The sequence below is a fragment of the Furipterus horrens genome, unplaced genomic scaffold, assembly GCF_987537825.1.
Source record: "Furipterus horrens unplaced genomic scaffold, mFurHor1.1.pri manual_scaffold_3, whole genome shotgun sequence".
Taxonomy (NCBI): domain Eukaryota; kingdom Metazoa; phylum Chordata; class Mammalia; order Chiroptera; family Furipteridae; genus Furipterus; species Furipterus horrens.
Genome location: NW_028327173.1, coordinates 70,759,410 through 71,003,574, shown reverse-complemented (window position 1 = coordinate 71,003,574; position 244,165 = coordinate 70,759,410). Strand labels below are relative to the sequence as shown.

General features: G+C 36.8%; 1 protein-coding gene and 3 pseudogenes across 2 annotated transcripts; 2 read left to right on the top strand and 2 right to left on the bottom strand.

Moving 5' to 3' along the window:
• The first annotated feature begins 18,384 nt into the window (after window positions 1-18,384).
• EVI5 (ecotropic viral integration site 5) lies at window positions 18,385-221,449 on the top strand. Of its 2 annotated transcripts, XM_090269735.1 has the most exons (20): window positions 18,385-18,524; window positions 64,484-64,713; window positions 79,272-79,461; window positions 80,116-80,340; window positions 81,148-81,222; window positions 87,164-87,289; window positions 91,398-91,541; window positions 92,517-92,606; window positions 92,711-92,808; window positions 96,804-96,864; window positions 107,497-107,550; window positions 109,383-109,415; window positions 109,961-110,107; window positions 125,837-125,971; window positions 128,304-128,444; window positions 129,768-129,926; window positions 141,253-141,399; window positions 147,688-147,783; window positions 177,827-177,922; window positions 217,004-221,449. In XM_090269735.1, the coding sequence occupies exons 2-20, from the start codon at window positions 64,565-64,567 to the stop codon at window positions 217,316-217,318; spliced, it is 2,481 nt and encodes an 826-aa protein (XP_090125861.1). In that variant the 5' UTR covers window positions 18,385-18,524; window positions 64,484-64,564; the 3' UTR covers window positions 217,319-221,449. The 2 variants fall into 2 exon arrangements, with proteins under 2 accessions (XP_090125861.1, XP_090125862.1); XM_090269736.1 differs by lacking the exons at window positions 109,383-109,415; window positions 109,961-110,107.
• LOC150015275 (elongation factor 1-alpha 1 pseudogene) lies at window positions 22,567-23,947 on the bottom strand (annotated as a pseudogene).
• Window positions 33,670-47,869, bottom strand: LOC150015274 (small ribosomal subunit protein uS17 pseudogene; annotated as a pseudogene).
• Window positions 48,018-48,562, top strand: LOC150015273 (transmembrane protein 61 pseudogene; annotated as a pseudogene).
• Window positions 221,450-244,165: the final 22,716 nt, after the last annotated feature.

Genomic DNA, 244,165 nt, shown 5'->3' with positions numbered 1-244,165 from the left:
GCCTCTTAATGGGAGAGTGACGTGGTTTTAGAAGCACTGTGGAATGGGAGAGATTGTTGTAGCCATCATTTAACAATGCAATCTGCTATAGTGGTCAAACTAATCTTTGAGAAACTGTAAAATAATTATAACAAATACATTGGTATGTGTGAAAGTGTGCTATATAATAACTGCACTTTCTTGGACTCATGTTAAAAAGGTGTGCTTAGAAGACCTCAGAAAAAAATTCCATTTCTCTCTGGACTTTACCTCTGGTACTGCCTCCTCACCTCTTCACCAGCTTCAATAAACACTTTTCAGAAGGGACTTCAAACAGGACTGATTCTTGCTCTTTTTTCCTCCTCCACTATAAAACAGTTATATTTTAAAAATAACAATAAAAAGGCCAATAAATGCATTCTGACCACACACCCCAAGTGTTCTAATTCTTAACTTACTTCTTTTTAAAATTTTCCTCCTTTTGTGGAGTTAGATAGACATGAGCTAAAATCCTGGCCTTTGCTGATACCGCTTAAGCTAACTTTGGGAACTGTTTGTAATCCATCAATTTTTATTTTTTAAAAATTATTTATTTTATTTTATTTTTTACTGATTGATGAGAGAGAGAGAGAGAGAGAGAAACAGAAACATTGATTTGTTGTTCCACTTATTTATTCATTCATTGATTGATTCTTGTGTGTGCCCTGACCAGGAATCAAACCCACGCAACCAGACTGATCTTTTAAAAATACGTCAGGTCATGTTCTTCTGTCCTCAGAACCCCCAAATGGCCAAAGTCCTCATCACATTCTTTGAAGCCTTACATGCTCTGACCACTCCCCACCAACTGAACTCTCTAGCCAGGGCCTATCAGTTTTTCTATTGGCTTGTTAGTCTTTTTGCCTATTGACTTGTAGGTGTTTTTAATGTACTAATAACATTAACTATTTCCCCCTAGGTTATTGTTTACCTTTTCATTTATGTGTGGTGCATACGTTCACAGTTGATTATACGTAGTTTGGTGGTGTTCGCAGTGCCTGTGTGCACCAGGAGGAAGAGTGCACTCAGAAAGCTGCCAGAAGATAAAGCTGTATTTCAAGAAGCAGAAGGCAAATGGGAGGATGAACAAATGACCTCCTCCTCTCCATCCAGATGTACCAGAAGAAGGGTACAGCTACTGGTTATGGTCCCCAAAGTTGGAAAGTAGGGAAGGAGGATACACGTGAAAGGCTGGAAGAAGTCTGTAAAGAGTCCTTTATTTCCAATAACAGAGGGGCAGGAGCAGGTCAGTTTGAGCTGTGTCTGTGATTGTGTGTGTGTTTCAGGGAATGGAGACAATGCCTCAGGAACAGAAGGTGGTTAATGACAGAGTCAGTAGGTTTCAGTTGGAGACTTCACAATTCAGCAATTCAGTGTTTTTATCCTAAAGCCAAGAAGTAAGCAAAGGTGGTCATGGATGTTATATAGGTGAGTTCATGTGTGGTTATGAATTTGACCCTAAAATATGGGACAACCTATAGTGTGGCACAATTGTCCTTTGTATTTCACTCTTCTATAATACACAGATGGACACCTTCCCTTTGGTATGGGGTTGATTGTATCTCCTAGTGCTATAGTCTCCTAATTTTTGTCTCTCTCTCTTCAATCCATTAATACCTACTGCCATTAATAACTCCTACTGAGGTTCAGTAGTAGTAAATTTATATATTCTGAAGACCTTATGGGACTGGATCAATCCTGGAATGGCTTTATGTTTGTAGCCAACAAACAGGAAAGACTCCAGATCATTTCAGACTTTGGGGCCAGGGTAGCATCAAAAAGGGAGAATGGGATTTAGTAACCTCACAATCTTCATTGGCACTGCAGTCACTGATACAATTAGTATTTACTCAATTTCTGTAAAGTGCTATGTAAATGCAGCTTCAAGACTATTCTCTTACCCTACTTTCCTTCCCAGAAAGCTGTCTGGTCTATGCCTTGCTATTAGGAATGCTACAGCCATCACTTGTTGGTTATCTGCTATGACCCACAACATTTGGCTTGATGTTCGCAATCCTGTCTTCAGTTTTTGATATGTGCAATTGAGAGCCATTGAACCTTGCCCAACTTCAAACCTCACCTGTGTAGTTGGAATGTTTACATTGAAATTACAGGTTCTGGTCAGCATTAGTATGAGCATAAATAGGTGTAGTTCTAACTTCTCTACTAAACTGAAATGTTTGCCTTTAGTTCACTGTGTGTACTTTCTTTGATTGTTTAATCATTAAGTAATCATTAAAACATGGTGTCATCGCAATCATAGGTAAAGGCCCAGGCCAAACAAACAAACAAACAACAACAACAAAAAAAACACACCACCAAAATTCTAAGATGGCTCTTTGTTTTAAAACCACTCAAATCAGAGTAATTTTTCATCCAACGAAAGTATAAAATTAACATAACTTTCTATATAAGAGACTTTTAAAATTTTGCTATCACCATTACTTGACAGGCACATGTGTTTAAAAAATCATGCAATAACTCATTTTCCCCAGAACCAAGTAAGACTTTTCTCAACAATAGTGTAGATACATTTTTTTTTTTCCTACCAGAATTACTCTCAGGGAGAGCACAGTATTTGCTGGAGGAAATACTTGGATAAAGTGCTGGAGTGAAGAGTTCAAGCATAAAGCTTGCTGAATTGCTTTGCAAAAAGCCAGGTGAAGAATTTGCTTTGCTTCTGGAAAGGAGTAGGGTGGAGAGAACAGGAAAGGAAAATGAGGAGAGTGAAGTTATTGAAGTGGCACATATCTTTAGTAAAGTCTTACTAAAATCCACAAAATGTTGGTGGACCTGAATTTCTCGTGAAAACTCATGAGAGACTGAGTTCTGGGAAGGCATTAATGAAAGAGGAACAAAAATAGCAAGCCCACATCTCAGAAATGGGGGAGTGAGTTCTCTGTAGGAAAAGGGGGTTCCCCAGCTGACATCTGAAATAATCCTCAAAGAGAGTTCTTTTGGAAAGTAAAGTACTGCCTAAAACAAATCTTCAAACCTCAAAAGGGAGGTAGCTACTGCCTAACTTTATAATTTGAAAGTTTAAAACCCATATTATATGAATAGATTTTTTTGTATTACCTTAAAGAATCTACTGGTTGGGTTTTTTAAAACTCCTCCCAAGCCCAAATTTTGCAGAAACATACCTCATTTTTTAAAGTAGGTAACTCTTAGAAATCAGAGCCTAAGACTGGGATTTTGATGTTACCTGAGAGTCAACTTTGATAACTCTCCCCAGAACTGATTTTGTTGCTTTCACAGGGTTCTTTGTACCCTATGTCTCTGGGATGGATGTTTAGCTGCACTTGTTAAGGCCTGGGTTGTTACAGTGACTAGGTTCTAGATTTCAACATGGCTCCACCACTCACTAACTCCTTAATCTTTATCTGTAAAATGGCAAGAATAATTATACCTATCTCCCAGAGTTACTATAAGGATTAAAGAAATACCTAATGTTCATTCTTACTAGCAGTATTGATGGAAATACATATAAGCCTAATTCTTACATTGTTCCATAATCTTCTTGGTTTTCAGGTTTATCTCTAGAAATTGATATGGGGTAAGTGTTAGGACTGGAACACAAAGGGAGTTTCTCCTGAATAGGGGTAGACACAAACAAAACAAGCAAGTGACAACAAGGGGTTATTCAGGAAAAACACGACTGGAAGGCTCCATAGCTACTAACTGCCTTCTCAGCTGTTGGCTAACATTCCATGGTTAGAAATCTAGTCGTTTACCTAAAGGTCTCACTCAAGTATAAATATCAATACTACTGGGAAAGATAACATTGGAGCAAATAATTTTAAACATTCTCTTCCTAAGAATAGGAGTTTTCAATGAGATTATAAAGGAGAAAATATGGGAGCAATGGACTTCTGATAATCCGAAAAAGAGAAATAATTAGAGAATTGACAAACTTGAAGGATTCAGTGATTAAAATGTTTAGTAGTTAAGAGAGTCCATCTGCAAAATCCTGATATTGTAGCAGATCATGAATCTGGGCAATATTAGATGTTTGTGTAAGATGGAGAGTGAAAACTTCGGTCTGAGGGTGTTGTTTTCTAAATCAGAGTGAGTGTATAGGCTTGCCTACCCACCTCTCTCTCTTATGTTGCTTAACCACACTGTTGGAATTCTTTGGAAATTCTTGTGGTCTTAGAAACAGGGAGCAGGAACTGATTATCACAGGGAATGTGCTGGCCACTCTCAGACCTATGACTTTTAGCTTTGAGGTAGTTTCCATGATTGACCCTGGCTGGTTTGGCTCAGTGGATTGAGCGTCGGCCTGCGAGCTAAGTGTCGCTGGTTCGATCTTCCAGTCAGGGCACATCAGAGAAGGAAAACTCTGACTCCAAAAAACCTCCGCTGCCTTGCGGCATACCTCTTCAGGGGAAAGGCTAAGGGAGTAAACCCCGACAGAAAATCCGGAGCCGCAGTCCCTAAGGCGGTCTGACGCTGTAGTCAACACCGGCCACTCCTGCGGCGCACCTGAAGCCAAGCTGTATTGACTCCGTCTTTCCCTTGGACCCTTCAGCTGCGAAGAGAGGGGGGGTCTGCTGCATGGGCAACAGCAGACCGTCCATATCACCCTGCCCAGGCTCTGTAGCTTCATCGCAAGATGTCGATTCAACACGGGAGGAGACAGATACCGTGTCACTCCCGAGTCGGACTGCACAGCCATTCTCGGCGGTGCAGATAGACTCGTAAGAAGCTACACCATCGTCTCTCGAGACGGACGGCTGCCGACGACGACGAGTTTCCATGATCACTAGAGACTTGTTTAGTTCTTTTTCTGGAGTTTTGGTCTGTTCTTTCATTTGGGCCATGATTCTTTGTCTCTTCCTTTTGGCAGCCTCCCTGTGTTTATTTCTATGTGTTAGGTGGAACTGCTACGACTCCCTGTCTTGGTAGTGTGGCCTAATATAGTAGGTGTCCTGTAGGGTCAAATGGCACAGCCACCCCTACCACCCAAGCTGGGTATTCAAGGTGTGCCCTTTGAGTGGGCCGGGTACACCCTCCTCTTGTAGTTGAGTCTTGGTTGCTGTTTGCAGGTCAATGGGAGGGATTTAACCATGGGTAACTTTCTAACCTATCATCATTTTCCTCCTCCATCTATTCTCCATGTATATGCTAAGCTTCACCTTCCTGAAATTCCAGTTTTATCGGATCATGATTAATAATGAGCTTCCCCTAATTTAAATTCAAGTATATAAAACAGTAATATCTATTTATATATTCTAATTAAAACTCAACGAAACTTTATTTCCATATAAAAAGTGTTTTTAAAGATGAAGCAAGAAGATCATTATGTCAGTGAATATTTATTGGAAGTTATGTCATCATTTGGACAAATTATCTCTGAAAAAATTTGATCTGAGTAAGAAAGTAAATACATCCTATCGGTGGTTCATATGTTTTCCAGATCCTATTCAAGAGTAGCGGAAAAGGGTAATCCTTACGGTACCACAATTTACCAACACAAAAAAGCCAAAAAGGTGGTTATAAGAAGGAGGAGTGCAGCAATCAGTGAAACTTTTGATAAAATCTTGGAAAACTGATGTGGGAATCAAAGAGAGTGGTCAGAATAAATTGGGTATACAGTGAAACTGATGACCATGAAACTGAAAGACTAGAACGAGGAGGCATACATTGAGCAGATAGTGGTAAAATTTTGTATTGGTAGAGATATGTTTCTCCCTATTTTCCAGTAAAGAAATAATGTAAAGAAGAATACAGCTGAAAATTGGAGAAAAAGGGTTGTTCATTTGACGAAAATCTGAGTTTTCATCTCATCTGTAGCTCTGCCTACTCTGTGTCTATATTCAGGCGGTGCGTTGGTCTGGAATGAAATGCACAGCCATGCTGAGTGCTTGCATTTTAAATTCATGACCATGAATGTCAAGTGGGTCATTCCTGGCAATAATACTCTGTTTCTCTAGTGAATTTATTTTTTTCACTCTCCTGGGCAACTATTTCATATCTTCTCTTGGCTCCTTAAACTGCCAATATCTTCTCCACCCACACTCTCAGAGGATGTCATTTTTTTTCTTGTTTCACTGAAAAATTATAAGCATATTCTGAAAAGAATGTCCACAAATTCCTAGCATATCTACACAGCTACATGCTTTTGTGTACATATACCTGTCTTCTCTTTTGTCAGAACACAAGAATTGTTCATGTTTCCGTCTGAAGCTAACTCTTCAACTCCGGCACCAGATCTCTTCCAGCCTACTCTGTGCTGTTGCTCCAGTAATTCTTCCCCTTCTCTACTGCATCTTTAATTTTCCCTCTCTGATAGATCTTTCCCATCAGCATCCAAACATAATGTTATTTAAATCATTTTAAAAACAAAAAGCACTTTCTTCAACTAGTCCTCCATTTTTCACCTTTCCGTTAGAGCAAAATCTTTTCAAAGATTTGTCTGTTTCTCTAATTCCACTTTCTTTCCTCTTATTTTTTCTTGGACCCTCTCCAGTCAGGCTTTAGCCTACATGGTTTTATAGAAATAGCTCATAGTTACCAATGATTTTCATGTTGCCAAATCCAGTGGTCACTTCTCTTGACCCATCAATAGCAACTGTCAGTATTCTTGAAATACTTTTTTTCTCTTGACTTCTCAGATTTTACATTCTCCTGCTTTCCCTTCCAGTTCATTGGCTGCTCTTTCTCGATCTCTTTCATTAGTTCCTCTTCTCCCCAATCTCTAATTGTGCCCTAGCTAAGACTCAGTCTTTGAGCCTATTTTTTCCATCTATACTCACTCCCTTTATTCAATTTAATGGTTTTTAAATGTATCAGTAAATCTGATCCCATTTTTATAAATAAACAAATCTGTAGGTATGTAGTCATATACTGAGAAATCAGACAGAAAGGAAATCAACCAAAACCCCCCCCAAACAAACAAAAAAAGGGATGGTGATTATCATTTGGTAATGAAATTATAAGTGATTGTAACCTCTGTTCTTTTTTGTAATCACATTGTAAAAAATTAATGTGCAATGTTTCTGTAATCAGATTTTAAAAAGGATGTATGGCTGGAGGGATGAAGAGAAACTTATTCAATAAACTTTAAAATATTATTTCCCCACCCTAAGCATCAGAACACTTTGGAAATAATGAGAGGCATGCAAATTTGAAGCAGTTCCTTAGGGGTAGGGAAGAAGAAGCCTTGGTTAACAAAAGCCATGACAACTTGTTTGCATTATCCAAGATGGGACCTATTTATATTCCCCAGGCTTTGAGTCACTGAGACTCAATGTCAGTCTTCTTGGGAAGTACAGTGAAAAAGTACGAAGGTTCAAATATCCCAGTCCTTGAATCCTTGGCTCCTGGATTTTCTTTGAAGTAGAGTGAAAATTCATTGAATATTTTTGTTTCCTAAAATTGGAACTTTAATAGTATTACAGTTTTTCTTTTTACAATTTTTAGTAATATTTGCTCAAAAAGAACATTTGTATGTGATTAAACTCAACAATTAAAAGAAAGCTTTAAACTCAGACATTTACCTGGTTACTAAACATTACCACCGATACTTTTGCACATATCTGGGCCACTCCTATTTCCTTGTCTCCTTCCCCAGAAGAAAGAAAATACTAAACTGAATATTGTTATTATTGTCATATTTATTTTAATAGTTTTCTTGGGCATGCATATTTTCTTTTTCACGCAATAAAAGCTCATGATAGCCTTCATCATTTTTAAAAACTTAATTGAATATATTGGGGTAATATTCCCACCGACAGTACACCAGGGTGCCCTCTTCTCCACATCCTCACCAACACTTGTTTGTTGATTTATTGACATAAAAATCCTATAAGAAAATACAGGCAATAAAATCTTGGACATTTCTTGTAGCAACACTTTTTCTGATATATCTCCTCAGGTAGGGAAAATAAATAAATACATAAATAAATAAATACATAAATAAATAAATAAACAAATCAGACAACATCAAACTAAAAATATTTTGCACAGCAAAGGAAAACATCAACAAAATGAAGACAACCCACAGAATGGGAGAACATTTTTGCCAATGATACATCTGATAAGGGGTTAATATCCAAAATGTATAAAGAACTTGTAAGACTCAATACCAAAAAAACAAATGATCCAATTTAAAAAATGGGCAAAGGACCTGAACAGACAATTCTCCAAAGAGGACATACAGATGGCCAATAGACATATGAGAAGATGCTCAACATCACTAGCCATCAGAGAGATGCAAATAAAAACCACAATGAGATATCAGCTCACACCTGTCAGAATGGCTATCATCAGAAAATCAACAAACAAGTGCTTGCGAGGATGTGGAGAAAAGGGCACCCTTGAGCATTGTTGGGAATGCAGACTGTTGTAGCCACTGTGGAAAACAGTATGGAGTTTTCTCCAAAAATTAAAAATGCAACTGCCTTATCACCCAGCTATCCCACTTCTGGGAATATATCCAAAGATATTCAAAACATGAATCCGAAAAGATATATGCACCCCTGCGTTCACTGCAGTGTTATTTATAATAGCCAACATTTGGAAGCAGCCCAAATGCCCATCACCAGATGGGTGGATAAAAAAGCTGTGGTACATTTATACAATGGACTACTACTCAGCGGTAAAAAAGAAGGAAGTCTTACTAGTTACGACAGCATGGATGGACCTGGAAAGTATTATGCTTAGTGAAATAAGCCAGTGAGAGAAAGATAAATACCATATGATTTCACTTACATGTGGAATCTAATGAACAAAATAAACAAACAAAATAGAAAGAGACTCATAGATAAGATACAGAGAACAGACTGACAGCTGTCAGAGGGGAGTAGGGTTGGGGGGCTGGGTGGAAAAGATGAAGGGTAAGCAGGAAAAGAACAACTCATAGACACAGACACCAGTATGGTAATTACCAGAGGGAAAGGCAGATGGAGAAGAAGAAGAGGGTAAAGGAGGGATAAATGATCACAGAAAGTGACTTGACTTTGGGTGGTGAACACACAATACAATATACAGATGATGTATTATATTATAAAATTGTACACTGCAAACCTATGTAATTTTATTAACCAATGTCACACCAATAAATTCAACAAAAATTTTAAAAGAAAGACTTTAAAAAAAAATCAGTCAGGGCACATGCCTAGGTTGCAAGTTTGGTTTCCCTGTCGAAGCATGTACAGAAGACAACCTGTTCATGCTTCTCTCTCACAATAATGTTTTTCTTCTTCTCTCCTTCCCTTCCCCTCTCTCTAAAAAATAAATAAATAAATAAATAAATAAATAAATAAATTTTAAGAAAACTATCATTAGAGAGATAATCTTTTAAAACTAATATAGCAGCTCTCTTTCAAGGGATTGAAAGAATAATGGAGAATGGAATAATGCTACTCAGCTATTGCTCACAAGGTATATCACTTGCTTCTGTATTTCATAGTAAACTCTCAATTAATAGCCCTGAGTAACACAAATGCAACATCCATTTCTAGAACACAGAGCCGGCAGTGTTCTATAACCTCAGCTAAAGAGTAAAAAAACAAAAACAAAAAAACAGAAAAAGTTAAGCCCTGCCTAATTAATAATTTTGTCTAGCATCAAATTCCAAGAGCTGGAAACACCCTAATATATAGAAACTTCTAGCCAATGCCTCAGAGTCAGCACCCCAAACACATGAACAGTTAATATAGAGTTGTCATTCTGAGACACATCAGGTCACTGAAGGAAGAAAAAAGGAAGAAAGGGAAGGAGGAAGTGGGGAAGGAGGATGGGAGGAAGGAGGAATGAAAGGTGGAAGAAAAACGAACTCAGCACTCAAAAGACCAAACAGCTTTGGTTACTGCATAGTCCTCCACATTCCCATCTTCTCCTAAAGGCACTGCCTAACCAATGTATAGGGTGGAAATGAAAGGGTGTAAAGGGGTGGATCCCAATGGCACAGTCATTGTAAGCACTCCCTATGAGTCAGCTATAAATTCAATTCAAATCCCCAGTTTCCCCGTCTTCTCTGCTAATAATGGTTACCACCAAAATGACTGCTGCCTTTAGAAACTCTAATGGGAAGCAGGTAAATGTCTAAAACAACGTTTAATATTCTACTAACATATAAAAATGTAATTACTGAAACAGAAAATATTTTGTTACTGATTTAGGGTTTATATACTTCGCTTAATCTTCAAAACACAGGAAACAGCTTGTTAACATTTCTTCAGTTTTATTTTAAGATTATTATCTCATGGTATTGTGGCCATTCGAGTGATAAATAAGAATTTATGAAGTGCCGGGTTTAATTCTACACCTGTAAGGAAGGTATATTAATAACTGACTTTTTGTAATTCCATACCATTTCTCTCTTTGCTGAAATTGGCTGCTGGCTATCTTTTGTGAATGTACGTTCTCAGAGGAGACCTGATGTATCTGTACTGGCTTCAAATTTCTCATGTGGAGAAAAAGATTAGCTGAGGAAGATGACTGGTTTCCGTAGTACTAGCTCACAATTCTATTTGGTGGCAGTGTTGATGGCCGTGTGGCCTTTCAGTGATGACTTCAGCAGTGGTTGTTTCCCGGTTCCTTATAAAAGCTAAGTTAATTTTACTGTAAAGCAACACCTTTCTAGCATAGTTTTCTCATCTTTTATGATGGAATTGGGACAGAGTGCTAATTAACATTAGCTAAAGTTCGCACTTAACTTTGCTGTTATTAAACCATGAAATAACACATTTCACCAACACATTTATTGTTAACAACTCTTTTCCTTATTTGCCCGATTAAGAAACTGAAGCTTACAGGGGTTAAAAGCCAGACAATTAGCAAGTAGTAGAGTCAGGACTTTTTAGGATAAAGGGATTTTTTTCCCCCTTTTTCCCAGCTTTTCTTTATTGATTATATTGTTACAATAGTTCCAATTTTCTCCCCTTTACTCCCCTCCACCCAGCATCTCCCTCCCCCAGCAATCCCCCCCCCCCAAGTCCATACCCATGGTTGGATAAAGGGATTTTTTGTTTTTTTGTTTTTAAATGTCTTTATTTTTGCATGTTGGTGTTTTTTTTTCACTTTGGATAGTAGCAATTATAATAGCTGCCATTTGTTGAATGCATAATTATGTACCTTGCATATATTATTTCATTTGTCACTTCAGTGCTCAAGTAGATATTATTATTGTTATTTCCAGTTTAAGAATGAGAAGATTAGAGTTTGAACAGGTTAAGCACACTTTTGGCAAGCACACTTGAAATTTTAGGTCACGATCTAGTCATTTGCATTAATATAGAAGGTACTAGTTCCCAGATAATTCGATAGTTTAGGTAGAATTACTACTCCAGTTGCACTAAATTTTACCTTGCTTTAAAACAGATATTTCAGAAAGTCAAGAAAGGAATGGACTTCTTTTGGCGGGTGGTGTGGAAACTGGCGATTCATTGATATTCCATTTTGATGGTACAATTTTTTTCTTTTTTTAAAGTATATTTTATTGATTATGTTGTTACAGTTGTCTCTATTTCTTTTCTCTTTGTTCCCCTCTGCCCAGGAACCCCCTTCGTTCATGTCCATGGGTTGTGCATATCAGCTCTTTGGCTTCACCCTTTCCTATATTATTCTTAACTTCCCCCTGTCTATTTTGTACCAACCAATTATGCTTCTTAATCCCTGCACCATTTCCCCATTTCTCCCCCTTCCCCCTCCCAGCTGATAACCCTGCAAATGATCCCCATACCTATGATTCTGTTCCTATTCTGGTTTGCTTAGTTGGATTTTGTTTGTATTTTTTAGATTCAGTTGTTGATAGTTGTGAGTTTGTTGTCATTTTAATGCTCATAGTTTTGATCTTCTTTTTCTTAAATGTGTCCCTGTAACATTTCATATAATAAGGGCTTGATGATGATGAGTTCCTCTAGCTTTTTCTTGTCTGAGAAGTACTTTATCTGCCCTTCCATTCCAAATGATAGCTTTTCTGGATAGAGTAATCTTGGTTGTAGGTTCTTGCTTTTCATCACTTTAAACACTTCTTGCCAGTCTCTTCTTGCCTGCAAAGTTTCTTTTGAAAAATCAGCTGGTAGTCTTATAGGAACCCCTTTGTAGGTAACTCTTCTCTTGCTGCTTTTAAGATTCTGTTTTATCTTTAACCTTTGGCATTTTAATTATGATGTGTCTTGGTGTGGCCTTCTTTGGGCCTATTTTGTTTGGGACTCTCTGTTTCCTGGACTTGTATGTCTATTTCCTTTCCCAGATTAGGGAAGTTTTCCTTCATTATTTTTTCACATAAGTTTTAAGTTCTTGCTCTTTCTCTTTTCCTTCTGGCACCCCTATGATTTGGATGTTGGCATGTTTAAAGTTGTCCCAGAGGCTCCTAAGCCTCTCCCTATTTTTTTCAATTCTTGTTTCCTCATTCTGTATTGGTTGACTATTTATTTCTTCCTTATGATCCGAATCATTGATTTGAACCTTGGTTTTCTTCCCTTCACCATTGATTTTACGCGGCTTATCCTTTGTTTCACTTAACATATCCTTCTTTTTTCCTTATGCATTTGCCATACTCAGACATGTTTGTCAAGTCTGTGAGCGTCGTTATCACCAGTGTTTTGAATTCTGCATCTGTTAGGTTGGCTATCTCCTCATTGCTTAGTTCTCCCACTGGAACCTTGATCCGTTCCCTCTTTTGGGTCATACTTCTCTGTCTCCTCAACTTGACAGCTTCCTGTGTTTGCCTCTGTGTCTTAGGTAGAGCTGTCGCAGCTGTTACCTTGTAAGGGGTGGAGCCTTAGGTATTTGTCAGTGCGGGGTGACCCATCTCACCACATTGTGGCGATGTATGTGGGAAGGGGTTCTGAGAGGAAACCATGCTGCTTGCTCAGCACTTGCCCCTTTTTCAGGCACTTCTCCCATCTCCCGTATGGGGCTGGAGCCTCTCTAGCTGTTGCTCTGGTTGTGGTCCCCAGAATGGGTGTGTTTCCAGGCATTCTAGGACTGTGGAGGCCCTATAAAAAAGCATATTTTTCTGAGAGACCAGCAGTTTCTTCCTCCACCCCAGCTCCCACTGGTTTTCACAGTCAGAAGCAATAAGGCTTTATTTTCCCTGGCGCTGGAACCATGAGCTGCACAGCCCAGTCTGGGGCTGGGATTGCCCCTCAGGTGTCCCTCCCTACTTTTATAATGTGTGACTGTGCTTTCTGCTTGCTGCAGCCACTGCCTTGCCACCACAGCCATCACACTATCCCCTCTCTGCCCTGGCTCTGCACCTCCTACCTGGCTGGATGAGTGTTAGTTCTTTATATCGTCGGCGGCGGCAGCCATCCGTCTCGAGAGACGATGGTCTAGCTTCTTAAGAGTCTATCTGCACCGCCGAGAATGGTTGTGCAGTCCGACTCGGGAGTGACACGGTATCTGTCTCCTCCCGTGTTGAATCGACATCTTGTGATGACGCTGGAGTGTCCTCTCCAGTGAAGCTGAAGCTACAGAGCCTGGGCAGGGTGATATGGACGGTCTGCTGTTGCCCATGCAGCAGACCCCCCCTCTCTTCGCAGCTGAAGGGTCCAAGGGAAAGACGGAGTCAATACAGCTTGGTTTCAGGTGCGCCGCAGGAGTTGCCGGTGTTGACTACAACATCAAACCGCCTTTAGGGACTCCGGCTCCGGATTTTCTGTCGGGGTTTACTCCCTTAGCCTTTCCCCTGAAGAGGTATGCCGCAAGGCAGCGGAGGTTTTTTGGAGTCAGAGTTTTCCTTCTCTGATGTGCCCTGACTGGAAGATCGAACCAGTGACACTTAGCTCGCAGGCCGACGCTCAATCCACTGAGCCAAACCAGCCAGGAGCCAGGGACAGTTCTTTATATATATATATATATATATATATGTGTGTGTGTGTGTGTGTGTGTGTGTGTGTATACACACATATATATATATATATATATATTTTAATCTTTGTTTGTTGGACTTTCATGCAGTTTGATATTCTGGTAGTTCTGATTTTTTTTTTTTAGTTTTAAGTTAGTTGTATTTCTTCTTTGTTGTGGAGGGAGAGGCAGTGTGTCTATCCATGCCTCTAACTTGGCTGGAAGCTGGTGGTGCAATTTCAAAAGCTGTTGTTGGATTGATAGTGTGAATGTTTTAACATCACATATATAAACCATGTCTAAACTCTAGAGCTGGAGAGCTGGTTCTTTACCACAACTGTGGTGAGGGATTGCAATAGAATTGTGTGCTTCTTTAACAATGTTCTTTCCTAAGATAATGTGCCTTGCAAACAATGGAATGTGATGGACGTAAACTGGTGATGTTACAGCCATTCTTAGAATCTCAGTACATGGAAAAGCCACAGCATTTTGAGCTTGAGTGCCTTTTGAATTCGTGAAAATCAATGAGCTAAGTGTAGTATGTTTTCACTATTTCATTGTGAGCCCTCATTTTTCCAAAGCAAAAAATATCTGAACATTAGCTGGGAGTTTCAATGGAGTGTTGTTTCTCCTTTTCTCGAAATTGCTGCGAAGAGAACTTTTTGATGGATGGCAATGTTCTATATTGGTGAGCACTTGACTTGAAATATGTAAGTGCAATGGAGAAACTGAAATTTTAATTTAATTTCAGTTTTAACATAAATAGTCACATGTGAGACTAGTGGCTGCTGTATGGACAGCACAATCCCAGAACATAACTGAGGTGTCCTGGTTCTCTAATGAAGCCCCAAATGCCAACGTCCCAGGGTGAGGGTCGGGTGTTATTCATCAGTGGGTTTCACTTCACTGGTGAGTTCCTCTTCTGTACCCTGGGCAGTTTTTATCTCTCAGGGGAATGCCTCCTTTGCCCTTCCTTTCTGTGAGCAATGAGGCTCACATGGCTGACTTATAAAACACCTTTGGCAGTTGAAAGCATGGTGTTCTGAGATTTAACCCTTGCCAAATTTACAGAGGATAGAGATTAGACCTTCCTTTCTGTGACAGTGACACAAATTAATGTTAAGTGTGTGCAGCATTTGAACATTGATAACTTTGAATTGCTTAAACTTTTCTGAGGAGGGTGGCACTGCTCACAGCATCTGTGCTTCCTTTCTCTTCTATTCTAGTTTGAAGTTCCAGAGCGTGAACAGCTGAGTGGCAGAGAGCCGGAGCAGAAGTGGTGTTGGTGTGAAATTCACACAGTGGAATTTCACTTATGCAAGTGCTCGAGCACTCATGAGAGGTTAGAATTAGCTATATCTCTGGTTAGATTTAGCTATTTCAGCAAAAGTTTAAAGTGTAAGCTGTATCATCAAATAAATTGAGCCCAGGATGAGTGAAGGAAAGGAATAAACGAGGGATAGGGCTGGAAGCTCAGAGCCAGTGGTACAAGCTTGTCTCCTCAGGCCAATGACCTCATCTGAGATAATACATCTCAGGAACTTAGCACAGCTGTCTGATTCTTTAGATTATTTAGACTACATACACACACATCTGATTATTTAGATTATTTAGACTACATACACACACAGTACTGATTTATTTATTTGTACCAATAAAATCAACACAAAGCTTGTTCTTTATCATGTATTCAAAATATACTGAACAGGTACTATGCAAAGTGCTGTGGTTACTGAGAAGCCTAAGAGAAAATATGATTTCAATAACTACAAAGCCCTTGTATCTAGTGGGTAAGAAATACACATAAATCACTTCTGGCATTAGACTGATGGGTTCAAAGCCCTGCCCCACCATTTTCCAGTTATATAAATAGGGACAAGTTACTTGGTATTTACTGTTTTAATTTTCTCATATGCAAGGGGCCTATAATAATATCTGCCTCACAAAGATAGTATGAAGACTAAAAGAAATAATATATGTGTAGCCCTTAGCCAATACTCATGCACAGAGAGCCCTCAACTATGTGTTAGCTTATTTAAAAATAATAAATTTTATTTATTTTTATACAGTTTTTAGGTAAAGTTAACACTAAATGAAATGTGAACTGTACATTTTTGACAGAGTAAATACACCTGTTTAATTCACACTCCTATCAAGATATAGACCATTTTATCTCCCAGAATGTTCTCTTGTGCCTTTCCAGTTAGCTCCCTGCCAGAGGCAACCAGTTATGATTTTTTTCACCACAGATTAGTTTAGTCTTTCCTAGAATTTCAAACAAGTAGAATCATACAGTGTGCACTCTTTGTGTCATTTTGAAATAGGTAACAGAGTCACATGGTTTGAAATTGAAAAGGTACAAAAGAGCAGGCAGTCAAGTCTCCTTCCCAGATCTGTCCCTTATTTACCCAATCTTCCTCCCTTGAAGCAACCAGTGTTATTAGTTTCATGTGGGCCCATCCCATACCTATCACCTTCAGGGGTTTGTACAAGGTGCTCTGAGAACTGAGTTTTGAAGGTTACCCAAAGAATCTTGTGATAGACCAGCTAAAACACTATAAAGTCAGTTTTTAAAAAGCTGGAGTTCTTTTCAGACTCTCATTCCAAATGTCAAACTGTGACGTTTTACCCTTCTATGACCTAGGTAACCCTTAAGCCACATCTTGTTCAAGTTGTAGCATTCTCTGAGTCTCATTCATTGATTAAACAAATATGTATCGAACAACTATGGAAATACAACCATGAAGCAAAGAAAACCAAGCTCCTGGTCTTATGGAGGTAGTAGTACAGTGGGGGAAACAAAAATTCATCAAAATAATCATACAATTACAGTTTCAGTGCAGTGTGATAGGAAGGAACCAACGTAGGGAGTTCTGAAGATGCTTCTCAGAGATAGAGATTAGAGTTGAGATTAAGAAGAACGAGTTTTCCAGGCCCAAAGCAAAGCCCGTGCAAAAACTCTGTGGAAGGAGGAAACTCTGAGGGATTAGAAGAGACCAGTGTGGCTGGAACAGACAACAGGATGGAATGTGGTCTGAGCAGTGAGAAATTGAGAGGTGGACAAGACACCTGACTAGGCAAGGGCTTGGTTAGTTACCGGGTTTTGTCTCAGAGAATGGGAAGCTACTGAAGTGGTTTATGCTGGCAAGCGATAGGGTCACATAGCCTTTCATAGCCTATGTCAAGAAGAGAATAAAGAAGGGCTAAAGCTTGTGTAGATAAACCAAGCTCATGCGGGGTGAGGGGGGAATAAAACTTTAGTATTCCCCCCTCACCCCACAAAGGTAGCTTAGACTAGGATGGTGATGGAAAAGATAGAAGAGGACAGATTCAAGGAAAATTTGGGAGGTATAAAATCAATAGCACTTGCTGATAGATGAAATATAGGAGGGAAAGGTAGATTATCAAGCTGTCTCTTAGCTTTCTTATACAAGATGGATTCACTTACAATAAAATTGTTGATTGACATTAACTTCAAACGATGGCATGGCTTCAAGCTATGTAAAATTTTGCCTCACAAAATTTCAGGGTTTCGAAGTTTTTAGCTGGGTGGAGGACATGGCTCAACTTCCTACTTTTTTTTTTTTTTTTGGTATTTTCTCATCTTTTTCTTAAATGTTTATTACAGTGGACCCCCTTTGGAGATTACAAATTTAAATTAGAAAATAACCAGGGCTATCTAATTTCTAGGCAAATAATTTTGGAGGTATTTTTTTTTTTGTATTTATGGTTACTATCATTTTATCACTTCTAAATGTATAATGAAAGTAATTTATATTGCCGCTATTGTTTTTCTCGCCTGTTTTTCCTGGGATTAGGCCGGAATCTACTAACTTTCTTTCCCAAACTTAAGTACTTTCCTTCTAAGGATTTATTTGTTGATATTGGATGACTCCCCGACTGCACCTCACATATTTGTGCCCAGGTTCTGCCCCCTGCCGGACTCTGCATAAACTCAACGTATTGAGAGGATTGATGGTAGAGCGATTTGCAATCATATGTGCCATTTACAAATTGATTATTTTTTTGAGAGCAACCTAGGTCATCTTTCGGAGAGCTCAGCTGCCTTTGGAAGCCTGCGCGTCTGCATCTGGTGGCCGCAGCCGGGAGACAGGCGCGTGGGCGGTGCGGCAGTGTAAGGCCCGCAGCCCCGAGCGAGCGCGGGGTCTCTTTGAGCCCCCGGCGGTGTGTGTCCTGTGCAGCTCTCACATGCCAGGGGCGTTGTGAGAGACCGAGGAAATCACCAATGTGCAGGGCCCAGGGCTGGTGCTTTGAAAGAGGCGGAGGAGAGAGAGGGATTTCTCCGCCCCCCGTTCCCCACAGTCCAATCGCTTCGGCTTCTCCTTTTCTTGGCCAGTCCGGCCCCTAACCTGCTCAGACACATTATGCAGTAGACGCAGCCCGGTCTCTTTAAGGCCTTGCCGCGCCTGCGCTTTGGGCTTTCCTGACGCGGCCCGGCGGACCCCGGAGGAACCCAGGGGCGGGCAGGCTCGGGGTTGCGTAGTGGCTGTGACAGCAGTGGCGCCCGAAGGGGTGGGCGAGGATCGGAGACTACACGCTCCTGAGTGAGCGTGGCGCTCCAGAGAGGGTGGGGAGCACAGCCGGTGGAGCCAGGAGCGGCCGAGGCGCTGAGACGCGGCGGCGCGGCTGCGGGCTGGATGGGAAGTTAATGTTTACGGCGGAGTCCACCCAACGTTTCCAAGGTGAGATGCGCCCCACCAGGCTGGCGAGGCCGTGTCGCTGCGAGTGGGGGCCGCCACCAAACTTGCGGCGGCGCGAGCAGGGCGGGTGCGTCTGGCACCGCTGGGGCCTAAGTTCCCTGTGGCCCCTGCGGCCCAGGACCCTCCTCCTCTGGGCTCTGGGAAGAAACTGGCCAGCGGATCTTCCAGTAGAGTCCCAGGAAGGTGGGGAAATGGGGTAGCTCTGGGGCGCTTCCTTTTGAATCTTGTGGGGGATACTGACCCTTCACCCCCGCCCTCAACGCCAGAAGTCCTTTCCCTCTGAGTGGCCTGGCGGGGCGAGACCTCCCGCGCGCTTAGCAAAGTTAGCGTCTTTTTTTGGCCTCTCGAATGCTTCACAAGGCCGTGTCTCCAGGCAGGTGATGGGCAAGCCAGGTGTGCTAGATGACTCCCAAGGATGCACTTGGGGAGCGGTTGTAGCCATCACTGAATCACCTTAGGACTAGCGGGGCAAGCCTCAAATGAACCGCAGAATTTCCGGTAGGTTGGATTGTGGTATTGATGTTCGCTCATAGATGCTGTGATTTCTTTGTGTTTTTTTGTCGTTCGGTTGTCTTAGATCAACTCAGTTGACATCCTTTCACCAAAGAGTTAACCAAAACTTTTGGAATGATTCCTTGGCTTTGCTCTCATGCATTGCTTTTAGAGGTGATTTTGAAAAGCAGCATTTTCTTGCGCAGATACCGTTTTTTTTTTTTTTTTTTTTTTTTGGTTACAGTGTAGAATAATAAACTCTTTTCTTTGCTGAAAGAAAAAAGTGCTTCATGAAGATCAAGAAAAATTATCTGTTGATAGTTTTTGATTTTATTCTGGGCTGATAGTAGCTATTTTTGTTTTTTAATTTTATTAGTAAACTTTCTGTAATAGAAGCTCCTTTTCTAACATACTAGTCTTAGGTCTCTGAGGACTTTGTGTCAAAAAAATCTTAGAAAACTTATTAAAGTGTGATATGCAGAGAAGTGCACAATCCTGAGCGTGCAGGTAAAGAATTTTTCCTACGGGTACCATCGGAGATCAAGAAACAGAACATTACTTGGTTGGGATTTATACCCAGTGGTGGAATAGTTGGGTGTGAGGTATGTGAATGATAAAACTGTAGTATTAGATACTGTTGAACGTTTCCCCAAAGTCGTATCAGTTAGCAGGGAATGATATTTCAGTTACCACACATTCTAACCCATGCTTATCACTTTTTAAAACTTTTGGTGTTCTGGTAGAGGTACAGTAATATATCAGTGTGGTTTTATTTTGCATTTTCTTGATGACTGGGTTGAGTGTGTGTGTGTGTGTGTGTGTGTGTGTATTTCCCATGAGTCAATTCTAGGATATATATATATAAAGTTTTTCTTTTCCACTCTATGTCTTGCCTCCTCACTCTATAATGGCCTTTTTTGATTAATGGAAATTCTCAATTTTAATAAAATATACTTAATCTTTTCCTTTATGATTACTACTTTTTCTGCCCTGTTTAAGAAAAATATGCCTAGCCTAAGAATATGAAGATATTTCCCTGTGTTACCTTATAGGAGTTTCATTTTGTTTTACTTTTCACATGTAAGGTGTATAATTTACAGTAGATTACAGATGGGTTGTAGGGGTCAAGATTTACTTTTTACCATATGGGCGTCTATTTGCCCCAGCACCATTTATTGAAAATACTGTCCTTGCCCCTCTGCAATGTGTGGTGCTTTTTCATTGTCTGCTTGTTCATTTCTACAGATTTTGGAAATTAGAGTTGACTCTATGTATCAGTGTGGAAAGAATTGACATCCTAACAACATTGAGTTTTCCAATTTATGAAAACAATATGTTCTTCCATTTATTTATGTCTTTAAAATGTTTTCTCAGTAATGTTTTGTAGTTTTCTGTGTAAAAGTAATGTATGCCTTTTGATGTTTATATTTATATATTTGATATTATTCTATAGCATTCTAAATCATTTTAAAACATTTGTGGCTGGTATACAGAAATAAAACTGATTTTTGTTGGGGGTTCTGAAATTATTGAAAAACAATTCCCAGACAGCATTTCATCAATAAATGTTAAATCTTTAACCTTCATGTAGGACCTAGTCCAAATAACACCTTGTACATTCTAGTTTTCTAAGTTTTTTTTGTTTTTTTGTTTTTTTGCATGGTAGCCACAGTGTCTAGGACCAATTAAAGATAAATAGTGCTTAGTATATTGACAATTACTGTGTTGGGCTCTGGGGATACAATGCTGATTAATATGCTGTTCCTACCCTTCAAGAACTTAGAGTTTAGGAGTGTTGTAGATGTTCAAGAAAAGACCTTTGTCGTTCACTAGGAAAAACGCTATGATAAAAATTGATTTGGCTGCATGCAAAGAGGCATTTAAATCAAACTGGGGGGAGATAATATTCCTGGCTTTCAGTGTTCTGAGAGTTAGGCAAAGGAACTGGCCTGTGGGTGGGGCTACTATTCACTATACGTACTGGAGTCTCTCCTTATCCCCAGGGGATACTTTCCGAGACCTCCCAATGGATGCCCGAAACCCTGGATAGATACTACTGAATCCTATACAGTATATGCTATCTTTTTTCCTACACATACATACCTTTTCACTGAAAGGAAGCACTTTATGGCTTCTCTTTCTTATATCCGAATTGCCAGCATCATTATTCTTGAACTTTGGAGCAACTATTAAACAAAATAAGGGTTACTTGAACACAAGCACTGCAGTACCTTCATAATCCATCTGGTAACTGAGATGGTTACTAAGTGGCTAATGGTTGGGCAGTGTATGCAGTGTGAATATGCTGGACCAAGGGATGATTCATGTCCTGGGAGGGATGGAGTGGACAGAGTGGGATGGTGCAAGATTTCATCCCACATGCAATTTAATTGTTTATTTCTGGAATTTTCCATATAATATTTTTAGACCATTGTTGACTGCAGGTAACTGAAACTATGGAAGGTAGCTAAGAGGGGTGGGGTGGGGGGCTATTGTAACTCTACTTAACTTCTTGGCTTTCAGCCTTGAGCATCACTTTACTCTTCTCTCCTTGAATCTGGAGTCTCTGTGTTTCCAGAAATTAAGTTTACGAGAGGATGTGAATGGTGGAGAAGGGTAACTGGAGTGTCTGTGTACAGACTTTATACAAACTTTAAACTACTAACCCACTCTTCAGCTCCATACCTCTCCCCCACTGACTGTATACCTGGAGACTGCCAAGTGCTGAGCTTCACTGGGGTTCTGTTAGCGAGGCAAGTCTCTTATTGGCCATATTTCCCTCTGCAGACCTGTAGTTTTAACTTCCTCTCCTCTACTTAGTTACATATTCCTCCATCTCTTTTCTTGTTTCATGGATGCTATACTTCTCTTACCTATCTGAGAAAATATAGACTATATAGAGTCTAAAACAGTGGCACTGAACTTTACCTGCACATTAGACTCTCATGGGGAGCTTTAAAACACACACATGTTCATATGCGTGTACACACATGCACACACGTATGCTGCTGCTCAACCAAATACATTAGAATCTCTGAGGGTAGGACCCAAATAGCAATAATTTTTAAAAATTTAGGTGTAATTGCATACAGTAAAATATACAGATTTTAAGTGTATAGTATGATGATAAAAAGCATTATAAAAACCCTAGAAAATTCCCTCATATTCCTTTCTTCGGTATTTCTCACTCACTGTCCAGATTTCTGATTTCTACTGCCATAGATTAGCATCAGTATTTTTTATTATTTTTATTTATTATTATTTTTCTTATTAAACTTTGTTTTAATGCAACTCAATTCTGTGACAGATTTTTGGTCATTTTCATTAAAAAGTGCTAATTTTAAAAACTAATAACTTAAAAACTGCCACACACACAAAAAAGCACAAATGATCCACAAAACATTCTCTTTTTGAAGGTTTTATGATGCATTATAATCATTAACCAGCGTTTTACTATTAAACTTAAATGGCCAATTGTTCTGAGACCATTCTTCTGCCACTGATTAAGACTGGGGTGGCAGGTATTGGGGATAATATTCATTTAGCCTTCTGAGCTTTCTGGGCACACTTGGTGACTTTGCCTGCTCCAGCTGCCTTCTTGTCTATTGCTTTGATGACTCCAACAACTGTCTCATGTCACGAACAGCAAAGCGGCCCAGAGGAGGGTAGTCAGAGAAGCTATCAACACAACATGGGCTTGCCAGGAACCATATAAACAATGGCAGCATCACCAGATTTCAAAAACTTTGGGCCATCTGCCAGCTTTTTCCCAGAACGACAATCAATCTTCTTCGTCTCAGCAAATTTGCAAGCAGTATGAGCTGTGTGGCAGTCCAGAACAGGTGCATATCCACTACTGATTTAGCCTGGATGGTTTGGGATAATCACCTGAGCTGTGAAGCCAGCTGCTTCCATTGGTGGGTCATTTTTGCTGTCACCAGCAACGTTGCCATGATGAACAACTTTGACAGACACATTCTTGACATTGAAGCCCGCATTGTTCCCAGGACAAGCTTCACTCAAAGTTTCCTGGTGCATGTCAACAGACATTACTTCACTTCTAATGTTGACTGGAGCAAAGGTGACCACTATGCCAGTTCTGAGAACACCAGTCTCCGCTCAACCCACAAGGATGGTAAAATACCACCAATTTTGTAGACGTCTTGGAGGGGCAGACTCAGGGACGTGTCAGGTGGATGAGCTGGAGGCATGATGCAATCCAGAGCTTCAAGCAGCATGGTTCCACTGGCATTGCCATCTTTACGAGTGACTTTCCATCCCTTGAACCAAGGCATGTTGGCACTTGGCTCCAGCATGTTTTCGCCATTCCAACCAGAAATTAGACAAATGCTACTGTGTAAGGGTTGTAGCCAATTTTCATACTGTAGGTGCTGACTTCTTCAACAATTTCTTCTATCTCTTCTGGCTGTAGGGCTGCACAGTGGAATCCATTTTGTTAACACCAACAATCAACTGCTTCATACCCAGTGTGTAAGCCAGAAAGGCATGCTCATGGGTCTGCCCATTCTTGGAGATGCCTGCTGCAAATTCACCAACACCAGCAGCAACAATCAGGACAGCACTGTCAGCCTGAGATGTGTCTGTCATCATGTTTTTGATAGTCTCTGTGTCCTGGGGTGTCAATGATGGTCACACAATACTTGCTGGTCTTGAATTTCCACAGGAAGGTATCTGGTGATACCGTGCTTGTGTTCAGCTTTCCATTTATCCAAGACCCAGGCATACTTGAAGGAGCCCTTCCCCATCTTAGCAGCCTCCTTTTCAATTTTTCAATGGTTCTTTTGTCGATCGCACCACATTTGCAGATCAGACGGCCAGTAGTGGTAGACTTACTTGCCAGAACCTACATGTCCAATGACCACAATGTTGATAGGAGTCTTTTCCTCCCCCATTTTGGTGGTGGTTTTCATGACACTGGTGTTCTGGTGACAAACCCGCTGCAAAAAAGCATCTGTATTTTTTAAAGCTGCTGTGGTGATTCCAGTATGGCCAAGATGAAACCATTGGTTGGGTGGACTGTTTGAGGCTGTTTGAGGCTACCTCCAGTGTCTCAGTGCTTCCTTTTGCTTTGGTCTGATTTCCCAGAGCCTATCTTCTGGTTTTCTGCTTGAAGGGCAGAGTTCTGGTTGCCATTGATTTGGGAACTCAGGAAGAAAGAGCTGGGTAATGAATCATAGAGCATTTAATATATAGGATCACATAACTTTTGCTTCTTTTTGTTAGAATACCTACGTGTGTTCCAGCATGTGTGGCTTACCCTCTGGAGAGAATAAATCTTCCATCAGCTGACACACACAGGGTGGGTCAAGCAGCAACTTGGAGGAAGAATATGGTGTAGGTTTTTAAAATGTTTAAAAAGTTTTCACTTGGTCCTTTCTTACTTCAGCCTCTCCTACCCCTCTTTGTCCTGGTAGTTCCTGAGCCTTTTGAGGATTCTGTAGTATAAACTTGGTTTGTTTTTAGTTGTCAGCACTGCTGACTGACTTGGCTCTTTCACTGGTCAGTTAGCAGTATCCACCCTCCTTCCAGCTTCTAAAATTGTGTTGCTGTTGTCTCTTTTTGCATTCTCTCTGCCCTTATGGTTTGTGTTCTAAAAACAGAACAAAAGAACAACAAAATTTTTTTATTTATCCTTGTTTTACTAGAGTTTTGGGAGGGAGCAAAATTATATGTGTGTGTCCATCTGCTATCTTAACATGGAAGTTCATCGTCTGCTTTCCATTATTAAAAAATGTGTTGCCATTTGTCCTCCACTGTTGTCTCCACTTTGTGGGGTTATAGCTTTTAAATTTGTTTACTGTTATCTAAATAGGATGTCAGGAGGGAGAGCACCTAAATATTGGATCAAACGGTCATTTTCTCTAGAAGTCCCAAAATTCTTTTGAGAAGTACTCATTGTCCCAGAATCTTAAAATCTCAGAAATGATTTTAAAGATAAGCCAGCCTATTGGGCTATTTGATACTTTCTGTTGTGGGAAACTCAAAGTAAAGAGATGAGTGACTGGAGAAGCTGATTGGGCTATGGATGTCTGCAAGGGTCTGAAAATCCATATGTGCATTAAACATTTAATATTGAACGAATAAATAATAAATTTTGCTTATTTGTAACAAAAATTATTTTAAAAATCATGTGGTTTTGTCATTTCAATCAATAATACTTAAATTTAACTATGGTCATGGGAGAAGGTAATATTCAGAATTTTTAAATTTGAAAATAGATTCTCTGCCTGCAAAAATTGAAAACTTGCTAAATATAAAGTTGTAGAGATCTTAGTTTATAGTTAACAAAAATTGATAAATTAATTAGAACCAACCATTAAAGCCTCTTTGTTTTTCTTTTTACTTTTTTTCTTTAAAATACTTACTAAGGCATTAGGTTTCCAAATGCTTTTTGAGATAGTTTTTACCATAAAGTTCATGATGAAATGAAAATATTATTCTCAATATTTATTTTCTTTTAGGCTAACTTTATAAAATTTAATGTACTTACCTTTAAATTACATCCTTCTAGTCTGTGTTAAAATGCTCTTCTTTATATGAAATTTGTGATGCTAGATATTGGGTGGGGTTTTCTTTTTGTTTCCTGTAATGTCCTTATTTGGTAGAAATGAAAGCTGTACAGTCCCATGTTACTCTTCAAATTAATTTTTGATAGGGTTCATAAAATACAAACTTAATCACTGCACACTATTCCCAGTAGCCTTTTTTTGCTCCTCCATAAGTTAATTATTTTGCTTTTATGTTTGCATATAAAATCAAGATATCAATCAAAGATAATATTGGCAGTTTCTACTATCTTGATGGTATGATAGTCTTTCCTCATTGGAAACATGTGGGTTAATGAATTTGTTTTGTGGATTGAACCTGTTGATTGTGGCCCCATGTATTTGTGCAGAAAGGGTCATCCCTTTTCTCATTATTACAAGTTGCCTGGTGTGTTTATTTGTTGCAATTTCCAGCTGTTTATTACTGTTTATTTACTTCAAAAGAGCTCTCCCTGCCAGTGCTGTCTTCATTTTATCCTTGAAGTGTTCAAAGACAATGAGGGTTTAGCGCTTGTTAATTGTTCTTTGTACTGATCCAACCCTCACAGTTGCACTCTGCAAAGTGTTTACTAAAGCTGGTTAAACTGGCTATTATCAGAGTCTTCATTGTTGGTTTTTCTATTCAGTGTCTTCTGAGTCCATGATTTTGCTAACTCCTTTGTTCTGGGCCAGGACCTTGATGAACAATAAGAACAGAACTGGCTTTATTATGGATCATTGCTACCCCCACCCCGCCCCTTTATAGGAGAGTGTAAGCACTGATATGGAAGTGAAGGTAGGGATATTGTTTGACCTTTGAGTTGGTGCTCAGATGATTGATTAGGTGCTTTCTTTTTTGGCCTGGTACAACTCTTTTGCTGTGCCAAAAAATGAATTTGTTAGAGCAGTGTTAACAGATACTGGATGAAAGTGTAGCTTTAATGAACAATGTATATTATGATACGAACAATTGTATTGGGTTGGCCAAAACGTTCGTTTTCTTCCATAATATGGCTGTAGTCATGCTTAGTTGTTTTTAACTTCATTCGAAACAAATTTTGTTAGATTGTATTATGACAGCTGTCATATCAGTGTGCATTTAAAAAATCAAAATTGGTGAATTTTTGTATAGCTATTTAATATTGAAGATGGAAGAAAATAAGCAACATTTTCAGCATATTCTTTATTATTTCTACAAAGGTAAAAATGCAACTGAGACATAAACAAAAAGATTTGTGTAGTGTATGGAGAAGGTACTGTGACTGATAGAACGTGTCAAAAGTGGTTTGTGAAGTTTTGTGCTGGAGAGTTCTCACTGGACGATGCTCCATGATCAGGTAGAGCAGCTGAAGTTCATAGTAACGTTATACCACACAGGAGGTAGTTGGCATACTTGAAATATCCAAATCAATAAAGTTATTGGTGAAAATGAAAAATGTATCTTATTTTATGGAAAAAACTAAATGGACTTTTTGGGCAACCCAATATAATATATTTTAATGAACTACCTGAGAGAAAGATAGAAGAAAAATTTAGTGTCTTCAGCCATACTAGAAACCAGGAGAGTTTCGAAGACTGAGATAGAATTTGATGGTGAGAGAAGATAAATTGCAAAGTAAACTGAATGAATTTTAGGCAATAAACCCATGAAAAATGTAATGCCTTTGAACATTTATTCGAAATACTTGTAGGAGATGAGCACAAAGTTAAAGACAACTTGGTTGCCATTTTGAAAATGTGGAGAAGCTTCTAATCTACTGCCAGATGAACAAGGTTATAAAGGTTGTCAAAATTGATGGTACATTTACTTGTAACATACAAGATTAGAAAAATGAGTCAGTAAATGATCTAGAAATGTAATGGTTGTAAACATTCTCCTTAGTCATTAGGAACCACCAAAAAACATATTTAGCATCCTGTATATGTCTTGCATAATGACAGGTATTGGGAAGATAATGGGATCTATTCTACATAGACAAAATCCTTGCTTTCATAAAATGTACAAGCCAGGGGAAGACACAGTTGATAGTCTTGTTTCTGAGCAAGATAATAGTTTTTGTAAGAAAGGGTTATTTAATAATTAATTTGTCTTAAATACTAAGGAAAAATGCTGAGTGTAGTAAAAGCTTTAAATCTTAATTTTTTTTAAGGTAAAATTTACATACAGAAAAATGCACAGAACTTAAATACACAGTTGATTGAGTTTTGATGCATGTATATGCCTGTGTGACTCTTTCCCTCATGGTTCCCTTAGTTAATCCCTATTGTCCTGATATCTTTTACCACAGATTAGATTTTTTTGTTCTTGAACTTCATAAATGGATAATACAGTGTGTATTCTTTACTGTCTGGCTTCTTTTGTTCAACATATGTTTTTGAAATTCATCCATGTTGTTGCTGATATCAGTAGTTTTTTCTTTTAAGTGGGTGTATAGTAATGCCTCATGACTATAACACGATTTGTTTATACATTCTCCTATTTGGCTACTATGAATAAAGCTGTTGTGAAGACTTGGCTACCAATTTTTTTATGGGCATACATTTTCATTTCTCTTGGTTAAATAACTAGGGGCAGAATTATTGGGTCATAGGGCAGATGTATGTTTAATTTTAGAAAATATTAGAAAACAATTTTCCCAAGTGGTTATATCATATTACATTCCAGCCAGCAATCTATGATAGTTCTAATCAGAACTAAATTTCAGAAAGACTATTCTGGTACCATGGATACAAAACTTGAAATGGGGAAAACACAATAAAATAATAGTTGAAAGTTGATATATTTCTGTTCTTGGGAATTGATAGGGAGGAAGAATCTTATAGATTCTAGACCTATGATGTGTGGAGTGAACATAAGGGAGGGGTCAGCTGACCCCCATGTATCTGCCATGGGTTGCTGGATATTGGTGTGTCAATCATTAATACAAGGAACACAGTGGAGTAGTAGATTTTGGAGGGAAAGGAGGCAAGAATTCTGTTTCGTTTGTAAATATTAATAGGGTGTAGAAGGAAGTAGATAACTCTGGAGGTGTGTGTAATAAAGAGTCAGTGTACTTAAAAGTAATTAAAATGACTAGCATTAAAATGGAATTTGTAGGCCTTTGTTGTGATTTGTGTGAAATGTACCCTTTTGGAACATTATGTTGAAGATTCTTATTGTCATTTTAGAGTCTTACAAAACAGTGGTGATTCATTTTTATTTCATATTTTGTATGGAATGAAAGTCCTTAACACTTCTTCACACAGTATTTGATATATTGTGTATACTAAATAAAAAATTCATGTAACATGTGATACATTTTCAGAGGTACTTGTTTTGAATTTGTGCTTTTTTTAGACTCAATTGAAACGTAAGGAAACAGGTATTTTAGTACTCTTGTTGCTGCCAGGAAAAAATTATGTATATGGATATGTCTTTAAAAACAAACAAATAATTTTGTGTTTGTAACAATGGAAGTTCGAGGTCAGGGAACAGGTTTTATTAGCTCCTTACCCATGAACTTTGAACACCTTAGCTATGGCAATTTTAGGTACAGCTCAAATGATCAAATTGTAGTACCTAATGCTCTTCTGTAGTGTATTTTAGATAGCATTCTCTCTTCCCAGTTTTTTTTTTTTTTTTTTCTCTTCCCAGTTTTAATACAAAAGTATTTGTGGGGAAATTTACATCAGTAATTTGGTAATACAATAAAATATTGCACATATTTATAATTACCTCTTCTATGAAGGAAAACAAACTTAGTTTTTGTTGAGAATCTAGTACAATTCTGTGTTGCGAATAATTTAATTATAATAATTAATGGTCAGAAAAAAAATGGCATGATATAGTAGAAGGAATAAACATTTAGCTTTGTCATTTAACCTCTCTGGGACTGTTCCTTTATCAGAAAAATGTATATTTTCCTGTTTATTCTGAAAAGTTGGTCATGAAGAATGGAAATAGTGCCTGGCGTATGTTTTGGTGCCCAATATATATAGCAGCTATTATGATTTTGTGATTATATTAAAAGAAGACTTAAAAAATGCAGAAAAGTGCAAATGGAATTGAAGATAATAAATAAGGAAAATCTGTTTGATAGCAGCAGTATTGGTTTTAGTTTTTTTATTCAGTTTTTAAAAATTACATTTTATTTATTATGCTACTGCAGTTGTCTTGATTTTTCCTCCCCTTTTGCCCCCCTCCACCGAGCACCCCCTGCTCCCTCAGGCAACAAAAACTTATACCCATTGGTCATGGGTATAAATTCTTTGGTTGATCCATTTCCTAATCTGTACTTTACATCCCCATGGCTATTCTGTAACTACCTATTTGTACTTCTTCATCCCCTCACCTCTGCACCCATTCCCCCTCTCCCCACTCCCATCTGGCAACCATCAAAACACTCTCTGAAGCCATGATTATGTCTCTGTCCTTATTTGCTTAGTTTGTTTTTTAGATTAAATTATTGATAGATATGTACTTATTGCCATTTTATTGTTCATAGTTTTGATCTTTTTCTTAAATAAGCCCCTTTAACATTTCATTTAATAATGGTTTGGTGATGATGAGCTCCTTTAGTTTTTTCTTGTCTGGGAAACTTTTTATCTGTCCTTTGATTCTAAATGATATCTTTGCTGGGTAGAGCAATCTTGGCTGTAGGTCCCTGCTTTTCATGACTCTGAATATTTCCTGCCAATCCCCTCTTGCCTGCAAAGTTTCTTTTGAGAAATCAGTTGACAGTGTTACAGGATCTCCCCTGTAGTAACTAACTGCTTCTCTCTGCTGCTTTTAAGATTCTATCTTCATCTTTAACCTTTGGCATTTTAGTTATGATGGATCTTGGAGTGGGCCTCTTTGCATTCATCCTGTTTGGGGTTCTGTGTGCTTCCTGGACTTGCATGTCTATTTCCTTCACCAAATTAGGGAAGTTTTCTTTCATTATTTTTTCAAAGAGATTTCCAATTTCTTGCTCTTTCTCTTCTCCTTCTGGCATCTCTATGATGTAGATGCTTGAAGTTGTCCTAGAGGCTGCTTATACTGTCCTTGAAGGTTTGGATTCTTTTCTCTTCTTGTTGTTTTGATTGGTTGTTGTTTTTTTGTTCTTTGTGTTCCAAATCATTTATTTGATTCTCAGCTTCATCCACTTTACTCTTGTTTCCCTGTAAATTGTTCTTTATTTCAATTAGTGTATCCTTTGTTTCTGACTGGATCTTTTTTATACTGTAGAGGTCCTCACTAAGTTCCTTAAGCATCCTTACAACCAGTGTTTTGAGCACTGCATCTGATAGATTGCTTATCTCCATCTTGTTCAGTTCTTTTTCTGGAGTTTTGAACTGTTCTTTTATTTGGGCCATGTTTGTCTCCTTGTTTTGGCAGCCTCCCTGTGTTTGTTTCTATGTATTAGGTAGAGGTGTTTTGACTCCATGTCTTGGTAGTGTGGCCTAATGTAGTATGTGTCCTGTAAGGTTTAGTGTCACAGCCGCCCCTAATCACCCAAGCTGGATACTCGAGGTGTACCTTTCATGTGGGCTGAGTGCACCCTCCTCTTGTAGCTGAGCCTTGGTTGCTGTTGGCAGATCAGTGGGAGGGATTTACCCAGGCCAGTCAGCTGTAAGGATTGGCTGTGACCACTGACTACCAACCTCCACTCTCCATGGAGGATCAGCTGTGCAGGGGCAGGGTGCTTGTGCTCTGACGTGGTCTGTAACTGTCCACTGGATGTGCTGGCCCTGGGATTTCCTGGGTGGTGCAGGCCACAGTCATCCCTCACCTGTGTTCTGCCTAGGGCCATCCTGCCTGAGCTATAAAGCAATCAGATGGCTGCTACTTGGGCTGGGCTTGGAGGTTTCCAGGTGAAGCCAAGCTGTGAAACTAGGTTGGTTTCTGCTAGTGCTGAGTCTGGGGCTCACTGAAGCAAGGGGTTGCTTGTTTGATAGGATTTAGGATGTTTTGAAGCAGGAGCCAAGACCAGGCATTCATATGGAAACGCAGCTTGGGTGGGTCCATAAGTTGGGATAGGCAGAGTCTCTGGGGATCTCTAATGTGGGTCAAACAATGTTAGCCAGGTTGATGGAGTCTCATATATGGCATCAGCTTGCTGGCTCTGTTGGGAGAGGGTTTAGAAAAGGGACAATGGCCTCTGCTCACCTTGATGTCAGACACTTCAGTTCCCTCCCTGTGTACCACTGGTGCCTTTTAAGCTGCTAGCCTGGTGCTGGAGCTCAGAGAGAGTTTTAGGAGGTGAGTCCTTGTGTAGATTCTTTAGGAGGAACTGCTTGGGGCTCCAGGTGTTTCTTCCACCGACTCAATCCGCACTGGTTTTTGCAGCCAGAAGTTAGAGGGACTTACCTTCCTGGCACTGGAACCCTGGGCTGGGGGGCCTGCTGTGGGTCTGGGACTCCTGCCTCCTGAGATATCCCTCCCAAATGTTTATCTACCACCTGTGGGTGTGGGACCAGCCTGTTCTGCATCTGAGCCCAGTCTGTATGGATGTGGTTGCTTTAATTTCATAATTCTCAGACTTCCTTTCAACTCAATTTCTGATGGTTCTGAGTGATTTTTGTTCTATATTTTAGTTGTAATTTTAATGTGGTTGTGTGAAGAGGCGAACCATGTTTGCCTACACTGCTATCATGACCAGAAGTTTTTTATTCACTTGAATGACTAGAATGACTAAGTGGATTACCCAAACTACCTGTAAGACAGTTTTCTCATATAAGGAATATATTGTTTACCTCATAAAGCTGTTATTTGATGCTCTGTATGTGTTTATAAACACTGATTATTTTATTCTTTGGATGTTTTAGGTTGGCATAGTAGCAGGAGAGATTGTACACTTGTATTTTTTAAATTGAATGTGTTTACTGAAGTGTGTTAGCATTAAATTAGACATCACTTAAAAAGAAAACTTCTATTTTCAGAGAGAGGGGAAGAAAGGGGGATAGAGAGGGAGAGGGAGAGAGAGAGAGAGAGAGACAGAGAGAAACAGACATCAATTGGAATGCCCTCTACTGGGGACCTGGCCCACAACCCAGGCATGTGACCTAACTGGAATCAAGATGGTGACCTTTTGGTTCATAGGTGGGCACTCAATCCATTGAGCCACACCAGCCATGTCATTTTTTTTTTAAGCATGATTTAAAAAATTTAGATCCATAGCTCATGGTAATTTTTGTTATTTGATCAAGGTGGTTTAGAGGGTCATTGTTTATTTCTTTTTAAGAAATAAGTATAACATAGCAATGAATATACTGAATGTGATAATATGAAAAACCTTTCAATACTAGGTAGTAGATGAAATGGCCAGTTAAAATATTTTATTAAATTTTTGAATGAAATTGAACTTATATAGGTCTTAAAGTGGTTCAAAGGCTAAATGAATGCTAATTTCTTAAGGTAGTTAGTTGCATGCTATAATCTAGTATAATTTTGGATATCTCAAACATTTATAATGCTAAAACTGGTTGGTACCTTATTCACATGAAATGTTTTGGTCAGAGAGTATATAAAGTCATCAATACTTAGATGTTTTGAATGGGTTGGAAAAATGTGTGTGTTTGTGTGTTAACTTTGTATGTGACTCAAGATATTTTTGTTCTGTGGCATTTAGTAGAACTAGGGAATTTAGTTAGCTACAGAGCAGTGAATGTGATGCCCTTCAGTAAAGTTCTTTAATAGTGAACATACATACAAATTTGCAAGTATTATACCATAAACTCATACTGTTGTATCATTAAATATAAAAATTCACAAGAAAATTGGTATCTTATATTTGGAAGATTAAAAAAACCCTTAAGTCTAGTAAACAAGTTAAATTAATTGGAATTAGCCTTCGTAAAATTCCATTTACTGGCAATAATAAACATGTAATTGTGATGTGGTAGCCATTGGTTGTCTTTTTCTGTTTTCTTTTATCTCCTTCCCTCTTTTTTTTAAAGTATATTTTATTGATTATGTTGTTACAGTAGTTCCAATTTTTTCCCCTTTGCTTCCCTCTGCCCAGTAACCCCCTTCCCTCCAGCAATCCCACACCCCTTAGTACATGTCCATGGGTCATGCATATAAGTTCTTTGGCTTCACCCTTTCCTATATTCTTTTTTTTTTTTTTGACTGAGAAAATAACTTTATTTCCTTTGGGGGAGTGAACAGGTATCCAGTCTCAGAACTTCTGGAACTGCTTCTTGGTGCCAGCAGCCTTGGTGACCTTGAGTACATTGAAGCGCATGGTCTTGCTCAGGGGCCGGCACTCACCCACGGTGACAATGTCGCCAATCTGGACATCTCTGAAGCAGGGGGACAGGTGCACTGACATGTTCTTGTGGCGCTTCTCAAAGCGGTTGTACTTTCGGATGTAGTGGAGGTAGTCTTGGCAGATAACTATGGTCCTCTGCATCTTCATCTTGGTCACCACGCCAGACAAGATGCGCCCTCGGATGGAGACATTACCGGTAAAGGGGCATTTCTTGTCAATGTAGGTGCCCTCAATAGCCTCCTTGGGCGTCTTGAAACCCAGACCGATGTTCTTGTAGTATCGCCGCAGCTTCTCTTTACCAGTTTCTCCCAGCGGAACACTCTTCTTGTTTTGAAAGATGGTGGGCTGCTTTTGGTAGGCCCGCTCCGTCTGCAGGGAGAGGAACCTGGTGAGTCTGAATGTCCGCCATCTTCGCGGCCGCCTGGGAAAAAAAAAAGCCCTATATTATTCTTAGCATCCCCCTGTCTATTTTGTCCAACTGATTATTCTTCTTAATCCCTGCACCACTTCCCCATTTCTCCCCTTCCCCCCTTCCAGCTAATAACCCTTCAAATGATCCCCATACCTGTGATTCTGTTCCTATTCTGGTTTGCTTAGTTGGGTTTTGTTTTTACTTTTTAGATTCAGTTGTTGATAGTTGTGAGTTTGATGTCATTTTAATGTTCATAGTTTTGATCTTCTTTTTCTTAAGTAAGTCCCTTTGACATTTTATATAATAATGGCTTGGTGATGATGAGCTCCTTTAGCTTCACCTTGTCTGGGAAGCAGTTCGTCTGCCCTTCCATTCTAAATGATAGCTTTGCTGAATAGAATAATCCTGGTTGCAGGTTGCCTTTCATCACATTGAATACTGCCTGCTAGTCCCTTCCTGCCTGCAAAGTGTCCTCTGAGAAATCAGCTGATAGTCCTATAGGCACCCCCTGTAGGCAACTCTCTGCCTCTCTCTTGCTGCCCTCAGGACTCTGTCTTTATCTTTCACCTTTGGCATCTCAATCATGATATGTACTGGTGTGGTTCCCTCTGGGTCCAGCTCACCCGGGACCCTCCATGCTTCCTGGACCTGTATGTCCATCTCCTTTGCAAAATTTGGGAAGTTCTCATTTTTTAAAATTCTTGTTTCCTCATTTTGCACTGGTTGACTGTCTTTTTCTTCTTTATGTTTCAAATCATTGATTTGAACACCAGTTTTCTTCCCTTCACCATTGGTTTTGTGTGGATTTTCCTTCGTTTCATTTAGCATAGCCTTCGCTTCTTCTCTTATGCGTTTGCCGTACTCAAGCATATCTATCAAGCCTGTGAGCATCTTTATCACTGGTGTTTTGAATTCTGTGTCTGTTAGGTTGTCTATATCCTCATCTGTGAGGTTGGCTATCTCCTCATTGCTTAGTTCTCCCACTGGAACCTTGATCCATTACCCCTTTGGGCCATACTTCTCTGTCTCCTCGTCCTGACAGGTTCCTGTGTTTGTTTGCCTCTGCATCCCACATAGAGCTGTCACTCCTGTTACGTGGTAAGAGGCAGAGCCTTAGGGATTGGTCAGTACAGGGCGACCTGCTTCACCACGTTGTTGCGTTGTATGTGGGGGAGAGGTCCGAGGGGGAACAAAGCCGCCTGCCCATCACTTGCCCCTTTTCCAGGCACCTCTCCCACTTCTGCACCGGACTGGCGCCCCTCTAGCTGCTGCTCTGGCCGTTGTTCTCAGAGTGGGTGGGTCTGTGGACATTCTAGGACCGTGAGGCCCTTTAAACAAGCGGACTCTGCTGAGAGACCGGCAGTTTCTGCCTCCATCCCAACCCCCACTGGTTTTCACAGTCAGAAGCAATGAGGCTTGATTTTCCCTGGTGCTGGGACCATGAGCTGCTAGGTCCGGTGAGGAGCTGGGAACGCTTCCCAGGTGTCCCTCCTGACTTTTTAAAACATGACTGCACTTTCTGCCAACCTGCCACTGCCTCCGCTGCTGTCATCACACCGCGTCGGCTCCGCCCCTCCTACCTGTCTGGATGAGTATTTCTTCTTTATATCTTTGTGTGCTGGACTTCCATGCAGTTTAATTTTCTGGAACTTCTGGTTGTCTCTAGTTTTGAGGTAGTTGTATTCCTTCTTAGTTGTGGAGGGAGACGCAGCAAGTCTGTCTATGCCTCCATCTTGGCTGTTCTTGTTGGTATTCTTAAGACCTTTTTCCTCTTTATTGAATTTATTGGGGTGACCCTGGTTAACCAAAATTATGCAGGTTTCGGGTACATAATTCTACTTCACATCATCTGCACACTATATTGTGTGTTTACATCCCAAATCAAGTCTTCATCCGTTACCATTTATACCCCTTTTCCACACTGTTGTCCACTACCATGAGTTATTTCTCTTTTTTTTCTGAATTCCTCCACCTCTCTGTCTTGAAATCTGTCAGCCTGCTCTCTGTGAGTTTGTTTCTATTTTGCTTTTTCATTTTGTTCATTAGATTTCACATATGTGATATTTGTCTTTCTCTGACTGGCTTATTTCACTTAGCATAATGCCCTCCAGGTCCACCCATGCTGTTGCAAAGTGTAAAATTTTCTTTTGTACTTTTACACCCGAGTAGTATTCTGTTGTGTAAATGTACCACAGCCTTTTTATCCACTCATCTATTGATGGACACTTGGGCTGCTTCCAAATGCTTGACTATTATAAATAACACTGCAATGAACATTGGGGTGCATATACAGTATTCCCTCACTTATTGCGGGTATTATGTTCCAGACCCCCCTGCGAAGTAAGAACGTTACATTTATTCTACACTCTTAAACCTACATGACTTTAACAACATACGTATACAGTACCGCAAAATCCCACAATATAGCAAAAAATCCGCGATAAATAATTAAATATAATATTTAAAAAAACCCGTGATACAGTGAGGCCGCAATAAGTGAACCGCTATATAAAGGGACTACTGTATTCTTTCAAATTAGTGTTTCGGGTTTCTTTGGGTATATTCCCAGGAGTGGAATTGCTGGTTCATAAGGCAGTGCCAATTTTAATATTTTGAGGAAACTCCATATTGTTTTCTGCCGTGGCTGCACCAAACTGCATTCCCACCAACAGTGCATGAAGGTTCCCCTTTCTGAATATCGTCGCCAGCACTTGTTGTTTGTTGATTTATTGATGACAGCCTTTCTGACAGGTGTGAGGTGGTAGCTCATTGTGGTTTTAATTTGTATTTCTTTGATGAGATGTTGTACATTTTTTCAAATGTCTATTGGCCATCTGTATTGTCCTCTTTGGAGAAGTGTCTGTTCAGGCCCTTTGCCCATTTTTAAGTTGGATTATTCGTTTATTTGCGTGTTGAGTTTTGTAAGTTCTTTATACATTTTGAATACTAACCCCTTATCAGATATACCATTGGCAAGTATGTTCTCCCATTTCATTGGATTGTTTTTTCATTCTTTGGATGTTTTCCTTTGCTCTGCACAAACTTTTTAGTTTGATATAGTCCCATTTGTTTATTTTTTCTTTTGTTTCCCTTGCCCAAGGAGATAATCAGAAAAAAATATCGCTCTGAGAAATGTCTGAAATTTTACTGCCTGTTTTCTTCCAGGATTGTTATGGTTTTGAGTGTAACATTTAAGTCTTAAATCCATTTTGAGTTTATTCTTGGTTATGGTGTAGAAGGTGATCTAATTTTTTTTTGCACTTATCTGTCCAGTTTTCCCACTACTATTTATTGAATAGACTATCTTTATGCCATTGTATGCTTTTGTCTCCTTTGTCAAATATTAATTGACTGTAGAGGCATGGGATTATTTGTGGACTCTCTTTCAGTTCTTTTTACACTAGTATTTACATGGATTAAAAAAGATTAAAGTCTATAATAGGCTATTTTCAGAGGAGGTAGGAATTTTTATGTGATATGTTGAGAGTTTTATTTTTAAATATAATTTCCATCTCAATATTTTAGTTAATTGAATTTCTGAAATACAGAATCAGATTGGTTTTGGGCAGGCCCTGTCAATCTGTCAAATAAAATGCTCAGGGTCATGACATATTCTGATGTGTTTGCTGTGTCTTTACTTTTATACATAACTGTTAATTTTAGCACCCCTTGCTATCAGTGATTTATACTTGTTAGGGCATTTTGTTTTAGGACCGAATGTTTAATATCCTGGCTCCATCATTTATTAACTAATGAATCTTGGACAAATTGTTTAACTTCCATAAACTTCAGTAAAAGCTCAGGGGTACTGTGAGGATTAAATAAGATAATGAATGTGTCTGTGTAGTAAAACATACAGTAGATAATGGTTGTAGCAATAACAATAGTATATCATTGCATACAAGTTTTGCTGTTTTGAAATTTAGCTTTAGAAGCATGGAGGATCAGAGAGAAATGGGAATGTGCTGTAGGCCTACAGAAAATACATCAACTCAGAGAAGTCTGTCGTACAGACATCTAGAGGAAGGAGATGTGTCAGCAGTGTTGCCCTTATTTCCTGTTTTTTCCCTTTCACTGTAATTCCTGTTCTTTTTTTTTTTTTTTTTTTATCCCTGTTGAAGCCAGTGCTTTAGCTTCCCTTCCATTTTTGACAGCTGTTAACTTTAGTGAAAGACAGTCTGTACTTTTTCTTTGTGGATATCTACAGGCTATGTGTTAAAACCCACACTCTATATATTTATTGATAATATTCAAAGCATACAGGATATTGCTATTTATATAATGTTTATACCAATGTTTACAGAGTTTGAACAATAATTTCTTATAACAATTAAAATATTGAAGATAGATATTACATTTGCACCACCCTTAAATTCTATTGGCACAAGGTTGAGTATAATTTTTTTTGCTTTTCACATGTTTATTCAGCTGTATATTAAGTTTTTCTATGGGCTCAGAATTTCCAACAATTTGAAGGATGAGGACAAATAATGGTATGTACAGGTACAAGTTAATGATTTTTAAAATATTTACATTGAAATTGACCATTTTGAAATAAACAATAAGAAAATAAAAAGGAGAAAGCAACACAATGCTGATGCAAGGTACTAAGAGATGATTATTGAGGTCAGGATTGCAGGTTAGAACATATATATCCTGTCATGACAAAGGACTCTATAAAAATGATTCTCCCTCGTTTATGCAAATAATACACATTTGTTCAAGAATATTTGGAAAAATTAAAGAATAATATTAAAAGCATATAGTTAATGTCTTATATTCTATTCAGTTCCATTGTGGTAATTGCTTTTGGCCACTTCTGTTGGTGTTTTCCTTCACGGTCCTTCTGCCGATTTTCCAGCAATAGCAAATTATTAAAAGCTTGCTTGGCACTTCTGTGCCAGTGTTCACAGTAGCATTACTCACATTAGCCAAAAGTTTGGAAACAACCCAAATGTCCATCAAAAGAAAAATGGATAAATTACAGATGAATGAAGATTCACACATATATAATCCTCCAACATTAAATATATCAAGTTTTGCATGAGCTCAGAGTTTTTAATACCTTAAAAAATGAGAGCAATATATTTAATGGATTATTTTTCAGCCATAAAGAGGACTAAAGTTCTGGTATATGCTACATCATGGAGGAACCTTGGAAACATCTGAATGAAATAAGTCAGATACAGAAGGACAGATATTGTATGTATGTTTCTACTTATATATATCCAGAATATATAAATTTATAGAGTCAGAAAGTAGATTAGAGATTACCTGAAGCTGGGGAGAAGGAAGAATAGATACAGAGTTTCCGCTTTGCGTGATAAAAAATTTTGGAAATAGACAGTTGTGATGGTTGTACAAAATTATGAATATAGTTAATTACAATGATTGCACACTTAAAAAGGGTTACAGTGACTAAATTTACATTTAATATATATATATTTTACCACAATTAGGAAACAAAGTTTGTTTGGAACCCTTAAAGGCTTGTGTCTAGTTCAGTTTTACTTCATTTTTTATTTAAAATTTTTTTTTATCTTTACGAGAGGACATTTTTTCATTGCTTTCAGAAAGAGAGGAAGGCAGAGAGGGAGAGAGAGACAGACAGAGACATCGATGTAAGAGAGAAACATCAATTGACTGCTTTTTTGTATATGCTCCAACTGGGGATCAAACCCACAACCTGGGTATGTGCCCTGACCAGGAATCAAACTGGTGTTTTTGTTCTATGGGACAATGCTCCAAGCAACTGAGCTGCACGGGCCAGGGTCAGTTTTATTTCTAAGTGAGGCTGAGGTCCCTCTTGTTCATACTTTATCTATGTTTCCATCATTTATGCTCCATCATCTTTGAAAAAAAGGCTTGCACTGATTGAGTGGTGAGTTTATGTATAATTAGTGTTTGTTCATTTTCTTTTTTCTTTTATTTTTTTGCTATAAATATGGATCACTTATAATGAAAAAATACATAAATAAGAATTCTTTTAAAAACAAAATCAAATCAGAATATATTTTTCTTCTTGAGCCTACTCTATAGTATTCTTTTTCTTAACCTTTTCCCCTTCTTGATCATCTTTCATTTTTTTTGGATATATTTATCTCATTCCTTAATTATGCACGTTTTATATAACCAAATTGGAGATAATTAGAAACACAAATGACTCTCCATCCCCAAATTCATAGTTATAACATAACCTTGGGTTTAATTAATTAATTATTTTAGGGGGACCCCTGCTGTGTAACAGTTCCCCCCCTCTCAGACTTAAGACCCTTTATAATCTTATAAAGGATGATGGGCGAAGGTCTCATGCTCCTCTAACTGCTTCAAGCTGGACATGGTCGTCATCCTACCTACCCTTGAGTCCAGAAATCCCTAATAAGTGTGGGGGTGTGGAGGGGAGGGTGGCCTTCCCACATGGGGAAGGACTTGCAGGCTCCAGCTCAGTTGGCTGTCCCCGGACAACGGCGTGCTTGGTTTAACAGGCTGGCATCCTTGTTGTATTTCCTCTGCCATCTTGGATCCTCTCACTTTGGGTTTAATTTTGATATATTTTCTTTTATTCTGTTCTTTGCTTATATCTTTGTTCTAATGAGAATGTATATATGTATAATTTTGAATTTTTGCTTTTTTTGCTTTGTAGTGAAAATTAGCATTCTGAATATGGTCTGTGTTAATGTCTTTCTAACCATCTTTTTAAAACAAAATTACAACTTCTAGTTTCTGGTTTGAAATGGAAGTTGCCACCCTGTCCTATTAACAAGTAGAAAGCTGAAAAAAACAGAAAAAATAAACAATTCTTCTTAACTTCATCAGAAAAGTGAGGTCTTAAGACAGTCCACTGGCCCCTAAATTGAAGAGATAAAGAGAATCATAACTTAATAGAGAGAAACCCGCAAGTTGAAACCTTTGTAGGAACCAGTGGTAGGGAAGGGAAACCTGAACTATAACTGAAGAATTGCTGGAGGCGCAGTGTGGTTAAGTCTGAGAGAGAAAACTCCAGGGGGACTCAATCATTGAGGAGCCTCTTACACTTCTGTGAATTTTACCTCCAGGAACTCAACCATGTTCTCCTAGTGAATACTGTCGAAAAATTCTCTCATACTTCGTTCTGGTGGAGGGAAAAAGGAACTATTTTGAAGTATTCCAGGACATCCTGTTCTTAACAAGGTCTGCATTTAGGAGAAACTAACCCTGCAGATGTCACACTGATCTGATACAAACAATTTTCTTAAATATTGTTACATATATAAGGTGCATAGGTTCAAGGTCATGACTAGCTGTGTATTTGTGCATGACTGATGTTAAGCCATAACGTTTAAGCCATCAGTTTGATTATAACATGTGTTTTGTAAGGGTGTGTGATATTCAATAGTAAATTGTGTTGGAACGATACTGCAAATTCTGGTCAGTGTTGTATTTCTTTTTCATTTACCATTGAAAATGGCTGGAAAAATATATCAATTTGATAATCCAAGAGATCTTGAAGAATTTCAGCAAATGCTACTTGAGTCACTAATGAAAATATTTTTGCAAGTATTGTGAAAAGTATTTATGCCTTGAGCATAGCAAAATTGTTTGCAGTGACTTACAATTTTATTTTATTTTATTTTTTTGTTAAAGCCAACTATTGAAGATTCTGATTAATGTTAAAGACATTTTTTGGTTGTATTTTTTAGCAATATCCATGTTTCCGTTATTTGAAAAGAAAAAATTTATTCTTTATGTTTTTATATGTCTAATAATTTCTAGATTGTAACAAAATAAGGAATCATGTATTTTATTATATAAATATAATAAATGCAAATTTGCAGTGTTTAAAAAAAATTTTTTTTCTTTTTAGCACATACTAGTAGTGAATATATCTCTCAGATACACGTGACCTACGCTGTAATTTTTTTGACTACAATCTCTGCAGGCTTAAGCAGGGCTTTGCCTGCTGGGATTTTATCAGAGCCTAACTGATCTAGGAGAAGGAAAACAACCAATTCCAGTCCACTCTAGCCATCCTGTCCCACAGAAGGGTGTGCGGTGAGGGGTGGCGGGAGGCAGGGGAACTGAGTGCATGTGGTATTCACAGTCCAGAGATGCAGGCTCACTAAAAGACTAAGATCAAATTGTAGGACTGTAAAATGCTTCCCTTACCCCCACACCTTCCCACCACATTTTTAAAGGCCTATTTACAGCAGTTCCTTTTACTAGTACATCATATCCACCTATTAAGAAAAATTACAAGACATATTGAAAGTCAAAAAAAACCCAAAACAGTTTGCAGTGTTGAACAAGGAAGAACTGAAGCTGCAAAGTTAAACAAAAGTTTATTTGGGGTGTTACAGGGTTAGTATGGGAGATCCAGATTCAAGGTAGGACATGGAATGTGCTCCAGAAAAGACAAAGAAAGCCAGAGATTATACAGGGAAAAACCACAAGTTGTAACAAAAGAGGCATTTCCTATTTGCTGTCTAACATGGTGTGATGACTAGTTCAAAAATGATTGGTCAGGTCTGGGTGGTGAGACTGAGATAAGCATCGGCATGGAAACAGACTCTAGTTTCACGAGAAGTGCTTCTACGGCAAGCATGAAATCCGGAAGTTCAAACCTTATGTGGGTGTGGATGTTCATAAGCCAGACTTCCCTAATGGACTCTTGACTCCAATTTGGGGACCCATGACATTGTTGATTTCAGTTTGAGATGATTCTATTCACATTTCTCCATTTTGATCGAAATTTTATTGGGAACATATTGATCATGCATTTTGGTGTAGAGCTGTCAGGATACTTGGTCATGTACCACGTAAGGGGGTTGAAGTATTACTGGAGTAGAATCAGAGTCTATGGGCAGGGGCCACATTTGAGCACCAAGGAGGCCCCAAGCAAGTGAGTCTTAGGCATGGTCTTCACATCTAGTTGTCTGCAACCAGGATCTCAAAGTGAATTACTCTTCAAGGAGGAACACTTGATCAATCATCTCAAGTCTTTGAGCAATTATTATCTGAGTTTTGATAGTGGAGTTAGGATATTTGGTTATATGGCACATCAACAATTTGACAGTGAGGAACATTGAACAAATCAGAACAGTAATTATAACAATTTTTTAATCAGACCTTAAAATGGCCCTGGTTGGGAGCCAGTGGAAAAAATGTTGGAAAATTTAATTTCCAACCAGTTAGGGATGCCAGTGATGACTTTTCAGTGCCCTTTAAAGGACTTTGTAAGTTTAAGATGCTTGGTTGTTTCTAATTATACTTGGGAAGAGGTATTTATCCAGGTACAGCAGGAGGTGTTGACTATGGCACAGGTACCACTCTGTGCTGCAAGTGAATAGACAAGAGCAATGCAGTTGACAAGTACTACACAGGCTAAGGAATCCTCAGCCAGTGTGGTGGGTTGGGCAATTCTATTAACTGTTCTAGTCAAATTGCACAGCATAACTTCATAGTCAGCTGTCAATATTCCAAACCAAGTGCTCCAAATCCTAAGAAGGCAATTAAATTGATTGCCAGAATAATCAGCTCTGAGGTCACAACTTGTGAATGTCAAAGCTATTATTTTCATATTCAGAGGAATCTTCATCTGGCTAATCTTCTATAATAGAAAGTGCCCCCCCCCTTTGTCTGTGTAAGGGTGTCAGACCTGGCATTAATTTTAGGGTGGTAAAGGGAATGGTTATTTGTTCTAGGACGCATTGTCCATGTATCCTCCAAGAATCCAAGCATTCATAGGCCCAGGGGGCATTATTATAGCCACAAACAAAACTATATCCATAGGGTGCACATAAAAGTCTGAACAAATTCCAGAAAAATTAAGAGTTATTACCAGGCAGCCTTATGATATCATTGAGCCGATTATCAGTGTGTGGTATGGTCCAGGGTTCCTGGGAAAAGTTGGTTTGGCAATTAAGAGTAGGAATGCTGAAAAGATAGAGTACATGATTTCTGTGAATCTGGCATGAGAGTGTATGCTATAAAGGTTTTGCCTTGTTATTACAGATGGTAAGAAAACCTAGGATTTATGGTCAAAAGTGGATTTAAAAAAAAAAGACTAATTAATTAATTTGTTTGTTTATTTGTTTATTTATTTTTAGAGAGAGAGGAAAGGAGAAAGAGAGGGAGAGAAACATCACTGTGTGGTTGCCTCTCACTTGCGCCCCCAACGGGGGAACTGACGTGCAACCTAGTCATGTGCCCTGACTGGGAATCGAACCAGCGAAAAGTGGATTTTATTCAAAAGATAGGTTATGTTTGTCTACCACTTAAGTTTTGATTATTTTGGTTACAGGCTTTAGAGGTATACCATTTTTCTCCATGTAGCCTGAAAACATCATAGATTGGGGGCATAAGGAAAAAATAAAGTTGAACTGGTTCTAGGGAATAGTTTAGCTCAATAGGTCACATTTATGGAAGGTCTTCTATTTTCAACAGTAAATTAGGTACAAATGAAAAGTTTAGTATAGGGAATACTATGGGATCATTGCTGTTGGGAAAAGTAATAGTAGGTATGATGGTAAATCTATAACAGGCAGATACTTGGTATTGCCTTTCCCAACAATGTTGGAGGGCATCCTTGTAAAGGCAGTATTTCCAATAGACAAAACCTCCAATTTGGAAATAATGATGTTGCAAATCTGCATTTCCTGGGAGCACCCTGTGAAAAGATTGCTCTACGAGTTTTGAATTATTTTCAGAGGCTGTTGGTTGAAAAGACTACTTAAAATAAGGCAGGTTTGTTTGGTAATGATTTCAAAAGGAGACAATCAATGTTTGCCAAAGGGAGTAGATCTTAGGTTAAGCAATACAAAGGGAAGGATTTCAGACCAAGACAGATAAAAGTTTTGCCAATTGAATTTTAATCATACATACATAGACATACATTAATATATAAATAGCCACAGACTATATATGGTTCAGGAGACTGTTAAAAAGATTCATTGTTTAAAATGTAGCTATGTCTAAGGTATAGTGATACAAAACTAAAAAAGAAAAATTGATTCAAATTGTGTTTCTGGCAGACTTGTAACCAGGAAAAGTGGGGTCCATGCACATGGTGCATTGGTGCATGACCCAACAATTAGTGTTGAGAAAAACAGGTTTTTATTTACATAGAAGAAACATCGGTAGGGGCGCGGGGGGGGGGGGGCTGCTGGGAGCACACCAGCTTGGAGCCCTGTTCTCCCATGAGACCCAACTCTTCCCCTGCTCCCCACCAGGCTATAAGCCAAAAAGAAGCTGAATAGTTCCCCATATTCTTATCTTAAGCCAGCAGTGCAAACAGTTCTCCAGTCCCTCTGGAAGGTACACTTGTGGGTTTCAGAGTCGGCATCCTCTTGCAGCAGCTCTCTCCTTCAGGATCTGGGGTACATTGACCTCAGCCTCCATGTAATAGTCCTAGAAAACATGTGCCATGTTACACTGATTCATAGTGGAATCCTGGGGACATGTACCAAGAGAGTGACTTCTCTGTACATCCTGAGTCCCAAGAGCCCAGATAGATTCCAGGTCTTAGGGCAGAAGGGCAGCATCTTGCAAGACAGAGTCCTTGGTGGCTTAGAAGTCAGCTAGAACAGGCATGATCAGAATAGCAGCATGCTTGCTTCCTTACTACACCAGGACCCATGGTGGAATCTTGACTACAAACTACATAGCTGTTTGCTTGCTTCTGTCTTCTCATGGTAGACCAGCTTCACTACAAACTGTATGGCTTGCTACTTCACTACAGGCAGCATGCCTGAATCACCTCCTGGCTCCTGGCTCCCGGCTCCTTCCTCATGGCTACTCCTCCTCTTCTCTTCTACACTCACTCCACCCATGTGGCCCTCTCCCATGGCGGACCAGCTCGCATACAAACTGCCTAGCTACTGCATCATGGCTCTCTCTCTTCATGGCTGCCTGCTCTTCTTTTAAATCCTGACCTGGAGATTACTGTATGACCTCCTACCTGGCTGTTCCCACAATGAGCTACATTTGCTAGTTTTCCGTATCTTCTACCTTCTCTTGGCTGCCATCTTTAGTCAGGGCAAGAGTTCTTGTGACACGGGTCTCTGTCTCCCTTGCACCACTTGAGCAGGCTCTATAGAAGCCACACACAGCCCCTCCCCTGCCTCCACCATGTCATGAGTCACTGAATGTTTTCAGAGTCATGGAGGCCTTTTTGCCTGGGGCGGTAGTACAGCTATTACTAGCTACCAACTTGCCATAGTTATGCAAAGTATGTTAAGCCGTATCATCTGCTTTTCCCCTTCCCCAACCACGGGCTTTGGGGAAACATACCTGTTCTGGGGACATCTCGCTCTGCATCCCATTACAGACTGAGTTAAGGTTATTTGCTGCCCATCTGGTCAAAGTTTTTTACTAAAGATTTTAAAAATTTTGTGTGCTGTAAGGATTTTTTTTTTTTTTTTAAGATTTATTTACGTTTAGAGAAGGGGTAAGGGAGTGATAAAGAGAGGGAAACATTAATGCAAGAGAAACTTCACTCTGTAGCCTCTCCCACGCCCCCAACTGGGGACCTGGCCCACAATCCAGGCATGTGCCCTAATTGGTAATTCAACCAGTGACCTTTTGGTTTGCAGGCTGGCACTCAGTCCCCTGAGCCACACCAGCCAAGGCTGTAATGATCCTTTGGAAGTTGTTTTAAAAATCATTTTTTCTTTTAGAAGTTTCTGTCAAAAAATGCGTTACATTGATTCTGAGAGGTCTGAGATCCTCTCCTTTAAGAGTGCCTGTAAGGTGGACTTATCAAAAACAAAGATTCTTTAGAAAGGCCATTACAAATACAAATTACCCAAAAGTTCACCCATTTCTAGACAGACACAAGATCCTTATCTATGGACCAGGTGAAGTGTATCTTGCCTTTGGAGTCCCTAAAACGTCTTACCTATGAGGGATTCTGTTTTCCAAAAGCTGTTCCGAAACACTGGGAATCACATTTTCTTTCCTTTTGAACAGAATGGAAAACCTAACCAAGAAGCTTCAGCAAACTGAAAGAAAGAAACAGAAAACAAGTATTCTCTTGGAGTTTTTGGAGTATATTAGTCTGTTAGCTTAAGCCTAGCCTAATTGCTATTTAAATTTTTCCTTCTAATTGTTTATTTGCTTCAGTTGATTTAGCAATAGAAATTAGGGTTTAGCATTTCAATCCTCACAGGATCTGAATTTAAAGGATAAGAAGGTGGTCATGGGAGAAAGGGATATGGTGCTGGAGGCCGGGCCTGACCATAAGACAAGACAGAGGATGGCAGAGGGGAAGAAGAGGCCTCAGAAGCCGTTCTTAATTCTTTCAATTTTTTGTTCTCCTCAGTTAATTTAGAGTCCTGAATATTTTTGGAAACCTCAAGGTACCAATTAAAATAGTCGTTCCATTCAGTTTTATTTTAGAGCCATGGTTTTATAATAGACTACTCAGGTAAACAAGTTTTGGAATCTCTAAGGAGCCTCAGGTTGGCCAGTTTAGCTGTAATTCATCCTGGGTAATCAGCCCAGTGAGAAAGAAATTCGCAAGACAAGTGCCCATAACTTTTTTTTAATAAAAACCCAGCAGGAGTTTTAGAAGGTGGCTGCTCAGCAACCATTACCTTAAAACATGAACCCCTCTTTTTATGAAAAGAGTAGTCTGACGGACAAAATGGTAGTTACTCACCAAAGGGTCATGTTTAATCACATAGACCAAAGTTGGCAGCAGAGCACAACCAAATCTTGACCTTGATGAAGGCAGGAAGTATGGGGCCAAGAGCACTTAACAAGATGACCTAGGACCAACAAGAAGACAATAGCACTATGGATTCTTGTGGAATTCTTGATGGTCAGCAGCACAGTGACTCTGGTGACTGCGACATCATTTCACTTGGTGGAGAGAAGGGGGTACAGGTGGTCAAGCTAGCCAACCGGTCCCACCCACTGGGCACCCCACACCTGAGTCCCCAAGGCCCCTGCTCAGGTCCACCAGCTTCTGCTGTGGGGCAGGCGGCTTGCCCCTTGGCCTGCTGTGGTCCTTCAAGGCCAGCACCTGGGGGCCACCCTGATGGGACCCGTATCACCTCTCCAGAGACCCGTACTACCTCACTGTGGAGCCCTTGGAGAGAGCTGCAGGACGCCAAAGCTGGTTGCCATCCCTACTTACGAGGAGGCAGTGCACTGCCCACTGGTTGAGGGCCCCTGGAACCTCCTACATACCCCACGGAGGAAGACCTGACACACAGTGCCTCCTGGGCAGCCCTGCTTGGGACCCAGCCCACCTTGCCTCTATCCAGCCACGAGAACTTCATCCTTGCTGCCAATGCCATCTGTGGAGAGACTGTACTTGCCACTGCCCAGCCAGTTCAGACCACTGTAGGAGGAAGTTAAAGGTGCCTACCAGGCTTTCAATCCAGAAACAAATCCTGAGCTCCTTCTGATGTCTCACACAGTGCCTGGTTCACAGCAGGCACTCAACAGATGTTTGTTTCTCAATGCTGTTTTACTTTTCTATTGCTGCATAACAAATGGCTTAAAATACATCCATTTTCTCTTTCCTGGAAAAAAAAAATTGCAGCGGTCCTGGAGGAAGAGGCAAGTTACTTTGGACTCCATTTCTGACACCATGTAATGCTGAACAAGGAGGAACTGAGGCTACAAACTAGACAAGTTTATTTGGGATCTTAAAGGATTAGAATCTGGGAGACCCAGATTCAGGGGAAAACCTGAAGCATGCTCAGGAAAGCTAGAACTTAATAAAGGCAAAACCCAAAAGTTGTAACAAATTAAACTTTTCCTATTGGCTGTCTAACATGGTGTTCAAAAAGGATTGGTAAGGTCTAGGTGGTGAGACCCTGAGGTAAGCATCGGCGTGGAGGTAGTTGGAGGCAAGTTCAGCACATGCTACAGAAAGCATGAGAGTCCAAAAGCCCAAATCCAGTCCAGGTGTAGATGTATATAAGCTCGACTTTCCTAATGGCCTCCTGACTGCATTTTAAGGACCCTTGACATTGCTGAGTACATTTACAGATGATTTTGTTCAGAAAATAGAGCAAGCATCAGAACCAGACTCCAGTATGATAGGGATGTTGAAATTACCAAAGAAAGAATTTAAAACAACTATGATTAAGATGCCAAGGGCTCTCATGGATAAAGTAGAAAGCATGCAAAATCAGATGGGCAATGTTAGCATAGAGATAGAATCTCTAAGAAACAACCAAAAAAAAAAAAAAAATGCCAGAGATAAAAAAATTGTTAACAGAAATGGAGGATGGTTTTGGTGAGCTTATTGGTAGATAAGACCTGACTGAGGAAAGAATCTATGAGTTTGAGGATATGTCCATAGAAACTTCCAAAACTGAAGAGCAGAGAGAAAAAACATGGAAAAAAAATCAGTGAAGAATGTCCAAAATTGTAGAACAACCACAGAAAGATTTAATTTACACATAATGGGAATTGTATAAAGAGAAGAAGAAAGAAGGGAACAGAAGAAATGTTTGAAACAATAAATGATACCAAATCACAGATCCAGGAAGCTTAGAGAACAGTAGTCAGGGTACGTGCCAAAAACTACACCTAGGCATATCATTTTCTAACTACAGAAAATCAAAAAAGAATTTAAAAATCCTGAAAACCAGAGGAAAAATACACTTTAGCTATAGAGAAACAATGAGTTACATGTGAGCAAGAAGAGAGTGGACTAAGATATTTAAAGTGCTGAGAGAAAAAAGAAACCTAGAATTATGTATTCTTCAAAAGTGAAGGAGAAATAAGACTTTCTCACACAAAAATTGGGGGAATTTGTTGCCTTGCAAGAAATGTTTAAAATGTTCTTTTATGAGAAGGGAAAATAATATAGGTCATAAATTTGGATCTATATGATGTAAGGAAGGTTCATGAAATATATACAAGTGAAGGTAAAATAAACACTTATTTTTCTTATTTTTAATTGATGTAACAGATAACGATTTGCTCAAAATAATATCAACAGTGTATTTGATTATGTTTATGTATATATGTATACTGATGCATAAATGAAATGAATGACAGTAATTGTACAAGGGATGGTTGGGGGAGGATTTATGATTATTTTATTATATGGCACTCACACTACCCATGAAGTGGTGCTATTTGAAAGTAGAATTGGATTAGCGGTAATTATATATTGCAAACTCTAGGGCAATCATTAAGAAAGTACAAAAGAGAAGTACAGTAGTTTCCCCTTATCCACAGGGGAGATGTTCTAAGACCCCCAGTAGATGCTTCAAACTCTCTCTCTCTATATATATATATACCTGTGATAAAGTTTAATTTGTAAATTAGACATAGTAAGAGATTAACAGCAGTAGTTGATAATAAATAGAACAATTACAGCAATATTTGTAATAAAAGTATGTGAATGTGGTCTCTCTCAAAATATCTTACTGTACTGTATTCACCCTTCTTATCATGATGTAAGATGATACAGTGCCCATTTGATGCAATGAAATGAGGGGAATGATGTAGGCATTGTAACACACTTGTTAGGTTACTATAAGGATTACATTAACCATAAGCACTGTAATACTGCAACAGTTGATCTGATAACCCAGACAACTACTAAGTGACTAACAGGCAGATAGTATATACAAAAGTGTATTTCATATCACAGGTGGGGTGAAGTGGGATGGTGCAAAATTTCATCATGCTACTCATAATGGCATACAATTTAAAACTTATGAATTGTTAACTTTGGGAATATCCTATTTCATATTTTCAGACTGCACTTGACCCTGTGTAACTGAAACCATGAAGAGTGACATGGTGGATAAGGGAGGGTACTGTATAACTGATATACTAAGAAAGGGGAGAAAATGGAATAATATAAAATGCTCAACTTGAAACCAAAAAAAGGCAAAAATAAGGGTGGAACACAAAAATAGGAACAAAGAACATGAGCAACAAATAGAAAATAGGAACAACTATGGTAGATATTAGTCCAGCTATATCAATAATCACTTTGAACCTCAGTGGTCTTAGATATTAGTCCAGCTATATCAATAATCACTTTGAACCTCAGTGGTCTAAATGTATAAATTAAAATATTGTTAGAGTGGATCAGAAAACAAGGTTCAACTGTGTTGTTTATAGGAAATTTATAAGAATACATATAGATTAAAAATAAGTTGATGGGGAAAGATTAAAAGACATAACCATTGCTAACAGTAATTAAAGAAAGCAGGAGTAGTTATATTAATATTAGAGAAGATTTCAGACCAAAGAAAGTTATGAGGGATAAAGAGGGGAATTACATAACGATAAAGGGTCAATTTTCCAGGAAGACATAATAGTCCTTAATATGTATGAGTTAAAACAGAACATCAAACTACATGAGGCAAAAACTGATAGAACTGACCTGGCCAGTGTGGCTCTGTCTGTTGGAGAATAGTCCTGTAACCAAACAGTTGCAGGTTCAATTCCTTGTTAGGGCACATACCTAGATCGTGGGTTCAAACCCCAGTCCAGATGCATATGGGAGGCAACCAATTGATGCTTCTCTCTCACATTGATGTTTCTCTCTCTCCCTTCCTCCCTCTCTAAAAGCAATGAAAAAATTGTCCTCGGGTGAGGAAAAAATAAAACTGATAGAACTGCAAGGAGAAATAGATTAATCTGCTATTATAATTGGAGATAAATGCCCTCTATCAAAAGTGGACAGATTCAGCAGACAGTGAGGACATAGTTGAATTTAATACCACCATTATTTAACTGATTATTATGGACATTTATAGACTGCTTCATCCAACAACAGTAGAATACACATTCTTCTCAAGTTCATGTGGAACATTTACCAAGATAGCCACATTTTGGACCATAAAATCAATTCCTTGAAAGAAACAGTCTACCAAAACTCACACAAGAATAGACAACTTGAATAGGTCTATATCTACTGAAGAAATTGAATTAAAAATTAATAACCTTTCAGGACAGAAAGCAGTAGACCCAGATGGATTCAGCAATGAATTCTGCCAAACACTTAGGAAGAAATTATATCATTCTTTACAATCTCTTTCATAAGATAGAAGCAGATTAACTTATTCTGTGAGGCTGACATTACCCTGATACCAAAACCAGACAAAGACATTATAAGGGAAAAAATGTACAGACCTAAATCTCTCAGGAACAGATACAAAATTCTCAATAAAATATTAGCAAATTGAATCCAACAATGTATAAAAAGAATTACATTTCATGACCAAGTGGGATTTATATCAGATATGAAAGGCTGGTTTAAGTTTTTGAAAATCAAATTAATGTAATCCATTACATCAGTGGGTGAAAGAAGGAAAATGACATCAATAGATGCAGAAAAGGATTTGATAAAAATCCAATACCCATTCATGATAAAAACTCATCAAACTAGAATAGAGGGGAACTCTTCTAACTTTATAAAGAATATACAAGGGGGACCCCCAAAACCTGGAATTTATTTATAAAAAATTGTGTATTATTCTTACATGTTTGAACTTCAGTGATCTTCAAGGTACTCTTCATCTGATGCAATACATTTATCAAGATCTTTCTTCCAATTCTCAAAACAGTTTTGGAACTCATTGATTTTGATGCTTTCTAGTGCTTCTGCTGTTTTTTGTTTCACTTCTTCCACATTGGCAAAATGTTTCCCTTTGAGAACTTTTTTAAATCTGGGGAAGCAAACAAAAAAAATAGTGACTTGTGGCAAGATCAGGTGACTAGGGAGTATGGATGGAGTATGGGGGTTCATACTGTTTTTGGTCAAAAACTGCCGAACACTCAGCACGGTGTGGGCAGGTGCACTTGTAAGTTACCCATCATGAAATGGGCAAACACTGTGAAAGAGTCTTCAAAAAATAAAAAATCATTGAAACTGAACACAGCCTCTCACAACACCAGCTGGTACACTGACACAGATAGGCTCCTAGAACACCCACCTAGCAGGGGAAGCTTGTACTACAAGGGGCCCACCCTCCAGAAGATAATTCCATTTTGGGGGGTGTCCATCCTCCTATACAAATATGTATAGTTAACATCATACTCAACAGTGAGAAACTTGAAGCTTTTTCACTAAGATCAGAAGCAAGGCAAGGATATTTCCCATCACCACTGTGTTTTAATGTCATACTGGAAGTCCTAGTTAATTCAGTGAGTTAAGTAAAGGAAGTAAAAGGTATACAGATTTGGAAGGGAAAAAATAAAACTGCCCTTGTTCACATGACATAATTGGCTATGTAGAAATATGGAGTTTAAATGGAAAAAACTCTTCTGTAATTAATAAGCAATTAAAGCAGGGTTACAGGAAAAAAAGGTTATAATACCCAAAGTCAATTGATTTCCTACATACCAGCAATGGACAAGTGGAATTTGAAATTAAAAACAGAATACTATTTATAGTAACAGCTCAAAAAATTAAATACTTAGATATAAATCTAACAAAGTATGTGTAGGTCTATATGAGGAAAACTATAGCGCTCTGAATAGACACTTATCCAAAGAGGACATACAGATGGCTAATAGGCATAAAAAATGATGCTCAACCTCACCAGTCCTCAGAGAAGTGCAGATTAAAACCACAATGAGATACCACCTCACACCTGTCAGAATGGCTATCATTAATAAATCAACAAGACAAGAAAAAGAAATAAAAGGCATCCAAATAGGGAAAGAGTAAGTAAAACTATCATTATTTGCAGATGACATGATAGTATACATAGAAAACCCTATAGATTCCACTAAAAATATACTTCATATAATAAGCGAATTTGGCAAAATAGCACGGTACAAAATAAATATACAGAAATCTAAGGCATTTCTGTACACCAACAATAAAATATCAGTGATAGAAACAAGAAAATCACATTTACTATAGCAACAAGAAAAATAAAGTACCTAGGAATAAACTTAACCAAAGAGATAAAAGACCTGTACTCTGAAAACTACATAACACTGAAGAAAGAAATTACGGAAGATACAAATTAATGGAAGCAAATACCATGTACATGGATGGGAAGAATCAGCATCATTAGAATGTCCATACTACCCAAAGTAATTTACAGATTCAATGCAATCCCTATTCAAATACCAATGACATATTTCACAGACCTTGAGCAAATACTTCAAAAATTTATATGGAACCAAAAAAGACCCTGAATAGCCAAAGCAATCTTGAGACAGAAGAACACAGCAGGAGGAATCACAACACCAGACATCAAACTATACTACAAAGCCACTATGATCAAAATAGTCTGGTACTGGCATAAGAACAGACATATAGATCAATGGAATAGAATAGAGAGCCCAGAAATAAACCCAGCTCTCTATGGTCAACTAATATTTTACAAAGGGGGAAGGAACATAAAATGGAGTGAGAAGAGCCTCTTCAACAAATGGTGCTGGGAGAACTGGAGAGGGATGTGCAAAAAAAATGAAACTAGACCACCAACTTACACCACACACCAGAATAAACTCAAGATGGATAAAAGACCTAAATGTAAGCCGTGACACCATGAAAGTCCTAGAGGCAAACATAGGCAGGAAAATCTCAGATATCCCACGTAGCAATATTTTCACTGATACATCTCCTAAGGCAAGAGAAATAAAGGGAAAAATAAACAAATGGGACTACATCAAACTAAGGAGTTTCTGCTCAGCAAAAGAAAACATTAGTAAGGTGAAAAGGAAACCAACCATATGGGAAAACATTTGCCAGTGATACCTCAGACAAGGGATTGATCTCCAAAATATATAAAGAACTTGCACATCTCAACACCAAGAAGACAGACAGCCCAATTAAAAAATGGGCAAAAGACCTGAACAAACACTTCTCCAAGGAGGGTACGCAGAGGGTCAATAGACACATGAAAGGATGCTCAACATCACTAGCCATCAGAGAGATGCAAAGAAAAACCACAATGAGGTACCACATCACACCAGTCAGAATGGCCATCATCAACAAATGAAAAAACAACAAGTGCTGGCGAGGATGTGGAGAAAAGGGAACCCTAGTGCACTGTTGGTGGGAATGCAGACTGGTGCAGCCACTATGGAAAACAGTATGGAATTACCTCAAAAAACTAAAAATGGAACTGCCTTTTGAACCAGTGATTCCACTGCTAGGATTATACTCAAAAAATCCTAAAACCCTAATTCAAAAGAACCTATGCACCCCTATGTTCATAGCAGCACTGTTTACAATAGCTAAGTGCTGGAATCAGCCTAAGTGCCCATCTGTAGATGAGTGGATTAAAAAAAACTATGGTACATTTACACAATGGAGTACTATGTAGCAGAAAGAAAGAAGGAACTCCTGCCATTTGCGACAACATGGATGGAACTAGAGAGAATTATGCTTAGTGAAATAAGCCAGGCAAAGAAAGAAAAATACCATATGATTTCACCTAATACAGGAGACTAAGGAACAATACAAACAGATGAACTAAATAGAACAAGGAACAGAATAACAGTTATTAGAGGGGAGAGGGGAGGGAGAGAAGGGTGATAAGTAAGGGAAGGGTTTAATTAAAGAACATGTATAAGTGACTCATGGACATGGACAACGGGGGGATATGATTGAGGGAGAAGGGGTGGGCTGGGTGGGGGGGAACAATGGGGGGAAAATGGGACAACTAATTGAAAAAAAATTAATTTGTCAAAAAATAAAAATTAAAAAAAAAAGAAATTATACCTAGGAATGAAATTGTGGGTTTATAGGTTATAAATATTTTAATCTAACTCTATATTGCCAATCACTTTTCAGAGTGTTAATAGGAATTTTTATTATCACAAGCAGTATATGAGAGCTTCTATCCTTCATTGACTATTACTGGAATTTAAAAATTTTGCCAAATTAATAGGTTGATAAAATCTCATGTTTTTTATTTGAAAAAAATAAAAAATAAAAAATAAATCAACAAGTGTTAGCAAGAATGTGGAGAAAAGGGCACCCTTACGCTCTGTTGGTGTGAATGTAGATTGGTGTGGCCACTGTGGACAAGTTTTTAGTTTTGTTTTGTGTGATAATATGATAGTGTTCCAGTTATAGCTGTGTAACAAACCACCATAAAACTTAGTGGCTTAAAACAATTGTTTAAACATGTCCATGGATTCTGTGGTTCAGAAATTGGACAGAGTGTAGTGAGGAGGGCTTGAGTCTGCCTCATACTACTTGTGAGTCTGAGAAGCTGGGAAGACTCAGAGGCTGGCATTGGCTCTTTATCTAGGACCTGGAATCATTTGATGGTGTATTCACATTTATATCTGGTGGTTGATGCTGGGACCTTAGCTGAGCTGTTAGCCAAAGTATGTACACTTGGCCTCTACATGTGGTTTCTGTGTGGACTTGTTTAGGCTTCTTAACAGCGTGGAGGCCGGGTTCCAAGAATGGGCCTTGGTAATCACTCTTGACATATACTAAAAGTTAAGGCCATCAAAAAGCTCTACTTGGGTTCAAAAGGAGGGGACATAGACTTCACCAGTCAATGGGAAGATGTGGAGGTAGGCAGTGTGGCCATGTTATGGGTTGAATTGTGTCCCCTCAAAAGGTATGTTGAGGCCCTAACCCACAGTATCTCGAAATGTAACCTTATTTGGAAATAGGATTGTTGCAAATAAAATTAGGGAAGAAGACACAGACACCTGGCTTGCAAATGTCATGTGACAATGGAGGCAGAAAGAAGTGCTTGAAGTGCTGCAGCTACAAGCCAGGAAATATCAACAATTGCTGGCAAACCACCAGAAGCCCTAGGAAACTAATATAGGCCATCTTTGGAAAATACAGTCTGCTACAGATATGTCGTAAAAATTATTCTATAGCTCCCTTTCCCCGGCCTCATTTGTATCTGTTAATGATATCTACTTACGTTGCTCATCTATACTTTTTCAATAACCATTAGCCTAGTTAATATGTTAACATTTTTTTGGTGAATGAATACAAAACATCAAAAATTATTAGTGTATATAGCTGCAAAATAAAGTTGGAATAGGAGTTACATTCATTGAAATGTGCTATTTAAAAATCAAAATTAATCATAAGTTATTAAGGGAGTATTGAATGCCTACTATTCACATAGCTTTGTTCTTAAAGAGTAGTATCTTTGACCTATTATACTCTTTTTGGGTGGCAATATGAATATATGCGAAATAATCTTGTCATTTCTTAAGGAACTAAGAGGCAGTATATCTAAATGGCTAATGATAAAACAGTATAAGGATAATATGACAAATATACCATAGGGTTGTTGAGGTTAAATTAGGTGGATACCAAAATTCATGGATGCTCAAGTCCCTTATATAAAATGACATAGAACAACACGTACAGTCTGCTCTTTGCATTAGAGGATTGAAAATACTGTGCCGATCCTTGTTGAATTTGTGGATGCAAAGACCTGGGGATATAGAGGACTGACTATATATTTATTGGAAAAGATCCACATTTAAGCAGACCCTTGCAGTTCAAATGTGTTGTTCAAGGGTCCATTGTATAAGGAATGGAAGAGGTTTTTTAAAAATTTTAATTGTGGTAATATGTATAAGATTTACAATTTAAAAAGATTTTATTTTTATTTATTTTTAGAAAGAGGAGAAGGGAAGGAGAAAGAGAGGGAGAGAAACATTGATGTGCAAAAGAAACATCAACTGGTTGCTTCTCTTACACCCCCAACTGGGGACCTGGCTTGGAACCCAGGCATGTGCCCTGACTGGGAATCAGACCAGTGACCTTTTGATGCACAGGATGGTGCTCAATCCACTGAGCCACACCAGCCAGGACAGATTTACCATTTTTAAGTGTACAGTTCAGTGACATTAAGTGCATTCACATTGTGGCACAACTATTATCACCATCCATCTGCAGAGTACCCATTAAACTTTCCATTTACCACTCCCCTGGCAATCACTGTTCTACTTCACATATCTTTGAGTTTGGCAACTCTGGGTACCTCGTATAAAAGGAATCACACAATATTTGTCATTCTGTGATTGGTTTATTTCACTCAATCTGATGTCTTCAGGGTTCATTCATATTGTAGCATATGTCAGAAGTTCCTTCCATAATGCTGTTGTGAACTTAGGTGTACAAATATCTTTTCAAGGCCCTGCTTTTCATTCTTTTGGGTATATACCCAGAAATGGAATCACTGGATCCTGTGGTAATTATGTTTAATTTTTTGAGGGAGCATCATACTGTTTTCCACAGCCGCTGTACCATTTTACATTCCTGTTAGCAATGGCAACACTTGTTATTTTCTGTTTCTGTTTTGTTTTAATAATAGCAACCCTAATGTGTGGGAAGCGATATTTCGTTGTGGCTTTGATTTGTTATTCCCTAATAAGTGATGTTGAACATCATTTTGTATGCTTACCTTATATATTGGTCATTTGTATATCTTTGGAGAAATGTCTGTTCAAGTTCTTTGCCCATTTTTTAAATTGGGTGTTTGTGTTATTATTGTTGATTTCAGTTATTTATGTATTTTGGATATAATCCTTTATCAAATATATGATTTTCAAGTACTATCTTCCATTCTGTGGGTTGCCTTTCACTCCGTTATAGCTTTCTTACCTGAAATGTGCCAGATTTTTCATTTATCTCTGTCTATCTATCTATCTATCTATCTATCTATCTATCTATCCATCCATCTATCCTCACCTAAGGACATGCAATTGATTTTAGAGAGAGGGAAAGGAAAGGAGACAGAGAGACATTGATGTGAGAAACATCCATCAGTTGCTTCTCTTAGGCACCCTGACCAGGGACTGAACCCACAACCCAGGCATGTGCCCTGAATGAGAATTGAAACAGTGACCTTTCAGTTTATGTGATGATGCTCCAATCAACTGGGCCACACTGGCCAGGGCATTTATTTTTCCTTTTAAAAATAATATCAAATTAGTATGTGTTTGAAGGCATTTTTAGAAAGTAAGGTTTGATGTACAGTAAGGTCTTGACCAACTTTCTGGAATCTTCAGCCTTCAGGAATCAGTTTGAATCAAGAAGTCTCAAAAATAAGGTCATAGTGGTGAATGGGAATAATGTGCAGCTCCTAATTCTTTGTCTCTCTGATGCTCCTCAATTTACTGTAATATGGTTTCTGCTTTATTTTTTTGGTGGAGACGGTGCAGGGAATGGACTCACTGAAGTCATTAGCAACCACATCCATTGTCAGGTTTTGGTCTTGCTCATTCTTGATAGTGGTTAAGGAGAAAGAATCTCAAAACAGACCATTTATGTTTGCGTCTTATTAGCTTTCTGACCTTATATAAAGTTGTATAACTTTCGGTGTCATCATTCCTTCACTTTTGAAATGGAGAAAACACTGACACCTCCTTTAGACTATTTTAGATTTTTGATTGAAAATTGGAATCTTTAAAAGCAGGCCTTCTGGGAGTTAAGAGTATCATTGTAAATTCTAATAAAATATAAAGTAATAAAGGAACCATGATTATTTCTCATGGGAGAGCTTATTCAAATATTGCAGAATATCTAAGGCTTTTACTAAACTTTGTATTTATTTTATTATTAAGATTTTACTTTAGAGACATTTTATGTTCACTGCAAAATTGAGTGGAAAGTACAGAGATTTCCCTGCCCCCACACATACACTTCCCCTTTATCAGCAGTCCCCACCAGTGTGGTACATGTGTTACAATTGAACCTACATTGACCCATCATAATCACCCAAAGTCTGTAGTTTATATTACAGCTTACCCTTGGGTTTGGACAAATGTAAAGTGACAAGTATTCCTCATTATGGTGTCAGAGAGAGTACTTTCCTGAGCTCTGCCTGTTTGTTCCTCCTCTCTCCCCAGCTCTTGGCAATCACTGGTCTTTTTTGCTCTCTCCATAGTTTTGCCTTTTCCAAAATGTTATATAGTTGGGATCATACATTATGTAGCCTTTTCAGATTGACAGAGCCCTTTCAAAATTGAGATAGAATTTATGTACCATAGAATTCACTCCTTTTTTTTTTTTTTGGTATGTTTTATTGACTATGCTGTTACAGTTGTCCCAATTTCCTTTCCCTCTGCTCCCCTCCACCTGTGGCCCCCTTCCCTCCAGTTGTCCCCCACTTTTAGTACATGTCCATTGGTTGTGCATATAGTTCTTCTCAACCTCTTCCTGCCTACTCCACTCCCTCCTACTGTGCTTCTTAATTCCTATGCCATCTTCCTCCCTCTCCCCCTACCGCCTCCCTGCTGACCTCCCCCCAGTATGTTCCCCATACCTATAGTTCTTTTCCCACTCTCGTTGCCTATTTAGTTTGCCTTTGTTTCGAGTCCCTAGCTTCTGTTGTTGGTTCTTGTGATGCAGTTTTCATTTTAATGTTCATAGTTTTGATCCTCCTTCTTCTAAACAAGTCCCTTTAACATCTCATATAATAGTCGTCGGCAGCCGTCCGTCTCGAGAGACGATGGTGTAGCTTCTTAAGAGTCTATCTGCACCGCCGAGAATGGCTGTGCAGTCCGACTCGGGAGTGACACAGTATCTGTCTCCTCCCGTGTTGAATCGACATCTTGTGATGACGCTGGAGTGTCCTCTCCAGTGAAGCTGAAGCTACAGAGCCTGGGCAGGGTGATATGGAGGGTCTGCTGTTGCCCATGCAGCAGACCCCCCCTCTCTTCGCAGCTGAAGGGTCCAAGGGAAAGACGGAGTCAATACAGCTTGGCTTCAGGTGCGCCGCAGGAGTTGCCGGTGTTGACTACAACGTCAAACTGCCTTAGGGACTCCGGCTCCGGATTTTCTGTCGGGGTTTACTCCCTTAGCCTTTCCCCTGAAGAGGTATGCCGCAAGGCAGCGGAGGTTTTTTGGAATCAGAGTTTTCCTTCTCTGTCATATAATAGTGGTTTGGATCTAATGAACTCCTTCAGTTTTACTTTGTCCTGGAAGCACTTTCTCTGCCCTTCTATTCTGAATGACAGCTTCGCTGGATAGAGTATTCATGGCTGTAGGTTTTTGATTTTCATTACTTTGAATATTTCTTGCCAGTCCCTTCTTGCCTGCAGGGTCTCCCTTGAGAAGTCAGCTGATAGTCTAATTGGGACCCCTTTGTACATGATTCTTTTCTTCTCTCTTGCTGCTTTTAAGATTCTCTCTTTATCTTTAATTTTTGACAATTTGATTATAATGTGTTTTGGTGTGGTTCTCCCTGGGTCCGGTTTTTCTGGAACTCTCTGTGCTTCCTGAACCTGTAATTCTATTTCCTTCCCCAAGTTAGGGAAGTTCTGCTTCATTGTTTCTTCACATAATTTTTCAATTTCTAGTTCTTCTTCACCCTCTGGCAATCCTATAATCCAAATGTTCGATCTCTTACAGCTGTCCCATAGGTTTCTGATCCTCTCCTCACTTTCCTTACTTTTTGTTTCCTCTTTCTGCACTGGTTGATTGTTTGTTCCTTCTCTATGTTCCGGTTTGTTGATTTGATCTCTGGATTTTATTTCCTCACCACTTGTCTCGTATGTGTTTTCGTTTATTTCAGTATGAGTGGCTTTCTTTCCTTCCCTGTCCTGTTCCAAATCTTTTGTTAATTCTGTAAGCCACCTATTAACTATAGCTCTGAACTGAGCCTTTGAAAGGTTTCTTATTTGTTCGTCTGTCAGGTTCTTCATCTGCTGCCTGGTGAGCTGTGTCACTGGGATTTTTATTGTTGTCTCCTTCATTTTGACAGATTTGTGTTTTGCTTTGCTTCCTGGGCAGGATGTGGGGGGCAGAGCCCCGTGTATTTGTCACTACCTGGTGACCAGCGGCGACCTGCAACCTTTTTTGCGGAGCTGTGGCGCTTTGTGTGGGGGCGGGGGTCCAAGATGGATTCCTGCCGTGATTCTCTGCTGGGAGACCGGGATTGGTCCTCCCACCCTCTGGGCCTCACCGTCCGATGCAATGGGGGGGCTGCCTTTCCCCGCATTGGGGTCACGAGCTGTCGGGGCTCGACTGCAGCTGGGATTGCTCCCCCTGACATTTCTCGCAGTCCTGCTGCTATCCCTGCTGCTGCTGCAGACAGCACCGCGTTTCCTCGCCCCTCCTACCCATCCAGGCAAGCACTGCTGGTTTATAACTTCATACGTTGGGCTTCCGTGTAGTTTTATTTTCTGGAATTTCTGGTTATCTTTTGTTTTGAGGTAGTTGTATTCCTTTCTAGTTGTGAGGGAGACCAAGCGTGTTCGTCTAAGCCTCCATCTTGGCTGGAAGTGAGAATTCACTCCTTTAAAGTGTGCAGTTCAGTGGCATTTGGTGTACTCACAGGGTTGTATAACCACGACCAGTCCCAGAACACTTCCATCACTCCAGAAAGAAACCCATACCCATCAGCAGTCATTCCCCAGTTCTTCGTCCCATGGCCCTTTAAAACCACTCCATCTAATTTCTGTCTTCGGCTTTGGCTGTTCTGGACATGGAATTAGACAATATGTGGCTGTTATGTCTGGTTACTAAGCCTTTTTAATAATGTTTTTAACCTTTTCAATGTATGTTAATGTTTAAAAATAAATTCCTAACACATCTGTGAGGTAGACAGGAACTCTGCGACGTAATAGCATTATGAGATTTATTATGTCTTCATGACCTCAGTTTACCATAGGATGAAGGAAGGAAGTTTAGAGGCAGCAGAGTGGAGATTTGGAAAAGTAGAGTAAAGGAAAAATGGGACACAGTGATATATAAGAAATAATTAAGCCCTGTGGGATTTCTAGAACCATGGATATCAAACTTTATTAAAGTGCAATTGCAATTAAATACTCCAGTTATATTTAAGAGTTTAAAATTTAAAGATGGGTCGTTGAATCTTCTTCAGTAGTTATACTGAATCTTATTTTAGCAAGGTTGAAAGGATGTCAGGATTGCGCTCTTGGTTATTCCAACTCTAAATGGAAGCCTGTTGCTACATTATGCAGAAGGGGTATGATAAATTTATTTGTTTTAATAAATAAATTAAAATTTAAATATAAAGAATTTTGCCTTTGCTGCAATTATCTTGAGCAGAGAACTTTTATATAATAGAAATTTAAAGCACTAAATTTTGAAAGTTATAGGTATTTTTGAAATTAATGGTATTAGTAAAAAGTAACTTTTTTCTATAAATTTTACATAGGTCTTCTGATTTAAAATAGAATGTACTTTTGAGATAAAAATTAGTGCCATCTTCACAACTGAATTTGTAGTTGTGACTATGTAGAAAAAATCAATAGGGTAACAAATCACAATAGACTGTCTTGTTGTCTACCATGGCTCTGACCATTTCCTGGCATAAAGGTAGTTCTGGTCAAATTTCTCCTTGGTTCCAATCTGGTGTTTTGCCCTGATGAACTGTGCTACTGGACTATGCGCCCCCTGATCCCCTGTATAATACCATTCCCAAGAAAGGTAACTTCTAAAAGGGGAAAGTTATTGAAAATGAAAAGAAAATAAATTATCCTTAGGTTCATTAAACTCGTGCTCCTAATCAGCACTTATAATCTAATCTTTGTCTTAGCAATTACCGCTTCATATTGAATTGCTTAACTATGATCTTAGAATCTCTTTTCCATGTTATCCTTTCCCTACATTGAATTCTCCTGCTGAGTTGAGATGGTGGAAGTGCGTGCAGAGGGAGAGAAAGGGTTTTGTGTGTACTGAGGTGAGGAGGAAAGCCTTAGGCAACCCACACGGGTAATAGTATCTGCTAAGATAGTGTGGGTGGGATTTTTGTGTGTTTGTGTTGGTGTTTTTATTTTAAGATTTTATTCATTTTTTAGAGGGGGGGAAGGGAGGGAGAAAGAGGGAGCAAAACATCCATGTACAAGAGAAACATTGATTGTTGCCTCTAGTATGCCCTTCTGGGGACCCAGTCCACAACCCAGGCATGTGCCCTGACCTGCGACCTTTTGGTACTTGTTGACTTGTTGGTTTCAGCACTTGTCACGACTTCCAGAATGAATTAATGATGAGTACCGAGGCACCACTGTATTTTTAATACATGTATGTAATTGAAACAAAAATTTCATAAGACAGTATATCTTTATATTAACATTTTATGTTCTTTTTAATTTTTTAAAAATGCTAATGTTGGCTATGAAATTGATTTTATCACCCCCTAATGGATTTTAACCTATATTTTGGAAAATACTTCTCATTTGTTCATGCTGTGAAACTGAAACATTCCAGAGGCTGGATGTTAGGATAATCATTGCTAAAACAGTTTTTACTTTCATTACCTCAAAGAGAATAACCTGATGGTGATTATTAGGTAAAAGTTAACAGGATCATCAAGTTCTTGGTAATGGATACCATAAAACTATAATATGTGTAACTTTTATTTTTATTCTTAGGTGGCGACAGACAAGGTTGCAGAAAAGCTGAGTTCCACTCTCTCATGGGTGAAGAACACAGTATCATATACAGTCAGTCAGATGGCCAGCCAGGTGGCAAGTCCATCTGCTTCATTACACACTACATCCTCATCTACCACACTGTCAACGCCAGCCCTTTCACCATCTTCCCCGTCACAATTGAGTCCAGATGACTTAGAACTGCTCGCTAAATTGGAGGAACAAAATAGGTGAGTGAAGTAGCTTGGCTTTTCTCTCTCCAGTTACCATACAACCACATTGATTCATATATGTATATATGCCATAATCAAAATTTTAAATATTTACACATACTTTGAATTTTATTTTCTGTTTTTTGACTCATTCTTTATCAAAATTAGTTAAAATTATTCATCTTAAAAAGATTTTATTTATTTACTTTTAGAGAGAGGGGAATAGAAGGAGAAAGAGAGGGAGAGAAGCATCAATGTGTGATAGAAACTCAATCAGTTGCCTCTTGCTTGCCCCCAACTGGGGACCTGGCCTGCAACCTAGGCATGTGCCCTGACTGAAAATCGAACCAGCCACCTTTCAGTTCACAGGCTGGTGCTCATTCCACTGAGCCACACCAGCCAGGGCTTCAAGTCTTTTTTTGAGGAGTTGGTCTTAAAACTAAAGTTGGACTAAAATTTTCTTCTGACTTAGATAGCTTTAGATATTTATTTTTCTTAATATAGAATATCCCCTAAATTCTTCCTGCATTTTAGAGAAAAAAAATAAAGACAAATGAAACCATGATTTTTTGTTTTAAACTCTGTAAGTAATCCCCTTTGGTTAAATGGTAAAATAATTTAATCAGGATGGATATCCAATTTGTGTTTTAGAATGGGAAATTTCTTCATAGATTTATTCATAGAAGGCAAAGTATCCTTTTCTGTTGATGGGTATGAAATAGTTGTTTACTCTTCTGGGAACATGTGCTCTGGACTCTGTGTGCCCTTTGACTGTGTTTATTATCAAAAGCTCTTTAGAGCATCAGCTAAAAGAATTATTGGAAGAGTGTCTTTTGTGTTCAGTCAAGATATATACCACCACTCGCTTTAAGGATAATAAGAGAGATAATTTCTAACAATTTTTTCTTTTTAAAAAAATTTATTTTTTTGGGGAACCCTCTCTCTATAACAATTCCCCCTCTCAGACTTAAGATCCTTTATAATCTTATAAAGGACAATGGGCGAAGGTCTCGTGCTCCTCTAACTGCTTCAAGCTGGACATGGTCATCGTCCTACCTACCCTTGGGTCCAGAAATCCCTAATAAGAGTGGGGGTGTGGAGGGGAGGGTGGCCTTCACACATGGGGAAGGATCTTGCAGACTCCAGATCAGTTGGCTGACCCCAGGCAATGGTGTGCTTGGTTTAACAGGCTGGCATCCTTGTTGTATTCTGGGGGCAAAATATTTGGGTTAAAAGGTATCATTAAAACCATTACCACTAGATGACAAAAGGCAGGGATTAATTTTTCAATGTCCCACATTAGGAAAAAAAAAAAAAAGGCTTCTTTGGAGGAAGGTGTGTAAGGCACGTCACACCTGTCCAAAGCCCTTTTTCCCACTATACTTAGTTTGGACTGAGGGGAATATTTTAAGATCCCCCCCCCCCCCCCACGCACACACACCTCTGGGCCCTTTCTGTCCAAGCCATTAGGATAGAAAAGAGAAACCTGTTTTAAAGTGAAGCCCACAGACCACCCCATGCTTCACCAACCCAACCACTGAGTTCAGCCAAACTGTTGAGTCTCAGGAGGAAGCGATGCAGACAGGACTAAGTGAAGTCTATACATACAGATAATTGCTCAGGTAATGAGGTCATAGGCTTATGCCCAGTCACGTGATGAAGAGGCCCTTTCTGTCTGTCCATAGTTGTAAAGCTTCTTTCCAGCTAGTGTTCAGTTGGTTATTCCAGATGATATCTCCACAATTAAGTTGTAATTCCAGATTGGTCCTGGGAGGAGGTTAGTGTAGCTTCCACTTACTCCTCCGCCATATTGGATCTCCTTTCTAACAGTTTATATATATATATATAAAATTGACATAATAAAAAACTACACATAGTTAATAAGGTATATAGTTTGATAGTTTTGCATACATATATTCCCTGGAATGATCACCAGAATCAAGAAAATTAACATATCCATTATCCCCCCTTCCCATTCCCAGGAAGCCATTGACCTGCTTTCAGTCACTAGTTTGTATTTTCTATAGAAATGGAATCATACAGTATGTACTGTCTTCTAGTGGATTTTTTTTCACTCAACAAAATTATTTTGAGAATCCATGTTGTAGCACATATGAATAGGTCATTCCTTTTTATTGTTTAGTAGTATTCCATTATATGGGTATATCACAGTTTATCTACCTATCTCTTCTTATGAAATGCTATAAACATTTGTGTACAGATTGCTGTGGATAGTATGGATGTTTTAATGATGTTAATTCTTCCTATCCATGAACATTGTATATCCTTCCACTTATTTGTATCTTCTTCAGTTTCTTTCTTCAGTGTCTTACAGTTCTCCCATATAGGCCTTTTACATCCTTGGTTAAATTTAATATGTATATGTTTCATTTATATATATATATATGTGTGTGTGTGTGTGTGTGTGTGTGTGTGTTTTATTCTCACTTGAGGTTATGGTAATTGATTTGAGAGAGAGAGAGAGAAATCGATGTGAGAGAGAAACATCCAATGGTTGTCTCTCATACATGTCTCAACTGGTGATCGAACCTGCAGCCTAGGTATGTGCCCTGACCAGGAATCAAACCAGCAATCTTTTGATGTGTGGTATGAAGCAACAACCAGCTAAGCCACCTGGCCAAGACTATTATATTTTTTTGATGCAATTATAAATGAGATTGTTTTCTTAGTTTCTCCTTCTGATAGTTTATTCTTGGTATATAGAAATACAACCATTTTCTGAGTACTTATTTTGTATCCTGCTACTCTACTGAATTCATTTATCAATTCTAGTAGTTTTTTGGCGGAATCTTTAGGGTTCTCTATATACAGTATCATGTCATCTACAAATAGTGAGTTTTACTTCTTCCTTTTCAATTTGGATGCCTTTTATTTTTTTCTTCTTGTCTGATTGCTATGGCTAGGACTTCTAGTACTATGCTGAATAGAAGTTGTGAAAGTGGAAATCCCTGTCTTGTTCCCAATTTTAATGCAAATACTTTTAGTTTTTGCTTATTGGGTATGATGTTGGCTCTGGGTCTTTATTACATTGAGGTATGTTCCCTCTATTCCCACTTTGCTGAGAGTTTTTATCATAAATGAGCACTGGATTTTATCAAATGCTTTTGTGCATCTGTTGATATGATCATGTGATTTTTATCCTTCATTTTGTTTATGTGGTGAATCACATTTGTGCCAATCTTGCATTCCCAGAATAAATCCCATTTGGTCATGGTGTATGATCTGTTGGATGCATTGTGGTATTTGGTTTGCTAATATTCTATTGAGGATTTTAACATCTATGTTCATCATGGATTTGATTTATAATTTTTTTTTGTAATGTATCTGGTTTTGGAATTAGGATAATGCTGGCCTTGTAAAATGAACTTGAGAGCCTTTCCTCCTCTTGAACTTTTTGGAGTAGTTTGAGAGGGAGAGGTGTTAGTTCTTCTTGGAATGTTTGGTAAGAAAGAAATTGAAGAAGGTACAAATCAGTGGAAGCACATACCGTGTTCATGGGTAAGAAGAATTAACATCATTAAAATGTCCATACTACTCAAAGCCATCTATAGATTCAATGCAATTTCTATCAAGATTCCAATGTGTATTTCACAGAACTAGAACAAATATTTCAAAACTTTTTATGGAGCTACAAACTCAGAAAGAAGAACAAAGTTGGAGGAATCACACTACCTAATATCAAACTATACTATAAGTCCATAGTAATCAAAACAGCATGGTACTGGCATAAAAACAGACACATTATCTCTGGAACTGAATAGAGCGCTCAGAAATAAACTCACACCCTTATAGTCAATTAATATATGACAGAGAAAGCAAGCACATACAATGGGCTAAAGATAGTTTATTCAATAAATGGTGTTAGGAAAATTGGACAGATATGCACAGAAAAATGAAACTAGACCACCTTCTTATGCCACACACAAGAATAAATGCAAAATGGAATAAAGACTTAAATGTTAGACCCGAAACCATACATAGCAAAATATTGGACATTGCTCATAGCAATATTTTATTGGACGTATCTCCTCATGCAAGGGAAACAAAAGAAAAAATAAACAAATGGGACTACATCAAACTAAAAAGTTTGTGGACAGCAAAGGAAAACATCAACAAAATAAAAAGATAACCCACATGGAACTATTGTAACAACATAATCAATAAAATATACTAAAAAAAAAAAGATAACCCACAGAATGGAGAATATATCCACCGATATATCCAATAAGGGATTAATGTCCAAAATTTGTAAAGAATTTTTTTACAAAACTCAACACCCAATAAACAAACAACCCAATTAAAAAATGGGCAGAGGATTGGAATAGACACTTCTCCATCAATGTTTCTCTCCACCTCTTTTTCCCTACCTTCTTCTCTCTCTGAAAATAAATAAATAAAATCTTTTAAAAAAGAAAAAGAGATGAAGAGAGAGAAAGTGGAACTCGGGTACAAAGGGAAAAAATGACAATGAGTAAGTACCTATCAATAATAACCTTAAATGTAAATGGATTAAATTCTCCAATCAAAAGACAGAGGGGAGCTGAATGGATAAGAAAACACGACCTGCATACATGCTGTCTATGAGACCCACCTCAGAACAAAATATCTACACAGGCTGAAAGTGAAGCAATGGAAAAAAATACTCCAAGCAAATGGACATTAAAAAAAAAAAAAAAAAGCTGTGGTAGCATTACTTATATCAGACAAAACAGACTTCAAAACAAAGGCCATAACAAGAGACAAAGATGGATACTACATAATACTTAAGGGAGTAGTCCAACAAGAGGATATAACCCCTGTAAACATATATGCACCCAACATAGGAGCACCTAAATATATAAGGAGATTCGTGGAGGACTTCAAGAAAGGTATTGACAGCAAAATACTTATCATAGGGGATTTTAGCACTCTACTGTCAACAATGGATAACCCATGTAGCAATATTTTTGCTAATATATCTCTTAAGGAAGGCAAGGGAAATAAAGAAAAAAATAAATGGACTGCATCAAATTTAAAAGCTACTGCACAGCTAAAGAAACCATCATCAGATTGAAAAGGGAACCAGCTGTATGGGAGAACATATTTGCCAATGATACCTTGGATAAGGGTTTGATCTCTAAAATGTATAAAGAACTCATAGGACTCAACACCAGGATGACAAACAATCCAATTAAAAAATGGGCAAAGGACCTGAACAGACACTTCTCCAAGGAGGACATAGAGAGGGCCCATAGACATATGAAAGGATGCTCAACATCACTAGCCATCAGAGATGCAAATAAAAACACAATGAGATACCACCTCACACCTATCAGAATGGCCATCATCAACAAATCAACAAACAACAAGTGCTGGTGAGAATGTGGAGAAAGGGGACCCTAGTGCATTGTTGGTGGGAATGCAGACCGGTGCAGCCACTGTGGAAAACAGTATGGAATTCCCTCAAAAAAACGAAAAGTGGAACTGCCTTTTGACCCAGTGATTACACTGCTGGGAATATACCCTAAGAATCCCAAATCACCTATTCAAAAGAACTTATGCTCATAGCAGCACTATTTACAATAGCCAAGTGCTGGAAACAGCCTAAGTGCCCATAAGTAAATGAGTGGATGAAAAAACGGTGGTACATCTACACAACATAATACTATGCAGCAGAAAGAAAGAAGGAACTTGGACTTTTTGTAACAGCATGGTTGGAACTGGAGAATATTATGCTAAGTGAAATAAGCTAGTTGGTGAAAGACAAATACCATATGATCTCACCTATGAAAGGAATCTAATGAACAACAACAAAAAAAAACAAGCAAAATAGAACTAGAGGCATGGAGACATGGGACAGACTGACAGCGGCCAGAAGGAAGCGGGGAGGGCCAAAATAGTGGAAAGAAGGGGAAGGGAGTAGTCAAAGAAGATGTTTGAATGACCCATGGACATGGACAACGCTGTGCGGATTGACTGGGAGCACGGCGTGGGCTGGGCAGAGGAGGGCAAAGGGAGAAAAATTGGGACAACTGTAATAGAATAACAATAAAAAGAAAATTTTTTAAGTCTCTCTTTCCCCCAACCCCCTACTGCCGCTTCCCTCCTCCTCTTCTCCTCTTCCCCTTTTCCCCTACTCTCAATTATTGAAACTCAGAACCTATGGGAAGGATTTTTGTGTAGAGAATAGGTGACTGTAGTGGCTTTTTTATTTTTATTTTTATTTTTTTTTTGGCCTTAGGAGAACAATCCTAGTGGAAAAACATATCTCTCTGACTCCAGTAAAAAATAAAATGACAGCGAGCATTTGAGATCTTGCTCCCTGGCATATGTCATCAGTTTGACTCAAATAAATTTTTTGAGACACAACTACTTGTAGCAGTGGAGTTTTTTTTTTTTTTTAATTGTTTTTCTTTCTCCTTCCCAAATATAGATGAGTCTCTTGTTATATTACTTAACTCTCTTTGATTCAGAATGTATAAAAATGTCAATATTTTAGAAAATTAAAATTTGAGAGAAATGAAAACATCAAATTCTATAAAAATACCTTTTTCTTACCATAATTTTACTGCAGTTACCACTTTTGAAAAATAAGTGCATGTGCCAGTCCAGAAAGATGTGAAGATACGGTTCAGTACAAAATCAAAGATCTGTTTGATGAAGGTTAATGATTCATAGCCTTAAAGTTGAAATGGGACAGTTATTTTTTTGTGTGTTTCTTTTTAAAAATACAAAACAAATTGTATTTTCAGCTTTGGCAGAGATGAATTTAAGAAGGTATGGTTCAAGTGGAATAGCTGTGCATTTTAATTACAGAGGTGAATGTTGCTGATTTAAGTTTTGAGTGAGCCATTATTTGTGTGGTTTAAAAGTTTGGTATTGCAACCATGTTTGTTTCCTTTCATATTCTATTATTTTAATCAGATTTTGCCTTTTAGCAGATTTAGGGGCTGAGATATGAGAATGAGGAAATGGAAAGGGTCTTTTAGACTAAAGTAAATGTATTTTATTTTTTGATATGGTGAACAGGAATACTTGAAACTTTATATATCTTTGTACCTTTTATTTTTTGTTATGGTAAACAGGAATGTTTGCAACTTTAATTTCTATATCTTTGTACTATTTATTATGGTAGCCACTAGCCATATGTGGCAAATGAGCACCTGAAATTTGACTGGTCTAAATTGCAATGTGCTCTAAGAGTAAAATATATACCACATTTTGAAGAGTTGATTTAAAATAAAGACTATCTCATTAATTAAAATTTTTTTACTTCATGTTAAAATGATATTTTGACTATATTTGGTTAAAATATTAAAATTAATTGCACCTGTTTTTTAAAAAATTTAAATGCAGCTACTAGAACATTTCAAATTATATAAGAGGTTTGCATTATATTTCTGTTGGACAATACTGATCTAGGTAATCTTTAATCTTATTGTTTATAATTTTACAACCATAGTATTGGTACCTCAGTTTTCCTGAGGATACGCTCGATGACATAGCTATGAACATTAAGGAAGTAAAAACCAGATATTTTCAAGTCTCTGTTAAAAATCCATGTATTTTTAATCATAGGAGAGGCCTTTAGATCTTCACTCGAACACTTTATTTTTCTTTTCCTTGAAGGTTGTTTAAAATTTTAATCAATTGTCTGATTTCCTGAGGAATTTGATGATATAAGTAACTAAAAGAATTTATTTTACTACTCTTTCTGTTGCAACTAGCTTAGCTTCAGATCATCTTTTTTTTTTTTTTTTTTTTTTTTTTTAATAAGTACAAGAAGTTGCCTGGAATTGTCTGTCTGGAATTCCCGTATAAAGTTTTCTCCAGATCATCAGTTTCTGATCAGAATATTTCGGAGAGGAGCCTGTAAGATCCATTTTTTCACCTTCTCTAAGATTTCATGTTAAAACCAAAAGAAGAACCTAGTGCTTTCGGAACTGAGAGGTCACTGTCCTTTAGGTACCTCTCTTTTCAGTTGTCTCTGAATTGTTTTCAGTACTAGTTCCTTGTGCTTTTTCTTAATTCTCCTTTCTTTATTTCTGTTGCTCTGAGACACGAATTTGTGCTTGATGATGTTGATGTGAAAGACTGTGACTCCTTTCTGAGTCAGGCATGTATTTTGTTGCTACTGATTTGTCTTTCTTTGAGCTAACAAGTTACTGTCTTTTCCCCAGCACATTCATATCCTGTGTCTTTGGTGTAATATTGCAAGGGATGTTTGAACCCCATGTTTGAAAAGTTGCTCCCTCTGCCGTAAATGCCAGTCCAGTGTATTTAGCTTTGCAAGTGATTTTCTCATATAGCAGTTTTCTTCCTTAGCTTTCTTAGATCCTTCCTTAGCTCTTTGTAACTTATCTTAGCAGTTCACAAATTACCAAACGGGGTGTTGACCTGTTACTGTTTATCCTTCTTTCTTAGTCCTGGTATCCATAGGGAAGCATTATGCTGAGTACAGTAGGGTATTTAGAAAGTTTACTATCAATCCTTCATAAATAATTGCCAAACTTTTATTTGTAGGCTTCACCTCTCTACTGAGCTTCAGATTCATCTTTTCATCTCTGTGCTCTTATCTACATGGTTGTCTCCCAAGCTCTTTAAACTCCAAATACCTGAAAGAGAACTCATTCTTTTTCCTCTTCCTCTTTATTTTCAGTCATAGTATTGTAGAAAGAGAGGCATTTTCTTAGATGTTTATCAAATATGTGTTGCCACAAGCTACTCTTTTTTCCTTGTATGCCCATCATGAAGTGCACACTCCGCCATTTTCCTTATGTTGGGCACCCCTTTGGTGAGGAGAAGGTTCAATTTCCAGTAGCAAAGATATGGCAAAGGTAATCTGTCTAAGGAAAGGCCCAAAGTACTATGTGTGTTGGCCTATACTCTTGTTATCAATTTAGTCTTTAGACTTACCCATCAGGGAACCGGAAGTGTGTTCTCTCTGCCAAGTCTTCTAAGATTCTGGAAGCAACCAATCCTAGATTTTATTCTTGATACTATTTGAAATCCATCCAAAAATTGGCTTTAGCATTCCCATCTCAGATGATGTGGAGCTGTATCCATTTTGAATGTTACCCATAAGCTGGAGCTACACTAACAGAAACTTGTAGTTAGTTGGGAGACTGAGGAGTATGTCGAGTCGGCAGCCGTCCGTCTCGAGAGACGATGGTGTAGCTTCTTAAGAGTCTATCTGCACTGCCGAGAATGGCTGCGCAGTCCAACTCGGGAGTGACACGGTATCTGTCTCCTCCCGTGTTGAATCGACATCTTGCGATGACGCTGGAGTGTCCTCTCCAGTGAAGCTGAAGCTACAGAGCCTGGGCAGGGTGATATGGAGGGTCTGCTGTAGCCCATGCAGCAGACCCCCCCTCTCTTCGCAGCTGAAGGGTCCAAGGGAAAGACGGAGTCAATACAGCTTGGCTTCACGTGCGCCGCAGGAGTTGCCGGTGTTGACTACAACGTCGAACTGCCTTAGGGACTCCGGCTCCGGATTTTCTGTCGGGGTTTACTCCCTTAGCCTTTCCCCTGAAGAGGTATGCCGCAAGGCAGCGGAGGTTTTTTGGAATCAGAGTTTTCCTTCTCTGATGTGCCTTGACTGGAATATCGAACCAGCAACACTTAGCTCGCAGGCCGACGCTCAATCCACTGAGCCAAACCAGCCAGGGTCTGAGGAGTATGTATTCCCTAGTTAATAGACTAGCCTCTGATGTCTCTGTCTGGTAGTATTCTGAAAGGGTGAATAAAATTAGGTTTTTAAATTATAATAGTGGCAGATAAGAAATGGGAATAAATTTTTGGGAATACCTTTGATTATATCATACAATATTCCTGCTGGGTGAGTATTTTTTCCTTTAATCTGACAAATTTCTTTTTGTATTAGTCATAAGGAACTTATGATGGGGCAGGAAGGTAAATTTATTGTGATAAGTCCATGCAAGTCAGTGAATGCCTTTGCTCTGGGAAGAGGAAAATAAGTGAGTAAGTCTTGAGTAGACTTCTCCATTGCCTGCAGACCTATCAGTAATGCTGTATTACCATTTTCCCAGTTGCCAGGCTCACTTTGGAAACTGTTGATTTTTTTTTTTCCGTCAGTGTGCACCCTCTACTACCATGTCAGAATATTTTAATTATCTGGAAACTAGGTGACAGTCTGTTTAGGAGTCTTCCTGAGCTGTTTCTTTACAGTTTTTAGCAATAAGGAATATAAATATATGATTCATAACTACACATTCTATAAACTACATAATTTATAATTATAGTTATAATTATAAATACAAATATGTTTATTTATATTCTTAATGAATATGTGAGTTCTTTTCTGGCATACCATGGCTAAGTGGCTCAGTGGGGAGATATTTGTTGTATCAATTCAAGAATTAACATCTACTAGAAAATGTTCTCTTTCAGACAGAACTTCATTATATCTATATAGCATTGAAACAAATTCCCAAGTTTTTCTTCAGAAAGTTCTAAAATTTGCTGGAATGACCAACAGATTTTAAAAGGAAGGAATGAAGTAATGTTTATACAGTTCTTCTTTACAAAATGTGTATACTTAGTATATTAAAAAACAACTCTTTAAAAAATTTCTTAAAGATCTCCAGTAATAAAAAGCAGGAGTTTCTCACCTAATTCTCACTACCCTTAGTGTCATTAGCCAGAGAAATATTTATTAAAAATTTTTATAAACTTGATATGTACTTTGTAATAAGAGAAGTGCACAGTTAAGTGTACAGTTTTAGTTTTGACAAATATACATACACCTATTTATAACCCATATGGCCATTAACATGTAGACAGTTTTTATCATCTTGGAAAATTTCCATCATCTGAGAAAGTTAACTTGTGTCCTTTCTAGCAACTCTACCCCTCAAATCTCTTTTCTGATTTTTATTGCTATAGACCAGTGATTTTCAACCTTTTTCATCTCATGGCACACATAAACTAATTACTAAAATACCCTTTTTGCCAATCTGACAAAAAATAGGTATAATTTTGGTTTATTACATGGATGTCTATTGTTGTGTTGGCTGTTGTCATTTCTTTATTTGACAGTCAAAGGGAAAAGAGGTCAGTGCCCCTGACTAAACAGTCAGGTATTGCATGTTTTAAAAATTCTTGCAGCACACTGGTTGAAAATTGCTGCCATGGACACAATTTGTCAGATTTTTTTTTAATGTAACAGCTTTATTGAGCTATAATTCATATACCATACAATTCTCCCATTTTAAGTATACAATTCAGTGGTTTCTCACATATTCAGAATTGTTCAACCATCACCACAGGAATTTTAGAACATTTTCATCACCCCTAAAAGAAGCTGCATATCTGTTAGCAGTCCCTGCCGTTCTCTCCTTGGTCCTTCACTCACACTCAGTTCTCAGAAACAACTCATCTATTTTCTGTATTCTAGATATTTCATATAAATGAACTTACGTAACACGTTTCTTTTTGTGACTGCCTTCTTCCACTTAGCATAATGTTTTCAAGGTTCATCCATGTTGTAGCATGTATAAGTATTTAATTTCTTTTTATGACCAAATAATATTTCATTCTATGGGTATATCAATGTTTTTTATCCATTTGGTGGTTGATGGACATTTGGTTAGTTTCCACTTTTTAGCTATTATGAATAATGCTGCCATGGACATTTGTATAAATTTTATGTGGATATAGATTTTAATTTTTCTTGGATACATACTTAGGAATGGAATTGCTGGTTCATATGGTAATTCTGTGTTTAACCACTTGAGGAATTGCCAGTTGTCTTCTGAAGTGGTTTTACCATTTTACTTTCAGTGTCTTTGGGTTCCTCTGTCTCCATATCTTCACCAGCACTAGTTATTATTTGTTTTTGATTATAGCCATCCTAGTGGTTGTGAAGTGGTGACTCATTACAGTTTTGATCTGCATTTTCCTAATGACCAGTGATGTTGAGCATCTTTTGTGTGCTTATTGCCACTTGTATAGCTTCTTTGGAGAAGTGTCTATTCTGATTATTTGCCCATTTTTAAATTGGGTTGTTTTTATTATTGAGTTTTAAGAGTTCTTTATACATTCTATGTGCAAGTCTTACTTGTTGCAAGTATTTTTTCCTGTTCTGGGGTTTTCTTTTTCCTTTCTTGATGGCATCCAGTGAGGTACAAAGCTTTTTAAAATTCTGATGAAGTCCAGTTTATATGATTTTATTTTGTCACTGTGCTTTTGTTGTCATATTTAAGAAGACTTTACCTAACCCAAAGTCATGAGGATTTACTCCTATATTTTCTTACGTAATATACTTACTTGTTCTTGAACTTCATATAAGTAGAATCATATAGTATGTACTCTTTTGCATCTGGCTTCTTTCACTCAACCTAATGTTTATAAAATTCATCCAAGCTTATGTATGTATCAGCAGTTTGTTTCTTTTTATTGCTGAGTAGTATTGAAATTAATTATCACAACTTGATCATTTATTTTCTGAATATTTGGGTTGTTGCTGTTCGAATAAAACTTCTGTGGATGTTCTCAATTGCCCTCTTATATACAGCCCTCTTACCCATTTTGAGTCATATTTATATGTCGTGTGAGTTAAGGAAGGGACATTATCTTTAAATAATGTGATCTCTTGGAGTATGTCTTTTATTTCTCTCACAGTTGTGTGTATTTGTATATATTATTTCAATTTCCTCTAACCCACCTGTGAATTTTACTTGGCATTTCTTGGTTATTTTGAAAGTTGCAATTTGACAATCTGAGACCTTGCTGATTCCCTAAAAGCCTTTTGTTTAGGTGCCTTTTCATTTATATGCCCATAGTATCTCAAACTTATGTTTAGCTTAGGAAATATCATTATATTCTTTTAAACTGATTGTCTCTATTGATAGGAGTGATACAGTTTAATTATTTGACATATAGCAAGCATTCATTGAATAATTAACTGAAACAAAGATCTTAGGTTTAGGTTATTTTAGTAAAGTTTATTTCTCTATTCCATTTGGAATTCTTAGGGTTTTGAATGATATATAAAATTACTTACATATGTACAGTAGTTTTTTTATAAGATATATTATGGACTTACTGAAATGTCCATGGGGAAAAAGTACTTACAGTACATGATCATTAATTATGCTTTTCTAATAAAGTATGTATGGCAATAGTTGACACTTAATTTGACTGCTTTATACATTTTCTGTTTCTAGCAATTTTAGGGATATTTTATTTAAATTATTGTTGCCATGAAAATGTATTCAAGTATCCCAGAAATAAGAATAGTAGTTTAATTTATATTATTGTTATTGAATATGACATATTTTGAATTTGAATGTGTTTTTTTTTATTATGAAGGGTTTTCATTTTATTTCAATTTGGCCAATATTTTATGTACTTTACACTGAGCTAAATGCTTTTAGGATATAAAGATAGTAAGATACAAATCTGTCTTGCAAAGAATATTCCTTTCTGTAATCTGCTAAATAGTGTTTGACCCAAATGTTTTCTTTTCTATTTTAGTTTTTAATATATCATAAATTAGTATTGGGAGCATTATTTGTACCCTAAGCACATCACTTTCTGAAGGAGTTACTGGAAGTGAGTAGCAGCCATGATTAATACACAAATAGATGTTTTAGGACCCTTATTTGAATGACATATAATTTACATCTTTATAATGATAGAGCTACATTTTCCAGTCTTTTTTTTAATAGTCTGTATATATGTGAAAGAAATAATGGATTTGATGTTGTGATGAGTCATGGAATGGATCTCTCAAATTATCTTACTCATCTTTCTACAGATAAGGAAGAAACCTAAGACAGGGTTGTAAATTCAAAAGCCAGCAGGAGAGGTCTCAGTTTAACAGTGCAAGCCCATTGATAAATAGCAGCTGTTAGCTGGAGTGAGTTTTTGGGAGATTGAGTGGACCCTGTTGTTTCTGTGCAGTGATATGGACCTGGTTATGTCCTATCTTATTTTTCAAAAGAATCCAGAATTATAAATAAATACAAATGTATGTGTATATACAGAAAGAAATGAAATCTTCCAATTTTAGTATTAGCATTAATCAGTTCTTTATACAGACACTGCATGTGCCAAACAAAATACTTCTTGTTTTAGGCAGATTAGTTATGCATGGGTGAAGCAAAATGAGAAAAGAGAAGGGATTTGGTTAATTTGTATGGCTTTTCCTTACTCTTTAAGCCCTGGACACATTGTAAACATAACAGGATTAGTTCTTAAATAGAATTTGTTACACCTCTTCCAGCTACAGTTTCTTTTTTTCCTGAAGCGCTCCCAGCCACTTTCCTCACCAGATTTCTCCCAATTTGAATTTTCAGTGGAGATGAAGAGAAACTATGATGGGACTAATAGGACTAAAATATTTAACATAATTTGTTATTTCAGATTTTGAAATTACTATGTTTAGATGAAAAATACAGCAGTAATTTTATAGATGCCAACCAAATATTATTGAAATTATGCATATTTTATAACTATGACTAAATTGCTGTAGTGAAGCTCTAAGTATTGTCATTACTTCATTTAATATCACTGTGAGATTAGATCTTGAACAATTTTTAATTATGTTTTAGATTGTTAGAGACGGATAGTAAGTCTTTAAAATCTGTAAATGGGTCAAGAAGAAACAGTGGCTCCTCCCTTGTATCAAGTTCATCAGCCTCTAGCAACCTCAGCCACCTTGAAGAAGATTCTTGGATACTTTGGGGAAGAATTGTTAATGAATGGGAAGATGTACGCAAAAAGAAGGAGAAGCAAGTTAAGGTATTCATATTCTTTGTTGAAGTTCTTCCTCTTATCCTAAAGGACATCAGACATGGACTGATAGAGGATTAAAAATCAGATTCAAGTACTTTCCAACTACTATAATAAAGAAATGTCAAGCTTTACATGTTTTTATTTATTTGTGTCCATAGAACTTTTTATTTGTAGATATCAGTTGTTATAGAGGTCTCCTAATTGTAGAAATATATAGGTAAAAATTATTTTAGAAATTAAGTTCTATCAGAAGTCATTTTATAGATTCAGAAATGAAGTTGTGACATCTTGCATCCTTGAATTATCAGTATTTTACTTTTTTTTTTTGCTTGATAGCAGCCTTTTGTGAGATGATGGTTACTGTACTACCATTCACAGCTCTGCAGATTATCAGGTCCTTAGTTCCTTTAGAGGTCATACTCTTGAGTGAGATTTCAAGAATTTATCTATAACATTGTATGCCCTCCTCCCCCGACCAGAGCAGGATACATCAAGGGCCAAATCTTAGCCTTGTTTAAAAGGTTCCCTAGTCCTGTATAAGTAGCATCGTGAATTATAAACTTCATAAAGTCTTCCACTCCCCTCCAACCCCAATAAATCTTCTTTGGCTTTCAAGGTAGGAAACTTAACTCATTTTTAAAATTTTACTTTTATTTTTAGGAACTTGTTCATAAAGGGATACCCCACCATTTTAGAGCAATAGTTTGGCAACTTTTATGCAATGCACAAAGCATGCCAATTAAAGATCAGTATTCAGAACTCCTGAAAATGACTTCGCCTTGTGAAAAATTGATCCGAAGGGACATTGCTAGAACTTATCCCGAACACAATTTTTTTAAGGAAAAAGATAGCCTTGGACAGGAGGTTTTATTTAATGTAATGAAGGTAAGTTTTATTTATTTACTTTTTGAAATGAAGTGAATTCTCAGAAGGTTGAAAGGATACATTTTCCAAAATGAAGCATGAACTCTCACCTCAATAATCAGTTGCTTTGACAATCAGTTTGGCTTTAGTATAATTTTTGCTTTAATTTTGACGCTACGTTACTGTCTAGTTTAGAGAACTTATGAGAAGATTTATTACATTGTTTGGTGCTGGCTAAAATCAGATAACCTAGTAATTACTGTACATTTAGAGATCCTCTATGAAAATGAATACTTAACTTTCTACGAGTTTCACAATCTGGGAGCAGATTTTTCTACTTGCTGTGGTGAGTGTTGTTAAGAGATCTTGGCCCTTGAAAGTGTACCACTGTAATTTTTCCTTCAACATTGCCTTTTCCCTTTCCATAGTTTCTTTCTCTTCTAGCTACATCTGTGAAATAATTGATTTATTATTAAACCATTTCAGTTTTGCCAGTGCTTTTTTTACATTTACCTATTCTGGTTTTATCTTTCTCAAGTATACATTTTAAATGATTTTAAAGCTCTGTTACTTTCCTGAGTACAAATTTACTTATTTATTTATTTATCCTTAGAAGCTGTTAGTTTTTAATTGAGAAATTGTCAAAAGAAAATTTTATGTAATCTTTTGCTTTTAAAATATTTATAGGATAACATCTACAACAAGCAAATAAGAACTTTTCTAAAAAAATAAATGGTCTTTAATTTACTTGTTTCACTATCTTTAGGTTTTTAGAGAAGGAAGATATATCATGTTGAAGGATTTTGAAAAATATTTTTTACTTTTTAGGCATATTCTCTAGTGGATCGTGAGGTTGGTTACTGTCAAGGAAGTGCTTTTATAGTTGGATTGTTGCTTATGCAGGTAAGTTAGTACAAGTGTTAAATGTTCAATTAAGTTCTATATTAAAGTTGGACTGAAAATTTTAAAAAGTATCCTTGTTTTTATTGAGTATAAGTTGATATTGGGTATTTTTCCCTAGGCATAACTTAATTAGGAATATTTAGTTTGTGCTTTAAAAGATTACTAAAAGTGTTGAAAATAACATACAATAATATCCTGCCACTAAATGAAATTTCAACTTTTTGGTATTTACATTTGGACCACAATATTTACTAAAGCCTGTATCCACTTTTAAATCTTAACTTACATGTCAATATTTAAGGAGGGGGAATCTTTTTCAATCAAGGAGAACATGATTAAAGTGTTGGTATGAAATCTTATGTTGTACAATGTCTTTGTAAATTATACCGCAATTTTGTTTGTCACGTAGCTGAGGGCTTGTTGTAGTCTCTAAATTGTGGTACTCAGTCACCCCAGGGATATACTTTATATATTTCCATTGGCAGTGACTTATTTTGGAGTGGGTTTGGGTGAGATGTGTTCAGAAGTTAGAGACAGGATAATCATAGTTTTGAGGGGAAATGTCATAGAGTCTTATCTCTTCACCCTTGTTAAAAAAATTATTTTAAGTCCATCATACTCTATAGTCTCAGATTAGAATATGGTCTGAATAAAAATCTTGGAAATAATTTGATTCCAATTCTGTAGGCTGGTTTTTTTCATCTTAGTTCCGCACTGAGTTCTATGAACTTGGGCTAGATTATTTAACCTCTTTCTGGCCTTAATTAGGTAAAATTGTCTACTTTCAGTTTGTGAGGGCTATATGAGATAATATATGTAAAAGCCTAGCCTGTGCTTGGCGCATAGTAGATAGGCAATAAAAGTTTAGTGACTTCCCAAGATCACATATCATGGTAGATAAAAGCAGAGTGGGAATCAGCAACTGTGTTTTCTGATGCTTTGCTTCAAGTAGCCAACACTGAGTATTAAAGCTCTGTAAGTTAGGAATGTACACATTTCTTTTCTGAGTGTCAAAAACCCGATGTCAGAGACACTGGTTTATAATAAAAATGACTGATTTTTACTTTGTTTTGTAACAGAAGAACTGCTCCCAGAAGTTGTTATTGCAGAATATTTGTCTATTTTTAACATTAGGTTATAAATAATGATTTTTAAAAACTAGAAATGTTAATGTTAATAGTATAGCTGTTTATAAAATTGTGATTTTCCTAATTTGTAGTTGGTTAGTATTGGTGGGCCTTTCACTGTTGAGCTCAAACATCGCTGTTATCAATCCAGTGATTTTTGTCACAATTCTTTACCTTTTACTTTCATATTAGCTCCAGAATAACCTTTCAGTAGCCTTCTGTTCCTTTTACTTTCATATTAGCTCCAAAATAACATTTCTATTGAGTATCTAAAAAGTTTTTCTCTCCTTGAGCTATCAATCTTACAACTGCTGACCTAGCTCTCTAGGAAGCCTAAGAGGGCCATCGCACTTTTTTCTTCAAGACACTGCAGGCAGTGCTGGTAGTGATACTCACTTTTATTCAATAATTGATTTACTGTTGTTATCAGTGGCAACTAATATACACTACCTACTATAACAATAATTTAATAACCTAGGGCCACAAGCTTGAAAGTGTGATTCAACCATTTCTTCTCTTTTTTCTAAAGCTTATTCTCTTATACCCTATGCTATATTGCCTCCCACAACTAGCTTAGAAACGTTTTTGCAACATTAACTTATTTAGTACATGTTGTATTAAAATAGTTAAAGGTTCTGGGTATATGAGGTCTGTATGGAAAAAGTCCAGCCACTGTTAATATAAGGAGGATGGTTTACACCGTATCAATATAACCTGGCAGCCAAGGAGAGTGGACTGGAATGCACATGTGTGAACAGTGACGACTTCACCATACTAATCAGTGGGGGAGGTAGACACTGCTGAGTGACCATGTGTACTCTGTGGCCATTGCATTCAAAATGACTGAGCAAGTAGAGCAACAAATCTGCATCAAGTCTTGCGTTAAGCTTGACCGGTCATCCAAGCAAACTATTCAGATGATTCAGAGGCTGCAGCTATGGCCAACTGATGATTGGCAGCCTGATCACAACAATGTGGCCGCTCATGCATCACATCTCATGCAGTTTTTTTGTGAAACATTAACTCGCCCAGGTGACTCAACCCCCTTAAATCCCAGATTTGGTGCCCTGTGACGTCTGGCTTTTCCCAAACTAAAATCACCGTTGAAAGGGAAGAGATTTCAGATCGTCAATGAAATTCAGGAAAATACAACATTGCAGCTGATGGTGATTGGGAGAACTGTGTGAGGTCCCATGGTGCCTACTTTGAAAGGGACTGAGGCATCATTAGCCTATGGATAATGTTTGTTGTGTCTTGTGTCTTCTTCAATAAATGTCTATATTTTTCATACTGCATGGCTGGATACATTTTGGACAGACCTCATATATGTTTTGTGTATATCTTAGTAGTCCTATAAAATTAGATAGCTACTGTCTCCAATAGACTTTTGTGAAAGACATGGATTCTTATTCACTGTCACAGAGGAAGTATGCAGCAGCATAGTACTCTGTCTCAAGTGTTCAGATTTCTTTCTGATGGAAAGGTATGACTATAACACAACTGGGGGATTGTTCTTCATATTTTATTTGGTGTCACACTTTTTCATTTTGTCACCACTGTTTTAATCTTATTGAGTAGGACCCAGTGATATTTTTTTTCCTATCTCCTTTTGGTCTTTTATACAACCACTCCAATTTTTTTTTAAATCCCCATTTTCTAAACCTCCCCCAATTTCTATATCAATGCTAATACGAAGAGCAGATGGATGAAACTTTCGATATGTTCACAAGAGAAGAAATTCTTATAAAACAAAAAAAGGGAGATTAATTGATTTGTTCCCACTGTAGCTGGCATAAGGGATCAGGGAGGGAGTGGAAAGGGGAAGGCGGTGGTAGGGGATGGAGTTGGAAAAGTAGTGAGGGGTCAGGTCATATAGGACCTTGTAAGGATTTTGGCTTTTATTGAGGAGATGGGAAGCCACCTAGAGAGGCTTTTTGTTTTGAGCAGGGGAGTGAAATGATCCAAATGACGATTTGAAAGCATCACTCTGGCAGCTCCTTGATGCATGGAGAATAGACTATTGGAAAGAAAGTACAAGAGAGGCAGCAGAGTGACCAGTGAGTAAGGAAGCTCTTGCAGTTGCCCAGACAAGGGGTTACTCTTGATGGTGGTTTGGACCAAGTGTTATGGTAAGACGTGGTTGATTCTTGAAATATTTTGAATATAGAGCCAGCAGGATTTACTGATAGATTGGATATGGAATGAAAGCAAAAGGAGGAATGGTGATTCATAAGGCTTTTGAGCAGATTGTGGGGTAAGAAATGGCAGGGTAGGAGTTTAGGAGTGTGGCTTGAGCTGTCTGTTGGACATCCGAGTGGGATGTAAATGGGCAGGTGGAACTATGAGGTGGGAATTGGGGGTAAAACCAGGCAGATGGGCAGGAGAGAGAGGGACTAAAGGCTATAAAAATGGGTACAGATGCAGGTAGAATGGTAGATGTGGTGTGAGAATGGGCTAATTGTCTTTTAATTGCTTCTATTAAAAATAAGTAGAAATAGCAAACAAGGTTATTAGCTTAGAGATGAGCTGGAGCGGGGTGTTGGAAGCTTGAGGACAGAGAAGGAAGTTTGAAATGGTCTAGAATGAGAGTGATTGAATTAGGGAAATAAAATATACCAGACAGCATTAAAGATCCACTGAGATTAGGGGTCCTGAATTCAGAGTGAGACCAGCCAACATTGTTGAGTGTTTTTATTTTACCCAGCCACTTTCTGATGCCTAGATGTAGTATAGAGTTGAATTTATCCAAAGGCAGAGTTTCACAGTTGGATTATAACAGAGAAAAAGGCAAAATAATTGTGGATTTAAGTGAATGAATATGTACACATAATAGCAAAGTGAGCACAGGAGAGAATTGGGAACACGGTTAAGATAGTGCTGTAGAAATGAAAGAGAGGACCGCGGGGCCAGGTCATTGTAAATACTTTATATATATTAATCTTCATTGCATCCCTGTGAAATAAGTGCTATTATTTTACCCATTTGATAGTTGGTAAAACTGAGCAACAGAGAGGTTAACTAATCTGCTGAAGGTCATATAGCTATTAGCGGGATTTGAACCTTAGGTGGTGTGGCTCTAGAGCCTGAGCTAGCAACTGCCTGCCAGGATCATTGGAGCAATGGAAGTCAAAGATGTGCTAGGTCACACATGAAAATGAGTGGATTTGTGGGGATGACCCAGAGGTTTGTAGATGCTGCAAAAAAGAAGAGTAATGGGTAATGTCTGCTGGTATGTGTTTCAGAGAATGGGGAGTTAATGCTGTGGAATTGGCAATGAGGTTCAAGTGGGGACATGCACATGGACATCTCTATTCCCTGGCTTCCTCCAGAACTGCAAGAGAGAAAACACCTTTGAGGAGAGCCAGGTCTTGTGTCGAACAGATTTCAGTTAGAGGAAGAAGGTGAAAGAACATTCGATAAAGGGAGTGAGGACACAGGATATTCTGTTGATGGTAGATTATGAGTTCCAGAAAGTGCTCTGGAAAAGATTTTGGGAAGGTTGGAAGTGAGGTTAGAGTAGGGGAGGAGTAGAATCACATGGGATGAGCGTTCTGGGATGTTGGGTTTCTTGTAGGGACTGACTGAAACCACTGGGGCTGTAGGTCTTAATAGGATTAATAAAGATGGTTTCCAAGGCAGATTTTTGACTATGTGTGTTGGGAGGAAGGAAGGAAGGAAATACAGGTTTTGCCAAGAGTAGCTCTTGGCTCCTGTCATGGTTGTGCCGAGGCCAGGAAAAATGTGTTGTTATTAGAACCAGTGTTCAATTAGAAGAATGCCTAGAGAACCTTTGGGGTTTTCTCTTTTGAAACACAGTGGTATAATATGAGTGAATGAGTATCAGAAAATTTTATATTTTTGAGAAAAATGACTTAATGATTTAGATAAATGTTATTTATAAATGTTATTTATGAATATCTGTGTAGCTCTTTACAGAGCTTTTACAAATTCATTATCTTATTTGATATAATTTTCCGGTTTGTTACACATGAAATGTGAAGTTACCAGTTACAGATTCTTTGAAATTTTATTTTATAAGTTTTTGTAACACTTATACCATATAACTTCTGCTCAGAACCTTCAAAAGGCTTTATTCCCATCTCACTTATGGAAAAAGTCAAATCCTTACAGTGGCCTCCAAAGTACTGTGTAATTTAGCTCCCTGTTATTTCTCCTCCATAACCTAACTACAACTTGCAACATTGCTCCTGATTTAGTAGTCCTCTATTTGCTGTTTCTTGAGCATGCCAATCTTGATTCCATTTCAAGGCCTTTGTATTCTCCCAGAACTGTTTCCTTAGTTGTTCCCTTACTTTCTTCAGTATTTTGCTCAAATGTTATCTTATCAAGGGACTTCCCCTGACCTACCTACAAAAATAACATCTCCCCAGCATTCCCTGTTACCCTACTTTTTAAAATTTTCATCACTACCTGACATAAATTAATTGATTTCTTTCATGTATTGTCTACCTCCCCCCACTAGAAAGTACAAACTCCTTGAAGGTAGAGATCTGTGTTTTATTTTGTTCACTGGTATATACCCAGAGAGAAGTATCTAAGTGAGTATTTGTTGAATTAATGACTTAGGCAAGTGAGACAATTAGTCTCAGAGATTGTTAGATTTGTCTAATTTATTATTCGCTGTGATAGAATGGGAGATTCGACTGTGATTTCTAGTCTGCTTCTCTTAACATTGTATCACATGGCCACTCAAAACAATGTTTATAGTTGGATGGGTACTTAGTTGAAGTATACTTTAGTTTATTTGTATATCACAGAACATTAACCTATGTTGCTTTTTTCTCCTAATATAGATGCCAGAAGAAGAAGCTTTTTGTGTATTTGTTAAATTAATGCAAGATTATAGACTTCGTGAACTTTTTAAACCAAGTATGGCAGAATTGGGCCTTTGTATGTACCAGTTTGAATGCATGATACAGGTAAAAGTGTAGTGTTCAAAGTAATGACATATTGCCTTTGTTTTTGTCATTTTGGTTTGAGTAACAGCTAAGCAAATTTAATGTTAAAGGCATTATAGCAATTGAAAAAACAAATCAGCATTTTAATCCCGTGATCATTTTTTGGTTGATTAACACACAATTTAGACCTACTTTCTATTTAGGTACTATCTGCAGATACCTGCATTATCGCTGTCTGGAACTTGACTGCAATTTTCATATTCAAACCTTAAGCATATGTGCTAAATGTATCATAACTCCATTGCCTAAGTGCATAAGTTTTCTTATTATGCCCTATTAAACCCTACTATTATGTAGACTGGGAACATTACGATGTCAGTTCATTTCTTTTGAGATTGCCTCTTCTGTCTCTTTCAATCCTCTCTCCTGCCTTCCCCCAATTTTTTTTTCTTTTTCCTTTTTTTAAGTATATTTTATTGATTATGTTGTTATAGTAGTCCCAATTTTTTTTCCCTTTGCTCCCCTCCACCCAGAAAACCCTTCCCTCCAGCAATCCTACCCCCCTTAATTCATGTCCATGGGTCATGCATATAAGTTCTTCGGCTTCACCCTTTCCTATATTATTATTTTTTTTAAATTATATTTTATTGGTTATATTGTTACAATAATTCCAATTTTTTCCCCTTTGCTCCCCTCCACCCAACACGCCCCGTCCCCCAGCAATCCCCCACCAAATCCATGCCTATGGTTCGTACATACAAGCTCTCCCGCTTCACCCTTTCATATATTCTTCTTCTTCTTTTTTTTAATAAATAAATGATTAATTAATTATTTTAGCAATAAAAAAATAACAATCTCTCCTTCTCAGATATTAAGACCCTTTATAATCTTAAAAAGGACAATGGGCGAAAGTCTCAGGCTCCTCTAACTGCTTCAAGCTGGACATGGTCATCGTCCTACCTACCCTTGGGTCCAGAAATCCCTAATAAGAGTGGGGGATGTGGAGGGGAGGGTGGCCTTCCCACATGGGGAAGGATCATGCAGACTACAGGTCAGTTGGCTGTCCCCGGACAACGGTGTGCTTGGTTTAACAGGCTGGCATCCTTGTTGTCCCTATATTATTCTTAACTTCCCCCTGTCTATTTTGTACCAACCAATTATGCTTCTTAGTCCCTGCACCATTTCCCCATTTCTTCCCCTTCCCCCTCCCAGCTGATAACCCTCGAAATAATCCCCATACCTATGATGCTGTTCTTATTCTGGTTTGCTTATTTGGATTTTGTTTTTATTTTTTAGAGTCTGTTGTTGATAATTGTGTTTGTTGTCATTTTAATGTTTATAGTTTTGATCTTCTTTTTCTTAAATAAGTCCCTTTAACATTTCATATAATAATGGCTTGGTGATGATGAACTCCTTTAGCTTTACCTTGTCTGGGAAGCACTTTCTCTGCCCTTCCATTCTAAATGATAGCTTTGCTGGATAGAGTAATCTTGCTTGTAGGTCCTTGCTTTTCATCACATTCAATACTTCTTGCCAGTACCTTCTTGCCTGCAAAGTTTCTTTTGAGAAATCAGCTGATAGTCTTATAGGCACCCCTTTGTAGGTAACTCTATGCTTTTCTCTTTATGCTTTTAAGATTCTCTCTTTATCTTGAAACTTTGGCATTTTAATTATGATGTGTCTTGGTGTGGTCCTCCTTGGGTCTAGCTTCTTTGGGACTCTGTGCTTCCTGTCTATTTCCTTTGCCAAATTTGGGAAGTTTCCCTTCATTATTTTTTCATATAAGCTTTCCAATTTCTTGCTCTTCCTCTTCTCCTCTGGCACCCCTATCATTTGGATGTTGGCACATTTAAAGTTGTCCCAGAGGTTCCTAAGCCTCTCCTCATTTTTTTCAGTTCTTGTTTCCTCATTCTGTACTGGTTGAATTTTTTTTTTCCTTATGTTTCAAATCATTGATTTGAACCCTGGTTTCCTCCCTTTCACCATTGACTTTGTGTGTATTTTCCTTCGTTTTATTTAGCATAGCCTTCACTTCTTCCCTTATGTGTTTGCCGAACTGAAGCATATCTGTCAAGCCTGTGAGCATCTTTTCTACTAGTGTTTTGAACTCAATGTCTGTTAGGTTGGCTATCTCCTTGTCACTTAGTTCTCCCACTGGAACCTCGATCTGTTCCCTCTTTTGGGCCATACTTCTCTGTCTCCTCATCTTGACAGGCTCCTGCGTTTGTTTGCCTCTGTGTCATATGTAGAGCTGTCGCACCTTTCTGGATGAGTGTTTCTTCTTTATATCTTTGTTTGTTTGACTTCCATGCAGCTTGAATTTCTGGAACTTCTGATTGTCTGTAGTTTTAAGGTAGTTGTATTCCTTCTTAGTTGTGATGAGAGATGCAGTGTGTTCGTCTAGGCCTGCATCTTGGCCAGAAGTCCCCCTTTTTATTTCATGTTTTGCCAGCTGGTAATTTTTTTTAATCCTTACCTGAGGATATGCTTACTGATTTTAGAGAGATGGGGGGGGGGGGGAGAAACATCAGTGTGAGAGAGAAATATCCATTGTTTGGCTTTTGTATGTACCCCAACTGGGAGCCGAATCCGCAACCTACTCCTGTTCCCTGACTGGGACTCAAACCTGCAACCTTTTGGTTTACGAGAGGATGCTCCAACCAACTGAGCCACACCAGCAAGGGCATTAGCCAGTAATTTTTTTTTTTTTTAGATTTTACTTATTTACTTTTAGAGAAGGGGGAGGGAGGGAAATATACATTAATGTGCAAAAGACAAATTGATTGGTTTCTTCTCACACATCCCCAGCTGGGGACCTGGCCCACAACCCAGGTGAGTGCCCTGACTGGGAATCTAACTGGAGAACTTTTGGTGCATAGGCTGACTTTTTGGTGCACAGGCCAACCTTTTGGTGCACAGGCCGGCACTCAATCCACTGAGTCATACCAGTCTGGGCTGGTAATCTTTTCTTAAAAATAATGTTTCCATCCTTTTATATTACTAGTTTAAGACTCAGTTTAGTCCTAGGTGGTATGGCTCAGTAGATTGAATATCAGCCTGTGAACCAAGGGGTTTCTGGTTTGATTCCCAGTCAGGGCACATGCCTGGGTTGCAGGCCAAGGTCCCCAGTTGGAGATGTGTGAGAGGCAACTACACATTGATGTTTCCCTCCTTCTCTTTCTCCCTCTCTTCCCCTCTTTCTAAAAATAAATAAATAAAATTAAAAACAAAACAAAACTCGATCTAGTGACTGCATGAGGATGAAAAGAAGAGGAATCAAAGTTAAGTGAAAAATACCTTTGAAATATTTTACCTTTCTGGATTTAATTTTTATATTTTATATATAAATATAAGTTTACTATATTGTCCTGTAAAATAATGGTATAAATATTCTCATTTTACTTAAATGTCAATTAGATAAGCAGAATTTAAGAATATAGGTTAATGATTCAGCTGGTGTGAGAGCCATTTTTATGTCTCCTTTTTTCTGGCAGCCTTACCCACAGGAATTTTTTAATTCCCTATCTTTTCTAAGTGTGGTGGGAGGAAGGGGATATGCAAAATGTTCTTACATTTTAAAGATGAAGTAGGTCTTAAGATTATCCTTAAATTTTTTTTGAAATAGTAAGCTTATTTTTATCAACTCTTAAATGCTCTTGGTTTATTTTCAGTTAATGTCATTTGTGTTTTGAATTACTCCAGTTGCTGAAGCATCTGTATTTTGGGTGAGAAGGTAGGACGGTAAGGTTATCAGTGGTAGATAGCACCTAAAAGTATTTCAAAACAACATATCTTTCCTTTTAGAAAAATAGAAATATTATAGCTTATAGAAAATATCAGATACATATCTACCCACCAACAAGGTTAGACAAATACAAAAATTTTACTTACTTTAATTTTTCTTCTTATTAATAAATCAAATGTTATAGATACAGCCAAAGCCCTAACTCCACATTCTTTTCCCTTTCTTCCCTTCCCAGGTAGTAACCACCACTATATCTTTAACTTTTCTGTATGATGCCTGATCTTATCTTTGTGTTTGGTATAGGCTAATCTAGTGTATATTCAGTCATCTGGTTTAAAATAATTAATTTTACTGTGCTTTGACTAATTCTTTTCTTCTCTTTAGGAACATCTTCCAGAGCTCTTTATACATTTTCAGTCTCAGAGTTTTCATACCTCAATGTATGCATCGTCCTGGTTTCTGACTATCTTTCTTACAACTTTTCCACTACCAATTGCAACAAGGATATTTGACATCTTTATGTCTGAGGTAAGCTAATGGACAGACTGAGCAAGGAATCATTGAGTTAATTAGAGCAGGGCTGTGAGGGGAACAATAAAGGAGACCCATGTATCCCATGCTAAACTGCTTACATGGATGATCTCATTTAAACCTGTAACAACCCTGTCAGGTACTATTCATTTCCCCATTAGATAGATGAGGAAGCTGAGACTTAGAGAAATATCAAGTAGCTAGCTTGTCTATGGACACACAGATAAGTGGGTATAGTAATCAGGATTCAAACCTAGGCAGTCAAAATCTGGAGTCTATACTCTTAAACCTCTGTATCAGCTACTGATTGATTTTGTGAGAGAGAAAATTTGCCTTACAGTTAATATGTTGCAATGCATCTTTTATCCAAAGACACAAGTAATTAATCTAATTAAGTGTCTTCTATTCTAGGGACACATTGTAGGTAGTCTTTTTAATTGTCATTGGCATGTAGTAGTGATCCTTTGTCTTCTGTATTTTGGATGAGAAGGTAGGAAGGTAAGGACAGGTGATCAGTGGTAGATAGCACTGGAAAGTATTATTGTTATTAATTACATCTTAATTAAACCCAATGTTAATTGTTATTAATTACATCTTAGGAAGATTAATTTGTATTACCTAGCTAAATTAGGTTAGTGTGCAGCCAACAAACTATGATTTGTATACTGGTTCATATGCCAAATCTGTCCTTCCACTTGTATTTGTAAATAAAAGTTTCTTGAAACACAGCCATGCCCATTTGTTGATGTGTTGTCTGTGTCTGCTTTTGGGCTAAAGTGGAAGAGCTGGGTATTTGTGACAGTGACCACATAGCCCACAGAACCTAAAATATTTACTATTCAACTCCATGGAAAATGTTTGCTAAGCTCTAGTTTAGGTCCCTAAATGTTTCCCTTATTATTCTTTTGAATGATTAGTTTTTGTTGATGGAAGAGGAAGACAAATTTGGCTTTATATAATTTGTTTCCTCAGGGTTTAGAAATAGTGTTTCGAGTAGGGTTAGCACTTCTCCAGATGAATCAGGCAGAACTGATGCAACTCGACATGGAAGGAATGTTACAGGTAAGGCAGTTCATGATTTCTCGAATACCTTTAGATTTTGCTATTAATTAGTTAGTAATAAATGGCACTGTGTAGTTCTTATGTTTTCTTTTATTGTTTCTTAGCACTTTCAGAAGGTCATCCCACATCAGTTTGATGGAGGTCCAGACAAATTAATCCAGGCAGCTTACCAAGTCAAGTATAACTCAAAAAAAATGAAAAAGTAAGTATTTTATATTTTGGCTTTTAGTTATAGGGATTTGTTGAAGCATCAAAGAAATTAAATAGAAGTGGCAAAACATTCTACTGTTAAGTGCAATTTTCCTCCTCAGTTTATACAACTGTAATGTTTTATTTGGTGGTAATGGTTTTACTGTAACAAATTTAATGTTGAAATTTCACACTGCTCTTAATGGTGGTACATGGGACCATTGTGGATTACCTTTAAAACTTTACCCTTCCTGCAAATGCTCTCCCTCACTGTCCCTCTTGGTAGCATGCCTGCTCCTTTCCCATCCCTCTCTTCTTTCTCCCAGATGTTGTTACCTTTGCTTTTCCCTCTCCCAAGCTCCAAGGGCCCTTCTTTTACTTCTGTAACTTTTTTCCTGAGCCTACATAGCCTAGCTGGCTCACCTCTACTACCTCTGTAACTTTCTAGGTAAACTTTATCTTATAATTTGAAACAAACAAGTAAGAAACTCCCCCTTCTCATTTCACATGGATTAGAAATAGAAACCTGGTAGGTATATATGTGTGAGTGCGCTATCATTTTAAAAACAACTTTTATGCTGTGGTCCAATTCACTGATATTCTTTTGCTCTCAGCTGACCCCAGAGTGTCACTTAATCAGGGGTCCCCCAACCCCTGCCCCCCACCAATCTCCTACCCCCGCCCCCAGCCTGAGCTCTGCCTCCTGTCTTCCTGCACTCTCACCTCAGGTCCATAGAAACATTGTCTTCCACTAAAGGGGCACTGGTGCCAAAAATGTTGCGGACTGCTGACTTAAATTCAAGATTAGCACAACCAGTAAGAAAGGCATGAAGTATGAATTATGAATTTATATTTTTATTTACTGTATACTACTTTCTAGTAAAACTTTCCTTGGTATATATTTCATAAAAGTTCAGGCTAAGCAGTCTTGTCTCATAAATATTAATTTTTGAAATATGGTAAAGGTGTTAAGAATGACAGCTCTTATTTTTCTAGCTTTTAGTACTTAAACAAATCGTAGCCTGAAGTTATAATTAGCATCCCTTACACTAGTTTCAATGGTTATAAAATGCTTTAAAATGATAGCAGTACTATATGCTAACAGTTTTCAGTATCTTTGCTGCTGCAACATGAAATTACATTAACATGTAGGACATACTCCTATAGATCTTCCTACTCCAGAAAGTATATTAGAATGTGAGTGAGAATTATGTTATTAAACTTAGTTGCTAAAGCAAGTCAATTTATCAGCTTCACTGGTGAATTCTACCAAACACTTAAAGAAGAACTACTATCAGTTCTCAAAGTTTTACAAGAAGTAGAAGAAGAGGGAATACTTCCTAACTCATTCCGTGAGGCTGGCCAGCATTGTCCTGATACCAAAACCAGATAAAGACAGTACAAGAAAACTAAAAGATCAATATGGCTTGTAAACACTGATGCAAAAATACTCAGCAAAATACTAGCAAACCAAATTCAGCAGCATGTTAAAAGGCTTACACAGCACAACCAAATAGGATTTATTTTATTCCTGGAATGCAAAGATAGTTCAACATATGAAAATTGATCAGTGTAATACACCACATTAACTTTGTGAAGGAGGAAAAAACCACATGATCATTTCAACTGATGCAGAACAAGTATTTGACAAAATTCAGTACCCTTTCATAATAATTTTTAAAGAGACACTAAACAAATTAGAAATAGAATGCATCTACCTCAACCTAATAAAATCCATATATGAAAAAAAACAAAGCTAACATCACATTGAATGGTAAAAGACTGAGAGTTTTTCTCTGACATCAGGAACAAGGCAAGGATGCTCCCTTTTTCCACTTCTCTTCAACATAGCACTGGAAGTTCTAGTAAGGCCAGTTAGACAAGGAAAATAAATAAAGGCATCCAAATTGGAAAGTAAAATTATGTCTGTTGACAAACAACATGATCTTGTATGTAGAAAAACCTAAATATTGTACAATAAAATCCCCCAAGAATGTTAGAGCTAATAAATGAATTTAGCAAAGTAACAGGATACAAAGTTAACACACAATAGTTAATTGAATTTCTATATACTAACAATGAACAATCCAGGAAGGATATTTCATTTATAATAGCATCAAAAAGAATATGATACTTACAAATTAACTTAACCAAGGAGGTGAAATACTTGTATAATGAAAACTATATAACATTTCTGAAAGGAATTAAAGAAGACCTAAATAAATGGAAACACATTCATTGTTTATTGATTGGAAGACTTAAATCTTGTTAACATGTCAGTAGTACCCAGAGTGAATTATAGATTCAATGCAATCCTTATCAAAATCCCAATAACATTCTTTGCTGAAATTGGAAACTCCATCCTGAAATAGTATATGTATATCTCAATTGTCATTTCTTACTTTCCTACAGTTGGTGACAGTGCTTCAGTCTTTTCTTGTCTTTCACGATCTTGATACTTCTGAAGCAAGCTGATCAGTTATTTTGTAGAATGTCCTTAAATTTGGGTTTGTGTGATGATTTCTCTTGATTACATTGAGGATATGCATTACTGGAAAGTATACCACTGAACTGAGGTGCCCTTTTCAGTACATCCTATGTTAATATGATTGCTGGTGATGTTAGCCTTGGTCACTTGGCTCAGATGTTGTCTGCTAAGGTTCTGTACTATGAATTTACTATTTTTCCCCTTGTAATTGCTAAACTTTTATTCACTAATTTTAGAATCCATTGATTTTTCTTGCCCGTGGCAGTTATTATTGTGAAGTTCTAATGGTGATTTTAATTAAAAAAAAAATTTAAGTATTGATTTGAGAGAGAGACATGGATTTGTTGTTATACTTATTTATGCATTCATTGGTTGCTTCTTGTATTTTTCCTGACCCAGGATCAAACCTGCAACCTTGACTTATCGGGACGATGCTCTAACTTAACTTGAGCCTACCCGGCCAGGGCTTTTTATATTTGCCTCATTTCCTCTTTGTTTATTGATTGGAATTCTGTTAGGAATAGTTGTCCCTTTTTCCCCTATTATAAATGTTAGTCAATTTTAGTGCAGTCATATGCCATGTAATGATGTTTTTGGTCAACAACGGACAGAATATATGAAGATGGTCCCATGAGATTATAATGGGGCTGAAAAATTCCAATCACATAGTGATGTTGTAGCCGTGGTAATGTCATAGTGCAATGTATCACCCATGTGTCTGTGGTGATGCTGGTGTAAACAAACCTAATTTGAGGTGGGTAGGATGGGTAGTTCTTTTGTCATTGTAGGGCTAAATAGAATCTGTAAACTTAGTTCTCTGTTTGGTGCCTTATATATTTTACTTTATAAAGCAGCAATTTTTAACTGGTGTGCCACAAGAATTTTAAAAATATATAACACCTGACTATTTAGGCAGGGGTACTGACCTCTTTTCCCTTAGATTGTCAAATAAAAAAATGACAGCTGCCAACATACCAATAGCCATCTGGTGTGAGTGCTCTACCTTGAACCATAAATATATAGGTCATATGATAGAGTTGCATCTTATTGATCATGTAGCTTAGTAATGTTGTGTCTGATTGGTTAATTCTTGGTACCAGAAATCGTTATATATAAGTATGGGCACCTGATTTTTTTAAAAAGTCACTTTGGGGCAAAAAGTATAGGTAATTACTACTACTATTTTTTTGTAAAGCAATCAAAATTATACCAATTTTTGTCAGATCAGCAAAAAAAAAGCTTTTTGGTATGTTGCAGAACTTTAGTAATTAATTAGTTTATGTGTGTCATGAGATGTAAAAGGTTCAACATCTCTTCTAAAGTTTACTTTTGTTATTTGCGAAGTAATCTTTTTGGTAATAATTCATGTAACTGTTTGAATGATTTTTCTTATATTAAATATCTCAAGTTATAAGTTGAGGGAACCTAATGAAATTATATTTTGTGTTAATATATAGTTTTAAATTTTATAATTTAGTAACTACTTTTCAATGAAAACACAACTTTTTTTTCCTTCTTAGGCTTGAAAAAGAATACACTACAATAAAAACTAAAGAAATGGAAGAGCAAGTTGAAATTAAAGTAAGCATCTAAGGACTTTTAAAAGTGCTGAACATAAATTGATTGAAGTCAGTTATTTGGCAATAGATGTTAGATTATGTTAATATATTTGTTACCTACTTATAGCACATTTAGCAATGATGTTTGTACTTACTTATGGATAAAGTTATTTGCCATCCCACTAATTATAGTTAAAAATAGATATTTCAAAAACCAGAATAATGTGACCAGACTGGTTTTCATGCTAGTGTAAAAGAGAGCAACTCTTCCCTTTTTTCTAGATATGTTGGTGAGTCATCAGGAAAAATATTTCTATGGGGAAGATAATTATTCCATTTAAGCATATTTTTAAATGATGTGGAAAAGATAATGTATAGCATGCTGAGACTAACAGCAGTATAGTCTGAGGCAGACCAAATAGAGCAAATCATTTTACTAGAGCTACTTTGGCTGCTTTAGAGATGCAGGAAGCTTTGGCTAATCCAATTATTTCATCACTAAGCCAAGGTACTTTTGAACTACTCTCCAGAGAAACAGAGTTTCAATTTTAAAGACATATAAATTCCCATATGTACCTTAAAATTCTTATTTATACCCCCTGTAAGGCCAGAAATTCTTAAGTTGAGGATCTTTGGCATTGTTTGAGCTGGGAGTTAAGGAAAGTTGTATTGGCTCTTATGCTGATATTTTAGGATGAGAATGATGAGTAGGAGCATGAGTTAGTGAAGGAACTCAGTGACTGGCTGATCCAATTTCTTATCTCTTAATCTGCCCTCCCGCAAAAAAGAAACAAAAATAAAACAATATTTTTTGAGTGACTACTTTTTTTTAAACTGTGTGTTTAGGTCTGTCTGTTTGATTTTTGATTTGGACCTGGCAATAAGCACCTTATTCAGAGTTAATAAAATACCCCTACATTACCCACACCCTACTCGTCCTTTTCTACCAAGGAATGGGTTCTGTTAGTATTCCTTCTTGCCGTGATCCTCCTCAAAAACCTCTTGGGAGACAGTCTCCCCCTGTTTTTCTATGTGACCTCTCATCAACTCTGTCTCCTTCTCTAGATGTTTTATTTTCATTTTGTTCCCTGTTCCTGTCAATTGGAAGTAGATACTTCTACATTTTTCAGGCAGAGAGAGAGAGAGAGAGAGAGCAAAGAAAGGATACCTGTGGATATTATTCCCTCCTTTAAAAAATTTTGTCACCCAACTGCTGCTCTACCATTTGCTTTTCTTTTAGGTACCATGAGTAAGGGTAACATTAAATCATACCCTCCACTTCAACCTACTGAAAGTAAAAAGTACGTCATCCTGATGAGTGGGGAGAGAGTATGGGTTATCACATACCAAGAATATTTGGAACTGCAAATCAAGAATCAGAGGATGGGGAAGCCATCCTGTTCATTTCACCATGCTATGTTATTGGAAAAACAAAAACAAAAATTCAGGTCTTTGAACAATTCTTGCTCTTGATGAAGTTTTTTATAAAATTAAGTCACATGAGTATAGGAATAACAGGAGGCCTTTTCAAAAAGGTCTTTAGTAGACCGTAGCCTGTATTTGCATTTTTTTTTCAAAACAAAATTTTGGGGGTGGAGTTTTAGTTCAGTAACTCACAGCATAGTTTTGCTTGCCTGCTCCATGTGTCTTAGGCAAAGAACAGATGGCATAAAGTTATTTATAGAGAAAAAAAGAAAGTTAAAAATATTAGTGGGACATATCAGGTAAATAAAGTATGCTGATCTCAAAGGTAGTCTGTTCCTTTTATAGTATCTTGTTTTCCCATAGTTCTTCCTTACTCTTGTACCATATCCATTTCTTTTTTTACTCCTCCTGCTCCCCTCCCTGCCCCACCACTGCCAATGGATTTCTGTGCAACTGCAATTTTTTCACTTGAAGTTTAGGTATGTCTGGTTTTTGACTTGGACCTTGCAGCTCATCTCAGTCATACCCAGATGACAACTTTGTTTATAGGATCAGTTATGGTCAAATGATTGCCTTACTTATAGTTAATTAGCCATGCATGTTTTTAGCCTTTCTCTAAAATGGGATATGCCACTTTCTTACTGTCTTTCCTTCCCATTGAGGTCCCTTTTACGAGGGAGTGAGTTTTGTTAAGCTAGTACCTTCTTGCTTTGGTTCTCAAAAACCTTCAAGGACAGAGTCTTCTACTGTCCTTTACATAGGCACTTAGTATGACCATCAAATTATTTGATATTTTGATGTGGAAGTAAAAAAATCAGCCTTTGATATTGTACAATATGTTTAAAGTTTCCACTGCTTTTACTGTAATTAAATTCTAAGATCTTTGGGTTGGTGACCTTTTATTTTAAGAATTGCATCTGTCAATCACTTCCCTGACCCAGATGTGACTTTTAAGTATTTTCTACCACTTCTCTGAAAGTGCACTATATAGGGGGAAAAATTTTTTTTAAGTATATTTTATTGATTATGTTGTTACAGTAGTCCAATTTTTTTTTCTTTGCTCCCCTTTGCCTAGTACCCCCCTTCCTTTCAGCAGTCCCACCCCCCTTAGTTCATGTCCATGAATTGTGCATATAAGTTCTTTGGCTTCATCCTTTCCTATATTATTCTTAACTTCCCCCTGTCTATTTGTACCAACCAATTATGTTTCTTAATCCCTGCACCACTTCCCTGTTTTTCCCCCTTCCCTCTCCTAGTTGATAACCCCGTAAATGATCCCCATACCTATGATTCTGTTCTTATTCTGGTTTGCTTACTTGGATTTTCTTTTTTCTTTTTTAGATTCAGTTTTTGATAGTTGTGAGTTTGTTGTCATTTTAATGTTCGTAATTTGGATCTTCTTTTTCTTAAGTAAGTCCCTTTGACATTTCATATAATAAGGACTTGGTGATGTTGAACTCCTTTAGCTTTACCTTGTCTGGGAAGCACTTTCTCTGCCCTTCCATTCTAAATGATAGCTTTGCTGGATAAAGTAATCTTGGTTGTGGGTTCTTTCTTTTCATCGCATTGAATACTTCTTGCCAGTCCCTTCTTGTCTGCAAAGTTTCTTTTGAGAAATCAGCTGATAGTCTTATAGGCACCTCTTTGTAGGTAACTCTCTGCTTTTCTCTTGCTGTTCTTAAGATTCTCTCTTTATCTTGAACGTTTGGCATTTTAATGATGATGTGTCTTGGTGTGGTTCTCCTTGGGTCTAGCTCATTTGGGACTCTCTGTGCTTCCTGAACTAGTATGTCTGTTTCCTTTGCCAAATCTGGGAAGTTTCCCTTCATTATTTTTTCACATAAGCTTTCAATTTCTTGCTCTTCCTCTCCTTCTGGCACCCCTGTGATTTGGATGTTGGCATGTTTAAAGTTGTCTCAGAGGTTCCTAAGCCTCTCCTCATTTTTTTCAATTCGTGTTTCCTCATTCTGTACTGGTTGAATTTTTTTCTTCCTTATGTTCCAAAGCATTGATTCAAACCCCAGTTTCCTCCCCTTCACCATTGATTTTGTGTGTATTTTCCTTCGTTTCACTTAGCATAGCCTTCACTTCTTCCCTTATGTGTTTGCTGTACTTAAGCATATCTGTCAAGCCTGTGAGCATCTTTATCACCAGTGTTTTGAACTCAATGTCTGTTAGGTTGGCTATCCTCATCTGTTAGGTTGGCTATCTCCTCGTCACTTAGTTCTCCCACTGGAACCTTGATCTGTTCCCTCATTTGGGCCATATTTCTCTGTCTCCTCATCTTGACAGGTTCCTGTGTTTGTTTGCCTCTGTGTCTTAAGTAGAGCTGTTGCACCTGTTATGTTTAAGGGGCGGAGCCTTAGGTATTTGTCGGTACAGGGTGACCATGTTGTGGTGCTGTGTGTGTGGGGGAGTGGTCTGAGAAGGAACAGTGCTGCTTGCTCAGTATTTGCCCCTTTTCCAGGCACTTCTCCCATTTCCATATGGGACTGGTGCTTCTCTAGTTGTTGCCCTGGCCATTGTTCCCAGAGTGGGTGGGTCTATGGATGTTCTAGGACCGTGGGGGCCCTTAAACAAGTGGACTCTACTGAGAGATCAGCAGTTTCTTCCTCCACCCCAACCCCCACTGGTTTGCTCAGTCAGAAGCAGTGAGGCTTTATTTTCCCCAGTGTTGGGACCATGAGCTGCATGGTCTGGTCTGGGGCTGGGAACATTCCCCACATGTCCCACCCAACTTTTTAAAATGTGCGACTGTGCCTTCCACTGACCTGCTGCCACCGCAGCCACCACACCGCGTCCTCTCTGCCCTGGCTTCGCCCCTCCTGCCTGTCTGGATGAGTATTTCGTCTTTATATCTGTGTTTGTTGGACTTCCGTGCAGCTTGATTTTCTGGAACTTCTGGTTGTCTGTAGTTTTGAGGTAGTTGTATTCCTTCTTAGTTGTGGAGGGAGATGCAGCGTGTCTGTCTAGGCCTCAATCTTGGCCGGAAGTCTATATAGGAAAAGTTTTATTATAATGCTTTCATATGGAGAATCTTGCATTTTATTGTGTGAAATTAGATGTTAATAGAAACATCTTTATCTGTATCTTCTTCTAATCTAATGTTCCACCTGAGAGGAGGAGGTACAAAATTTTAAAATTCTAGCTTATATTAGTGTAACCCACAAATCTTTTAAGAAAGAAAAATCTTTGTCCCCCATTTTATTTAAGGCAAACATATGAAGTGATAATTTAGTATCTATATTTAAATTTATATTTTGGGGCATCAGATCTAAAGCCCTGCAAGAGGGAGGTGGTAGAAAATCTTATTATTAGTCAGAGATTAATTTTTTTATATTTCAAAAATTAAGTATTTCAGATATGTTGAAAAACAGAGACTACTATAAAAACTCTTGTGTATCCATTGCCTGGCATAGAAAAAAGAAATTGTGACAAATATCTAAATCATTAAGTGATTATTTTTAGCAATGTGAAGTATTAGTATTGACACTCACATTTATTCAACACTCAATATATGAAGGGTCATTTGCATGCATTACCTACATTTATTTTTAGAATAATATTTTGAAAAGTTTCTTATTCCCATCTTTTCCATGGAAAGACTAATTGTCAGAGAACTCAAATAATATGCTAGCGATTACATTGCTAGAAAATGGGGAAGTCAAGGATTTTAACTCTGATTTGAGTTATTTTAAGGCCCATGTATGTTCTTCAGTGTATGTGCAGTGTACTGCTTTCCAAGAAGTTTAATATACTGGCAATGTAAGAAGGATTTGGGTGCCCATTTTATTGTGGTGTTACGAATTTTTCACTAAAAAACTAATGGCTGAATAATATATCTAGTGCAATAGCATATTTTATTTAATGTCATTCATTTAATAGATATTTATAGTGTCTACTTGTATGTTCAAGTTCTGAGCTGTGTTTGTGAAACAAACCAATTCCTGCCCTCATGGAGTTTACAATTTAGTACAGATGTCAGACAAACAGAAAAGTAAAAGGTTCAGTATTTTAGATGCTGATTAGTGTTAAACAGGCAAACAATATACAATAAGGTAGGGAAAATAAAATGGTAGTGTTTGAACGGAAAATTTGGAGAAATTGACCAGGTGACTTGTGAATGAATACCTGAAGGAAGTGAGGGAGCTAGATATATAGACACCTGGAAGGAGAGCAGAACCTGGTCGGGAGTGTGCCTGGCGAGGAACAGCAGGAAGGGCATTATGGGATGGGACAACACGAATGATGAGGAAAGTGATAGGAGGTAGATGTTGCACATTGCAGATAATGTAGGGTGTTGTCGACCGTGTGAAGACTGGTTTTTACTCTGGTAAGCAATTGGGGGTTTTTAATAGAGAAGCACAAGATTTGATTTAAGTGTTCAGTGGATCTTTCCAGCTCCTGCATTGAGAATAGGTTGTCGGGGGCAAGAACAGAGAAGCAGGGAGACTAAGAACAAGGCTGATGAAGTAGTACAGGCAAGAGGTGATGGTGGCTTGGACTGAGGTGGTAAGAAGTGATTGGATTCTGAAAAGATTTTAAGGGTAAAGCAGACAGATTTAGTATGAAGATATGAGAGGGACAGGAATCAAGCATTTTGGTCTGAGCAAGTAGAAAAGTGAAGTTCCCATTACCTGAGATGGTGACAACTATAGGGAGAACACCAGGAGCCTAATTTTGCATATTTTTAAAGCACAAGATGCCTAGAAGATATCAAAGTAGCCCCTTGAACATTTGGAGTTTGAGTTAAGAGAGGAAGGCTCAATGTAAATATAAATTTGGCAGTTATTGACACAGCGATGATATGAAAGCCATGAGAAGTGATGAGAGTACCTGGGGAATCTCATTATCACAAAGCAAAGGTTATAGTTTTTAACTATTCTCCTGAGAAACAGGTAGATTTTCTATTTAAAGGGCATATAAATTCCTATATGTACCTTAAATTTTTATTTATACCTCCTGTAAGGCCAGAAATACCTAAGTAGATAAAATAGAGAAGAGAGTTCAAGGATTGAGCGTTAGAGTAAGCCAACATGTAAATATTAAGAAGATGAAGATAAAGCAGCAAAGCAGGGAACCACTGGGGAGGTAGAGTCCTAGAAGCCAAGAGAAAAGAGTAGAAGGTAGTTACATTGAGTTTTAGTTTTTCTTTTTTTTAAATGGAAATAAATACAGGGTTTCTTTCTTTCTTTACTTTTTTTTTTTTTGGTATTGATTGATTCTACAGAGAGTGGAAGGGAGGGAGGAAGAGAGGGAGAGAAATATCAATCAATTGTCTCCTGCATGCACCCTAACCAGGGACCTAACCGAAACCTAGGCCTGTGCCCTGATGGGGAAGAGAACCCACAACTTCCAGTCTGCAGGATGACTCCCAACCAACTGAGCCACACCCACTAGGGCTGTTTTATTTTTTTTAACTCTTTCCTGAAGATATATTTGTTGATGACAGAGAGACAGAGACAGAGAGAGAAAGTGAGAGACAGAGACATCAACGTAAGAGAGAAACATAGATTGGTTGCCTCCCATATGTGCCCTGACTGGGGATTGAAGCCACAACCTAGGTATGTGCCCTGACCAGGAATCAAAACTGTAACCTTCTGGGTGTATGGGAAGACATTCCAACCAACTGAGCCACCCAACCAGGGCAACACATGTTTTTTTGTTTGATTTTTAATAAGCACATTATCGTGGTGATAATTAAGTAGGAAATATTGACAATGTACGAATGGCAGGATAATTGCTGGTGTCAGGAAGGTATGGGATTTAAGTGCATGGGTAAGAGATTTGACTTGGTCTAATAACATAGTTAATTCATAATAACAGGAGAAAAGTAAAATATGGGCAAAAACTCACTTAAAATATAGGATGTGATTGTGGGAGCTTGTGAAGTTCTCTTCTGACTGCTTTAATATTTTCAGTGAAATATTAAGATTACCATCTGATAGTGGGTGAGAATATTGCTGGTTCGAAGAAAGAGGAGTAAGTATGAAATAATGATCTAAGAGAGTGGGAGAAGGAATGGACTATATAAATACATACTTATTGCTAGGATGCATTGAGTTCAAATGAATTTAGTGATTGTTAATTTAAATAAGCATCATGATTATATTTTTCTTTAGTCATATTTGCCAGTATAGGTGCAGACACAGAGTTGTCAGTATGTTGACCCAGAGTAGTCGTTTTATCATGCAAATATACTAACTACTAAGAAAGAGGTGGGGGATGGGGAATAAAAGCAAGGGAAGGTCTATAATGATTGGAAATTAACCTTTGTAAAGAGGGAAGAGAGGGCATCAGCGAGTGAGAAACAATGAAAAGTTGATAAAATCACTGGATTACCCCTCTGAGAAGGATTGTTGAACTTGGGTTATTTCATAAAAGAAGTAATTTGAAAAGAATAGGAGATGGTTGAAGAGTGGGTTGTTTGAAACCAAAATTTTTCTATTCTGAGATTTTTGTTTCTCACTTTTTTCATTATTAAAAATATGCTTATAATTAGCATTTTGTATATAAAGTTTCTTGGCACCTTTAATTTCCATAGCCAGTTGTAAAAAGTAGAACTATTGAATTGTAGAATATTAGTATTTTTAAGTTGTTTGATATGTACTAAGTGAATTTTCTAAAGAATATTTCCGGAGTATATCCTTCTTAGCAGTGAGCTTCCATTTCACTAATACTTTGCCAACACTAGGTACTTCATTCTTGCTCTCATTTTCAGTCTCAGTTTTTCTTTTCTAACTTGGCAGTCAAAAGTCTTTTTTAATAAAAATTTCTAAGTGTACATGTCTGTTGGTATTTCTCTTTGTGATATTCCCTTAGAAGTTTAGAAAATACTCTGTTAGTTCCAGAGGCTGTGATAAAAAAGAAGGATGCTCAAAAATTTGTGAGAAATCAGGCAAAAGACACATTTTAGTAATTAACTTTCCTGTGTATTAGCAATAAACATTTAAAAAATATCTTTGAAAGCATTATATTTAAAGTAAAAATAAAAGCCTCTCTAGGAATAACCTAAATGAAAAATAGGAAGAAAAACTTTGCATACATGCATTTTAAAAAGATGAATAAAAAGTAAAGACAAAAATTACTATATGTTGTATAAACACATGAATTTTTCCACAAAAGACACATTAACAAACCCAGTCAAATTTAATTCCTTGCAATATTCCAGAGAAATAAACAAAATCTAAAGAATAATTGTAAAAATAGACAAAAGTAATAAAATAACATTCATGCCTACCTTTAAAAATGTGAACAGTGTTTATCACTGGACAAGTGTTTGATATATAGTAAGCACTATGCTGTCTCCTTTAATTCTTCTAATATCATTGTAGGTATTATTACTCTAACTTTCTAGATTAGGAAATGGAAAATCTAAGACATTGAATGACGTGCACAGGTGTTAATGGAAGAATGAGGATTTGAAACTAAATCTGCCTAACTTCAAAACCCCATCTAGTCTCTTTACTAATTTGATACACTAATAGTTAAGGCTTGGGGAAGATAAACAAGAGAATATAATGGTGGGGGAACTTAGCACTACCAGATATTAAAGGCATTACAAAGCTATGTAATTACCAAAGTACTGTGATACTGGACCAAAAAAAAGACAAATACTTGAAATTTAATGGGTAATCCTGAAATAGTCTTTACTTAAACTGATAAAGTCTATTATAGTTATCAGTTCATGATGAAGTGGATATCACACAAGTGAGGAATTGATTTTTTTTAAAAGTGGTATTAAGACATTTGGGTAGATGTTTGAGGAAAAATCAGTTTAGAACTTTATAGCAGAATTTTAGAAGACTTAAAGGGGATGGGAAAGGAAATCCAGGTGAATGTTTATTTTATCATTTTAACATTATTTCTGTTGTAACATTAACTTTATTCACTCAGTTGTCTGGTCAAAGGTAACTTTCTATATCTTTTGGGGTAAACAAAAAGTTATAATTTTATTTTAATGAAATATGTTGAGAACATTTTGAGAACTACATTTGTTGCTTTGGATTTTACAGACTTCAGCAGAATTTAATTATTGCTTACTTGTGTAGACCCCCATGCTATTTTGTAGTCTGAGATCACACATTTTAGATAATCTAAATATGTTTTAGCAACTAGAACCAAAAAATTTAATTTGCATAATATCTTTGTAATAATTCTTAAGATTTGTTTTAATTTGTGACCCACTTAATAAGATAAAATAATTCATAGATTTTTTTATTTTCTTGGTCTGAGACTTTATGTTATATTGTAGTATTTACTGGCAAATATTAGATTGAATTGACAGAAGAATTTTTTGAGGAAGACATTTTTAGCAGGAATTTAGAGGAAAAGTAGGGTTGAAAGAAGGCTGGATTGAGTTGTGGAGCAAATTGGTACAAAAAAGTAAGGGGAGTTTTGAAATTAGAGTGATGACAGAATGGAGGGGTAACATTTAGCAGATTCTAACGTGAAGGAGTAATTAACATAGGTGATTAATATGAAATTATATTGGTGATATATGCATAACGATTTTTTTTAATGTAGAGTGTTTTATATTAGTACTTGATGACAGCAATTTGACAGGGTTTTGGGAGTCAGGCTTTGAGCAATTAGGTGAAGATTTTTTAAAATTTGTTTTTACTTTTTGAACTATGAGAAAAATGCTACTAATTGGAGCTTTTAATTTTCTTATATTTAAAACAACTAATGATGAACAATTCATCTGATGAAAACAACTCATTCTTTATATTTTCAGAATGCAACTTGGCATATATAATGCATTACAAATGGAGACGGGTCTAGTTCAAAACTGACAATTTGATATTTATGAGCATGGATATTTAAATTTCTTGCTTATTTGATAGACATTTAAATACACTTTATGTAGATAGGCTTTGTGGGAGATAAATGAGTTATATTCTTTTCTATCTAATGGGGATGTTAAGAGCCATTATGATAGACACAGAAAAGAAAGGGGTTATTTCTGTGTGCACTCTAGAATATACTTAAAATTCAATCACAGCTGGATAATAAATGTGGTCATTTTCTTTGCCACCTATTTCTTACTCTGAGCCTTTAAGAATTTGACAGATGATAATATAATCATTCCTTAGATGTTCTTCTTACTTATAAAAAGTGGTACATTTTTAAGGACTTTGACTTAGGTATCTTTTTTTCTCTCAGGAATGCTTGCAAACAAACCTTTATTTGTTGTTGTTTGTATGTTTTTTCTTTTTTTTTCCCCCAGAGGTTACGCACAGAAAATAGACTTTTAAAACAGCGCATTGAAACACTAGAAAAAGTAAGTAAATGACTATTTACAGAAGCTTCTGTTGAATACATGATATTCTTTTCTGCCTATTTGATATAAAGGCTGAAGAAATCTAGCGTATATGTCTCTGAAGTTCTGGTATTGACTGCTTATCTTACTACTTAATTAAATGACTTGTCATTAGTAATAATTGATTACTAATTCTTGAACTATAAAGTTTTAACTAAGGTTATTATTATAGTAATACTTGTTTTCTTTACATATAATTTCTAAAGTGTATGTTATTTAGAGGTAACTTCATTGAAAATCTATTCTGTATAGTATTTTAAAGATGAGTTGGAAATACTGCCCTGACTTTCTAGCCCAATATTAAATGTGGCAATGATTCATGTAAGATCTAGCTAGGATTTCCTTAAGTTTAGTCAAAGTGACTGACTAATTTCTTATATAAAAATTCAACATGGTTTTTTCAACACAGGGGAATTGTGCTTAAACTTTTGATTCTTAAACTTATTTTGATACCACTTGTTACTTCTTCCTTTTTGTTTTCTATAAAACAACTGGGCAAATGTAGAAATATTGCACTCTTCTTATATTATGCTTTTGACATAATGTCTTTTGCAGTCTTGTTTCTGATGCTATAAGAATGTATTGAATAATAAAAGTATAGTATAAGTGTTTTTGTTTATTTTAGGAAAAACATCTGAATTTACAGTCTTTTGGTGTTTGGGTTTTTTTTTTTAACTAAAGATGAGAGAAAGTAGGTTTAATATCTTTATGATAATGCAAGTATCTTAAAATCTTCCCTGAAGATCTGTAGATCCATATTCAAGAAAACAATAAATAAAAAATGGATAGTTTGCATATTTGTCTTTTGTTTAAAAGTATCGATGGTTTTATGTTAAGTAGCACTGCACAAGGACCAGGATGCTTATTGCCTGTCTATTTTTGTTGTATAATAAATACAGGTTTGTTATATTAATCCAAAATAGTTTTCCTGTATTTCCTTCTTCTTATTAAAGTTGCTTTGATGATAATTCTACTTTTTTGGTGACTGCAAAAAGGTAGAGCTTAGTTGTTTTTAAGGGGTTTTAATTATTTACTTTTTCACTAAATACTCAGTTTACAGTAAAATATGCATCTTCTTCGGTGGTCTTTTATCTTTGTTGTGAGACATTTTCACAGAGAAAGCGTTTCTGTTTCATTGAACTTTCAGAATGACAAAGCTGCTGTTAGGAAAGTATTAAGCTTGGATTTTGATTCTAAAAACGAAATATCTTTTTTACTGGCTTAGACAGCCTGCATGTTTCCTTTAGCACTTAGAATTCTATAAATACATATGTATCCATTAAATCTGCAATGAAAAGTTTACTTAGTTATTGCTAGAGAGTATGACGTTGAGTTCTTTAATTTCATTTGTAATACTTTTCTTGCTTTGGGTCTTTGGAAGTTGGGGTTGCAAAAATTGCTGTCACACTTTGTAAGTGAAATTGCTTACTCAAATTCCTTCTCCCTTTCATTTAAGTGGTTTGACACTATGGCTGACTCTAAAAATAAAAATTTAAAACTTTGTCTAAAAAAGAAGATATTTGCTTGTCCCAAATAATAAAACACCTCCTTAAATTTATGTTTAGTTTCTTCTAGAAGCACATGATTTTCTGCAGTCTATTCTTATTTTAATATGTATCCTTTTAAGGTTTAAGAATTAAAACATTAGTAAAAAGTTAGAATCTACATGTCTATTTTAATTACATGAAAAGTAGGTGGAATTTGGGTATGCTCTGTTTCTTCTTATTCCTGATTTTATCATCTTTATTTTATTTCTTTCTCTTACATTTCTATCTGAATTTTTCCTTTTGTAGGAAAGTGCTTCCTTGGCAGATAGATTGATACAGGTATAGTTATTTTTTGTTTTAAGCATTTTCTCTAACTTCTAAGGAAAGCCTTAAATGTAGAAATTTGTATCTTAATGCATGCAATTTTACATGCATTTTCCCAGAAATAATTTTTGGGTGGTATATATGGGTGTAAACTTATTTTTGATAACAGTGTGTTTATTTTGGTTAATAAGCACCTTTTGCACGTTTTAAAGCTAACCTTATTTTAAAGTATTACAAAATGGCAATCAGTGGATTCTGTGAAATTAACTACTTACTCATTGAAATTTTAGTTTTGCATGTGTAATTCAACAATATTGCATGAATTGAATTTTTATTGACTAAAAGAATAATTGTTCTTAAGATTGTCAGATGAATTTTTCATTTAGTTCCCCAAAATCTGCTGGAGCAATACTGAGCTGCTGGCTAACAATTGCTTAGGCTGTTCTGTTCTCCGAGGTGATTCTTTAAAAATATGTCAAAGTAAATGACTAAACCTCACAAAGGCAGTCTTTCCTGACTCTATCCTAAATTGCTTTACACACACAAAATTATGTCCTAAGGGACAAGTGACAAGAGCCCAGGAGGCTGAGGAAAACTACCTCGTAAAACGGGAACTGGCCACCATCAAACAGCAGAGTGATGAGGCCAGTGCTAAACTGGAGCAGGCTGAGAATACCATCAGGAAGCTCCAGCACCAGCAGCAATGGGTAAGGAGTCTGGTAGTACTTTCCCTCACCTTTCTCATCCCTTTCCTTTAAACCTTTTTTTCAAAAGCACGACTTCTGTGCTTTTGTTATAAATAGCTTTGCTTTCTACTTTAATTAAATTCTTAATCAGATTTTGTTCTGTAATACTTAGTGGTCTTATTGTGGCCTAAATACTCCTCCTTCTAACATTTTTTTTCTGTCTACACAATTTTGTTAAATAGGTAATATTTTCATTTCTTTCATTATGTTCTCAGAGAAATAAGTGATGTATGTCAGTCCTCCTTTTCATGTTTTAGAAATCTATTTCATAGTAGGTATTCTGCCATGGGTAATTTTTAAATCATAATTTCAGCTAGTTTTTGTTAATGGTACAAATGAAATATTACCCAATGTAGAATATATACAATTATCTCATTTAAAGCTTTGATAATGTGGTAACTATGTCTTCTGAAATACTATAGCCTTAACTTCCTACATTAAGACATTAAATTATGGGTTAAGGAATATGCTTACATTTTTTCAAAAGTAGAGAAGTTGTTCAAATGAAAAAGAATGAACTTATAAAAATTATGTTAACTAACTTAGGGTATTAAACAACTACTGACTGTACAGCTATGCTCAGGTATCTTTTGCCATGTAGATATCATTTTCCATTGGCAAATTCAGACTAGTGTGATCTTAATCAAGAATATGAGAGTTGAAAAGAAAAGTCATCTGTAAATCTTTGAAAAGTTATTTCTTGTTTCAGTTTTCTGTTTTCAAGTAGGAGTTAGATTGTAACAGGGTAGGCAGAAAAAAGTGTGTTAAACCTACAGCTGTACAGATTGGGAAGCAAACAATGACTTCAAAGTGGACATTATTTTTATTCAATAAAATTAAGAAGCAATGTCATCTGAGCACAAAAACTAGAAAACTAGAAAAAAAAAGAAAAAATTGAAAATGAAAAAACAAACAACATAAAAAAAAGAATAATATGATTTAAAAAATAAAAAATTAATTATTTTTACTATATTATAGAAGATGGTTAAGAAAAATGAATAGGAGAGTAGTAAAGAATATTGAAAAGACAGGAAATCAAATATTTTGCCCTGCCTTTGTATGAAATGTCAATAATATCAAAGTATAAAAATAGAAAATGCATAATTGGAATTAATTATTAGTAATTAAGCTGAACTTAGTTATTGGTGCAGTATGATTTTGTTATAAGGATAGATAAGTATTTTATTTTCATTAAGCATAAGTTACAGTCATATACATTAGAATCATGAATTATTAGTCTTTTTGCATTGTTTTCCAAATATTGAGACCTCTAGGTAGATATGTATAAAAATTATAGACCGTTAGTTTATAATGAAAAAGTTAAGTGGGCAAGCAGAAACAGAATAAAGTGAAGCTTTTGGAAATTAAGTATAACAAAGAGAATCTTTGTGTTTTTTTTGCAAGGGCAAGATAGACCAGTGTGGGATTAAGATATAACAAGGAGAAAGCAGATTCCTACTTCAGTTCTGTTTCCAATTTTTTCTCACTAAGCAGACATTTTCTTTTGGAATAAACTATAAAACAGATATAACTAAGCAGAGATGCGCAAAAGAGGTGAAAGTAACAGAGCCTTGGTTAAATTCCCAATTTTAAAGCAAAGTGTATATCCCTAGATATTAAATAATATGCAAAATGATCATAGAAATATTATTGCCTTTGAAGGATATTAGGAAATAAGAGATACTAAAGGCTTTAGAGTTGGCAAGTATAGTTATTATATTTAGTAATGGTTAGAGATCTGAAAAGAGAGTCAGTGACCTTGATGGTTTATTAAAAATTCCTAGAACATATGGTTGTGAACAAGTAGAAAGATAACTTTTACTCACTAAAAGGTGATTTACTATGTTTAAGTCATGACAGAATAACTTTGTTACTGTATTATAAGTAAAACTGTGTCATAAGTGCAATTTTACAAGTTATTTGGTATGTTTTCATTATATCTTTCTAATTAAGTAGAGAAATATAGATGAAAGGAGTAAACTTAATTGGTTTTATAGGTGATTAATTATTAATATATTCAGAGGCTGTTCATGTTGAAGTGAAGAGATACCAGAGGTCATTGCCTCCTAAACCTGTGCTTCAACTATTCTAATCATTATTTAATTTTCATATATGAGGTATGTTTCAGAATTGGATAAATGAAGTATTTCAGAAATGTAGCTAATATGTTGGATGATGAATCAAGATTTCAAAATATTTAAACAATCTATTCAGAATGAGAAACTAAAATAAAAGATTATTTCACAAAAATAAATTTATAACTTTGCCTTTAAGTTTAAAATGCAAATCTATATCTCAGTGATTTATATAACAAAGATGTAGAAATTTTAATTAACAGGAAATCAAGAATTAGCCAATAATGTAATATGTTTGCCCTCCTCTCCTCACTGCACCTCCAAATCACAAGTACGGTTTTCCTAAAAGTATAATGATTCAATTCAATTCTAAGTAGCTTGCAGAAAATTTGTAGTGTTGTATTTCATTTGAATACCAAAACTCATGTGAAATTTTTACAGACTATATCCTTGCCAATATAGGAAAGACTGTGAAAGCCCTGGATATTTTTAGACTACACTAAAGAAGACTTTAGAAGAACATGATAGGTATAGTCATTTTCAAGTATTTGAGTGGTAATTTGATGGAAAGTTATTTAGCCTTTTTTTGATATTGCTCCAGAGGGCAGAATTCGCTTAAGATCCAACAACACAAAATTTTATCCATTGGATTTTTGACAAAGAGTATTTGCTTTGCAAGTAGAGAGCATACTGCTAGTATAAAGTAAATATCTATTGCTAAAGGTTTTGATTATAACCTTCATGAATTCTTCAAAACTCTCAAGATAAGGGTTTTAAATCTGTATTCCAGCAGGAAATATTGAATTACAAATATGATCATCCACCACTACTTCCCTCTACTGGCAATACAGATGCTCCTTGACTTATAATGGGGTTATGTCCCATAAAACCATCATAAGTTAAAAATATTGTAAGTCAAAAAATGCATTTAAATACACCTAACCTAACATCATAGTTTAGCCTAGCCTGTCTTAAATGTGCTCAGAACACAATATCCAAAAGACTCTGGTAACACAATAAATTGTAGAGCATCAGTTACTCATTCTCATGATCATGTGATGACTGGGAGCTGTGATTCCCCAGTCTTGTTTTGTTTTGTTTTTTTAAGTTAAAATTCTTTCATCAAATGAACATTAAAGTGTTATTTTTTGACCCAGATTTTTACTTAGCGCTTGTCTTTCCCCTTTTCTTTAAATATAAGTAGCAGCCAATTACATAGTCATGAGAAAGAAAACAATCTGACTATTCTGTACTTATTATCAAGATACCAGGGTTAGTTTGTGCAAACACTTTGTATTTTGCTCAGTTCTGTATGACACTAATGTGACAGTTTTAAAATGGAGCCATGTATTCATTCATTTATTGGAAAAATAATGTGCAAAGTATTGTCCCATTTGCTGAGGGTATAACAGTAAACAAAATACGGTCTACTATTATATGAAATGTATGTTTTCATTGAGGAGAAATATATTACAGAAATATAATTTTAGGTGATGTTAAGGGCTGTGAAGAAAAATAAAGCAGGAGTAAGGTAGTAGTTGTGGTGCTATTTTATTTTAGGTAAGGTAGTAAATTTGACCAGAAACTGAATTATATGAAGAAGGAATCCATTTGAAGATCTAGGGAGGAGCATTCCAGACAAAACATACACCTAATGTAAAAGCCTTGATCAAGGAAGAAGTTTGAGGTGTTCAAGGAAGAGCACAATATATATCTGTAAACTCTAGGGAAACAAAAAATAGGTTGTTTTTTTTTAAAGATATATAAATAAATAGCAAATAGCAGAGATAAAATGGAGTTACTTAAAAATAACCATTTAATCAGGCAGAAAATAAAGAAAAAAGGAACAAGGAATAAATGAAATCAAATAGAAAACTAGCAATATTGTAGGTTTTAATTCAGCCATATCAATTGTTACATTAAATGCAATTATTTTAAACATACCAATTAAAATATTTGATTTAAAGAACAAACAAAACAATACCTGCCTTGACAGGTGTGGTCCAATAAATTGGGTGTCGTCCCTCAAAGTGAAAGGTTGCCAGTTTGGTTCCCAGTCAGGGCATTTCTGAGAGGCAACTGGTTGATGTTTCTCACCCTCTCTTTCTCCTTCCCTTTCCCTCTCTTAAAAAAAAGAGTAAAATCTTTTAAAAAATTAAGTCCTCTCTATAAGAAACTCACTTTATATGCAAAGACTTTGGTAGGTTAAAAATAAAAAGATGTAGTAGCAATGAATAATTGGAAAAGAAAACAAAACAGTTCCACTCACAGTAGCATCCAAAAGAAGAAAGTACCTAGGAATTCATTTAAGAGGATGAAAGACTTATACACTGAAAGTATGAATTATTGTTTATACATTCATCTATTGATGATTGAGTCATTCATCTGTTGATGAAAGAAAGTAAAGAAGACTTAAATGGAAAGCTATCCCATGTTCATGGATGTGAATACTAAGTATTGTTAACATGTCAGTACTATCCAATATGATCTGCAAATTCAATTCTGTCAGCCCTATCAAAATTCAACAGTCTTCTGCAAAAATGTAGTTGCAAGGAGCCCTCAATAGTGGAAATAATCTTGAAAAAGAACAGAGTTGGAGGACTCACATTTCCTGATTTTAAAACTTACTGCAAAGATAGAATAATCAAAACTGTGATACTAGCATGAGGATAGACATATAGAACTTGCTAGTTTTAAATATAATTCATTTATTCAGACAAATAGGTAGAGTAGACATATTGAATAAAAAAGACATATAAGATAGAAATTGAGAGTCCAAGAATAAACTCATACATCTATGGCCAATTGGTTTATTTTAAAGATTTTTATTTATTATTTACTTTTAGAGAGAAGGAAGGTAGGGAGAAAAAGAAGGAAACATCGATGTACAATCAGTTGCCTCTTACACGCCCCCAACTGGGGACCTGATCTACAACCCAGGCATGTGTCCCTGACCAGGAATTGAACCAGTGACTTTTCAGTTTGTGGGATGATGGCCAATCCACTGAGCCACATCAGTCAGGGTTGCCAATTGATTTTTCACAAGGGTTCCAAGACCATTTGATGAGGCAAGAATACTCTCCTTAAAAAATTGTGTTGGGGAAACAATATCCTAATGCAAAAGAATGAACTTGTACTCTTACCATACACTGTATGTGAAAACTAACTCAAAATGAACAGTGATCTAAATAAGTATTTTATGATTTTAACACCAAGAAAACCCTGGAGAAGAGCACAGGGAGTATATCTTCATTACCTCAGAGCTGGCAATAGATTCTTAGATTTGAGTTCTCTGACAACGAAAGTATGAGCAACAGAAGAAAAAACATGATTAAACTGGACTTCATCAAAATTAAAACTTTTTGCCATCAAAGGACATTATCCAGAAAATGAAAAGGCAAGCTACAGAATGCTAGAAAATATTTGCAAATCATGAATTTTACAAGGATTTAGCATCCAGAATATATAAAGAACTCTTAACAAAAAGACAAACAATCCAATTTAAAAATGAGCAAAGGACTTGAATAGACCTTTCACCAAAGAAGGTATATGAGTGGACAAGAAGCATATGAAGACACTCAACATATTTAGTCTTTAGGGAAATGCATTTCAACCGCAATGAAGTGCCAATTTGCATTTACTGAGACGGCTCTAATAAAAGAGGCCAAACACAAAATAAGTGTTGGCAACTTGATGGAGAAATTGGAGCCCTTGTACATTGTTAGTGGAAATATAAAAGGGTCAGCTGCTGTAGATAACAGTTTTGTGGCTCCTCAAAAAATTAAACATAGAATTGCCATATGACCCACATAAATTACCATATGCTCCATAATTCATCTCTTAGATGTAGACCCAAAAGAATGGAAAATTGGTATTCAAACGGGTACGTAGCAACACATTTGCAGTAACATTTACAAAAGAGTAGATACAGCCCAAAAGTCCATCAGTGGAAGAATGGATAAAAAAGCAAGATGAAATATCATTCAGCCATAAAAAATAATGAAGTGCTAATACATGCTGTAGTATGGATGAACCTTCAAAACCTTAAAGTTAAGTGAAAGAATTCAGACGCAATGATCAAAAGATCACAGTATGTGATCTGTATAGTTCCATTTATGTGATACTTCCAGAATAGATAAATCCACAGACAGAATGCAGATTGATGGTTGCCAGGAGATGAGGATGGGTGAAAGGCAAGAAACTGCTTAAAAGGTAAGGGATTACATATTGGACTGGTTGAAATGTTTCAGAACTAGATAGAATTGGTGGTTGCCAACATTCTGAATATACTAATGCCACTGAATTGTTCACTTTAAAATGGTTATTTGAATTTTGCCACAATAAGTTGTTTTTTAAAAAAAGACTAAAGAAGTGAAGGTTTAAGGCTCAAGGAAACAACAAATTTAGTTTGAATAATTGCAGTAGAAGTGCTGGAACCCATTAGTAAAGGTCAGGGTGGGACTAGAGTGGGCTAGCTTGTAGGACACACCTGAGAGGATTAAAAAAACCCGGGGCTGGGATTAGGCATGTCTTAATCAGAGTTGTGGTTTGCATTTAGACTGAAGGAAGAAGGCAAAGTAAAACAGAGGTCAGTGGTGGCAACTGGAGAAGTGACCTAAAACAAGTTGTCAGACCAATGACCTCTAAGGAACTATCGATAGCCCAAGGCCAAGAAGTTTAAGACATACAAGAAACAAGAATTTGAAATACCAGGGGCTTAGAGGACTAATGGGAGAACAGCTTAGGCAAGTGTTGATTGTGGGGCTATTATCCACAGCTACAATTTAACATGATTTGGGAGGATGTGATATTTGGATAGGCTAGCTCCATTAATGTGCCAGAGTAGAGCAGACATGGTATTTGTTTTTTGCTTTTTTAATGTTTCTCTACCTAGAAATAAGGTTGTTTACAGAATCTCAGTGAATCTGAGGTCATCTCAGTTATAAAAGTTAGGAGTAACAGAGTCCCAAGTAGATTGTTACGTGGATATTGGAAATGTAGACAGCATAATATTATAGCTAATGAGGGTGACTCTACTCTGCAGTGAATTTCCAGGAGTGAAGGATCAAGGGGGGGGTCTGCCTGTAACTGTTGGGCACAATGTACTAACTACACTGGGAGGAAAAATGTAAAAAGATGAAAAAGATATACCATGAAAACACTAAACTAAAGAAAACTGGAGTTCCTATATTATTGTCAGATAAAGTTGACTTCAAAACAAAGGATAGTTCCAGGAATAGAGGGACATTTAATGATAGTAATTGGGTCAGTTCACTAAGAAGACATAACAATCTTATTTAGAATTGTATGTATTTAGGAATATATGTCTCCAAACATATGTATGTGTAATAGAGCAGCATGAAACTGAACTGATAGAAGTGTAAGGTGAAGCAGACCTTTAATAACCCTTTCTCGGTAACTGATTAAACAAGTAGGAGAAAAATCAGTATGGATATAGCATTGAATGCTTATATTAGGAAAGAAGGTAAGTTTCAAACCAATAATCTAAGTTTCTGCCTTAAGAAACTAGACATATAAGAGCAAATTCAACCTAAAGCAAGTGGAAGGAAGAAATAATAAAAAGAGTAAAATAATTGAAATTAAAACAATACAAAACTAAAATAGAGAAAAATCTCAGAAAAGCCAGTTATTTGAAATGATTAATAAAGTGGCTGCACCTTTGTCTAGACTGACTGACGAGATGGGATGACACTGACTCTTACAGATGGAGCCAAGTTGTCTTGTCTCATTCTGAATTTGATTTCTTCCTCATAGTGTCATATTTTCTGTAAACCTGATTCAGTTAAACATTTCTAACATTTAGATGATAGATGATGTTGTGAACTTTATTTTGCTTTGAATCAGGAAGCACATAAGTTGTTCTTACTATTTAGTGATGCTGAGTTTGATTACCATGCTAAGTTTGGTTACTGGAGACTGTTTCCCTTGTAAAGGTATGGTTTCTTCTTTGCAACTATTAAGTAATCTGTTGGGAAATATCTTTGTACCAAATAAATATCCTGTCCTCTATTCATTGATGTTTTATTTAATGGTTTTAACATCCACTGATTGGATTTCCAAAATGGTGATTTTCCTATTTTCTCATTTTTTCTACACTTATTAGCTAGTACTTTTCTGTAAAAAGATCTTTCTCTGTTTTCCCCTTTAATCTCTCTCTTACTTACAATGAACTCTTCATATCACTCCAGATTCATGGACTTTTTGTTTGTTTAATTTTTTGTATAATTTTTAATGGTTTTGGTGCTGTTAGTACAATAATATGCCATAGTTTTTTTTTTTTTACAGTAATATAGCAAACTTTTCCAAAGCAGTTTTTAAAAGGTAAATTTTATTTTTAATTAATTTTAGGTATTGATGTTTTTTATAAAGCATTTCTGCTGTACGGTTATTGAGTAATTGTCTTTAACAAAAGATTGATTTTATTTTATGTTGGACCATGATAGTTTGTACCTGATATTGTTGGTTTTTAAAAATGGTTGAGTTAATTTATTATTGAATTTAGTATTTAGTAAATTTTGTATACACTAAATATATGCGTACGCTAAATAAATATATATACACTAGTATTTAGTATGCATTATATACATTAAATGCTAAGTAAATGTTAAATTTTAAATTAAATAAATATTAAACTAAGCATAAGATGAATCAAGCATTAGATTAAACTGTCCCTTTAAGTATTTATTTTACATGTTCCATGTCAGTTTTTCCAGGAAGCCTATAGAAGTAGGAATGATACAATAAATGATCCAAAAATGTCATACAGTTGCCTCTCCTGACTCTGTCCCTTTTGAGTGTTTTATATTGGACAGTTTTTCCTGATTAGATCACCTGTCTTAGAATCTTGCTTGATCTGTTTAAAAGCTTTTTGCCTCCACATGACTGCTTATCATTCCAGTACCCTGAATAAACAGTTTTGTCCAGCAGTTCGTTGGCTAGGATCAGCATAAAGAATAAGGACTCGTAACAGTTAAAGCTGTCTAATGCTGAAATGATTGCCTTTCGAAGTTCTTGGGACCTTTGTACTAGGAAGTACTTAAGGGGAGGCTAGACAAGATTTCTTCTGACCTTCCTTTTGTTTCCTGTAATTCTAGTGGAAATTAGGAAAGAATTGTGTGATACTTTTAAGTACCAAGGATTTGATATGAAAAATAAAATCTAATCTTAGATTGAGCTCATGAATAAACTTTATTAAACTAAAAACTATCTGTTAGTGGAAGTTGTGAAATCTTTTAGATAATTTAATTTAGAAAATGTGTTTGTTCGGCAGCATTTAGGAATTGCCCTACACCTGATTTAACTAGTGGTTTTCTTTTTCTTTATGAATATTGAAGTTAATGTTTAACATCCCTTCCTGTGTTATAACACTGCTTTAGCTCTACTTTAGTGGCACTTAAAGAAAAAGCCATTTGATTTGTAATGTATTGTAAACTGATATGTCTTTCTAAAAATCCAAAATGGAGTGATGACTTTACAATTTCAGAGTTTGGTAAACTCTTAGGCTGTTGGTCAATATGCCTATAAATATGGACACAGGTTTTATTCCAAGACTAATTTTGACCTTAGTCTAAGATTAGATGTTTTACATTCATACATAGTTATTTTTTCTTTTCAGTTTAAAATAATAAATGAGGGTTCACTATAATGGTAGTAATTGTTTTAACATTTTTCAGCATTAAAAAAATCTTGCAGTTAAGATAAACTTACATCTTAAAGGATATATGTAATTTTTCAGATGTTGGAAAGAAATTATTTTAAAATGATGTAGCAAATTTTTAAAAAATTCAGTATGGCAAATCTTTTAATAATACATCCATTCTGCCTGGAATTTTTTAAAAGACTATTTGGAGCATGTAGTAGGGAGGATTACAGACCTTTTGGGGGGATCATATGCTGAGAGGGAGAGCAAGATCTAACTTTTTATTTAATTTTTTTCTGTTGTAATTTTGTCTTGTGGTATAGAAACCTATTCTGGACTACTTGCCTTGTGTAATCGTAGTTTTTTTAGGTGCTTTAAATGTGACATTAGAAATGTACCATATTTCCACATTATTATGAATTTCATTTTTGAAACAAATGAATTTTTTATGTTATTTTTGCCACATTCATTTCCCACTCCCCATATTTAATATAAAATGTATAATTGAGGGGTTTTGTTATTGTTGTTTTTAAAACCAAAAGTTGACTAACTTATTCAATAAACACTGTTTGCTCACCTACTATGAAAAGCACAGATTTGTTCTGACAGTACAGTAGTAAATCAGTCATTCAAACTATCCCTAGCATTGCTTGTATAATGTATATAGCGATAGAATTTTAAAAAAATAATTGCATAGTTAATTATTTAATTAGTGTTGTAAAAAATGCCACAAAGTAGAATACTGGGTTTCATGAAATGTATGAGTTCCTGAAGAGGGCATACAATTGTCAGGTCTTAAACTTTAGTTGCTTAATGTATAATTAAATTTAGAGACCATCAATACATCTGTATAGACCATCCTTTTTCCAATTTGGATTTTTTTTTTTTTTTTACTTAATGATACAAGAAACCTTTTTAACTACAAATATTTGCTGCTCACTGTATCACTCACAGGTCCTTCAAACATTGATTTTGAGAATTGATTCTTTTTTTTTTACTCAAGACACAAGCAAGATTACTAAGGGCTTTCTAGCTTATCTTTACCTTTGTAACTTCTGCAAACCAGAAAAGCACATGGGATTGAAAAGCAGAACTCCACCTAGTAAAAAATTTTTTTTCTGTCAATTTCATTAGAATGGCATTGCTGATATCACAGGAACATTAAGAGAGTCATTGACAAAAGTGAACTTGATGTAAGTGTAGAGAAATCATTATTTATAGCCTTTTAAATAAATTACCCCTTGCTGAGTTATCAGCCATCCTAATTGTGACAGTTGTCATCTGGTAAAACAAATTGAATATTTGTCCAAGTTACTAATTTGAATGTGAAATACAGTGGTACCTTGGTACTCGTTAATTTGTTCTGGAACTTGTGACGAGTGAAATCGATGGGTACCAAACAATGGAGCATTTTCTCTTGCGGGGTGGTATTGTGACTCATACAAGTTCTAGCAAGGGCAACGGGTCCTGAGCAAGCGCCGAGTGCTGAAACATCTTTTTCTTGTCAAAATGTGATGAGTGCAGGGTTTGATGAATTCTGAAGCCGACGAGTACTGAGGTATGACTATACTCTTCTCAGAATTTCTTATTATAGGACATTATGTGAGAGGTGTAAATTTTTTTAGATGCTTAGATTTCAAATTCTATACCATTGATTCTTAGAACAGTGTGTTAAAAACAATATATCAAGCTCCTTAAAATAGGGTGGGGCAAAAGTAGGTTTACAGTTTTTCATATGGAAAATAATACAGTATTAATAACTAATAATACAAGAACAAACTCTGTGTTTCACATACTTACAACTGTAAACCTACCCTGTATTATTTCAATTGTTATAGGACCTAGAAGCTAAGAACATAGGTTCTGTAGTTTATACTCCTGATTAACAGAACTGCTGATTGCTGCTTAACCTTGCTGAGTCTTTTGAGTTACCTTATTAGTAAGTCATGGGGATGTAATGTACAGCATAGGAAAAATAGTAATATTATAATAACTTTATATGGTTACATATGGTTGCTAGATTCATTGTGGTGATCCCATTGCAAAGTTTATAAATGCCGAACCACTATGTTGTACATCTGAAACTAATATAATATTTTATGTCAACTGTAGTTTAATAAATAACGAATTTAAAATAAAGAAGTGGTGAGGGTTAAATGAGAATACAAAGTGCTTAATGTTAGTGTAGCACATAATAAGTACTCACTAGATATTAGGTGCTATCATTCTTGTCATTATCACTATAAATTTTAAGACCTGTTTTATAAATAATAATTTTTTCCCTAATGTGGTCATCCCAAGGCCTAGTCAAGTAGTCATAAAATTAATCATCATAAATTCAGCCCTTATTAACTTGGCACCTGTGTGCATCTCCTTAATCTCCACATAAGACAATAACAATAACAAGGTCATAATTCTGCCTAATATGATATAGTTCTTGTGCACACAACCAAAAATGTACTAATGCCTTCCCCAGAAGAGAAGCTAAAGTCCTCGAGTGATATTTTCTCAAAATCCTGTAACTTAAATATTAAGATGTAAAATTAACAATACTTATATAGTTATATGATATAAAGTTAATGCATCTTATATTACATAATGGAGTAAGAGGAAAGAAGATGGATATAGACACACAAACAAACATATTCATAGCAAAATTAAAAGGAACTACTCATGACAGTTACCATCCTCATTTCTGTGACAGGTCACGTTGTGGTAGCTACTATTTATTTATTGCTGATACCTTCTTCAGGTATTCACTCTGTATTTCCTTTGCTTTCAACAAGTACCGCAGTTGGTCACAGTTTTTTACCTGGTGGGGTGACTCAAATCTTTATTTCTGAAGGGTCTGGGTCCTCAGTAATCCTTTCTAGATTAGGTTTTTGTAATTTTTCATTGACCTTAATCATGGGACATGATAATACTAGGAGACCCTAAAGGATATCCTATATTCCAGACATATTTTTTCCTAATCTCTATTGTGGAATAGTAGTCTAGTTTCTCCTCGGTAGTCAGGATCAGTCACCCCAGCCAACACCATAACTCCCTTCTTTGCCTATTGATTCAGAGGCATGAGGATCCCAAAGTGGCCAGGTGAGTCTTCACTTCCAGTTTAGTAACATTATTGTTGTGTCTCTTGGTGGAAGCATTCCTCCCTCTGGAAATAAGATCTTTAGACCAGCAGAGTAAAAAGTCTCAAAGCAGATCTTTTGCTGGTGGTGACTCACAAGGGGTAACAATGAGTGTTATCACTCCTATTTCCACTGCTTGATCGCCGTGTCTGAATCCTTATTATGGAAGAAACAGCACCACACACTGGACGCTGATTGAAAGCGTATTCATACTTAAGGAGAACCTTGCTACCACCCTGCAGGGTATTGCCCCCTAGCTGGCACTGTAACTGAGTCTTCAAAAGGCCATTTCACTCTTCTGTCAAGCCATTTGCTTCAGAATGTTAGGGAACATGATAAGGTGGGTAAATTCCATGAGGTTGGGCCCATCATTGCCCTTTTGCTGTGAGGTGACTTCCTTTATCAGAAGAAATGCTATGTGCAATACCATGCTGGTGGATAAGGCACTCTTTAAGTCCATAGATGGGAATGCGAAATCCAAATCCAGAGTCAGTGTCTACTCTAGTAAGGACAAAATGCTGCTCCTCCATGAAGCTGACTAGTGGAATCAGCCTGCCTCCAGGTAGCTGGCTAATCACACTGGGCAATGGTGTCATATCAGGGGCTCGGTATTGGTGTCTGCTGCTGGCAGACTAGACATTTAGCAGCAGCCATAGCCTCAGTGAGTGGCAGGCCATGTTGTTGAGCCCATGCATAACTTCCACCCTTGTTTCCATGGCCACTTTGTCCATAAGCCTGTTATTGGGACATGATAATACTAAGAGGTGACAGGGGTGGCTGGGAAGAAGGCTGACTGGTATCCACAGAATGGGTCATCCTATGCAACTGATTTTAAAATCCTCCTCTACTGAGCCCACCCTTCAGTGAGCAATCACATTGGAGACAAATCTCTTCACATTTTCAGCCTATTCAGAGAGGACTACGTACATACAGCTTCCCCAAATTTCCTTTTCACCAATTTTTTCCTCTACATTAAACCAAGGTATATCCAGCATTTCCAATTCACTCATCGTGGGTCACCTTTTGGTTCATGTTTCAGCCAACCATTCAGACAAATTCTAGAGCCTTTTCTAACTCTCCAAGCTGCGGTACTAAAGTGCAGAATCTGTTTAGTGAGACCATATCAATATTAAGAATTAATTTCAATGAAAATACTTTTTTGTCCAATAAAAATGCATATGAAGACAATTGGCCAGGGTGAAAGTGGCTTTGTGAAGGTAGATTCATTCTGAATACTTCTTAAAAGTATATCAGTGTTTGTATAATTTTCAGTAACACATTGGTATTACTAAATGTGGAATCAAAACTTCCTCAGGCTCAAAAACATAGGGTCCGGGTGAAAGAACTGTAAAAATGTCTTCTATTCATTTCAACTTAGTGTGAAAGGTAATATCAAATATTAAATAATGATACCGACCTGGTATGACAGCTATGATAGGAGGGGGATATATGTAAGGTAAGTATTTGCTAATGTGATATACCTGTTGTGGAAGTACTTGTATTGAAATGCTTTAAAAGAAAATTACTAGGAGAACTAATGTGTAATACATTGAATTAAGGTCCTCATTTGCTTAATAACTGAACTATTTATTTTTTAAAATGTCTTTATCTTTCTTGGTAACAGGCAGGGGAGTACCATATATTTTAATTAAGCACTTTATAGTTTTTAAATAGAGTTTTAGTTTAACATCTATTTTGTTCCTAATGTACTGAAGAGTAAAAGAAACTCTTCTTTCCTGATGTTAGTTCAGTAGGAGATTGTTTTCTATGACTTTATTTTGAATTTTTGGGTTGCCACTTTTTCTTTACTACATGAATTAAATATGAAGTGATAGCTTATTTTAGGAAGTCTTTTATTGTGGTGAATTAGATATATTTTTGCTTTCTTAGAACAACGTGTGTATAGAAACTGGTTTAAAAGGGATTTCTTAAGTGGCTGCATTGGTATTAACATTACAGAGTAGGAAAAGAAATGGAAAGGTTTCATGCTTCCATGGTCCTTGTGTTCACGCAGCATCTGCAGTTTTCTCTGCTTCCAGCAATTGTTTTCATGCATATCTTTAAAGAGATCTACATTTCTAAACTACATTTTTGTTCTGCTGGAATTTAGGATGATTCACGTTATTGTGGATCCCTTGTTTTTATTTCTATTATATTAAAATAGAATTTTCAGTAAATGTGTACTTGTCTTCTGTAGTCTATAACAATACTGTCCAATAGTAATATAATGTGAGCCACAAATGAATTTAAAATGCCACATTAAAAGTACTAATTAATAATTACAGATATTAATATTTTTGTTTAACTCAGAGTATTCAATATATTACTTGAACAGGTAATCAATACAAAAGTTATTAATGAGATATTTTGCCTTTTGTATTTCATATTTTCAAAATCCAGTTTGTATTTTGCACTTACAACTTTTCTCAATTTGGCCTGGCCACATTTCAGGTGTTCAGTAGCTGCATGTGGCTAATGGCTCCGCTATTGTACAGTGTAGGTCTACAGAGTCAGATACAGTCTTAGTGTCTAGATGGATAGAAAGATAAAAAGCTACTATTTTCTATTAATTGGACTCAATTAGTGTAATAAGTAGTAATCAACACCCAATAATGTGATCATCTTTAATGGATATCAAACCTGGACTTTTTTATTCATTGGACAGTTAATTGCAGGAGATATACTGAAAATATTGGGTAGATGGAACTTCTACTGTTTGGTTGCCCTTAATCACTGTGCTGTGCAATTGCATTTATTTCTATTGTATATACATGTTCATGCTTCATGAAATCTGAGTATATGTCTATAATTCTGTAATTTGTAGCATAAATGCAGTTCCAGCTACAACGAAGACTTTGTGCTGCAGCTGGAGAAAGAATTGGTTCAAGCCCGTCTGAGTGAAGCTGAGTCTCAGTGTGCACTGAAGGAGATGCAGGATAAGGTCCTGGATTTAGAGAAGGTGAGAACAACAGAAATGCTGTTCCTCCCAAATTAGATAGGACATGTAATAGATACTTGTTAAGTACTTATTAAGCTCTTAAATTGGACTTGGTGTTTTTACGCATTAGAAACCTTACATGTTCATTACTGAGAGAGGAAAGGGAAAAAAATGAGTCACAGTTATTCTTTGTTGTTGCCATCCTACTCAAAGCCCCATATTTAAGGGGAAAATGGAGATTAGAATCCTTTTAGAGGAAAACAATCAGGGTAATTTTGATATGAATAATATTTAAATGTTGGAGAAAAGAAACTTAGGGGATGGAAATTAACTGTTGTTCTCAAATATTGTAATATCTTCATCTGTAAGAGGTTGAATATGATTAATACATAAACATTTCAAGGAAAATTTCATCTGGGTGTAACTGTTATAACTTTCCAAGCTACAGTAGCCACCTTAGGATGTGTAGGAAGATCTTAGCCTGAGGTATACTACAGAAGCTAACTTACCTCTTTTCAAAGTCATTAAAGAACTTTAAGGATTAGGCAAGTAGTGGAAATAGAAGTGCATTTAGGTTTCTTATAACCCTCAGACTTGAGAGTCTGTGTTCTAGATAACAAACTCTACTTTCTTGTCTGTAAAATCATTAATGGCTTGGGCTCTTGTGTTGTATTTGTTCCTTTCATCCCTGGGAATATCTAGCTATTGAATCAAAGGCTCACAAATAACAAACATGACAGACTCAAGTTGTTCTTAGCTATTTGTTAATGAATTCAAGCAGGATATAACTACAATCAGTAGTGGAATAATTCTGCTAGAAATGTGCTTACTATTTTTATATTTTTAGAAAATTTATTATCTTATTTATTGAGAAAAAGGCCTACAAGAAAGCTGTGAAAAATGCCTAACATATTTGGTCTCTAAATGCAACTTAGGAGTATTCTGGGCTCCATAATTTAGATAAGAATCTGAATCTCTCCATTGTGAATTTTTGGTAATAAGAAATGTCCTAGAGTACAACTTAAAAATGGACTTCTTAAGTAGCTTTGTTGGTATTCATGGTATTGAGTAGAAAGGAAAGGAAATTGGAAGGTTTTGTGCCTCCTATGGTTAATTTCTTCGTGCAGGGTTCTCTCTTTCATGCACAAGCAGTAAATTTCTGGTTTTGAATAGAGAAAATATTTAAAGTTCATTATAAAAATGTATAGTTGGCAAGAATAACTTTATTCCATAATCATGTGGGCTAAATCTTCAGGTGTACCATGAAATATTTTAGAGAGAAAATTTTATAGATTCAAGTTAATCTCCTTAGGACCTCAGTTTACCTAAGGAGCTTTTACTGGAGGCCTCATTTAGGATCTCTTGGTCACTCCCCAAAGTAGTTTAATACAGGGCTACCCTATATCCTAAGGTGGGTCTTTCAGGATAGGAGAGTAATCTAAATCTTGTACCCTTGAAACAAATATTTGGATCATCTTGGTATTAATTTTGTCACTATTGACATAAATAGTGGCTAATATACAGAGATTTTAGACTATTCTTTCCATAAGTCTTTAAATATGAATGATGTTTATGCTTCATTTTGCAACTCTCATTAGTATTGTATTAAACAAAGCAGAGGTAGACTTTCTGTGAAGTAGTTACCCTCACACATTCCTGTGGGTATGTAAAACAGTGCAGCTGCTTTGGAAAAGTTTGACAGTTTCTTAAAAGTTAAATGTGGAATTGCCATCTGATTCAATAGTTCTGCTCCTTGATACATACTCAAGAAAATTAAAAACATAGGTCCACACAAAAACATTTATACAAATGGTCATAGCAGCATTAGTCATACTAGCCAAAAAAGTGGAAACAATGCTGGCAAATGGATGAATAAAATGTGGTATAGTCATATAATGGAACATAAGTTGGCAATAAAAAGGAATGAAACTTCAAAACATGCTAAGTGAAAGAAGCTAGTCGTAAAGGGCCACGTATTGTGTGATTTCATTTATATGAAATGTCCTGAAGAGGCAAATCCATAGAGACAGAAAGTAGATTAGGAGTTGCCGAGGGCTGGAGGGCGGGGAAATGTGGAGTGACTGGTAATGGGTGTAGGGTTTCTTTTGGGGGATGATGAAATGTTTTGAAGTTAGATCATGATCATGACTGCACAACCCTGTGAATACTCTTAAAAACTACTGACTAGTATACATTAAAAGGGTAAGTTTTACGGTTTGTAAATTATTATTTCAATAAAATTGTATAAAATTAACTAATTACATATGGGACAAATAGCTCTTATTTCTATATGCTTTATTTTATTTTATTCTTTAAATTAAAAAATTCCCAATTCAATGTTCTTTTGGTTTAGAGAAACAACTCCTTTCCTGATGAGAATAATATTGCAAGGCTTCAAGAGGAGCTCATTGCTGTGAAACTGAGAGAAGCAGAAGCTATTATGGGTTTGAAAGAACTTAGACAACAAGTCAGAGATTTAGAGGAGCACTGGCAGGTATATTAATATATTTTGTGTGCTTTTTAAAAAGAAGGTAAAACCTGAATATTTAGTTTGTGTGAGTTTGAAGTAGTTGATGACCAATCCTAGGATATGAGTTTAAAGTATGAAAGACCCTGTATCATGTACACAACTGAGAGCATTTATAAATTGAAAGTACCTTTAAACTGTTTCTCCCTTTTTTAACTCTTATAATTAAACAGAAGATATGATAGAGATCAAGTCATATTTTTGTTATTATACCATTGTAATTTATATAACTTTTTCTAAGGACTTTAAAGAAATAATTCTTAAAAAAAATTTTTAATTTATTTATTGTTTTTCTATTACAGTTGTCCCACTTTTTCCCCCATTGTTCCTCCCCACCCAGCCCACCCCTTCTCCCACAGTCAGTCCCCACCTTGTTGTCCATGTCCACGGGTCATTGATACTCGTTCCTTTGCTAAACCCTTCCCCGACTTACCCCCTCTTTCCCCTCCCCCCTGTAACTATTAGTCTGTTCTTTGTTTACATGCGAAATAATTCTTTAAATAGTACATATTTCTTCTGTTGATTTTTCATCTGTTTTTCAGTATGAAATAGTAGAAGGCTGACACAAATATAAATTTGTCTATAAGTTTGTGACTTCTTTTGAAAATTGGTATCTCACAAATAAATCAGATATTTAGCCAGTTATATGCCAACAAATATATTTACATATGAGGGAAACTGTTGACAAGGAACCAAAAACCAGAATTTATAAAACAGAAGGGAAAGAGGGAAGAAAACAAAAACCAGACAGTATTTCAGGGTAGTGATCTTGGTTTGAATTTGGGGTAGGTGATGCATCTAGCAAAGTATGAGGAAGTAATAAACTGGAAATTAAAAACAAACAACCTTTCCCCACAGGAATTTTGAGCACACTGCTTTTAAATTCTAATATTGCTTCCTTACTTCATGAATGACCTCGTTTTTTCCCTTTTCTTGGAATTTTGTTATAAAAAATGAATATCTCATTAAAAATTTAGGGTAGAATTTGTATTGTTTACAATAATTAATTCACAGTGTAAAAAATTGAACTATATCTGAGTTTTCCAAAATCTGCAATGTACTGGCAGTGAGATCTGCAGTGTGATCTTTCTGAAGTTATTTAATCACAATTTCCATTTTCATACCTGTGCAATGAACATAATAGTGTCTGTTTAGATTTTCTGGATATTAAATAAAATAATGTCTATAGTGTGCTTAATATAGTACTGGATCTGACGTAGTTGTTCAGTAAAGTTAGCTCTTATTTTGATATTGGGAATATTTGTTGCCATACAGTTTTTTGTGTTTCAGCGCCACTTAGCTCGTACTACTGGGAGATGGAAAGACCCACCTAAAAAAAGTGCTGTGAATGAGTTACAAGATGAACTGATGACTATTCGACTTAGAGAAGCAGAGACACAGGCAGAAATAAGAGAAATAAAACAGAGGATGATGGAAATGGAAACACAGGTATGGCAGAAAGCCCAATAATTTTTAAAAATATCATTAGCAGATCAAAAGTTTATGCACAGATTGTATCATCTCTAGAATAGAGCTAAAAGATGGACGTACAAAACTGTCTAGACTACAATTTTGTAGCCCAAATAAGAAGGGCTAAAAATGTTTTCTTTGATATCAGAGATTTAACTCTTTGACACATTCAGCAAAGTTTAAGCAAGTCATAATATTCCATTTGACTTTGTTGCCTTATTACGTAACTCAGGAGGGAATACTCACATAGAGCAAAATTTCTCAGCCTTAAACTGTTAGCATTTTGGACCAGATAAGTTTTTATTTTGGGGACTTTGCTGTGCATTTTAAGATGACTAACAGCATCCCTGACCTCTACCTGCTAGGTGCCAGCAGCACCGAGTACCTCCCTGTCCCCCACCCTGTGTTGTACTGGCTAAAATGTCTCCACATGTTGTCTAATGTCCTTGGAAAAATTCCGTGGTTGAGAACCACTGATCTAGAATGTAGGGTGAACAATGCTTCCGAAAATTGTTTAATGTGGGGATTCTCAGCATCAATTCTAAAATTATAATTCTTCTCAAGTCCCCATTTCTCTAATAAACTATATTAAATATACTTGAGATATGAAAGGTCCTTTTTATGAAATCCATTTTTATTATAAAGTTACATTTGGTTTTTATGTTGTGCATTTGTGTAGATCATATTCTCTATTCTCTGTAATGTTATTTTGTCTTCAAAAAATACGTATTCGTCAGTAGGGGGCATAGTTAACTCATGTATCACTCTGAATGCCCATGTGCAAAAAAAAGAAACGATCATTCCAACCTGAACATAACATGAATATATGTAAATCTTTTAAATTAAATATATTTCATTTTACATTGTTCAGAGTTATTTCCTTGTATTTTTCATTGCAATTAAAATAACAGTAATATAATGTAAAGTAGAAATCTATCTTTTATAGTGGGAAGTTGTATTTTTACAATTTTATATCAGTATAGATACTAAAGATTGCAAACATAGCTTTTAAGCCATGTTCCGGATTTATTTTAGAGTGGGTGTAGGTTGAATTCAACAAATGCGGTTTTGAGAACTTGTGAATACAAAGTACTGTCCAGCCTTCAAAGAACTTATACTTGAGGAATCAGGCATTCACAAACTATATTTAATATAATTTACTATCTGAGACGATTGATGATAACTAAATATTGTACTAATCACTTAATAACTACATAAGTCAGGTCAATATGCTGTACACTTTAGGTTTATACAGTGCTATATGTCAATTATATCTTAATACAACTGGAAAAATATGTAATTCAGAAACATGGTAATTAGAGAGTTAGATGGAAATTGCTGTGGGGAATAGGAGTGGAAAATAATTCCAGCTAGGTGGTTTGGGGGAAGGCTTCCTAGGGAATTTGTATTTTGAATTGTGCATGACTGATGAGTATGATTTTTGGGTGAATTTTGCTGGAAGAGGAATGGTTTCTAAGTGCCAGTGCTTTAACTGGAGATGATCCATGAAGTTTTCACATTGCAAAATGAGAAAAATAAATAAAAACAGTGTGATGTAATGGTAATGCTATATTAGTTATTCAGAGAGTTTTGTATCAAACATCCAAGTATCCAGCACCCAGATTGAGACATGTGTCCCTGTCCTTGTTGATACAAATAACTCCAGTTCCTTCATTTTTAATGACTTCTAGAGAAATCCACCTAGTGTGTATATCTTAGTTTATTGACCTTCTCTCCTCTTTGTACCAAATTTGCTATAACAATCAGTGCTGCTCTGAACATTCTTGCACGTTTCCTTGCGTATATCTGTAAGTTTCTTCAGTGCAGGAGTTTTTATTATTTTTTTGTGTGCTATGAATCCCTTTTGCAGCCTGAAGCCTATGGACCCCCTCAAAATAATGTTTTTTAATGCATACAATAAATCTATGTAGGATTATAAAGCAAACCAGTTACATTGAAATAGAGTTATTAAAGTACTAAAAAGCAAACACATTTGTGATAGAACACTTGCTCAGAAACACATACAACACAGTCCCATAGCTGGATTCAGGTTTTTAATACTGTAGATTTTTCTTTGTATCTAAGTTAGATCGTACCATATTTTCCTTTCTGGAGAGACTGTTTCCTGATTTTTGTCCCAAGACTAATGAGGTACGTTGTATTTTATCTTTTTCTGCTCTCAGAAATTTTATGTAAGATTGGAATTACCCTTTACTTTAATATTTCTGGAATTTATTTTTTAAGTATACTTTATTGATTATGCTATTACAATTGTCCCAATTTTTCCCCTGTTGCCCCTCTCCACCTGGTACCCCCATTCCTTCCAGCAATCCCCTGCCTTAGTTCATATCCATGGATAATGCAAACAAGTTCTTTGGCTTCACCATTTCCTTTACTATTCTTAACATCCCTGTGTCTGTTTTATTCCTACCAATTATGCTTCTTAATCCCTCACCATTTTCCCATTCTCTGCCTCCCCCCTCCCAGTTTATAATCCTCCAAATTATCTCCATATCTTTGATTCTATTTCTGTTCTGGTTGTTTGCTTAGTTTGTTTTTTCTTTTAGATTCAGTTGTTGATAGTTGTGAATTTGTTGCATTTTTAATGTTCATGGTTTTGATCTTCTTTTTCTTAAATATGTCCCTTTAACATTTCCTGTAATAATGACTTGGTGGTGATGAATTCCTTTAGCTTTACCTTGTCTGGAAGCACTTTATCTGCCCTTCCATTCTAAATGCTAGCTTTGCTGGATAGAGTAATCTTGGTTGTAGTTCCTTGCATTTCATCACTCTGAATACTTCTTGCCAGTCCCTTCTTGCCTGCAAAGTTTCTTTTGAGAAGTCTGTGATAGTCTATGAGAACTTCTTTGTAGGTAACTCTACTTTTCTCATGCTGCTTTTAAGATTCTCTCTTGCCCTGGCTGGTGTGGCTCAGTGGATTGAGCATCGGCCTGTGAACCAAGTGTCACTGGTTCGATTCCCAGTCAGGGCACATAACTAGGTTGCACATCAGGTCCCCAGTTGGGGGTGCGAGTGAAAGGCAACCACACAGAGGTGTTTTTCTCCCTTTCTCCTTTCCCCTCTCTCTAAAAATAAATAAACAAACAAGTAAATAAATTATTTTTTAAAAATGTTTAAAAAAAAAGATTCTCTCTTGCCCTGGCTGGTGTAGCTCAGTGGATTGAGTGCTAGCCTGCAAAACAAAGGGGCACTGGTTCATTTCCCAGTCAGGGCACATGCCTAGGCTGTGGGACAGGTCCCCAGTTGGGGGCATGTGAGAGGCAACCACACATTAATGTTTCTCTTGCCCATTCTCCCTTCCTTCCCCTCTCTCTAAAAATAAATAAATAAAATCTGTTTAAAAAGTGATTCTCTCTTTATCTTTAGCCTTTGGCATTTTAATTATGATATGTCTTGGTGTGTTACTCTTTGGGTCCAACTTATTTGGGACTCTGTGCTTCCTGGACTTGTATGTCTATTTCCTTCACCAAATGAGGAAGTTTTCTCTCATTAATTTTTCAAGTAAGTTTTCAATTTCTTGCTCTTCCTCTTCTCCTTCTGGCATCCCTATGATTTAGATGTTGACATGTTTGGAGATGTCCCTGAGGTTTCTAAGCCTGTCCTCATTTTTTTGAATTCTTATTTCTTCTTTTTGTTTTGGTTAAATGTTTATCTCTTCCTTACACTCCAAATCATTGGCTTGAATCTCAGCTTCCTTCCCCCTTCTCTGTCAGTTTCCTGTGGATTACTCTTTGTTTCTCTCTTCCTTTATTTTTTTGCCATACTCAAGGACTTCTGAGCATTTTGATAAGCAGTGTTTGGAACTCTGCATCTGATAGGTTGGCTATCTCCATTTCACTTAGTTCTTTTTCTGGGGTTTTGTTCTGTTCATGCATTTGGGCCATATTATTTTGTCTCCTCAATTTAGCAGCCTCCCTGTGTTTGTTGCTGTGTATTAGCTAGAGCTGCTTTCATTCCCTGTCTTAGTAGCATGGCTTGTGTAGAAAAGGCACCTGCAAATTGTGTGGGGCAGAGCCATTGGTAATTGCCAGGGCTGGGCAACCAGCATCACTGCTTTGTGGTAGTGTGGTGAGGGCTCGGAGAAGGGACAGTGCCAGCCCTTGGCTTCTGGCAGTTCTCCTGGCACTTTCCCCAATTCCAGTCACTTCACTCCCTTCCCCTGTGCAACTGGTGCCCTTCCAGCTGCTGCTCTGATGGTGAATTCCAGAGTGGGGGGTTCTGCATGTGTTCTGTAATTACTTGGTTGTCAGACTTCCATACAGCTCAATTTCCTGATGGTTCTGGGTGTTACTAGTTTTGAGATCTGGTTGTAATTCTTTCTGTGGTTGCACAAGGAGGTGGAGTGTGTCTGCCTACACCTCCATCTTGAATGGACAGGAATTTATTTCTTCAAACACTGTTTTGTGAGAATAGTAACTATTGATTCTAGTTTTTGAAGGGTCGTAGATCTTTTCAGGTTTTCTGTGTCTTATTGCATCTGGTTTGGTAAAATAAGGCAAACTTCAAGAAAATAAAGAAGGTGACAGATTTCTGATCAAGACAGAGGCATAGGTAAACACAGCTTGCCTCCTTGCACAATCACATCAAAATTACAACCAAACTATAGGAAAACCATCATTCAGAAGTCCAACACCTACAGAACTAAAGAAACCGCATCCATCCAGACTGGAAGGAGGCATAGAGACAGGGAGGTGATGAACAGACTGGTCCCACACCCATGTGTGGTGGATAAAAATTCAGGAGGGATATCTCAGGAGCAAGGAGTCCCAGCCCCACACCAGACCCCCCAGCCCAGGGTTCCAGTGCCAGGAAGATAAGTCCTCAAACTTCCAGCTGCAAAAACCAGTGGGGATTGAGTTAGTGGAAGAAACTGCTGGGGCCCCAAGCAGTTCCTCTTAAAGAACACACACAGATACTCACCTCCTCAGACTCGCTCCCTCTGAGCTCCAGCACCAGAGTAGCAGCTTCAAAGGCACCAGAGAATACAGAGAGAAACTGAAGTTTCTGGCATCAAGGCAAGCAGAGGCCATTGTCCCTTTTCTAAACCCTTCCTACACAGAGCTGGCAAGCTGTTGCCATATCTGAGACTCCATCAATCTGGCTAACACTCTTTCACCCGCCTTGGAGATCCCAGAGACTCCACCCCACCCAATTTATGGGCTTACCCCAGCTGATTTTTCATTTGAATGGCTGGCCATGGCTCATGCTTCACAACTTCTTAAATGCTACCAAACAAACAGTAGCTGGTCTCAGTGAGCCCCAGGACCAGCACTGGCAGAAGCGAACTTAGATTCACAGCTTGGCTTCACCTGGGAATCTCCAAGCCCAGCACAATTCAAAGCCATCTCAGATTGCTTTATAGCTCAGGCAGGGTGGCCCTGGACAAAATACAGGTTGGGGCTGACATTGTTCTGCACCACGTGGAAACCTCAGGGCAAGTGCACCCAGAGGACAGCTACAGACCACGTCTGAGCACTACCACCCTACCACTACACAGCTGATCCTCCACGGAGAGTGGAGGTTAGTGGTCAGTGGTCACAGCCAATCCTTGCAGCTGGCCTGGGTGAATCCCTCCCATTGATTTGCCAACAGCAACCAAGGCTCAACTATAAGAAGAAGGTGTACTCAGCCCACATGAAGGGTGTACCTTGAGTACCCAGCTTAGGTGATAAGGGAGGCTTTGCTACCAGACCCAACAGGATACCTACTACATTAGGCCACACTACCAAGATTCTGAGTCAAAGAAGCTGTATCTTAATACATAGAAACAAATACAGGGAGGCTGCCAAAGCGAGGAGATAAAGAAACATGGCCCAAATGAAAGAACAGATCAAAATTCTAGAAAAAGAGCTAAATGAAATGGAGATAAACAATCTATTAGATGAAGAGTTCAAAACACTGGGTATAAGGATGCTCAGGGAACTTAGTGAGGACCTCAACAGCATAAAAAAGATCCAGTCAGAAATGAAGAGTACACTAATTGAAATAAAGAACAATTTACAGGGAAACAACAGTAGAACGGATGAAGCTGAGAATCATGTAAATGATTTAGAACATAAGGAAGCAAAAAACAACCAATCAGAACAAGAAGAAGAAACAAGAAACCAAAAAACATGAGAATAATATAAATAGCCACTGGGATAATTTCAAAAGATCCAACATTCGCATCATAGAGGTATCAGAAGGAGAAGGGAAAGAGCAAGAAATTGGAAATCTATTTGAAAAAATAATGAAAGGAAACTTCCCAAATTGGTTGAAGGAAATAGATGTGCAAGTCCAGGAAGCACAGAGAGTCCCAAACAAGATGTATGCAAAGAGACCCCCTCCAAGACACCTCATAATTAAAATGCCAAAGGTTAAATATAAAGAGAGAATCTTAAAAGCAGCAAGAAAAAAGAAGTTACCTACAGAGGAATTCCCATAAGACTTGTCAGTTGTTTTCTCAAAAGAAACTTTGCAGGCTGGAAGGGATTGGCAAGATATTCAAAGTCATGAAAAGCAGGGACCTACAGCCAAGTTTGCTCTACCCAGAAAAGCTATTATTTAGATTCTAGGGCAGATAAAGAGTTTCCCAGACATGAAAAAACTAAAGAAGTTCACCATCACCAAGCCATTATTATATGAAATGTTTAAGGGGCTTATTTAAGAAAAATAATATCAAAACTATAAACAATAAAATGGCAATAAGTACATATCAACAGTTGAATCTAAAAAACAAACTAAGCAAACAAGAAGAACAGACAGGATCATGGATACAGAGAGGGTTTTGATGGTTGTCAGATGGCGGGGTCTGGGGAAATGGGTGAAAAAGTGAGGGGATTAAGAAGTATAAATAGGCAGTTAAAGGATAGCCATGGGGGTGTAAAGTACAGTATAGGAAATGGAGAAGCCAAAGAACTTATACTCATGACCCATGGACATGAACAATGGTACGGGGATTGCCTAAGGGAGTGGGGGCTGCTGGATGGAGGATGGCAAAGGGGGAAAAAATCAGGACAACTGTAATAGTATAATCAATAAAATATTTTAAAAAACAATAAAGGAGAAAAAAGCAGAAAAAAGACGTGAAAATTACAAAATAAAACAATTTCAAGTATATCATAATCAAGACTTCTGATTTCTATTCTAGTCAGAAAGAACATTGCACCCACTCTTTCAATTAAGAAAAAGAAAAAGAGGGGGGGATTGCTAGGGGAGGGAGATGCTGGGTGGACGGGAGTAAAGGGGAGAAAATTGAAACTATTGAACAATATAATCAATAAAATACATTTAAAAAAAAAAGAAAGAAAAAGAAAAAGAGCCAGTGAAATTCTTAAGTTCATAACTTTCGTTCAACCCAGAGAGGTGAGGTCAGAGGGCAACCAGCTATCCCCAAATATAAGGAGAGACAAGGGCAGAAGCAGCCAAAAGCTGTTAAGCGTATTTCAAATGGAATAAATACCAAATTGGTAGAGGCCAAGTGTGGGCTGGCTAGAGAGTGAAGAGCTCAGGGTGGCAGCAGAGTTCAAAGGCTTCTTCTTCAACCTCAACAGGATTACAAAAAGATTAATGAGTCTTAAGAAAGACCAGTGATACAGGCCTGAGGGAGGGAAATAGAAGCCAATATAGGAGGAGCACTCACTCTTGCTTGCCTATTTTAGGGAATAAAAGGTTAAATCTGCTTGGAACACTAATCTCCTTGAGGCACTAGGGAAATCTTTGTATGTGAAGAAGGAGCAGGACTTTATTTTGTGCCTAGGACAATAGCTGGGTGTAGCGCAGGAGCACCAAGAAGGCCAAGTACTCAGATCCAAGGACAGTACAGCCTAAGACTGAGGCTTTATCAGAACAACAGGACAGAGGTGTTTCCTGCCCCCCCCCCCGACTTCTTGTGACAGGTAACAGTGGAATAATGCTGGAGACCGACCCTCTCTGAAGTGCTATGCAAAGGGAAGACCTAAAGACACTCTTTGGCAAACCAGCCCCCAATCTAAAAATAAGATATTGCTAGAGGAATTTGAAGCCTGCGGTGTAATGAGGGTAACCACAGAAACAACAAACCTCAAACCCAACCCAATGCCTGACTAGATTAACTCAAATCCCCCACAGTAATGTCCTAGCAGAAGGAAAGGTGTGCACATTTCCAGGCATAAAAGCTATTTACCTTAGTCTGCTGTCCTGTACAAGATATCCAGTTTTCAACAGAAAAAAAATCACAAAGCATAGGACAAGGTGAGAGAAAAAACACAACCAAGAGACAAAGCAATCAACAGAACCAGCTTTATATCTAATACAGATTTTGAAATTGTCTCACGGAGTTTAAAATAACTATGATTAATATGCTAAAGGCTCTAAGGAAAAGGTGAAAAACATGTAAAAATCAGATAGGTAATGTCAGGAAAGAAATGAAAACTGTAAGAATCAATCACAAGTGCTAGAAATGATAAACACAGTCGTCGTCGGCAGCCGTCCGTCTCGAGAGACGATGGTGTAGCTTCTTAAGAGTCTATCTGCACCGCCGAGAATGGCTGTGCAGTCCGACTCGGGAGTGACACGGTATCTGTCTCCTCCCGTGTTGAATCGACATCTTGCTGGAGTGTCCTCTCCAGTGAAGCTGAAGCTACAGAGCCTGGGCAGGGTGATATGGAGGGTCTGCTGTTGCCCATGCAGCAGACCCCCCCTCTCTTCGCAGCTGAAGGGTCCAAGGGAAAGACGGAGTCAATACAGCTTGGCTTCAGGTGCGCCGCAGGAGTTGCCGGTGTTGACTACAACGTCAAACCGCCTTAGGGACTCCGGCTCCGGATTTTCTGTCGGGGTTTACTCCCTTAGCCTTTCCCCTGAAGAGGTATGCCGCAAGGCAGCGGAGGTTTTTTGGAGTCAGAGTTTTCCTTCTCTGATGTGCCCTGACTGGAAGATCGAACCAGCGACACTTAGCTCGCAGGCCGACGCTCAATCCACTGAGCCAAACCAGCCAGGACGATAAACACAGTAATTGTTGTGAAAATGCTATCAGTGGCTCATCAGACAACTCTCAAACTATATATTTTTCCTGTTGATATGTCTGCCAGGTATTCACTTTCCCCCATGTGGATTTATACTTTTTTTTTTTTTTAATTATAAAAAGCCTCAACTCTTATCATCTCCTAGACCAGCGATTTTCAACTGGTGTGCCACATGAATTTTTAAAACATGCAATACCTGACTATCGAGTCAGGGGCACTGACCTCCTTTCCTTTATGCTCTCAAATAAAAAAAGGATAACAGCCAACACAGCAATAGCCATTCAGTGGGAATAAATCAAAATGATACTTATTTTTGGTCAGAACTGCAAAAAATATAAAATTTTTGGTGTGCTGCAGAATTTGAGTAATTAGTTTATGTGTTCCATAAGATAAAAAAGGCTAGAAGTTGCTGTCTTGGACCATCATCTCTCACCTCCTTTTTTTTCTATTTTATTTACAACCCTTATTAGGCAGGTTTTTTAACTTTCTTATGCTCTTTTCTATGTCTCTTGACTTCTTCTGGGACATTAATTGTTCCTTCAATGTATTTAATCTATTTAACCCTCTAATTGAATTTTTAATATCAGCAGCTGTTTTAATTTTAGAAATTGTATTTTGATTATTTTTTTAAATTCGCTGAATCTTCTTGAGAGTGTCTTGTGCTTTGCTTATATTTTTGCCTCTTTTTCTGTCTAGTATTATTGGATATAAACCATATTATATATAAAATCCCTGTGATTTTATCTAGAGTTCTTAAAAATCTATTTTTCTCTCTTTTTATCTATTTCTCATTTGTAGGCAATTTTGGGGGTTTGTTTATGTGTGTTTTGTAGTTTTGGGTCATGGAATTGTAACCAGGGGTCCAGGGAGAAGTTTTACCTGTAGAAATTCTTTGGAACTTATATTGAAAGTACTGTATGTCCCTCTGAAGTATAGTTATTTGTTTTAATTGTAGAAGTCAGGACAGTAGAAAGAGGTTGTGGGACATTTTGAATACAATACTAAGTAGATAGATAGTATTAGTTGAAAATGAGAAAGAAGAGAATAATATAGAGGATGGTCTTAGAAAGGAGGAATCTCTTCTGTGAGTCAGAAAGACAAGTAAAAATGAAGATGAAGAAACCTAGAAGTGGTAGAAATTTTTGGAGCTTAAATCTATTAGATGATCCGTATTTTTTTATTAAAACTAGAGGTAGGGTCCTTTTCAGAGAATGAGATAGACCAGGTATAATGATAAGAACAACTGAGCATTTATTAAGTATCTGTTTAATTTCAGGCATTGTGTGGGACTCCTTTTGTAAACTTTTCTCATATAATTCTCACAACACAGCCTTGAAAGGCAAGTGGTAAATCTGTGCTTATACCAGTGTATTGAAGTTTGATGGGATTAAGTAACTTGACCAAGATTGAAGAACTATTCAATGAGAAGCCAGATTTTATTGTTTTTGGTTATGAAAATTCCTACGGTTTCTTTCAGGCCTCTAATAGAATAATTTGGGGTTGAGAAAATTCAGGCTGAGTCAAGCCTGATTGGAAAAACTATCTCAAGTCAGTTGATTCAAGGTCTGTGTGGGTTTTTTAAAGCATATTCTATAATTATAATACTTAAGGAGCTAGTGTTATATTGAGTTCTTTTTCTATATTAAGCCTGTTACATGTATTATCTCATTTAATCCTGAAGACAACCAAATGAGAAATAGGTAGTATTTTTATATACATTTTTCAAATGAGGCAGTAGAGACTCAAGAGATATTAACTAGTTTGCTTTACTACCAAATAGTAAGCCAGAATTCAGAATCAGGCTATGATCCATAAAAATAGACTGTGCTGTTCATCAGAAGAATATAGACATGATCATGATACATTTCATAACATCAGGTTTACAGTCCAGCAAATGGTGATCATACCTTCAATCAGTCTGTGCCTTCCTCTGAGAATTGGAAAGAGGAGCTAAGTTCATCCTCTTCCTGCTAAATAGGCGACTTTATACCACATTACCTATTTCAGAAATTAATACCTTCAAGTTCTGTGTAAAAATCCTTATGGTTTATAGGTATTTATTGTATAAATGATAAAATGACCTATAATGACAGTTTCTAATCTGGACCTGATTCTTTTAGATGATTTGATTTTTAAAGCAGTTTTATAAATCCTTTTCTTTTTTTAAAGTTTTTAAGTATTTGTTGACCTATAAAAACATTTTTTATAATGTTGTGTAAGCATGAAATGGGCAGGTAGAAATTTGTAAAGTTCTTCAGGCCTTTTATCTATATAACCTAAGTATTTATATTTTTTATTATTAGAACCAGATTAATAGTAACCATCTTCGAAGAGCAGAACAAGAGGCGAACAGTCTACAGGAGAAGGTGCAGTATCTTTCTGCGCAGAACAAAGGTCTACTTACTCAATTAAGTGAAGCAAAGCGCAAACAAGCAGAGATTGAATGCAAGGTAAATATATCAAGTAGCTAGTTTGTTTTTGTCAATATAAAAATGCCTTTTTTTGTGTTAGTTCAGCATTGATTACATTATCTTAAAATCAAATAAAGCCCTAAGAAGCCAGTTTTATTTCTCACTTTTTCTGAACTTGGTTTGGTAGTTGCTTTCAGACTAGGTTAGCACAGCTTGCTCTGGGGTGGATTTCAGGCAGGAAACCTCATTTTCAACCACTTGGTTAAATGCCAGTGCATGAAAGTAAGTTAACTAAAGGGTTAAAATGGTATCTCTTTACAATTCTTTTTTTTTTACCTGTAACCCTTCAAAACCAAAGCTTTTAAGGTCTCACCTGAAAAGATAGGGAACTAGAGAGGTTAGGGCAACTCTGCTTTGATGGGTACCTTTTTAGTAGGCAGTGAATACTGACATGTTTTCTGGATAGAGAGCAAAAGGAGTGTGGTGTATTCCAGTGGATTGCAAACATTGTCTACATTTATTCTTATTATTTTAATCAATTTTTCTATTTTGTTGTTAAATGTTTGTATTCGTAAAGCATGAAGGTATTTGAGTGCAAGTACATTTTTTTTCTAAAGTAAATATACAGTATAGCAGTGGTGATAGAGGAGATGGGGAGTGGAATGGGAGGAGAGTGTGTACGTTTGTGAAATAACTAAAGAGATGACTGTTGTCTGAGCATTAGAATGGATTACTGAGGACAAGTTAGAGGATTTTAAAAATAAACTAGACATCCATCTTCCATGATGAGATAGTAGGAATGATGCCCTTTAAAGATTCCAGCCCTATTATTCTATGATAAGAAATAAGACTTTCAATGGCACATATAAAGCTGTAATTCCATCAACTTGTTCTGGTGTCATTAAAAACCAAGAGTGAAGCTTGAGTGGTTTATCAGTGTCACTGAAATCCAGAGATGAAATTACATCCTAATTAATATGCATGGCTGTTACAATTTACACTGACAGAAATCTGTAGGCAGTACTGAAATTTGTACTAATTTAACAGTAGTCCCTCTTGAAGGATATGACTATACTAATTTAGAAATAAAATGACGTGGTCCTGACTGGTGTGGCTCAGTGGGTTGGGTGTTGTCCTGCAAACTGAAAGGTTGCCAGTTTGATTCCCCGTCAGTGCACATGCCTGGGTTGTGGGCCAGGTCCCCTGTTGGGGCCATGCAAGAGGCAGACAATTGCTGTTTCTCTCACACATCGTATATTGATGTTTCTCTTCCTTTCCCTCCCTCTCCCGTACCCGCTCTCTGGAGATAAATAAATAAAACCTTTAAAAAATAAAGAAATAAAATGATGCCACATGAGGTTATATCAATTTGATTTGTTATACTAAATATCTGATTGAGTTTTTATGATGCTGTACTTCTGTGCTGACTTATTTTTAATAACAAAATTTAATCTTTTTCATTATTGGTTTAACATGTGTTGATAACATTGTTATTGGATTTAGTATTGCTCCTCAAATGCCTTACTAAGTAATGTTTTTTTGGAAATAAATCTTTGGGGAATTTGCTAATGAAAATAATTGTTTTCTTTGAATTTATCTAAGCAATAGGCTCAGATTCAGAATTTTAGAGAATTTGAGAACTGTTGAGATTTTTTTTAATATATCATTGTTCATTAATACCTCTGTTAAGTATGTTACAGATTCTGACTCTGATATCTCCCCTGTGATTAAGCTTTATATTGATTTATTTAATCTTTTATAATGCCTTTTGTGGATTTCAAGAATGACCAGTGTGTTAATTGTCACTCTAGCTCCTAGTACATTCTGATTAAGTGTATGTATTTTACCTCACTATGTTGGAACAATTTAGAAACAAACCTAACTTTTAAGGAAGCCAGTTCTTCAATTACATAAATCCAACTAATTTTCATTTAGTTTTATATGGTTATAGCTTATTTGTTGATAAGCAATTATTAAAGTTCATTTTATTTTTCATTTATTTAAAATGTCAGGATACTGTTTTAATATTAATGTTATTTCCCTTCTGTAACTGAATTTGAACATTCCCGCTTAAAGATGAAATAGTACACATGTATGATCCCCAATGTGAAAATCTCAAACACCGTAAACCCAAAGGTTTTTCTCATAAATTTTACACAAACTCATATGGAAGCAAAACCTGATTTTAATTGAAATATGGTCATTTATCATTTTTAAATATCTCAGTTGGTGTGGCTATTTATATTTTACTGCTTCATTATGTTGAGCATTGAGTGTACTGTTTCATTATGGATGCTACCTACAATCCCATTGGGTAAGACTAATGTATGGTTTATACACCGTATTACTTCTATAAAATCTAAAATATCTGAAATATTATAACACACCTGGCCCCCAAGATTTCAGTAATGAGATTATGGGATTTTCTACATAATTATAATACTAGTATTATAATACCCCTGTTCCCTTCTGTCTCATTCTCTTCCTGACCCTACCACGTACCTTATTTTTATTCCAGGTAATGCTTTTATTATTTCTTGATAAGTCATTTTAGAGTTTCTTTAAGACAAATACTAATGAGTAAAAGTACATAATTTAGTCTCACTTTTTTACACACTGTATATTCTGCTTTTGGCTTTTTTATTTTTTTGGTTGTATGTTTGGTAGAGCTTTAAATATCAGTGCTTGAAGAGTCTTCTCGTTAGTTTCCAAGGTACATTGCTTTCTATGTCATAGATGTACTGTTGTATACTTAACTAGGCCCTTATTGATGGGCACATGGGTTGTTCCCAATGTTGTGCTACTATAAACAAACTATAGTGAGTAACCTTGTAACATACATAATTTAATATGTATAGAAATATATTTACATATCCCTGCAAGATAAATTATTCTGGTAAATTTTATTGATTGGTTAATGGATAAATACAGTTGTACTTTTCATAGATTTTTGTCAAGTTACTCTCCTAAGGTTGCACCATTTTGTACTTTGACCAGCAGGGCATTATAGTTCCTATTTCTTTGTCATTTTATTACAAGATGTGTAGGCAAATCTCTTCATTTTATTTTATTTTATTTTTAAGTATACTATATTGATTATATAGTTACAATAGTTCCAATTTTTCCCCTTTGCTCCCCTCTGCCCAGCATACCCCCCTCCCCCAGCAATCCCACCTCCCTTAGTCCTTGCCCATGGGCCAAGCATGTAAGTTCCCTGGCTTCACTCTTTACTATATTAGTCTTTATTTTTAAATAAATAATTAATTTTTTATAACATTAAAAAATAACAATTCCCCCCTCTCAGACTTAAGACCTTTTATAATCTTATAAAGGACAATGGGCAAAGGTCAAATCTCTTCATTTTAAATACATGTAATTTACATATTCTAGGACAGTGATTCTCAGATAGGGTTGGCAGAAGGTGAGATAATGAGACTTCAAAGAATGATGGCATCTACTTATGTATTCATCAATATTTGGGCATCTTCTATTTTTCAGTTACTATGGGCACTGGGGATACAGTAGTGAAGAAGGTGGACATAATGTTTAGTGAGATAATAAGCAAAAATAGATAAGATCATTACTAATCATATACTGTGGACTGGGAATTTGAGGGAAGTGGTAATTAAGATCCAGTGCCAGAAGGTGGTGTCAGAGCTGGGACCTAAAGAGTAGGAAAGAGTCAATCTTAATGAAGAGCCAGGGGAAGATCCCTGTATGGAAAGGGTCTTAGTGTTTTAGCATTTATTAGGAGATGTTGCTTGTAACAATTATTGTAACTTTTTATTTTTTTATTTTTAGAGACTGGGGAGGGGAGGGAGAAAGATAGGGAGAGAAACACCCGTGTGTGGTTGCCTCTTGCACACCCCCAGCTGGGTACCTGGCCTGCAACCCAGGCATGTGCCCTGACTAGGAATTGAACCAACAACCCTTTGGTTTGCACGCTGGCAATCAATCACTGAGCCACACCAGCCAGGACTACTGTAATTTTTAAAAGAACCACATGCCACGGTATGTGGAAATGGGTTTTAGGTAAGGTTGGAGAGAAATTGGATATGAGATCATCAAGTAATAATAGTACAGGACAAAGGTGCTAGCTTGGGCTCAGAAATTGGCAGTTAAACTAAAGAGAAATATATTAATTCAAGATCTACTTGGTGATTAGATAGGTTGGAGAGGGGGAAGATTAGGGGAAATTGATGCCTAAATTTTTGCTTTTATATTTGATTGATATATTTATATATAGCTTAACTAAAGTTAGTTGGCAAACTATAGCACATAGCTGAAAACTCTCTGGCTCCCTGTTTTTGTAAATAAAGTTTTATTGGAATACAGTCTCGTTCATGCACTGATGTACTGTCTTTGGCCATTTTCACACTTCAGTGACAGATAGAATAGTTGTGATAGACTGTATGGCTAGCAGGTCTAAAGTATTTACTATCTGGCCCTTTAAGGGAAGGTTTTTCATTCTTGCTCTAGCCTAATAATGCAGATTAAAGCTTAAAAGTTTGTTGTATCTTCAGCCTTTACATTGTGAATAGCATAAAATATTAAGGAAATTTTCTTTTCCTATTTAATTACTATTATCAGAATCAGCAAAAACTTGCTCATTGACAAATGAGTGAAATTCTAACGTTTCTTTTTTTTTAAATAATTTACTTGTTTGTTTATTTATTTTTAGAGAGAGGGGAAAGGAGAAAGAGAGGGAGAGAAACATCACTGTGTGGTTGCCTCTTACTTGCGCCCCCAACTGGGGAGCTGACGTGCAACCTAGTTATGTGCCCTGACTGGGAATCGAACCAGCAACACTTGGTTCGCAGGCCGATGCTCAATCCACTAAGCCACACCAGCCAGGGGCCTAACGTTTCTTAATTTCACTTCCATCTTATCTCTAACATAAACAAAAATACTTAGCCAGTTACATATTGAAACTTCACTTATTCCTCAGTTTCAACCATAGGTGGCTTATGGCTATAAGAGGTTGGAAAAATTAAGTCAAAGTATTCTGTGAGAATATACTGACTATATAGAATTTATAATAGTGAGTATTGAATGTCTTATTATAGGAGTGTTTTGTACTATACATCCTTTATATCAGTTTATATTAAAACATGTAATAAACTTATGCATAAACATGTGTACACACAGACATACTATGCATGTGCACATACATACAGACATTGCTGGGAGTTGGTTGTCAAACATTTATCAGCACAGCATTGGGTGCAGAGACTACATGTTTTGACTACATGCAAATTTACAAAATTTTTAAAACAGTATTTGCTAGAAGTAAAGTACCAATATCATATCTGAAATACAAAATGAATATAAATTTTTAAAGATTTTATTTATTTATTTTTAGAGAGAGGGAAAGGCAAGAAGAAAGAGAAGGAGAGAAACATCTATTGGTTGCCTCTTGCATGCTTCTATCCAGGAACCTAGTTTGCAATCCAAATATGTGCCCTGACCGGAATTGAATCTGCCACCTTTTGATTTGAGAGATGATACCCAGCCCACTGAGCCACACCAGTCAGGGCAATATACATTATATTTAAAAGCTTAATTATTATACTTTTATTAAATTTAGTATTTTTAAAATTTTTGATATTATAATACTGTCAATATTATATGATCACCATGCTACACATTTTTGATACTAAGTGACTGATAAATTTCAACTGAAGTTAATGGGGAGCCAAATATTTTTGCATACCCTTTTTCTCTACTATATTTCATTGTTATTTTTGGATCATTATTATTTCTCATAGATATTGTAGAATATGGTTTTAGAATTTTTCCTTCATGAAATTTTAAGGTGGTGGGGTAAATATTATGCAGACTTGTGATATAATCTAATTTTATTCTTTATAGTAGTTTGTAAATATTTATTAACATTTATTGCTTCAGAAAGAATATAATTTTAAAAATATTATCTAGTTAATATACTCTTGTCAGTATCTATATTCTTCGTTAGCCTGTTTTCCTAGTTATGTAATGTTTGAAAGTATTCAATAATTGTTTTTCATAAAAACTTAACTTTCACAGTCACCAGTAATTTTAATACTTTTAATTAAGTTAATTTTTAATTTAAAGATCTTGAGCCACATTTGTTTATATCAGTGGTATTTCTTAATATTTAAAGATGGAATACTATTCTATATATTTTTCATTTCATATCAAGTTTAAGAGATAATGGCTTTTTTCTCATTTAATCATGAGCTTATTTGTTATTTTCTAAATTTTGAAATAGGTAACATTGTTTATGTTTTATTATTAGTTTGGTTAATTATGCAGTTTATTATTGGTTTGTTTTGTTTGCCACCCTAGAACAAGGAAGAAGTGATGGCTGTGAGACTCCGGGAAGCAGATAGCATAGCTGCTGTGGCTGAACTACAGCAGCACATTGCTGAGCTTGAAATCCAGGTACTATATGAAAATAATAAAGTACACATAAAAAGAATGCAGTAGTTTTCTCTTCCCTCTGCACCTGAACGATGACTTGCATCTTCATCCAAAAAGTGACTATGGTTCTGTTTTTAACACTTATTCATTTCCAAGTCCATTTTTTTTTATTGTGGTAAAATACACAAAACACATTTTAAAGTGTACAGTTCTGTGACATTAAGTGCATTCACATTGTTGTGCAACCAATCTCTGGAACTTTCAGCTTGCAAAATTTAAACTCTGCAGCTCCTCATTCTGCTCTTCCCCCCCACTGGAAACCACCCATTTTACTTTCTGTCTCTCAGTTTGACTACTTTAGGTACCTCATATAAGTAAAATCATTCAGTATTTGTCTTTTTGTGACTGGCTTATCTGACTTAGCTTAATGTCATTAAGGTTCATCTATGTTTGTCATGTGTGTCAGAATTTCCTTTTTAAGGCTGAATAATATTCCATCGTGTGTGTGCCACATTTTGTTTTATCTGTTTGCCCATTGATGAATACTTGGGTTGCTTCCACCTTTTGGCTATTGTCAATAATGCTGCTATGAATATGGTATACAAATAAGTTTGAGCCCCTGCTCCCATAAGTGGAATTGCTGGATCATATGGCAATTCTATGTTTAATTTTTTTAAATGAGAAATTGCTATACTTTTTCACAGCAGCTATGGCATTTTGCATTTGCATAAGCAATGCACAAGGGTCTTGATTTCTTCAGATCCTCACCAATACTTATTAATTTTGTTTACTTTTTTAAATAATAGCCATCCTAATAGATGTGACTAGTATCTCATTGTGGTTTTAATTTGCATTTCCCTAATGATTAGTGATATTGAGCATCTTTTCATGTGCTTGCTTGCCTTTTGTATAGCTTCTTTAGAAAAATGTCTATTCAAGTCTTTGACCATTTTTTAATGAGATTGTTCTTGAGTTTTAGAAGTTCTTTCTAGTATATTCCCAGATATATGTTTTTTTTAAACAGAGTTTTCATCTTTCTTTTTTTATCCTCAGCTAGGGACATGCTTATTGATTTTAGAGAGAGGGAAAAGGAGGGAGAGAGAAACATCAATCGGTTACCTTGTGCACACGGCCCAGCTGGTGACCAGACCAGCAACCCAGGCATGTACCCTGACCAGGAATTGAACCTGCAACTTTTCGGTTTGCAGGATGATGCTCCAACCAACTGAACCACACCAGCCAAGGCTCAGATATGTGGTTTACGAACATTTTCTCCCATTTCATGGGTTACCTCTTTTTGCTCTGTTATTTCCCTTTGATGCACAAAAGTTTTTATTTTTTTGAAGTCCAGCTTAACAAAAGTCCTACTTTCCTTTGTTGCCTGTGCTCCAAGTCCATTTTTGAATGATAATTGATTGCATTTCTATATTGTCAAGGCTATTTTCAAAAGAAAATTCAAAGCTTTAAAAACAATATGTTTTCAATGAATGCATAAATTAGTGGGAAAACAAAGGAATATCTCTCTGTCCCTCCCTCATCCCTCTCTCTAAAATAAACAAATTTAAAAAGAAGAGGTTCTAAAAATAAACATATTTTGTCATTTCTTATGTCCTACATGTTATTGTACAATATAAGGTACATTTACAATATAGACAAAGTATTATATTTAAAATCTTATTTCTTTCACACTTTTTTATTTTGTTCTGTTCCAAGCCATAAATGCAGTTTTCTCTGCAATATCTAGAATTTCCTCCTCACCTGGAAAATCCTTTTTTCCTTAAATTTCAATTCAAAATTCAGTTAAGTTCTAAGACTTACATGTTATATTATAACTTCTCTTTTGATCTGGGTCAAAACTAATCATAACATGTTATGGTTTGTATAAGTTTATAAAATGGTATCCTTTATGTTCTGTTAATATTCTCCATATAGTAGCACACATTCAGAAAAACTTTAGACATGTATAATATATTTGTAATCAGCTATTTAAATTATGCTATCATATGCAATTCTAGTTTAATATGTACTTTAATAACATCAAAAATATTATAAAATTTTGCTGCATTTCTGTACATTAGTCACAAAAGAGCAAGATTTAAATTACTCTGTTGATTCCGAAATACTTATTGAAATGAAGAACTTAGTATGATGCATGTTTTGTTTAAAATGGAATACAACACATCATTTTTAAAAAATAGAACAGAAAATGTATGAAATTTTTACTATCAATAGCAGTATATTAACATAAAGTGGCACTTAAGTGATCACTGGACTCCTAATTGCCAAACTCATTGGTATTCTTTTGGTATTTATCTTGCTCAGTCTTACCTCATTTGTCATTGTTGACCTCTCATACTCCGCATTCTCTCTCCCCTTGGCTTGCTTTCCTAACACTACTCCCTTTTGACTTTCTTCATTCTTTTTAAACTGTTGTTTTCAGTTTTTTCTGTTGGTTCTGAATCCTTGTGTCCTTCTGAGAATCTTGAGTTTTGGATTTTTTAAAAACAGTATTCAAATGAAGGGTCTCACTTACATGGCTTCAGGAGCCATCTTTAGAAGTGAACCTAATATATCTCCAGCCCTAGCATGTTTTCCCTAATCAGTAATTTTTACACCTTAAAAAAAATTATTAATGCAATATACAGAGAAATTTGTAAACAAAGCAAAATTATAATATATCTTTTAAAATGTTACCCATATGACCAATAAAGAATATTCTCTATATCCCAAAAATATGCCCAATCACATCCTAGTCCCTTATCCTGAATTTTATGGTAGTCCCAAAATTTATGGTGATTGCCATCAAACTCCTTGTAGTTATGTCATCTTTGTATTCATCTCTGATCCACACAGTTTACTTTTCCCTGAATTTTGTATAGTCATATTGAATATTTTCATTTTTACTCTTTTCTTGTTCAACATTATTTTAGTAAGAGTGATCATTTTTATTGTTGTACATGTTCCCTTTTATGAATACGTTACGGTGTATTTATCCGTTGTGATATTACTGGTCCTTTGGGAATTTCCAGATTGGGACTATTATGAACAATACTGTGATTATGAGCAATCCTGCCTACTTTAGTGATCACCTGCCCACAAGTTCCTCTCGCATGGATACCAAGGTGTGGAAGGGCTGGGCCAGAGAGCATACAAATCGTCTACTTTACTTTCCAAAGTGCAACAGATTGAACTCCCGGCAGCAGCATATGAAAGTTCTTATTCTATACATCCTCCTGCAGATGTTTTGATTTCTGTGAATCTGGGGGGTACACAGTGATATTTCATCATGGTTTTAATTTCCATTGATGCGATACTGTTGAGTTTGGCCATTTGGATTTCCTCTTTTATAAAGTGCCTGTTAAAATCTTTTGTGTATATTTATCTTTTTCCTGTAGATGTAGTTCTTTATATACTGATGTTACGTTTTGCAGATTTCTACTCTCACTCTCTGACTTGTCTTTTGTTGATTTTTTTTTTTTAATTTATGGTATCTTTTGATGAATAGACCGATAGCTTTAATGGACAGTAGACAGACAGCTCCACCTGGAAATTGAACAGACACTTCAAATTCACCATGTTTAAAATCAAATGTGTTCCTATTCCAACCAAAATTTTTTCTTTTGTATCTCCTGTCTTAATCAGTGATATCATGTGTTATTGAATTATTCAAACTAGTAGGAATTTCACTTATGCTTTTTGTACCCTGTACCATATATACCAGGGCTGTTATATAGTGTGTACAAATTTTCAACTTTACCTGATAATACCAAATTATCTTACCAAGTGCTTGTGCTAGTTAACATTTTCACCAACATTTTACCTCCTTACCTACTTTATAGATTTGCCTTCAAATTCTTAATAATTCATGCAGATTAAAATGTCTTGTCCAGCTCTTCATTCTTTGAGAGAGAAAAGTCATGAGTAAATCTAAAACTAAATCAAGAGTAATTTTAATTATTTCAAAGACATTTTAAAAGTCTTTCTTAACCTTTCGATACCCCCCTGCCACTCCCTTAATCCACCTGCCCCCCCACAACTGTCTAGTAACTTTCTATCCAGGTTCCTTTTCTGTAGCCTCAGCTCTTCCACAAAGCTACCAGAGTTATCTTTCTAAAACATAAAAACTTTCATTGACTGCCTTTTTCCAACCAAATCACATCAGAGCTCCTCAGCATAAAGTGCTTATCTTTTCCTTATTGTCCAAACCTGCATTTCTAGCTTCATCTGCCAACATTACCTCCCCATCCTTCCTCCCTACCTCCTACATACACACATTCTCTTTTCAAAATTTTCATATTCTCCCCAAATTCTATACCATTCTACACACTGCTCTACCTTCATAAATTGCTGTATTTTTCTGTACCCTCTAGTCCTCTGCTTTTGAGGTATTTTTGCTAAATTCTCCTTGGCTAGCTTGCTATTAATACTTAGTAAATGTGTTTTCAGTAAACATCTTAATGATTCAACTTTTACTCATTTATTTACTTATTATATGCAGATTAAGGTCCATAAAATAGATCTTTTGTTAAAACTTGAAACTCTTTTTTCAATTCTAAGAATAATACATTTTAGGTAATTCTTAGTAAAGGAAATAGATCACTTTCAGGTTCCACTAGGGGGAGAACTCAACTTAGTCAAACATTTTTATACTTCAAATCTCTTCAAACCAACTCTTTCAATTACTGTTACTCTCTTGTGAATAAAATGTTTCAAACTCTTCATTTAATAAAATATTATATAATCTGTTATTTGGTATAATAAAGACTGCTTTCAAATGTAGTTATGAAAATTATACTTTGGGGAACTAGTATAAATAGCCCATGGACACAACTGTTGGAGAAGGGGGGGGGAGCAATGAGGGAAAACGTGGGACAATTTTAATAGAAAAACAATTTAAAATTTTTTTAATGCACTTATGTTAGCACTGGTGATATTTTTAAAAAATTATACTTTTGTAAATGTCATGTTTAGATGAAGAAATACATTAGATGAAGAAATACTCATTTTTATGAACAATGTAGCATTATGTAGTAGATATACTTATGAGGCTGAAGTTTATTAAATTTGTTTTAAAAGGTTCTTTAGTTAACTTGACACTTTTATAATTTAAAATTCATCGTCTCCCCCATATTATAGTTTGAGATAACTATATCTGTAATATATTTAACATTCTTGATGATAATGTTTTACCCCCTGCCTCTGGAAGAGCCGTTTTATATAGGGTCTCACAGTGAATTTAATCTTTTAATAAGGGTAGCAGCTGTCAAATTTTGGCCGTTTTCCTAGAACTGTTTGTAAAAGTTTCACCTAAGTTTCTTCCTTCTGAAACAGAAAGACACTCATTGATGGATTTTAGTCACCATTATTCTACAGTGCTCATTTGGGTTGAACTCAAAGGTTCCAGTGTATATCATTTTAATATTTTGTCACAATTCAGAGTTACTGTTATGAAGTTTAAATACTGTATAATCCTCTCACCCCATTCAGATCTCCATTATTTTCTTAGATAAAGCTCCTTTGGTCAAGTTTCTATGTAAAGTAACATTCCTATTCTAAACATTATACTCTTATGCTGCTTTATATACTTTTCTAAACAAATGCTTGCCATAAATGATACATTTTTGTTGTTCACATTTCCCACCAGAATGGAAGATTCATGAGAGAGGAATTTTTGCCTGTCTTATTTAACTTCTGTATTCCTCCATGCTTGGTATATAATGCCTGGTACATAGCCATCACTCAAATATTTGTACTTGAAAAATTTAAATGAATACAATAATTCACAATAAGTGATTTTTAATGAATGTAATTTGAGTATTCAAATGTTTAAAATTCAGAGGTTATCACAATATTCACACATGTATCAATTTGCATACATTCTTTTATCAGTAGATCACTACTTGTTAGGAAGGTTAAATGAATTCAGTCCCAGCCTGAATGCATTTATCATTATACAGAAAGAGTTACTGACCCTGGGTTACTTCTTTGAAACTTCTTTGGATCGAATTTAAACTCTGAAGATTCAGGTACATTTATTGTTGGTGGTAATGGCTTTAGTTACATATGAAATAATGGCAGTTATATTTTAACGGAGAAATTTGTTTTTGTTTTTCTTGCTATCTGCACATACACTTTACAAGCTGATTTTCTGGTTGAATGTCTCAGGCTAATGGAATTTCTTTAAATAATCTGCAAAAATAAATATGATATACCCTGATTAGAATAAAAAGCTTCAAGAAATTTAATTATTATTAGAAACAAGAGAATCTCAGAATCCTAAATAACTCTGTGGTCACAACTTTTTTGTGTTTTTGTTTTCTTATAATTGCTAGAGATTTTGTATTGGTTAACAGAATAGATTTTGAAGTCAGACTTCTTATTAACTATCTCTTTAACAAGCTAATATTTTTTATTTACTCATTCAAAACTGAGGATCCTAAAGTTACCTTAGATTTGTTGGGATTAAATGAGAAAGCATGTGTAAAGTGTTCTTTCTTCCCTAACTAGTCTCCAGAAAAAAAAGCTCATAAATGACTATATACACACACACACACACACACACACACACACACAATAATAATACTCAACATTGTAGAGAATTCCAAATGTTACAAACAAAAAAAAAATGCATAAAGTATTTGAGTAACCTTTAAGGTACTTTTTTATTCTCCCAGATAATGAATTTATTCCTTTGCAAGAATTATATATAACGTCAAACTAAGAATTGCTTTGACTTTTTGATTTTTCCCAAAATGTACACTTGAATGAACTTACTTCTGCCCACTGTAAGCCCTGTTATTTAGCTTACTCTTTATCTTTTATGTATTTTCCATTTGGGGGAACATAGACTTTATTACTTGTAGCTTTAATTCTTCCATGATAATAATAATGAAATTGTTGATAGCTAGCATCATTGATTGCTTAAAACATGTCAGGCAGTATTCTTAGCCATTTAAGTATATTCACTTAGTCTTCACAACAACCATATGATAATAGGCATTGTTAAAATCTCCATTTTGTAGGTGAGGAAACTGAGACATAGAGAAGATTTTAAAATGAGATTGTGTTTTTATGAGAACTCACTTTGTAACTTAAATTCTTTGCAGGATTAAATGTTTTTTCTTTAATATTAAAAATACTCTCATGGTAGTTTTATGTGTTTTCTTAATAGCAGATCAACTGCCTCCTATAACTCTGCTTACTGTATATTTATTCCTAGTTCCTACTAGTTCCCTGTTCATTATTTAAAATCTTTTAGTAGCACCCTGGCTGGTGTGGCTCAGTGGACTGAGTGCCGGCCTGAGAACCAAGGGGATGCTGGTTCGCTTTCCAGTCAGGGCACATGGTAGGTTGCAGGCCAGGTCCCCAAGTTGAGGACACTTGAGAGGCAACCACACTTTGATGTTTCTCCCTCTCTTTCTCCCTCCCTTCCTTCCCCTTTCTCTAAAAATAAATAAACTAAATCTTTTTTAAAAATCTTGTGGTAGCTTCCCATGGCTTGCAGGACAAAGTTCAAATTCTGGCTCTCCTTACAAGACCCTTCCTGCTCTGGTTCTTGCCTTCCTTCACAGCTTCACTTTGTACTTTTCTCAGCATATACCTGTACTTGAGCCACAATTAGTTAATAAACCTTCAAATCTGTCATCTGATTCACTCTGTGTTTTTCTTCTCTTCCTTTGAGCTTATCATTTCAAAGGTCAGTGAAAGCTTGACCTGCTGTGATCAGTCTCCCCATGATGCCAGCCCATTCTGTTGTCTGCTCCTCCAACACTGTTACAGATAGACCTCTCTTACACCATCTCACACTACTTCAGTCATTCTCATTTAAAAGTCCATATGTGAAGAGGATTAAATTATGAATTTAAATGAGGTATTGATTGGTTTCAAGTCAACAAATATTTATGGAGTGCCTACTATGTGCCAGTCACTATTCTAAACACTTTAGAAGATTACAATTAGTGAACAAAACACAAAAATCTCTTTCCTTATCATGCTTATGATAGAGGGAGGGAGAAGTCAGATGAAAAAAATAAATGAATTGTATAGTGTTTAATTAGGAAGATGATGAACACAATGGAGAAAAAATGTAGGAAGGGGGAGGGTTGGGATATTGAGAGTAGGATACTATTTCTATTTTAAATAAACATGGTCAAGAAGGGCTTGTTAGAACCTGATATAAACAAAGATTTGAAGCAGATGAGGCATGGAGATTTGGGGGAAGAATTTCATGGTAAGGGAATAGTTAGAGCAAAGGGCCTAAGGCAGTGGTTCTCAACCTTCCTAAAGCCGCGACCCTTTAATACAGTTCCTCATGTTGTGGTGACCCCCAACCATAAAATTATTTTCATTGCTACTTCATAACTGTAATTTTGCTACTGTTATGAATCGTAATGTAAATATCTGATATGCAGGATGTATTTTCATTGTTACAAATTGAACATAATTAAAGCACAGTGATTAATCCCAAAAACAATATATAATTATATATGTGTTCTCCAAAGGGGTCGCGACCCACAGGTTGAGAACCACTGGCCTGAGGCCAAGAGTTTGCCTGAGTAGAGTCTCAGGGTGGAGTCGGAGGGGAAGTAAGGTACGTCTGAGAGGTAAATAGGGAAGGCTGTGTGGGGCTTAAGAATTTAGGCCTTTCTCTGAGTAAGATGGAAAGGCCTTGGTGGGGTTTGAGATTCTGAGTGATCAATTAGATGACATTTGCCCTGGCTGGTTTAGCTCAGTGGATTGAGCGTCGGCCTGCGAGCTAAGTGTCGCTGGTTCGATCTTCCAGTCAGGGTACATCAGAGAAGGAAAACTCTGACTCCAAAAAACCTCCGCTGCCTTGCGGCATACCTCTTCAGGGGAAAGGCTAAGGGAGTAAACCCCGACAGAAAATCCGGAGCCGGAGTCCCTAAGGCGGTTTGACGTTGTAGTCAACACTGGCAACTCCTGCGGTGCACCTGAACCCAAGCTGTATCGACTCCGTCTTTCCCTTGGACCCTTCAGCTGCGAAGAGAGGGGGGGTCTGCTGCATGGGCAACAGCAGACCCTCCATATTACCCTGCCCAGGCTCTGTAGCTTCAGCATCATCACAAGATGTCGATTCAACACGGGAGGAGACAGATACCATGTCACTCCCGAGTCGGACTGCACAGCCATTCTCGGCGGTGCAGATAGACTCTTAAGAAGCTACACCATCGTCTCTCGAGACGGACGGCTGCCGACGACGACCTTATTAAAAAGATTGAATTGATTCAGAAAACAATGATTACAAAAATTCATAGTATTTAGATGTGAGGAAATGGTGGTTAAAGATTGTTTCCTCTTTCTCTTAGTGGAATTTTCTACCTTTGTTATAGATCTCCACGTGTTATTTAATCATTAAGGACTTTATTGTTACATTAATATTAAATAGGACACTCCACTTTCTAGGTTGTGGAACAAAACACAGAAAAGTTAATTTTGCTCATTTACTTGAAGAAAATAGATGGGAATTGAACCCAAACCTTCTGGTATTTAATCTGGAATTGAGTTTAAATTTTGGTTATTATAAAAAGGTAAATGCATGGGTTGGCAAAAGTAGGTTTACAGTTGTTTGTATGGAAAATTATACATTAATTAACAAATGTGATACAAGAATAAACTCTGTGTTTCATGTACACACAACTGTAAAATAAACCTACTTTTGCCCACCCCTGTATAATAATTTGTCATGACCATAGTAAAAGTTTCTGTAGGTTAAGCACATCTGTGAAATTAATTTTGCTTTGTTCAAAATAATGGAAAGTTTTTTATTTAAAACAGTTTAGTTCTACTCAACTCCAACTTTTTGTTCCTTTCCTGGTACCCAGTCACATTTACCCACTTTGGTTAGTTTGCCCAGCATATAACCTCTAGGGATGCCTCAGATGGGCAATACCCCAACCACTCTTGGCTTAAAAACACCCACTCAAAATTCTGTTCTGACATAAAGTAAGGGAGTTAGGTTTAAATCAGTGTGCCCAGATCAGCATTGCAGTTTTGACAGAGATGGAGAGGAAGTGATAAAATCTTTACTATTGAACTTTAAGTAGTATATATTTTAATAATGTTACATTACCATGACATTACTAAATGATGGAGTTTATCATAAAACTTTGTGATCAATTCATAATCTCCAACTTCCTGTGCTAATTTGTTAGTTTCACAACAGGTGGTAGTTTATATGCCAGTCTGGCTAACAAACTTCTTTTTGGAAGATTTTTCCCCCTTGAAGCACAGTGTTTTCTGTTTTGAGCAACTTGCTTGAATATTAAAATATTTTTCATTTTTATTTTAACAGTTCTCTCAAAATGTTAAGCATGTTTAAATTAGAAATATCTATTCTGTAATTTTATCTAACCTGAACATGAATTCTCACCAAAGGAAGTTAGGTATGTAGGATTTTTTACTTAGCTTCCTATCTAGTTATGAGGTACAGTCATACCTTAGAACTCATCAACTTCCGAACTTGTCAAACCCTGGACTCATCTCATTTTGATGAGAGAAAAAATGTTTCAGCTTTCAGTACTTGCTTGCCACTTGATGCCCCTCTCTTGCAATGAAACAGATGTTGACTGTCCCCTCTCATGGTAGCTCATGAACAGTTTGGTACTTGTTGGTTTTGGCACTCATCCCAAGTTCTGGAACGAATTCAAAGTACCTAGGTACCACTATATTATAAAATTCAATTTAAAAAAATTTTAATAACGTGTTCAGAGATGACTCTTTGGTGTCTAATTTTAGTATGCAGTTAAATATAAAGGGATTAAGTATGTAGAGGTTGTTAAGATATTGCTGTTTCTTGAAATGAAGGCTATTATGCAGATACCCAAAACCAACTCATAATAGCATTTGGAAAATTAGTAAAGGGAGGTTAGACTCTTAGTACCATAATACCAGTGATTGTCTTGGTGTTATTAAAAATTAGTTTATCTACACCTAGAACACAGATCTTGGTTTCTAATATCATCTCCAATAAAAGAAACCAAGGCTTCTCAAAGAAATAGCTGATTCCAGGACTGAAACAGGAAAAATACAAGATGACCATGGAGCATCTTTTAATGCCAGAAAGTAAAGAAGTGCTCAAAACAAAACAAAACTCTACATTAATAGATGTATGTTAAAGGGACAGAGAGGAGCCAACTGAAAGAGCTCCCAATTGTCAAAGGTGGAGCAGCATTTATAGTAGTAGTGGATAATAACCCAAAGGATAAGTAAATATCCATTAGTCAATACTAATTTAAATAATGATTGAATAAATAAATGGGGGAGAAGAGAGAAATCTCTGTGCAGAAGAATTCTAAATACTTCTGCCCTCAAGGAGGGAAAGCATAAATCCCTACTCCGAAAGTGTGGGCTATGCTATGCACAGTGACTTCCCTCCAAAGGGTACAGTATGGAAAGGGCAGGAAAGAAAGAATAACTTTATAGTGGAGAAACCTGATAAACACTACTTCACTCAGATGTTAAGGTCAACATTAACAGTTATAAATCACATTAATAGTATGTACCTGTGATACAATGTGATAACATTGGCACTGTACTTCTCTGGTCTTCCAATAACCCTGAACCCCAATCTTATTATGAGAAAAATATCAGACATTTTCATAGTGGGGCATCCTACAGAATACCTGACCAGTGCTCCTCGAAGCTATCAAGGGCGTCAAAGACAAGCAGTCTGAGAAACTATCACAGCCAAGGGTAGCCTAAGGATACCTGACAACTAAATGTAATGTGGTATCCTGCATAGGATCCTAGAACAGACACAGGACATTAAATTAAAAACAAAAAAACAAAAAACAACTAAGGAAATATTAATAAAGTATGGACTTAAGTTAGTAAAACTATATCAATATCGGTTCCTTAAGGGGGTAAATAGGAACTGTTCTCAATATTTCTATAAATCTAAAACTATTCTTTAAAAGAGTCTATTATAAAAAATAGTTTATGTAATTCCATGGTTTGAGGGAACCCCTGGAATTACATATAATTTTAAGTATTGCCCACAAAATTGATCTGTTTTCAGTTAAACTATAATTTATAAGAAATAGTTTCTAGCTTTTGGACCTTGTACAAATGCTGATTTTTCATGTGTGCATTTAGCTAGTCCTATAAGAAATATCACTTTTAAAATGTGTATGTGCTTGTGTGTCTCCTGGAAAGAATTAAATCAGTCTAAGCATTGAGAAAAATGTTTGATTTATTTTCTTTTTTCCATATTTTTCAACTTACCTAACTATTCTCTTAAAAATATTTATATGTACTTTTATTTTTTCTAGTTACTAAAAGAATAACTTTTTGTCTATGACTTTTTTTTTTTTTTGCTTGCTAAGATTTTTATTAAGGCTACATGAGTATTTAGATCAATTGATTTATTTTTATTAAATTGATTGGGGTAACATTGGTTATGTAGGTTTTAAGTGTACATTTCTATGAATGGTCATCTGTATATTGCATTGGGTGCCCACCACGCAAAGTCAAAGCATCTTCCATCACCATATATTTGGCCCACTTTACCCTTTACTACCCCCTACTCGCTTCCCCCTGGTAATCACCATACTGTTGTCTGTGTCTATGAGTGTCAGTTTTATATCCCACATATGAGCAAAACATATGATTCTTAGCTTTCTCTGACCAACTTATTTTGCTTAGCATTATATTCTCAAGGTGCATCCATGTTGACGCAAATGGCAGTATTTCATTTTTTCTTCTGGCTGAGTAGTATTCCACTGTATATATGTACCACATCTTCTCTGTCCAGTCATTTGTCGAAGGACACTTTGGTTGTTTTCATATCTTGGCAACTGTAAATAATGCTGTAGTGAACATAGAGGTCCATTATTTTTGTGAATAAATGCTTTTAAATTTTTTGGGTAGATACCCAGAAGAGTGATTGCTGGGTCTATTCTTAATTTTTTGAGGAACCTCTACACTGTTTTCCATAGTGGCTGTACCAGTTTACATTCCTACCATCAGTGAATGAGGGTTTCTTTTCTCCACAACCCCTCCAATGCTTGTTATTACTTGCCATGTTGATAATAGCCATTTTAACATATGTGAGGTAGTATCTCATTGTAGTTTTGATTTGCATTTCCCTGATAGCTAATGAAGTGGAGTATCTTTTCATATCTGTTGGCCATGACTTTAAATTACAGGAAACTGTTTTAGAAACTTACCAATAGTACATGCTCTGAGGATGATTTGTTTTTAGATGTTTCAAATGAGTCACCTTGAAGTCACAGAGAGGCTTCCATTTACCACATTTACTATTCTGATTAATTTGTCTGAGGGCAAAATGCAAGTCAGTAATAAGAGCTTAGAGGTTGCTATTGATGTTTCAGTAAGGTTATGTCACAAATTTACTGAAATTATTGGGTTTTCTTTTACTGTAATAATTTCATATGCCATTATAACTTTCTTAATACATTTGCTTTAATATATGAATTGAAAATATCAAATTAGGATTTAGAAATTGGGCCCCTGCTGCAAGTTAATATGGTTACTTCTGTGACCGTTGAACATAGTTTCATAATATAGCCTTGAAAAAAAGTATTATTTAACCTTTAAAGCAATCAAGATATTGCCTTTTTATGGTCTCTAAAATAGTTTTAACTTTTTTCGAGGAAAGAGGGGCTGGATATATCTTTATGTAGCATAATCTTTTTGTTATATTTTTTCATCTCTGGGTATAATTTAAAATAAATGTAAGCTTTACCCTTGCATTTGAGACTAAGCAACCTGCATTGTGTCATGACCCTTCTAATACCACAAACCTTCTGTAATACTACTCCCAGTGAAAACCCACATCCTATGTATAACCTTAGATTTATTTTGAAATCTCTATGAAGAGAGCATAGAGAGATTACTAATTGTTTCTGTTATTTCCTTTAAGGGTGTGAGGTCTATTTGTAAACTGTGTGTTAAGTGGTCTGGCTTAAAATGTTAAAGTGTATTAAGTACTGATTTCCTATTCTAAACTTTTTACTTATAAACTAATTATGTTTCAGCTGCAAATTGGGTGATATGTTAGATATCTGTAAAGCATTCAAGAAAAGAGAAAGCAAAACATTATAAATAGGATATACTATATGTCATAAATCTATTTGTGTGTGTTTAAAAAGTGTGTGTATGTATTATGTGTATATGCATATATATGTGTGTCTATGTAAGCATTTAAATACATTGGAATGTCAGCTGTGATACTCATCAAAATTGTTTACAGTGGTGGGAAAGGGCTTGGTACAAAGGAATAAGTAAGGGTCAGGAGTTTACTTTTTATACTATGTGAATTTACATGATTACCATTGTAATTTTGAAATGTACATACATTTGAGTAATTTTTAAGGTAAGTATTGCTAGAATGGAAATAAGAATTAAAAGTTCCAAATAATTATAGGAAATAGCAACAAAGAAAACTTGGTCAATCTAGCAAAAGCGCCATACTCCTCTGGCCTTCAAGTCCCTGAGTTGTCTGGCTCCTGCCTACTTCTCTGCCTGCATCATAAACAACACACCCCTTCGCATGCTGTACTCTCGCAACACCAACCGTATTTTTGCTTTTTGAACGAAGATCATTCATTCCTACATCCAGGCTTTTGCTCATGCTCTTTCTTACACTTGGAATACTATGCTTCTTTTATGATCTTCTCAGTGCTCTTTCCTTCTCATTGTTTATAGCTCAACTTAAAAGTCACCAAAGCATAAAGATATTCCATGACCACCTTTTAAAGCAGTTCCCTCATGTTATCACTCTCTATTTTATCATCACTTAAAAAATTTTTTAATATCTCTTATTAGTGCCTGAAATTATCTTCACTTTAAAAATTAAGTCATGCCCACATACAATATATTAGAACCCTGTTGTATTATTTTCTGCTGTGTTATGCCTTGTGCCCTGGCTTATAAAAGGTGCTCAAAAAATAATTGCTTGGTGAAATCTAAGCTGCAGAAAACAGCCATGTGTAAGAGAGTTTGATATTGTATGCCATAGAGCAAGTAGCAAGTTCTAACTACTTTATATATAAAGATTCATTTATTTAAATAAATGTTGCCACAGAAATAAATTGAAACTGATCCCATAATTTCCTAACCCAGCTATCTAACAAAATACTGGGTTGGCTAAAAAGTTCTTTATTTTTTAAAATGTAAAATAAAAGACACATTTTTCATTTTCACCAATAACTTTATTGATTTGGGTGTTTTGAGTATGTCAGCTACCTTCTGCTATTGGCTTCTAGTAGGTAGAGGCCAGGGGTGCTGCTAAACCTCTTCCAATGCATAAGACAGCCCCACAGCAAAGAATTATTTGGTCAAAATGTCAATAGGACCAAGAAACTTCACAAAACACTTTCGAGACATTCGATCAATCACAGCACCTTCTCTATAGAATGCACAAATCTTTTTTGCATTTCAATTGTGTTTTTACCTTTCTTAAAATAATAAAGAAAAATAAGCCAAAAATGTTGTGTATCTTCTTCCATATTCAGTATTGAAATTATTGAAATGCCTGCACAAAGATTCACCAATTTTGGTAAATTTTTTTAATGTGCACTGATATGACAGCTGTGACAATACAATCTAACAAAATTGTTTTGAAGGAAGTTAAAGACAACTAAGCACTACTAGACCTATCTTATGAAAAAAATGTAACAGACTTTTTGGCCAACCCAATAGTAAAAAATAGTTGTTATTGTTTTCTCTTAAGGGAAAAAGCATATTCTAATGCAATAAACTTTAAAAGTGACAGTTAAGGAAAGAAATAGACTACAGCAGAAAGGCCTACTAGGGCTTGGCTGCTAACCTCCACTGTCTTCCCCTTTTATCCCACTCACCAAATCATATAGGTAAGTCAGCAAAATCCCCAAGGATTTGTGGAAAGAAGGAAAATGAGTATGTAATTTTCTGACTGAGGAGCTACGGAAACTTATGGAAGGAACAACCCAGTGAAAAGAGATTAGAAATTTTAACTAAAGTAAAGGCCCTGGGACAACACGGTGAATTTGGGAAATGATCTGAATTCTAAAACCCAGGTTTTGACATATCCCCCAATTACGCTATACAAGATATTTAACAAAATCACAGAAGACCATGCGGAGCCCTTGTCTGGGTTCTTTCTTGCCCTGTGCTAGTCCGCAGACTGTAGAAAACTGAGAACAAACTTGAACTTGGAGGGCAAATAAAATAGATTTTAAATATAGTGAAAAGAGTATTAATAACTAACCCATTCGTTAAAACATTTGGAATATATGGACAATCACCTAGCCATGAGCATGATGAGAAGAAATGGCACAGCAACTTGTTTCATATTATTAGAGCAGAAGAAGAGAAAGAAACACCATTCAAAGAGATCCCAACCAAAAAGAAAGGTAATTCAAGGATGAGAGGAATTAAATTGTTTCACACTATAAAACAACTAAACGTAAATTCAATAAAATTAAATTATAAGATAAGATAATAAAAAAATATAATGAGGTGGGAAGAAAGATTGTACCACTAAGTAAACAAATTGAAATCTAAGGCATCATTGCCAAAACCAGAAAAGAATAGTCTCTTCAATAGACACTGCTAAGAAGCGGAATGAAGGCATGGAAGAAACTTGTGATAAAGTGACTGTAGAGATTAAGAATATAAAACCAGTATTAGCTGCTTGGTACAGATGACAGACAAATTATCTAACACTAAGGAAAATTGATGTCCCACAACAAATGGAAAGGAGGTATTCAAAACTACAAACAAGAAGAGATTCCTGAAACTAAAGAAGATTCAAATACTTAAATTATAAGAACACCCACCCTATGTTCTAGGAAAATTTGACACAGAGTGCTCCATAAACTCTTAGAACAAATTTCCTACAAAGTTGTATTGGGAAGATGAAGACTTGTCCTCCAGATTTCTCACAGCGTACTCAGTGCCAGAGACCAGTGAAGCGATGGCTGTGCTGCACTCTGCAATACGATAGCCACTAGCCACGTGTAGTAATTTAAAGTAATTTAAGTTAACAAAATTCAAATCAGTTCCTCAGTTTCAGTAGCTCAATAGCCTCATATTATATGTTAGCTACTAACTACTATATGAGACAATGCAGAGAGACAACATTTCCATTATCACAGGAAATTCTCTTAGTGCTAGTCTACAGAAGTCTTTTAGTGACCCAAAAATGTTATAGCCAAACAAGATGTCTTTCAAATAAATATAATGAAGAAACACGTTGGCATTTTCCAGTGTGGAATGACTGCCGAATACTATTCTCATGATCCTTTCTTTAAAAAATTACTGGATAGTGAAATCTAGCTCAGAACAAGTCAAAATAAAGAACTAAGAAATGTAGATGCTATTTGAAAAAAATGGGTGGTGAATATTGAATTAATTTAAGTAGAGAAAGATACATGAGTAACATAAAAGAAGCAACACCATTTTTAGAAAAACAATTTTAGCACATACCCTGCTGTGTCTCTCTCATGAATATGGGACTAGGAGTGAAACCAGACTTCTACCCCTGGCTTTCTCTAACTAGCCATGTGATCCTTGGTAAGTCAGCCAGCCACTGAGACTGTTTAATCCTCTAGTGCTATTGGAGCCAGGTTGTGCTTAGGTCAAGCCATCTATGAGGATAATAGACAGATAAAAGGGCCATGCCAAAAATGAGAACTTGCCCTGGCTGGTGTGGCTCAGTGGATTGAGCATCATGCCAGCCTGTGAACTGAAAGGTCGCAGGTTCAATTCCCATGCCTGGGTTGCAGACCAGGTCCCTAGTTGGGGGTGTACGAGAGGCAACTGATTGAGGTTTTGCACATCCAGTTTCTCTCCCTCTCTTTCTCCCTCCCTTCCCCTCTCTATGAAAAGAAATAAATCTTTTAAAAAGAGAGAACTTATTAGTTTATCAAAATAGAGAAAATCTTGCTGAGAAACAAATGATGGTAAGAATCTGGAGTTTGGAAATAATAGGTCTAGATCATAATAATCATCAAGCTGGATGAAAAGGATCTAGGAAAATAACAGTGATGGGTACTAAAATGACAAAAAGATGAAATGATGTTTATATAGGTCTGGAAAGGCATTTTGGAACTAATTCTTCAGAAGTCTTGGTGTCCCAAGGCAGCACTCCCCAAAGGTCCTGTCAGGTCTTAACAGCCTAGTGTGACAGTGTTTACCATTAGAAAATGGGATGTATCGCCACTTGTCATTTCCTCTGAGGGGAAAGGTGAGGCAAAGGCTGCTTTACCCTACACAAGAGACCTATTTGGAGTTTAACTTTGTGGTACCAAAAACAAAAAACAGTGCACCCTTTGATAGCTCAGTTGATAGCATAAAAAAAAAAAAGCCAAGAAACAAAAGTGGAGATGGAGATGAATCTTTCATTGAGATAACGCCCATAACATGGAATATGAGGATATTAAAATATGGCAACTACAGCTATCCAGAAGATGAATCACATACCACATTTTCTTTAGCTACAGAGTTGTTTGTTTGTTTATTTTAAAGCTCTGAGCACTGTCTCAGTGAGCAAGGTGAAGTTTAATGAACGGCTCTTTGATGCTTTCTTTAATAAGTACTCTCTCTGTTTTAAAGATTTCCTTGTGACTAACCCTGTGCTTTTCCTACAAGTTAAAGTCATCTGCCTACTTTTCAGAATATTTTTGTGAAGAGACAGATGACAGGTTAAAAGGCTCCTGTGTATGTTTAAATTGATGTTAAATATGGAGAGAGGTTTTTGGATCTCATAGTTAAACCTATGGGTCAGTCTCTTAATAAGAGGCAAAAATGTCTTTGTCTATACTTACTCCCTTGATCCAGCCACCCATGAAATATACATTATGTTAGTTTTACTTCACTGCCTGTTTAGTTTGAAAAAGGAAATAAAAACAGTGCTTTACTTGGAGTTTTGTTGGAATGGGAAATTTAATCTCAACTTTGTAATGCACAACTTTTAGACTTGGCTTCTTCAAAGATATTAACAAGGTCATGAGAAAAAGGGCAGAGGGACTATTGTAGATTTTAAAAGGCTAAAGACATATAATTAGCAAATGTAACCATGAACCTTGGTTCAATTTTGGACAATAATAAACCTTTTGGGCCCTTTTAGGGAAATTTGAATAGGAACTATACATGTTCAATGAATATACTATGGAATGACTATTAATTTAGTTATTATAATGGCATTTGGTTATGTAAGACAATTCCTTATTCTTAGCAGATGCCTACTGTAATATATAAGTAGTGAAATGTCTTATCTACAATTTACATTCAAATGCTTCAGAAGATATACATAAATAGAAAGAATGAAAGCAAAATAGTAATTGGTGAATATAGCTGAAGGGCATATGGATATTGTACTATTATTTTAGATCTGAGCTTGAAAATTTTGAAAACTAAAAGACTAGAGAAAAGACTGTAAGATGTAAATAATATACAAGATGCTTTTATACTTGCCTCCTGATCTAGGGGGCTTGCTACTACCTCATCCATGTATGTAGTACATTAAGTAGGTGTTAACTGGTTAAATTCTCTTAAAAAAAAACACAAAAACTTCTAAGCAAATTATCTGGTTGTAGAGAGTATTAAAAAGCTTATGACTTGAGCCCTGACCAGTGTGGCTTAGTTGGTTTGGTGCTGTCCTGTAGAGTGAAAGGTTGCTGGTTCAATTCCCAGTCAGGGCATAGGCCTGGGTGTGGGGTACAGTCCCCGGTCGGGGTGCGTGTGAGACGCAACCAGTCGATGTTTCTCTTCCTCTCTTTTTCCCTCTTTTCCCCTCACTCTAAAAATAAGTAATATCTTTTTTTTTTTTTTTTAATCCTATGGCTTCTAACAATGGCTTTTAAAACCTGCTATCTTCCTGTCTAAGGAAGTGTCCTTCATGTGGTAAGATAGGATAAATTATAACCAGCATTAAAAACATAGATAAAGAAACAAACAAGAAGGATTTCTAAGCATGCCTATCACAATATCTTTTCTAAATGAGGCTGACTAAATACATGAGTTTAAACAAGCCTGGCCACTGCCTCTTCTCTCCCTTCCACAATATTTTTTGAGATTATATACTACTAAATCCCACTTTCAAAGCAACTTAATAACGTATTCATCTCAGTTGTGGTACAATAGAGCAGGTAAAAACATGCTGCTTCAAGCTATGGAGAAAATATTTCACATTTTCTCTTCACTTTTCTAGCTTGAGGAACCGTGACATGTAATTATTCGACTTTCTAAATCATATGTGGGGATACAGTAGATGTAGTTAAGGTATCTCTGATTAAAATGTCCACTTTCTACTGTGAACATTTACACACTGCACAAATACATAGTCACTTTTTCCTGCTGACTGAAGCATTTATTGATTTTTCAATCAACTGTAACAGAATATGTGGCATATCCTGTAACAGAGTATGTGGCTCATTCCATCTCTACCTCATCCTTTCTCTGATTACAGCTCCCACAGTTGCAGGGAGAAAAACAGGTGAGTGTATATGACTAAAGTAATTAGTAAGCACTTGTAGGTAGTTCACACCAGAATCACTGCTCTCAGTAAAATATTTCTCTCCACACATTTGTGTGTTAAAGAACATAGCTATTTTTTAAATTATATCAACCAGTTACCTAATAAAAGTTTAGAGAATTGGACTTCATATTTTCCTTATTCATTGCCATATCTCCTCTTAGATGTTGATGCTTTTAAGTTTTTAAAGAATCATTTTCATGGTCACCAAATATTTGGTTTTTCTTTATACTTTAGAACAGTTATCTAGTTTTCAGTCATAGGGGTCAAATGATTGGAATTTTCTCAGAGCCTAAACGTTTTATTTAGTTCCTCATCATATATTACTAGACTTTAAAATAATATTTTCTGTTTGAGAGCTAGGTTAACCAAGAAAGGGATTTGAGTTCAAAACTGAACCAACCTCTGTAGACAGGGAACTGACCAGCTGAAACTAACAGAAATAATGTGACGTGAAACTGATAGCAGAATTGAAAGAAATTAAGAGCACTTGACAGTTTTCCTCTATTTTTGTTTTTAAATGTATTCTTTCTGGAAATGTAGAGACTATTTGTAAGTAAGGTTATGAGTCTTGGTCATTTACCACATTTACCATTGTGGTGATAGTTGAAAGAAATATTTCTCTTGTTTTTATATGTAAAATTATACTACATAATTTTTATAGTGAGTGTAAAATCATAAAACATTTGAGATCTTTAGGAAATAAGATTAAAGTCATTTATAATTAGCACATAACTTTGTGTTAAAAAATAGTTAATTTTCAAAGGCGGTTCAAACCAGGGCGTTTCAAGTGCAGGTCCCTGCCCTGGCTGCCTCGTAATCGCCGCTGTGTAGCGTTCAGAGTGTATGGATTTTCCAGCCCCGTTCCCAGAGAGTTAGAACTCAGTAGGTCAGAAATGGGTTCTTTTAATTTGTTCACAAAACTCCCAAAATGAGTTTTCTCCATAATTATCTTTTGGAATTACTATTTTAAGCATTTCCTAGATTATGTTGTTTATATTTTTGTGTTCATTTACTTAGCCATATTTTTAAAATATTTTAAAATAGGATGTTTTTACAGATAACAGAAAACCCAATTCTGAATTTATTTATGGCTTAAATAACAAAAGGGATTTATGGGCTCGTGTACCTGAAGAGTTCAAAAGTAGGATTGCTTTAGGAAGTTTGATTTGGGTTCCACCTTGTTGCATTTAACCGTGATTCTACTTTTATCATTTTTCTCCTCAGAAGGTTTTCCTTTTTGTGTTAAAATGACTGTCAGGTGAGCTTTATACCCACGTATCATAATTTCCAGGATAAGAAACTGTACCCTATAATTTCCAGCAAAAGTTTTCAAAAAGTACACTATTTGAACAACCCCCGAATCAATCACTGTGCAACACAAGTGTGATTATACTGTTTGGTTTAAACCCTGTGATCCGGGCCTGCAAATGGGGTTAAGGACGGGGATAATTCCAGTCCTAATACCATTACATAATGAGGGAGAGAGAATAGATCTTGATGTAACAACCATAAAATCTCTAAAATTATAACTCTGCTCTCTCTAAAATTATATTCAATTTTAATGAGGTACTAATTTATAGGATTTAATCATGTTACTTTTTAGTTTCTTAAGTTTCCAGTAAAATGTGAAGAAAGTAGTATCCATTCTTAGAGCAAAAGGTAGATTTTAAATGAAGAATCACTAACCTTTGGAGGTAGATATCTTCTCACCTATGTAAATGAAATACAGCATGGACCAAGTGCTTACTTTTGAGCAAATGGGAGGGAGAGACAATGAATTGTTTTTATTGATGACTTCTTTCTCCCATATTTCCCTATGAAAAATTCCAAACATACAGAAGTTGAAAGAATTGTATGGTGAATACCATAAACTCACCACCTCAGTTCTAAAATTAATATTTGATGTGTTTTATCTACTGCTTTATCACCTGTCCACCATTCTAGCTACCTTATTTTTTATGCATTTCAGAGTAAGTTAAACTTGTTATACTTTACCCCAGTCACTTAAACATGCATATTACTAACTAGAGTTATGGGTGATAAACTTTTGATTAAGAGGCTTATATACAAAGCTCTATGGTTTAAGATTTTACTATGAATTAGATTATTATAGATATCATAATGGTAATTGCTGAAATAATTATCCAAAGATAGAGCCAAGAGTGAAATGTACATTTAGATCTTTTTCATATGTTACTTTATGCCCTCTAAATATAAAGTTTCTTTTATTTTGTGCCAAAAAGAAATGTACTTAAGGTCTGTTCAGTGAAATTACAGAATACCAAACTTGTTCATGTGTTGGAGCTCTTAAAGAGCTCTTAAGTTTGTTACTTATCTAATTAGTTTGGCTTAGGAAACTGGTTAACTGGCAATCTGTTGTTGTTATCAGCTAGACGCCACCCCACCCCACCCCCCAAAAAAACCCTCAAGAAAATGCAGGTTCCTGGTAATTTATTAGTGTAGCTGACATTTTCCCACCTGCTTATCAGAAAGAACCATGTGGACATTGCTTGAAAATAGAAAGCTTAAAGATACTTGCAAAAAAAATCTTAAATATTAAATAATTAAATGAACTACAAGTGAAATTAGATATCCACTTCTTAGACTATAATAGTTAATTAGATTTGGGGGGTAGTAATGTAAATATATATTTATTACGTTTTTACATTTTTATTGATTTTAGAGAGAGAAAGGAAAAGAGAAACATTGATCTATTGTTCCACTGTTTATGCATTCATAAGTTGATTCTTTTATATTCCCTGACCAGAGATTGAACCCAGAACTTTGGTGTATAAGGATGATGCCCTAACAACCTGAGCTACCCAGCCAGGGCCAGGACCAGTTTACTTTTAAAGAGGGTCCTTAAAAGACTTTGAATTAACATATGTTAATGAGAGCCCATTTGTAGAACATAAAAATCCCGGACTTTTTAGATAAAAGGTCATTTATACATTTTAATGTATTAAGTAGCATTTACAATACCTCTAACTTTTCACTTCTATTTTGGAAATAGCAGCTATGTTCCCTTTAAGCAGACTGTTGATTCAGAAGACTCCTTGCAGAGCTTTCCAACTGGTGTGTCTGTCACGCTGATGTGCTACTAATGGTGACAAGTATGCTGAGATGGTGATTGTCTTGTCCTGGGGTCACCACTAGAGCTGGAGCTGCTCAATCACCCTTTCCTCAGTTCAGCCAGTGTACCCTGCGAGTTGTTGGTGGTGGGGAGGGGGGTATCCAGAGAGACAGTGATTTAATGGGCATCAATCTGACTTTTAGTATGTAAAAGTTTTGCAGAAGAAACCAAATATTAAGCTTTATAAAGTTATATTTAAATCTTAAAAGAACAATTATATATAACGAGTTAATCAAACAAAGTTTTTCTCTGAAATTCTATCCTTTTTCTATAATTAATAGAAATTCAAGGAACATCTGGGTTTTTTTAGTCATAAAGTCTAACAGGGCCTTGTTTTCCACAAGTACCTTTCAGGAGTTTTTTTTTATTTTTTATTTTTAAGATAAAAACACCCCATTTTTTATAGTAAAATTTTTAACGGCCCTGTTTTTCATTAAATACTGCCTTCCTCCAAAGAAATCAGGGTACTATAACAAAGTTTTTAGCTAAACTTTACTACCCTTGGAGGAAACAGCTCTTTGGAGTCACCTGGTCGCTTTTTATAGAAACAAATTTAATGATTCCTATCTTTAAAAAAATTTTTTTTTTACCCTCACCCAAGGACATGCGTGTTGATTCTAAAGAGAAGAGAAGGGAGAGGGAGAGACATATCAATTTGAGAGAGGAATATCCATCAGTTGCCTCTTGCACACCCCCCAATTGGCACCAAACACAACCTAGGCATGTGTCCTGAACGGGAATCGAACCCACAAGCTTTTGATTTATGGGACTATGCGCCAATGAACTGATCCACAATAGCCAGGGCTGATTCCTATCTTGACAAACTTTTTTACATGCAAGTTTCCCTATAGGAAAGAATTGATATTAATTATTGTTACTGGTTATTTTACATTCTTTAAACAAAGTATTTCTGCATTTTTGAACTTCTGTCTTACAACATTAAAGCTTACCTTGGACTATGTCATTTTCTTGGGTTGACCAGAAAGTTTGTTTTGTTTTTCCATCAAATGGCTCTAGGAGCACTTAGTTGTCTTGAACTTCATTCAGAACCATTTTCTTAGATTGTACTGTGATAGCCATCATATCAGATTTTTTAAAAAAGTTATCAAAATTGGTGACTTTTTGTGCAGCCATTTTAATATTGAAGATGAAAGAAAATATGCAACAACAAAGCTATGCTGACTTCTGGCCAAGATGGAGGCTTAGACAGGACACTCTCATTCTCCCTCTACAACTAGAAAGGAATACAACTACCTCAAAACAAAAGATAACCAGAAATTTCAGAAAATAAAACTACATGGAAGTCCAATGTATGAAGTTATAAACCAGCAGTGCTCGCCTGGATGGGTAGGAGGTGCAAAATCGGAACCAGAACGGAAAGGTCGGGTGGCACTGTTAGCGGTAGCAGCGGGGACAGCAGCAGGGGGAGCAATCCTGGCTGCAGTCGAGCCCCGGCAGCTCGTGACCCCAATGCGGGGAAAGACAGCCCCCCCATTGCATCGGACGGTGAGGCCCAGAGGGCGGGAGGATGGATCCCGGTCTCCCAGCGGAGAATAACAGCAGAAATCCATCTCGGACCCCCGCCCACACACAAAGCGCCACAGCATGGCGAAAAAGGTTGCGGATCACTGCTGGTCACCGGTCGCCAGGTAGTGATGAGTACATGGGGCTCTGCCCTTCACAGCCTGCCCAGGAAGCAAAGCAAAACACAAATCTGTCAAAATGAAGGAGACAACAATTGCCCGGTGAGTCAGCTCACTAGGCAGCAGATGAAGAACCTGACAGATGAACAAATAAGAAACCTGTCAGGGGCTCAGTTTAGAGCTATTGTTATAAGGTGGCTTACAGAATTAACAAAAGATTTGGAACAGGACAGGGAAGGAGAAAAAGTCGCTCATACTGAAAAGAATGAAAACACATACAAGACAAGTGGTGAGGAAATAAAATCCAGAGATCAAATCAACAAACCGGAACATAGAGAAGGAACAAACAGTCAACCAGTGCAGAAAGAGGAAACAGAAAGAAAAGAAAGTGAGGAGAGGATCAGAAATCTATGGGACAGCTGTAAGAGATCAAACATTTGGATTACAGGATTGCCAGAGGGTGAAGAAGAAGAACTAGAAATTGAAAAATTATGTGAAAAAATAATGAAGCAGAACTTCCCTACCTTGGGGAAGGAAATAGACTTACAGGTCCAGGAAGCACAGAGAGTTCCAGAAAAACTGGACCCAGGGAGACGCACACCAAGACACATTATAATCAAATTGTCAAAAATTAAAGATAAAGAGAGAATCTTAAAAGCAGCAAGAGAGAAGAAGAGAATCATGTACAAAGGGGTCCCAATTAGACTATCAGCGGATTTCTCAAAGGAGACTCTGCAGGCAAGAAGGGAATGGCAAGAAATATCCAAAGTAATGAAAAGCAAAAACCTACAACCACGAATACTTTATCCAGCGAAGCTGTCATTCAGAATAGAAGGGCAGAGAAAGTGCTTCCAGGACAAAGTAAAACTGAAGGAGTTCATTAGATCCAAACCACTGTTATATGATGTGTTAAAGGGACTTGTTTAGAAGAAGGAGGATCAAAACTATGAACATTAAAATGAAAACTGCATCACAACAACCAACAACAGAAGCTAGGGAATTGAAACAAAGGCAAACTAAATAGGCAATGAGAGTGGGAAAAGAAGTATAGGTATGGGGAACATACTGGGGGGAGGTCAGCAGGGAGGGGGAAGGGGGAGAGGGAGGGAGATGGTACAGGAATTAAGAAGCGTGGTAGGAGGAAATGGAATAGACAGGAAGAGGTTGAGAAGAACTATATGCACAACCAATGGACATGGACTAAAAAGGGGGGGGACAACTGGATGAAGGGGGGCCACTGGGTGGAGGGGAGCAGAGGGAAAGGAAATTGGGACAACTGTAACAGCATAATCAATAAAACATTTTAAAATATATACATGCAACATTTTCAGTATATTATGCTTTATTATTTCAAGAAAGGTAAAAACGCAACTGAAATGCAAAAAAAGATATGTGCAGTGTATGAAGAAGGTGCTGTGACTGATTGAATGTGTCAAAAGTGTTTTGTGAAATTTCTTGGTACTATTGACATTTTGGCAGAATAATTTTTTGCTGTGGGCCTATCTTAAACATTGCAAGAGCACCCCTGGCTTCTACCCACTAGAAGCCAACAGTAGGAGATAGCCGACATGCTCATAATATCCAAATCAATAAAGTTATTGGTGAAAATGAAAAATGTGTCTTTTATGGAAAAAAACATAATGGACTTTTTGGCCAACCCAATATTTCTCCTGATAGTTTTATTATACCCCATATGACATTATTGCTGCGGGATGTCCAGAATCTTCAAGAACTTTGCCTTTGTTGAGGATGAGATTTAAAGGTATCTTTCTCCAACTGTGATTCCAGACCACAAATATCTAGCTTTTCTATCTCATTCTAAAGGATTTCTTCATAGTAGTGGATTGCACTTTCTATTTAATCAAAAATTTCAGGGGAATTAATATGATGGGAGATTAAAATTAAAAGCCATCAAAAAGGACAACTAAATACATATATCCAAATGAATAATTCTCATCAAGTTAGTCCCCTTTGGAAGTATATCTACTTACTCAGTTGCTGCTGCTCATTCTCATGTTACATATGGTACTTGGAAAATACATTTTATAAAAATAATGGCTTCATTTATTTTACATCAGTTGATAGTATCCCTCCATATATATATTGTTTTTTTCCTACATTCTTTCTTCTCACTTTACTTACTACTTATTCCCTTCTACTTGACATCATCCTTCCCCACTTTAGGATTTACAGGACTGAGATGGAGTAAGTCTATAGCCAAGGAAAAATCTTAGAACGAGATAGTCATGAAACAGATTGAATTTGGGAGGTGAGTTAAATCATTACATATAATGATGCTTTTAGGAGTGAGGACTTAATTCCTTTGGGGAATCTCAGTGGAGAAGGTCTGATAAGTGTTCAAAATACTTAATCTGTTATGGTAGCAAGAGACAGAAACCCATGTGCAAAATGATTCATATAATATAGGAACTTTAGCCCTGGCTGGTGTGGCTCAGTGGACTGAGCATCGGCCTGCAAACTGAAGGGTTGCTGGTTCAATTCCCAGTCAGGACACATGCCTGGGTTGTGAGCCATGTTCCCAGTTGGGGGTGTGCAAGAGGCAACCGGTTGATGTATGTCTCACACATTGATGATTCTCTCCCTCTTCCTTTCTCCCATCCCATCTCTAAAAATAAATGAAATTTTTTTAAAAAAAATAAAGGGGTTTTATTGGTTCATATAAATGAAAAAACAGGTAGGAAAGGCTTCAGAGATAATTTAAGGACTCTGACTTGGTATCTCTGCTCTTCTGTTGGTTCTGCCCTTTTCTGGCCAAACAAATAGTATTTTAACTAAAGTTTCAAAATTTGTTTTTTTCTTAAATACAGGCTTATAGCTAAAATTTGTAGGCACCTTTTGTATATATTTCAGAGGCCTAGCATTTTTAGAATGTAGTACTTGTTAAAATAGACCTTTGCTTAGGTGATTTATAATATATGTGATATTCATGTGTTTAAATATATAAGAAAAGTTTTAGAGCCTGTAGAAATTATAATTTTTTTATAGCTATACAAATATTAGTTACATCAAACTGCTTCAGCAGGCCATATTCCATAAAGGTTTTTAAGGCATATTGCCAAAAGAAAAAGGACAAAACAGCAGTAAGGGAAAGGGCTATCGCAGCGATTTTTCAGCGATACCCAATTATTTAGTCAGGGGCACTGACCTCTTTTCCCTTTGATTGTCAAATAAGAAAATGACAACAGTCGACACAACAATAGCTGTTTAGTGTGAATGAATAAAAATTATACCTATTTTTTGTCAGGTTGGCAAAAATATATTTTGGGGGTGTGCTGCAGAATTTTAATAGTGAGTTTATGTGTGTCATGAGATGAAAAAGGTTGAAAATTACTGGCACATAGCAATAACTTGAAAGGATTTGAGGAACACACAGGGTACATAAGAATTCAGGTGAGATGGCAGAGACAATTAGTGCCGAAGAGCAATTGTGTTGGAATGATACCCTGACTACTGAGCCACCCATTCTGTTGCTGGAGTAGTTCTAGTTAGCTCCTCTTTCTGCCAAGGATGTGAGGAGAAGGTGTTTAGAAGGAAAGTAGAGGAAAGACTTGGCTGCAGTCAGAGGACTAAACCAGGTGATGTCCAAGGTCCCGTCTTACTGTGAATGGAAAGATAGCAGTAGGTATCTCCACGCTGGAAAATGCTCTTCACTGCAGTTACTCTCAAGGTAACTTTACAGAACCTACGGCAAATTTTAAAACCTACTTTTAAAAAAACCTATAAATATTTAGATATCTCTAAGATAACTTTTATGGCACTTTCAAAGCTCTCTCAAAATGTATATCTTGCTGCTCTACACATACTGATATTCAAGTTGTATTCTTGAGAGATAAAAGCAAATGTAGAACAGTGTGCAGTATCTATGGTATGAGTAAAAGTATGTGTATACATCTATGTTTGACTATATATGTACAAAATATCATGGCAAGACTACACTAAAAGTCTGTTAACAGTGGTTGTCTTCATGGAGAGAGAAGAGTGGTTGGTGACTTAAAAGTAACCCAGTGCTTTTCTGGTTTGAGGAGTTACTCAGTAGTTTAAGTAGATATCTCTGGATCAGAGCTTGTTAACATTTTAAGCATCACATGTGACTTCTTAATTACTAATAATCCAGAGATCAAAAACAACTGTTTTCACTCTCTGGTAAACCCTTTATCTTAAAAGTTCACATTTGTCTTCAGGTGATATAAAAAAGAGGCAGCTCCTCCCCTTCCCAAGCTATATCCCTGGAAAGTGGTCCCTACCAGGTTCTGGATTAGTTCTTAGGAGTGGAATGTATTTAATCAGCTCTATCTAGGACTCCCAGCACACATTCCTGAGCTAATTGAACAGAAGGGACAGAGCTGTCCTCCCCTTACAAGAGTGGGTTGGCAAACCCTTTTTTGTCTCCCCTTCTGTTCCCCAAGCAAAAGGAGATTGCTCACCATATCCTCAACTAAGCACTGAATCTCTTACAGAGAGAAAATCATTTTCCCTCAAAATCACTAGATAAATGGTTTTGAAATTCTAGGGCAATTTTTTCACTAGTAGATACACTTACATTTTGTAAATTGTATGTATTGTAAACCAGTTCCATTAAACATTATTTAGAAATATTCAGTATAGCTTACTATGAATTATTTTTTAAAGAGAGTATGAGAACAAATCTGTTCAGAGTTTAGCCAATTAAAGGATATGCCATTATGCTGTTCTGTATTTTCAAATATTTGCATATATACTGTGAAAAATTGTCTTTTTTGTTTTTGCTTTGTTATCACAAAACAGAAAGAAGAAGGAAAGCTTCAAGGACAGCTTAACAAGTCTGATTCTAACCAGTATATTAGGGAACTGAAAGATCAGATAGCAGAGCTGAACCATGAGGTAAGTGATAAATAGTGATCTTCACATATTTCTTTCTTCCTTCCTCTGTATTGTAACAACACTTTATTACTGGTTGTGGCTGACTCTTTCATGATAAAATTTTCTGTAATTTCTTGATTATAATTCTATTTTAGAAGATTGTCTTCTTTTTAACAAAATTTTTCTGTTCCAGTATTGAGGTTTTATTTTCCTTAAACCTCTTTAATCATGATCTAAAATAGTCAATTAATATTTGCATTTAAAATATTTTATTTTTTATGGTTATCTAAGAAGCCTTGCTAGTTTGTCTAAGTGTCAGAGTGACTTCAATTAAACTAATTTTTTATACCAATGAATACATGGTGTTTACCGTTGTGGAGAGAGGGAAGTCTTTTTACTCTTCTCTTCTTTTTCTCTGCATGGTGGTATTACTGAGATTGCAAAAAAGGATACTTGCCTAATATCAGTTAACAGATTTCTTAGTATCTGAACACTTTTAAACTGGCAGCACCTTGAATCTGTAAGATTCGACTCATGAAATTCATATAGTTTTTACTAGGGTATGTAATTTAAATTATTTAAACCAATGTGTTTTGATTAGAGAAATACATTTTTCATAATGTGGCTCTAGGTCAATTTCCTTGTCCTCTATTATTTTCTAATGACAATTATCTTTCTAAACATGAATGGAAAAGCATGTTTCTCATCTTATCTTGAATTATTTGTACAATAATGTTCATTCACAGTAATGAGATTTGAATAGGTAACATAAGCCTCTTTGTTAAGAAAAAAACTCACTTTGGCCACTAAGTTAATTAAAACCTCAAAGGAAAAAGTTTGGACATTACCCTTTCCTGGTATTACACTCTTCAGTTAAAGTCTGAGTGTTTTGAGTAATACCTCCTGGAGGTAGTCAATCTAAGTAAATTCTGAATGAAGAAACAAAACATTAACAAACATGGTAAATCTTAGATGTACTTTAATTTGTCTGAAAGTGTTAGGGGTCATACCTCTAAATATTTTCAGCCATGATAACATTAGAGGATTCGAGATTATGTATAATTTTTACTTATTTGTGTGCATTTTTTTATAATCTCTTCTGATCTAATAGCCAAGTATGAAAAAAACAAGTTACAAATAATCATGTTCTAGAATTCCATATTCTTTTGAGAACCCAAGCATTATTCTTTGTATTCAAAAAGTTTTTGCAAGGAAATTATGACTAAAATAAAACAATTTTCCATTTATAATTTTGACTTCTATTGATAAGAAGGCTTTAATGTTGCTGAATTAAGAAAATTGTATGTGGACCGAGTTTATTTCTAAAACTAGCTTAAAAATCAGTCAGCAAATATTAAATTTGCCTGTCATGTACTTTGACTAAAAATAATGATATTCTCCTCATCGGGACTGGCAGAAAATAGTTCAGAGGAGGCTTAACTTTAACATCAGTTTTTCATGTGTGGCCTGTGAAAGTTACCTTGTATGTTATATAAACATGCAAAGAAAATTAATCAACGGGGTGAATTTTCTACTGTTTAAGAACTAGATTGTACAAATTAAAAGCTAAAACAGTTTGTGATGAAATGCTCATTGTGTGATTCAGAGTAGGCCAGAATGTTGGGCTTAAGCAGGCCCCAGTGAGAAAACATGATAGGAGGAAAGTGTGAGTGCAGTGCAGCTGGGGACGTGAGAGCTCAGAGGTGAGGGTGAGCTCAGAGCACACAAGTTGGGAGTTCAGAGGAGGCCATGTGCCATTAAGAATTCATGTGACTAAGTTGTAGGAAATAAGGGTAGATGGAATAGAACCAGTTTATGGTGTATCTTCAAAGCTAGAAGAGATTAAATTTACTTAATAATATGAAACCATTACAGATCTGCAGCTGGAGATTCCTTTTTATTGTGTTTTCTAAGCAGATTTTAATACATTAACCCGTTTTAAAGTTTTATAACTAAAGAAAGGGTAAATGAAAACAAATGAAAATTTAAACCAAGATACTGGTTGTAGTATTATGAAAATTGGCTAGACCAGCTTCTTAAGAGAGTTAAATTAAATAAGGCGACTTTTTATTCTAGTGATGTTTCATTTTATTCAGTTTTTTTCACAGTTGACATACAATATTATATTTGTTTCAGGTGTATTAGACATTTGTATAAATGATCACCCCATTCTTGTAATATATCACTTCATAATGAAAAAAAAAAAGTTAACCAAAATCAGTCTAAAATTTCCAACGTAATTTATGCCTGTATGCTAGAATTTGCCAAAATCTTTGGCTTTCAACATAAAAATTAACTTTCAGATATTAATGAAATGAGCATGTGATTGTTAATAGTCACTTTGTCAGCTATTTTTGTACTTCTCTAAGTGTTAAAGGAAATGTTAAGACAAACTTTGCAGACATAGCATTGTTGTACATGTTATAACAACTATGACCATTTATAATAGTCAGCTATGAAACAGCAAAGAGGATTAAACAGATTATTTCTTATGAATGGCTGACTTTATTGTTGATTATAAAATAACAATATAGGCCAAGCATTATGTTAGATACTTCATATTTATTATTACTAACTGTCCTTCATAATAATCCCAGTTGTTGGTGGTATTCTCCGTTTAGTGAATATAGAAACAAACGCACAATGATTAAGTAACTGGCCCAGTGTTATACAAATAGTGCCAGGATTGAATTCAGTTTGGCCTGTTCTTTTCTGTGCCGCTTACAGAGACATTAGGTTAGAAAACATGTCATCAATATTTAAAATTTTAAGAATGACAATATTTTTAAAATCTTAAGTGTTATTCTTCCCTTGACACATGAATTTGCATGTATCCAGTAAGTGAATTCTTCTGTTGACCTAGCCAGAAGAGCCCCTATCTCTCCCTGTTCAGCATTGCAAATGGAGCTTTATCTTCACTTAATGCAGTTTACTATGATCCATCCCAGTGTCTTCTCTGACTCCCAAGCCCTGCAATTCCTATTTAAATCACCTAACTTTGATCCTACTTTTACCTACTTTTCATAGAATTTTTAAAATTTAGAACCTCTTACATCCTGCCAAGATCTTCACAGAAGCCACTGTGGAAAACTTGGCAAGAGCTGTGGTTAAACCCTACCTATCTCTACATCCTGTCCTCATTGCATAGGTAGAAAAGAACCCGGATCCCAATTCAAGTGCTTTCCTTATCCCATCTTCCACATCGTACCCTCCCACCCATCTATCATCATAGCACCCACTGTATACTAGGCACTGGGTTTTGAACTGAAGATAAAGAAGATTGAAGTGCAATCCATAGCCTCAAAGGGCTTAGAGTCTATAATGAAAAGTATAGCGTTATAGTAGCTACCATTCATTTAAGAGTCACTCTCTGCTAGACACTGTACTGTTATATTTCCATTATTTCTTTTAATCTTCAGAACAGTCCTATGAATAGGTAGCATCATTACTATTCATATTTTACATATAATAATATAACTGAAGTTCTTGAGTGTTAAATAACTCTCCATGGTCATACACTAGGCTGTGATAGAGGTAGGATACCAGTTCAGACTATATGACTCCAGGCCTGTCCAATGTACTTACCTACCATATGCTATATAGCCTCCTTTGAAACATACAAGGGTATGATGTTAACTCTTTCTATGCATAAACATGTTGTGTGCTTCCACTTACTTGTATCTTCTTTAGTGCCTTATAATTTTCAGAGTACAGGTCTTTTACGTCCTTGGTTAGGTTTATTCCTAGGTATTTTATTTTTTGTAGCTATTGTGAATGGAATTGTTTTCTTAATTTCCCTTTCTGTTAGTTTATTACTGGCATATAAAAATGCAACTGATTTCTGGATATTAATTTGTATCCTGCTACTTTGCTAAATTCATTTATCAGTTCTAGTAGATTCTTAGTGGAATCTTTGGGGTTCTCGGTACAGTATCATGTGATCTGCAGATAAAGACAATTTTAGTTCTTCATTTCCAGTTTAGATGCCTTTTATTTCTTTTTCGTGTCTGATTTCTGTGGCTAGGGCTTCCAGTACTATGTTGAATAAGAGAGGTGAGAGCGAACATCCTATCTTGTTCCCAATCTTAAGGGAAAGGTGTGTAGTTTTTGCTCATTCACTATGATGCTGGCAGTGGGTTTGTCATATATGACCTTTATTATGTTTAGGTTTGTTCCCTCTAATCCCACTTTGGTGAGAGTTTTTATCATAAATGGGTGCATTTATCAAATGCTTTTTCTGCACCTATTGAAATGATCATGTGGTATTTATCCTCCATTTTATTTATGTAGTGAATCACATTTATTGATTTGCGAATGTTGTACAAACCTTGCATTCCCAGAATGAATCCCATTTGGTCATGGTGTATGATCTTTTTGATGCATTGCTGTATTCAGTTTGGTAATATTTTGTTGAGGATTTTAGGGATATTGAACTATAATTTTCTTTTCTTGTAGTGTCTTTATCTTAGGATAATACTGGCCTTGTAAAATGAGTTTGGGAGCCTTCCCTCTTCTTGAATTTTTTGAAATAGTTTGAGGAGAGGTGTTAATTCTTCTTGGAATGTTTGATAAAATTAACCTGTGAAGCCATCCGGTCCAGGACTTTTATTTGTTGAGAATTTTTTGATTACTGCTTCAGTTTCATCAGATGTAATCTGTCTATTGCCCTGGCTGGTTTAGCTCAGTGGATTGAGCGTCGGCCTGCGAGCTAAGTGTCGCTGGTTCGATCTTCCAGTCAGGGCACATCAGAGAAGGAAAACTCTGACTCCAAAAAACCTCCGCTGCCTTGTGGCATACCTCTTCAGGGGAAAGGCTAAGGGAGCAAACCCCGACAGAAAATCCGGAGCCGGAGTCCCTAAGGCGGTTTGACGTTGTAGTCAACACCGGCAACTCCTGCGGCGCACCTGAACCCAAGCTGTATCGACTCCGTCTTTCCCTTGGACCCTTCAGCTGCGAAGAGAGGGGGGGTCTGCTGCATGGGCAACAGCAGACCCTCCATATTACCCTGCCCAGGCTCTGTAGCTTCAGCATCATCACAAGATGTCGATTCAACACGGGAGGAGACAGATACCATGTCACTCCCGAGTCGGACTGCACAACCATTCTCGGCGGTGCAGATAGACTCTTAAGAAGCTACACCATCGTCTCTCGAGACGGACGGCTGCCGACGAATCTGTCTATTCAGATTCCCTGGTTCGTCTTGATTTAGTTTTGGAAGATTGTATGTTTCTAGGAATTTATCCATTTCATCCAGGCATATAGTTGTTCATAATATTTTCTTACAATCCTTTGTATCTCCTCTTTCATTTCTGATTTATTTATTTGGGCCCTCTTTTTTTCTTGATGAGTCTGGTTAAAGGTTCATCTTGTTTATGTTTTTAAAGAACCAGTTCTTGGATTAATTAATCTTTTGTATCACTTTTTAGACTCTATTTCATTTATTTCTGCTCTGATCTTTATTATTTCCTTCCTTTTGGGGTTTGTTTATTGTTCTTTTTCAAGTTCCTTTAAGTGTAAAGTTAAGTTATTTATTTGAGCCTTTTCTTGTTTTTTTGAGATAGGCCTGTAAAGCTATGAATTGCCCTCATAGGATTGTTTTTTCTCTGTCCCACAGATTTTGGATTGTAGGGTCTTCATTTTCATTTGTTTCAAGATTTGTTTAATATCATGTTATTTAGCTTCAGTGTCATTGTGTGTTTTTCAGTGTTTTTGTGATTGATTTCTAGTTTCATAGCATTGTGGTCAGAGAAGATGCTAGATATGATTTTTATCTTCTTAAGTTTATTGAGACTTGTTTTGTATCCTAACATGTGATCTGTCCTAGAAAATGTTCCATATGCACTGAGAAGTATATATATTCTGCTGCTTTGGGGTGAAATGCTCTGAAGAAATCAATTAAGTGCATTTGATCTAGTGTGTCGTTTAACACCAATGTCTCCTTGTTGATTTTCTGCCTGGAAGATCTATCTATTGAAGTCAACAGGGTGTTGAAATCCTCTACTATGACTGTATTTCTGTCAATATCTCCCTTTATGTCCATCAAGATTTGCTTCACATATTTAGGTAGGTGCTCCTATGTTGGGTGCATAAGTGTTTACTAGGGGAATAGCTTCTTGTTGGATTGTTCTCCTTATCATTATGTAGTGTCCTTCTTGGTCTCTTACTATAGCCTTGATTTTTAAAGTCTGTTTGTCAGAAATAAGTACTGCTACTCCAGCTTTTTTTCCCTTTCTATTTGCTTAAATATCTTTTTCCATCCTTTTATTCTGTGTATATCTTTCGATCTGAGATGGATCTCTTGGAGGCAGCATATATATTTTCTTATCGATTCAGCTACCCTATGTCTTTTGGTGGGAACATTTAAGGTGATTATTGATAGCTACATATTTAGTGCCATTTTATTGTTAGACTATTTTCTTGTTTTTTCTTCTTTCTCTTTTTTTTTCTTCTTCTTCTTCTTAAAGCAAGCCCTTTAACATTTGTTGCAGTACTAGTTTGATGTTACCAAACTCCTTCAGCTTTTTCTTGTCCAGGAAGCTCCTTATTTCTCCTTCAATTTTAAATGATAGCCTTGTTTGGTAAAGTAGCCCTGGCGGTAGATCCTTGCTTTTCTTTTCCTTGAATATTTCGTGCCACTCTCTTCTGGCCTGAAATGTTTCTGTTGAGAAATCAGATGACAGTCTTAATTGGTACTCCCTTGTATGTAACTACCTGCTTTTCTCTTGTGGCTTTTAGGACTCTCCTTGTCTTTAAGCCTTGTCATTTTGTTTATTTTTATTTTTATTTTTTAATATGTTTTATTGATTAGCTGTTAACAGTTGCCCCAATTTCTTTGCCCTCTTCTCCCCTCCACTCAGTGACCTCCCTCCCTCCAAATGTCCCCGCCCCTTAGTCCATGCCCATTGGTTGTGCATATAGTTCTTTTCAACATCTTCCTGTCTACTCCACTCCCTCCTACTATGCTTCTTAATTCCTGTACCATCTCCCTCCCTTTCCCCCTTCCCCTTCCCCGCTGACCTCCCCCCAATATGTCCCCCATACCTATAATTCTTTTTCCACTCTTGTTGCCTACTTAGTTTGCCTTTGTTTCGATTCCCTAGCTTCCGTTGTTGGTTGTTGTGATGCAGTTTTCATTTCAATGTTCATAGTTTTGATCCTCCTTCTTCTAAACCAGTCCCTTTAACACATCATATAACAGTGGTTTGGATCTAATGAACTCCTTCAGTTTTACTTTGTCCTGGAAGCACTTTCTCTGCCCTTCTATTCTGAATGACAGCTTCACTGGATAGAGTAATCATGGCTGTAGGGTTTTGCTTTTCATTACTTTGAATATTTTTTGCCAGTCCCTTCTTGCCTGCAGGGTCTCCTTTGAGAAATCAGCTGATAATCTTATTGGGACCCCTTTGTACATAATTCTCTTCTTCTCTCTTGCTGCTTTTAAGATTCTCTCTTTATCTTTAATTTTTGACAATTTGATTATAATGTGTCTTGGTGTGCGTCTCCCTGGGTCCAGTTTTTTTGGACCTCTCTGTGCTTCCCAAGGTAGGGAAGTTCTGCTTCATTATTTTTTCACATAATTTTTCCACTTCTAGTTCTTCTTCTTCACCTTCTGGCAACCCTATAATTCAGATATTTGCTCTCTTATAGTTGTCCCAGAGCTTTCTGAGCCTCTCCTCATTTTCCTCACTTTTTGTTTCCTCTTTCTGCACTGGTTGAGTCTTATAACTATAGCTCTGAACTGAGCCTCAGAAAGATTATCTATCTGTTCGTCCATTAATTCGTGTATTTGCTTTCTGGTCAGCTGCGTGATTGGTAACTCTGTCATTATCCCTGCCATCCTGACAATTTTGTGTTTACCTTTGCTTCCTGAGCAGGGCTGTCACACCTTTTATGCTATCGGGGGCAGAGTCCCGTGCACTCGTCACTACCGGGTGACCCTTCCCCCCACACTGTGGTACTTTGTGTGGGGGTGGGGGTCCAAGATGGATTCCTGCTGTTCACTCTGCTGGGAGACCAGAAGCCTCCTCCTCCATCCCCATGCCCTCTGGACCTCACAGTCCGAGGCAATGGGGGTCTGCCTTCCCCCACATTGGAACTGCAAGCTGACAGATCTGGACTGCAGCCGGGGATGCTCCCCTAGAGCTTCTCGCCTCCCCTTAAATACGGGTGTCTGTGCTTATCGAAGTCCCACTGCTTGTCACTGCAGTTGCCACCGGCAGCACAGCTTGATCTCTCTGCCCCAACTTTGCCCCTCCTACCTGTCCGGATGAGCACCACTTGTTTATAATGTCATGCACTGGACTTCCATGTAGCTTTATTTTCTGGAACTTCTGGTTATTTCTGGTTTTGCGGTAGTCGTAGTCCTTCTTAGTTGTGGAGGGAGACAGAGCGTGTCAGTCTAGGTCTCCATCTTGGCCAGAAGTCCAAGCCTTGTCATTTTAATTTTGATGTGTCTCAGTGTAGGCCTCTTTGGGTCCAACTTGTTTGAGACTCTGTTCTTCCTGGACTTGTATGACTTTTCCTTCACCAAATTAGGGAAGTTTTTGGTCATTATTTCTTCAAATAGATTCATGTTGCAGATATTGTTACACTTCATGTTGTCCATAATGTTTCTTGAATCTCATTTTTAAAAATTATTCTTTCTCTTTGCTGCTCCGCTTTTGCGTTTTTCTCTACCTTGTCCTGCAAATCACTGATTCGATCCTCTCTTCATCTAACCTATTGTTCATGCCTTCCAGTGTATTGTTTATTTCAGATATTGCTTCCTTTATTTTCTGACTTGTCCTTTTTTATGGTTTCTGTCTTTTTTCATGTTGTCAAGTATACTTATAATCATTACTCTAAACTTTCTATCTGGTAATGCTTGCCTCCATTTCTTCTAGGTCTTCTTCTGGAGAATTCTCTTGTTCTTTCATTTGGGATCTGTTTTTTGTCTTCCCATTTTGGCTGCTTCTTTGCATTTGTTTCTGTGTTTTAGGTAAATCTGCAAACTCTGGTGTAGGCCTTTGTCAATACATTGTGAGTGGCCCCGGAAAGCCTGTTTGGAGCATTCAGTGATCCATAGCATGTGGCTCCCTCTGCTGGACCTGGCTGTGTACAGAAAGAACCAAGCTGCACACCGAGTTCGACTTTTATCAGCACCTGGCCCAGGGGAGGGTTGGCTGAAATCTCATAGAGCTCCCAGATATCCACCTTTCTTGTTAAACTAGTTAGTGATATAGACTCAAGCTATAATCAGCAGCCCTGCTTAAGCTGCACAGTGTGGGGCAAAATAATTCCTGCAGGAGGGGCTATTACTTCCCCTCAGGCTGATGTCACATGGAGGGGTGTGCTCTGCCTGAGAAAGATGGCTCCTGCAGTATGGGGAATGACTCAGCACAGGGATCCTAGCCACTGTCCCTTCAGTTATCTTCCCAGAAACACCTACCCCAGACTCTCTTCAAGCACCCCTAGTTCACTGCCCTCCCCCTGCCAGAGCCCAGGGTAAGCAGCTGCAAATGAAATTTTGTGCATTGGTCCTTTAAGAGGCTGTCTCTGTCTCCAGCCATTTCTCCCTGACAGACAAAAACCCTGCTGCTTTTCACAGGTGGGTGATATCTGGGCTCCTTTCCAGTTCTGGTGCTGTAGGCTGGGCAGCACAGCCTTGAGTTCAGACCCAACACTTCTTAGGGGTAACTCCCCAGGTGCTGAAATATCCCACTGGAACATCAGCTGCCACCCATGGGAGCCCAGCCAGCCCTGTCATGCCTACCAGTCTTGTTGTAGTGAAGTGGTTTCTTCTATCTTTCCTTGGTTCTAAGGCATCTCTCCAGATAGTGTTCAATTAGTTTTTCAGGATGATTTCTCTACAATTGAGTTGTAATTCCAACTTGGTACTGGTAGGAGGTTAGTGCAGCTTCCACTTACTCCTCTGTCATCTTCAATCTTCTTGCAAATGTCTTTTTGAATGAATGTTTTGGGTTTCTTTGGATAAATACCCAGAAGTGGAAACCATGGTCCTTTTTTATCTCTTGATATAGCCTTTGTTTTAAAGTCTTATTTTGCACAAGTGTCTGAAGTCCCCCATACTTGACTTCCCCATACCCAACTCCCCCATACCCAAGCCTCCTTAAAAATTGTGAAGAGAAAATGTAAAACTCTTATGTCTTTTCTATAATTATTAGTAATTCTAATGATATTTTATCTTTCTGTGATCTGGTTTTGGTTGTTTGTATGTTTTTAAAATAATTTAGTTTTTACTGTATTTTATTTCCATTACCATTAATCCCCCTTATACCCTCATCCACCTCCACTCACAGCCCCTCTCCCACCACACTGTTGTCTGTGTCCATGAGTTCTTTTTCTTTTTAGCTTTATCCCTCCACCTCACAAATCCTCATGCCCAGAGCTGTAGTCCTACTTCCTGTCTATGAGTCTGTCTCTATTTTGTTTGTTACTTCAGTTTGTTCATATGGTATTTGTCTTTCTCTGACTGGCTTATTTCACTTACATAATGTTCTCAAGGTCCATCCATGCTGTTGCAAAGGGTGAATTTTTTTCTTTTTTACAGCCAAGTAGCATTCCATTGTATAAATCTACCATAGTTGTTTTATACACTTACCTACTGATGGACACTTGGGCCACTTCAAAATCTAGGCTATTGTAAATAACACAACAATGAATGTAGGGGTGCATATATTCTTTTTAATTAGTGTTTAAGGTTTCTTTGGGTAAGTTCCCAGAAGTGGAATTGCTATGTCCAAAGGCAGTTCCTTCCTTAATTTTTTTAGCGTAAGGAAACATGACTAGATATATAATGTGGTATCCAGGATGAGATTCTGAAGAAGAAAAGGACATTAGGGAAAAACTGAGGAAATATAAAGGGTAGATTTTAGTTAATAGTAATTATCAATATTTGATCATTAATTGTGACAGAGGTACTGTATTAGTATAAAATGTTAATAATAGGGAAATTGGTTGAGAAGTATATAAAATATCTCTGAACTAGCTTGGCAATAATTCTGAATCTAAAACTGCTTTGAAGTTAAAAGTTATTAAAAATAAGCAACATACTATGACAACAATTATATATATTATTTATTCCATAAATAATGCTATTGTCATAATTTTTCCAAACCTCCTTTATTTTTTATTTACTTTCCACGGGACTGCACAATCTGCATTCCGACCAACAGTGCAAAAGGGTCCCCTTTTCTCCACACCCTTGCCAGCACTTGAGTTTGTTGATTTATTGATAATAGCCCTTCTTTTATTAATTGAATTTATTGGGGTGACAATATATTTTATTGATTATGCTGTTACAGTTGTCTAAATTTTCCCCTTCTGCTCTGTCTGCCCAGTAACCCCCCTTAGTTCATGTCCATGGGTCATGCATGTAAGTTCTTTGACTTCTCTATTTCCTATGCTATTCTTAACATTTCCCCTGTCTGTTTTGTTCCTACCAATTATGCTTTTTAAATCCTGCATCATATCTCCCCTTACCCCTCTTCCCCCTTCCAGCTGATAACCCTCCAAATGATCCCCATAGCTATGATTCTGTTTCTGTGCTGGTTGTTTGCTTAGTTTGTTTTGTTTTTGTTTTTATTTTTTAGATTCTGTTGTTGATAGTTGTGAGTTTGTTGTCATTTTAATGTTCATAGTTTTGATCTTCTTTTCTTAAATAAGTCCCTTTAACATTTCCTATAATAAGGGCTTGGTAATGATGGACTCCTTTAGCTTTACCTTGTCTGGGAATCACTTCATCTGCCCTTCCATTCCAAATGATGGCTTTGCTGGATAGAGTAATCCTGGTTGTAGATCCTTGCTTTTCATCACTTTGAATACTTCTTGCCAGTCCCTTCTGGTCTGCAAAGTTTCTTTTGAGAAATCAGCTAATAGTCTTATGCAAACTCCTTTGTAGGTAACTGTCTGCTTTTCTCTTGCTGCTTTTAAGATCCTCTCTTTATCTTGAACCTTTGACATTTTAATTATGATGTGTCTTGGTGTGGTCCTCTTTGGGTCCAACTTGTTTGGGACTGTCTGTGCTTCCTGGACTTTATGTCTATTTCCTTCATGCAATTTGGGAAGTTTTCTTTCATTAGTTTTACAAATAGGTTTCCAATTTCTTGCTCTTCCTCTTCTTCTGGCACCCCTTTGATTTGAATGTTGGTACATTTAAGTTGTCCCAGAGGTTTCTAAACCTATCCTTGTTTTTTCATTTATTTGTTTGTTTGCTTTTGGTTTTGGGTTTTGTTTTTTGCATTCTTGTTTTTTCTTGTTGAATGTTTATTTCTTCCTTATGTTCCAAATTGTTTATTTGAATCTCAGCTTCCTTCCCTTGACTCTTGGTTCCCTATGGATTTTTTTTTTTTCACTTATTGTTACCTTCATTTTTTTTTTTTTTTTTTTATGTCATTGCCATATTCAGTGATTTCTCTGAGCATCCTGGTCACCAGTGTTCTGGACTCTACATCTGAGAGGTTGCTTATCTCCATTTTGTTGAGTTCTTTTTCTGAGGTTTTGTTCTGTTCTCTCATTTGGGCTGTTTCTTTGTCTCCTCAATATGACAGCCTCCATGTATTTGTTTCTGTGTATTAGGTAGAGCTGCTTTGACTCACTGTCTTAGCACACCTGTTAAGTTGTGTGGGGCAGAGCCTTAGGTATTCATCAGGGTGGGGTGATCCACTTCACCGCTTTGGGGGAGGGGCTTAGAGAGGGGGACAATACTGCTGCCTGGCTTCTGGAGGTTTGCCCGGCACTCACCCTGTTTCCAGTCGCTTTACCCACTTCCCCTGTGCAAGTGGCTCCCTTCCAGCTGCTACCCTGGTGGTGAAACCCAGAGTGGGTGGGTTTGCATTTGTTCTGAGTCTGTGTGGGCCCTTTAAGTTGCAAAAATCTGGTAATTTCTTCCACTGTCCCAACTCACACTGGTTTTCACAGCCAGAGGTAATGGAGATCTATCTTCCTGTTGCTGGAACCCTGGGCTGTGCGATCTGTTCTGGGGCTAGGATCACCTGCTCCCATGGTATTCCTCCCAATTTTTAGCTACCATACATGAATGTGAGACCTTCCATTCCACCACCACCACCTCTCTGTGCCATACTGCATCTCTCTTGTCTCTGCAACTCCATCCCTCCTACTAGTCTAGATGAGTGTAGCTTCATTAAATCCTTGGTTGTTGGACGTCCATACAGCTCGATTTTCTGACGATTCTGGGTGTTACATGTTTTAAGACTGGTTGTAATTCTTTCTATGGTTGTGTGAGGAGGTGAAGCTTGTCTACCTATACCTCCATCTTGACTGAATGTCATTTTGACAAGTGTGGGGTGAGAGCTCATTGTGGTTTTTATTTGCATTTCTCTGATGATTAGTAACATTAAGCATCTTTTCATATGTCTATGGGCCATCCCTGCATTCTCTCTAATGAAGTGTCTATCAAGTCCTCTGCCCATTTTTTAATCAGATTTGTGTGTGTGTGTGTGTGTGTGTGTTGGGTTTTATAAGTTCTTTATAAATTTTGATTTTAACCCCTTATCAGATGTGTCCATGAATATGTCCTCCCATTCAGTGTGTGTCTTTTTATTTTGTAGATGGTTTCCTTTGCTATGCAAAAACTTTTTAAACAAACACATATATCAGTGGACCAGAACAGATAGCCCAGAAATAAACCCACACCTTATAGTTAGTTAATATTTGACAGAGGAAACAAAAACATACAATGGGCTAAAGATAGCTTATTCAATAAATGTTGTTGGGAAAACTGGACAGATACATGCAGAGAAATAAAACTTGACCACCTTCTTACACCACATTCACGAATAAATTCAAAATGGATTGAAGAGTTAAATGTTAGACTTTTAACCATAAAAATCCTAAAAGAAAACATAGGCAGTAAAATCTTGGACATTGCTTGTAGCAGTGTTTTTCTGATATATCTCCTCAGGCAAGGGAAATAAAAGAAAAAATAAATCAGTGAGACTAAGACTAAAAAGTGTTTGTATGTGTTATGTGTCATACATTTTTTTTTTTTACCTCTAGGAGGTATTGTTAATTTTAATATTTAATTGGCTTATATAAATTAAGAAATATAATAAAAACTAACCCTTTATTTTCAGAATTATGTGATCTAAGAAAATATTTAATATTAACACTAGCTTAAGTTTAGTTTGAATAGGCATGTCTTTTAAAGTTACTAACTTTAAATATATTATTTTGTTTTACCTGGGTGTACGGAAATAAATTTATGTTATCTCTGCTACAAATTGTCAAGAAAATAACTTGGATAATAATTGGCATTAAAATCTCATAGAGTTGTCCTGGCCAGTGTGGCTCTGTTGGGCAGATCATCATGCTTATACACCACAACATTGGGGGTTTGATTCCCAGTCGGGGCACATACCTAGGTTCCAGGTTTGATCCCTGGTTGAGGTGCATATGGGAGGCAGCCAGTTGATGTTTTTCTCTCATATTGATGTTTCTCTTTCTTTCTAAAATCAATAAATATAATAAAAAATAAAATCTCATAGAGCTGTTAGAAGCTAATAAGTAGATTAAATGAAAGGTTTTAGATAAAACTTTATAGTAATAATTATTTGTTATATAACATATATATGTATGTGTGTGTATATATGCTTAAACATAGTTTCCCAAAATCATTTAGTAACTCAAAACTTCAAAGTTTACTAAGTTAGATAAAAATTATTGAACATCAAAAGTAAGTTTACCTACTTTTGGCTTCTGTTACTGAGAAACTGAAACATAAATTTGGCTCTGTTAATGGATATGTCTTGTACTTTATTTTTAAAATGTTTCCAAAACAATAACGTATATTTTTTCCGATATGAGTATTGCTACCCCAGCTTTTTTTTTTGTTTACCTTTTCATAAAATATCTTTTTCCATCCCTTTATTTTCAGTCTGTGTGTGTCTTTTGATCTGAAGTGAGTCTCTTGTAGACAACATATATAAAGGTCTTGTTTTCTTATCCATTCAGCTATGCTGTGTCTTAATTGGAGCATTTAATCAATTTTCATTTCAAGTAATTATTGATAGATATGTATGTATTGCCATTTTATTATTCATATTTTAGGGGGGCAGGGAGGGAGAAACAGAGGGAGAGAAACATCAATATGAGAGAGAAACATCAATTGGTTGTCTTCTGCATGTACCCCAATGGGGGCCCAAACCCGTAACCCAGGCATGTGCTCTGACCAGGATCGAACACGTGATCTTTCTGTTTGCAGGACTATACCCAACCCACTGAACCACACCAGTTAGGGCTATTATTCATATTTTTTATCTTTTTCTTAAGACCTTTTAACATTTCTTGAATACTGGTTTGGTGGTGATGAACTTCTTTGGCTTTTTCTTATCTGGGAAGCTCTTTATCTGTGCTTCGATTCTAAATGATACCTTTGCTGGCTAAAATAATCATGGTTGTCAGTCCTTCTTTTTCATTACTGTGAATATTTCATGACAGTGCCCCCTGGCCTGCAAAGATTTTGTTGAGAAAATAGCTGATAGTCTTATTGGAGCTCCCTTGTAGGTAACTCACTGCTTTTCACTTACAGTTTTTAAGATTCTGTTTTTGGGCATGATCACAGGAAACAGACTGACAGTTGTCAGAGAGTAGAGGAGTTAGGGAACTGGATGAAAGAAGGTGAAGGGACTAAGGAAAAGAATTTTTATATATATATATAAAACACAAAGACACAGACAACAGAGTGGTGATAGCCAAAGGAGAGTGGGGAAGGTGGGCAAAGTGGAGGGAAATGAGGATGGGAAGAGACTTTGCTTGAGGTGATGGGTACATGATGCAGTGTGTAGATGATGCTTTATTGGGTGTACACTTGAAACCCATATGGTTTTGTGAATCAATTTGATCCCAATAAATTCAATTTTAAAAAAAGAATGTAAGTATAGTGCAGTGTAATAAAGACTATGACTCCAAAAAAAGATTATCTTTTTATCTTTAACCTTTGTCATTTTAATTATTATGTGTCTTGGTGTTGGCCTCTTTGGATTCATCTTGTTTGGGACTCCCTGCACTTCTTGGACTTGTATGTCTATTTTATTCACTAGGTTAAGGAAGCTACCTTTAGTTATTTCTTCAAACAGGTTTTCAATCCTTTTCTTTGTCTCTTCTTTTTCTGTTACCCCTATGATGTGAACATTGGTATGCTTGATCTTGTCCCAGAGGCCCCTGAAACTATTCTATTCTATTCTATTCTATTCTATTTTATATTTTATTTTATTTTATTTTATTTATTGCTCTACTGATTGGTTGGTTTCTGCAACATTATCTTCCAAATCACTGATTAGATCCTCTGCATCATCTAATCTGTTGATTCCCTCTAATGTAGTCTTCACTTTAGTTATTATTTTTGCTCTCATTTTTTGTTTCCTGTCTTTTTGTTTAAAAAGTTCTCACTGAATTCATCTGTTCTTCCTCTGAGTTCATTGTCCATCCTTATAACCAGGGTTTTGAACTCTATATCTGGTAGACTGCCTATCTTCATTTTGTCTAGTTCTTTTCCTGGAATTTATTCTTTCACTTGGGACATGTTTCATTGTCTCCCCATTTTGGGTAACTCTCTGTGTTTGTTTCTATGTATTAGATAAGTCTGCTACATTTCCCAGTCTTGGTAGGGTGGCTTTATGTATTAGGTATCCTTTGGGGCCCAGTGGCATAATCTCCCAATTTACCTAAGCTGGCTACTCTAGATGTGTCCCATGTGTAGGTTGTTTGTGTCCTCCTGTTGTAGTTGGACCTTGATTGCTATTGACACATCAGTGGTAGAGCTTGACCCTCAGTCTGATTGGCTGTGAGGAATGGCTGTGAATACAGCAGAGGAGCTGTTTTACAGGGGCTGACTCGATGCAGCAGGATTCACTTTAGAAGGGTGCTAGCGCCTGCCAAGTTCTCCTTTGGGTATGTAGTTTGTGGAGCAGTTTGGGTGGTAGTCTGTTGTGGTCTGAAGCTGGCCATTGGGTACATTGGTTCCGGGACCTCTTGGGAGGGCTCTGGTGCAGGCCAAGGTCAGCTACTGTCTATGTCTGGCCTGAGGCCATCTGGTATGAGCTACAAAATGATTTTCAGATGTTTTCCACTTACACTGGGCTTGGAGGTGCTTGGGGAGGCTAAGCTGTGAATCAAGGCTGGCTGCCACTAGTGCCGGGCTTGGGACCACCTTGCAAGTACAGGGCACACAGAGGCCAGCCACTGCCTCTTTGCGGTTTTCCAACCTTTGAGAGATTTTAAGAAAGTTCACAGTGGGTACAAAGACAGGTTGGTTGTATGAAAAAGCCACTGTAGGTAGCTTAGTTGGGCTCCAAAGTTGGGTATGGCTGGGTCTCATCAGGGTGGGGCAAACCAGGTTGAATGAGACTCAGACTTGACACCTGCCTGTGCCCACCAGCTCTGTGGGGTGAGGGTTCAACAAAGGCACAATGGCATCTACCAGCACTTCTGACTGGGAGAAAGCTACCTCTCCAGCCCAGGCTCTGAAGCCAGACAATTCATTTCTTGTCATTTCAAGTTGCTTCTCCAGAGTCGAAGCTCAGAGAGAGTGAGTTGATCAGTGAGTAAGCCCATGCATGGACCCTTTAAGGGAATGCCTGGAACTCCATCAGCCCTCCACAATCCCCACTGGTTTTCACAGCCAGAAGTTATGGGGACTTATTTTCCCAACACTGCAACCCTGAGCTGGGAGCCAGGTGTGGAGCTTGCATCTCTTGCTCCTAAGGTTGGGGGTGGGTAACCTCCTCAGCCCTAGTGAGGGGCCTCCCTGTTCTGCATCTCCATCCCCCAACCAGTCTCTAGGTGGCTTCTGTATATTCTTAGTTATGGGACTTCTGTTCAGCTAGTCTTCAGGTGATTCTCAGTGATTACTGTTCTGTAATTTAGTTGTAATTTTGATGTGGTCATGGGAGGAGATCAATACAGTGTTTACCCTCTCACCATCTTGACTGGAAGACTAGTGTCTTTTCTAAATAGAGCAAATTTTTCTTGTTTTTATCACGTTTTCTATGCAGTAGTTGCTAAATCAGATGTAGATCCTTTGGATAATTTATTTTTTTTTTAATTTATTTATTCTGAGAGGGAGAGAAACATTCATGTATGAGAGATACATCAATAGGTTGCCTCTTGCACATCACCAATTCGGACCTGGCCCACCACCCAGGCATGTTCCCTCACCAGCAATTAAGCCAGTGACCCTTCGGTTCACCAGCCTGTGCTCTATCCACTGAGCCCCAGCAGCCAGGGCAGGTTCTGGACTTCTTTTCCATCTGAACCTGGGGAATTGGTCTCACTTGTTCTTTCAAATTCTGCTTCTAAAATCTTAGCTTTTAAATGTTAGATGATTTTCTGAAAATAGGGAAAACTGAGATTTTCTAGCCAAATCTGACACTTCCAGAAACAGAAAACTAGATAAAAATAGGCAACTGAATTTCATATATATCCCTTATTTTAAAAAATACAAGTTTATCCAATGACATAAATTAGCTCAACTATTCAACACATTCTGTTCAATAGTTCATTATTTAACTGGTGTTAATCTAGAAACAATTGGTGACCACACTTCCACCAATTGTTTCTAGATTAATTTTTTAATCTCTAAGGCTATATATCTTTTCGTTCTTTTTTCTTTTTTACCTTCAAAAAGAATATATAATATACCACATTCAGAGAAAAACTAATCATCCCATGCAGGATACATTACTTTTATTCAAGACTTTTAGACCACTTTCTAATTCGATGTCATATTCATTAAAAAGAGAGTGTTCTACCCAATTATATGCATCTACATATCTTATTCCTACTATAGGTAAAAAAAGATTTTTTAATTTCTTAATGAAAATATGTGTTTCTAATGATGTAGTTTCATTAAGGAACTGGAGTTGACTCATGAGAATAGGACACAAAAGATAGGCCTGCTAGGAAGAGGGTAAGGTGAAATAATGAAATCACTTAGAAAAGAAAAGTTAAAAATAAAAAACAAAGTGAGGAAAGGAATTAGAACCTTGAAGATAAGATACCAAGAAAAGAAGCCTCTTAGAAATATTGACTAAGATAGTATATGCCTAGAAAAGGTTTGTTGAGTGGTTTCTTGGATAAAATCTGGGTGAGCAGCTAACTTAAAGAATGCAGAGTCAGTCTGAAACTAGGGATTTGAAATTGGTACCCAGAATTACAGGACTGAATAAATATCCTCAGGAGATAATATCACATTGGCCAAGGAGCAGAACCAGTCAGCACTGGAAAGTCACACTTGGATGTTAAGTTGTGTCAGATGGGATTTTTTTCTGATATTGCCAGACACTATTGGAAGTAGAGCATAGTCTTACTGTCAAGGAATTTACAATCTAATGGGGAAAAGTGTAACAGTTAATTTAATAAAAACTGTATAGTTGTTACTGATAGTACTTAATAGTTCAGAAATGAGAGATAGCATAGCATTTAATTCCATTTATTTTAATTAATGGTTCTTATACTCTCCTTGATGCTTAGGAACAATCTAAACTGTGAATTTCTTGATGGCAAGGATTGTGTCTTACTCAACCTTGTATTCTTTAGTCTTTCAGAAGTCCTCAGTACTATGAACTCACAGATTCAATCAGCTCTCTTGGTGTTCAAGTTGTCCTCAATTTGATCAGTGGGAACTCTTTCAAGCTAGCCCCAAATTTTTTTTTTTTTTTTGTATCTTAAGTAGTCTGAGCATTTCTGTGTTTTCTGGCACTAGATGACATTTTTTAAAAATCCTCACTAGAGGATATGTTTTGTTTTGTTTTGTTTTGGTCTTGGTTTGGGGGTTTTGTTTTTTGTTTTGTTTTTATAGAGAGAAAGAAAGGGAGAGAAACACATAAATGTGAGAGAGAAACATGAATCAGTTGCCTCCCATATGCACCCCAACCAGGAATCAAACCTGCAACCTTTTGGTTTACGGGATGACGCTCCAACTACCTGAACCACCCTGCCAGGGCAAGGTGACAAATTTTTAATAGTACTTTACATCAAATGAGTATACCTAGATACTCAGTAGTATGGTAGTGAAACAATGCTAATTAGTACTGACCTTATAAATTACTTAATAAAAGGTCCCAACAATTATTGTATGAAAATTAGATTAGAAACATAAGTCATAAGAAACTACTTCAAGTGTCAAATACCACTTGGGTTATAAGAAATAGAGGCAGATGATAATAATCATTTTAAAAGGAAATGGAGCTAACAATAAAGCTTATAGCCACAGGTTTTATAATTACTTATAGTAGTTTGTAAGCAGATTTAACTCAGTAAGACTTTTTTTTTTTTTTTTTTTTTTTTTTTTTTAGCATTCACATGAATAGAACATCTAATAGCATACTTTTAGATCTTACTAATAGGATGTACTTGAAGATTTCATTCAACCTGATAAGGGCGACCAAAATAAGCTACCACTTTAAAATACAGTGAATTTACTCATGTACTCAGGTTCCAACACTTGAGTATTTATATTTAAAATTTATTTATCTAAAAGCCAATTATCCCTACTCTGCATCAAACTCAACTTTCTCCTTTCATTATCATGCCAGTATGAACTTTTAAACACATCCTAAAATGGAGAAGAGGGGGAAAAATAGATATCTGTGTAATTTATAATGTTCTTCATAGCGGTTCTAGATTTTTGTTTTTTTGGTTTTATTTTTTATTTTTTTGAAAAGTTTAGTTTGGCTTCTGGATTTCGTGCCTGTTCTCCATATTACTACAAGTGGGTAAGAAACTATCATCTTTAGAAGACTGGAACTTCGAGTCAGGCCTAATTCTGCTGCTGATTAACCGTGACCTCTGGTTGCTGGTTTACTTAATGTATTCATTCAGTCAGTGCACGTTTGACCGTCTTTTAGTTCCCAGGTATCCTCAGGCCTTGCCTTAGTTTCTGCATTCCAAAAGTTATAAAGCCCTTTTTATTCAGTTCAGTGCCAGATGTATACAATTAATAGTCCTAATTGTTAAGGAATTCAGACTGGTCCTGAGGCAGTCAGTATGGGCAGTGTTGTTGGTAGAACCACATGGCACTATGGCCTAGAAACATGTCAGAAATTCTCTTGGTATGTATTGAAGGAGTAGACGATATAGCCAAGAAAGGGAGAGTAGAAGAAATTTGGAGAGACACCATCATATGCTAAGGGTTAGAGGCAAGTTAAGAGCTCACAAAGGAGACTGAGAATGAGCAGCTATAAAAAATAGGAGGGAGAAACAACCTAAGTGCCCATCTGTAGATGAGTGGATTAAAAAACTGTGATACATTTACACAATGGAGTACTATGCAGCAGAAAGAAAGAAGGAACTCCTGCCATTTGAGACAACATGGATGGAACTAGAGAGAATTATGCTTAGTGAAATAAGCCAGGCAATGAAAGAAAAATACCATATGATATCACCTGATACAGGAGACTAATGAACAACACAAACAAATGAACAAAATTGAACAAGGAACAGAATAACAGTGATCAGGGGGAGCTGGGAGGGAGAGAAGGGGATAAGTAGGGGAAGGGTCTAATCAAAGAATGTGTGTAAGTGACACATGGACATGGACATGGACAACGGGGCGGGGAATGACTGTGGGAGAAGGGTGGGCTGGTGGTGGGGAGCAATGGGGGAAAAAAATGGGACAACTATAATTGAAAACCAATTTTTTTTTAAAGATGAAAAAAAAAATAGGAGGGAAATCATTAGAGGAAGGCATCTCTGAAACCAGAAGGCCTCCCTGATCAGATTGGTTGTAGTGTGTGGTGCTGAAAATAGCATCCATAGAGATGGATCTGATGGCTGAGGGCTAAGCTTTCTTAACATGAGGAAATTCATAGCATATAATCTTCTTCCTTGATTATGTTTTTGAATTATATTCCTTTTAAAGCCTGGGTCCAAATTATGCATATCGGAGCCGATTTTAATTTTTTCAGTCTAATTTAGCTATTCCTTTGCTGTTATTCACCAAGCTATCCCATACTTAACACGTGTTTTTTGGTGCTATATATTCTTAAATAATAGTCCAGTTTCTTCAACTATACCAGGATTTTGAAATATAGTCAATCATTTGAAAAACCTTATTTTTTTGCATCAAGTAATTTGTCTCAAATGCTATGTTTTTGTTTTACAAAACAATAACATAGTATTCAAACTAAGAACATTTGAAAATGTGCTCCAAAAATATACTAAGTGTCCATTAAAGGAAATTTGATAAAAGAGGAATAGCTAGCTCTCTCAGATTTACAAACACTAAAAGTTTTACACTGTGGTTGGAAGTCTTTAGTACAGTAAATCATGTGCTTTTCATGAACTATATCTCACAGATGCAGTTGGACAAGAGATAATCAGATTTTTACTCCCTACAAGCTGGACAGCTGAAATGTCACACCAATAATACCTGTCAAAGACTTAGTGCTCCTCTGCTGCCTGTCTGATTTAAGCGGTTGTGGTCACTCTGAGGAACCTGTGATATGATAAGATAGCATTCATTAGGTCATGTGGTTTGCAAGTGCCCAATCTTAACTAAGCAGCCTGTGAGCACTCAGAATGAGGAAGAGGGGGATACTGACCTTGTCTTTTTGAAAGCTCATTTTGTGTTCAGTAACACAATAGTGTGGGTGGTTATATGTGTATATTATACATTTTTTAAATTACTTTTTTCATCAGGAGTTAGTTTTAGTTTCTGAAAAAGTGAATACTATAAATGCATTCATGTTCTTTTACTTAATAATCCAATCAAAAGCATTAAATATGTACTGCAAATATTTTCTGCCTATTTAAAATAAAGTTGTATTTGTCTTTCTAACTGACTGGCTTATTTCACTTGGCATAATTTTCTCCAGTTCCATCCATACTGTCACAAAGGGTGAAACTTTCTTCTTTTTTGTGGTTGAGTAGAATTTCATTGTGTAAATGTCCCGTTGTTGTTTTATCCACTCATCTACTGATGGACACTTGGGCTGCTTCCATATCTTGGCGACTGTAAGTAACACTGAAATGAACATAGGGGTGCCGCTGTTCTTTTGGATTAGTGTTTTGGGTTCCTTTGGATATATTCCCAGAAGTGGGATAGCTAGGTGAAAGGCAGATCCATTTTTATTTATTTATTTTTTTTGAGGTATCTCCACACTGTTTTCCACAGTGGCTGCACCAGTCTGCATTCCGACCAACAGTATAAGGCTTCCCCTTTCTCCACATCCTCACCAGCACTTATTGTTTGTTGATTTATTGATGATAGCCATTCTGACAGGTGTGAGATGGTATCTTATTGTGGTTTTAATTTGTATTCCACTCATGTGGAATCTAATGAACAGACTGAACTAACAAGCAAAACAGAGGCAGACTCATAGATGGAGAGCAGATGGTAGCTAGTGGGGAAGGTTAGGAAGTGGAGGGTCTGAGCAAAAAGGAAAAAGGACTCGTGGACATGGACAACAGCGTGGAGATTGCTGGGGGGAGAGTGGTATGAGGAGACTAAATAGCAATGGAAAAAATACAATAAAGATTAAATTTTTTTAAAAAGAGAAGAAATAAGATAAAATAAAGCTGTGGACAGTAGCCACCATTTCTTTTTCTGTTGAGGAAGAAACTGGATGTTGAAAATTAATATTGTTGGTGCCTTTTTAAAATTCAATTAAATTGTCTACATTTCTAAATAGAAAATTGTTTATTTTCAGTTTGGCAACATCTCCATTGGAAACATACCCACAAAATAGCTATATATGCACACATACACAGACACACACATATATACACATGAGTATATATATATATACATGAGTATATATATTTACTGACATATAATTTACATCAGTACAGCTCACCCATTTAAAGTGTACAGTTCAGTGGTTTTTAGTGTATTCATGTTTTTATCAGTCTAAAAATTATTCCCAGTTCCATTAGCAGACATTCCTCATTTCCTCCAAACCTCTTTCACCCAGCCCTAAGTAACCAATAATCTACTTTCCATCTCTCTATATTTCCCTATTCTGGACATTTCATTTAAATGGAATTATATGATATGTTGTCATCTGTGGTTGATTTCTTAGCATGTTTTCAAAATTCATCCATATTATAGCATGTGTCAGTACGTCATTCTTTTTATTGCCTAATAATATTTCATCATATGGGTATACCACATTTTACTTATCCATGCATCAGTTGATGGACTTTTGAGTTGTTTCCACTATTTGGCTATTATAAATAATTCTGCTGTAAGCATTGATGTACAGGTTTCTTTTTAGCATGTTTTCATTTGTCTTGAATATATTTTTAGTGGAATTGCTGGGTCATATGCTAACTCTATTTAACCATTTAAGGAACTGCCATATTGTTTTCCAAAGCAGCTGTATCATTGTACTTTCCTACCAGCTGGGTATGAGGGTTCCAATTTCTCCACATCCTTGCCAATACACGTTACTCTCCCTTTTTTATTGTAGCCATCCTAGTAAGTATGACTGTCACCTCACCTAGGTTTTGATTTGTATTCTCCTGATGACTAATGATATTGGGCATCTTATCATGTTTATTGGTCATTTATATGTTTAGAGAAATATCTCTTCAGATCCTTTGCTTATGTCATATTGGGTTGTCTTTATAATTATGTTATAAGAGGTCTTTATCAGGTAAATGATTTAAAATTTGGTTAAGTGATTGGATGGACCGATAAAACCTATGATTCATTTTCATGAGGATATTTTACTAAAGGTTTGAATTTTTTCAGTGCTTCAGCTAAAGGCTAAATCAAATGAAATGTATGTGGTACTTTGATGTAGCTTTACAAGTTCAGAGTGAAACAAATGTGAAGTGATTTATTTCCTGTAATTGGTCATAAATTTACATAGAGCCTCATATATTCCTAACCTCATCACCATTGACATTAGACTACCGTCTAAATAATGTTAACGGTTTCAATTTTATCAAGATATGTCAGCTGCCAGGAAGAGGATAATGGTAGTTTCATTTTGTTTGACCCAGTATACTGGATAAATCTAAATGTGCACTATGGAAAGACTAAGAATTCTTTGTAAATGTTTTCTTTCTTCCCCCTCTCTCCTTCTTTAGCATTAAATGCATAGTGTCAGTTTCTTTAATTTCAAACTTTCCTTTCCACCTTTTTAACTTATTAATGTAGGTACATATTTTTCTTTGCTTCTAAAAATGTGAGTTTTAACTATTGCATTTTATACATTTAACATAGAATCTATACTTTTAAAAAATTTAAGTGTGTTATCTGGTTTTAAGAAATGATTTACTTAGCTTAAAGCCAGAAAGATGTTTATCATTGTCTATTTTATATCATTTTAATGAAATTCTTGAATTTTTTAACAATCTTTTAAGTACTGTCGGTCTGAATTTTGACTGTCTATGTAATACAATGATCAAAAAGTCATGACCTCCAATTGATCACTTTATTGGTTTCCTGTAATGATTCACTGGAAACCTTTTGGTTTGTGTGCTTCTTGCTAGTTTTAATCTCTGTCATGTGTACAATTTCGTTTTTAAAGAAGCAGATAATTGAGAATACATTTAGCATATCATTTCCCATTTTCATTTATTTAAATTTCAAAACAGAAAATTATTCTGTGAAGAAATCAACAAAATTACTGATTAAACTTTTGGAGGAAAAATAAAGCCTTTAGGACTTAGAAATACAAATCTATGTGATTATTGGACTCCATGTCCATCTTCATGTCCTTATAAAGTAAGTGTTTAGTTATTTAACATTTTATATATTATACATCACTTACAGAAATATTCCATTTAGCTTTAAAAGCTGTATAGCTCTGTGTTTTACAGATTGATTATACAAACCCCAATGTACAAGTAGGAGCTTTTGTAATCTGATATGACTCAGTCTTGGAAACTTACTGCAACTGTTTTGCACTTCACTTGGTAGTATCACATGACTCACTTCAGTGGTTCAAACCCTGTCTAGTAGTGATCAAAGTTCATTTGGTTAGGGGTTTTTTTTTTTGGTGTGTGGATGATTTTTTTCCACTTTGTTGTGGATTGATAGTCTTTCAAAATACTCAGTGCAGTACTTCTTCTGATTCTTTTGAATCTGAGAAAGTGGTAGTTGCACCATTCAACCTCCAATCACGCATAGGGGAAAAATGTTAACTTGAAATAATATGCATGGAAGTACTTTCAACTCTAAAGCATGTAAATCTAAGGGCTTATTTTTCAGTTGCAGTTTACATTCAGTATTATTTTGTATTAGTTTTAGGTGTACAGCATAGGGATTAGACAATCATATACTTTACAAACTGTTCCCCCTGATATTTCCAGTACCCAACAGGCACCATACATAGTTACCACAATATTATTGACTCTATTTCCTATGCTGTACTTTACATCCTGTGACTGTTTTCTAACTACCAATCTGTACTTCTCAATCCCTGCACCTTTTTATCCAGTCCCCAACCCCCCTTCCTTCTGGCAACCATCAATCTGTTCTCTGTGTATGAGTCTTTTTCTGTTTTGTTTGTTCATTTATATTGTTATTCAGATTCCATATATAAGTGAAATCCTATAGTAGTTGTCTTTCTCTGACTTGCTTATCATTTAGCTTTATATCTAAGGGTTTATTATTAATTCTAGTACCCCAACATATTAAAATTGAGGAAGAATAATCTGTTGTGTCTCTTTAAAGCCAACTATAAAAATCAACCCTAACTTTTTCAAGTACCAGTATTTGTTAATGTGCTGAAAGAAAGCAAACACATAGAGAACATCTGTCCTCTGTTCACATGAGCAATAGCTCAGATGATCAGAGTTTTTTAGCATAGATTTCTCTATCATTTTTAAAGTTATATTTAAAGTCCTTAAATCCCCAAAACTATGACACTTCTCTGTTTTACAAATGAAAATTATGTCTTAACCTTCAGTGGTTTAGGTTAGCTAATGTAGTAGACTAACGAAAAAAAATTTAAGTACTTATGTACCCTTAATGATTATGAAGCCCTTTGGGAATATTCCTCCCTGCAGGTTCTCCCTGCTTTAAAATTTTAATAGTTTTTCTGTAAAATGTCTGTAATAGTTTTTAATGCTCTTTTTTTAAGTGTTTGAATTATTACCATCATGCAGTTAGAAACTCTGCTGTTTCCTGTCAAAACCTATGTTCATCAAACTATGAACATGACAGTTTCCTGTTTTCTTATTAACTATAGTGCATTTTTGCTTAATTCTTTAAAGTTACATAATAGCTTATCACTTTCCTTTTCTATTTACTAAATGTTTTCTTAGGTCAGCATTGTTTATACATGCAGAGAAATCCTAGAGTCTCGTCTCTTTGTTGATAGTGAGGTTCTGATATTGTTAACGTTTTAGGTTGTAATAAATAAGTTAGAATATCTTCAGTATTATTTAAATAAATTCTACATGTTTTTACTGTTTTTTACTCTGTCTCTTAATGCATAACATGATGAAGCAGTCCACATCAGGTAAGAAACAGTACATTATTTGGATCATATATATTAGTATTCCCGTCTGTCTACTTTTTGCTTATTAATATTTTGATTCAGCATTTAAGAGGATGGGATGAATAATCAGTATCTGAGGACTTTTTGCAAGTATCCTGCCATCTGTTCAGTGTAGTTCATCAACATTTCTTATGTTCCAGTTCTTGTCAAGTCAGAATGCTAAGTTCTGGGATGCAAAAATGATTAAGAAACAATCCCCACCAGCAGGGGCTAAAAGAAGAAGTAGGATATATATACAGCAATCAGTCATTCCATACTTTTCCAGGCAGTGCTAATTTTAAATATTTAATTACAGTGTTAAATCATATAATTTGGAAAAAAGTACCTATAAATAATACACTCAAATGTATGAGGTCTATCCAAAGGTATGCAGCCATAATATGAAAAATAGAGACATTTATTGAAAATATACATGATACAAGACACGGTGTATGTAGGACAATGACGCCTCAGTCCCTTTCAGAGTAGGCACCTTGGGACCTCACACAGTTCTCCCAGTGGCCATTAGCTGCCGCATCGTATTTTCTTGAATCTCATCTAAGGTCTGAAATCTCTTTCCTTTCAAAGTTGATTTTAGTTTTGGGAAAAGCCAGAAATCACAGAGCACCAAATCTGGGTTATAGCAGGGCTGAGACACCTGGGTGATTTGATGTTTTATCAAAAAAACTCTGCATAAGGCATCATGCATGAGTGGACATGTTCTCATGATGAAGCTGCCCATCACCAGTTGCCCATAGCTGCAGCCTTCTGAATAATCCAAATAGTTTCCACAGAGGAATGTTCAAGTTTAATGCAAAATCTGATGTAGATTCATTGCTCTACTCACTCAGTCATTTTGAATGCAATGGCCACACAGTACACATGCTCACTCAGCAGCATCTACTGCCCCCACTGACTAGTACAGTGAAGTCGTCATTGTTCATGCATGTGCATTCCAGTCCACTCTCCTTGGCTGCCAGGTTACATCAATGTTGCACAAACCATTCTCATTATATTAATAATGGCTGGACTTTTGCTAGATCAATCAATAAAATATATTAAAATATTTATGAAATTACTTATGGCTGTTGACTTATTTTAAATGTCATAAAATTATTTTAAAAATATATTAAAATGCTGATATTTTAAACTATTAGTATCAAAATAATACTAGAATACAAAAAAATGCTTTTAAAAGTAAAGGAAGCAGTATTAATTTTTTTTGTTTTTATGTTGTTATTGGATTATTTGGGGGTTTTGTTCTGGTGATTATAATTATTATCAAATGACTGACTGAGCTACAAATAAATTTGGAAGCACAATTTAGAGGTTTTATTGACAACCTTATTCTTGGAATACAACTAAACAACAGAAATTAAGAAATTAAATTGGCATATGGGAAATGTTTATTTTTAGATTTATACCCTGCCTTGTTTCCCACAGACTTTTGAGGGCATTTGCATGAATACTTATAATATAAAAATAACTTAATATTAGATTAATAAAATCAAGTGAAATTGCTGATACTTGACTTTCACTTACAAAAATTGCAATAACATGGGGTTCACTATAATAGTTAAAAGAATTAATTCTAAGGCAACATCTAATAAAATCAGAGTTAATATTGTCACACAAAAATGTACACAGGATCAGATGGAAGTGTGCAGGCGGCGATTGCTGGGCTGCGGAGCCATGTGGTTGCGGTAGCCACTGGGCTGCTTGCTGACCGTGGAGCCTGCGATGGGCAGGCAGCCAGCCCACTGATATTGATGGCTGCTGACTGATTGGAGTGGGGTTGCTGAAGGTTGGGGTGTCTGTGATAATTTCTTAAAATAAAACAACAGTGGAGTTTGCCGCATCAATTAACTCATACTTGCAGGAACGATTTCTCTGTGGTGTGTGGTGCTATTGATAGCATTTTATGCACATAGAACTTTCAGAATTGGAGTCAGTCCTCTCAAAGCCTGCCACTGCTATATCAACTAAGTTTATATAATATTCTAAATCCTTTGTTGTCATTTTAACAATCTCCACAGAATCTCTAAGAAACCACTTTTTTGCTCATCCATAAGAAGCACCTCCTCGTTCATTAATGAGATTGCAGCAATTCAGTTACGCCTTCAGGCTTCACTTTTGATTCTAGTTTTCTTGCTATTTTCCACATCTGCATTTACTTCTTCCACTGAAGTCCTGAATCCCTCAACGTCATCCATGAGGTTTCGAATCAACTTCTTCCAAACTACTGTTGATGTTGTTATTTTGACCTCATCCCATGAATTATTAATGTTCTTAATGACATCTAGAAGGGTGAATCCTTTTCATAAAGTTTCTGTTTATTTTGCCCAGATTCATTAGAAGAATCACTATGGGATTCATAGCTTTATGAAATTTATTTCTTAAATAATAAGACTTGAAAGTCAGAACTCCTTGAAACACGGGCTGCAGAATGGATGTTGTGGTACCAGGCATGAAAACATTGTACATTGTACATCATCAGAGCTCTTGGGTGACCAGCTGTAGTGTCAATGAGCAGTAATATTTTGAACAGAACATTTTTTTCTGAGCACAAGCAAAGTAGATTTAGCATAATTCTTAAAGGCCCTAGGATTTTTGGAAAGGTAAATGAGTTGGTTTCAACTTCAAGTCACCAGCTACATTAGCCCCTAATCAGAGTCAGCCTGTCCTTTGAAGCTTTGAAGCCAGACATTGACTTCTCCTCTCTAGCTATGAAAATTCTTCCTACATGGCATCTTCTTACAATGTAAGGCTGTTTTGTCTACATGGAAAATCTGTTGTTTAGTGTAGCTACCTTTATTATCTTAGCTAGATCTTCAGAGCAGCTTGCTGCCACTTCTGCATCCACTTGTATATTATGGAGGAAGCATCTTTCCTTAAACCTCGTGAACCAACCTTTGCTAACTTCAAACTTCTTCTACAGCTTCCTCACCTCTCTTAACCTTCAGAGAATTGAAGAGAGTTAGGGCCTTGCTCTAGGTTAGACTTTGGCTTAAAGGAATGTTGTGGCTGGATTGATCTTCTATCCAGACCACTAAAACTTTCTCCATATCAGCAACAAGTCTGTTTCACTTTATTATTCATGTATTCACTGGAGTAGTACTTGTGATTTTCTTTAAGAACTATTCTTTTGCATTCGCAACTTGGCTAACTTATTTAATCCAAGAGACTTAGCTTTAAGGCCTGTCTCAGCTTTTAACATGCCTTCCTCACTAAGTTCAGTCATTTCCAGCTTTCAAGTTAAAGTGAGAGCCGTTTAACTTTTCTTTCACTTGAACACTTAGAGGCCATTATAGGGTTATTAATTGGCCCAGTTTCAATATTGTTGTGTCACAGGGAATAAGGAGACCTAAGGAGAGGGAGAGAGACATGGGCAGGGGGTGGGGGCACAACCAGTTAAAGCTGTCACAACATACAACATTTACTGATTATGGGTGTGATTCATGGCTCACTCCAAATTACAATATTAACATCAAAGATTACTGATCACAGCCCTGGTCAGTGTGACTCGGTTGGTTGGAGCATCATCCCGTAAACTGAAAGGTTGTGGGTTCGATCTCTGGTCAGGGCATGTGCCTGGGTTGCCGGTTCAGTCCCTGGTCGGGGTGCATCCAAGAAGCAAACCAATCAATGTTTCTCTTTCATATCGATGTTTCTTTCTCTCTCTCTCTCTCTCTCTCCCCCTCCCTTCATCCCTCCCTCCCTCTTTCTGTCTCTCTGTCTCCCCAAAAGCAATGAAAAAATGTCCTCAGGTGAGGATTTTTTAAAAATTACTGATCACAGATCACCATAACAAATGTAGTAATACATCATGCATCGGAAATGTGTCATTAGGTGATTTTGTCTTTGTGCAAACATCATATAGGGCACTTACACAAACCTAGGTGGGAGAGCTTACTACACATCTAGGCCTATTGCTCCTAGGCTACAAACCTGTACAGCATGTTACTATACTGAATACTGTAGGCATTTGTAACACAATGTAAGCATTTATGTATCTAAACATATCTTAAATAGGAAAAGTACAGTAAAAATACAGTGTAAGAGGTAAAACATGGTGCACCTGTATAGGGCACTTACCATGAAAGGAGTTTGCAGGACTGGAAGTTACTCTGGGTGAGTCAGGGAGTGAGTGGTAGTGAATGTGTATGCCAAGGGCATTACTCTACTGCAAACTTTATAAACGCTGTGCACCAGCATTGCCACACACACGAGTATTGCATTGCGTTACAGCGTTACAGTGACTACAGCATCACTAGGCGATAGGAACTTTTCAGCTCCATCCTATTTGTATGTGGTATGCAGTTGCAGCACATGACTGTAATGAAAAAGTATGAGATATTGTGAGAATTACCAAAATGTGATGCAGACACACAAAGTGGGCAACTGCTGCTGGAAAAAATGTGCTGATAGGCTTGCTCAATGCAAAGTTGCCACAGACCTTCAATTTGTAAAAAATGCAGTATTTGTGAGTGCAATAAAGCAAAGCACAATAAAACAAGTTATGCCTGTATAATGATTTTGGTGGTATTAATATTCATTAGTTTTCATTTACATCATTAAGTCTATATAAATTCACAGTGGAACATCAGCACACATGTGCTTAAGTGTGCAACTTCTCAGGTCCCGCCTCTGGAGACTGAAGACAGGCCTGGGAAGTCTGATTTTCACAAGTTTCCAAAATGGTCTTATCGGGGAAGTTGGGAAAATAGTGTGGATGGGCGGTGGGGGTCAGGGAAGAGAATAATTTGTTGTTCTGACTCTGTTTGAAACAGCTTTATTGAGATAAAATTTACATATAAAGTTCTTCCATTTTAAGTGTAAATTTCAATGGCTTTTGGTGTATTTACAGAGTTGTGCAAACATACCACAATCTAATTTTTGGAATATTTCTATCACCCCAAAAAGAAATCTCATGTCCCTTTCTCCTCCCTTCTCCCCAAGTCCAAGGCATCCACTGATCTACTTTCTGTCTCTATAGACTTGTCCATTCTGGACATTTCATGTCAGTGGAATCATGCACTATGTCATCTTTTGTATCGGGCCTCTTTGACTCACCTTAATGTTTTTGAGGTTCATCCATGTATCAGTACTTCATTGCTTTTTATTGCCAAATAGCATTCAATTGTATGGAAAAAAATTTATTTTTTTATTGATTATGTTGTTACAGTAGTTCCAATTTTTTCCCCTTTACTCCCCTCTGCCTAGTACCCTCTTCCCTCAGGCAATCCCTCCCCCCTTAGTTCATGTCCGTGGGTCGTGCATGTAAGTTCTTTGGCTTCACCCTTTCCTATATTATTCTTAACATCCCCCTGTCTATTTTGTACCAACAGATTACGCTTCTTAGTCCCTGCACCATTTCCCCATTTCTCCCCCTAACCCCTCCCAGCTGATGACCCTTCAAATGATCCCCATACCTATGATTCTGTTCCTATTCTGGTTTGCTTAGTTGGATTTTGTTTTCATTTTTTAGATTCAGTTGTTGATAGTTGTGAGTTTGTTGCCATTTTAGTGTTCATAGTTTTGATCTTCTTTTTCTTAAGTAAATCACTTTGACATTTAATATAATAATGGCTTCGTGATGATGAGCTCCTTTAGCTTCACTTTGTCTGGGAAGCACTTCATCTGCCCTTCCATTCCAAATGATAGCTTTGCTGGATAGAGTAATCTTGGTTGTAGGTTGATTTTCATCACATTGAATACTGCTTGCCAGTCCCTTCCTGCCTGCAAAGTGTCCTCTGAGAAATCAGCTGATAGTCCTATAGGCACCCCCCTGTAGGCAACTCTCCGCCTCTCTTGCTGCCCCCAGGACTCTCTTTATCTTTCACCTTAGGCATCTCAAACATGATGCGTCCTGGTGTGGTCTCCTCTGGGTCCAGTTTGCCCGGGACCCTCCGTGCTTTCCGGACATGTATGTCCATCTCCTTCACAAAATTTGGGAAGTTTTCCTCATTTTTTTCAATTCTTGCTTCCTCATTCTGCACTGGTTAACTGTATTTTTCTTCCTTATGTTTGAAATCATTTATTTGAATCCCAGTTTCCTTCCCTTCACCATTGGTTTTGTGTAGATTTTCCTTCGTTTCACTTAGCATAGCCTTCACTTCTTCTCTTATGTGTTTGCCATACTCAAGCATATCTGGCAAGCCTGTGAGCATCTTTATCACCAGTGTTTTGAATTCTGCATCTGTTAGGTTGTCTATCTCCTCATCTGTTAGGTTGGCTATCTCCTCGTCACTTAGTCCTCCTACTGGAACCTTGATCCATTTCCCCTTTTGGGCCATACTTCTCTGTCTCCTCATTCTGACAGGCTCCTATGTTTGCTTGCCCCCACGTCCCAGGTAGACTGTCACTCCTGTTACATTATAAGGGGCGGAGCCTTAGATATTCATCTGTGCAGGGCGACCTGTTTCACCACATTGTGGCGCTGTTTGTGGGGAAGGGGTCCGAGAGGGAACAATGCCGCCTGCCCAGCACTCACCCCTTTTCCAGGCACCTCTCCCACTTCTGCACTGGACTGGCGCCCCTCTAGCTGCTGCCCTGGCGGTCGTTCCCAAAGTGGGTGGGTCTTCGGACGTTCTAGGACCGTGGGGGCCCTTTAAACAAGCAGACTCTGCTGAGATCAGCAGTTTCTGCCTCCACCCTAACCCCCACTGGTTTGCACAGTCAGAAGCAATGAGACTTGATTTTCCCTGGTGCTGGGACCGTGGACTTCGAGATCTGGTGAGGGGCTGGGAATGCTCCCCAGGTGTCCCTCCTGACTTTTTAGAATGTGTGACTGAGCTTTCTGCTGGCCTGCCTCTGCCACCGCTGCTGCTGCTGCCACCACACCTTGTCCTCTCTGCCCCAGCTCTGCCCCTCCTACCTGTCTGGATGAGTATTTCTTCTTTATATCTTTGCTTGCTGGACTTCCATGCAGTTTGATTTTCTGGAACTTCTGGTTGTTTCTAGTTTTGAGGTAGTTGTACTCCTTCTTAGTTGTGGAGGGATTGTGTCTGTCTATGCCTCCATCTTGGCTGGGAAGTCTTGGAAACAATGTCTTAATATAATTATTCTACATGATATATTTATTCAAATGATTGTGTTTTCATTTTCTCATAGGGTGCGTTTTCTTATGTGTAACTCTCCTCTGATTCCATGTAAATCCCGTCATGTGTTCATCTCCTCTATTCATACAATTTAGTTGTACTATTAATTTTCCCTTGTTGAAGAAATCTTTCACCTGACCTGCTGCAGTCTACTTCCGTGAGGAGGAGGTGCCTCGAGGCCCCCTGCAGAGCTGTCCTCTTGGGAGCTTTGTCATCATCTGTGGGATTCCTTTTGCTTCACTTTTGTTTTGGACTTCCTTTTTCATGGATCAAAAACAAAAGGATGTCTTTTATTTCTTGATGTACTTCAGTTTGGTGGAGCAAATCACCTTTCTTTCTTTAGAAAACATGACTTATGGGAGGTAAAGCAGAAAAAGGTTGTATCTCATGTTGGTTACCAGGATTCACCCAGAAGAGCATTTGCTTTGCGAGGGACCTGTTAGCCCTTGCGGCTTTTAACTCATTTTAGCCTCACACTTCCTTGATAGTTTGAAAATAAAACAAATTTAAGATAATTATAATTTTTTAATGTAGACTAGAAATTATCTTTTCTCAGAATTTTGAAAGTGATTCTTAATCTCTTATATAAACCATGTTTTTGTTTTGGGCTGGATGCTTTATTCTTTCCTTTGTGCTCAGTGTCCTGAAATTTCCCTAAGATGTAACAAGGTGTAGGTTTACTTTAATCCACTGTCCTGGGTACGTCATAGGTTTCTTCAGTCTCAAAGCGCATGTTTTTCATATTAGAAAAATTTATGCCTAAGATCTCTTTTTATTTTATTTGTGTGTGTTTGTTTTGTTTTCTAAGATCTCTTTTTTAGAGTATCCTGTTCTTTTCTACATGGATGCAGTGTCTTCAGAGAGAGTAAATGATTTCTTAGAAGTTTTCTTCTCCCCAGAGAAGGTGCCTTTTTTCTGGCTTCTTTTAGATGCTTTCCTCAAATGTCTGGTAATATTGGACTCTTTACTCAAACTTTGACTGAAGAACTTACAAAGTGGACAGGAAGTTCTAAATGGTTGGGTAGGGTTTGCTGACTATGACTGTCATGGTAGGATGGTCTTGCTGAGACATTTCTTTAAGGAATTCCAAGATTCACCAGAGAAGAATCCCTTTACTTACAATTTCAGGAAGTCCTGGTGCCTCTTCTTTCCTTGGTGAATCTCAAAAGTACTTGTAGGCACATTCAGTCACTTTAAAAATCTATGTCTAATTTCACCTGGAAAAACAGTACTTTTTCTTTCTTTTCCATGATCTGAATTTATTACTAGCATTTTACAAAGTCATCATTGTTGTTAGTGTCATGAAGCTATTCCTGCAATCTTTAACCAAAAATTAGAACAGACAATGGGCCCAAGGGTATGGTAAAAAAATATACGTGTCTTTTCAAGACAGAGTTAGTAGTTTTTGTCAGATTCCTAGTCCCGTGCTTGACCCAAAAGGGATGTTAGACAAACCCAACAAACTAACAAAAGGTTTCCTAGAGCGGTGGTCCTTACCCTGGGATATGCATCAAAACTGTTCTGTTCTTTTGAACAAATAATTCCTAGACCCTACCAGGAGAAAGGTTTCAGGAAAAGATGTTTAAACTGACTGCTCCTTACTGGTTGGTGTGGTTGGCCCAGCTTGGTTGTGCTGCTGAAAGATGGTGTCCATTTGTATATACCAGACACACACAGGACATGTTCTTAGTTCAAAAGCATGTTTGTCCTGAATAATTAACACATTGTATACAGGTGGCAAGAATTCTCGTCATTTCTAAAAGGCATTTAAATTCCCCGGCACGCAACGTGTTAAGAGTTCCATTTCAGGCACGTCAATTCCTTTCTGACTCAGTCCCATTTGGTTGGAACAGAGGATCTACCACAGTGATTCTCAAACTGAGGATATCAGAATCTCCTGAGATACCTGTTAAAAAGGTAGATTCTGGGATTTCACTCTTGAGTTTTGATTTCTTAGATCTGGGTAGCAATGCTACCTTTTTAACAGGCATCCTTTGTTGTCCTGATGTGATGATCAGTGGACCATACTTTGAGATATGCTAATCTAAATTAGCTATTGATAATATCCCTGAAAGTTTTGGAGGGAGGGTTGGTTTGAGAAGGCTAATTATCTGCTTTTTGTTATTGTTTAAATACAATTAGCTCCTAAAAGCATAGTACTAAGGATAGGCAGTACAGCTCTTCAATCTAGGCAACCAAGGCTGCACTGCAGAGGGCCTAGCCCCAGCCTTCTTCCAGCCAAATCCCACTTCACAGGATGAGGAGTCCCAAAGGCTGTGTCCATCTGAAGTGTAGCCCCTGCCAGATCATACTCTGGGTACTCAGTACCCTGGAATTTCTTGCCCAGTGTCCACTTTCCTCCTAGGTCTAGGGGATGACTCAGTAATAGTTTCAACTTTACCAAATAAGTCCCTTACCTTCAACTTTTTCTTTTGTCCACCAAAAATTTCTCTGTGCCTTTGCTATTAGAAGTTCTCAAATAAAGAAGCATTAATTGCATCTCCTTTGACATTGAGGAAACCACCCCTCAACTCATAGTTAGTTTCATATATTTGAGGTCGCTTATTAACATCTGATGAGACCGCAGGGTTTTAGTTGCAGTAAATTTTGTTAGAGCAGAGGGAAGGTACAACTTTCCAAACAATTGGGGAGTTGTGGTTCCTTTGCCATCCCCCTTTCGAACAGCCAGGAAGGAGGAAGACACGTGTTCCATATCATTTCTTCTGAAGGGCCTGGGGAAAAGAGAGAAAGGAAGAGATTAACTGACATAATTTAACACTTGGAGCTATAAATTATGTGTTGCAATGTGGTGATAGGATGTTGCATCAGAACGTGGCAGTTGTAATGCAGTGGGTATCACAACCATGGGGAGGCTTTGTGGTGCTCTGTGCCCTTTCCCTGAAGATTCATCTCCAGTTTGTATCCCTTCTGCTCTGCCAAGGAGAAAGGTGTTATTTTAATTACATTGTACCTCGCTATTATCTTGTTCTCCTGGGCAAGGGCACAGGAACTTCTCTATGGTTGCAAGTTTGCCTGGGGCAGATGTCCCTATACTGAGTCCACATCCCTCTCATTTCCTGTTGTCACACACCAGCAGGGAAGTGTTAAGGTTTCTTCACGTCTTCCTGGAAGTCTATAGGGAAAGCTGGGAGGTGTTATAGCAACGCTGTAATGTCTTTACTCCTAGAACCGTTAGTTTTGAAAGTGTATGTAATATTTCCTGAATGTTTCACATTGCCTTTATCTCAAGATCTGAAAGATAGTACTCATAAGTGACGGGGACTGTATCGCTGATAAACAAAATTGAAGACTGATATGTAATGATAAGGGTAGGAGACATGGGGAACATTTCAGCAAAATTTTTGATAATCAAAGCAGATATTGGTAGTTAATTGTTTTTTATTGTTGTTTTGCATCCTTTAACATGTGACAATATTGAAATTAAGTTTTATATTTAGAACATAAACTCTATAGGACAGGGCTAATGTCTTAACTACATGGTAGCACAAGTAGTAGTATTCATAGTGTAACCTTACATTCTGATAAAACTGCTTTTGGATAATGTGGCTTAGGTGTGTGTCAATGGCTTTTCCAATACTGAATTCTAGGATTAGTCAGACTTGCTCACCCAGTAAAATGTAGCATTAGATCTCCACAACCCTTCCCCATTGAGGGTCATGCCCTATGAAACTCCATGGACAGAGAAACAGAGCCTGTTTCCCAAAGACAGGGAGGGGAAAAGCTGAGCAATGCATGCAGTTCTTCTCCCCTGCCCCTTGGGGACAGAAGCCACTCCTTCTCCCGGGAAGGAGCAGGGGAGAGAAGGTGAAAATGTTATACACTACTGAAGGAAATAACCTTAATGGGAAGAAGCATTCCTACCTTCATAGAATGATAGTGGTATGGTGATTCTTAGATTATTATAACAGGACAATAAGACAGATTTCAATGATTTGCAAATCATTCTCACCATCCACTGAAATAAGGAGAGTTACTTGTAAGTAAGATTGTGTGTGTGAGAGTTTAGAATATGGTCTTTAAGCCCATGTTTTCTAGAGATGAACACTGAAATATTTACAGGTGAACTGATAAGATGTCTGAGATTTACCTCAGAATAATCTAGGGACTGCAGAGGTATAATGTAACAAGATTATCCATGCTGGGTTAGTTGGTGAAAGGTAGTGATCGATACATGGGGTTCATTGTATTATCTCTAGTAAAATAAAGGTTTGATTTGAATCTGAACTTTACTGTTAGCTATGTGTCCTCAGCAAGTTGTTCTACCTGAGACTCTATTTCCTAATCTATAAAATGCAAATAATAAAATGTGTCATACTGAACTGTTGGCGATGATTCAATTAAAATAACAAGCTATGTGCCCATGATGTAATACACAGGAGTTCCTCAAAAATTGGTAGTTACTATTATATCTATAAATGAAAAAAGATCATGCTATCATCTTCCTTAAACATGAAATGTTTGCTTTCTTGGTGGCGGTGTGTATGTATTTCCCCCAGTTGAGTATATTAACTTGCATTTTGTTTTGACAGCTCAGGTGCCTAAAAGGCCAGAGGAGCTTCTCAGGACAACCCCCCTTTGATGGAATTCACATTGTCAATCATTTAATAGGAGATGATGAGTCCTTCCATTCCTCTGATGAAGATTTTATAGATAATTCCTTACAGGAGAGTGGCATTGGTTTTCCTTTGCACAGAAAATCCGACCCCCTGTCTTTAGACCCTGCTGTGGCAGATGCCAGTGAAAGTGAAACAGAGGACAGTGTGATGGAAACCAGAGAGAGAGATCAAGTGGCTCAAAAGGACCGGCCCTCAAGGAAAAGAGGATCGTACTCAACCACTGTCTGACCATCACTGTGAACTAGACTGTGGATTTTTTTAAGGGATCAGTTATATAATTAAGGGTTTTGGGGACATATCTGTTTCATATGTACATATATATATTTTTTGATCTTATCTGCCTTTTTATCTTTGCCAAACCTTCACCACTGACTTACCATTGCCATAAAGTAGACTGAAATATGGTTAATGTGAAAAATAAGGTTCTAACAGTATTACTGAATATTAAATGTTTCTTGTGTAGAAAATACAATTATATCTATATATGGGAACCATTTTGAAGTTCAAAACCATGGAAAATTTAATTTTCTTCAGACAAAACTGCTCTTGTGCAATATTTTATGCTCAGTAAAAAAATTGTATATTTATGTTTATCAATCTGTTTTCAGGGCAACGCTCTACAAACATTTGACCAAGACGTACATCTGATTTATCTTGTTCTTTTGTGTTTGGGCGACTTTTTTCTCAGTTGAAATTACTGCTTTATCTGTGAGCCACTGAAAGTTCCCAAACACAGTGGGGTTTTTTTTCCATGTAATTTTATAAATAGAAATTAATGGCTATCTTTCTTGAGAGCTTTAAGTTTTGTTTGAATTAATTTTTATGTGCATATGATACTTCCATATATTGTTTACCAGTCAGAGCAGTAAGTTAACTATAATACAAATATATTGCTTTTTGTACATAATTTATAAATAAGCATCACCCAATATTGAACATCATTTTATATGGAGAATGTACATGTTGCAAATGACTGCCTTCAGCATTCTAACAAGACTTCTGTAAATAAAAAGTTAAAAGGAAATTGAAAATAAAACCAAACACTAATATTTTAATAGCTTTAGTATTTTGCTTAGCATTCAACACTAGAAAATTCATAACTGATACTTGTTCAAAAACACTATTGCTAAGACCTTTTACTTCATGTATATGTAACTAATAAATTGTCCATGATTCAAGAGGTTATAGCCCACATTACTTAGTGCTAATATTCTACGTAATATAAATTAAGAAATGGACTTAAGTTCAAGATACACAACACTAATATCTGCAAATAATCTATGAGCATTATCTTCAGATTCTCTAATTACTTATCTATAGATAAAGCCTCAAGAATTCTTTTCTACCAATTCTTCCTTTTTTATCATCTAGACTATTTCTTTGGAAATTAGTATCTATCATTGATAAATTGGAAGAAACACCCAAATTATACCTACACTGTGGAAAAACAGCAAGAACGTGTTGACTGGATGCTTTCAACTCCCATTTTTATCAGCAGCCTCCAAGGATAAGAGGGGAAGGTAGAATTCAGTATATATGGAGATAAAATATTGCACAATATTTTGCCTGCAGAAAAAAATATATATATATATTGCAGAATAGAGTAGAAGAGACAAAAATAGTGTTCTGTCTAAAACCAGGAACTCTGCCTGGTGTGGCTCAGTTGGAGTGTCAACCTGTAACCGAAGGGCTGCAGGTTCGAGTCCCAGTCAGGACACATACATAGGTCAGGGTTTAATTCCCAGTCCATGTGCAGGCACATGTGACTCCTGGTCCTGGAGACATAGGATCCCTGGGATCCCCAGGACCCCCAGTCTGGGTGCCTTTCCCCACTCCAGGCACATATGGGAGGCAACTAATTGATGCGTCTCTCTCACATTGATGTTTCTCTCTCTCCCTTCCTCTCTCTCTAAAGCAATGAAAATAATATCCTTGGATGAAGACAAAAATTTTTAAATATATATAATAAATAAAACCAGAAGTTAAGCCTTATGCATCTCCGTGGACTAGGCTTTTCCAGCAAACCTTTTGTAGCTATTTGCGAAACGAGATTGAAAACATGCCTACTGTTTCAGTAGCACCAGGCTAATTACTTGTGGTTAAGTAATTTACCTGTGGTCACATGTTAGTAATTAGCAGGGCCAAGATTTTAATTCAGGTTTATCTGACACCAAAGTGTTTGAAAAGGTTCATCTAATGAATTTCTCATTTCCCTTCTTTTCTGAAAATTAATGTGACTTTAAATAAGTTTAAGTTACATTTCACAGCTTATGAGTGTAGATACTACTTCTAGAATTGTCTGGTGCTTTGGGGGTTCATTACTGTCAGCCTGGGAGGCTACTGATGCCCAGGTGAAATGAGATGATTCATGGTCACATGATTGCTTTGACACCCACATCAACAACTACACCCATGAGCCAGTTCCAGCCAGCTGCCTATCTTTATGTGATTTACAAATTAAGAGTGGTTTTTACATTTTCAAATAGTTAAGGAAAAATATCAAAAAAATATTTTGTCACATGAAAATCATATAAAATTCAAATTTCAGTATTGATAAATAAAGTTTTATTGGTTACTCATGCTTGTCCATTATATTGTCTATGGCTGCTTTTGTGTTACAGTGGCAAAGTTGAGTACCCTAAAATATATATTGTCTGGCTTTTTAGAGGAGAAGTTTGCTGATTCCTGATTTAGATACTCTAAAATGTAGGCTTACTTCTTCAATTTGTCTCAATGGTAGATGGAACCATTTGCTTTTGCTGTTAAGCTAATAGTTTGGAAACCTAAAATTTCCTGGTGGATCTTGTACTCAGAACTATTCAAAATGGAAAGTGTGCCAGCTGTTTTATATCATGAAGTTTTTGATGCCATAAACAAATTTGGAAAGATATATGTACCTTTGGAAATGGAGAAAGAATTCCAGAATCCCAGCACTGTTCTTCAAGGTGTGTATGATGAACCTTTAGGGTGTGCTTCATGGAGTCAGTGTTGTAATCTGACTTTAAAAGAAAGAATGTCTTTCTATAATCATGTTTTAATTCTAAACTTTGAATGATATTCTTAGAGAATTTCCTAAGTACTGTTTAATTAGGTATTAAAAGAATTATGGTAACTAAACCTTACTCCATTGATACTCTTGTAATTTGGACAGTGAAAAACAAGAAACGATCTTCTCATTCAACATCTTTGATTCAAATACTCCTTAGAAGAGTTTAAAATCTTCCTGACCTTTAGGGTACAATAGGATATTATGCTCTGATTATATTCCATTTTATTGAAATTATGACTTTGAGACATTGGACAGTGTGTTCTTGATAAATTTTAAATAGTCTCTGGTATTTTGTGTCATTTAAATGTTATTTAGTTAAGTAGAGGTGAGGGATATTGGAGCAGGGAGGAAGTGAATGAAATTTTTAAAACTCAAAAAACTTAATCCCTAGGGCTAACTCAACCCATTGCCATCTTGGGTTGAAAGTCTCAGGGTAGAGGCTTACAAGTGATCTGAAAACAATGGAAATTGCATTTAAAACAGACCTTTTAGATCAAGAAAATACTTCAACAGCTTTTTAAAAATTAGTGGTAATTTTTCATCCTAGAAAAAGAAGTCAAAGGTGTAACTTTACACAATTTCTACCCTTTTTATTGATGAATATTAGGCACTCAAAGTTTGATGACTAATTGAGACATCAAATCCGAACTAACTGACTGGCTGTTTTGGAAGGAAAAAAACCCAACTTTTTCTTAGCTTATGATGCAACTTGCTACTCTCCAGATAGTGCCTTTGATTGAAAACAAGCTCTAGAGCTTTTTAAGTATTTTATTTTTAACATTAAAAATTATTTGGTTCCTCATTCTCCTTTATCTTTTACATAATGCACTATAATTTTCAGATTTAAATAAGGAAAGTATATGAATTGTGTTTTGGTAAAGCCCTTTTATGGCCAGCTTGATTATTGTAATATCAGACAGTGATAGCTAACATTTCAGAAATCAGTGATTTACTTTATTAAAACAATGAGCTTTAGCAAGAAAGTTATTGCTGCTTTGTTATTAGCAAAACAGTAAGTTTTTAAATTAATTTAAACTTAATTTAATTCATTCTACTGAAATTAAAATTTTGGTTAAAAGTGGAGTGGAGACTATAATCCAAGTTTTTACATCACACCCATTGATCTACCTATCCCCTCTTTCTCTCCAAAGAATAGACAATAGAATAATATATTAGGTATCCAATGAGATGTAAAATTATAATCTATTTCATTTTACTGTTGAAATTTCTTATTGTAATGTTGTATGATAACCTGAAATATTTACTTATGCCTTCGCTTTAAACAATTAAAGTTTTTCACTTTATAAGAATTTTTTGTTTCCTTAACTGTTCAACTTAAAAGGGGAGATGCATCAAACACTTCTATTAGAGAAGTGCCACTCATACATAGATGCCTAGTCAGGAAGGAATCCATCAAATAATATGAATAACCAAGGAAAGAGGCAGCTCAGAAAGAAAGTGAAAAATCTCCAGAAAATAAAGACACGGAAATATATGACTTAATTGAAAGAGAATTCAAGACTGCAGTTCTGAAAAACACTAAACGAGGTGAAAAACACTAAAAAATTGCTTGCCCTAACATCAGATATTCATTAGTGAGGTTTGTGCTACATGGGTACAGGGAACATATCCACCTGGCCCACCCATGTGTAATTAGTGCCAGAGAGGCTGGTATGTGATATTTTTCAATTTAATGAAAGGCCAGATATCTAGATTTGCTATTTTCTTCAGGGACATATCAATTTTTTGAGAACATTAATGGCAATATTTTCATTACATTATATTTTAGGTTATTAAATTAAGCAACTAATTCAATAAATATATTCATATATATATGACCTGAGTATACATATAGAGGCTATTATAAAAGAAAATTATGCCTTCTGCATCTTTATCACAATGTTAGCATCATTTAGTTAAGAAGCAATAGTTCACTATATAGTCTGCTTTATTCCCAAAAGAATTTAAGGTACTTTATAAAAGTACACGAAAAATGACAAGATAGTTATAATCCAGGGTTTCACGACCTTGGCACTATTGACATTTGGGGCCAAATTATTGCAAGTGACCTGTACACTGTAGGATGTTTAGCGGCATCCCTGGCCTCTACCCACTAGATGACAGTAGCACCCCCTCCTTGTGTTGTGACAACTGCAAATGTCTCCCTCCCTTCATTCCCAAATGTCCTTCATAGGGAAGGACTGAGAATGAAAATAGCCACTGGTTCAGAATCTTTGATATAAATTTAGAAGTAGGTCAAAAAACCAAAGAGCCACTAGGACCAAAACTAAAAATACATACACCTATTAAAGATGGATCACAAATTTGGAGTCAGTGAGAAAAGAAAAACCTGAGCCACAATGAGGTGCTACTTCAAACTTATTAGAATGGCTATTCAAAACAAACAAAACAAAATAACAAGTGTTGATAAGGAAAAATTGGAACCTTGTACATTGTTGCTGGGCGTGTAAAATGGTACAGTCATTGTGGAAAAGTTTTGGCAGTTCCTCAAAGAAGCTAAACAGAATTACCATATGATCCACCAATTCCCCTCTGTGTATATAGTCAAAGAAAGCAGGGACTCAAACAGATATTTGTACACTAATCTTCACAATAGCATTACAAGAGCCAAAGGTAGAAGCAACAAATGATCAACAGATGAATGGTTAAATAAAATGCAGTGTGTACATGGTATGGCAAAAGGAAGTTTACAGTTCTGAGTACTGTACATGAAACACAGTTTATTCTTGCATTATTATTTATTATTTTCCATAGGAACAACTGTAAACCTACTTTTGCCCCCCCATACATATAATGGAATATTATTCAACTATAAAAAGGGAAGATGCCCTGGCTGGCGTGGCTTAGTGGATTGAGTGCCATCCTGCAGACTGAAAGGTTGCTGGTTCGATTCCCAGTCAAGGCACATGCCTGGGTTGCAGGCCTGATCATCAGTTGGGGATGTGCAAGAAGCAACCAATCAATGTTTCTCTCACACAGTAATGTTTTTCTCCCTCTTCCCCTCCTCCATTCTAAAAAATAAATAAATAAAAAATATTTTTAAATGGCTAAGGAAAAAAAGCCATGTTAAAAACTTAGTATCAGCATATAAATTAAATGTGTTCAGACAGAGATGTATAGAAGGGAAAGAAAACAAAACCTTAAAGTTATAAAATATACCCATTGTATTTGGCCATGAAATAAAAACAGTTTTCTGACGTTTAGATGGGGACGCAAGCTTTGTATTGATGAAACCTGTACAAGTCACAGAACTTTATGGCTTCCTTGTGGCTCCTTGTGGCTCCTTGTTCACCAGACTCTCACCCAGGGCCTTGCCCTTCCTGGAATGGCCTTCCACCACATTCCCATTCGGTGAGCTCCCCACCTCTTCCTGGTCTCTGTTCAAGTATCTCCTGCATAGGAAGCGTTTTCTGACCCTCCCTTAAATTTTTAAATTTATTGATTTTAGAGAGAGGAAGGAAGAGAGAGAGACATCAATGTGAGAGAGAAACATCAATTGGTTGCCTTGTATACACGTTCCAACTGGGGAATCAAACTCACAACCTAGGTATGTGCCCTGACCAGGAATTGAACCTGCAACCTTTTGGTGTACAGGATAACACTCCAAAAAACTGAGCTACCTGGCCAGGGCTGACCTTTTCTTTTAAAAATCCCCTTCCCAGCTTTATTTTTCTCCATAGCATTGATGGCTGACAGGCTATGCATTTTACATCTTCATTTGTTTTTGTCTACTCTCACTAGTATGCAAGTGTCATAATTTTTGTCTTTATCCCCAATATTCAGAACAGTGCCTTGGCTCACAATAAATATTTATTGAATGAATAGTTGAACAAATCACTATACCTCAGTTTGTTCACTATTAAAATGAGATAGACTTCTGGCCAAGATGAAGGCGTAGGTAGACACGCTGCATCTCCCTCACCAACTAAGAAGGACTACAACTACCTCTAAACTAGAGACAACCAGAAGTTCCGGAAAATTGAGCTGCATAGAAATCCAACAAAGATATAAAGAAGAAATACTGATCCAGTCAGGTAGGAGGGGCAGAGCCAGGGCAGAAAGGGCGTGGTGTGGTGGCATAGCAGTGGCAGGCCAGCAGAAAGCGCAGTCACACATTTTAAAAAGTAGAGAGGGACAGTTGGAGAGCACTCACAGACCAGACTGCACATCTCATGGTCTCAGTGACGGGGAAAATAAAGCCTCATTGCTTCTGACTGTGCAAACCAGTGGGGCGTGGGGCAGAGGAAGAAATGGCCGGTCTCTCAGCAGAGTCCACTTGTTTAAAGGGCCCCCGTGCTCCTGGAACATCCTCAGACTCACCCACTCTGGGAATGACGGCCAGGGAAACAGCTAGAGAGGCACCAGTCCCATACGGAAGTGGGAGAAGTGCCTGGAAAAGGGTCAAGTGCTGAGCAAGTGACATTATTCCCTCTCAGACCCCTCCCCCACATACAGCGCCACAACCTGGTGAAATGGGTCGCCTTGCATTGACAAATATCTAAGGCTCCGCCCCTTAAATATAACAGGTGCTACAGCTCTACCTAAGACACAGAGGCAAACAAACACAGGAGCCTGTCAAGATGAGGAGACAGAGAAGTATGGACCAAAAGAGGGAACAGATCAAGGTTCCAGTGGGAGAACTAAGTGATGACAAGACAGCCAACCTAACAGACATAGAGTTCAAAACACTGGTTATAAAGATGCTCACAGGTTTGACAGATATGCTTAAGTACAGCAGGCACATAAGGGAAGAAGTGAAGGCAATGCTAAATTAAACGAAGGAAAATCCATGCAAAAGCAATGGTGAAGGGAAGAAAACTGGGGTTCAAATCAATGATTTGGACCATAAAAAAAAAAAAAAACAGTCAACCAGCACAGAATGAGGAAACAAGAATTTAAAAACATGAAGAGAGGCATAAGAACCTCTGGGACAACTTTAAACATGCCAACATCAAAATCATAGGGGCGCCAGAAGGACAAAAGGAAGAGCAAGAAATTAAAAGCTTATGTGAAAAAATAATGAAGGAAAACTTCCCAAATTTGGTGAAGGAAATAGATATACAAGTCTAGGAAGCACAGAGTCCCAAACAAGCTAGACCCAAGGAGGACCACACCAAGACACATCATAACTAAATGCCAAAGTTTCAAGATAAAGAATCTTAAGGGCAGCAAGAAAAAAGCAGAGAGTTACTTACAAATGGGTGCCTATAAGACTATCAGCTGATTTCTCAAAAGAAACTTTGCAAGCAAGAAGGGACTGGCAAGAAGTATTCAAAATGATGAAAAGTAAGAACCCACAACCAAGATTACTCTACCCAGCAAAGCTATCATTAGAATGGAAGGGCAGATGAAGTGCTTCCCAGACAAGGTAAAGTTGAAGGAGTTCATCATCACCAGGTCATGGTTATGTGAAATGTCAAAGGGATTTACTTAAGAAAAAGAAGATCAAAATTATGAACATTCAAATGACAACAAACTCACAACTATCAACAACTGAATCTAAAGAATAAAAACAAAATCCAACTAAGCAAACCAGAATAGGAACAGAATCATAGGTATGGGGATCATTTGGAGGGTTATCAGCTGGGCAGGAGAAGGGGGAGAAATGGGGAAATGTTGCAGGGATTACAAAGCATAATTGGTAGGTACAAAATAGACAGGGGGAAGTTAAGAATAACACAGGAAAGGGTGAAGCCAAAGAACTTATATGCACGACCCATGGACGTGAACTAAGGGGGTGTGAGATTGCTGGAGGGAGGGGGTACTGGGCAAAGGGGAGCAAAGGGAAAAAAATTGGGACTATGGTAACAACATAATAAAATATACTTAAAAATATAAATAAATAAAATGGGATAAACAACTTCTGTGAAAAACAAACATGAGTGGAAAACCCAGAATCTCAATACACCAGTCTGGCTCCAGACTCCTCCAGTTACTGAATACTGCTTTGGTACATGGCATCAACCAGGAACTGCTGAGGTGGCAACGAAGATCAGACCAACTCTTGTCCTCGCACATGGAATGAGAGATACAAGGGTACAGATACGGTGCTATGGGAATTCAGATTATATCCAGCTTGGGGTAAGGGTCTTTTTTTCACTCTTCCCCCTTCCCTGCCCACCCTGCAGCAGGGCAGGGACCGTGATCCCTGTCCGACTGTACATGTGCTCCATGGTCTCCTATCCAATGCCCTGCTCCTACATAGGTGCTAATGTTCCCTGATTTGGGTATAAGGCTACATCTCTTCATCACTCTAGAATTTACCAAAGATGTCTAGAAATGAAGCATCTTAAAACAGTGTGTAGAATTTTAGGCCCAAAGAACATTTTTATTCTCCTGGGTTGATTCTTAGGAGGTATCTGCTACTGTGTCCTAACCCTCTTGTCACCCAGGCCTGACCACTTTATCAGAGATTGGAAAAGGGCCCTCTCTGAGGCTGTCTCAGTTACAGGAGAGAGCAGGGCAAGTTGAAAGAAACTGAGTTGACTTTAAAGATGTTGTTTCTATGGTTTTTTTAAAAAAGGAAATGCATGCTGTACACATGAGAGACTCCGAGGCTGAGAGATGCTGTGGCAGTTGAGATGCACCTGGGAGCTCCTAACTGTTCCCTGTCTCTGCTTCAAAGGGCGGGACGGGCAGCCATTGTGCACAGACCTCCCGGCAGAGCACGTCAAGTACCCAAGCCTCCTCTCCTCCTCCACAAAGGCTCTTCTTCCTCTTCAGGCAGAAGCTTTCCTAGTCTATGGTGTCACCTCTGCCCTTCCCACCCCAGGCCTGGGCTAGGTGCCCCGATTTGGTGTTTGCTGTACTTCTGTCTTCAAGGCACAATTGTGTGTGAACCTGCCAACCCGACCAGGCTATCCTCCTGGTGCGTAGAAGAGACATCTATTCCCCATGGTCCTGCATGTCTCTCCTGTTTTACGTGTCTCAAGGTCCAGCCTCTGTCCTTGTGCCCATCCCTGGAGTTTCGGGAGTGGACCAACCACGTTCCATTGACAAGGGGTTTTAAAATCTTTGGCGCATGAACAGATGTTTGTCTCTGCCTGTCTCCTTGCTATACCAGATGAGCTTTCTGGCCTGGCTTAGGCTGCTCAGCGTAAGAGAGTCTGAGATGCATCTCTCTCCTCCGCCTCCCAAGCCAGGCCAAGCTGCTACCAGAACTGCAGAAGCAAACTTCTCAGTGAGGAAGTGGAAAACAAAACAATGAGGAGTCATGGTATAAAGCACCAATTTATAAATACAAAGAAAAGTGTCACACATTTCGCCCCAGGTAAGACTTAGTCAATTCAAAGACTAAGGCCAGGTCCAGCTCTGCCCTTTTCTGGCAAACAGCCTTCCAGCTGTGTCCTTTGGAGGGATGTTCCTGGTCGGCAGCCCACTGGCCAGTGCTGGGATTTGAGTAATCACAGGCCCAAGTGGGGCATGTGGGATGGTGCATTGTTTGGCCTGGCTCATAGCCCTTAACACTCTGTAGCTATTTTAAACGGATCCCGCAGCCTTTCATTTGCTTCACTAATTTCTCTAAAATAGAATTGTTTATGTGTGGGTCAGAATTGGAGAAGCTTGTTGTTCATCACCAAACCACTCTTTGGCAAGACTGGAGACAGCACATGTACCCAAGTCCAGAAGGATTTTGACACCTCATGTGTGCTCAGTCAATGTTAGCTAAAAGAGAAATCATGCATTACCCAGGACCAGCATAGGCCACTCAGTAAAGAGCTATTGATTTGAATATTTCTTCTCCTGCCTTAACTTCTCATCTGCACTCCAGTACTATATTTCCACTGTCTGAATGATACTTCCACATAAATGTATCATTTGAGGTGATGGTGTGACAGTATCTAGTTCTCAATTTCTGCCAGTGGTGGGAATTAGATGAGCTGTTGTTATTAACATCACATACCCTTAAATCTCAGTGACTTACAGCATCATTTCTCATTTGTGCTATATGTCCATCAAAAGTTGGGGGCTGGTCTACTCTATATTGTTTTTACTCTAGTACCCAGGCTAATGAGTATTGCTGATTATTATAGTAGATGGGAAAGTGATATGCTGAACATGCTAACTTCAAGGAATTTATATACATCCATCACTTCTACTCACATTTCACTGGCTGAGGTATGTCGCTTAAGACTCCAGGGAGAGGCCATGAATATTTGGAAGTATGGTACTCACTTGTGGGCCAACAATTATTCTAAGTGCATTTTTTAAATGATAGTTTTATTGTGATATAATTCCCAAAACATAAAATTCAGCTGTCAAAAACACACAATTACATCATCCTTAGTAAATGCACAGAATTTTGTGACTATCACCACTAGTGATAATAGTTCACACCATTCACATCAACATCATAATACTTTCATCACTGTTCCCGCCCCCCCCCCCCGAAAAACCCGTATCCATTAACAGTCACTCTCTTTCCTCCCTACAGCCCTTGCTATCATTAGGCAACTCCTAATCTCATTCAGGCCATTTCATATAAATGGAATTATATGATATGTTACCTTTGTATGTTTCACTTAGCATGTTTTTGAGATTCATTTACATTATAGCATGTATTACTACTTCACCCCTTTTTTCTGAATAATATTCCAGTATATGGGTACTCCACATTTTTTTTATCCACTCATCAGCTGGTAAACATTTGAGTTGATACTAGGTTTTTGCTGTCATGAATGATACTGTTATGAACATGAACACTTGTGTACATGTTTCTATGTGGACATAGGTTTTCGATTCTCTTCAGTGTATACTTAGAAATAGCATTTCATATGGTAAACTATCTGTTTTAAGTGTCTGCAGTATTTTACAATCCCACTGACAATGCATGCAAGTTTCAATTTCTTCATACCCTTATCAGCACTTATTATTGTCTGTCCTTTTTATTTAAGCCATTCTAGGAGATGTGAAGTGGTATCTCATTGTGGTTTTGCGTTTCCAAAATGACTAATGATGTTGACCATCTTTTCTTCTGCTTATTGACCTTTTGTATATCTTCCTTGGAAATGTCTATTTAAATCTTTGTCCATTTTAAATTGTTTTCTTTATGTTGGTGAATTGTGAGAATTCTTTATGTATTCTTCATACAAGTCCCTTATCAGATATATGATTTGCAAATATTTTTCCTATTCTATGAGCTATCTTTTCACTTTCTTAATAGTGTCCTTTGAAACACAAAAATGTTTAATTTTGGTTACGTCCATTTTGTCTATTTTTCCTTTGGTTGCTTGTGCATTTGGTATTACATCCAAGAACCCATTGACTAATTCAAGGTCCCTATGTTTACTTATAGGAGTTCTATAATTTTAACTTTTACATTTAGGTTGATAATTCATTTTAACATGGTGTAAGGTAGGGGCAAAGTACATTATAAATCTTTTATTTTGGAATAATTTTAGATTTACAGAAAAGTTGCAAAGATTGTATAGTTTCAATACACCCTTCACCTAGCTTCCCTAATGTCTAACATAACTATAGTACACTTGTCAAAATAATAAATTATTAACAGTACTCTAGTTTTAACTAAACTACAAACTTTATTCAAATCCCACTAGTCTTTCCACTAATCTAATCCAGGATACCACATTGCATTTAGCTAGGTACTTTTTGTATATTAAGTCATTTAAACCTCATAACAATATAAATATCTTTCCTTTACAGATGAGGAAATTAAGGCATTGGAGAGTTTAAGTAACTTGCCCAAGATTATGTAGCTGGTAAGTGATGGAATTGCTCTTACCTTTAATCCCAAATTCTAGGTAAATCCCATTACTTCCTCTTGTTGACTCCCAAAGAAGATACATGGAAGTTAAATGTTGTGATACGCTGGTAATCTGAAAATGTTTTTGTTCTATTTTATTGATATCTTGGGCAGTATGGCAGAGACTGCCTGATGTTCCCCAACATCTTTGGCTTCTGAAATTTCACAATAATGTCTGTTTACAGGGCTTTTTTCTATTCATTGTGTTGGGCCTTCCCTGATCCTTTCAATAGAAATATTTATGTCCTTTAGATTTGGAAATATTTTTCTTATTTCTGTGATAATTTCCTTTCTCATTCTGTTAGTGAGATGTTGGGGACCCTGGATTTTCATTCCTCTAATTTTCTTGTCTTTGTCTCTCCTGTTTTTCAATTTTTTATTAATTCATTTGAGAGAGAGAGAGAGAGAGAGAGAGACATTGATCTGTTTATTGCTCCACCCAGACATGCACTCACTGGTTGATTCCTGTATACACACCAACTGGAACTGAACCCACAGTTCTGGAGTATCAGGGGTGATGCTCCAACCAATCAAGCCACCCTGCCAGGGCTTTCTTGTTTTCACTATTTATTTATTTAGTTTTTCAAAATGAGGAATATATGTACACATTGTTACATGAGCTGCTTTTTTGAACTTACCCTTTTCTACATATTTTAATGGTAGTACAGTATTCTATATTGGGCACATGCTCAATATTATTGCCATGAAACTGTTTAAAGTAAGTTGTGACACACATCTTTATTTCCTTGTGATATATTACTAAAAGTAGAATTTCCAGATCAGAGGGTATGTATTTTTAAATACTTTTTTCTGATACATATTGCTTATATACCCACCACAAATTAATATTGCCATTGGTAATATGAAAGACTGTTCTTTTTCCTATAGAGCATACTTTCGGAAACAAATAATCTAATGTAAAGTAAAGATGTATATTCATTACAAATGGAAACTTGAGATATCAAGTACATATGGGGGAATTTTCCTCTTTAATCTGAGCAATAGCTTCGTATATTATCACATTCATGTATATTATTCACATATCTCCGCTATTATGCTTCCAACCATCCTTAGAATGAATAGTCTGGCATACATATAGAGTTACGTTTTATCTGACTTAACTAAGAGCACCCTGTCCTAAAGCCCTAACACACAGGAATTGGTTTAGGGTGATTACGGCACTGAGAATAGTAGTGTGGCTGAGAGCTTTCAAACACCTGGCGATTTTGTTACAGAACCCCTGGGCTGCTCCAATTGAAAACAAACCCACGGGCTCTTTAGTTAGGGGCCCGATTGCCCGCCGCCAAAATTATAACTCTCAATACCAGAGTTTAGTGAAAAGAAAAAGAATTGTTTATTTAACAGTTATATAGATTTAGTTATTTGCGGATTTCTGTTGTTAAGTCTTATGTTCTTTAAAACACCCATAAACACATATTCTTGCCTCCCCCTACCAAACCAGGCTAGCTTTAGAAAAGTTAGAGAAACCGTTTCCCTACTTTCCAAACACAGTTCAGCTTTACCAGTAGCTGCCAATCACTCAGTTCTGATTGGGGAGGTCCTTTCTGTGCTGTGTTGCCCTCCAGCTCTCAATGCAGAACCGCCTGGATTCTCAGCCTCCTTGCAAACTGCCTTCTTTCTGCAAACCACATGGATCTCCTCTCCTCAAAACCGCATGGCGAGAGCCTCTTAAAGCAGCCTGGAGACCCCTTCTCCAAGCCACATGGAGAACTTAAGCTTCTTTATTCTGCATGGAGAAGACCCCTTCACCAAGCCACATGGAGGGGACGAGAGAGCAATAGAGCGAGAGCGAGCGCGCGCGAGAGAGAGCTAAAATGTCCGCAGCTGCTTATATATCCCTGACTGCGTCCTCTGACGCAGTGGGTGTTGCAAACAGTTCAGACCATTCACAGAACCTTACGTAGGCTCTGTGTGCTTTTTCCATACCGTCCCCTGGTTCAAGACTCCTCCCATCTACCTGAGGCTTTGGATGCATTAAAGCCATTTTGCATAAGAAAGACACTAGCCACCAGCCTCAGGCACGTGGAGGCATTCTAAAAGCTGCTTCCTTCTCCCCATCCCCCAGCCGCAAACTCTGGGGATTTCTGGACTCCCCTGTTTCTGTAACAGTTTATCATTCGTTGGATTTAAAATAAGCTGCTTTCAATGTAGAAAACTCACAACAAGTTTTCCTGAAAATGAAGGTATCGCCTTCTTAATACATGATTTGTCCAGGACTGCTGGGTAGCCAAGAAAACCTTAATAGGATTAATGAAAAATGAAATAAATAATATTCACCTAACCCTTGTAAAATTAAAAATCTTTTATAATTTTTCTTTGTCTCAAAAGCTGTTGCTAAGAAGTGTCCTTATTCTTTATAGAGACATCCTGAAATATTTATAAAAGAAATGATGTGATATTTTGGATTTACTTCAAAATAGTAAGGTGGAGGAGGAGAGAAGTGAACAGAGAGAGAAATGAAGCAAGGTGAGCCATAAGCTTACTGCTGAAGCTGGGTGGTGGGTGCAGGGGGGACAGGATACAGTTCTATTTATGTATGTTTAATATTTTCCAGGAAAACAAAGCAAAAACAGTAAAACCTCCATTGCTATGAACTTAGGGGTAATTGGAGTCAAACCCTTTGATCTGGCAATTTGAACAGTTTCCAAGGCCAGAGAACATTTCAGATGTGAGTTGGCTCATGGGAGGCTCACTTAACTCTACGACCATGGTCCATGGCCTAGATTTCTGTAGCTCCCAAGCCAATTTCCAACCAGAGCTCAGTAATGGTCTCCCAGGTTCCGCAACTAATTTAAAAATACAAATTCAATCAAGCACCTGGAATGCTAGAAATATTCTACATCTTGGCTTGGGTGCATATCTATCAAAAAATTAGCCAGGCTATACTCTTAAGATTTATGCAGCTTTACTGTATGTATATAAATTATAAAAGTTTATAAAAGAGAATAACACACCCAAAACTTTATTTCTAAAGCTGTTTTAAAAATTGTTGTGAATTACAAACTCTGATTCTTATAAACAAGAGCTATTGTTGGCTCTACAGGCACAACTATGCCTGGCAGGAGCAGCCTCTCTCTCATCCCAGCCTGAATTAAGGACCACCTAGTGTGTTTGCATAACCAAAGAGTTAAGAGTCTGAGCTTTGATGTCAAACCCATTTAAGTTTGAATTCAATTAAGTAACTGTGACTTTGGGCAAAGTAATTTCTCTAAGCCTTAGTTTCCTCATCCATAAAATAGGAACAATAATAATAACGCTGCCTACCTCATAGGGTTGTTGTGTTCAATGAAATATTGTGGATAAGGGACTTGGCACAATCTCATTGTCAACAACCACTAAAAATTAGTTATTAGCTTGATTGATAAATTTCAAACCTGGATTTATTGTACATGAAGAATAGGCAGACTTTAGACATGACTTGTCTATTATATGCCAACATTATACTTTTCATTGCTTTGAAAATTTCAACCTTAAGTTCTGTTGGCAGGAGTTGAGTATGGGCCAACTACACAAGTTCAACACCAATAAAAGGGGGAACCCCCCCAAAAAAGAATTTATTTATAAAAAATTGTGTATTTATTCTTACAGGTTTAAACTTCAGTCACCTTAAAAGTACTATCCGTCTGATGCACTACAGCTATTGAGACTTTTTTTCCACTGTTCAAAGCAGTTTTTGAACACATTGATTTTGATGCCTTTTAGTGCTTCTGCCGTTTTTGTTTGCTTGTTTCATCTCTCTCACATCAGCAAGACCTTTCCCTTGGAGGACTTTTTTTCATCTAGGGAAGCAAACAAAAAAAGTCACTGGAGGCAAGATCAGGTGAATAGGGAGGGTGGGGCATAGGGGTCATACTGTTTTTTGGTCAAAAACTGCTGAACAGTCAGCATGGTGTGAGCAAGTGTGCTCATAAATCACCCGTTATGAAATTGGAAAATGCATTGAGTCTTCAAAAAAAAAAAAAAAATTCACTGAAGCAGAACACAGCCTCTCACAACAACACCAGCTGGTACACTGATACAGATGAGTTCCTAGAACACTCACATAGTGGGGGAAGCCCGTACTGCAAGAGTCCCACCCTCCAGAAGATAATTCTAGGTTTTGGGGGTCCCCCAGGTACACTATATCCTGCTGCTCCCTATTACTGCTTATATTAAATCTTTAAAAACCTAAGAGAGAAAATAGATTTTGTAGATAAGTGAGACCACTCTTTTCTGCTGGGGAAAAATAAAACAGACAGAAAAGCAAGCACTATTCTATATGCATATAACATGATTCTTATTATCTTAAACTCAGAGTGCCTAGATAAAACACTCTTGGCCAATCACTTGGCAGAAAGGTTGGATATTTGCAAAATAAATTTACATTTGGTAAGTATTAGGTAGGTATTCCTTGCCTTTTAGCTGGTTTATAATAATGTTATACAGAAGGTTATTTAATTACTGCCATGACTATCACAACTACTTTATCCTGTAGAGCAGTGATTTTCAACCTTTTCCATCTCATGGCACACATAAAAATTACTAAAATTCTGTGGCACACCAAAAAAATATCATTTTTGCCAATTTGACAAAAAAAAAAAGTGTGATTTTGATCCATTCACTGTACATCTATTGTTGCATGGGCTGTTGTCCTTTTTTTATATGACAATCTAAGGAGAAAGAGGTCAGAGCCCCTGACTAAATAGTCAGGTATTGCATGTTTTAAAAATTCTTGCTGCTGTAGAGTGTGGCAGGAAGTAGCACTACTCAAAGTTATGACTTCTGGGAGTGTTAATTAAGATTTTGTTTTGGTGTTCATGTTTTAAAACTTTTTATGTTAAGGTTATGTTGCTGTAGAATCTAGTTGGAATTATTTAGATGTTCATTTTACTATTCTTTAAACTTCTCTGTACTGAAAATATAAGTTGGAAAGAATATTTTGGCCATATTCTATATGACCTTTTAGGGTCTCATGTGTGTGCTACGCAGATTCAAAACAATTTCTTCGAGGAAAGTTTACACCTGATTTTGGTTTTCCCTTGTAGGTGAGGAAAGCCTTTTATACAGCCAGCTGTCCTTAGGTACCTCAACTTTCATAATAGGTTAAATTCTACCCTTGAATTGTCTATCAAGGCATATGGATCTGAATTCAGACAACTCAGAGTAGCTGAATTTCAGGATTTAGCCAAGAATATAATCTTATCCTGTCATCCAATATTTATTTTTAAAAACTCAGTAAGGAGAAGCAATTATCAGGCATGATTATTTGAAGCACACATCAGCTTATGCATTTTCAGACAGTCTAGTCTAAAACATATCCATGGATTAAGCCAGATCAATAGACAGCTGGTACCTTGCTAGACAGTGCCAGTTTCCCAAAGTATAATTTTTACCAAGTTGTATTTTTATATGAACATCAACAATGTATACTGAGTGTTATGAGAAACAGCAACATGGTTCATTTCTTTCACACAATAACCACTTTTTAGTATCCCAGAGAGAAATACTATATTTAATCTTGGTACCATGAATAGTTAATAGTAATAGTTAATCTCAACTTTGTGATAAGGAAGAAAGGGAGATAGAGTAAGAGGAGGGAGTGAGGAAGGGAGGGAGGGAAGGATAGGGGGAGAGAGACAGACAGAGAGAGAGAGAGAGAGAGAGAGAGAGAGAGAGAGAGAGAGAGAGAGCATTTCCACCTACCCTCTTGGACTCCTTCCTCAGAGAATCCTAAGCAAAACAGAGAAATTTTCATTAGAGAATAATGATGAAATATCCCAAAATCAAATGCCTTTCTTCAATCCAAAAGGCAAAATGATTCCCAAACCAGAAGTAAAAATGTCTTTGTGCAAAAAGCAGTCATTTCTGCCACTGGTAGAATATGCTGATGCTCCAAAATCCTAAACCCAGCCTCATATTATTACACGTGTTTCAGATCTATAGCAGAAACTGTACTGACTGGTTGTATCAGTCAGAATTCTCCAGGGAAACAGAACCAATAGGGCATAGATATATATAAGAGGGAGATTTATGATAGGAATTGGTTTACGTGGTTATGGAGGCCAAAAAGTGCCACCATCTACAAGCTGGAGAACTAGGAACCCCATGGTATAATTCAGTCTGTGGCATATGAGGCCAGAGTGAACTGGGATGGGGGTGTCCAAAGGCCTGAGAACCAGGAGTTCCAACGTCCCCAGGCAGGAGAGAGGATGGATGTCCCAGATCAAGATGGGTGGTAGGGGACAGAAATTCAGCCTGCTTCCTCCTTTGGTTCCATTAAGGCCTTCAATAGACTGGATGATGTCAGCCCTGATGCTGGCCCACATTAGTGAGGGCAGATCTTTCCTCAGTCTACTGATTCAAATGCAAATATCTTCTGGAAATACCTTTACAGACACACCCAGAAATAATGTTTTCCCAGTTATCTGGACATCCCTTCCCAGTTAAATTGACACATAAAATTAACCACCACACTAGTCGAAAGAAAAGTCCCTGTGTGCCAGGTCAGAGGGCATCTCAAAGGCCTGGAATGGGAGAACAGTGTTCTTCCTTCATTAATTGTCTCCTTTATGCACCTCCCTGCTGTATTCATCTCCGGGTTGGTTCAAGGAAAGCAGAGACATCCTTCTATCCATCTCTGTACTTCTTATGTGGCGTGGTGCATGACATTCAGCCAGTGCTCAGGAAATATTTGTTGAAATAAAATCAATTGTACAACCTAGTCCACAAACCTCCTCCTGTGGGGCCACTGTGCCACACTGGGCCTTTCCATTCTTCAAGCCTGTGGCTGCTTGTGACCTCAGCCTCCCTACTGGTCACCAGGTTATTGAGTTCATTCTGCTGCTGTTCCCCATGTTTCCTTGTTGCCATCAAAACATTCTCTCTCCCACTAGTGAACCAAAAGACTGTGAGGTGCATAAGCAAATCCCTAATTTACACAGAAGTCTTGTCCATTCTTTCATCAGTCTAGGAGTGTGTGTGTGTGTGTGTGTGCGTGTTGTCTGTGAGTGTGCTTTAATTAAAGCTCAAATGAAAGTTCATGGTGGTCCCTACTGCTAAATTGGCCCTTACCTGACAACAGGCACAGTTAAGAGTATTTCAGGAAGAGGCAACGATCCTTTGACACTTCTCCACAAGCCTCGGCCTCAATGATCTGCTCCATTCGGTGGGGACATAGACTGGGAAAGCTGGAGGTGACCCAAGGCCTCCTGTGGTAGGTAAGGCCTGTGAGCCAGGGAATTGAGCCTGAGCTTCTCAGGTGGCCAGGTTGATTGGGGATGTCAGAAACTACATTAAAATGCTTCCTGGCAAGTCCTGGGCTCTGCCAGAGTGTGCAAGATACTGCTCACACCTTGAGGCCTACCACCTGAACCCCGCCAAGTGTCTGCAGCCAGGCTGGCCCAGGTTTGAACCTGGACTCTGTCCTTCTCTGGCCATGCAATCTGGGGAAGGCAAACAGTCTTTTCCACAGGCTTTTTATTGAGATGGTTAGAGACCACGTATGAAAGGCCTTGAAGCATGCTTGGTATATCATGATAACTAACGGTAAATGCCTACTCCATGCTTCACATCTATTAACTTGCTGAATCTGGGCAGTGCAATAACCTATGGCACAGGTGCTAATATTGTAAACATGTTTACAGAAAAAGAAACTGAGGTACAAAGGGCGTAAGGAACTTGTGTAAGATTATAAATGACAGAGCCAGAATTTACAGACTCTAGACATTTGGCTTAGTCCCTGCTTTTAATTACTACATTCGGCTGCTCCTCATTATTATGGTATTTAAATTTTTCTTTGGCAGGGATGTAATTATTACACTCATTTGGAAAAATGACTTGTCAATATATGTTCATAAACTTTAAAATGTTCTTGCCCTTAAAAAAAGAAAAGAAAAGAAAAGGTTCTTATCTTTGGATGTAGTAATCCCACCTCTGCCAATCAATCCTAAAGAAAGAATTATACATACACGAAGTCCCAAATGTAGTTGCTCTGGCTAGTGCAGTTTGGTTGGTTGGAGTGTGTGGTCCCATACACCTAAAGATTATGGGTTCGATTCCTGGTCAGAGTACATACCTAGATTGTAGGTTTGATTCCCAGTCAGGGCAGGTACAGGAGGCAACCAATCAATGTTTCTCTCTCACATCTATGTTTTATTTTCTCTTTCTCCCTCCCTCCACCTTTCCTCGCTCTCTAAAAGCAAAGAAAAATTGTCCTTGGGTGAGGATTAAAAATTTTTTTAAAATAAAATAAATGCAGTTAAAAAAAAATCACAGCGTCATTTATAGTAGGCAAGAAGAGAAACAATCCAACTGTTCAGTAAAAGGTAGATTAAAAAAATCATAACACATCATCTAAATGGACAATTATATAATATGATCACAGTATGCAAAATATACCTCTAGACTTTTTTTTTAAGATTGGAAAAACATTCCAAAATAGTACCAGTGTTTAGACTGGTTAAAGGTAGTATGATAAGGGAAGCGTGTTTTAATTTTTTCTTTCATCTATTTTTCAAGTGTAGCTTTGCCGTGTTCAGCAACTTACTCATTGAATGTTGTTTTCTGGTCTTGTGATTATGCCAGGGAACCTCACCCTGCTGGGGTGATGGGTTGAAGCTCGCAGCAGGGTGTCCACCCAGGGACTTGTGTCTGAGGGAGAGCCTCAGGGTGTTCTCATAGGGTGACTCTCCAAGACTCACAGCTGGCCTGAGGTTTCCAGCACCCGCAACCCCCCTTTTACCTCTAGGTGTAGGGTCAGACATTCTCTCTAGAGGAGTTTATCTTGTAATTTTTGAAAGTTACAATGTACAGGCTTTACTGTTTTAAAGTGAAGTGTTTCATCTGGAGTAGAGTAAAATGATCACCAAACATCCTGGAGGAAATGATGAAAAACTTGAAAGAAAATAATTTTACATGTTCTCTCTTGTTACTTTTTCCATTCACCAAGTAAAATCTCCTTTTTTTCTTTTTTTTTTTTCCATAAAAGTTCACACTGGGTATGTTTCTATGAAGAGTCATCTCTGTGCAGCCCACACATAAGATGACACTTTATTCAGTCAATCTGTTCTTAGGAACAATGTAAAAATATATATGTGGTGAGGTTAACAATTTTCTTATTTGAACTCTGAACACTAAAGCAAACAGCCCCTTCCCTCTTCAGATGTTTGAAATCCTTTATATAAAATTTAATTTAAATTTTTTATAGTAATAGAGTATATTTTATAATGTGTCAAAATTTAAACATATCGGTCCCAAAATGTTTACTGAAAGAAAATAGTGTTTTTCTTCATGTTTGAAAAGATTCCAAATATATAACGAAATTGGGTCTTACTCATAGCGTAAGTCTTATATTAATTTGTTTATCTCCAAATTTCTCCTTTACCCCATTTCCCAATTTTTGCATATGTTGGTAAAAAAGGCATTACCTGCTTTCCATAAATGATGATACCACCAAATCTTATTCTGACTTATAATGTTATTTGAATTTTATTTTGATAGCCTGCTACTTTTAAAAGTAGAAGAAAGACAATTATATTACCTAACATTTGAGTTGTCATCACACAATTATCACTCTACATTTACTTTCCTTGATTTCATACAATTTAGTAAAAATACATATAACTCATTTCTGTCTAACTATACTCACAAAGACAGCTAGTCTAAAGGCAAAAATTAAATAATGTTTTTGATACCATGAGGACAAAACCATGGCAATGTGATAGGGTGTGGTCACTGTCTAACAAATGCTTCATGTGCATAAAATAAAGCCTTGTTCTAGGTCTGCTCTTTAATAAAAATCTAACTTTTCCACAGTTGATTTTTATAATCTTTTAGTTGTTTGTTAAGTGATATGACTTCTTTTGGCTTACACTATCCAAAACATTTTTTCTGGTATGTATCAAAGGCCTTGAAAATATTCATTGTTGGATCCAGAAATTCCACTCCTAAAAATATGTCCCAAAGAAGCAATTTAAAATGTGGGCAAAGCTATATCCAGAAAACTTTTTATTGCATTATTTAGAATAGTGAAAAATAAAAACAAGCTAAATACTAAGATAGGGTAATTGAGTAAATTACAGTAATCTAGTAATTTACTCAATCTAGTAATAGCAATTGAGAATAATGAAAGATAATATTAGAGCAAGGAAGATGATTTTCATGATATTTATTGAAATAAATGTTACTATAAAATAGTTTTGTTCAGTTGAAGAAAATTTGAAAAATAAAGAGAATAGAAAGAAACATAATATTCAGTTAAAAAAAGCATAATACACATTTGTACCTATATGATTACAATTATATTTTTATTTGTTAAAAGTCCATATATTTATTTATTTAATTTCTTTTTTTTATTATTGTTCTATTACAGTTTTCCCATTCCCCCCATTGCTCTCCCCTGTCCCACCCTCACCACGCCCACACAGTCAATCCCCACCGTGTTGCCCATGTCCATGGGTCATTCATATTAGTTCCTTGACTAGACCTTCCCCTTCTTTTCCCCCTTCTCCCCTCTGGTCACTGTCAATAATTATGGTTTTCTTTTTAAAGAAGCAGAGCAAAAATATTAGGAAGCTGTTTTACTGGACCGTCCACTTTTCTTTCTTTATCAAATTACACCTAATATAATTTATGATGAAAATATATTAAAAAATAAAGTACCACCTTCATATAGACAAAATCTCTTGTCTGACTTATGGAAGAGCCTCATACCCAGTCCCATCCTGTCATTTTTTTTTTCTTTTACTATGTTTGGTAAACATTGATTTTACTCTCAGTGTGTCTCCCACAGCTACTCTTTAGCCAGTAGCTCATGGCATTTGACACATGGAAGGCATTTCCTGTTTAAAGATGAGTAAAGTAAGTCCTAAAACAAGATATTTATTTAACTCCCCCCCAATAAATCCACAGAATATCTAGAAGTGAAAATAAATCCTTGATTCATTTTTCTCTGGTCTTTGATTAAAAAAATAAAATCCAAGTCCCTGCAAATGGCTGTAATGAGGATAAGTCGAAGCAGCCCATGGAACAAGAAGGTTAAACCTAGGACACCCTGGCTGGGAGCGTTCTTACCTCCTTGGTGCCCACAGAAACCTGTGCAGAGTAGAAACTGAAGAACTGCTCCAAGGTCTTGCAAGGTATGTAGGGATTCTTACTTTACAGGTGAGAAACTGAGGCTGGGAGAGTTGAGCTAACTTGCTCAAGGTCACAGGGGTAATAACTAGCAGGACAGAGGTTGATACCCACAAATGACTGTCTACAAAAAAGCATAGTCTCGTTCCCCTCCTGGTAACATCGCTGTGAGGATCAAATGAGGCAAACATTACAGAGATATATGCTGGAAATGGGGGCATCACCTCTCTCTGGGGTTTCTGATCACCTACTCTTCCTGTGCCTCCCCCCAAATAGAACAGATGGTAACTGTAAAGGTTTGTGAAAAAATAGACAAGACAAATACCATATGATTTCACTCATGTGGAATCTAATGAACAAACTGAACTAACAAGCAAAATGGAGACAGACTCATAGATGGAGAGCAGGCTGACAGCTATGGGGGTGGAGGAATTGAGCAAAAAGGAAAAAGGACTCCTGGGCATGAACAACAGTGTGGTGATTGCTGGTGGGAGGGGGTTAAGGGGGTTAAATAGTAATGGAAAAACTACAATAAAAATTTAAAAAAGAAAAAGAAACTGTCAGTATCCTGTTACAACTTTCTTTTAAAAAATATATCGGATCTTTTATTGTAGGGAAATTCTGATCTGTGAGATGCTGCTTGAAATACATGGTCCACTGGCCAGAACTTGGAAATGTTAGCCATGTGAAGAAGATCATTTGTTATTTGGCATCTACAGATACATTATTATTGTTATTTAATAGCAATTAGTAAATTACTGACAAAAATCAGTAAATTTAACATCCTTTTTGATGAAAATCAGTATGCATAGAAAATTATTCCCCAAGCCTATATTCTTATGATTAGATTTATTTCCATTCCAAAGGAACATATGGGGGTTAGGGATTCTTTCTAGTTTTTAAAAATTTGCATTGGGTGGGAGGTGTCTTATTCTGTTTACTCTCAGGTTAGTAGCAAATGAGATGTAGGCTTGGAATAGTAGGAAGTCAGGTTCATTTTTAAAACTGATTTTAGAGAGAGACATTGCTTTGTTCATCACTTTGTTGTTCCACTTAATTATGCATTCATTGGTTGTTTCTCATATGTGCCCCGACTGGGGATGGAACCCACAACCCCAGCTATCAGGATGATACTCTAACCAAATGAACTAGCCGGCCAGGGCTGGGCTCAGGTTCATTCTATCATCATTTCCAGTCCTGGCTCTTGGCTGCTCTTTTGGCAAGTTTCTTAACCTCTCTGGGTGCCACTTTTCTTACCTTTCTCCTCTGCTCCCCCTAAGTGTGGGAATCACATCCCAGCACTGTACACCTGGGAAATGACCTGATCTTGCGAGTTTAATATTTTTGATGTGTATTTATATATGTATTTATTTATTTGAATTGGTTCAAAACATTAAAAGGGAGATTTGCTGTCATCTCCCTCCCACCTGTTTCTCTCGGGATGTTCTTATCCCAGTCCCCAGTTTTATTTTGCAAACTCAAAGGTTGGAAAAGGCAAACAAAACAAGCCGACCAGATTTAATCTGAGTGAAATGGATTTATTCTAAGGTGCTATACATGGTGATTATTTGTCCCCATGTTTTCTGAGACCTTAAACAGCATCACACAACTAAACTACTAAATAGTCACAGTGCCTTTTCAAGAAATTTAAGTTTGAACTCCCTAATGTTTAAAGGAAATGGTTTAGCAATTTATCTAGAACTTGATTGATAATACATTTTCTTTTGTCCCATTTGTCTCTTCCTTTTAAAGTTTCGTCCTTTTCTGCTTCACATAGAATAGAAGGAATAAGGCAAAGATTTGTTTTGGGGCTGCTTTAAGATTTTTAGACCTAGAGGCATAGGAACCTCTGGGACAACTTTAAACAGGCCAACAACCGAATCATAGGGGTGCCAGAAGGAGAAGAGGAAGAGCAAGAAATTAAAAGCTTATGTGAAAAAATAATGAAGAAAAACTTCCCAAATTTGGCAAAGGAAATAGACATACAAGTCCAGGAAGCACGGAGAGTCCCAAACAAGCTGGACCCAAGGAGGAGCACACCATAACACATCATAACTAAAATGCCAAAGGTTCAAGATAAAGAGAGAATCTTAAAAGCAGCAAGAGAAAAGCGAAGAGTTGCCTACAAAGGGGTGCCTATAAGACTATCAGCTGATTTCTCAGAGGACACTTTGCAAGCAAGAAGGGACCAGCAAGAAGTATTCAAAGTGATGAAAAGCAAGGAGTTAAACCAAAATTACTCTATCCAGCAATGCTATCATTTAGAATGGAAGGGCAGATGAAATGCTTCCCGGACAAGGTACAGCTAAAGGAGCTCATCATCACTAAGCCATTATTATATGAAATGTCAAAGAGACTTACTTAAGAAAAAGAAGATCAAATTTATGAACATTAAAATGACAACAAACTCACAACTATCAACAACTGAATCTAAAAAATAAAAACAAAATCCAACTAAGTAAAAAAAAAAAGATTTTTAGAACTTAGGCCTAGACAAAGCACACAAGAAAAAAAAACTTAACAAAACGTGCTTAATTTCCTTTCAGCTAATTCAATATTTGTGATCATTCTGATTGAGGTTGGTTACCTCTGCATTTACTTATAAAGACTGTGTTGAGCAAATGAACAGTAGTATGAAGAGGACACCTAGGCACACAATTTAAGATGTGTGTCAAGTCCAGCACCTGGCACACAGTAGGTGTGCAGCCATTGCTGTCTAAAACATTATTTATTAAAGCATGCTTGAAACACTGTCATGATAACCAAATATTTTCTGAAAATCTTTAGATTTACACTGCAAATTAAAAATCACTTTTATAAACATCCTCTAGGAAAAGGGCTCCAAAGGACTTTTAAAATTTTTCATGACAACTTTGAATTAATCTAGTACATAGTAGTTATTTTGCAAGAATTGAGGAGCACCACTCCCTTCTCTGGGTATATGACACTGGAGACTTATTGTGCATGAAGTAGTGACCCAAATCTAAGTCAGTTCATTTAGGAAAGCAATATGATTATAATGATATATGTATACCCTTGTCAGGAGAGGGTGCAGGCTTAAAGATACACAAAAGGCCACACTCAGGATCATGACATACAGTCCAGCGTTGGA

What these genes read in the sequence shown, in the direction of transcription:
- EVI5 (XM_090269735.1), top strand. Translation starts at nt 64,565, where the DNA reads ATGGCCAGCCAGGTGGCAAGTCCATCTGCTTCATTACACACTACATCC. An exon ending in TTGACATCTTTATGTCTGAG is followed by an intron (nt 91,542 to 92,516) that starts GTAAGCTAATGG and finishes TTGTTTCCTCAG; the next exon opens with GGTTTAGAAATAGTGTTTCG. An exon ending in TAGCAGAGCTGAACCATGAG is followed by an intron (nt 177,923 to 217,003) that starts GTAAGTGATAAA and finishes TTGTTTTGACAG; the next exon opens with CTCAGGTGCCTAAAAGGCCA.